This window comes from Schistocerca gregaria, chromosome 2 (genome assembly GCF_023897955.1).
Source record: "Schistocerca gregaria isolate iqSchGreg1 chromosome 2, iqSchGreg1.2, whole genome shotgun sequence".
Classification (NCBI taxonomy): Eukaryota; Metazoa; Arthropoda; class Insecta; order Orthoptera; family Acrididae; genus Schistocerca; species Schistocerca gregaria.
Genome location: NC_064921.1, coordinates 491,780,390 through 492,068,747, shown reverse-complemented (window position 1 = coordinate 492,068,747; position 288,358 = coordinate 491,780,390). Strand labels below are relative to the sequence as shown.

General features: G+C 41.6%; 2 protein-coding genes across 5 annotated transcripts; one reads left to right on the top strand and one right to left on the bottom strand.

Annotated features, from left to right (window-relative positions):
- Window positions 1–77,684: 77,684 nt before the first annotated feature.
- Window positions 77,685–165,776, bottom strand: LOC126328012 (uncharacterized). 4 transcript variants are annotated; one of them, XM_049995939.1, is made up of 4 exons: window positions 165,595–165,776; window positions 80,565–80,678; window positions 80,098–80,459; window positions 77,685–79,176 (listed from the first exon to the last, which is right to left on the bottom strand). In XM_049995939.1, exons 2-4 carry the CDS (start codon window positions 80,674–80,676, stop codon window positions 78,925–78,927), a joined length of 726 nt encoding a protein of 241 aa, XP_049851896.1. In that variant the 5' UTR covers window positions 80,677–80,678; window positions 165,595–165,776; the 3' UTR covers window positions 77,685–78,924. The 4 variants fall into 4 exon arrangements, with proteins under 4 accessions (XP_049851896.1, XP_049851900.1, XP_049851894.1 ...); XM_049995943.1 differs by lacking the exon at window positions 165,595–165,776 and adding an exon at window positions 107,072–107,342; XM_049995937.1 differs by lacking the exon at window positions 165,595–165,776 and adding an exon at window positions 80,783–81,099.
- LOC126327996 (graves disease carrier protein-like) lies at window positions 81,398–265,565 on the top strand. Its single transcript, XM_049995936.1, has 8 exons — window positions 81,398–81,479; window positions 134,024–134,116; window positions 142,300–142,433; window positions 176,543–176,728; window positions 218,930–219,086; window positions 219,707–219,848; window positions 252,145–252,323; window positions 264,611–265,565. The coding sequence occupies exons 1-7, from the start codon at window positions 81,416–81,418 to the stop codon at window positions 252,317–252,319; spliced, it is 951 nt and encodes a 316-aa protein (XP_049851893.1). The 5' UTR covers window positions 81,398–81,415; the 3' UTR covers window positions 252,320–252,323; window positions 264,611–265,565.
- Window positions 265,566–288,358: the final 22,793 nt, after the last annotated feature.

Below are 288,358 nucleotides of genomic sequence, written 5' to 3'. Positions count from 1 at the left end.
TGGAAGACTCTGCAGGAGAGACGCTCAGTAGCTCGGTATGGGCTTTTGTTAAAGTTTCGAGAACATACCTTCACCGAAGAGTCAAGCAGTATATTGCTCCCTTCCACGTATATTTCGCGAAGAGACCATGAGGATAAAATTAGAGAGATTAGAGCCCACACAGAAGCATACCGACAATCCTTCTTTCCACGTACAATACGATACTGGAATAGTAGGGAGAACCGATAGAGGTACTCAGGGTACCCTCCGCCACACACCGTCAGGTGGCTTGCGGAGTATGGATGTAGATGTAGATGTAGACCTGTAGCTCAATTCCAAGTACTGAAAATATTATTTTCAGTAATCTGCTGTAGAGGGCATTTCCATGCATACATGTTCATTGAAAACATCGTTTTTCAAAACTTCCGGTCTTTCCAAAGACTTTATATTATGTTGGCAATAATTTCATAAGCAACTGTTTTGTCTGCCTGTTGTAGTCTTTGGATACCGTTGTTTACATTGAGCATTTGGTGGTTGTTGCACAATTTGTGTTGTATTTCTATTGCGTAACTGGAACTTATCAAATATGCCTCGATTTAGTAACAGAGTTTACAAGAGGAAGAAGCCTCCTCCGAGGTACACTAGTGGAACTGTGACAATTTCTTCCAACCTTTGAAAATGATTCTGAAAATAGTGAGGTTATTCATGAAGTGAAATCTACTACTGTCTCTAGCACAAACAATAAGTTGCATGGATCAACTGAAAAATACTGCAGTTTATTGGAGAAGTGTAGTGAGGATAATGTGAACGAAATAATTAACATTTCATTGCACTCAAACATGATTGAGAGCTCAGTACTGTGTAAGGAATGTTGAAAATTGAGTATGTCAGTAAATGTCAAGCGACACATAGGACTTGCAGCAGAAAAATGTCTCCATTGTACTAGTTGTCATTACAGTGTTTCATTTTGGAACTCAGAATATGTCGAAATAGGCCAAGGTGAAACTGATAGTGAGAAAAGCTAGTACTATGGTGTAAATATTAGATGTGTTTATGCTCTAAGGTCAGTCGGTAAGGGATACTCTGCTGGTCAAATGTTTTGTGGTGTAGAGAATCTACCACCACCAACAACGAAATTCTCAAAATATAACTCGGTTGTTGGATCCTGTGTTGAAGATATTACCCAAGAATCCATGAAAGAAGCAGTGGAGGAGGCTGTGGCGGTGAATGAAGAAATTCCAGATGTTCAGAATCCTCGGGACCTGACTGTCGCACTAGACGGTACGTGGCGGAAGCGCGGGCACACTTTACATAATGGGGTAATAATGGCAACAAGTGCTGATACTACAAAAGATATAGATGTTTTAATTAAATCCAAGCACTGTAGGTGTCCTAAAAGAGTGAAGGATGAGCATGGAGAAAACTGTTGAAGGAATTACAGTGGGCTAGTGGGGCCATGGAAGTTTCTGGTGTGAAAGACATTTTCAATCGCTCCCTTCTGTGGTACAAGGTCAGATACCTACAGTTTCTGGGTGATGGTGATTCGAAGTCTTTTGCTGCTGTATTTGAGCTGAAACCTTATGGAAATGATGTTACCATTACTAAACAGGAGTGCATAGGTCACGTTCAGAAACATATGGGAACAAGGCTGTGTCGACTGAAGACCACAATGAAAGGCCAAGTACTCAGTGATGGAAAACCTTTGGGTGGAGCTAAAAGATTGACAGACGAGGTAATCAACAGATTGCAGAGAGACTATGGACTGGAAATAAGACAAAATACTCACTGTGTTAATGCAATGGAAAAGGCTGTAATGGCACTTTACTAGCACACCTTATTGACTGACAAGGAACCACTACATGGACTATGCCCACAGGGACCCAATTCCTGGCGCAAGTACAACAAATATCAGGGATCTGAACGTGTATACAAGCATCATCACAGTCTACCAGAAACTGTCATGAAGGCTATAAAACCAATTTTCAGAGATCTTTCTGCAACTGAACTTTTGAAGAAATGTCTCCATGGACGTACCCAGAATCAAAATGAAAGTGTGAATAATGTAATTTGAGCCGGAATCCCAAAAAATGTGTTTGTGGAAATTCATACTCTTCATTTTGGAGTATATGATGCCATTGCTACTTACTACAAAGGTAACATTATAAAGTGCAATGTGCTGCAGAAGTTGGATGTGATGCCCAAAAGTACATGGTGAGTGAAATGATGCTGAAAAGAAAGAAAAGGAGCTTGAGAGGCATCCCAGACAAAGAATGAAAGGTGTGAAAAGAAGGCTACATGGGGAGATGTTTAGTGACAGCGAAAACCTCTCTTATGGTGCTGGACTCCACTAAAATGTTAGTGAAACTTTGAAACTCGTTTTCCACAAGTTCACTTTTTTGCCATATGAGGAACATTTTCTGCTAAACTATTAGAGATAAAGACTTAAAATTTTCAATGAATGTAACCAGTGCCAATATACACCTTGTGTCATAGCCTTTTTGTGATACATAATTGATAACAGATTTTATTTCAAAGATACTATGCAAAAAAGTGTCAATTATTTTCACTAACAAAAAAATTAATATCTTCCCAAAAAACACCAATAAATTAAAATTCATATGGTCCATGGTATTAAATATATGTAAACTTATACTGTAAAAGTTTCATCATTCTAGTGTTAATAGTTCATAAGAAAATGTTCCTTACATTTAACATTGGAAGTATAGGACGTTGCGGGTCCCCTTAACCTAAATTATCCTAAGGACAAACACACACACCCATGCCCGAGGGAGGACTCGAACCTCCGCCGGTACCAGACGCACAGTCCATGACTGCAGCGCTCTAGACAGCTCGGCTAATTCCGCGCGGCCCTGTTCGGTTCGAACCGGTCCGTTGAGGCCCCTATGTTCCCACCATAAAGGAAGTCTTTTGACTCTGACGTCATGGAACTTCCTGTGAATTGAGTATTCAGATTGGTTCTTACTAAATTTACCCACCAAATTGCTCCTGCTAGAGTGGGAACATTATCTGCCACTTTCTATAGAAGAATAAATTACGAGAAGTTCAGAAGCAAACTACTTTCTGCAGATCAAAAAAACATAGAGCAGTCATTTTACACTGAAGTTAAACCCTGCGAAAGTGGTCTACAAATCGTGAAATACGGAAACAATCGCCCAAGGCACTCCGTTAATTACACTGCTCCGCTACTGTCGAGGAGAGTGAAACTGATCTCCAACAAGGCTATGTCACCACAAACGGTTGTACTACCATGCCATATCGTTGTAGTAAACACACTTCGTATCCTGTACCGTACAAAATCATCATTTCCGCATCCTGCATATAGCTATCGACCATCAGACACTCATACATACACCGTGAAGGTACACTGATCCCAAAAACACAAGCACATACATCGTATATAGTCGCAGCGCTAGATATGCCCTACGAGGTCGTCGGTCATCCAGCACTGCCAATGGGGACGGGGCAATTGCCCCTGCACACACTGGCCTGATGCGCGATCAGAGCCCCTCCACAGACAGTGGTCACCCTCCGGACTGATGTACAAAGTCTGGGCTGATTCCCCTGGCCAAAATTAATGCGTTGACCGTACTGTTTCCGATCTGACCATCTTGCTGCTGTAGTATTTTGCAACGAATTGCGACCATCTCCATTTAACCACTGTCAATAGGAAATGTTTCATCAATTGTGAATTAATTTATCGATGTCGAAACCGATATCAGCTGCAATATCCGGTTTTACACGCCAGAAAACGACGTATTTGTGACACCATTATGCTGAAATTATCGAGTAGCGTATGAAAATTTACAGAATTTCATTTATTCCACATGGTTTGTCAGAATATGATACCATTTACGCGACTGTTCTCGATATCACCCACATATCAGTATTGTACCGAGCGCTTCCACAGCATAATTCTGAAGATGAAAAGTGGAAATTATATCTCTAGAAAGCCAAACTTTAGCGAGTTCATTATGTGTGATATGCTGCGAACAATTGAGTAACTAGAGACTCGTCTGATTTGTGAAGATTTTTACATGAAAACTCAAAAATAGAGGAAACTGGTACCTCCACTCGAATTTTTAACGAATATCGATGTCAATGATAAAAAAGATTCCAGATCATCCATGTACTTTACAGAGTTAACTAAGGTTTTAATAACTACGAGTATATGTTTCTCATGTCTAGAGGACCAACAAATGTAAAGACATTTGCTGTTTTCCACCATCTAGGTGCAAACAACACATCACAATCGATGTTCTCTCAACCAAATAAAGAGGGGAAATTTGTAGAAAGGCAGTGCAAGCTATCACAAATTTTCTTTATCAAGGAAGATAATGCAATACTGACCAAGATGAATTCTTGCATCACTTCAAAGATGTGTGACATAGTTATAGCGTCAGTGGCATTAGGAAATATTTGTAATTGCAAACACTGAACATGGCCCCACACCTGATAGAATCCCTGTCTGATTCTATACAGAAGTTGCAGCCTAGTTAATCTCCACCTCCTCCACCCCTTCCCCTTTTCCCTCACTCTCCCAACAATAATATGTATATATATACACACACCATGCTACACCCTTAGGCTCTTCGAGAAGTGGAAGATGTTATGTAGAGAGAGAAACTATTATTTTGAGTTAATTGAACTAGAGCAAAACACTGTTGCTAGGCTTCTGCTTATGTGTAGCCAAGAATATATGTGGGAGTTGCACCTCCCATGAGCATGAGTGGTGAACGGAAGTCTCACTTGCTGTGGTGAAATGTTATCCTGTACAGCCACTGATGGAAGGTGTTATGGTGGACCACCATGGTATAACCAAAGAGCCTGTATTGGCAATGAATGTTATTTCAAATACTCCATTGTACATGGACCAGAGAGAAGGAGGAACCAGGTACTCATTGAAAAGTACATTGTATTAATGATTAATCTGACAATATAATGGTTGAAATGATGGAACTCTGTTATGAATGATTTTGTTATTTGAGGAGAGAAATGAGTGCTTTTTCCAGCTAATTCGAAAAATAATTAGCATTGGGGATCTGAGCACTGTGAAGAAGATTATTATCTGGGACTGAATAGCAGTACCAACTCTACAAGAAAAATTTATAGGTGACCGTAACACCCAGAAGATATTAGCAAACAAACTGGATCTACAAAAGTCATGCACTATTTCAGGAGGATGCATGTAGCTAGTAGGTTTGAAATCTCCCTGTGAGCACTAGGCACCATGACACAAAAACACCAAGCCAAGCTCCCACATTGACTTCTTTTTGAAAGCAGAACCCCCTCTTAGTATAATTAGAAGATGATTTCCTTCACCGATGGTTTGCAAGTGCGTTCTTGCCAGAATTGTGCCTTTAATAAAGCATTATGTTGGTAATGTCACAGAAGAGAACATTTGTGTATGTGTGCCATTGTGCAGTTAGAAACAGGTAAACAGCTGAAGTTCATTTCCAAATTCGAAGCCAGCATCAGGAGAGTCACAGAAGTGAGTGGCCAAACTCTTGGTAGACTCAAAGCCTGTAACCTTTCAGGTAGACATTGGTTCCATGGTATCATTCATGAATTAAGACATGTTCATACAGCAAGAGTCCCCAAGTCCCACAATGCAACCCATTTAAGTACAGTGGTCAGCATGTCCACATAAAAAGCAAGATTTCTGTATGAACATGGGAAGGTAACATACCACCTATCATTGCTAGTACAGTAGCATCTCCCAATGTGCAATATGAATTATACATTCTTACCGTGTGTGTTTTCTTGGTACAGGATAATGTTAGCTTGATTATCAAATGCCATTTGTATTCAAGATCTGCATGATCTTTGTCAAGAACTCTAGGAGTATTCATGACTGGTTTAGATCTGGTGCATTCACTTTAAGCACACAAACAACTTAGTTATGTATTTATAGCACACCATGTCCCACACATGCTTAGGAATAAGTAAATTGTTAACTATATGGGCTGCGTAGTTTACATGTTATCAAGCCAGTAGCTGCTAGATCCTAAGCTAAGCCACTTGTGCCATTTACAATAGTAATGGAAAACTCTGATTCTGTGGTGATTGTACAGCCACAGTGAACATGCTGTCAGTTATGGGTTTCTATCCATTGCCGGGACTAGGAGATTTGTTTGCTAAACTGAAAGGTTGTGAATTTTTCCTCACTGAGACTTATCAGATGCATAATTGCAACTGGCACTTGAACCAAGTTGCAGCAATTATTATTTATCAACTTAATTTTTGGTTTATACAGGTACAAATTATTACTGTTTGAAATTGCCAGTGCTCTTTAAAATTTCAATGGTTACTCGAAAATCTAATTCAATTACAGTGGTGACATTACAATTTCAGGAGCGAACTACCAAAAACGTTTTCAGAATCTGTGAACTTTGTTTATCATTCTTCATAAAGCAGGATTAAAATGTAAAATGAGCAAATGGCATTTTCATTTTTCCCAGCCCAGAATTCAATGCATTGGCTTTATTCTAGGTAATAAGTAACACCACTGATTTAGCACAACATATAACAGCCCCTGAAAAAGTGTCAACTCCATAATCACCTAGAGAGTTTCACTCCTTTCCCATCAAATTCAATTACTAAGTGTTTTAAACCAACTGTGCAAGAAAGCAGTAAATTCTGTGTTGTCAACAGCTTGCAATTGCAAATTCCTGTCAATCAAATTCGTCATTAAGTTAGTAGTTTAACTATAAGTGTACTCCCCAGGAAGGATATTCTTTATGGCCAAATATGTCTCAAAGTGTGACATCAGTGCAGTAATTTTGCAAAATTATGAGAATAGGCTTGAGCATCCTACTTCTTCTGCCCACCCAAAACCCATACAGAATTGTGCTCATAAAAAAAAGGAAGCCCTAATAACCAGTTTTTTCATAAAAAAAAGTTGCATGTTTATCTCTATGGTGCAAAATTCACCTCAGCTGACTTAAATTGCACTTTCTTGCCAAAAAGCTAGGCTTCCTGAGAGAGCAGCCCAAAGACTACAGTGAAGTCTTAAGAGAAAACCGCAACATTAAGGCCTATTGGCCAACCGCCATGCACACAACTTCTGACACATTATCAAGAATGGCAAAGGTACTGGATCTCAATTTTGATTTTATAGATGAGACCTGCTGCCAACTTGATGAAGGACTCATCTAATGAGTGCAATTTTTCCAGGTCAGCGCATGGCAGATAGCCACTTTCACAGCTAGTGACCTATTTGTGGCTTGTACAATGTGTTGTGTTAAGGGCAGGTGGACAGAACAACTTCACACAATCACTGACCCAGCACTGAAGACCTTTTTTGTTATCTGTCATTTTCTAACCTCATTTCAGAGCTTACTTTTGTTAATCACTGAAGGAAAAGAATACTGGGCTATTATGCCACCACAAGTCTGTCCCCATGTTCTCCTGTTCCTCCAACAAAGTTGCTATGAAGTTGCTAGAATGAAGTCAATAACCCAAATCTATGCCTACTGGCCAGGTATACATGCTGAAACTGAATGATCTGCTTGCACTTGCACTAAATGTGACTGCCATCATAAGCCAAGCCATATATGTTGTTTTTGCTATGGTCAAACACCAGTGGACCTAGGCAGTGCCAACACATAGATTTTGTGAAACATTCCTAAAAAAATATGTGGCTGTTAGCCATTAATGTCTTCTCTGTATCTGTATTTTACTTAGTAGCTATGATGTGCAGTACTGCTGCAGAAACCAGTGATGTCTAAAATTTTCTCCTTTGAGGGGCTTCTGACAGTGCACTGTATTTCATAACCAAAGACTTTCGGCCCTTTTCTAAACGTGCTGGTATTAAAGATTTGCTTTCCCCCACTGTATCAGCTAATAATCAACACTGGAATCCCTAAGAATGTTTCTCATTACTTGTGGCACCTATCCTGCCATTTCAGACTGGCACCTGGGGTGCCCATTGAACACTGCAGCAGGAGATTCACCAGTCTCAACCTGAACTTGGTTGTCACTCATATTAGCAGAGAGAAGTGGTCACACCAGCACATGGGCATTGCTTCCCCCATGTGGAGACAGAGAGCAGCTTTGGGAATGCAACCAAAATCAGCTTGGGTCTGGTGTGGCTGTGGCCTCCATCACCATCACTGCCACCAACACCACAACTATTGCCTCTACCTCTTGGGCTTCAACAGCTGCTGCTACTATCACTGCCAGTCCTGCAGCCATTGTGCCTCTCTCTGTTGGCATATCAAGAAAGCTGCAACAGCAGTTACCTTGCTGACATTTCATGGTGATCCAGGCATCATCACACTGTCTCTGTGTGTACTTATGTTTCTTCAAATAAGCCCATTTCCTTACTTATGGTGCATGAAATAACCATGTGATCATTTTAAGTCAAAGAAACAATATATCTGTCCTATTGGGTGCTAGTTACGTGTGACCATTGAGATCAGATGGCACTGAGTATAGTCCTCGGAACTCATTGCCTCCACATGCACATGACAGTCATGGGATCATGACCAACATGAGTAATGCTATCATGGAACAATAAACCATATTCTCAGTAGGTCACGATCTTGTCACTGTCAAATTCTGACACATGCTGATATATGCCTCTTCTTCTTACATAAGGCATAACACAACCTTCTCGCAAACAATATGTTAGAAAAAGGATAAATTGCTACGCACCATAAAGTTAGCCCATCGAGTTGCAGGCAGGCACAACAAAGAAACAGCTACATATTATAGCTTTTGGCTACAGCCATCTTCAACAAAAAAAAGAAACCCTCACACATTCACACAAGCAAGCACACGTCACGCACACATGACTGCTACCACTGGCAGCTCCAACCAGAATGTGACTGTCACATGAAGAGCAATCTGAAGTGGGGCAGGCAAGGAGGAGGGAGAGCAGGGTATGGGTGGGGGGAGAGAAGAGCGCTGTCTGGTGGGATGTGCAGGGACTAGACTGCCAGGTGCAGTGTCAGGAGGTTGGAGGGATGAGCTTGGGAGCTGGTGGGCAAGGGCGGTGGGGGGTGGGGGATGGGGGAATGGGGAAAGGAGAGAAGCAAAGAAGGGGAAGGATGGGTAGGTGTATTGGCAGAAAGTGGCATGCAAAAGAGGGTGAGGGGATGTGAAAACAGAGGAGGTGATAGGACAGGGGGTTGGAAAATGTCATAGCGGTCCCTTATCAGTTGGAGGGCCCAAACAACATACAAGCAAGGTAGGCTGCCGACCTCACTTCGAGAGCACAGATTGAAACATCACCAGTGGATGTAAAGAATAACAGGCTTTCTGCATAAACATGGAACTACTTTGTGAAAAGCCATGTGACAGTAATCCACCAATTGGAACTGATGTGACTACAGGTAGCTCTCTACCGAATTGGTGTTATAAGCCTGCCAGTAGAGTCAGGCTGACAGTGTGTTGCTACAGCTAGGACAGCTCTGGCCAATACTTAACACTGGCTCAAGCACAGGAGACACTCACCATAGCATTGGGGGGAATGCTGTATCTTTGTAATTGGTAGAGTAATACTTTGGTCACTCACCGTAGCATTGAGTGGAATGCTGTATCTTTATAATCGGTAGAGTAATACTTGAGTAATACTTTGATCATTATTTTCTTTTCATTGTCTTGTACTCTTATCTGGTTCTTGCTACACAAGAATTGTTGCATTTGGAAATTAGTGCATGCCAAGAAGGCATTTTTGTTTTATTATAATCAAGTGTGTTCAAATCTGATTGTTAGTTCTTTCCTGCTGACCGCAGGACACTACAGGTATTGGTGACAAGGATGGGACTTTCATTTTTGAATGAAATGGCCTCCACAGAAGAACTTCTTCAGCTCTTGGTGGGAACTCTACAGCAGATTCAGACAGTGCTCACGGGGTCAGAACTTTGCCCTCACTCCCCAGCATTGCAAGAGCTAGCACATAGAGTTGATTCCATCACGGGTAAATTGAACACTTTGCATGTGGCTCCTCCACCAACATTTCCTGCTTGTCATAGGTCTGCTGAAACATGGTCAAATTATGTTGAATGGTTGGAACAACATTTACTGGCCCTTGGGACCATGATGAAAATCGAAGTTTTTTTTTTTTTTTTTTTTTTTTTTTTTTTTTTTTTTTTTTGTGGTCAGTCCACAGGTGTATTGTTTAATTCAACAATTGAACCCTGAGCAGTCCCATCATGATCTCTCATTTACCCATATTAAGGGCTGCCTTCTGCCTTTCTGAGTACTTTTACGCACAAACACACATCACTTCCGTCCATCGGACAGGTCAGACATATCGGGAATGGATCACAATGTTCCAGGGTCTCTCCCGCAATTCCAAATTCCAGTGCACCAATGTTACCTGCAAGCAGTCTTATGCCTCTTCATTGATTTGCGAAATGGTGGTCTTTCACACACCAAATGAGAGGTCTTTGGGCTGATATTTTTAAGTTATGGGGCCCATCCCTTAACACCTGTCTGCCCATCATTCGTGTGTTTGAATAGTCTCACCAGCTACAACAGCCGTGTCTTGATCCAGCTGTTTCCATGGGTCCCCAGTTGTCTAGTGCAGAGTGGGACTCTCGTTGATCTCAAGGTACATCCTGTGACAGAAAGTCTTTTGCCCGTTTTCCATCCTGTCCTGAATGTGTCTGGACTCACCAACGATTAGAGTGCCACCACCAGCAAGCAAGGTGCAAGGCTTGCAGACGAGTGGGCCACATTACCATGGTCTATCAGGCTTCACAGAAACATCATGTAGATGCTACGCTTCCTGTGAATGCACAGGTTCATCACGAATCATCACCTCAAGACCTGGAAGCCTCCCATTCCATTGACAGACAAGTCTTGTCTCAGTCGGGAGCCCATTTCTTCCTTACCTTGGACATCGTGCATATTCCGGTGGTCTTCCAAATTGACAGCATCATCCGTTTCTATTGTGGATACTGCTACATACCGATGCTTGGCTTGCCAGCTTTGTTCCCATACACTCGTGCTTTGCGTGGTTTCAGTAATCACCCTATATCAGTTGATGGTGTTTTTTCCATACAAATCTCTTACAACAGTCGTTCCTTCACTACTAGGTTTTTGGTGCTTGACTCGCCTGGCACTACTAAACTTCTAGGTGTGGGCATTTTTGGTTGTCTGGGTTTGTCAGTGTGGGACTAGATACAGGCAGTTTCAATCCACTCCTTAGATACCCTCCTCACCCTGTTGCTTAGCAAACAAGAAACTTCGTTCTCATTCTCCACACCAGGAGCGAAGGGTTTGACCAACGCAAGTTCAGCTTCTTCACTCTGCTGACCCTCGTCTTCTAAAGGCCCGCCCAGTCCCCTATGTTCTTCGAGACAGACTCCAGGTGGAACTTCACCGCTTACAAGAAGAAGGCAATCTTTCTCCCATTGCGCATAGCCACTGGGTGATACCTATCATGATAGTTGAGAAGTCAAATGGTGCTTTACGCATCTGTAGCGATTTTAAGGTCACAATAAATTCTCAGACCGTCATCGATGCAAATCCTGTCCCATTGGTGGATGACATCTTCACACGTCTTACAGACTCAACCATTTTCCCCAAAATTGATTTGCGGGATGCTTCCTTGCAACTGCCGTTGAGGAATTGCAACAGATCCTAGTCATCAATACACCATGTGGCCTTTTCCAGTACAGCCACCTACTGTTTGGCATTGCCAGTGGCCCTGCCATTTTCTAACGTTATTTGGAACGCCTCACAAGTCAGGTGCCTGGTGCGGCAAGTTATCTGGACGATGTCATCATCAGTGGCTTATCTGCAGTGAATCACACAGATAAGCTGGATAGGCTGTTCCAGGTTTTTTCCGACGCTAATCTGCGTTGCTGGAAAGAAAAGTGTGACTTTTTTGCGCGAGAGGTCAGTTATCTTGGGTTTACAATTGACTCCCGCGGCCTACACACCTATAAGGAGTATGTCAAGGTGATTCAAAACCTGCCTCCTCCCACCAATGTGAAGCAATTTCAATCCGTCTTTGGTCAAATCAACTATTATCGGCATTTAATACCCCTCACAGCCGAGATTTCGTTGTGTTTGGGACAGGGCGTGTGAGCAGGCTTTCACACGTTTCAAGTTGGCTCTCTCCCGCCCTCCTTGTCTGGCTGCTTACGATCCTTCCCTGCCCATCATCGTCACCGCTGACGCATTGGACTATGGCCTGGGTGCAGTACTCCGGCCAGTGGTCAACGGTGTAGAGAGGCTAGTGGCTTTAGCATCCAAAAAATTGACTGACGCTCAAACCAAATAAAGTCAAATTGCAAAAGGAATTTTTGGCACTAGTTTTCGTGTTGAAATTCTACGATTTCGTGTATGGTCATCATTCCACTCTGCCGACTGACCAAAAACCTTTGGTTTCTTTGTTTCATTTGGTTGCTGTGGTGCCCACCTGGACAGTGCGCCGCGTCCAGCATTAGGTGCTCTTCCTGGCGGTGTTCGACTTTCATACTTTCTGTCACACCTCTGAACGGCACGCAAACGTCGATTTTCTGTCCTGGCTGCCTGCCAGGGTGGGCCATGAGTTTGACTTCTCCTCATTGGTTTTTTTCAATATGGAACCGGACGTGGACGCAGCTCTGGATGTACTTCTGTTGGATGCCGATGCGGTCCAGTGGGCCACCGCTCAAGATTACACATTGCAAGCTCATCACCGCCAAATCACTGTGGGTTGGCTGACAAGCCATTGTTGCATCCGCAATGCAGAGGTCAAACATTTTTGGGATCATTGGCACAGTCACCTTTTCTGCAGTGGTGTCATCCTTTTGCATGGTGACTCAGATGTTTCCCAGGTGGTCAAACTGTATGCATTGCACCGCCATGTCCTCAGCCTCCTTCATGCTGGCCATTGGGACATCATTCTCACCAAACAGCTGGCCTGCTGACACCTTTATTGGTGTGGTTTGGATAAAGACATTGCCTCTCTCATGTCAGCCTGCACCACGTGCCAGGCACGTCAGGTAGCCCCCCTGTGCCAGTATTTTTTGTGGCCAGATGCAGCTGCTCTGTGGGAACGTCTCCATTTGGATTTTGCAGGGCCATATCATGGTTCCCAGTGGCTCATACTGACTGTCGCTCCATCAGGATACCCTTACATCTTCCACATGATGAACACCACTTCTGTCGAGACTATCAACACTCTCCAGCACCTCTTTGCTTTCGAGGGATTCCCCAAAACTATTGTTATGGATAACGGTCCACAGTTTACTTCAACTGAGTTTAAGCAATTCTGTACTGCCAATGGAATTTCCCTGATCTGTACTGCCCCATTTCACTGTGCATCAAACAGCCAGGCAGAACGTTTTGTCTGGACGTTCAAGACCAAGCTTGATAAGCTGCTGAGCCATTGTCCGCTAGAGGAAGCTGTGCTTCTGTTTTTGGCTACAGACTGCACTGCACCCCCCATGCTGGTAAAATTTCAGTGAAGATACTTCACAGTTGACTATTCTGCTGTCTCTTACCTGTCCTTCTTCCCAAGACTACTCACCCTCCTGTATGCACTCCAGTGCACTCCTTCCGTGTTGGGCAGGAGGTCTGGGCACGGATCTTCTCTCATCCACGGGCACACTGGGCACCTGCTGTCATCATCAAGCTCTGCACCCAGGCGATGGTGTCTCTCTGGTGGACCAATGGTTCCACCAACCACCAACACCTCAACCAGCTCCACCCCTGTCTGGTGTACCACAACACCCCAGTGGAGCTGCCAGTGCCAAGTTTCTGGCCACCCTGTGAAGGAACCTTTGGTTCCACCTCTGCCTCAGCCCCTGTCTCCACCACCAGCTGCCCCTGCTGCATCGCTGCCTCCCACTCCTACTGGCCATGAACCCATGGATGTTGACCAGGATGCCCCTATTCCTACAGACGTTTGTGATGCTTTGCATGTCGGCTCTTTATCAGTTAGAGAGCCCTCACAACAGACAAGCAATGTGGGCTGCCAATCTCCCTTCGAGAGCTCAGATCAAAACATCTCCAGTGGACATAAAAACTAACAGGCTTTCAGCATAAACATGGAACTACTTTGCGAAAAGTCATGTGACAGTAGTCCACAAATTGGAACTGATGTGACTACATATATCACTCTGCCGAATTGACGTTATAAGCCTGCCAGCAGAGTCAGACCGGAAGTGTGTACCTACAGCTAGGACAGCTCCGGCCAATAGTTAACACCAGCTCTAGCATAGTAGACAGTCGCCGTGGCATTGAGTGGAATGCTGTTTCTTTGTAATCGGTAGAGTAATACTTTGCTCATTGTTTTCTTTTCATCGTCTTGTACTCTTATCTGGTTTTTGCCACCACAAGAATTGTTGTGCTTCTTGTCATTCTTGCATTTGGAAATTAGTGCATGCCAAGAAGGTATTTTGTTTTATTGTAATAAAGTGTGTTTAAACCTGATTGTTAGTTCTTTTCTGCCAACTGTAGGACACTACAGAAACTGTTGGATGGGTGAGGGGTTGTGAAAAGGCAGGAGGTGGTAGGACAAGAGCTTGAAAACTGTTGGGTGGAGGATGTGGGGACAGTAGGTTACTGAAGGTTGAGACCAGGATAATTTCAGGAGTGGAGAATGTGTTGTAAGGATGATTCCTATCTGCACAGTTCAGAAAACCTGGTGGTGGAGGGGAGGATCCAGATGACCCAGGTTGTGAGGAAGCCATTGAAATTAAACATATTATGTTGAGCCGCATGTTGTACAACAGGTTGTCTGCTTTGTTCTTGGCCACAGGTTGGCAGTGGCCATCCTTGTGGACATGTGGTTGGTAGTCATACTAATATAAAAAGCAGTGCAATGGTTGAAGCAGAGCTGGTATACAACATAGCTGCTTTCACAGGTGGCTCAGCCTTTGATGGGGTAAGATAAGCCGGTAAGACAACTGAAATGGGAAGTGCAAGGTGGGTGGATTAGTCAGGTCTTGCAACTGGGTCTTCTTCCAGGACATGATCTTTGTGGAAAACACATTTTATTCCTTCTGAAAACTTAGTTATTATTCTGGAAAAATATGTCCCTTTGGGGACTTGGTCATCAGGTCTGACTAAGAGGTCTCAAGAAAGAGTGGATTGCCAAAATCCTAAAGGCATTAGCTTCAGATATATCTTAAGGATAAGAGTGAGATCTACAATAGCATTTAACATCTATATGAAATAAAATACTACCCAAAATAGAAAAAATTGTCCCTCATGAACCTATGTCAAGATCTGAGTGTTAAGTCCCAGTCACTGATAATAAAGTCTTCGTACCAGGACATTCTTACTTACCTATTGATAGTGATTTTGATATAATGAAGAAAGCCACTGGGAAAATTTCATACATTTTCAAACCAAATGGTCAATATACACTCCTGGAAATGGAAAAAAGAACACATTGACACCGGTGTGTCAGACCCACCACACTTGCTCCGGACACTGCGAGAGGGCTGTACAAGCAATGATCACACGCACGGCACAGCGGACACACCAGGAACCGCGGTGTTGGCCGTCGAATGGCGCTAGCTGCGCAGCATTTGTGCACTGCCGCCGTCAGTGTCAGCCAGTTTGCCGTGGCATACGGAGCTCCATCGCAGTCTTTAACACTGGTAGCATGCCGCGACAGTGTGGACATTAACCGTATGTGCAGTTGACGGACTTTGAGCGAGGGCGTATAGTGGGCATGCAGGAGGCCGGGTGGACGTACCGCCGAATTGCTCAACACATGGGGCATGAGGTCTCCACAGTACATCGATGTTGTCGCCAGTGGTTGGCGGAAGGTGCACGTGCCCATCGACCTGGGACTGGACCACAGCGACGCACGGATGCATGCCAAGACCGTAGGATCCTACGCAGTGCCGTAGGGGACCGCACCGCCACTTCCAAGCAAATTAGGGACACCGTTGCTCCTGGGGTATCGGCGAGGACCATTCGCAACCGTCTCCATTAAGCTGGGCTATGGTCCCGCACACCGTTAGGCCGTCTTCCGCTCATGCCCCAACATCGTGCAGCCCGCCTCCAGTGGTGTCGCGACAGGCGTGAATGGAGGGACGAATGGAGACGTGTCGTCTTCAGCGATGAGAGTCGCTTCTGCCTTCGTGCCAATGATGGTTGTATGCGTGTTTGGCACCGTGCAGGTGAGCGCCACAATCAGGACTGCATACGACCGAGGCACACAGGGCCAACACCCGGCATCATGGTGTGGGGAGCGATCTCCTACACTGGCCGTACACCTCTGGTGATCGTCGAGGGGACACTGAATAGTGCACGGTACATCCAAACCGTCATCAAACCCATCGTTCTACCATTCCTAGACCGGCAAGGGAACTTGCTGTTCCAACAGGACAATGCACGTTCGCATGTATCCCGTGCCACCCAACGTGCTCTAGAAGGTGTAAGTCAACTACCCTGGCCAGCAAGATCTCCGGATCTGTCTCCCATTGAGCAAGTTTGGGACTGGGTGAAGCATCGTCTCACGCGGTCTGCACGTCCAGCACGAACGCTGGTCCAACTGAGGCGTCAGGTGGAAATGGCATGGCAAGCCATTCCACAGGACTACATCCAGCATCTCTACGATCGTCTCCATGGGAGAATAGCAGGCTGCATTGCTGCGAAAGGTGGATATACACTGTACTAGTGCCAACATTGTGCATGCTCTGTTGCCTGTGTCTATGTGCCTGTGGTTCTGTCAGTGTGATCATGTGCTGTATCTGACCCCAGGAATGTGTCAATAAAGTTTCCCCCTTCCTGAGACAATGAATTCATGGTGTTCTTATTTCAATTTCCAGGAGTGTATATTGTTAGATAAGTGAAGAAGACATCATCTGAGATCATTGAAATGAAATTTCAGACCTTATCCTTCAGAAACTTGGATTATTTAATAACAAACAGTAAAAAGTCATTGGTGGTAATGGCATCAACTGATACCCTGACGTTTAGGCAGACTCTGAACCTAGCCATCCTATGACATACTTTTGTAGCACCCAGTGGGGCCCTCATACTAAATGTCAACCAGTAACAAAATCAAAGCAAAATGGCATGGGGGATTTACTGCTACACATTCAACTTGTACATCACTATTTTTTCAAGTATCTGCCATGTGAAAATGGCACAAAATCTTCCTCAGCTTTGCAAGAGCAAGCAGATAAAAGTTAATAGATTTTTCTTTGAATCTGAATTGTATAACTTTCTGTTGACACAGTGGAAAAATTATATATTCAAAAATTAATTTTCTGTACCAATTACTTAATAAAAACTGAGGACTAGAGTAAAGAGAAAAATAAAAGTACAATTTATTCAGTACATAAAATAATCAAGTCCAAAATTTTGCTTTTAAATTGAAGGTAACATGCGAGAGCACTTAAGTTTGCCCTTCTTTAGTATGAGAATACAGTGTGTTATGCAAAATATCTTCTATCGGCCAAACATTTTAAAATGAAGTAAACTTTATCCTGTAATTAATTATTCAGCAAAAACTTTGTTTACTTTTCACAAAACTACCATTTCATAATTGTTGTTATTCCATTCCGGACTTATTGTTGTTTGATTTTCTCAAAACTTTCTTACTGTGACTTGATTCACTTGTGAACTGAATGCCCTGTTACTGTAAGTTAAGGTACAAGGTGAAGGATAAGACATCCTAGTATCTTAAAACCATAAAAACTATTTGATCTGTAAAGTTCCTAGGCGTCAAGATGTTATAAACTAAGGTAGTGCTAGCACTTGGATAATTGACCAAAAAGCTCAGGTCTCCCAGTTTTGTACTTTGAAATCTCTTTCATTGTGTTTGTTAGGTTTTTTATTGGATTGCTCAGTAATAAATGGACACAAAAATCACACACTTTATTTTACTATCTACGTATGTCCACACATGGACAGTGACACAGATAACAACAACAAAGAACATAGGTTGGGTACAGTGTCCCAACTAAAACTAAGGTACCACTACTAACTTAACCACTGCTCCATTTAAGATAGAACAATTAAGATTAAGTCACAGTTTAGTCTCAGGAAAGTTGTCAGTTTCTGGACCAGAATTTATAGCAACTACTCATCTACTGTGGGTATTACATTGGTTTCAGGTATGCCATTCTTGTCACTAGAAATGTATGACAAGTTTCCTATGAATAATATCATTAAAATATTTTACAGAATCCCACATAACATTTCCTAATTTTTTTTTACAACAACACACCTATCCCAAGCATTGTTACTAATGCCATTTCTCATGCATACAGAACCCCCATCCCCCCTTCCACACACACACACACACACACACACACACACACACACACACACACACACACACACACACACACACACATTGAATGAATGACTCTTATTAGGTCTTCTCTTGGATATGACCTTTTGCTGGGCCTAAACTAATTGCATCAGGAGATATCAAGTCTATAGATCCCTCCCGTATAAAAGTAAGGATGAGCTTCGGCCTGTGAATGCACATTCTGAATTTTATACCTTTCAGTCAACACAACTAAATGGAACCAGGTCCCTACTGGGAAAAACCTATGATGATGCTAGCTACATCCATATTCTGCAAGCCTCTGTGAAGGGTATGGCAGATGTTACTTCCCATTGTACCAATTATTAGGGCTTTTTGTCATTTTATTCTTGTAAGGAGTGCAGGGAGAGTGATTGCTTAAATATCTCTGTGTATGCTGTAATTATTCTAATTCCCTATGGGAGCAATATGTGGAGGGGTTGTTGTATATTCTTAGATTTATCACCTAAATTTGGTTCCACAAATTTTGTAAGTATGCTTCCACAGAACAGCTTGTGTCTGTCTTAAAGCAGCCACCATTTCTGTTCTTTCGTCATCTCTGTGACACTCTCCAACACATCATGCAAGTCTGTGATCATTTGTGCTGACCTCCTTCTTATATTTTTAATAGCCTCTTGTAAGATCTCTCTGGCATGGGTCCCACATACTTTATCAATATTCTAGGATGGATTTCACAAGTGTTTTATATGCGTTCTCCTTCATAAGCTGTTTAAATTTCCCTACTACTTTACGAATGAATCGAAGTCTGCCACCTGGTCCACCTATGGCTGGTCATTCCATTTCACATCCATACAAACTGTCAAGCTCAAGAATTTGTATGAGTTGCTAAATTCCAGTTGTAATACATTTATGTTTTAGTCTTAGAATAATACTTTTTTTTCATTTTGTGAAGTGCAAAATCTTACAGATATGAACAGTTAAAGCAAGTTGCCAATCGTGTGGCAGTTAGAAATCTCATCTAGATGTGACTGAATATTTGTGCACCATTTTTCACACAGTATTTCATGTGAGATAACTGCACCATCTGCTGAAAATCTGAGGTCACTATTAATTTGTCTACAAGGTCATTAATATGCAACGTGACCAGTAAGGGCCCCAACAGACTTCCCTGGGGCACACCAGAAGGTACTTCTACATCTGTTGATGACTCTCCATCAAATATAGCATGCTGTGTCCTTCCCACTAATAGATACTCAATTAAGTCACAAATCTCACTTGATAGCCCATATAACCATACTTTTGGCACTACCTGTATGTGCAGTACTGAGTCAAAAGCTTTAGAAGTCAAGAAAGCCTTCATCTATAGCTTTCAGGATGTCATGTGAGGAAAGTGCGAGTTGTGTTTCACGTGACATATGTTTATAGAATCCATGCTGACTGGCATGAAAGAGGTCAGAATATATTTTAAGGTTACAACAAATGAATGTGTAGTTATGTGGCTCTCTTCTGCTGCCCTTCTTGCAGATGGGTGTTTGCATAGGGGAAAAAAGAAAGAAGAAAGAAAGAAAGTGATGATCATTACGATTGGGACCTATGGATGGTACATTAACTTATTTGTTTTAGTTGTAAATATCTGTCATGTATTATTGTTTTTCTGACATGTTCTACATCCTGGAGGACCTCCTCTCTATGGATCAATTGGAATGAAAGTGAATCTAATCTGATCTGATAGGGATTCCATCTTATCCTGGAGCTTAGTTCAATTTTACAGTTTGTGCTCTTTCTCAAGGCATTGACTTTAAAACTTATTTCAGTCAAATTTTCAGTGGTACAAGGATTGAATTGGGAGAATTCTCCTGCATTGTAAAGGAACATTTGAAAATCGGGTTCAACATTTCTGCTTTTGCTTTGCTACCTCTACTTCAGTTATTGTCTTATCCATAGACACTAACTTTGGAGCTACTAATAGCTTTTATGTATGACCAGAATTTCTTTGAACTTTGTGAAGGATCATTCAACAATATTGTACTCTGGTAGTCATTGAAGACTTCATACACTGCTCTCAACTGCCAAATGCAGTTCATTCAGCATCTCTCTGTCTATAGTTCAACACTGTTTTACACCTACTGTGCAGGAATCAATGTTTCTGCCATCAAGGGTCCCTCTCATCATGAACTGCTCTACCAGGAAAGTGCGTCATCTGCTGTATTCAGCAATTTGGATTTTGATGTGTGTGATCATGTTTGTGTACCCACACCACCACTGGTGCAGAAATCATTGTGGTTACACTGCAAGTGGTGCTACAGACAATGGACATGCCTCCTGGCAACACTTAGGATCATGTGGCAGCAATCAGCTTCTTCCAGGTCAGAATAAAGATGTGAACAGACCTAGTAGAGGACCAATTGCATGTTGCTCCCTTCAATGTTCAGATCCTGTTATCTGGCTGTTATTCATATGATGATCACTATGATGGACTTAGACTTCATGAGGTTTACCATGCTGGCCAGATTCTCACATACAGCTTTTGATTGACTGTGCCTAGACTTGGTTTCAAAAATCATATTGTACTTGTGTTTTGTGTAACAAGTGCTTCATAGATGGTACATTTCAAGAACCATACTGCAGTTGTGTTCTGCATAACCAGCACTTCATAAATGAACCATGTGACAAGACTATATGAACATAAGAGTGCTACAAGATGGACCTTACCATACTAGAACTCTTGAAATTCCAGCGCAACAGTACTGACTCAAGAGGAATGACATCAGTAGTAGATGGCTATCCAGTAACATCAGATAACAAATTGACAGTACCTATCACGGCAATCTACAGTGCCACTATTCCTGACAGTTCAAGGTGGCACTGATGACTGGGAAATATACCTGCAACATCTGTGTAATTTTACCACTTTCAAATTGAATGACCCAGATCTGCAGAAAGCCTTTTACCTATCTTGATTGTCAAGGATAAGGATTGGAAGGGAAATGTCAGAAGGAAGCAGCATTGGACAAGGTGTTAGACAAAGTTGTTGCCTTTTCCCACTGTTGTTTAACACATACCTTGAAGAGATATTGTGAAAGGCTTAGATGGGAAAAGAGGAATATGTATTGGTGGAAAGAGAATTGAATGTATAGGATTTGCTGATGACATGGTATTAGTGGCATAAAGTGAGCAAACGGTGAATAGCATGCTGATAGATCTGAATGAAGCTTGTATAGAATATGGGGTGCAAATAAACACAGCAATATCAAAGAGTATGGTCATCAGAACAAGACGCAGACTGTCTAATAGTAAAATAGGATGGTGGTGGTTAGTGTTTAACGTCCCGTCGACAACAAGGTCATTAGAGACGGAGCTCATGCTTGGGTTAGGGAAGGATTGGGAAGGAAATCGGCCATGCCCTTTCAAAGGAACCATCCCGGCATTTGCCTGAAGCGATTTAGGGAAATCACGGAAAACCTAAATCAGGATGGCTGGAGATGGGATTGAACCGTCATCCTCCCGAATGCGAGTCCAGTGTGCTAACCATTGCGCCACCTCACTCGGTAGTAAAATAGGACAATCTACCATTAGCCAAGTAAGTGCATTTAAATATCTTGGAAGCACAATAACTGAAGACTTGAGATTTCACCAGGAGGTGAAAACTCAAATTGCCACAGTGAAGGAGGCATTCAACAGAAAGATGAGACTCTTATGTGGCATATTAGATAAAGGTCTTAGGAAAAGGCTTGGCAAATGTTTTGTCTGGAGTGTGGCACTATATGGGGCATAAACATGGACACTGAGACAAGAGGATGAAAAAAGATTAGAAGCATTTGAGATGTGGATGTGGAGGAGAATGGAGAGAATAATCTGGATGGAAAGAGTGAGTAATGAAAGAGTATTGGAAAGGGTTGGTGAGAGAAGATGTCTGCTGAAGGTTGTAAGAGAAAGGAAAAAGAGCTGGTTGGGACATTCATTGAGAAGGGAGTGCTTGCTAGCAGATGCTTTGGAAGGATTGGTTTGTGGGGAAGACTGAGAGGAAGAAGGAGATACAAGATGATAGGAAACATAACGGGAAGAGGATGGCAGAAGACCAGGCAGCCTGGAGAGCTACCATGTGAAAACCTGCCTTCTGGTAGAACACTGATGTGATGGTTGTCTCAGGTAGTAGTATGCCTTCTCAGAACTAGATCACAATACACTTATAGATAATTTGTCGTCCAGTGGGGTTTGTAAACTGCTCTTAGAATATTACAAATACAAATTGCATATGGTGATGTTCAGGCTAGAAGTCTGTAGCCATAGAAAAGTGTAAACTGGATCATACTGTGACTGGGTAGCTGATCTTAAAGGCTTGAGTTGTAAGGGTAGCTTTGTATGTGCTGATGAGTAGTGTAAGCTATAGTACACAGATTCTATAATTCTCCAGAGAATTAAGTTCAGAGCTAAGCATTTAAGTCATAAATTTCTTCCTTGGAAAAAATGCTTAGAATAGCAAAAAGTTTAGAAATCACACAAGAAACTGGAGAACATTGACAAACATACTCATTGTGTCCAACTAAGAGGGACGAACAGCCAGCCCCAGCCCACAAGAAAGTTGGCTGCAGTGAAGGACATTTCATATAAATAACCAGCTTCATGGATGTATGTGGCTGTGGAATTAAGAAGACAAGCAACTTCTTCATATTGTCGTTCAGATGCAGAATCTTCCTCAAGAAACTCTAGCCACAATTCAGTGACACATAATTTTTGAGTTTCGTTAGCTTCTTGCCCGAAGTGCTTCATTCAGTACCCACACCAGCAATGTAACAGGTGCTACAATGTTTATTTCCACTGTAAAAAAATGACACTTTAGTAGTGTCTGCACCTGTCATGCTTCTAGGATGACAGAGATGCACTGTGGCAGAGTGCCAGTGAATAATATTCAAACTGTAATTAGTCCTGAATTGAATAACATACACAAACTGTACATTGATTCCTGTCCATTAGATAAAGCACCAATTTTTCAAGTAGATACAGGAGCTTCAGCCTCCCTATTAACTGGAATACATATGTGGAGTTTGGTTTTCCCACATTGTGAGCATTTGCTAAGAGAGTGACAACATACAGTGTTCATTAACCTAACTACAAGTCAAAATAACTTTTCAGGCTGAAGTTTCTACAAGTGTGTAATGACACAATTTTATTTCTCAGTTATTGATTTACTTAAAAATGACATTATCTTTAGCTCCCACACCCTTAACAAATTTGGTTTCTCAATTAATGAAAAATCTCTTATTTTCCAATGAGGTTTCATTTCAGAATTTTGATGAGCTATGCATAAAGTTTCCCAGTCTCTTTTGTCTCTTTTCTTCATGACTATGCTATACAAATGTCATATGACCAATGTTCCCCAATTTTTCTGAGTCCAACTAATATCTCATGTTCTGGACAACTGTGGCAGCCTGCGTACAAGATCAAAATATCATCCTACCCATTTGCCTATCTCCTGGGCATCTTCATTAGTAGTTGCTGGGAAGGTCAATGGCTTGTTCAGAATACATGGAGACTTAAAAGCAGTGAACTCCCCCTGCACCTGAAGTCCAAATAGTTTCTAGTTTAAACACATCATTCAGCTTGTAACAATATCAGAGACAACATTTTTAAATTTTCAGAGCTCCCACTACTTTTCAGTGCCATTTAGAACAGCTGATGTGCAAAGTTCTGGCTTGTTGCAATTATCTGGATGACGTAAGTGTTACAGAACTGAGTACAAGTGAACATTTATAAAAGCTTCACATGCTGTTTACAACACTGGGGAAAGAGGACCTAAAATACGACATTTACACATGTCAGTTCTTTCATCAATCAGTAGAATATATACGGTCTATAATCAATAAGAAATATATTTCAACTTGTCAACGTGTACACACTACTGACAGCAGGTCACCTCCCTAAAATCTCTATGAACTACAATCATTCATCAGAATGATCTGACTGTTCTGGTAAATTTATCAGTATTGTTAGATGATCCATGGATTGTCAGCCATGGAGAGTGAAATGAGACATCTGGATGACAGTATATTTGTTTAATTAAGTTCTTTATTTCGGCCCTTGGCCATAGTACATCAGGAACAGCTTGGTGAAGAATCCAGTTGCCTCTCATGCAAAACAATAGATGTCCTGCATTGCTGACAGCACAAGAGTGGGGCTGAATGCGGCATGACTAGACTGCTGCTGTCAGTGATGCCTCCAGCTGTGATTTTGATGACAGCATGACAGCACAGCTGACAAAACCATGGACAGCTCTGTGACCTCCCTCCAATGAGCGGGTGGCTCCCTGCTCCAGCAGCAGCTCTCTTATGACTCAGGGCACGCTGACCTGTCCAGTAGTTGAACAGCACACCCTGTACCACATTCCAGGATGTCACTCTGGGTGTCCCAGGTTTGTGGTGTAGCCTGTGATACTGAGATGAGAATATTTTAGTACATGAATGGCTGCATACTTATACACTCCAGACTATGTTCATTTAGGCTTTAGGTGTGTGCTGTAAATACCTCCATGGCAGCAAGTGAGGAAAGGATTCCATCCTATGATATTGAAGTGTTGGCTGTTGCTGTACTGCTCTCAGCTGGCCCTACTTCGCAATACCTTTGGTCATATTTTGCTTTGTAATGTATAACACTCTTGGCTGCCTGCAGCTAGCTCTGTTGCAACTCACTTCTACCCTGATGTAGTTTTTGCCAAATATGGTTGATATGCTATGTTGCCCTCCTTTTTATCAAGACCTGGTCCACTATGTTGACCAAACTAGATTATCCTTTACACTAGAGTTCCTGGTGACCGTCCTTTCTGGCTGTGTTTCGTCTATTAAGAATTATTCTAACAATTTGTTTCCTTAACCCTATCACTTAATCTTACACATTTCTATAGGACCCCTTGCCCCGCTTCTTAAATTTGAACATCATGGAACTTATTTCCTTACTAGGCTTCTTGCACAATGACTTCTCTCTGTTCCAAACTTACAAGATCAAATGAATCAATTATCCTTATTACTACTCCCATGAGCATTCATTTTCCTTTTGCTGCTTTTATGCTCAGGGTATCCAGCCCACGGGAATCTGAATGACAGCTGGATACAAACTTAGTCTTGTGTTTTGTCTTCTACACACCAAAACAAGGACTACACTCAGCAGAACAAGTACCACTGTGTTGGTTGTGTGGCAATAGTCAGTGTTGTCTCTTTCCAACACTGATTTTCCCAATATAAATTTATATGCAGAAATGAGGTTTCCAGAGAGACTCAGTCCTCTTGCTGATCCAGAAGAGTATTTATAGAGTGTTTTAATTCGAGCACTAGAGTCTCATTTAAGTTGGTTAGATTTGCAGCAGTAGCATTTCCATGGGCTCCTCTCACCAATACAGATGAGGCTGAGGCTGTGAAATATTCAGGTGTGCTATCCCTGAAATCATGGCAGGCAGATGGAGAGAGGCACCATTATCTCACACACTGTTCAATTTAATAAAAAATCACTCCTGTTTAATTTTAGCCTCTTTGCTGATGTCAGCTCTTGTCAAAGGTAGAGTACAACCAATGCACCTCGACCTGCTGAAAGTATAATTCTGGCTTGATCACTTCTTTATTGTACTCTCTTACCTCTTCTTGTCCCATTAACAATTTCACTGCACAGGAATCCTGCTCCTCTCTTATTACCACATTTGGACAGACTGTGATTTCTCCTCGGTAGCATTTTGTAACTCTGTTTCCTCGATTTCTATGTATTTTTCATCATCTGTTGCAATCAATAATAGTGACTGAATTTTTACTCTTACAAATTTCTTCGGCATCCCACACTTAACAGGATACACAAGAACTATGTAGCACTTGTTTCCCTGGGAGAATACTGGTATAGAAATAGAAATGTAAACTTTTGCTACATCAGTTCTCACCGATACCACAGCTATCTTGAAATAAAAAGCAAGTTTTTATGCTATGGTTCGAAAACCAATCCCATCTCTGGTGGTAATTTCTTTTGTACTTTCCTTAGACCCTCTAAATACTGCTCTAGCCACAACGAGTTTACCATTAACTGACCTCTTACAGTCTGCTGCATAGCCTCCTGTAGTTCTGTTACTTTCCTCATGCTTCCAGAACACTCTCTTCTGTAGACCGCAACCATTTTGTCATTACTACTTCCCTATCTAAGAATTCCATTTCATTTTGTAGTTCCCTGAGATACTGATTAACTACATCTTCTGTATCTCTGGCATACTGCAGTACTTCTCCAGTCAGTTGTAGCAGTAGTTGTGTGTTATTTAAAACATCCTTCTCTAACCTTGCAATCTGTGTAGTGTACCAAACACTCATGGCTTTGTTCCCTTTTTCCCATTGCTTGATCTCTTTTGTACTGTTGTTCACCCTTTGAATGTCTTATTATTTTCATAAACTGACCTCCAGCATCTATCCAACCCCCTCTTTCTTCATGTATGTGGAATAACCTCCAGTACCTGGGTCATCTCACTACTTGGTTTCTCATATGCTCTGTGTACTCTTCTCTCACATATCCCTGCACTTCCTTTGAGTATCCTACACCTTTCTGTTACCTGATGGAATTTGTCGAATGCTTTTTCCGATCTGCTCATCTCATTACACATCTCTCATGCCTTGAATGCCACCGGTATCACCCAGAGATGACTGTTGTTCACTGTGCCTTCCTGTTTGGTGAACAGCACTCCTCCTTCCAGGTGCTGGTTCTGTAATGCTTCCATCCCAATGCGGGCAGGAATACCTACCACTTTCGCCCCCCATTAAATTCACTGCTGCTCTGCAGCTGTTTAACTAATTATGCTAAACCTACACCTCATCATCATCATCATCATCATCAGCCAATTCAATCATTAAATGATGTGGCCTTTTGAGTCGTGGATTCAGGTAGGCTTTCAGCAGTGTTCTCCAAGTGGGACGGTCTTGGGCAGTTCTCTGCCAGGTGTTACCAGCGATCTTCTTGATGTCTTTGTCCCATCTGTCTGGTGGTCTTCCTCTAGGCCTCCGGTGCTCTCTCCAATTCCACTCCAGTACTAACTTCGATCATCTGTTGTCTTTTCTTATTGCTATGTGGCCAGCCCACTGCCATTTCAAGGAACCTACTGTCTCTAAGATGTCATTAACCTTTGTCACAGACCGGATGTCATCTGCCCTTTCCTATTCTTTCTTGTATAGCCCAGCATTGATCTCCCCATGGCTCTCTGTGCTGTCCTAAGTTTCCCTTTTGTAAATGAGTTCAGTGTCCATGTCTCGCAGCCACACGTCATCACAGGAAGAATGCATTGATCAAATACTGCTTTCTTCAGATTTACTGGTATTTTTGAACTGAATACTGTTGAATTCTTCCCAAATGCTTACCAGTCAAGCTTGATGCATCAATAGATTTCTGGCCTTATGCCTCCCTTCATATTTATAATCTGGCCAAGGTAGACATATTCACTGACCTCTTCTAATAGGCTGTCCTTGTCTTTCACATCTCCAGCTGGGATTCATTTGTTGGACATTACTTTTGTTTTAGAAAGGTTATGTTCAAGCCAACCAGCTGACATTCCGATGCAAGATCTGTAACTAAGTTATGGAGGTCAGTGAAGTCTTTGGCCAGTAAGGCAATATCATCAGCAAATCTCAAGTTGGTAAGCCTTCTACCATTAATTCTAATTCCCTTACCTTCCCAGCTCACCTTTGACATAGCCATTTCCAATACAGCAGAGAACAGTTTTGGGGAGATGGGATCGCTTAGCTTGACACTCCTCATGATACAGAATTCTTGAGTTGATTCGGCGATGTTAACATAAACTGAAGAATTCTCATAGATTTTCCTGAGCACTATTCCTGAAATAACTTCCAGACTCCCTTGGAAAGGTTTCAACTATCCCACATGCACAGTTGTCATTGTTGTTGGCAGCTGAATCTTGACATTTACATGCAGCATAGCACCCACCACTTGGTATGGCTTCTGATACTTCACAAAAAACTTTTGCCTTTCCCTTCAGTGTATACAAAGTTCATAGCATCAACCATTGAGCAACCTTATACTGAGGCATTCTTGCTGAATGGTCCACTGCTTCTTCCTGTTTCACCAGTGCTCATGTATTTGCCCTCTGAACTCTATTCCAAATTTCCCTAATCACTCTGGCAAATTTCTTAACAGACTCTATCAGTCCTCCCTTTCTTCGTTTTCAATATGTTCAACAGTGATGGCATTTTATGACCATATACTACTTCATGTGATGATAATTCTGTGTTTCTATGCTGTTTTAAGTTGAAGGTAGAGATGATGTACTTCAAATCCTTTAGATCCTTCAAATCTCAGTTGGTCAGATGTGAACCAACTTTGTAGCCAAGCGTCTTCCTGATTGCCCTTTGCACTCTTTCAGTTCTTCCATTGGCTTATGGATGGAGAGGATTCAACTTTAATTTCTTCACATTCAATAACTTACATACACAATTCCAGAATACATCTGGCATGAAGTTCATTCCCTGGTCTGTTACCATTGTTTCAGCCACTTCAAACTTGAGTACCAGTTATTCACAAGTGCTTGCGTCAGTGTTGCTGTCTGGTGGTGTGGCACAGCAATCATTTCTACATATCTGGAAAAATGATCTGAAATTGTGAGTACATAGTTTTTCCTTGTAGATGTATTATTGAGTAGATGTATAATGCCAATCCCCACAAATATGAATGGTGCTAATGCTTCAGGTATTATCTACAAAGGTACTCTTGCTTGACATAAGTCTGCTCTCTGTCTGCACTGTATGCCATTCTGCACATATTGGTTTATGTCCATGTGCCTATTCCTCCACCAATATTTATTTGCTACTATTGAGTTGGTAGATCTGCAACCTCTATGATCCACTAGTATGTGAACATGATCTTCTTGTAGCATTCTGTTCCTTAGCTTCACCAGTATCATTACTTCTGCTCCCAATGTAATTTCTCTGCATAGGAACCCATCATGCATACAAAACTGTAACTGCTTCAAATACTGCTTACATTCATTATCTGCCCTCTGTGCAGTTTGCCATTGCTTGAGCCCATTACCCCCAATATGCAACACTGCTACTTTTCTACTTAAGCCATCTGCATTTCCATGCTTCTTCCCAGTTTTATGTGTGACTGCAAAATCAAATTCACTTAGTCTTACTGCCAATTGCATCAACCTAACAGAAGCATCCTTTAATCCCAACTACCATTTTAATGCCACATGATCTGTTATTACTCTGAACTTTTTACTGTACAGATAACATTTGAAATATGTGATCCCATAGAAAAGGCTTAATATCTTTTTCCCCATCATGGAAGAATTTCTTTCTGGAGAATTTAGTTGTGTTGATGAATAAGCTACAGTATGTCTATGCCTTCTACCTCCTGTGACAGAACACAACCAAGTGCATTATTTGGTGCATCACATGATGAAACGAATTCTCTATTAAAATCCAGAAATACCTGTATTGAACTCAATGTTAAAGCTTCTTTCAGCTCCTCAAAAGCATGTTGGCACTCTTCTGACAACATCAATTTAGTACCTTTTTTAGCAATTGTGTCAGTGGTCTGGCAATATCTGCATTTTTTTTTTTATGAAACAGCAACAATAATTTGTGACTCATAAGAATTATTGCAACTTCTTTACAGATTCTGGTACAGGAAATTCATCTACATCTCTAATTAATCTTGGGTCTGTCTTAACTCCATCTTTACTTACAACATGATCTAGGTCTTCTACCTTTGTCATCACAAAATTAAACTTTTCTGTACTCACTGTCAACTTCATTGCTTTTAACTTTTGCAATACTTCCCTTAACCACTGCATATGCTGTTCCATATCACTCCCAGAGACGTTTGTGGCATTGAGATACACTAAACATTGTTGTAGTTTTAAACCTCTGAGTATTCCATCCAACAATCTCTCAAATGTTACAGGCGCATTTTTAAATCTGAATAGCATTCTTTTGCATTGGTAGTGCCCCACAGTGCCAAAATGTTGTTTTCTGTAGATCCTGTGGTGCAATCTCTGGTGATAACCAATCTTCAAATCCACTGTTGAAAAATATTTGCATTGCCCTAAATGATCCAAGATTTCTATGATGTTTGGCAAAGTGTAGGCATCCATTACGGTTTTCAAATTTAGGTGTTTACAGTCACAACAAAACCCAAATTTTCATGTTCAATCTGTTGTTTTTTTGGCATGATGACTATTCCTACTCCCCATGCTCTATTATTTTCTTCAGTTATTCCACTTTCAGCTGTTGATTGATAAATTCTTCCACAATTGACTGCAAGTACCTAGGTATTTTGTATGATTTGCAGTAGACTTCTGATCCATTTCCCACTGGTATGCGGTACTGTGTAATATGAGAAGTTGGTAATGGCCCTTTTAGAAAAAATAATTCCTTAAATTTCAAAAGTAATTTTTCCATACATTCCCTATTGCTTCAATCTAGATGCTTCACTTTTCCTTGTAAAGCAGTTTCAGTGGGGTCTGGCAATTTTCCATGGCTGACACCCCTCATTTCCCATTCTTCTTCCTCCAGGATATCCATATTAGCAATTAACAACCCCTTTGTTAATCCTATGTCCTTTGCACTAAAATTATCTGTAGAAACAGGTACCTTCTTTTCACCCTTTGTTATTTGTAGGTGTATGATAGCTTTCTTAACTAAGCAACCTGCCTGATCTAATACTTCATTCTCTTCTAATGATTCCACCACACACAAAATTCCTACCACCAAGCTAGACTCAATATTGACCCAGTGTATTTTCCAGTACTCTTAGGTACCTAATTGTGTGTATCACTTCTTAGTGTGACCGTTTGCAGTTTAATCAGTTCATCTTTTACAACAGGCTCCCCTCGTGACATTGCTACACTGATGTCTTCATCTAACTGGAACATTTTTCTGTCAAGCTCCACTTTATGTTGCCAAAGATTGATTATGGTACAATGCTGGTACAATCCTAGGATCATGTCATATCCCTCACTCATGTATGCCACAATCTCTACAAATTGTTTAAATTGAATCATATCCAGGCAAAAGTCATTGTCCTCTGATCCCAATGGCATGACATTTTTATCTTCCACTCCATGCAATCTGTATATTGGTGGGTCCAATTGCTCAAGTTTCCCCAGATCATTATTACTGATGATCAACAGTTGCACCTCTGCAATCCCGCAACTTTTCTCTCTCTCTTTTTTTTTAATTCTATTCCTCTTACCACACAGTCCACCTGAATATGATTTTGTAGCATCCAGTCTTATTAGGAATGACCATAGGTGGATGTGGAGTTCCCACTGGTGTTTAACACCTTATTCTTCCCTAGTCCTCTACTTCTAAAAGTATTACTCCCCTTACATTATTCAGATTGCCCTGAGGCTGGTGACACTGCCTTCTTATATGCCCCAGTCTTCCACACCTAAAACATTTTATACCAGCTGCAAAGACTGTCCATCTATCCTGCATTCCAGTTGGCAAATCGACCTCCTCGCACTCTATAGCTAGCCAAACTGCTGTGCACTAACCCATCAAACCCCTATCCATACATGTCTTGACTTTCCACATGCAACCCTCTTAAAAAAGCATCAAGCATCTTCTGCTCAGCATCTTGCAAAATAATTTCATTGTCTTACATCTAATCATGAGCCATATTGACTCCCACTACTGCCTAGCCATATGCTCCTAATGATTACATGTATAACATTTTACTGGAACTGATTTCATACATGGTGCTGAGTTGTCCTCAATGATACACTGTGCACATCTAACAGGCTCTAACAAATCATGACTTCCATTACCTCTAAAGCTAGACAAAGCCACTGGTTCTCTACTTGCAACAAAATCTACTTTATAAAATGCATAACCAGAAAACCTTTTCTCCATGACCAAAATTTTTGAACTCGTCATACCATAGGTGGTAGGTTCAGACGTGATGTTGTTGATCTGGCACCAATGTTAGCTCACAAACAGATCATCACCCATGGTGAGTGAAATGAGGCGTCAAGATGACAGCATATTTGTTTAATTAACTTCTTTATTGTGGCTATCAGCTATAGTAGGTCAGGAACACCTTGACGGATATGCCAGTTGCTTGTCATGTAAAATGATAGATGTCATTGCTGACAGCACAAAGAGCGGTGCCAGGCATGGCATCACTCAAATGCTACTGTCAGGATTGTCTCAGGCTGTGACTGTGATGACAGCATGGCAACACAGCTGTCAATACCACAGAGGTGACCATGACCTACCTCCAGTGATTGGACAGCTCTTTGCTCCAGTGGCAGCTTTCTCATGACTCAGAGCAGGCTGCCCTGTTCTGTGTCGACCAGTGGAACCCAAACTGTGTTCCAGGATGTTATTCTGGGTGTCACAGGCTTGTGGCATAGGCTGTGATACTGAGATGCAAATATTTTAGTATGCAAATGGCTGAGTAATTATATGCTCTAGACTATGTTTCTTTACGGCTTAAGTCAAGTACTGTAAAAATTTACATGGTGGCAAGTGAGGAAAGGCTCTCATCCTTCCATATGCATACTGCAACATTGACCATGCCCAGCTGGCTGTCCTTTGCAATGCCTGTCAGCCAGGTTTTGTTTCACAACACATAACCTTCTTGCCTGCCTGTGGCTAGCTCTGCTGCAACGCACTTCAACCCTGGCATACTTTTTGAGTGAATACATTCAAAATGCTATAGTAATCTAGCATAAATTTTGCATCCTATGAATTCACTGAGAAAGAAGGGAGTGTAGTCTTTTGCATGTGACAAGGCATTCTGCACCCTAAAATAGGAACTCTTGTTAGCACCTTGTTTTGTCATTTACTCCACAGACAAGCTGTTCATATTAGCTATGGATGCCTTGCAGTATGATACTGGAGCAGTTTTACCCTACATTCTACAATGAGGAAGATATATCCATACATCCGATTGTATCTGTCTCAAAGAATTTGAGCTTGGCTTAGCAAAAGTACACTCCTGGAAATTGAAATAAGAACACCGTGAATTCATTGTCCCAGGAAGGGGGAAACTTTATTGACACATTCCTGGGGTCAGATACATCACATGATCACACTGACAGGACCACAGGCACATAGACACAGGCAACAGAGCATGCACAATGTTGGCCGTAGTACAGTGTATATCCACCTTTCGCAGCAATTCAGGCTGCTATTCTCCCATGGAGACGATCGTAGAGATGCTGGATGTAGTCCTGTGGAACGGCTTGCCATGCCATTTCCACCTGGCGCCTCAGTTGGACCAGCGTTCGTGCTGGACGTGCAGACCGCGTGAGACGACGCTTCATCCAGTCCCAAACATGCTCAATGGGGGACAGATCCTGAGATCTTGCTGGCCAGGGTAGTTGACTTACACCTTCTAGAGCACGTTGGGTGGCACGGGATACATGCAGACGTGCATTGTCCTGTTGAAACAGCAAGTTCCCTTGCCGGTCTAGGAATGGTAGAACGATGGGTTCGATGACGGTTTGGATGTACCGTGCACTATTCAGTGTCCCCTCGACGATCACCAGAGGTGTACGGCCAGTGTAGGAGATCGCTCCCCACACCATGATGCCGGGTGTTGGCCCTGTGTGCCTCGGTCGTATGCAGTCCTGATTGTGGCGCTCACCTGCACGGTGCCAAACAAGCATACGACCATCATTGGCACCAAGGTAGAAGCAACTCTCATCGCTGAAGACGACACGTCTCCATTCGTCCCTCCATTCACGCCTGTCGCGACACCACTGGAGGCGGGCTGCACGATGTTGGGGCGTGAGCGGAAGACGGCCTAATGGTGTGCGGGATGTAGCCCAGCTTCATGGAGACGGTTGCGAATGGTCCTCTCCGATACCCCAGGAGCAACAGTGTCCCTAATTTGCTGGGAAGTGGCGGTGCGGTCCCCTACAGCACTGCGTAGGATCCTACGGTCTTGGCGTGCATCCGTGCGTCGCTGCGGTCCGGTCCCAGGTCGACGGGCACGTTCACCTTCCGCCGACCACTGGCGACAACATCGATGTACTGTGGAGACCTCACGCCCCACGTGTTGAGCAATTCGGCGGTACGTCCACCCGGCCTCCCGCATGCCCACTATACGCCCTCGCTCAAAGTCCGTCAACTGCATATACGGTTCACGTCCATGCTGTCGCGGCATGCTACCAGTGTTAAAGACTGCGATGGAGCTCCGTATGCCACAGAAAACTGGCTGACACTGACGGCGGCGGTGCACAAATGCTGCGCAGCTAGCGCCATTCGACGGCCAACACCGCGGTTCCTGGTGTGTCCGCTGTGCCGTGCGTGTGATCATTGCTTGTACAGCCCTCTCACAGTGTCCGGAGCAAGTATGGTGGGTCTGACACACCGGTGTCAATGTGTTCTTTTTTCCATTTCCAGGAGTGTATGTTCAGATGACAAAGAAGGCTTTGACTATTATTTATTCTGTTCACAGGTTCCATTCATATCTATGTGGGGTACAGTTTCATCCAGCAACTGACCACAAACTTCTGCCAGCATTATTGGTCACTGATCATTGCTAGTAGATAAAACAGCCCAGCACCTATAGCAGTGGGCCATGGCCCTGTAAGTGTACAATTATCTCATTGTATACAAGCCTACTAGTATTATGCCAATGCAGAAGCATTAACCAGACTCTTAGCTGCTCCACACACAGAGTAGGAGGTCATTTGTTTCAATATTGATGCCAAAACATGACACATTGTGGAATAGTTCTTGAATGTTGGATCAGTGATTACAGCAGAATAAAATGGGTGATATTGAGCTAGCCTGACCACCTATCAGCATGGGTCGACCTGTTATTGAGAATTTATTCTTCCCCAAATCAGCATCTAACATTTCAGGACAACATGCTACTTCTAGTATGGAAGATAAGTCCCATGTGCAAGTCATTCCACTTACACTATGTAGCAATTCCTTTTTCTATTTCATGCAGGACACTGGGACATCAAACACATGAAGAATTTGGCCTATCATCATGTTTATTGGCCAGCAGTGGACAAGAAAATCAAACACCTGGCCCATATCTATTCAGGGTGTGCATTTCACCAGGCTGCCCCCCCCCCCTAAGTATTTTTCCCTGTGATTTCAATCATCTGCTCATTGGGACTGAGTACATATTAACTTTGCAGGAGATTTTTTGAATGCTATGTGGCTTGTAGTGGTAGATGCTTTTTCTAAGCCCTTCTATGTAAGGGTGTGTGTACAACAACAGAAACCACAGTCAATGAGACCACACAAATTTTTACCATTAAGGGTCTTACACAGGCAGCAGTCACAGATGAAGTCCCAAATTTTCTTCATCCACTTTTAAGAATTTTTATGGTCAAAACCAAATCCAGCACCTCTGAGCTCCTGCTTTCCACTCTCAACCCACTGGAGAAGTCGAGTGTGTGGTGTCACTGCCAGACACCACACTTCCTAGGTGGTAGCCTTTAAATCGGCCGCGGTCTGGTAGTATACATCCGACCTGCATGTCGCCACTATCAGTGATTGCAGACCGAGCGCCGCCACACGGCTGGTCTAGAGAGACTTCCTAGCACTCGTCCCAGTTGTACAGCCGACTTTGCTAGCGATGGTTCACTGACTTCTAAGCTCTCATTTGCCGAGACGATAGTTAGCATAGCCTTCAGCTACGTTATTTGATATGACCTAACAAGGCGCCAGTATCCGTACTATTGATATTGTGAATCATGTACCATAAAGAGCGACGTTCTCCATGAATAGATTAAAGTTAAGTATTACACCAGCTACGTCCGTTTTCTCAATTCTAATTCCCTTGTCATGTTCCAGACCTCACGCCAGCCTGCGTGAGTTAACAGGCATGCATTTTGGCCTCCTTTAGTACCAAGTGGTTGGCTCTCCTGCCAACCACAACATTTGGCGACGAGCAAAACCGCGTTCGTATCGATATTGCCCTGATTTACTTGTGTAATGGCTTCGCCACAATCTCCAGATGTGCTGTCCGAATTTTATCGCTTACAGAATCAGCAGACGCAGGCCTTACTGGATGGCCTTGGACAGCTCGTCCAGGGTCAACGTGCGATGCAAAACGATGCGGCAGCAGCCGCTTCACCGCTAACGCAGCTACAACACGCAGTTGTGCCCACTTTTCGACCTTTTGATGCTGCACTGGAAAGCTGGACGGAGTGGTCACGCCAATTTGGATTCCATCTCGCCGCCTACAGAATTCAAGGTAACGAGCGGCAGCCTTCCCTCCTTTCCTCCATTGGGGTACATACGTACCGTGTGATAGTCAAATTATTTCCCCGACGCGACGTAGCAACTCTGTCCTACGAAGAAATTTTGTCTGCATTAGATGCATATTTCAAAGAATCAGTCAATGTAGTTGCCAAACGGTATACCTTCTTTCGTACAAAACGTACGGCAGGTCAGACTAATCGGGAGTGGGTTGCAACCTTGCAAGGCCTTACTAGGGATTGTGATTTTGAGTGTGAATGTGGACTACCTTATTCAGATACTATGGTACGTGATGCAATTGCACAGAACGTTTCTGATGTTCGTATAAGGGAACAGATTTTGAAACTAGTAAATCCCTCCCTTCAACAAGTGATGGACATATTGGATCGGCAGGACACACTTGACTTTTGCTCAGGAATCATTTGAAACTTCGCCAGCAGTGTGTCAGGTTCACCGGCCCGCCGGGTGAGCTGCTCAGAGCAGTAAACACCCCTCGCGCCCGGCCGCGCCGCTGCCGCCAGGCTCTCAGCCACGTGTAGCGCGCCGGCAAGCAAATGCAGTGATCAAATCATGCCCGCGGTGTGCTACTAAACATTCGCGTGAGAATTGCCCGTCACGCCAAGCTGTTTGCCTTTATTGTAATAAAAAAGGACATGTTCAGAGTGTTTGCCAGAAAAAGCTCAGATCGGAAGCTCAAACCCGTTCCAGGCCCTTTGCGTCGCGCCGGAATCGGAATCGAACCAAGGACACCCAGGCTCGCGAAACTTCGCCCATGGAAATTCATGTAGTTCATTCCACTCCGCCCAGTGCCACTCTCTCTAACAGTGACTGTGTTCGTCCCAAAAATAGTGTGCGTCGACATCGCCGGAACTTCTGTCAAGTCGCAAGTGATTATGTACCAGTGTGTTCACGCTGCACGAGACAGTCGCTCTTGTCGTCAGCAGGACAATAAACTTTTTGTAGACTTGGACATTAACGGCAAAGTGATACCATTCCAGCTCGATACCGGAGCTGCAGTTTCAATGATCAATCAAGACACTTACAAACTGCTGGGCACACCTCCGTTGCGTGCCGCAAACGTTACGCTAAGCAGCTATTCAGGTCAACGGATCCCTGTATTGGGACAGTGCAGCCTTCTTGCAACATACAAAGGACAAACAAAACTTGTCCTTTTACGTCCTTCATTGTTCTTCTGCAGTGAACTTGTTTGGTTTCGATTTATTTCAGTATTTTAACTTGTCTATAGTAAATAAGGCCCTATCAGTGAACAAGACTGTGCCTTAAGACAGTGTTTCTCGTCTATGTGAAGAATTTGCAGACATTTTTGCACCGGGTCTCGGTTGCGCTAAGAACTATAAAGCACATTTGGAACTGAAAGTAAACGCGCAACCGAAATTTTTCAGAGCGCGCAATGTTCCCCACGCACTGCGTGACGAGGTCGCAAAAACTTTACACGATTTGGAATCACAAGGTGTAATTGAACGTGTGCAGGCTTCTCTCTGGGCATCACCCTTAGTCATTTTGCCAAAACCTTCCGGCAAATTGAGACTTTGTGTGGACTTCAAGGCAACAGTGAATCCACAACTAGTGATTGCAACTTTTCCTTTACCCCTCCCGGAAGATCTTTTTGACAAACTGTGCCCGGGTCAATATTTTTCTAAGTTGGACCTAGCAGATGCGTACTTGCAAATACCGGTAGACGCAAAATCCCAGCGCGATTTGGTGGTTAACACGCATCTTGGGCTGTATCAATTCAAACGACTGCCGTTCGGATGTGCATCCGCCCCTGCATTGTTTCAGCAATATCTACAAACTGTTTGTGCATCGGTCCCTACTGCAGCAAATTATCTGGACGATATTGTGATCTCCGGAAAAAAGGAAGAACAACATTTGGCCAATCTCAGAACATTATTTCAGGTCTTGCGACAAAATGGTCTTCGCTTGCGGAAGGACAAATGTGTGTTTTTTGCTCGGGACATAATTGGAACACGTAATCAATGCCCAAGGCATACATCCCAGTCCCACGCACCTGCGTGCCATACAAGACTTGCCTTCGCCGCAGAATTTGAAGCAGCTACAGAGTGTGCTGGGAAAAATAAATTTCTACCATCGCTATGTGCCACAGGCCTCTTCCATTTCAGTTACGCTTCATCGCTTACGCCGTAAGGGTGTTCCGTTCGTCTGGACGACGGAATGCGAACGCGCCTTTCGCCAGTTGAAATCAGGGTTGATTTCCAATACTTGCCTTACGCCATTCGATCCCCAGAAGCCCCTCTTGTTGATGGTGGATGAATCGGATTTCGGGATCGGTGCTGTGCTTGCGCACAAAGATGGATCGCACGATCGCCCTATTGCCTTTGCGTCCAAATTGCTCTCGTCTGCTCAAAGAAATTATTCACAGATCGAGAAAGAAGCATTGGCTCTCGTATTTGGTGTTACATAGTTTCACGATTTCTTGTATGGTCGTCACTTTACCATAATACAGATCACAAACCTTTGACATCACTTTTTCATCTGACCAAGCCTGTACCTCCACGTACAGCGCAGAAATTCATTCGCTGGTCTATTTTCCTCTCGCAATACCGCTACGATATCTTGTATCGGTCCACTGCTAAGCACGGAAACGCCGATGCGTTGTCCCGCTTGCCTGTTGCTGAGGATAGGGCATTCGATTCCTCCGAACCTGCTTGCATGTTCATTGATGCGGAAACCGATGACGTGGTCGATTCGTTTCCGATTGATTTTCGTCGTGTAGCTACAGCCACAGCTGCCGACCCTGTCCTTGCTATCATTCTGCGTTTTGTTGCTACGAAATGGCCCTTGTCAAAGTCACGGATCGGGGACCCGTTGGTTCGCCGATTTTTTGCTCACAAGGAGAGACTTTTTGAACGACGTGTTTTGCTGTTGCGTTCTGATAATGATCAGTCCAGGGTCGTGGTACCACGTTCGTTACAGTCCTCTGTCTTACAGCTTCTCCACCAAGGACATTGGGGTATAGTGAGAACGAAACAACTTGCTCGTCAGCACTGTACTTGGTTCGGAATCGATGCCGCGATTACGAATATGTGCTCTTCTTGCATGGTGTGTGCCGAACAACAATCAACACCACCGCGGAAATTCTTTGCATGGCCAAAAGCCACTTCCCCTTGGCAACGCTTACACATCGATTTTGCTGGTCCATTCTGGAATGCTCGATGGTTGGTTGTGGTAGATTCATTCAGTAATTTTCCTTTTGTTGTCCGGATGTCTTCCACGACGTCATCTGCCACCATCCAAGCGTTATCCTCTATCTTATGCATTGAAGGTCTTCCACAGACTATTGTTTCCGACAATGGCCCACGATTCATGTCCGCAGAATTTGTCATTCTGCAAGGCCAATGGTATTCAACATCTGACGTCCGCGCCGTTTTCGCCAGTCAAACGGTGCCGCTGAACGATTGGTGAGGACTTTCAAGTCACAGATGTTGAAGTTGAAAGAGTCGCATTCTAGAGAGGACGCGTTATTGCTCTTTTTGTCCTCGTATCGCTCTCAGCCCCGAGATGGTCGTTCGCCGGCTGAGTTGCTCCACAGTCGTCGTCATCGAACCTTGTTGTCTTTGCTGCATCCGCCGCATCAGGTTCCTGTGCAGCGGCAGACGCCTGCTTTTGCTCCAGGTGACGTTGTCTACTATCGCCACTATCGAGGTTCACGGCGTTGGCTCGAAAGGCGCATTCTTCGCTGCCTCGGACGCGCTATGTATCTGGTTTTGGGGGCCTCCGGTGAGGTGCGTCGGCATCTCAATCAGCTGCGCCTCTGTCGTCGCTCGGGATCTGCCGCTCGCCGTCTGCTTTCAGCGACGGTGCCGACCGGTCAGCGCCCCGGGGACCCATCTACTGGCTCACCTCAGCCCCAGGTATTACCGACGCTGTCTTCCATTTTGCCCCATGGCGACGCGCCGCCGCCGCCGCCTGTTTTCCTGCCGGCGACGACCCGCAGTGGACGCGTTGCTGCAACCGCCGGGCGCCTCCCTGGGTCACGCGCTGCCGATCGCTTCCCGGGACCAGTTGTCCTCCGCGATGGAACTCTTGCCCGCTCCGGACTATGTGCCGTCTTCGCTCGTCGGGTGCCCCGGCCCGATGGAGGTCGACCCTTCTGCCCCTCCAGTCTCTCTACGGGCGCATACACCGCATGTTGGCGTGCACCCTGGAGCAGGTTTTCAGGGTTTCCTCGCTCCCCGCGGTGCGAATGGCAGGGTGCGGGTGGCACAGCCTCGCCTCTTGTTAGGCTCCCCGCCTCGTCGCATACGTCAACATGGGGTCCTCCCCACGGCGGGTGGAAGCCTTATTCCACAACCGTAAACCGATTTGCGGGGGAGGAATGTGGTGTCACCGCCAGACACCACACTTGCTAGGTGGTAGCCTTTAAATCGGCCGCGGTCCGGTAGTATACGTCGGACCCGCTTGTCGCCACTATCAGTGATTGCAGACCGAGCGCCGCCACACGGCAGGTCTAGAGAGACTTCCTAGCACTCGTCCCAGTTGTACAGCCGACTTTGCTAGCGATGGTTCACGGACTTCTACGCTCTCATTTGCTGAGACAATAGTTAGCATAGCCTTCAGCTATGTTATTTTCTACGACCTAACAAGGCGCCAGTATCTGTACTATTGGTATTGTGAATCATGTACCATAAAGAGCGACGTTCTCCATGAATGGATTAAAGTTAAGTATTCCACCAGCTACGTCCGTTTTTCTCAATTCTAATTCCCTTGTCATGTTCCAGACCTCACGCCAGCCTGCGTGAGCTAACACGCGTGCATTTCGGCCTCCTTTAGTACCAAGTGGTTGGCTCTCCTGCCAACCACAACAGAGTGAACAGCCAATACCTTCAAAGAAAAACTCAAGGTAGTGTTCCAGTCAACCCCACAGAATAAGCTTTCTTGAGTACTTACAGGAATAAACTCATTGGTGGGTTGAGTCCTGCAAAGTTCCTGCATGGGAGAAGACATAGGACCCTCTTCCACTTCCTCTGCCCACAGCAGCAAGAGAGAATGTCAGCATGACAGCAGTTCTGCACACATGCCACAGTGTGGATACAAATGTTTGCCAGGTGGCCAGGCTGGGCACTAATTTTATCAGCACCCAAAGTGATGCCGGCTTTATGACATAAACACAGGTGGCCACCACTACCAGTGCCATCAAAATCAGCTGTAGCCAAGACCAGCCACCTCGTCCCACCCACCCCCAGGATGGTCCATGTCATACCACCTGCAACCCAAGTCTAACAATTGCATGACTTGGCCTCCACAACATATCCTTTTCAGCAGCTAGTACTGTGAGGGTATTGGTTTTCTACAGGTGCTATGGGCTAGCTCCCCACACCACCTTCACAACAAAAATCAGCAGCCTCTGCAGACAACCATAGACCCATTCCCCACTCAAGGCAATGATGGCACGGACTTGACACTTCTCCTAGCAGTACTGTCACACAGCTGGGTGACAGGTTCAGCAGAATTCCTTCAGTGCCCATCCTCACCAAACAGAGGTGTTGAGATAGAGGTAGTCTCTTCCTTCCATGTTGGAGCCAGGTTGCATACAATCAGATTTGCATAGTCCTAGCACCAGCCATGTACAAATTTCCTCAGTTACACCACAAGTGGTGCTACAAGCCAAGAACATGCTTCTAGTGGCAAGTAAGACACCAATCAGCTTCTTCTGGATCACAATAATGTTGGCAACATGTCTAGAAATGACCAGTTGCATGTTGGTCTCTTTGATGCTTAGGCACTGCAATCTGGCTGTTATTCATATGAAAATTACAACAACAGATTTGAACTTTGTGAAGTTTACTGTGTTGGCTGGAGTCTCATCTACAGCTCATCAGCCACACCTCTCCTGTACATAGTTTTGAGTATTGTCTTGTGTTCTGTGAAACCAGTGTATTGTGCTTATAAGCAAGCCATGTACCACAACCAAAAACGTATCATCAAGATAACAGCATATTTTCTTAAGATCAACATGGATATTACCCATTTTCACTTGCCATACAGATGAGGCAGAGGCAACTCGAAAAGGAAGTGTAGTAACCATACATAAGCCCCAAGGAGTGACAATGGCTTGCATTATCTTGTGATGACCCTCCATTTCTAATTGTAATTAGGCTTTATTTAAGTCAAGTTTGGTGTATTTCCCTCCTTCTTCTAGCTTAGTGAAATTCTTATCTGGCTTTTGTAAGGGATATTGGTGAATGATAAGGGTAGGGTTAATAGTTACCTTAAAAATCCACAAATTCTCACTTTAGATGTGTGGCTCTTAGCCTACAGAATAGTTAGCACAATAGGCATAGCCCATCTGGCATTGGCTAAATCTACACTTCATAACTTGACAGGTTTTTTTTCATAACCATGTGCTGAACTAGTATTTTAGTTTTTATAAGAAGTTGGAGAGCTATGACAATTGACCTGCAAAGAAGGGCAATGAATTATGCTCCTTCTTTCAGGACTAGGGTGCCTTTGGCTTCTCTTAAGATCCCTGGTCTTTTTGTAAAAACCTCAGGATATGCCTTTACAAGTTTTTTCATTGAATCTATTTCTGAGCAGAAAACTTCTAATTGTTTCACCTGATGTATTTTTTCAATAATTTCCTAGTTAAGTGGAATGGCTCTAAGCCAATTTCTTCCCACTACAGTGGAGTTAGCTGATGACTTTACAATATATAAATGAATAACTTACTCTGTCAACTCCAAAAGCAACATATACAGTGCCCTTCACATGTTTGTTACCATACTGAATAACTGTTGTATTGAGTATGTATAACTTATCTTAAGGAAAACTTTTTACTACTCCTAAAAGGTAATACAAGTGGTACATTTACCTGTATGCAACTCAAAGGGAATTTTATTTATGTCCACAATTAGTGCTACAATCCAGGCATCATCACCAGCTTCTTTAATTAGAGCAATTTCATACACTAGAAATTGCTTTGCCACATTGGAGCACACATCAACACTAACATTCTTGGCACACTTTTTCGGTACACAGTTGTCTGAAGGCACAATTTTCTCAACATGTTATTTTTAGTGATATTTGCTCCTCTTCTTCCCCATTGTTTGAATTTTCTTCCTATAAATCAAAATCATCTAAACACCATCATGTATACTTTCTCAGTTTTCCTCTTCTTCCCTGCCATGTCTTCTTTCTTTTTCTCTTACTGGGTTCCTTTGGGCCCTTGTTTGTTGACTTTTGACTGCTTGGAGATAGAGCTTTTTCTGCAACATGCTTTGAAACATGCTCTTGGATTTAACAAATTTTATAACTGGAACCTATAAGTGAGCAGTGAAGTTTGATGTGCCCTTGTCCGCCCAGTTAGCCGTGCGGTCTAACGCACGCCTTCCGGATTGAGAAGGAGCACATGGTCCCTGCCACAAACCCACCCGGCGGACTTGTGAGGTCCTGTGAGCCAGTCAGTATGTGGATGGTTTTTAGGGGGTTTTCCATCTGCTTCGGTGAATGTGGGTTGGTTCCCCTTATTCCGCCTCAGCTACACTATGTCAGCCATTGCTGCACAAACAAGTTCTCCACTTGCGCGTACACCACCATTACTCTACCACACATAGGGGTTACACTCGTATGGTGTGAGATGTTCCAGGAGAGGGGGAGGGGGGGGGGGGGGGCAGCGGTGACACCAGGGGCTGAACTGCACAATTACCCTGAAAGATCAATTTGGTGTGGGGCGGTGGAGAGGTGAAGTGGACTGTGATAGTCATCGTGGGGTTGTGGACCACTGCAGCTGTGGCTGAGATGGAGCCTCTCCATCATTTCTAGGCTCCCAGTTAACACACAATACAATACAATGCACCCCTTTTTCCCATAACAATAACAATATGAGTTTCCAGATTTGAATTTTACTCAATACACATGCTTGATGGAGCTTCATTATATCCATTACAAGTGATTTCTGCATGAGTTGCAGCATTCTTCGCAATAACTGCTATTTCTTGACATTTATTGAATGTCAGTTTGCAGTCTCCAAACAGTTTCTTTTGAATAACTTCATTTATTAAGCCACAATATCTGAAGGTGCTGGCTATGCATGATATTTCACTAATTTCACTATTTTTCAAAAGTCTGGCTTCTGAGAATATGATAGGTACATGATGTGGGTTTTATCCTGAAAGCCAATGAGACCCCAAAGACAAATGGTTTGCAGATGATTTAGAAACTTGTACACAAGGAAATTTTTCTTCATAATGTAGTTACATGCACTCCTCTGCAATTTTCTTGTGCTCTCAGGTATTGAGATTGTACTGGGGTTATTCACAGACACATGAACCTTATCTGCTGCCTCCTCCTCCTCATGTTTGCTTTTGATGTCCAACAAGATACAGTCAGTGGTTAATTCAGATAACTGTGAAATTTCTTCTTGGTGAAAATTAATATGCACAGACACTTATCTTGAATGCTTCTTTGATTTTTCATTGCCAGCTGTTACGTTTTGTACTAGATTATTCAGTAGTACTCAGACATAAAACAACACACTCTATTTCAGTATCTAAATGCTTGCACACACAGACAAAATCTGTTATACATACAATAACAACACAGCAAAGAACATAGGAAGTGTAAAGTATACAATATAGTTTGTGACTTAAACTAAGGTACCACTGCCAACTTTATTAACAAGTATAACAGTGTTGATCTCAATAGGGAACTGCTAACATACTTTCACCCAGTATTGTCCTTGGAATAATCTTCTGAGAAATTTAGCCAGAATCAAAAAAGTATTTATTCCACAGAATTACACAGTAAGAATATTGTTTTCAAATTGCTAATTGGTGTTTTCAAACTGATAATCAGACATCTTTAAGAAGCCTCTGGGTTTTTCATTCTGTAACTCATGAAATAAAGAACTGTTATGTTATGCAATGTATTAATTTTTTGTTTTTGTTAAATTAATGTTCCACTGTGTAACAGTTCTATATACCATCAGTTTTAGAACAAAAGGAAGCCCAATGCTGCTGGCATGATCTCATCAAAGTAGCTTATGGAGGGCTAACAAAATGTTTGCATCAAGTTACACCCACAATTCACATACTATTTTTATACAGACAGGGACCAGTAAGAACAAGAACTAAGTGTAGAATAAATTTAGGATGAACTGTGAAATTCACAACCACAGTAATTAATAGAACTATAAATAATTTCCATATTGACTATGAGTCCATTGTGGAGTTCAAAATCATGTTCATACTCTGGTACAAAAAATCTGTAGTATGTTGCTGGTAGACAAGAAGCAGGAAGCTTAAAAAATCACTAGATAACCAAAAGAAATAGTACCTTATTAGCCAATCCTTTTGTAATTTATCAGGGCATCTGGACTCAAGAATATAAATTCCACATAATTCTACTGCTTGTATTAACAATATAGGGCGAGATAGATTGCTACTTACTCTAAAGATGACATTAAGTTGTAGACAGGCACAATTAGAAGTCACTTACACATTAGCTTTCAGCCACAGCCTTTGTCAGCTTAAGTCCTTTGTCAGCTTAAGTGTAAGTTCTTTTAATTGTACCTGTCTGCAAGCTAATGTGTCATTTTTACAGTAAGTAGCAATCTATCTTTTCACTTTTAATATTCCTACCTGGAGTTTCCATTGTTCAATGTTTGAATTAAGCAGATCATATTTTAGCAATAAGTGACCTGCTTGAAGTTATATAAATGCTTTGCTTGAAGTATTACATGTCTCATGCAAATAAATTACCAAATTAGTTAAAAACAGCAGCTAAACTGTTAGATAGAAGAAGCAGTAGCTTTATTCAAAGTAGATGTCTTTTTGTTGTGACTTTGCCAAAGATTTTGCTTGTTTGGGTCCCATAAATCTACTTGACAAAACAAAATATTGTGTCATGGATAGCACCCCTCTTGTATGGATGGAATCGTACACTCTTCACATCAGAAAGCAGAATATCTTATTGACTGATTGTATAACAGGTGTGAAATGAACCACAGGACATGTGGGGACACACAAGGATTAGTTCTGTGTGCATTCTTCTTGTTAATCTACATAAATGATCTTCCAATGAATTTTATAGACTCTTCAAACATTGTAATGTTTGATGATGGAACAAGCATACTAATCACAGCCCAAACTCAGCCTTATTGGACACAGCTCAGATGATAACTGAACAGACCTACAAGTCTTAATCACATAAAGGCTCATATTAAACAGTTCCAAACAAGCAAATATGATCTACTAGCATTGTAAATAGACATTAATGGTCACACAATAAATGATACACTGTGTGTAAACTCATTCGGAATCGGCTTGGACAACAAATTAAAATAGAGTAAACACGCAGATAAACCAATCAAGTCAGTTTGGGCATGTTTTGTTCTTTTAAGCATCTCTCATTGTGATTCATTTTGAATATTTCCACTTCTTATTTTCTTAGTGAATTAACGTCTGGGGTAGTGCATATGTAGTAAGAATATTGTGTTAAGTAAATAACCACAGATCTTGTGAAGCCTTTCTTATTGACTTTGTAATTATTACAATCATATCCCAACACTTTTACTCCTTAATGATTTTTGTCACTGGCAATAAAAATCAATTTCAGATGAACTTTGATTTGTACAATCACAACACACAACAGTCTTCATGTAGACTTTGCTTCCATGTCTACAGTTCAGAGCTGAGTCATGTGCTCTAGTTTAAAGCTATGCAACAAGATCCTGTCTAATATAAAGCAAGAAACTGGGAATTCCAACCAGAAAATTTTACACTCTGCAGCAGAGTGTATGCTGATTTGAAACTTCCTGACATGAAAACTGTGTGGCAGACAGGGTCTCAAAACTGGGACCTTTGCCTTTTGCAGCTAAGTTCTCTACCAGCTGATATCTTCACTGTCAGTTACCCCACAATATTCTCTTCTAGAACAATGTGCCTAAGGGAAACAAATCATTTATTCAGTACAAGCAAGCAATAAGAATCCACACTAATATTATAAATTGGAAAGTACCATAACTGTCTGTTACATTTTCACGGCTAAGCTAGCAAACAACTTTCATTGAAATTTGGTATGGAGACACCTTGAACCCTTGGGAAGAACATAGGCTACTTAGTAAGTGTGTAGTACTAGATACTTATTGATTTGAAGAATATTATGTGAACTGGGGAAAATATTTACTCTTTGAAAAAGTTTTTGCCCTTTGATTTTTGATTTTTATCATATTCGTGAAAATACTTTTATTGGTTGATACGTGCTACATGATACAATGAAAAGTAAATTAATATAGTTTTTATACAGGCTTCAATGTGTTTAATCCATACTTCCACATTATTTGTTGCATGCTGTGTACATTGTATAATATATAGTTACTTCAGTACCATGATACACAGATGTATGCTCCCATTTGTGCATCTCTGTACACACTGCTCAACTGTGGTGGTACACGTACCAACACATAGTGCATGGCAACAGTTTCAGAAGGGGAGAGCACGATGCACATCACAAGCTATGCTTACCTGAACAAGCAAAACGCAGCTGACATTATTGCATGTACAGTAGTTTATTCACTCACCATCACTCATCATAACAAAACTACTGAGATGTGAGTGCAGCCATGTATAACAGTGGGCATTGTAAATGGTAGACATCTGCATATCCTGTACAAGCTTTTCTAAGGAGCTTTGAGATATTACTCACTGCTCAGTATATTTATTCTTTAATCATAATTTTTGCTGGTAATAAATTCAGTAAAGCTCAATTGTAATTTGCACACTCATAATAGAGAATATAAAATTAATTTTCATGTAGACTTCATCTCCTTGTTTAGGGTTATGAGTGAATTTATATACCTTGGTACACACGGGTCTTCAATAAGCTCCCATACTGGAAGAAATTTGTACTCTCTACCAATTCAAAAGAAAGATGTTAGAAACTTTTCTTCAGTAAGTAGTAATGTATTCATGTAAACGCTAAGCTTCCAGTAGGATATAAACAGCAGCTGTTTAATATTACCTAGAAAATAGCAGCTTCTGTCTAAGTGTAGTGGCTTTCCTGCTAATTTACTACATTAAAATTAGATCCATATATAAAATAAGAATTAAGAAGTATATTAATAATTTATAAGTTCTGACAGTAGTAACTCTATTTGTTAATGTATACCTTGACTTGTTCCACATCCCCAAGGCTCTCCTTCTTAATCAAACTACGGAGCACAATGAATAAATGAAAACAAAAAACAAAGTTTTTGCTACATGGTTGTGTGCAATTGACCCAAATAAGGATAGAAAGCTAAGGAATTTTATAACAGTTAACTACAGAAAAAATCCATACCAATATTATAAATGCAAAAGTAGCTTTGTCTGTTCACTTTCATACCAAAACTGATGAACTGGTTTTGATAAAATTTGGTATGAAGATTGCTTGAATGATTGAAAGTGTATAGTAAAACATATTTATTGATTTGAAAAATATAACATGAAATATGGAACAATAATTACCCTATGAAACAGATATTTACTCTTTGACTTTTGATCGTGAAACTGCTTTTACTGTTACATTCCACCCTGGATTTTCCATGGTTTGCTTTTACTGTTTGAGATACTCTATATAAGACAATTCAATGTAATGAATACAATGTTTATACAATCCTCTACATGTTTAATCCATACTGATGTCAGTCACAAACCCATCACATTTTAGCCCCTGAGCATTCAGCGTCATGGTGGTTAGGTTAGCACTGCTGTTTCACGATTGTGGGTTCCTGCGTTCAGTTCCCTACCGGGCTGGTTTTGTGTCCTGCTTGCATCTGGATTTGTGCATTGTCTTCATCATTTCATCATTATCAATGTGCAAGTCACTGGAGTGGTGTCAAATAAAAAGACTTGCACCAAGCTTCCATACATCCCATCCAGGGTCTCAGAGACAATAAAACCATATGCACATTTCATTTCATTTTACTGATATGCAATCACAGCTGTGGGTAACAGCTGGAATACAATGCTTATACAATTTTCAATGTTTTAAACCCATGTCAGTCCATACTTCCACACAAATATTATAGACATGAAATTATCTCTGTCTGTTATGTTTTCAAGAGTAAACAGCTGATTGGATATCCATGAAATTTTGTTTGAGATACCTTGAACCCAGTGGAAGAAGACATGCTACTTCACAAAGTGTGTAGTACGAGATATTTATTAGTTTGAAGAATGTTATGCAAATTCAGGAAAATATTTACTCTTTGAAAAAAAACTATTTACTGTTTCACTTTTGAACTTTATCATATTTGTGAAGAAGCTTTTATTGGTTGATATGTTCTCTGTAATATGGCACAATGTAATCAATACAGTGCATCTTCAGACCTCAATGTATTTAATCCATACTTCCATACTAATATCATGATTATTAATTGTGAAAGTAACTCACTCTGTTGCATTTTCACTATTCTACTGCTGAACCAATTCCGATGGTATTTGGTATGGAAATGGCTTGAACCCTGAGGAAGAAAATGAACTACTTCAGAAAAGTTGTATCTTTTTGAGTATTATTAACATTTTTAATATGGTAATACATGAGTGGCATGCAAACAACACTCATGTGATGGTCGGCAGCTCTTAGTGTCTATAGATTGTTCTGTGACATTTCAAATTAAATGTTATTGTGTGCATGGTTTGATACTGAGTTCCTACACAACCTGGCATAGCTGGAGAGTTTTGGTGGAGATGCAACAATAAAATCAGATTGTAAGCCTGAGAACCATATTTAAAACCACTGCTGTAAGCATCGCAAATATAAGTCTGATTTACTGCATAGTTATAAGAGGACTTAAACTGTGAAAGTTACTTTAACCTAACAAACATCATAGCAATCTCATGTCCTCTGGAACTTGGATGCAGAATATCAGGCAGCCTTAACAGTTACAGAGACATTATCAGTCACAAGGCCATCGCATTTTAGGCACTGAGCATCACAAAATTCTTACTGCTTTCACGACGCTTGAAGACTCATAATGATATTGTCATTTAAGGACTGTATGACAAACTGCGAGTCATACCTTTACATGTGTAACATGAGAGGCTTTTGGTAAGGCTGCATTTGGTTATGATTCATTAACTGCCTATATTAATTATAAATTTGCCATCATAGGTGGATGGATCAAAAATCTAGCCACCATAATACATGCTTTCAGATTTGACATACAGCAGAATAATGGAAACACGTTAATTAATTACCTCCATTCTCGCACTGCATACAATTTTTTATACATATGTCTCTACACCACTAAATGTGTGGACATGTTGTAAAATTACTAGTTTACTTACCCACTATCAATCATCATACCAAAACTATTGATATGTGAGTGAATTATGGGTAACAGCTAGCATGTCAATAAACACAGTCTCAGATCAAATATCCACAATGTAAGGCACTATACCCTACCAAAACACCCTTTTCTTATCATAAGAAAAGATACTGCCCTATCTTATAATGGAATACTAGCATGGGACTTACTTCAACAGCATTAGGGAACAATTGGCTATGTCCATGGTATTCTTCAAGGAGGCAAATATAACATGCCACAATACACAGGAAGCATGATTGGACAGATGCATAGTGTTAAACAAATGTGTTGTAAACAGTGAAGCACACATTTTACCATACAAAAGATAACTGCTAGGACACACAATTGACTTTGAACCACAGATAGCTCTGTTCTACTATAGCATGGTACAAGCTGAAGAAGTTTCACAAGAGAGGGAATTTGAGGTAAGTAAAAATAAAATCCAATCTGTTAGGACAGAGCCAAGGTAAGTACAAAGTACCAAGTCTGTCAGTGAACCAGCATTCACTGAAAAGCAAAAACAAGCAGAGGAGGAGCCCATTAGAGTTAACCATCAGTGATGTCATTATACACTGAAGTGCCAAAGAAATTGGTATAGGTATGCGTATTCAAATACAGAGATATGTAAACAGGCTGAATATGGTGCTGTGGTGGGCAATGCCTACATAAAACAATAAGTCTCTAGCGCACTTGTTAGATTGATTACTACTGCTACAATGGCAGATTATCAACATTCAAGTGAGTTTGGACATGGTATTATATTCAGCGCATAAGCAATGGGACACAGCATCTCTGAGGTAGTGATTATGTGGAAATTTTCCTGTATGAATGTACCATGAATATCAGGAATATGGTAAAACATCAAATTTGTGACATCACTACAGCCAGAAAAAGATTCTGCAAGAATGGGACCAATGACAAATGAAGATAATTGTTCAACAAGACAGAAATGCAACCTTCCTGCAAAATGCTGCAGAGTTCAATGCTGGGCCATCAACAAGTGTCAGCATTGTGCGAACCATTAAAAGAAACATCAACAATATGCATTTTAGGAGCCGAAGGCCCACTCGTGTACCCTTGATGACTACATGACACAAAGCTTTGTCTTGCTTGAACCAGTCAACACCAACATTGGACCATTGATAACTGGGAACATGTTGCCTGGTCAAATGAGTCTCGTTTCAAATTGTATCGTGCAGATGGACATGCATGAGTATGGAGATAACCTCATGAATCCATGGACCGTCCATGTGAGCAGGGGACTGTTCAAGCTGATGGAGGCTCTGTAATTGTGTGGAGCGTGTGCAGCAATGGAACCTCTGATATGTCTCGCTGACAGGTAACACATACCTAAGCATCCTGTTTGATCATCTGCATCCATTCATGTCGGTTATTCATTCCCTGGACTTGGGAAATTCCATCAGGACAATGTGACACCCCACATGTCCATAACTGCTAGAGAGTGACTTTGGGTTTAAACATTTCTGCTGGCCACCAAACTTTCCAGGCATGAACATTATTGAGCATATCTGGGATGCCTTTCAACTTGCTGTTCAGAAGATATTTTCACTTTCTTGTATTCTTACAGATTTATGGACAGCCCTGCAGGATTCATGGTGTCAATTCTCTCCACCACTAGTTTAGACATCAGTCAAGTCCATGCCACATTGTGTTGCAGTACTTCTACATGGTCACGGGGGCCTTACATGATATTGGGCAGGTGTACCAATTTCTTTGGCTCTTCTGTTTGGATGGAGCTCCAAATCACAGGAATGGTGAGAGAAATCACCCACATCAGGTTCAAAGGAACCATCATGATAAACCATGGAAAATGAGGTCAACAGGCACGACACAGAGTGATACATTCATAAGGACTGCTACAGATGATCTTGGCCTTACTCATCTCACATTGTGATGTGTAGTACATACTCTATGGTGGACTTATTTATGATAACCTTGAGATACTTTCCTGTTTTCTGAACACTGGTTTGGACCCTGTGATTCCAGTCTGTTGACATTTGGCTTGCATAGAAACATCTCTATTTTCCTAAAATGGTGTGGTCTTCATTTTCTGTTGAACCGCATGTTGTGCCTACTGTGAGTGTACTGATGCCATGTGCATGCAACAAGCAAGTGATTCATGCTGACATGCTTCTCAGCCTGACGAAGTTGTAGTGTTCTCTAGCACTAATGGTTGAATTCTTCAGTAAATATTGAGTGTACTTTAATTTCCAAGATGTATCCATGTACAGAAGTCTTTGTTTCTGTTGGTCTTAGTAAGAATCACATCTACTATTTTCTGTGATTGACTTATACTTAATTGGTGCTCAACAAAACTTGCATTGTTGAAGAAGCAGACATACAACAGTGATGATGTAGTATGTTTGGAATTACCAAACACACTGTTCCTGGAGCAGGATTATCAGGCAACTTTGCTGAAGGTTACAATCAAGATAAACAAGCAGATTTTGAGCTCTGGAAATAACAGCATGGTCAGCAGCACAACCTCATACAGAAATTGAGAGATCCAGCATGTCTTCTTTGCTTGCAGGGATCTCAACTTTTCAGTATTTTATATAAGTTCAAGAGAAGTAGGAGTGTACGAAAAGTATTTAGCACTTCATTGCCAGGCAAGTGATACTAATGCTCTGACAGAGAGATTTTTCTTCATCTACAAATTCATAGCTTTATAATTTTGTTCCAAAATTTGTTCCTTTAACTGAGCCATTAGTGCTGCACATAACCATTATGAACTCAGTTTGTAGTGAATATTTTACAGCAAATAGGTAGATAGTAACCAACTGTTTAAAGTTCCTCAAACATCATAAGGCAATATCGGACAATTATGCGTCATCTACATAAGTTTATGGGTTCTTGTTGAAAATCATATGCAGAATCATTAATAAATGATCTGGTGCTCAGATTTTCACTGAACACTGAAGTTGATGCTCCAGCATTAAGACTATCAGATTCACTTTTGCATACTGCTATGGCTTTGAAGATTTCATAAGCAGCTCTGTCTGGCTTTTCCACAGAACAAACTGTTTCCCATATTCCACAATGCATGAATTATCCAAATGACGCAGCAATGAGAGTGAGAACTCAGGAAAAACATATATTGAACATGTTTCAAGATTTTTCGGTCATTTTGAAAGCCTGGAGTGTAGCTTGTCGAAATACTACTTCTTTCAGCCTCCTATCTGTAGCTGAGAAGGCCTTAAACTAATATCAGAGCGTGTAGCAGTCATTTCCCCTATTCCATTACCAAACAGCATAAGGATCTGCAGATTTTTACGGGAAATATCACTTACTATGCCCAGTTTATCCCCCAAATTGTGATGATAACTCATCCATTAAATCAACTATGGAGAAAAGGGATCCCTTTCTACTGATCCAAAGATTGTCACCAAGCATTTCTTCAGCTGAAGCACTGCCTCCAAGCTGCTCTATATGTAACCTCACATCAACGTCATTTACCACTTATGTTAGCCATGGAAGTATCACCATACCATATGGCATTGGGGCCATGCTATCACATAAGTAGCTGTATGGTTTAGAATTGCCTATTGCATTCGCATCTAAGATGCTAATCACAGTACAAGAAAATTATTTGCAGATAGAGAAGGAGGGACTGGAAATTATACTTTTCACATTTTCCTATATGGCAATGATTTTGGGTTGTGTTGTTTGAGGGAGGAGACCAGACAGTGAGGTCATCGGTCTCATCGGATTAGGGAAGGATGGGGAAGGAAGTTGGCCATGCCCTTTTAAGGGAACCATCCTGGCATTTGCCTGGAGCGATTTAGGGAAATCACGGAGAACCTAAATCAGGATGACCGGATGCGGGATTGAACTGTCATCCTCCCGAATGTGAGTCCAGTGTGCTAGCCACTGCGCCACCTCACTCGGTGGCAATGATTTTCATTTTGTCATGAATCATAAGTTGTCATTGTCCATATTTGGCCCTACATCAAAGAGACCCAAACAGATATTTCAGAGGTTATGTTGGACATTTTTCTTATCAAATTATCAGTATTTCACACATTATTCTTCATTAGCTCAGCATGCAAATCCTGACATACTGTCTAGATTCCCTATGGATCCAGATGAGGAATTTTATACACAACAGACTGTTTGGATATTGATTAGGAATTAGAACAGTTGGTAGAAGGGTTTACCATGACATCCATAAATGTTTCAGCAGTTGTAACAAAAAGTGTGTCAGTAAATCTGTTTATTAAGTGAGTAACTAAAGAAATCTAAGGAGTTGGTCATTCACACTTAAGGATCCATTCTTGAGACATGCCCACCAGTTTGTACAAACTGGCTGTCCTCTTATCCTTCCTTTGGCAACCTCTGCGGAAGTTCTTTTTTTTCCATCCCACTATGTCGTGCTCTTCATATTTTCAAGGGTGATGATTGCCAGTCTCATTTAGTGATTCTGGGGCTTCTGCTCTCCCGTACACTGAAGTTCCTGCATCGGTCCCAGTGGGGCATTACCAGAATGAAAAATCTTGCCTGATGTTATGTGTAATAGTCATGCGTAGATGAGGATGCTGCTTGAATACCTCAAACATGTCAGACTTGTCAGTTGCAGCAATCTATACTGCCCCAAATCTACCAACCTTGGCCTATGCCCACTCAGCCTTGGTATTGGGGTGCATGCAGATTTTGCCAGTCTGGTTTATGGGGTCATAAGGTTATTTTGATAGATGTGTATTCTCATTTCCCGTACATAATAAAAATGTGACGAGCATGATGTAAAATTCTACAAAGGCCTTTGCAGCACGATAAACTCATCACAGACAATGGTACACATTTTACTTCCACAGCAGTTTTGTACCCAGGATTAAACATTTTCCCACACCTCCATTTCACATTGCATCTAATTGCCTAGCAAAACATTTTGTGAGAACATTTAAGATGCAGATCAAAATCTGTTGATACTCATTCCTATGAATTCTGCACTGATTTCCTTTTTATGCTTATAATGGACATCACCATTCCAAGAGCAATGCAAGGCAGAGTTTTTGCATAAATACTCTCATCATTCCCTGCTAGATTTGTTGCAGCTTCCATCAGCACAAGGAGAAGAAGCTACGCCTTTTAATGTGGTCATCTCTACTGGCCACAGACATTTGGGCATATGCCTGGTTGGATATGTGACTCCGTATCCACACAGCAAGGCCACTAGCTGGTCCTGGTGGTTACACCTAAAGACAGCCTACAGTGGCACTCGAACCAGCTCTATTTGTGGCAAGTTTCACCTTTGGATCTGCCACATCAGCAGGGGGAACCTGCCCCACCTACTCCTAGGGCCAAAACTTCCAGACAGTGTGTCTGGCTCCAAGATGGCATATCAGGCAATGTACATCTGGCATTTCTGGTTCTTCAGCCATCATCCAACAACTCTAAGGATTCAGATCTGGACAATACACTTGTGGACCTTCAGTCTGCATTGTGTCTAATGTCAGGCCACAGCCCATTCAGGAACCAGCAGAAATCCAAGTCTCCAACACACCACTGCCTTCTGCATCTTTGGCACCCGATCCAGGAGTGGTTCCTGTAATACTAGGAGCATCAGGAGCCACATCCCAGGCCTTACAGCAGGGATGCCCATCTCTTTCTTCCCAGCCCCAGCCAGAATGGTTCTGGCTGTATGGGGTGATTCAAGGGGAGAGCCATCTTGTAGTCCTGCCAGCCATATTGATGGATAATTTTATATAATTGAGCAAATATCCAGTGAGATTGCTAAACACAGTGTGGAATGATACATCTGCTGGTGACAGATCACTTGGAGCAATCTCTATTTCCCATTTGACCAAATATCATGCCTACTGTGTGTGTCCATCAAGAGAGTGATTCATATTGAAGTGCTTCCCAGCCTGACAAAGATACAGTGTACTCCAACACCTCAGTAAATCCACAGAGTACTTTAATTGCAAGATATATCCACTTCTAGAAGCCTTTGTTTTTGTTAGGCTCAGGAAGAGTGAGGATCTGTTATTTTCTATGATTTATGGAACTTAATTTGTGTCAGTATAAACAGTGTTGTTAAAGAAAGAGTCATACAACAAACTGTAGAATGACACCAGGATAAAAGCAAACTGCTGTGGCCACACACTTCAGATGTTGTAGCACCTACTGCATCAGTATCCCACTTTATGCCCAGCCATCACAGGCTGTCTGCATCACACGGTGTATATTCATCAGGAAAATCTATATCGTCTTTGTTGTCATTCTACAGATGGAGATGTAACTTATAATGAGCACTACAGAAAAGGCAACCCAAATAGTTGAATGGTCTGTCATCTGTGCAAACAATTTTCCACATCGCACACCAATATGAGATGTGTGAGGTATGTTTGTCACTAGTCCATTGAAGCCTGGAAATCTGTAGTGGATTATCCAGTTTTGCCATACATTATGATAGCAGCTGGAGCAGAACAAATGGTTGTGTTTGATACCTGAAGAAAAGGATCTCCTGCTACTATGTGAAGGAGAGTGTTCAAGCCATCTCACTCACCAGCATGAAAAAACTACACGTATCCAGTCAATATCATGGGTAGTTACTTATAGTTGTAGGATGACTCTTTCATCTGGCTGTCACAAAATGATAACATGATGATGCCGCAGAATGACAACACCATCTCTAAACCACTGACCTAGTCCCAGACAAATCTCACCATGACAAAGGGCACACATCACTGCAAAGTGAAAGTCAGACAGCTCACCAGCAGCCATAGATGCTTTGTGGACTCCCATACAAACCAAGTGTAGTAAATTTCCTAGAATCATATCTGAGTCGTCCTTGATTTTATACCATGACATTTAGAAGCTACAATTGAAATATGAAAGTACTTCACGCAATACTGAAGTCTCTGTCAGAGACCACATACAGTTCCATTATCCTGACTACTTGTTCATTTTTACATATCTAAAAACTCACTTCTAGCAAGTGCAACCTCCTTGGTCTTACAGTTTTCACAAACTGTAATGAATATGAAACTGTATGTCTTCTTCACTTAGCAGTTAACTTCTAAAAATTTAGTCTTTGGGTTTTTACAAGGTTTTAAAATAAAAAACTTTAACATAGAGATTTTATTTCTTTATACATAATTATCTATGAGTAGTGCATAGCACTCAGGAGTATATACAAACAGTTGGGAAAATTACTTTCTATACTCAGGTGAAGTCCAGAAAATGTGTGCATCTTACAGTATTAAAAGAAACTTTGTGTATGTGGAACAAATAAATGATACATTAATGTCATAATGGAAAACTCTTGGTGGAATATAAATAATGGAAAGAACAAAGGTAACAAATCATTGCATTTGTACAGTGGTGGTGCTGAGTGGTTGATAGGACATAAACAAGACTGAAAATGTTGCTAAGCTTTTGACCAATGCCCTTCTTCTAAGGTAACTAGTCAAAATACTCATATACCTGCACAGTTACATTCTCCAGGCTGACTGCTTTGTCCTCGCACTGCAGCTTGGCTCATGTGATGGGTTGTATTGGGTCAAGTGCATTAGGTGAGCAAGAAAGCCATGAACTGGATGAAAGATTTGAGGGAAGCATCATGATAACTGGAAGAGAGAGGCATGGAAGAGTTGACTGCAATGAGGGAGAGAGAACAGAGGAGCAGGAAGACAGCAAAGAGGGGGTTGTGAGTATGTAACAAGTGAAGTTGGTGACAATGACTCTTGCAATTCCAGTGGACATATTGATGGATAATTGTGCATACATCCAACAAGGTCACTAAGTACGACAAAAAAGGATACATCCGCCTGCAGCAAGTCCCATAGCAAAACACCCACAGCATATTTAAAGACTGCTGTGGACTGTGATTTGGACTTGGCTGTTACCTAATGCCATAGGGTTGGCTAGCAGAGGGACTTGTCAAGCTGCCTAATGCAGTACTCCCTCCACTCACTGTTCAACTGGCAGTTGTGCCTGTGGTGAAGAAACTGACAGCACAGGGTGTACTGAGAGCATGGTCTGTATTCTAGTGCTTCCCAGTCAAACCTACTGCATTTCAACCAACTGCCAGGATACAGAACTAGCCAAGAGGTACACCAGTCCAGAAGTATTCCATTTTGTGTATTTCTAGAAGAGACAGGAACTATTTATATAATTTATTTGTACACAATTTGTGCTTAACTGAATCTGTACTGCTGAAGAAGTAGTCTTACAAAAATGACATATGGTGGTGGATGTGGGATAGGGGCTGATGGAGATTGAGGCCATGAGAACTGCAAGACTGAAGAATAAGTTATAATGGCAGTTCTCATATGCATACTTCAGTGAAGGTGGTATTATGGTGGCAGGGTATCTAGATGGCACAGGTTGTGGAACAGTCACTGAAGTTGAGCATGTTGTGCTCAGAAACATGCTCCACCAGTGGGTAGTCTTCCCTGCCCTTGGCTACATGATGGCGCTCATTCATTTGGGTGAACAGTTAAGCCATGCAGAAGTTATACCACAGTTGGTATATAATATGGCTGATTCCACATGTGGCCCTGACTCTTGATAGGATAAGATATGTCTGTGAAGGGGCTGGAATAGTGTGGGTTGAGTGGGTGCAAAGAGCATATCTGAGATGGTATTCCACACGGGTATGACCAGTGTTGCATGGGATTGGAAGTATTTATGGCATAAGTATGAATCAGGATATTTTGTAGACTAGGTAGATGGCAGAATACCACATTGGAAGTGAAGGGCATGAGGCTTCTCATTTCTGGGTATGATAATAAGCAGTCAAAATCCTGGTGAAGAATATGCTTAAGTTGTTCCACTCCAGGGTGATACTTAGTAACGCTCTTTTGCAGTTGGTTAATGGAAGTGGCTGCAGAATTAGGCAAGTGTGCATATGGCATAGAGACCTGGACTGGAGAGTAATGCCTGTCTACTAAGGCCTTAGTAAGACCTTCAGCATACTGAACAAGAGACTGTTCATCTTTGCAGATGAACCACTCATTGGTGGCCAGACTGTATGGGAGAGACTTAGTAGCATAGACAGGATGGCAGCTCTTGAAAGAAAGGCACTGTTGATTGTTAGTAGTCTTGCTACATATAGAGGTTTTTATGAAGCCATCAGAGAGCTGGAAGATGGCTGCTTGTTATTTATGCCTAGATCTTGCATCAACTTGGAAACAGAACCTATTTTCTATCTGTATTAGTTTATGTCCTTACAAGTGCTATCTTTTTCCTCAGTGATAAAAATCATTACTGTTAATACAGGAAAAGCAATAGCTTCAACAACTGCTGGCAGTTAATATAATATATAATGTGATTCAAAAAAGTTTGCAAACTGACACAGCACATCAGGCATACAAGGCTCAGAAATCACATAGGAATGAGGGGCCACAAAGGCCATCTGTGGCTACTAAATGGAGCTGCAGTTATTTAGCTACAAATGGTTGACCACTACAGAAAATTCTCGAAGTTTTGCCCAGATGCATTGAGACACGTGTGACATCAACACTGCATTGAATGGTGCACCTTCTCAAAGATACCTGGTCTACATCGAAGGCATCCTGCTACTACAAAAGTCCTACCCACAAGTTCCTTTGGCAATGTAACAGGTGTTTTGTATACAAGACGCTACATATGCTCCTCAGAAAAAAAATCAATTGAGGAAAGATCAGCTGATCATGGTGGCCATACATCTGGCTCACAATGATAAATCCAGTGGCCAGAAAAGATTGCCTGCAGATGTGCCCTAACTTGTTTGCTGGAACGCACGGGGCTCCATCATTCTGAAACTGAATGCAGTGATGCATATCCATGTGATCATCATTCAACATGTCCAGCACAACCTCTCACAGGAATACGAGATACATGCAGCCATCAAGTCAGTCAACAAGAATGTATGACCAAATTAAACTCTCTCTGATAATTCCAGCCCAAACCTTAAGAGCAAATGTGCATTGTGAGACTTGCATACATGTACCACGTGGGTTCACATCCAGCCATGTACGCAGATTGTAAACATTCATCACACCCTCGAGTAAGAACACAAAAGTCATAAGTGAAGAGGACACTCACTGTGAAGCCTCAGTGTGCAGCAGATTCCTGTAGAAACTGCTATGCAAATCCCATACACTTGTTGTAACTCCCAGTTGCAATGCCTGCACACACTGAATGAAAGAGATGCAGTCTTTCATCATGTAAAGTGCACCAGATGGAGGGTTGGGGGATATCAGTGGTGCAGGATACACCTCATGTACTTGTTGATGGTGCATGCTGCACTTTTTTGAGAATGCTTTCTTCTGTTGCAACTATCCGGGTTGTTCACTGGGGACCAGCATCCAGCTTGTGCACATGGAATGAGCCAGTTTCACACAAAGGGCAATGCGTAGTGGTGAATAATGTTGGGCGCAGTACTTTTCTAATGGGATATTTTTCATGATACAATTGCATGGCTTCTCATTCATTGCAGTGGGTTGTTCCATACATCAAATGCATTTCAGCCATTTTGCAATACATGTAGCTAGTCATGTTAGTCCCAACCCACAATGGTCTCCACATGCTTCACCTGCGTTTGTACAGCAATGCCCTCTCATGACTGTAGTGCCCTCTTGTGGTGTTTCCAGCCCCCACTTCCTATATGATAATTGATCTTTGTTGTATGCTTTATGTGTCATGTCAGTTTGTAAACATTTCTCTGAATCATGTTGTTGTTGTTGTTGTTGTTGTTGCTGCTGCTGCTGCTGCTGCTGCTGCTGCTGCTGCTGTGGTCTCCAGTCTGAAGACTACTGCAGCCTACATTCTTCTGAATCTGTTTACTGTATTCATCTCTTGGTCTTCCTTTATGGTTTTTGCCCCCCCCCCCCCTCCCCAAACTTCCATCCACTTCTAAATTGATGATCCCCCAATGTCTCAGAATGTGTCCTACCAACCAATCTCTTTTTTTGGTCAAGTTGTGTCACAAATTTCTCATCTCCTGAGTTCTATTCAGTACCTCCCCATTAGTCACATAGTCGACTACTCTAATTTTCAACATTCTTCTGTAGCATCACATTTCAAAAGCTCCTATTTTCTTTTCCTATTTTCTTTATGTTTATCATCCCTGTTTCACTCCCATACATGGCCACACTTCAGACAAATACCTTCAGAAAAGACTCCCTAACATTTAAATCTGCTTTCTTTGGAACTGGAATCCCTACATTCTGCTTGAAGTCTAAGGGTAGGTCAAATGTCTCATGCATGTTGTGCACCAGATGGGGGAGTTTTGCCATGGCTGGCTCTCACAAGGCTATCAGTAGTTCTGACAGAATATAGTCTACCCCTGGGACCTTGTTTCATCTTAGATCTTTCAGAGCTCTATCAAATTCTCCTCACTGTATCATATCTCCCATCTCATTTACATCTACATGCACGTCTGTTTCTATAATATTGCCTTCAATTTCATATCCCTTGTGATACCCTTTATCCACTGGTGTCCAAAATTAAAGAAACAAACCACTATTTCCCTGTTCTGTGTCTAATTCATGTTCTGCATGGAAGGTGGCATTCTGGTCAACGGACAACCATGCCAATGAAAACAGTAGGGCACCTATCAAAAGGGGTAGCTTTGCTGGCTAGTCCCTCATCCACGACTGCTTTGTACATAGTCACAGACAATGCAGTATGGCACACAGAAGTTGTCTACCAGACACTCTGCGGTGGAAGAATGGAAGCAGGGCAGTTGCAAAACTGATGTCGCCCAATGGCCTAAGGTGAATCGTTCTGTTGTTTCTCAGTTGTAGCAAGACCAAAACTGTATCCTGAAGACCAGGGCAGGGCCAACCATTTGTGACATCAGAAAGAGAGGACCATTATTTGGTTGTAAGGGCATGACAGTGCTGCCTATGTAGTGCACAGCAACTGGTATCTAACCCTGCAGCATCCACTGGACATGTTGTATCGAGGTAAAAAGTGTACAGAAGGCTTCAGTACAGTGGCCTTTATTGACGGAGACCTGCTGTATGTGTACATCTGATGCGTCTTCACACAAGGTAACATCTAGAGTTGAGTCGTCGGTATGCCACCCAGATGGTCAAACAGTGGGCCAACGTTCTTTTCACAGACAAGTCCCAATTTGGTCTGCAGTGTGATTCTTGATGGATTAGCATCTGGAAGGAACATGGAACTTGATTTTGGAACCCAAACATTGTGGAAAGAGATCGATATTGCGGAGGGTCTCTAGTGGTGTAGGCAGGGATTATGTTAACCACAAAAACACCTCTTCACGAAATTATGAACTGGCAAGGTTTAACTGCTACCAGGTACCTTGACAAGATCTTGGTACCTCATGTGTGGTTGTTTAAAGGTGCTGTAGGCCCAGACTTTGTATTGATGGATAATGATGCTTGAACTCATAGAGCACAGATGGTTGATGTTTTCTTGGAAATGGAAGATATTGCACCCTTGGTGGGGGCCTGCTTGCTCTTCCAATTTGAATTCCATAGAGAATGTCTGGGATGGATGGGGAGACAGGTTGTATTAAATCAGCTTCCACCAACCACTCACCAAGATTTGTGAGCACCTCTGCAGGAAGAACGGGCGCTATTGCCTCTACATGAGATTTATGACATCATTCACAGCATGCCCCATCATTGTCATGCCTGTATTGCTGCCAGACGTGATCACACTCCACACTGAGGCCATTAACCAGTTGAATGTGCAAATCTGTTAAACTGGAAAAAAATTAAGAACATTTTTGTCTATCATTATATATGTTATGTGCTGTATTCTTTACATTGTTTCTACTTTATTATTACCTGTGTATACTGTTTTGCGGCAAAATAAATGTAACCCCGCAAAATTTTTGTTTGTTGCTTTAATTTTGGACATCAGTGTATACTCCTTCCACCTTTCAACTTTCCCTTCTTTCCTTAGGTCTGGTTTTTCATTTGAGCTCCTGATATTTGTAGAGCTGCTTTTCTTTTTCCCAAAGGCCTTTTTAATTTTCCTGTAGGCGGTATCTATCTCTCTGCTAGTGAAATATGCTTCTAAATCCTTACATTTGTCCTCTAGTCATTACTACTTAACCATTTTGCACTTCTTGTCAATCTCATTTTTTAAGTATTTGTATTTCCTTTCACCTACTTCATTTTTAAATGTTCACCTTTCATCAAATAAATACACTTTTTAAAAAGTAATTCTTTTCTCATTTCATACAATATTCCAGCTCATATTTGTTCTCTGATGTTATGTTAGGTGATGTTATGAGCATACATGCCTCACATAAATAAATATATGTTTAAAATTTTACTTCTAAAATTATGCAGCCTAATGCTACTAAACACAGTCCTTTCGCAGGTACTACAATGCAGAAATTCAGAATAAACAGTGCCATGCTGTATCCTTAATTCCTTTTTAACTTTACATGAGTTCCCATCTTTCTGTTATACATCCGACAGTCCATCCATAATTTCAATGCCAATAATAACCTCTCTTTCCAAATACTTGACAGGGATGAAAACTATGTGTAAGCATTAGCCTAGCTCTCAAAACAGCATATTTTTCAGTTTACTCAAAATTTATTTTCATTGTTGGATTCAAATAGCACAAATATACAGAGACCATAAAAGAAAAATGAAGAGGTCTTTGCATGAAAACTGATTCTAAACATTACATACTTTTCACACTAATCACTTCTACTTGAGAACTAAAAATTCATCAAATAGTTCCTTGTTCTAAAAAATGACACCATAGGAAAATTCTGAAAGAAAGTATTCCAAGAATGCTGTCATCTTTGCATGCACACTAGCAAAGCAACAGAGAAGCATAACTGTAAAGCACACAGAATTTAGATTCTTTGAGTAGAATACCAAAATTAAGAGAATATTTTAGTTTATTCTCAGTCTGGATATTAGAGTACTTCCCATGGGTCATATAATCTAAAGTGCCTCTCCATATTCCCATTCTGTTGTTGTGTTCTGCAGTCCACCATGTTATTTCATCCTGTAGAGGCTTCTTCATCTCTGCATAACTACTGCAGTCTGCATCCATTTGAACCTGCTTACTATAGTTAATCCTTGGTCTCCCTCTGCATGTTTTAACCACCACACTTCCTTCCATTACCAAATTGACAATTCCTTGATGCTTCATGATGTGTTCTATAAACAGTCAAGTCGTGTCATATATTTCTTTTCTCTCCAATTCAGTTCAGTACCTATTCATTAGTTATTTGACCAACCCATATAAACTTCAGCATTCTTGTGTGGTACCATATTTCAAAAGCAATCTTCAGTGTTCTCCTGTGGTACCACATTTCAAAAACTTCTATTCTCTTCTTCTCTGAATTGTTTACCGCCCATATTTCACTTTCACTCCAGACAAATACCTCCAGAAAGAACTTCTTAACACTTAAATTTATATTCAGTTTTGACAAATTCCTCTTTAGAAATGCTTTTCTTACTATGCACTTTATATCGGCCCGTTTCAACAATTGTCAGTTATTTTGCTCCCCAAACAAGAAAACCCTTAAATTAATTTTGGTGTCTGAGTTCCTAATTTAATTCTATCAGCTTCTCTTGATTTAATATGAATACATTCCATTGTCCTTGTTCTAATTTTGTTGTTGTTGTTGTTCGTTAACCTTTTTTCCAAATACTGATGATATAACAGATTCACTAAGCAGAAATAATAGTTGTTGGGAATATATTGTAATTCAACTAAAGCTTTTGACTGTATGAACTGTGATAGCCTCAAGCAAAATTTGATATTCTGGGATATATTCAATATAGTAAAATCACTGCTTGATGTCTATCTTTACAACAAGGAGAAGTAGATATAAATTCCATGTTCATCTCATGTTGCTAAACATCCTGCATTTAAAGCATTCAGGTTTGATGAACCATAGGCATCTGTCTTGAGTCCTTGTTTCTAATATGCATTAATAATCTCCTGTCTGACAACTCCAAACAAAAATGAGGAAAGGCAACCACTCATCTATAGCTGAACTGTGTGTGTTGTGTGTAGACACATGAAACACTACAGAGACGTAACTACTTTTTGAACTATCACTCTCGAAGTATACCCTATCCGACACACAACAGCATGTGAGGTGTGATCAAAAAGTAATAGGCATTTCTTTTATTTCGTGGGATTTATAGATCCAATTTCCAAAATGTTTTATCTTGTTGGTACACATTTTCCTGATGTATGTTTGTATTTTTAACTGTTTTGAATATTTTGTTTATTCTTGAGAGTTGAAAAGATTATATGTGTTTTTGAGTGCTTGGCAAATTTTTAAAATGAGATAAAGTTCAGCACCACATTAGAAACATTGACTGTGGCTTTTGGAAAATCTACTATGATAAGATGAGAGTTTATGAGTGGTATAAATGTTTCAAACATGGTCAAAAAGACACTGAAAACAATTACCACCCTGGATGCCCTAGCTCGTCAATTACTGACAATGTGGAAGAAGTAACTAAATGGTTATGGAAAATTGCCAATTCACCATCAGACAGGTTACTGATAATGTCAGCATATTCTTTGACTCATGTCACGAAATTTTTTTGGGTGTTTTGGGCCTGAAGTATGTAACAGCAAAGTTTGGTCTGAAATTGTTGAATTTCACTCAAAAACAATGTAGTGTAGACATTGTTCAGGAATTGCTGAATGAAGTCAACAATGACACAGAACTTCTAAATAAGGTTAGAACAGGTGACAAAACATGGGTATATGGGTATTATGTCAAAACCAAGGCCCAATCATCCCCTGAAGAGACAAGACTGTAAAAAATTTGACAAGTCTGATCACAGGTGAAGTTTCTTCTCACTGTTTTCTTCTATTACAGTGCATCATCAGATCCTGACTTATGATCAATAAGGAACACTACTATAAGTTATGTTCTGTTTGCGTAAGGAAGACCAAAGAAAATGACCAGAATTGTGGCAAAACAACTCATAAATTGCATCACAATAATGCTCTCGTTAACACCTCAATGTCTGCTCATGATTTTTTTGGCAATAATCAAAACCATTATGCTGCCTTCGCTACTGTACTCCGGGAATATGGCCCCATGCAGTTTCTTTCTATTCCCAAGGCTGAAGACAACCATGAAACAATATCATTTTGCCACCATTGATGATTCCAGAAGTGCTTCCAAGATTGGAAAAAGTGCTGGCACCAGTGTATTATGTCTAAGGGGGATTACTTTGATGGGGATGAAGTTGATTAATAAATAAACATTCGGCACCAACCTGTGATTGCAGGTGTGTGTGTGTGTGTGTGTGTGTGTGTGTGTGTGTGTGTCACTTAAACTACACAGAGACTGGGAGTTCAAGAGTTAGTAATGTCTCCGTACTTTTATGCATGTCTATGCTTCACACATCAGTCAGATACTGACGAGTGGTTTCCCTTCCTCATTTTTTCTTAGGGTTTCCATCCTGGAAATTCACAGTTGTAATAAACCTCTGTTTGCACTATCACAAACTATAAAATTCATCATTTGTACAGATAATACAAGTGTGAAAATAATTATTAGTACTAGTTGTCTTACTAAAATAAGAACAAATGGTTGCAGGTAAATATCATCACAGTTGACAAGATTCAGTACTTGCAGCCCAGTATTTCTTATTTAAGCATAATCCATGCCAGCAACAAAATCCAGAAAGTAGATAGTCCATTGTTTTTGTAAATACATGTCAACTATAAACTTAAAGGGGAAATCTAAGCATAGACTAAGAAGTGTCTCAGTTCAGCTACATTTGCACCACCACTGATTACAGCTAAAGGGGATTTGTAAATGAACAAACTAGTATATTCTGTATATTTCTGCTCGGTAATGAGTTTGGGAATCATAGGAGCTTAAAGAGCTAGATTGTTCACAGCATATACAATAATGCTGGAAAAATTGTGTGTCATGTTACTCCTGCAACATTTCGCAAATAACTTCTCAATAATTTCTATATACATAGATTAAGGTCTTTTTGTTGTCACCAATATCTCTACGTTTCTGAAACAATATTTGATTACATAGCAGATTCTTTCAAACAACCTGCCAATGCACACTGAATTTCTTGTTAGAAATACGGTAGTATCAGGATGTGAATTAAAGAACTGTATGTTGACCACTTCCTCCTACTGTAACAAAAAGTATCACCAAAGCATACAGAACTGTTAGGCTTCTGCAGCCACTTCTTGATGTATTTTCTGTTGGAACATCTGGTGTTCATTTTTTTTATGATTTTTCTGGCTCATGTAAGAGATATGTCAGGCATAAATCATCAAACAAACATCAGCTGTAGAACCTGAGCCAGAAGCCAATTGGTACTATGTTGTTGTTGTTGTTGTTGTTGTTGTTGTTGTGGTCTTCAGTCCTGAGACTGGTTTGATGCAGCTCTCCACGCTACTCTATCTTGTGCAAGCTTCTTCATCTCCCAGTACCTACTGCAACCTACATCCTTCTGAATCTGCTTAGTGTATTCATCTCTTGGTCTCCCTCTACGATTTTTACCCTCCACGGTGCCCTCTAATACTAAATTTGTGATCCCTTGATGCCTCAGAACATGTCCTACCGACCGATACCTTCTTCTGGTCAAGTTGTGCCACAAACTTCTCTTCTCCCCAATCCTATTCAGTACCTCCTCATTAGTTATGTGATCTACCCATCTAATCTCCACCATTCTTCTGTAGCACCACATTTCAAAAGCTTCTATTCTCTTCTTGTCCAAACTAGTTATGTCCATGTTTCACTTCCATACATGGCTACACTCCATACAAATACTTTCAGGAATGACTTCCTGACACTAAAATCTACACTCGATGTTAACAAATTTCTCTTCTTCAGAAACGCTTTCCTTGCCATTGCCAGTCTACATTTTATATCCTCTCTACTTCGACCATCATCAGTTATTTTGCTCCCCAAATAGCAAAACTCCTTTACTACTTTAATTGTCTCATTTCCTAATCTAATTCCCTCAGCATCACCCGACTTTATTCGACTACATTCCATTATCCTCGTCTTGCTTTTGTTGATGTTCATCTTATATCCTCCTTTCAAGACACTATCAATTCCGTTCAACTGCTCTTCCTAGTCCTTTGCTGTCTCTGACAGAATTACGATGTCATCGGCGAACCTCAACATTTTTATTTCTTCTCCATGGATTTTAATACCTACTCCGAATTTTTCTTTTGTTTCCCTTACTGCTTGCTCAATATACAGATTGAATAACATCGGGGAGAGACTACAACCTTGTCTCACTCCCTTCCCAACCACTGCTTCCCTTTCATGTCCCTCGACTCTTATAACTGCCATCTGGTTTCTGTACAAATTGTAAATAGCTTTACGCTCCCTGTATTTTACCCCTGCCACCTTCAGAATTTGAAAGAGTATTCCACTCAACATTGTCAAAAGCTTTCTCTAAGTCTACAAATGCTAGAAACGGAGGTTTGCCTTCCTTAATCTAGCTTCTAAGATAAGTCGTAGGGTCAGTATTGCCTCACGTGTTCCAACATTTCTATGGAATCCAAACTGATCTTCCCCGAGGTTGGCTTCTATCAGTTTTTCCATTCGTCTGTAAAGAATTCGCATTAGTATTTTGCAGCTGTGACTTATTAAACTGATAGTTCGGTAATTTTCACATCTGTCAACACCAGCTTTCTTTGGGTCTGGAATTATTATATTCTTCTTGAAGTCTGAGGGTATTTCGCCTGTCTCATACATCTTGCTCATCAGATGGTATAGTTTTGTCAGGACTGGCTCTCCCAAGTCCGTCAGTAGTTCCAATGGAATGTTGTCTACTCTGGGGAATAAGCAGGATGCGTATTTCATAAGTTTCATACCACTACTCTTAATTTACGCAGTGCTTGAGTTAAACATCTTCTAAATCTTGCCTCCTAAGCTGTGAATAGCCTTGTTTCGACTCAGGTCTTTCAGTGCTCTGTCAAACTCTACAAGCAGTATCACATCTCCCATTTCGTCTTCATCTACATCCTCTTCCATTTCCATAATATTGTCCTCAAGTACATCGCCCTTGTATAGACCCTCTATATACTCCTTCCATCTTTCTGCTTTCCCTTCTTAGCTTAGAACTGGGTTTCCATCTGAGCTCTTGATATTCATACAAGTAGCTCTCTTTTCTCCAAAGGTCTCTTTAGTTTTGCTGTAGGCAGTATCTATCTTACCCCTAGTGAGATAATGGTCTATGTCTTCAGATAATACTTCTGAATAATGCGAAATGGCTTCAGATTTTACTTCTCCTACATCTATACTCTGAGAGTCACCATGCAGTGTATGGTCAAGGGTATTTTTTATTTCATTGTAATGACTATAGTTAGTTTCACATTACACAGAACATTTTCACGAAAACTGTTAATGCTTGGAAGTTGTCACTGGAACAAAAGATATCAGATACATCTTAAATTGAATTATATTTACAGGTTATTTAATGGTCATTTACATGTTTATAATTGACTACTTATTTCTTTCTGGGGCTTCCTCTATGCTATAGGAGAAACATTTAAGGAGAAACAAGTTATGTATGTCTGAAACCCCTTCTGCAGTCTGTCAGACATTTACTTCATGGAGAGAATGTAAAAAGAGTTTTATAGCTGAGTATTTCACTATCTTCTATGCCAAATTTAGATTCACTGGAGGAAGGTACAGATCATTTTTCCATATTGTACTGTATTTGCGCATATCTCCATTGCTCTCAATTGCAATTGATTGTTGATAAACAATGTCTTCAGTGAATAAAAGCATAGTAGTTTAGGTAAATATTTCCAATTGCTTAAACAGATGCCTGCTAGCAGTATGAGAGTGAACCTACATATAGATCTAATTACTTTTTTGTTGATTGAATACTTTTTGCCTGAGTGAGAAGTTACCACTGAACATTATATGGTAGTCTGTCAGTAAATGAAACTAAGCTAATTCTGTTACTTTGCTGCTTTTTATGCACCTAAATTTGGCAGCCATTCTAATGGTAAAAATAGCTGACCTTAATTGTATTAATGCGTCCAGTATGCGGTTTTTCCACTTTACGTATTCATCAATATCCCCCCCCAAGAACTTCAAACTTCCTACCCTGTTAATTATTTTTTGCTGGTAGGTTAGGTACTTCAGTCGGATGTGTGATTTTTTTTTAATTTTTTGTTTTGCAATACAAAACTGGATTAACTGAGTTTTTTTTAAAAAAAGTTTAAATTGTTACATTTATGCAAAACAGTAAATTTAAACACTATAGCATTTACTATTTTTCTTGCTGATGCTTCTTTGCTCAGTTTGATAATAATGCTTATATCATCCAGTAAAATGACTAATTTTCATCCCCGATTAAAATAAAATGGTAGACCATTGACATTATTGTAATGGGTATATATCTAACCTTACAGAGCACCACTATGAGTTCTCCCCAAGGTGCTTAGTTACTCATACATCCTGTTTCTCAAATTCCTTTGGTATTTCTAAACTCATTGGAGCAGATGACGGGACATGCATTAAGATATCAAGGAATAACTTCCATGGTACTCAGGAAGCTGTGGAGGGTAGAAACTGTAGGAGAAAACAGAGACTGGAATACATACATCAAACAAGTGGGGATATTTGGTGTATTCCAAGGTGAAGTGGTTGATAAACACAACAAAGTTGTAGCACGCTCCTTCAAACCAGTCAGAACATTGGGGGGAGGGGGGGGGGGGGTGGTAAGAATGAATCCAGCTATGACTTCAGGTAAGTATACCATAAAAAACTTATTTTATCTAATATAGAATGTTATGTAAATTTCCTTGATATAATAGAATACTGTAACTGACACAATAAAATACCCCAAGTAAGTTGCTAACTTTTGATACTTATCATTTAAAATCTTTAGCATGTTGAATGAGTAAAGTAAATATAGCTGAAAAACATTTGACATTCAAACCCTGATTCTCTAAGTATAACATTACTACATTAGTGTGTGACAACCATTAAGTATACAATTTTCTCAAAAATTGCAGAATGTGGAGTCACCTTTCTTAGACAGGCCTAACAATGTGATATTTTAATCTGTCTGGTAAAATACCAAAAATTAATGTGTATTACATGTGTAACTAAGATCATTACATATTACAAGACCATAACACACAATCTGTAAATAACAGCAGCATTCATAAATAGAATTACTTACACTACCCAACATTCACCATTAAGAGTGGCACTGAAGGAACTGAGGTATCCAGCCACAAAAGTCTTTGACCTCTTGCTCAGTAATGTGAAGAATTTAATAGATAATAAAATTAACTTCACATACACTTATGAGCCATGAAACATGCAAATAACTAAAATAACATTTTAGTTTCTTGTCAGAGATATCAACTACTCCAAGCACTTTTACGTTTCACGGCAGTGACGAGTTTCCTTTTTTGTAGGGATTGTGTGAGATATTTTCATTTCACTAAATTTCCTCTGTATCGCTTCTTCAGTGTACCTTTCTGCTTGATGTTATTGACATGAGTAGCTCTGACTGTTGTTTGATAAATCGGTAGTCAAAGAATAGCACACTTTTCCATTTTGTGAAGTGCATATTTTCGTATTTCACTAAGTTCTAAGGGATCTTATAACATTTTCTATTTTCAGAGATGTGAGGTAGATGCTGTTAGACATTGCTGATACCTTAAATTACTACATCCAGCCATGTCATATTACTGAACTACATATTTCTTGAGAACAAGCATCCATCTTTAGCAAATCCTTCACCACAGTACCATTGTGGTTCTGTCCCCCATCTCACACTCCAGCCATTGCTTAACCTGGTAACGGGCAACAATGAGGTGAATGTTACACTGGGGCACTGTTTCTGCTTCTGACTCTACCTAGTAGAATTTGTATGCTCAGGAAACTATCTCTAGAGAGGTTGACAATTATTAAAATACCAGAATCATTTTTACAGGAATGAAGTTCAAATTTACTTAACTCAAAATACTGAGTTTCCTTGAAATCACTTCAGTTAAATGTCAGGACAGGTCCTTTAACAGTGCACAACTGCTTTGTCCTCATATAGATCAAATATCTAGTCTCTGAAAATACTTGCAAAATGTTATTGCCTTTCCCCTTTTCCAAACCCTCCGGGGCTCCTGTTTCCAGACATGTTATCAACAATACAATGGAACCTCACTTAACGAGCACCTCCCATGATGTGCAATTTGCATAATGAGCAAAACAAATTGTAAAAAATGACCTGCTTAACGAGCAATGTTTCACATAATGAGTGATAACGATTTAGGATTTAGTGTGATGTGGTGGGGGAAGCATTTTACAATATGAATGCCTTTCGTTATCAGCAGCAGCATATGAACAATGTCTTTAGTATGTGCTGCAGTTGGGGTTTAGTGCTCTTTGTGCTACCATCTTAGTGCAGCTGTGATCACACATTTTTCTAAACTTATGTTCCCACAGTGTTTTTTTGTGAGCAAATCAACCTCCGTAGATATGTCTCCAAAGATAAAAAAAGCAAGAAGACAACAACAACAGAAAGAAAATGATCTTAGAAATCACTGAACATAAAACCACTGAAAAACATGAGTGTTGTGAACGTTGCTAATTTAGCATGCACATACAATCGGTCTATTCTAACTATTTGCATTATTATCGAGAACAAGAAGATTAATGAGATAGATACTTCAAAGGGAATGACAAGTAGCTAAACAACAGTTTTGTATTCTGGACAAAATTGAAAGGCTGCTCCTTATATGGATAAATGAAAAGCAATTGCAAGGCAACACTATTAATGAGAACATCATTCCTGAGAACGCGAGAATGATTATCGCCGACCTTGTTAAGAAGAAGCCAGGATCATCAGCAGCTAAAGAATTTTTTAAGGCAAGCCATGGGTAGTTCAAGAATTTTAAGAAACGAACCAATACTCACAGCGTTGCGAAGCACAGTGAAGCAGCCAGCTCGTAGGGTCTGAAGGTTATCTACCACAAAAGGTTTTTAATTGTGAGACAGGTCTATTCTGGAAAAAGTCACCAAAGTGTACCTTTATAAGAACGGACAAGAATGTGTTCCCCGGTCACATGCCAATGAAGGACCGTGTCACTTTGCTATTCTGTGGCAATTTGAAGATTAAACCACTGCTTGTTTACCATTCAGAAATTCCATGCACCTCCAAGAAATGCAAAGTCCAGAAGAGCATGTTAAATGTGATGTGGAGTTCGAACAACATGGTTTGGGTGACATGAACTTTTTTGTGATTGGATCAATGATGTGTTTGGCTCTTCAGTGAAAAAAATATTTGCTTGAGATTAATCTGTGACTCCATGTCTTGTTTCTTATGGACAATGTTCCTGCCCATTCTCCAGGCCTACAGGACCACCTCTTCAAAGAATTTCAATTCATCAAGATCCAGTTTCTGCCTCACAACACCACACTCTTACTCGAGCCTGTGAACCAGCTGATTGTTTCTAACTTTAAAAAGCTCTACATTGAAACACTTTCTGAGCATTGCTTTGAGTTGATGGAAGCTACCAATCTCACTCACAGAGAGTTTTAGAAATGTCATTTCAACATTGTTTTCTGTATCAAAATTATTGAAAAGGCTCGAGAAGGGGTTACCAAGAGGACTATCACTTCTGCATGAAAGCAGCTTTGGCTGGAGCATGTTGTTGAATGTGACTGAGGCATTTGAGTCTCAACCTGTGGAGCCTTTAGTCAACAAGATTGTGTCTTTGGCCAAGAGCATGAGACTAGACGTGGATAACAATATTGATGAGCGTGTGGAAGATCACAGCCAAGAAATAACCACTGAAGAGCTTTTGGAGTTGCAATGTGTTCTACAGCAGGAAGTTGCATTTGAAAAGTTCTTCAGACGAGGAGGAGGAGGAGGAGGAGGAGGAGGAGAAGGAGGCAGTAACAGCGAAGCAGCAATCTTCTGTTGCAATAAGAGAAATGTTGAAAGCATGGGAATTGGTTGTATTGTACATTGTAAATCATCACCCCAATAAAGCAGTGGCGTCACGTGCACTACAAATTTATTTGACGATAATGGTGTCAATCTTCGGCAAGAGTTGAAATTTCAGCAGAAAAGAATGACTATAGACAGCTTGCCAGTAAGAAAGAATTAAGTTACATATCATAAAGCACTTAATACTGTATGTACAATTTTCTCTGAATAAATGGCATGAATAAGATAAAACTTTCACTGCTTTTTCTGCATGGAATGCATTAACGAGTGTTTCACACTACAAGTAAGATGCTGGAACGAATTAGGCTTGCTGTGTGAGGTTCCACTGTACTTCATTCATATATAAATTACACTTCCAATATTATTCTCCTAATGAGTAACAATCAAGCTTTGCTTTTTGATTTACTGGAGGCATGTAATCCTTCAGCCACATAAAACTTCCAATATGCACTCACACAGATTTATTAAACATGTTTTTTTTAAAAAAAATTTATGGTTTTAGGGTACAAAATTGCTATAGCCATAAGCACCCGTTCTGTGGCTTTGAGAAGAGTAAAATACTGAATGTTAAATCAACAGCAATGGGAGCGAAACTCAAGGAGGGGGGAAACTAAAAACGGAAGCAAATCTTAGAAAACTACTATTGAAGGGAGGGGGGGGGTCCCAAAAAAGAGCTTCAAATGACCAATGTCATCTCACTAGAACTGATACACTCAAGGACGTGATCGGCTGAGCGCATGTCATCTGCTAAAAGGGAAGATATATCATATAACAGATCAAACATGATGTATGGTGTAATTCCACAATAGAAAGGAAAAGATAAAACAGAGTGTGAATAATTACATCTTAATGAAACTACAACCGAATAAAATTAGAAGGAAAGCCATATTAGTGGCAGCAGGACAAGAGATGGAGATAACTCTTGAACAGATTACAGAAAGTGAGGGAACCAGAAAAGGTGAATGATGACAGAAGTGGGGATCATTTCAGGACATATAATTGTTAACCTAGCAAAGATCTCACAAGGGTGTTAATTCTGCACCACAGAATTGAACTAAGTTGAAATACTTATATCTCAAGTCCTTCAGTGCAGAGATAACTATTCCAGTAATAGTTGAGTAACATACTTATTACAGAGAGGACTATTATGGAATTTGATTGACATTTTTCACCATTACACTCCACGACTGTCGCTGTTTGAACTATATTTTATGTAGGGAATGACAACTTAATTTCTGTATTGATTATTAATTTGTCTGCATACTGAACTTTCAAGCATACACACACAATCACTATTATGAAACTGTATTGTTTCATTGGAAGAATGCTGATATACAGAATGAGCAATTCCACATGTCTTGGCATTGTTTCTATGAGTCTCGATTTTTGACATCTTCATCATGATGCCATATTTTTTGGATCAGTTTCTCGACGAGTTGCAACCTTGTTGTGATGTTGATCTTCCTCAACTTCCAATTAACAATTGCCCATGGATTCTCTATATTGTTCATGTGTGGACTATTTCCAGGCCATGGTAAAGTTTCTACATTGTTTTCAGCTAATAACTGTGAAATTAACTAAGTCTTATGGCAAGGTGTTCCATCATGCATGAACACAAAGTTACCGTAGGAAAACCATTCCTTCGCCCGAGATAAAAAGCCTCTTTTTCCAGAACTTTCCAATGCTGAGTTTGATTCATACTGCCTTCCACAATGTAATGGTGGCCAGTACCCTTTGCTGACATGACAGTCCATACCATAACAGACCTGAGATGTTTTACAGTTTGCACTACGCAAAACTCTGAAAACTCTTCTTCAACCATTCTTCGGGCATATTGGGTATTACCTTCACATGTGGAGAATATAGACTCATCAGAAAAGAAGATGGGGAAAGAAAAAAAAAAAAGTTTAAGCGCAAAAAAATCCATGACATCGGATTTTATATGCTCATCTGAACAGAAGGAAAAAAAGGACAATTTATCAATGTTTAATATTTTGCTGAAAACAAATATTCATCTTTCAAAAGAAATTTTCACATATGCAGATTCTCAGTTGGTTTAAATAAACTTTATTTACCTTGCTCCAATCCTCTCCAAACTGATTTCTATCTTCATGAGTCCATCTCAGTCTCTTTGTATTCATTTCAGAGGTAAGTTTTCCTTTTTCGCATGGACGATGAGCTGGAAGACCATCACTAATAAGCTTTCCGAGGACTGTGGAGCAACCAACATCAACTCCGAAGTTCTCCAGAGCCTCCTTCAAATCTTGACTAGTAACTCTGCTGTTGTTCTTTTGCCATCTGGACAAGACTGCACTGAATTATAGGTGACAGTTTTCTCTTGCGCCCACAGTTCCCTCGACATGCAGGACTGAAATTAAGGCCATCTTTCACTGTCTGACAAGTCCAGCTTACATATTTTTGTGAAATTTATAACCTGGTTGCTATTTTCCACTGAATACCGTTTCTTCGATTAACAATTTTATAGTAACAACTTTTCTTGATGACAGATCTCTTTTCCGACCCACACCAACAAATATCTGACACACAAAAGAATTATTGATATCAAAAATATTGTCTCAGCTGAATTGAACTGTCTCCAAAACAACTGCAGCCATGCTATCTCTGATTCAAGTTAATTGCTTAGGGAGTCCTGTCAACATTGTTGCTGGCACAATATTGCCAATAGCAAAGGTAAATATCATATATATGTAATAGAGTGAAAATGCCGATATCACATGGCTGAATAATTCCAGAGGAGAGAAACTAGGAAATATCAAACTCTGTTTTGATTCTAATAATTTTCACACCTCTGTAGGTCAACAACTACTGCATGGTAAGAGAAGATACGTTTAGTGATATTCATGCAGGTTCTCAATTTCGAATATAAGAAAAAAAGCGTATCTGTTCCAAGTTAAATCCTCGTCATTTACATGGCTCTAGCAAAGTAAAAGTTATAATCAAATCACACACAATTTAATTGAGAACAAATTCACTATTTAAGGCTTACAGAAGGGTGAAGTGATGCCAACATGTGGATGGGTGCAACTTAAGTGATTATCATGAGCTATTTAGGGTACACAGAGTATGACTCCAAAATTTATTAGCTTCTGCATTATTATTTAACAATCAAAATATAAAAATACATGTCGAAAAATTATGTTTGGTTGCTTGTAGATAGGCAACCTAAACGAATAATATTCTGGACCACAATATTTTTAATATGATAAAAGCAAACAGCACTGTACCTAACACAAATACTCAGGTACAACGTATCTTAGAAGTTCTCACTAGAGAACAGATACTATATTACTACAGAGTCTGCATATGTCTGGTGAAATTGAATTCCTTCTTGAAAACAGCTTAACAAATCTACTTCGTTGTAAAGCATAAATGGGTTTCCTCTACCCATTTTCAAATATATTCTTTGCAGGCTATAAATTAACTACTCTGTATCACATACTTTGGTGTTAATAAGTTTACAAACCAGTCACAGTTACATTCAGCCTTATTTTCAGAAATCACAAAAAGAACAACAAACCACAAAAAAATTCTTATTCATTTGATACCAAAAATACCTTATGATACTCAGAACCATACTCAAGAATGTATTTAATAGAAGCTGAAAACTGACAATTCATACCGCCTGGAAAGCGTATACATAAATTTTTTAAATAATTCATTTACATAATACACACACTCAAACAACAAAATCTGCAATTACTCTTATATTACACAGAAATTGTACTAATGTTCAAATAATTTTATATGATATTCAGCATCTCTTCTTTTACTTCATTTACCAATCCTCCATTATCTCAGCAATGACATTCTAGAGCTGTGAGGTATAGTGAATGACCAGGTTAATAGCACTTAGCAAAGATTTTGGTGTTCTTACAGAGTGAGTGAGTGAGAGAGAGAGAGAGAGAGAGAGAGAGAGAGAGAGAGAGAGAGAGAGAGAGACACTATTTCTTTTTGTACAAACATCATAGATGTTCTATGTATTTTAACAGGTGCAACAACTTAGTGCCATAACATGTTGTACTTACGATATCTATTCTGCATAAATGCCATTAGTTTCATGTGTACTCTTTATCCAGTTCTTTTTGGTATAAAACTTTTTCTCTCGTATGTGATCTGGTGTGAAACAACATGTAAAGCTTTGAAGGGCCTCAAAGGTCTATTACAAAATTTTACAGTAGAAAAGTTCATGATAACAGCACTCTAGTAAATATATTGAATTTCTCAAACAAATTAACAGCACACAGCAATAGCAAGTAATTTTACCAGCACAGTCAGTCAAAAGTTGTTGATTACACCTGTCTGCTATCCACTGTCTGCAGAAGTCACCAAGTTGATAACACAGTCAGTGAGTGTAAATGAAACCAGGTAGATGGCAAAAACACCAATCAGATGGGAAGCTACAGAGACACAATAGGCACAAGTCGTCACTAAATGTGAAGGCAGTCCTATCAATATCAGAGCTCCTCCCAAAATGCCGTAAGTGCTTGAGCTATTAACTGTTTTGGTCAGCAGTATTTCACTCAGCAGCAGAAGCAGAAATGGTAAAAACACAAGCTGAAACCAAGGAATATTTAATTACTACCACAAAGTTATCAAAAACTATCTACAGCGAGCACCAATTCTATTACAATAAACTCCTGCTACTTCATAATATAATTGCCTTATATATGTAAATAAAGCTACATAAGTTGATTGAGACAAGACAAAGTTGCCATTAGTTCACTTCAATGTTATAACATTGTACCCATCCATATGTAACAACGACACAGTAGCACAAATTTGTACTGAGACAACTGTGACAATATTAAAGTAATTCTAATATGAAGCATAACCATGCTCTTTATTGTGCTGGTAATCGGTAACAATGTTCTGAGCAATAGCCATGGTCACACATTAAAGCCTGGAGCAACAGTATTAAGCCTAACTTCCCAAAATCACAATCATCTTATAGCTTATGTAGAAAATGGTAGGCCCTACTTCTGGGTAAGTTCAATATAATCTTGTGAATCCACAGTTTTGAATAGGCCTACACTGACTGACAACCTATGCACCTCTAGTTGATTTGTGGCAATAGGCCTAGTTCATTTGTTACATGTACCAGTCGTCAAAATCTTTATGATGAAAAATAAAAACTATTTCCAAACAACACATTCATTTCCCATTGGTAAGGCTACATGCCAAATATTTTCTGGTGTCCACTGTGCCAAGTCATACGAGATTCATTTCTGGCTACAGTAGCTCCAATTACACCACAGTTACCCACATGCCAATACCCACTTACGGTGAGAGGTAGGCTTAATTGTTTACTTGTCACTGTACTACTAGTGTCATCATTACATCAGCAGTTCCTTCCATCCTCATATCACATTTTATGAACGGTCATTCTTTCTCATTGTATTTTATACCTTCAGTACACTTCCTTACAAAGAACTGTATGATAAAATTTACGTGAAAATAAGACCACCTTGCTCTTACCTCACTAAATAAGTACCCTAGTCCAAAGGCAAATAATGTTCTTGTGATTACAGCCGTACAAACAAAATGCAGATTCCACACAAAAAACCGTGACCTGTGGGTTCGCTGTTCCACTGCTTTAACTCCTGTTGTCGCCTCATTAGAAGTTTCATCTATTGGACTGTCTAATCTGCTGTATGGGATGTTGCAATTTTGCACTCTTCTTAGTATTTCGTCTGCATATTTACTTCCAGCACTCTCATAGCGTTCTTCAGTTTTCTGCTGGATTTTTATAGGCCTAACAAGCCCATTTACCACATCCTTTTGAATGCTACTCTTCCACGTCGTTGCTTCTTCACCTGTTGTTGAATACTCCGCTTTTGCTATAAATAAAAGCGTTTTTGAATCATACATTAAATATGAACGGCTAATCATAGACTGGGTTCAAAACAAAGCGCTAAATCTTAACGAAGTATCGTTTTTATTACCATCTGACCCGCTCTCATATCTTCCTGTTATTCTCTGCAACCTGTTCTCCGAATTTTCTAAAATTCTTCGCCTTCTCGCTTCTCTACGAGCCGCTCTCTCATCAGCTGCCATCACTGAAACAAGCGTACCACCACAACCGATTACATTACATACTCTGCCTTTGTTTTTGTTACCACCCTATTTTTTCTTTTTTGGTAGCAAGAGGTTTCCAGCTAACCTATACTAGTGTTTGAAACTGGAAAGTAGTTGTGTTGTTAAGTCGCTATATGCAATATAGCTTTTTATTATGAAAGTTATATTTACGTATATTGGCCGTTCGTTTCTCGCAGAAGGTACAAACGCCACCCAAACAGCAGAAATTTCGGAAAGGGTCGTACGCTGTTTCCTATTTTGCATTGCCTGAATACACAATTGATTTATGTCAACATATCTCTTCAAGAACAGATAACATTCTACGTTTTAAGACCCCACTTTTCAGAGCGAAAAAAAAGCGAAAGTGACTAGTGCACGCAAAGCAGATATCCCCTCCCCAACAGTTTCATTCATACCAAGTACGCGTTTGACGTCAGAGATTTGCTGTGCAAAAATCATCTGGTACACTGTAACAGCAGTCTGTGGGAAGCTCCGTGCGCTGCAGTGTTTTGCAGCTGCAGTGAAGTTAATGTAAATGACGGATTGTAGTAAGGGCAGAATTATCATGAAGTAGGTCATGACCGCGACATATGGAGGGTACGGGGACGTCTTCACTTCCTCAGGTGTGCTGTCAGTTGACTCGGGGACATGCTTGAGGTGAAAGCAAGCGTGCCCGCCTGTTCTGTGGAAGCGTTTTACTTGTCACATTTGTGTAGCAATGGCTCTAGCAACAGAGCAAGGGACGTCAGTGGAATTTATTTTGAAGTCACTCTTAGCGGGAGGTAAGCCACGCTTTTTAGTCAATTATTGATGGAAGAAAGTATGTATTTGACCAAAACAGCAAATAGTTGTTGGCATTAAAACAGCTTTCTAAAGGGCCACATTAGCCTTCTGATACTTTCTTTTCTTCCATTTTTTCTCTCTTGCAGTAACCTTTTGACTGTTTACATTGTGGAAGCTTAACACTGTCATCATTGTTATAACAACAAAGGCAAAACTAAAAGTTACATATGAAAATCAGATCTTGTTTAGTTTCTATTATGATCTAGCTGATCCATCTGAATACAGTTCCTACCTTAAGCCGGCAGTTTGAGAAATTTGCACTATGTGAGTAGTTAAATTGGAAAGTAAGATTAAACACAACTCAGTATTTCAAATATAAATATACTTTGTAAACTGGAAGTGACTTTAAATCCATGAGGATTTATTCTGCAGTCACTCAGCTAAATGGCATTTAATGAAACGGCAATGGTTGTGCACAATAGGAAATTCTGTAAAAAAAATCTAAAAATTTTCAGTCATTTTTTGAGCCATCACTAAACATCATTGTGAACAATGAAAGAGTCAGTATTAGATTTTTTGTAGTCTTAACAGATTGTAGAATTTGTTAACAGTTTTGGTGTTCCACATAATTTCAGCTGTTCATAGTGCTATTGCATCTGGAGCTTCTTGCATTTACTCATGATATAGCTGTAGCTGTTTCTTGTATTTACAGTGTATCATCATGCCAGCTTGTATGATGTGCACTGCAGTGAGACACACTTGTTTGAGTGATTATTGCAGTGGACTGACAGACATGAATTCAAGGTTTACGTCTCTATTTTGTTTCTTCCAGAAAACTGGACTGCTATAATCACACTTTCTATAAATCTACATTATGGGTGCATATATAAACTTCATGATAATTTACAGTTTTGTAGAGTGGATGTGATTCCATACTTCTTTTTATTTATTATCATTGACTGAAAGCAGCATTCAGTTCTGGTCACCTGGAAGACACCTTTGCAGAAAAGAGCAACTACATTAGTAACTGTGATTCCTGACATATGTTCAAGATTAAGACTGAACTTGTTAAGATTGTAATGAAACAGTTTTTATTGCATTCTTACATTTCATGAAAGCAAAACATTGTTGTCATCTTTACTGTTACCATGTTACTTCAAATAAAATGTCTTGAGTTACCATATATTTTATGTATCTGTAGTTTCAGAATCTGCCGATATTATCAAGTATCTTTTATCCAGTATCAGCCACCCTCCTGCCTTTTCCATGAGTCGAAAATGTTATGTTTTGCATTTATTAACAGCTTTTCTTATAAATGTAACACTCAATATATATGTTGTTCGATTGAAAAGATTGGGTTCCCCAGCATTCCTAAACTTCAAAGGAGACCACTTTATTTCAAAGTAGATATTGCATCAGTACATGGATTGTTGTGGAAGCCCGAGTGTTTAAATAAAGCTCCTAATACAGATCATTTTCAACGAGGCACTGATACCTTAACCATAGCAACACTTCTGCCAGAAGAAGAGATAAGATGCTATGTCAAACATACCCAGGATATAGAGATAATACTGAAGATTTCACATTATTCATTAAGTTCTTACACACAACAGTGCACCTTCAATGAAATAACCTAAGTATCTTTTAAACTTCCAGTAGAAGTCAGTTGAAAGTTATTGTTGAAGTCAAAAACGGAATATTTTTTACATGTTAATTATTACTTCAAAAGTCAACAGAAGTAGACATGTATTTGCACAATCATACATTTGTCAGCAATTAATTTACATATGTGCCTAGTTGTGTGTAGTGACCCTTTTCACCCTGATGGCTGGATACACATCATAGCATGGAGTAAATGAGACACCAGAAGTATTTCGGAGCTATGACGGTACATAAACTCAACTGCTGTATACAGCTCACAGACATTGACTAGTTGGGTTCAAGGCTGAACATCCAGATTGATGTGTCCCATTTATGTTCAGTAGGACTCATATCAAGTGACTTTGGGGCACAAAAACATCTCTGTGGAGTGTTCCGGATACCATCCTGACAGTTTGAAAGTGAGTGAAAAGTGCATTGTCTAACTGAAAGTGGCTTCCTGCATATCACTTAGGTGAAAGTGACATGTTAACAACTTACGAGCTGTAGAGAAACACTGGTGTGACTGTCATGGGCCCTGATCTATATTTTAGTTGGACAGTATGCTTCTCTATCTTTTGGAAGCGAGATGATGAAAGGCACACAAGACGCAATTTTATTGGATATAAACGTACCACACATGAGAATCACATGACTTACCTTAATTTTCAGTAAGTTGGGTTCATTGCATGGATTACGAGGAGAATATTAGATTGTAGACATCTGCTTTGACCAGAGACATTATGTCAGTGACTGATGTGACATCACCTTTCCTTGTGTATCTTCACGGCTTGATTGTTCGTTGGTGAAGCCAACAAATGTAAAAGCAAAAAACATGGTTGTGCTGACAGATTGAGCTATAGCTTTGCCCGTTTGAAAAAAAAAAATCACCACTGATATGACATTATAGTCACCATGTTGTTTGTAAAGTTAGTTGCATGTTTTCTACTTCATTGGTTATAGTATGTTTCCTGCTTCACTGGTTATAGCCGACAGAATTGAATATTACTATTAGTCCGTTGTCTTACAGGTTTCAAAATGCTTCTAATGTGCCCACTGATACATGTCAACACATACCACGACTCATCAGTCTGTGTGATTTCCATCCATGATTAAAGGGACCATGTTTTACACTCAATTTGCTATGTTGGCCATTTTAATGCAACATCACCTTGAATATTTAGTGCCTACTTTGATAGCGTGAACATTTCTGCTGCAAATGAGAATACCATTGATGAAAGCATGTCATTCAAAAGAAAACTACATCAGTGTGAGCCATTCATCACTTTCATGAAGATTATTACTTATGATGAAGACCTGTGAATACTTCAATCCATAATGATACATAACTGCAATCCTCAGGCGTTGTTGAAAGATCTATTGCGTGATTACCGAGTGCTGTAAATGAGAACTAAAACTGTCTGTAGGTGATAATTTGTGCTTCTCTATCTTGTCAGCAGCTAGCCAACTAAACCTGACATTCTTATCCAAGTTTGTTGCTAATAGCAAGAAAGTGCACTTTTGTTAAAATAAATAAAAGGTGTGCATGATTGGAAAAAACGAACAGCTTGTGCAAACAGTGAACATTCACTGAGACGGTGACAGAAGGCTGTCGCGGTAACACGGCTTAGTGTGCTGCAAATTACTTTCCAGGATATGAACTATAACTCCTGAAATTTTATTTCCATGTACTACTTTGCAGCCCCAATTGAAGAAATATATTAAGGTTGTAGCAACACTTTATTCTCACAGATAGAAATACCTATTGATATGCTTGGTTGAAAACAATATGCTATACAAGGGCAAGTCACATTAATGTGACCACCACCTATGTTCAATGTTAACATGCAAAAACCACTCATAAACACCTGGTGGCAATGGTAGCATTGGAGGGTATACAAATCATGTCAGGAGGATGCAGAAAAACAGTGTAGCCATTGTCATAATGTAGAAATGGAGTGATTTGTCTGATGTCCAAAAGGGCATGATCATTGGATTTTGGGCCAAGGGTGAAGGATTTCCAAAATGGTTAAGTTGTAAACTTTTTGTGGTTAAAGCAAGCCATGTGTGGCAAAATGGCACCATCCAAAACAGGCTCTAAGGTAACTGTAATGTGGCATAGGTCATAGATGAACAATGGTTGATGGGTGAATAGATGTGCAGCTGTTGAGCAGTTGACAGCCCAGATGAACCAAGGGGCTACCAACAGGGTCTCCTCAATGACATGCATTCAGGAGCATGATGGTTCAAATCCGGATGGAGCCACCCAGATTTAGGTTTTCCATAATTTTGCTAAATCACTTCAGACAAATGCCAGTATGGTTCCATTAAAAAAGGGCACATCAGATTTCCTGCCTCATCATTTCCTAATCTGAGCTTGTGCTTCGTCTCCAGTGACCTCATTGTCACCAGGATATTAAACACCAATCTCCTCCTCAATGACTGTTCATTGAATGTTGCTGCTCTTGGGTCTCCACAGCAGGTGGTGGTTAATGTTCTCATGCCAACTACCATTCATTGGTGAAGAAAGCTGGAATCTGCACACCAATATCACAACTGGATGTCCACTGAGTAGTGATATGTGGCCATTTCAGTTGTGTGGATGTAGGTGTGTATGGTGTGAAACATTTGAAAGCAAACATCGTCGGAAGAGCCCAGGCTAGAGGAGAGTGCAGTATGGTTTGTGGAATGTTTTCATTGCTTTCAAAGGGTGATCTTGAAATCTGGAAGGCAAAGTGCATCAACACAAGCATGCACCTATCCTTGGGGACCGTACCCACCCCTACATCCAGTTTGTTTCCCTTGGCAGTGGCGTCTGCCAGCAGGACAATACAACACATCACACAGCTTGCAGTGTATGTGCATGCTTTGAATAGCATCAGGATGAGTTTACCATACTCCTTTTGTCACCAAACTCTCTGGACTTAAACCCAATAGAGAGTGTGTGGGAACACCTTGTTTGGCTCTTCATGCCATGGGTCCTCAACCAAGGAAATGGAGTCGGCATAGCTCAACATCCCTGTCAGTACATTCCAGAACCTAATTCATATGTTACCGCCAGCTAGCATAGATTGATGACACTTGGGCTGTACATAAAAAAGAATTGCTACAGTGTAGTATGAAGGAAAACTGAAGGAAATACCCCATGAGACACATAAGAATGACAATGTTATTCAAAGACAGTAGTTACTCTAAAATCAAGATGATTCATGATGATTCCTTGGACACTGCAAATGACAGGACGCAATTCTTAATAGGGTGTGCGATCACCATGAATGGCAGTGCATGCTCTGCAATGTAACCCCAAGCCGGGCACAAGACTGATGCAGAGTCTTGTGTTGGTGTGCTCCAGTTTTTCACCAGTGAAGGAGCCGGATGGTTGTTTGTTTATGTGGATATGCTGCAGTATGCCCACCCAGTGCATCCCAAACATGATCAGTGGGATTTAAATCGAGGGAATGGGCAGGTCAGTGCATTCACCGAGTATCCTCTAGTTCAAAGAATTCCTCAACATGCACTGTTCAGTGCAGTCTTGTGTTGTCATCTGTAAAAATAAAATCTGTACCAAATGCACCCTTGACAATTTTACTGATCCAGATGTTACAGTGTGGGGAGCCATAATTTTCCATGAGCGTACCTACCTCCAAATCTTTTAATATAGAACACTCTCTCATCAACGTTACTGACACTTGATTCCTTCCCAATATGCATCTCTTGAGGGGAGCATTCGGCCCTGACTTCATTTTTGTGGATGGCAATCCTCGACCGCATCAAACAGTGCAGGTAGAGACGCTCTTGGAGTAAGAGGATATTCAGTGAATAGGCTGGCCTGCTTGTTCCCCTGACTAAAATCCCAATGAGAACATATGGCATGCATTGGAAAGATATATTCAGCTCGAACCACATGCACCAACAACTAACCAGCAACCCCACTGGTGAAAAAACGGAATCGCCTACCACAAGAAACTCATTACCTGCCTTATGACTAGCATGGGGGAGCATTTCAGAGTATGCATTGCTGTCCATGGAGATCATACAACCTATTACGAACCATGCCACACCATTTGTAATGTCCAGGTGACTATCATGAATCATGGTGAATTCAGTGCAATTATTGTCTTTGAACAACAGTGTCATTCCTCTTCATTTCACTGTGTGCTTCTTTCAGTTACTATACTGTACTGTATTGTACTACTGTAGTTCTTCTATGTATGGTCCAAGCTTGATTGAATTAGTTACTTGACAGTGACATAATCTGAAAGCTATTTTCACCCTTACCTTTTGCGCACAAGTATAGTCACTGGAACCTGACACCTGGTAGACATTCATTTGAACCTGAATGATTTGTATTATTATATGTTCAACAGTAAGGGTTTTAGTACATTGCAGTGTTTGTTGTAGACCATTAGGCAACGGAAGTGTAAACAAATGTTGGTGCATAACTGCCCCTGTTGAATAGGCCAAAGTATAACTGAACCTAATGTCTCCATCGATTTGTCTCCTTTCCAGTAGAAAACTTACAGGTAGAACATTGCAACAGTAATATTTCAATCACTAACTTGCACACATGCAGTCGCACACGTGACACATGTGGGCCCCCAACCACTGCAGTACTTCTTACTTTTCTGTGCTGCATGTCTATCCTCCTCCTATTCTATGTCCCCTCCCATGGGGACTACCTTCCCAATTGCTGGTTGGTCTCTATGTCTGGAGTTCAGGAGGTGTGACCTGATTTTTGAAAAGTCACCAAAGGTGGCTGTGCTCTTCTCTGTGCGGACCCCCAGAAGGAAGGGGCACTCAATCAGAGACACTAGCAATCTTGGGGACTCATCCTCGATGAGTACTTCAACTCCATGAATGCAACCTAATAAACAGAATGGAATGAGGTCAAAGACAGAATGAAACTTGCAGTCACACCCTGATATCATGGTCTCATGCTCAGGAGGAGGTCAGAACATTTGTACAGTGAACCTCTTCATCATTCAGAAAGATATGGATATAATTGCAGGCCCACCTAAATCCTGCACTTGCTTACACAATGGAGGTTTGCTTCTAAAGACAGACAGTGCCTTTCAAGCCCAAAAACTGTTTACAGCTATGCTTCTCCACAGATACCCTGTTTCTGTAGAGGCTCATCAAGCACTGTATTCTTCGCATAGTGTCGTGTACACTCGGCTGCTTGATAGCTTTATTGAGGGCAATATAGAACGTTATCTCTCTGATCAGGGTGTAACTGCAGTCCATTGGTTTATGAAGATGGTTGATACAGAATTAGTGCCTACTGTACCCTTTCCTTAACATTTTATCGAGTAGAGCTCCCGTCGAAGATCAAGGCGAGCTATGAAGTCATCAACATCAGACCTATATAATATATTCAATGCATTGTTACTAAATGTCAGTGTTATAACGATAATCGCATGTCCTGTAAAAACAGCCAAATATGCAACTAGTGTCAAGGATGTTCATGAATGAGATGGCCCACCTCCTTATCCGTACTGCATCAACTGCACTGGCAACCATGCTGCTTCATCCCATGAATGCCCTGTGTACCTTGGTCAGTGAGCTATTCAGGAGATCTGGGTGAAGGAAAAGGTAACTCTTAGTGTTGCCTACAAAATGTTAACTAGCAGAAAGCCTTGCATACCACTATGCAGCAGTTACAGTACCATTGTTTCTATGTCACTATGCATGAAAGATATGCCCAGGCAGACCTGCAACCTCCAGTTCTGTGCTGTGGTGGTGGAATATCGTAGTGCTACAGTTATGTCCTCACCTGTGTGCACCACAGTTATTTTGACTCAACACACAAAAAGAACGTTTGTCCATACTGGTGAAGCCACTTGGAACACAATGAGCAGAACGGAAATTTAGAAAGAAGAAAGTCAGCAAATGTCTGGGACCACCTCTGACGGACCAAAGGTACTAAGAAGTCAAACAAAGACGAACATTTTTCCCCTGCTCCAACTCAGAGATCCTCTAAAACAGTGACACCTCTGTCTGGCTGACCTCTGTGTTACCAGTGCACATCACCAACCAGTTCTCCACTATGGGGTTAGCTGACCAACCAAGGAAGGTTACTGGTACCTCTGAAGAACTAATGGAAGTGGATGCTCCAGCCTCATCTACATGACTACTCTGCAATTCACATTTAAGTGCTTGGCAGAGGGTTCATCGAACCACAATCATACTATCTCTCTACTATTCCACTCCCGTACAGCGAGCGGGAAAAACGAACACCTAAACCTTTCTGTTCGAGCTCTGATTTCTCTTATTTTATTCTGATGATCATTCCTACCTATGTAGGTTGGGCTCAACAAAATATTTTCGCATTCGGAAGAGAAAGTTGGTGACTGAAATTTCGTAAAAAGGTCTCGCCGCGACGAAAAACGTCTATGCTGTAATGACTTCCATCCCAACTCGTGTATCATATCTGCCACACTCTCTCCCCTATAACGTGATAATCCAAAACGAGCTGCCCTTTTTTGCACCCTTTCGATGTCCTCCGTCAATCCCACCTGGTAAGGATCCCACACCGCGCAGCAATATTCTAACAGAGGACGAACGAGTGTAGTGTAAGCTGTCTCTTTAGTGGACTTGTTGCATCTTCTAAGTGTCCTGGCAATGAAACGCAACCTTTGGCTCGCCTTCCCGACAATATTATCTATGTGGTCCTTCCAACTGAAGTTGTTCGTAATTTTAACACCCAGGTACTTAGTTGAATTGACAGCCTTGAGAATTGTACTATTTATCGAGTAATCGAATTCCAACGGATTTCTTTTGGAACTCATGTGGATCATCTCACACTTTTCGTTATTTAGCGTCAACTGCCACCTGACACACCATACAGTAATCTTTTCTAAATCGCTTTGCAACTGATACTGGTCTTCGGATGACCTTACTAGACGGTAAATTCCAGCATCATCTGCGAACAATCTAAGAGAACTGCTCAGATTGTCACCCAGGTCATTTATATAGATCAGGAACAGCAGAGGTCCCAGGACGCTTCCCTGGGGAACACCTGATATCACTTTAGTTTTACTCGATGATTTGCCGTCTATTACTACGAACTGCGACCTTCCTGACAGGAAATCACGAATCCACTCGCACAACTGAGACGATACCCCATAGCTCCGCAGCTTGATTAGAAGTCGCTTATGAGGAACGGTGTCAAAAGCTTTCCGGAAATCTCGAAATACGGAATCAACTTGAGATCCCCTGTCGATAGCGGCCATTACTTCGTGCGAATAAAGAGCTAGCTGCGTTGCACAAGAGCGATGTTTTCTGAAGCCATGCTGATTACGTGTCAATAGATCATTCCCTTCGAGGTGATTCATAATGTTTGAATACAGTATATGCTCCAAAAACCCTACTGCAAACCGACGTCAATGATATAGGTCTGTAGTTAAATGGATTATTCCTACTACCCTTCTTGAACACTGGTGCGACCTGCGCAATTTTCCAATCTGTAGGTACAGATCTATCGGTGAGCGAGCGGTTGTATATGAGTGCTAAGTAGGGAGCTATAGTATCAGCGTAATCTGAAAGGAACCTAATCGGTATACAATCTGGACCTGAAGACTTGCCCGTATCAATCGATTTGAGTTGCTTCGCAACCCCTAAGGTATCTACTTCTAAGAAACTCATGCTAGCAGATGTTCGTGTTTCAAATTCTGGAATATTCCATTCGTCTTCCCTGGTGAAGGAATTTCGGAAAACTGCGTTCAATAACTCCGCTTTAGCGGCACAGTCGTCGATAACAGTACCATCGGCACTGCGCAACGAAGGTATTGACTGCGTCTTGCCGCTTGTGTACTTACATACGACCAGAATTTCTTCGGATTTTCTACCAAATTTCGAGACAATGTTTCGTTGTGGAACCTATTAAAGGCATCTCACATCGAAGTACGTGCCAAATTTCGCGCGTCTGTAAATTTTAGCCCATCTTCGTGATTTCGCGTTCTTCTGAACTTCGCATGCTTTTTCCGTTGCCTCTGCAACAGCGTTCGGACCTTTTTTGTGTACCACGGGGGATCTGTTCCATCTCTTACCAGTTTATGAGGTATGAATATCTCAATTGCTGTTGCTACTATATCTTTGAATTTGAGCCACATCTCGTCTACATTCGCATAGTCAGTTCGGAAGGAATGGAAATTGTCTTTTAGGAAGGCTTCTAGTGGTACTTTATCCGCTTTTTTAAATAAAATTATTTTGCGTTTGTTTCTGATGGATTTGGAAGAAATGGTATTGAGCCTAGCTACAATGACCTTGTGATCACTAATCCCTGTATCAGTCATGATGCTCTCTATCAGCTCTGGATTGTTTGTGGCTAAGAGGTCAAGTGTTTTTTCGCAACCATTTACAATTCGCGTGGGTTCGTGGACTAGCTACTCGAAATAATTTTCGGAGAAAGCATTTAGGACAATCTCGGAAGACGTTTTCTGCCTACCACCGGTTTTGAACAAGTATTTTTGCCAACATACCGAGGGTAGGTTGAAGTTCCCACCGACTATAACCGTATGAGTGGGGTATTTATTTGTTACGAGACTCAAACTTCCTCTGAACTGTTCCGCAACTGTATCATCGGAGTCTGGGGGTCGGTAGAAGGAGCCAATTATAAACTTAATTCGGCTGTTAAGTATAACCTCCACCCATACCAATTCGCACGGAGTATCTACTTCGACTTCACTACAAGATAAACCACTACTGACAGACACAAACACGCCACCACCAATTCTGCCTAATCTATCTTTCCTGAACACAGTCTGAGACTTCGTAACAATTTCTGCAGAATTTATTTCAGGCTTTAGCCAGCTTTCTGTACCTATAACGATATCAGCTTCTGTGCTTTCTATTAGCGCTTGAAGCTCAGGGACTTTTCCAGCGCAACTACAACAATTTACAACTATAATTCCGTCTGTTCCTTGATCCAAGCACGTCCTGTAATTGCCAAGCACCCTTTGACATTGCAGCCCATCCCGCACTTTCCCGAAGCCTTCTAACCTAAAAAACCGCCCAGTCCAGGCCACACAGCCTCCGCTACCCGTGTAGCCGCCAGCTGAGTGTAGTGAACTCCTGACCTATTCAGCGGAACCCGAAACCCCACCACCCTATGGCGCAAGTCAAGGAATCTGCAGCCAATACGGTCGCAAAACCGTCTGAGCCTCTGATTCAGACCCTCCACCCGGCTCTGCACCAAAGATCCGCAGTCGGTTCTGTCAACGATGCTGCAGATGGTGAGCTCTGCCTTCATCTCGTAAGCAAGACTGGCAGCCTTCACCAAATCAGATAGCCGCTGGAATCCAGAGAGAATTTCCTCAGATCCAAAGCGACACACGTCATTAGTGCCGACATGTGCCACCACCTGCAGCTGGCTGCACCCTGTGCTCTTCATGGCATCCGGAAGGACCCTTTCCACATCAGGAATGACTCCTCCCGGAATGCACACGGAGTGCACACTGGATTTCTTCCCCTCCTTAGCCGCCGTACATTGGAGCTCCCAACTACCAGTAAGCCCACCCTCTGCGATTGTCCGGACCTTGAAGGCTGAGAATGATCCTCTGAAACAGGGCAGGCAGCTGCATCTGGCTCAGCCAGAGACAGTGCCTGAAACCGGTTTGTCAGACGCACCGGGGAGGCTTTCTGATCAGCCTCCGGGGACGCCTTTCGCTGCCTGCCACGCCTTGGAGCGACCTCCCAATCAACCACAGGCGAGGGCTCAGCCCCACTGCGGGCAGCAACCGGGGCAACCACAGCGGCAGACCGATCTGGGGATAGACGGGACGAGGTTGACATCCCCGTGATACCCAAGTCCGGCTCCCCACAGTGGTGCCCATTGGCAACAGCCTCAAGCTGTGCGACCGAAGTCAGCGCCGATTGCAGCTGTGAGCGAAGGGATGCCAAGTCAGCCCTCATCCGAACACAGCAATCGCAGTCCCTGTCCATTCTAATCGATGTTGAACAACAGTTACCGAAACACGAGAACGTGCCTAGATAACGCAAGCGGAACACGCAAAGAAGGTATCAACTAACCTGTACAAATGCCTAACGACTGCGCTACAATCTGCTGAATTTACGATTACAGTAACTAAAACTCGAAATTGCACCTCCTATACGAAACTCACACGCAATTTAAATAAGAATCTACGAAGTAAACACTAAAGCGCGATGCTACAACTGTCAAATACTATAATACGCCCGAAATATATGAATTAAACAATGCAAGTACCCAAAAACACGCAAAGAAATTAATTAAACTATCTAACAAATAAGTAAGCTAGGGTTATACGACTTGCTGCTGCAGCTGCTTATCCAACGGCGGCAGGGAGCACAATGGCTGTGACCAACCGACACAGGCTGTTCAAAACAAAAACAGAAGACAGACGACTACGCGAATTTGCACTATTCAGGTACTAAGGCGCGATGCTACAACCCTCAAATACTATAATACGCCCTAAATATATGAATTAAACAATGCAAATACCCAAAAACATGCAAAGAAATTAATTAAACTATCTAACAAACAAGTAAGCTAGGGTTATACGACTTGCTGCTGCAGCAGCTTATCCAACGGCGGCAGGGAGCACCCTGTGATAGTTCACAGCTGAAATCTGGCTCTCGGGAGCCTCTGAAGTATTTGCTCCTTTTAAGAGAAATATCTACTATCATCTAATACGGCTTTTCTCCAATGGAAAATTCGTGGTATCAGATCACACAGGGTAGAGTTACAGCTATTATTGTGATGACAATCCTCAGTTGGTTTATGCCTCCAAGAAACGAAATTATGCCCTCAAGACCTCTTTGATCTCTTACACTTCAGCCGGCCGGTGTGGCCGTGCGCTTCTAAGCACTACAGTTTGGAACTGCATGACCGCTACAGTCGCAGGTTCGAATCCTGCCGCGGGCATGGATGTGTGTGATGTCCTTAGGTTAGTTAGGTTAAAGTAGTTCTAAGTTCTAGGGGACTGATGACCTCAGATGTTAAGTCCCATAGTACTCAGAGCCATTTGAATTTTTCTTACACTTCACTCCAGTATGTTTCGACCTTTATTCCAAAGAAAGAACTCCAGCTCACAGAGGAGTCAAGATTCTCATTTGGGATGACATTCATAGCCAAACTGCTTCATTGAACACCCAGCTACAAGCTGTTGCTGTCCATCTTTCTCTCCCCAATTATGCCATTTCTCTTATCCCATCATTTGATCTCACCAGGAGATACATGCTGCAGCTTATCACTCAGCTCCCTCAAACCTTTTTGCTACTTGTTGACTTCAACTCCCACCATTTCACTTGGGGCTCTGAGAACTGCCCAAGAGGCTCTCTCCTGGCAGATATTCTCAAGCAGCTTACTCTCATTTCTCTCTACACAGGTGAATCCACATTTCTTTCAGATGATACATACACTTTTTCGCACCTGGATCTCTCGTTCTAAAATGCACAACTTGCCCACCATCTAGAGTGGTCCATCCTCCCAGATACATTTCCCAAGCGACGATTTTCTTTGTGTTCTTTGTCTGCCAACTCATGTCCCATCTATGTGCAGAGCCATATGACATCTTTCTAAAGCTTACTGGAGGCCCTACTCTTCACTGGCAATCTTCAAAAAAATGGTTCAAATGGCTCTGAGCACTATGGGACTTAACATCTGTGGTCATCAGTCCCCTAGAACTTAGAGCTACTTAAACCTAACTAACCTAAGGACATCACACACATCCATGCCCGAGGCAGGATTCGAACCAGCGACCGTAGCAGTCGTTCGGTTCCGGACTGCGCGCCTAGAATCGCTAGACCACCGCGGCCGGCGGCAGTCTTCGATGAACAACATTTCCACACCAGTGATGATCAGATAGAGTACCTTATGAATGTTATCCTTACCACTGCAGATTGTCCATCTCCCGAAACTCTTTCATACTGCGATGTGTCCCAATATGCTATGGAGTGAGGAATGCCACAACACAGTCTGAGCGAGGTGGCGCAGTGGTTAGCACACTGGACTTGCATTCGGGAGGACGACGGTTCAATCCCGTCTCCGGCCATCCTGATTAAGGTTTTCCGTGATTTCCCTAAATCGTTTCAGGCAAATGCCGGGATGGTTCCTTTGAAAGGGCACGGCTGATTTCCTTCCCAATTGTTCTCTAACCCGAGCTTGCGCTCCGTCTCTAATGACCTCGTTGTCGATGGGACGTTAAACACTAACCACCACCACCACCAATACAGTCTGCATGCAGAGATGTGCTCTCCATGTCTTTGAACACAATCCTTTACAGAAGAACTGTATTCGTTATAAACCTAATTGGATTTCTTACTATTTCTTTCAGCTGTTTAACTCCCTCTTCTGTTGTTTGGGGTAACCTATGTCGGATTTCTGGAAACAAGGTATATCTCTCAATTCCTGGCATGACTGTAGTGAATGATGTTATTGTGGGCCCTATCTATATTTCCAACACCTTGGCTCAATACTTTGCAGAGATCTCGAGTCCCACCCACTACAGAATCATGAATGCTACAATGCCATTTTTACTATGTGGGAGCTCGAACATGCTGTTACCTCACCATGATTCTCTGCTCCATGACTGAATGATATTCACATTCAGATGTTGCAGCATCTCTCTCTTGATGGCAAGCACTTTCTCATTTGTATGTATAATCACATCTGGACAGCCGATGCGTTTCCCTGTTGTTGGTGTGAAGCCACTATAATCCCCATTCAAACAAGCCTGTCAAGGACAAATATCTTCTGTCCAGCTACCACCCAGTTTCCCTCACCAACTGTGTCAGCAATGTGATAGAACACATGATCAAGGGTCGGCTGGTATGGTGGCTTAAGTCTTGGAATTTGCTAACTAATGCTCATTGTGGATTTAGTAAGCACTGCTCTGCAGTTGATCATCTCATCGCCCTGTCAACTCACATTATGAGCAATTTTCTGATCCTTTTTTAAAATTTTATTTTGAGAAGGCAATACTTGCTGGAGGACAGGCATCCTCAATGAAATCTACATGTGGGGCTTCCCAGGTCGCTTTCCCCTTATTATTTGGGAGTTTTTAAATTACCAGATTTTCAAGGTACATGTGGGTCCAGCTTTATCGAACACTTTTTTTCAGCAGAACTGGGTGCCTCAGGGCACTGTGCTGAGCGTAGCCCTACTTGTCACAGTCATTAATCCCATCATGGACTGTCTCCCACCAGGCATCTCGAGCTCTCTTTACATCGATGACTTTGCAATCTGCTGCAGCTCTCAACGGACCTGTTTAGTTGAGCGACGACTTCAGCAATGTCTCAACCGTCTTTACTTGTGGAGCGTCGACAATGGCGTACAATGTTCCACAGAAAGACTGTGTGAATTTCTGGCAGCATAACGAGTTTCCTCCACTGTCCTCAAATCTCGGTCGTTTTGCTCTTCCATTTGTCGAAACCACCAACTTTTTGGGGCTCACGCTTGATAAGAAACTGTTTGTCCTCCCCTGTATCTTATCTATCAGCACACTGTACCCAATCTCTGAATATTTTAAGTGTTTTAAACGGTACTTCATGGGGCGTTGATCGGAAAATTCTCCTCCACTCATACCAACCCCTTGTCTGATCAAAAAAAAAAAAAATGGACTATGGGTGTCTTGCTTACTCACCTGCATGACCGTGTATTTTACGCCGTGTCAATACAATCCATCATTGAGGCACACATTAGCCACTGGAGTATTCTACACTAGCCCAGTTATGAGTCATAATACAGACGCTGTTGAACTACCGCTGCCATACCGGCGTTATGTTCTCTTCACCAGATACATATGTTGTCTGTGCAACCTTCTTGATAATTCTCTTGACCGTCAATATGCGAAGTGCAACTTCCTTTCTTGCCTCCGAAAGTTCGCTTTCATATACTGCCTTGGAAGCGTATCCTTACGTTGCCTGCCATGTTCCCCATGGGTGATAGCCATTCACCGCTTTGGCTTTGTGCATAGGTCTGCGCTCATCTAGGATTTAGTACACTTCCCAAGGACACTTCTTTGAATTTGTCCTATCGCTGTAAGTTTCTCGAACTTTTCACGCAACTTGGAAGACAGCATATTCGCCTACACTCATAGTCCGTGGTGTCAGATGCATTTGTGTCATTGGCCAACAAACATTTTAGATACCGGCTCCTAGAACAGTACTCTATGTTGCGCACATCCCCCGCGTCACAGAACTGCATTACGAATAGTTCCTGGGTCTTAAAGTGTTAACACATTGATAACATCCTCCATGTGACAGGACTGCATTACGAATAATTCCAAGGTCTTCAAGTATTAACACATTGATAACATAGCTGCTCATGATTGTGGCCGATATGAAAGGAAATGGACGATTTTGAACTTAACAGTCGTTATCAGGGACTGAGCATACCAGCAATTACAAGTGACTTCGAATGTTATTCATTGCAGTGTGACGGGACCACTTACTCTTCTTGGTCCAGTCTGACCCTGACAATATTTCACCCATATGGAGACTCTTATCAGGCTTCAGTCGCTGAAAAACTTAAATTAACACTTAACAAAACGGACCTTCTCGCTACAAATCGCGGCTGTTTACTAAATCAAAAGAATCTGTGAAGTTACACAATCTCTTTTAGGAATAAAAATAGTGAAGGAATTTAGCTCATTAACAGGGCGATGACAGTAATGTGAATGAGACCACTTTAAAATACACTCCTGGAAATGGAAAAAAGAACACATTGACACCGGTGTGTCAGACCCACCGTACTTGCTCCGGACACTGCGAGAGGGCTGTACAAGCAATGATCACACGCACGGCACAGCGGACACACCAGGAACCGCGGTGTTGGCCGTCGAATGGCGCTAGCTGCGCAGCATTTGTGCACCGCCACCGTCAGTGTCAGCCAGTTTGCCGAGGCATAGGGAGCTCCATCGCAGTCTTTAACACTGGTAGCATGCCGTGACAGCGTGGACGTGAACCGTATGTGCAGTTGACGGACTTTGAGCGAGGGCGTATAGCAGGTATGCGGGAGGCCGGGTGGACGTACCGCCGAATTGCTCAACACGTGGGGCATGAGGTCTCCACAGTACATCGATGTTGTCGCCAGTGGTCGGCGGAAGGTGAACGTGCCCGTCGACCTGGGACCAGACCGCAGTGACGCACGGATGCACGCCAAGACCGTAGGATCCTACGCAGTGCCGTAGGGGACCGCACCGCCACTTCCCAGCAAATTAGGGACACTGTTGCTCCTGGGGTATCGGCGAGGACCATTCGCAACCGTCTCCATGAAGCTGGGCTACGGTCCCGCACACCGTTAGGCCGTCTTCCGCTCACGCCCCAACATCGTGCAGCCCGCCTCCAGTGGTGTCGCGACAGGCGTGAATGGAGGGACGAATGGAGACGTGTCGTCTTCAGCGATGAGAGTCGCTTCTGCCTTGGTGCGAATGATGGTCGTATGCGTGTTTGGCGCCGTGCAGGTGAGCGCCACAATCAGGACTGCATACGACCGAGGCACACAGGACCAACACCCGGCATCATGGTGTGGGGAGCGATCTCCTACACTGGCCGTACACCTCTGGTGATCGTCGAGGGGACACTGAATAGTACATGGTACATCCAAACCGTCATCGAACCCATCGTTCTACCATTCCTAGACCGGCAAGGGAACTTGCTGTTCCAACAGGACAATGCACGTCCGCATGTATCCCGTGCCACCCAACGTGCTCTAGAAGGTGTAAGTCAACTACCCTGGCCAGCAAGATCTCCGGATCTGTCCCCCATTGAGGATGTTTGGGACTGGACGAAGCGTCGTCTCACGCGGTCTGCACGTCCAGCACGAACGCTGGTCCAACTGAGGCGCCAGGTGGAAATGGCATGGCAAGCCGTTCCACAGGACTACATCCAGCATCTCTACGATCGTCTCCATGGGAGAATAGCAGCCTGCATTGCTGCGAAAGGTGGATATACACTGTACTAGTGCCGACATTGTGCATGCTCTGTTGCCTGTGTCTATGTGCCTGTGGTTCTGTCAGTGTGATCATGTGATGTATCTGACCCCAGGAATGTGTCAATAAAGTTTCCCCTTCCTGGGACAATGAATTCACGGTGTTCTTATTTCAATTTCCAGGAGTATATTTTTGAGGCGCCTTGAGTTATTTACTTATGTTCGCTGCTTCTATCAGTGTATGGGATGGCGTTTAAGGGGATTCGATGAAAAAGGATGCTGAACCTGTCTAAAGTATGATCACATCGTCATTCCATGAATTATATAATTCAGTAGAACATGGTACCGTAAAGGTTTTGGAGATAATGGCTTCATAAACTTGAAACCAGAGATATATGTTACAAGGATCACAGGAAACACTGAACAATTATTTCAAATTTGTTTCCCAAAAATCTAACTTCACTTGTTTTTAAAGCACTCACCATAAATCTGAACGGCTAGCCACATTCTTACTAATCTCTTTTTTGAGTCTTCCGCCTTCTGACTAGTTTGATGCAGTCCGCCATGAACTCCTCTCCTGTGGCAACCTCTTCATCTCAGAGTAGCGCCTGCAACCAACGTCCTCAATTATTTCCTGGATGTATTTCAATATCTATCTTCCTCTGCAGTTTTTGCCATCAGCAGCTCCCTCTTTTTACATAGAAGTCATTCCCTGATGGCTTAGCAGATGCCCCTCATCCTGTCCCTTCTCCTTGTCAGTGTTTTCCACATATTCCTTTCCTCTCCGATTCTGCGCAGAACCTCCTCATCCTGTACCTTATCAGTCCATCAAATTTTCAACATTCGTCTGTAGCAGTCACTTACGTTAGTAAAAACACCAGGAAATATTGGGGAAGTAGTTTGGGCACCGGCCATAAGCGGATACTCAAAATTATGGCTATTGCGGATTTCATTTGCTTTAAGATTTGTTTGCGGATAAGGAAATTAACAAGGGACCAGACTTCAACTGTAAGCTATAAGCGATATTGTGTAGACTATAAAAATGCCGTGATTAGTTGGGTTCTTATGTGTGGATCATACTACGCAGGGCTACAAATACTGTATTAATGAAGCGTGCGCTTGTGACCACGAGGTGTGCGCACCTCAAGATGTACCCTCGATTTTTTTCTCATTATCTCTCACTTTAGAGAATAATTGCGGGAAACGCATATGACTGCCGCATTTTCTCTGATATAGCCATGTCTCATTCAATTTTGAAATATTTATTTCGATCTGCCAGACTTAAACTAATGAAGTATCTGTCTACAGTGCTACGAATACCGAGTACTCCTTTTATGCTTGATAGTATGATTGGTGGAAGAGGTGATGATGATGACTCACGCTGAAGAACCTAAGCGCGAGCTCTACAGGCAAGACGGATCATTCTCTTTTAGTTTCCGAGTACGGATTTAGTTTTCCGTGGTAGAAGCTGGGTAGCGTTTTTATTTTTGTAGTGTGAGTCTGAGAGGTTATCGTAGCAGAACAAAATAATTATTTTGAAAGTGGGCAGACTAGAGTTCCCACCAACGTAGAGCTTACTAGACCAAGGACAACGCTCGAATCCGTAGTTTCCTGTACAAATTTGGGAAAACAATATCAGCAACTTACTGTACCGTCTTCCAACTCTAACAATACTTTCGCAACGTTCTCTAGAGCGGTTAGATATTTCAATCTGAATGAGGGGCATTTAGCAAGTGAAGAGAGAAAATGATGTAGAGAAACAACTGTATTTTTCCCAAATGAGACTTTTACTATTTTTCAACATAATCTCCACCAATATCAATATGCTTGTCCCAACGGTGAACTAGCTTTTTGTATCTGATATGAAGAAGCCTGTCTTGTTGTTGAGCCACTTCCCCAAAACTTCTTTCACGTAATGGCCTCTTTGAGTGGACTGTTTCATCAAACCTTAAAATCTTGTTTAGAAAAGGATCACCTTCTCTTTCGTACCGTTCTCTAAAGTCTGTACTCACTTCGAATCTTATTTCCTTGTATTGTTGTATTAATTGTTTCGGGACCAATCTTGCACTAGTTTTGCTTACTTGAAATTGTTACTGGTAGCGTTAGGAAGTGTGCCAACACTTATCGCAAATGTTTTTGCTACATATTCAGCTGTAATGTCAGTCTTCACAAATGATGTCCTCAATGCGGGATTTCAAGTGAAGGAGCTGACATGTCCAGGACGTTGCTCGTCAACCACTGAGGTTCGATCGTCTTTGAACCGTTCTACAAAATTAAAACATTCCCGCGCTTCATAAAACTATCATGATTCATTGAAATCATTCGAGAGAAGATTGTTGCCCATTTTGCACCTTCAGAAAGCAACAAGCGGGTCACTCCAGATTGTTCAGCTAATGTGGAAATTTAAAGCGGACGCACAATCGTTAAATGCAATTTTGAAGTTATAAATGAAACAGTTTTTATCCGTTAGCTGTTCTTAGCCATCACAGTGACGCCAACCTAAAGTCATGAAAGAACAAAACTCCTCATACAAACTGTTTCATTTCTACATCAGTTTGTCTTTTATTTATTAAATGTCCCTAGCATTACGGTCGAATGAGCTGCATGGGCTTGTTAAAAGGGATATTATACTTCAAAATCCTACGTTTGCATTATTCCAACACTTAATCCATTGATCTATGTTCCATCCTTTTAATAGGTTGGTCTGCAAAGTCACGTTCCTCATGCAGTTGGGAAAGACTGCTCCACTTACAGTTTCTACTGTAGCTCCGCAGCATACCATCCTAAGCGTCTCACATAAGCACAACTAGAAGGAGATCCCTTTCACGTGCACGTCGCATGACATAAAGACGCCGACATTGACCGTGAAGCTTGTGTAGTATTCTTATCTCCTGCGAGGTTTGTTATCGTGTCTTACTCTGCGCTACTCTCGATAGACGATTTTCTGGTCATACGTGTGGCTGTTGAAGCACGGAGAAGCGAGATACATCAGAAAGCTACTAATGACATCTGTGAAACAGAGCTACGCGGAACGCACGTTGCAGAGGACTTGGAAGCTGTTGAACACCTATTTACAAAAATACTACCATAAGCAAGGGTTACGTCGTGGTTCCTTCCCCTCTCTCAAAGAATCATTACAACGACGAGGCACGATTAGAAATGAAACAGGTGTAGACTTAGCTTCTAGCCAGTAGTCGACGCAACCGTTGTAAATTCATGGCTGCGAGTCTAAATGAATATTTTTCGTGAACATCAACCGAAAAGGCTCCGATACAAGAAGTTCGATTAACACATTGCTAATCCAGTTTTTTGTTGTCTCTGTCATCACTTCTTATTTCAAAATCGTCTCATCTACCTTTCAAAAAGACAATGGCCGCGTGGGGTAGCCGAGCGGTCTAGGGCGCCTTGTCACGGTCCGGGCGGCTCCTCCGTCGGAGGTTCGAGTCTTCCCTCGTGTGTGTGTGTTTTGTCCTTAGTGTAAGTTGGTTTTAGTTAGATTAAGTAGTATGTAGGCTTAGGGACCGATAACCTTAGCAGTTTGGTCCCATAAGTGCTTACCACACATTTCCACTTTCCAAAAAGACAATGGGTTTAAAGAAGCCTGATGAAGTGGATATGTAAGTTGTTTCATCATTCAATTGCCCCGTAATGCCGAAAGAAATAACAATTTGCTGCTTTAATTTGGTTACCAAATGTTCACCACGGCGCACCTACATACCCACGGTTACACACCGTAGGCATCCCCGTACCATGTGACCGCGAGTCGGTGCTCCATAGTGATTTCTTTCGATGGCCAGCACTGAAAGGTAAAGCCTGTCACGAAGCCTCAACTATGCCACACGATATGCGCCCTCGAATCGCCACAGCATGCGACGGCATATCATCAGAATGTAGTTTTATCTGTTCCTCTCATCATCTAACTGTATCACATTGCAAAAAAGGCCGTGAAACATGCAGACACCGATAAATCATAAACAGCTGAAAGATTTTGGAAATACTGTAGCTCCCGAGTAAAAATGTTACAACATTAATTATTTGAACTACATTTGCTATTATAATCAAAATGTGAAGTACTTCACTTGCTCGGTCTGAACAACTAGTGCTGTGGAATTGAAACGGTGAAGTGTCATGCTTTTTGTTGACATTTCTGTGCAATAAATCATTCGATATGAAAATCACGTTCTTTGCAGTATCTGTAAACAATCTCATTCTGGTCTGAAGTACCCGCACGAATTTGGCTTTCTCGGCTTTCACATAAAATACACGACAGTAAGATTAACATAATGTGCACGATGGTACTTGATGATGAGCACAGATTCCTTGTACTACATGTAACCTTAGTTACACAGCGACCAAGACTTTCAGATGGACGATTGAAGAGAGCATGGGGAAAGGGACTACACGAAAAGTAGCTGCCCACTGAGAAACAGTCAGCAGACGGCTCTGCGCAGTAGAGAACAAAAGCTAGCTCTCTCTCTCTCTCTCTCTCTCTCTCTCTCTCTCTCTCTCTCTCTCTCTGTGTGTGTGTGTGTGTGTGTGTGTGTGTGTGTGGGTGTGTGTGTGTGTTTCATCTCGACGTCCTCTTACCGTTCAAAAAGGGCGTATTGCCGAAGTTTGGGTGCAGATTTTAACGAACACAGTAAACTTAGACAGAACGCATCTTCCTTTCGTAGCCACTAAATGGCAGAACATTCGCAGTGATCGTTTCCTAGATCAGGCAACTGAAGCACGATAGACGGATTTCCCGAGCCGGTGCTACGAAATGAGAGCTGATCCAATGGCAACAGTGCAAGTGGTTTCTGTAAGACTCCTTCATTCCTAACATCTTGTCCTCTAAAATCTATTTCATTGGACGTTACAGACATCTGTAGTATTTATATCATGGACTCAGTTCCAAGTTCCAGAACTCGGACAAAAAGTTAGAAGTGCTAGTACTTAGTATAAGCCACACAAATCAGCCACATCCGGAGGCATCAAAGGAATTTTGTGAACTAGGATATACTCGCAGATATAAATTGTTTATACGCAATGTTCGCTTTCTTACATCGAAACATGGAAAGAGAACAGTGTATTGTCAGAAGGATATGATCATATTCGCCCATGATTGTCCACGTTTGATATTTATATAGTATACTTCAATGAGGTACAAAAGTCACGGGATACCTCCTAATTCCGTGTCGGACCTCCTTTTCCCCGGCACAGTGCAGCAACTCGACGTGGCATGGACTTAACAAGTCGTTGGAAGTCTCCTGCAGAAGTATTGAGCCATGCCGTCTCTACAGCCATCCATAACTGCGAAAGTGTTGCCGATGCAGGACTTTGTGCACGATCTGTCCTCTCGATTATGTCCCGTAAATGTTCGATGGGATTCATGTCGAGCGATTTGGGTGGCCAAATCATTCGCTGGAATTCTCCAGAAATTATCTACAAACCAGTTGCGAACAATTGTGTCCCGGTGACATGGCTCATTGTCATTCATAAAAATTCCATCGTTGTTTGGGAACATAGACGATGAATGGCTGCAAATAGCCTTCAAGTAGCTGAACATAACCATTTCCAATCAATGATCCTCGCAAACACAGCCCGCACCATTATGGAGCCGTCACAAGCTTGCTCGGTGCCTTGTTGACAACTTGGTCCATGGCTTCGTGATGTCTGTGCCACACCCTAATCCTCCCATCGGCTCTTACCAACTGAAATCGGGACACAACAGACCAGGCTACGGTTTTCCAGTAGGTCCAACCGATATGATCTCGAGCCCATGAGGGGCACTACTGGCAATGTCGTACTGTTAGCAAAGGCACTCGCGTCAGTCGTCTACACGTTAACACCAATTTTCGTAGCAGTGTCTTAACGGATACATTCGTCATACATTTCACGTTGATTTCTGCGGTCATTTCACGCAGTGTGCTAGTCTGTTAGCACTGACAACCCTACGCAAACGCCGCTGCTCTCGGTCGTTTTGCGAAGGCCATCGGCTACTGCATTGTCCATGGGGAGAGGTAATGTCTGAAATTTACGATTCTCGGCACTTTCGTGACACAGTAGATCTCGGAATATTTAATTCCCTAAACATTTCCGAAATGGAATGTCTATTGCGTCTAGCTTCAACTACCATTCGGCGTTCAAAGTTGTTAATTCCTGTCGTGCCGCCCGTAATCACATCGGAAACAATTTCACACGACTCATCTGAGTACAAATGACATCTCTGCCAGTGCACTCCGCTTTTATATCTTGTGTACGCGATACTACGACAATCTTTATATGTGCACATCTCTATCTCATAACTTTTGTCACCTCCGTATATGAACATTGCGCATCATCCAGGTATCTGTCGACCATATCGAGCTCCCACGAAAACATCGAGACCGTCTACTTGATGCTAACGAGGATGCCGAAATTGTATACGCACAGCACTGTTCGATCTTTGTGTAACATTTTTGGAAGTTGGACCGAAATAAATCTGAACTTCTAGTATCATACTTTTAACAGATGTGCTTAAGTATGGTATGGTAAGAATGGTCTCTATGTTCGAAGACAGTGGAAGCAAAAGTGTGGAACACAACCAGTAACTATTATGATAAGTTATAAACTTCAGTACTGTGGAGACGTAGATGTTCTGAGGATCTCGCACAGTTTCGTTCTGCTTCCTTTCCAGTGATCTGAAGATTTTGCACACTCACTATAGAAATGTAAAAAAAAAAAAAAAAAAAAAAAAGGTTCAAATGGCTCTGAGCACTATGCGACTTAACGTCTGAGGTCATCAGTCGCCTAGAACTTAGAACTAATTAAACCTAACTAACCTAAGGACATCACACACATCCATGCCCGAGGCAGGATTCGAACCTGCGACCGTAGCAGTCGCGCGGTTCCGGACTGAGCGCCTTGAACCGCTAGACCACCGCGGCCGGCTGTATCTTTGCAGTGATAAAAGAAGAATGTTCAGTGAAGTACACTGCCACCACACAATGCATGGGAGCAAAGATGTAGTAGTAGTAGTAGTAGTAGTAGTTGTAGTAGTAGTAGTATTGTCAGTCTTAAATTTATTAGTTCATAGTCGGTGTTATTGAGTCATATTGTCGCTACAGGCACTGTGTGCGTGAAACCTTGGTCCGACGTAATAGAGGGCATGGTGGCCCCAGTCAGATCAGGAAAATAAACAAAATAAAAATAAATTGAATGTGTGTTGTGTCATAGCTCGGCAGAAAGTTTAAAGACCTTTCGTTTCCGGTAAAGGCAACTGTAACAGGTGTTTCCTATCTTGATGAGGTAGAACTCTGGCTCTTTCCACAATTGTTAGAAGATGGACCACAGAACGTTATTTGGCAGCAGATGATGCGCCGCCTCACTGCCGTATCTCAGTACGCGTCTGGTTACACGGCGTTGTATCCGACCGCTCGATTGGCCGCAAGAGGGTGGATGACAGAGCTTGTTTCGCATGGCCTCCACGTTCACCCAGCCTGACGCCATGCGGCTTTTACCTTTTGAGGGTTCATAAAGGATCATGCGTATGTGCCTCCGCTAGCAGTTGATCTACACGACCTAAGAAATAGGACTGAAGCTGTTGTTGCAACAATTACTCTAGTCACACTGATCAAGGTTTTAGAGGAACTCTATTATCGACTTGATGCGTGCCGTGTGAAGAACACCTGTGAGACAAACTTTTCGAGTTGCTCTTCCACTTGATGAATTGTAAGCTGAATATAATAAGTGCTCCAAAGCCATAAAACGCCGATATTGTGTTTGAAACATCTGGTTGTTTAGAGCACGGTGTAATGCGGATTTGGACATTATACGCAAATTTTTGATTTGACAGTATGTTTTACTGATAAAGAAAGTCAGTTTACTAAGAATTACGACTTGCTTTAAACTGTCATCTACGGCTCTGAGTGAACCAAGTACCGGTGGCAATAAGCTGAATCTCAACATACATACGCACTCTACTGTTCTGCCTTCTATTCGTACATTAAGGAATTGAGCAATTTTACTTACTATTTACAAGATGAATTGTGCGCATTCCCATTGCAATAAATTTGAGCTTACCACAATGACAGTCATGCAGGATACTGGGTGGAACGTAGTATGAGAGTGAAATTCACATTTTCTCCGAATTTAACAATGTAGACGTCTACATACGAAGAATGTTTTTCTCAACATTTGGGGTAACTGCGTAAGCCGTCAGCTGAAAATGTTCTCTCTTTATATCTGATCAAATTTGACGCTTCAATTTCATATTGCTTACTTTTAATGTAACGTGTGTGCATTTTTGTCACTTTCAGTACAAAATGTTTTCTTTGATCAAGGAGCAAACAATGGAAGGTCTTGTCACAAACATCGTCCCTTATTCCGTGCAAACATTGTACGTTATTATTAATTTTATCTACTTACAATTTATATTCATGAGTTCCAGCTAACATTGTAATACGGAAAAAGTTAAAACGTCATTAAAATTGTACAATGTATGCTACTACACAACGCACAGAGATTTTTACTGTCTACCACATCTTTTAGGTTAGGGTATAGAATCTTTGATCTGTTTTGTACAGAATTAGCGCACTCATGGATCTGACAAACGCAGAGTTTTTTTAACTCACGATATTCTATTCAACCACTTCATCTTTATGAAAGATATGAAATAGCTTGAAAGAAATGTAAGTGTTGCAGTAAACATGAGAAATAGTATGACAAATGATATCAAGAATACAGAGAAGCTTCAAACTACTAGTAATAGAAGAAACGAAGCAGCTGCAGTTAATGACCAAGTACAAGAAAAGATGTTATAAAAATATGGACAGGATACATAAATACCTCGAAAAGGGAGATGTTGTTTCAGGGCACCGAAATATGGCACACAAAATAGAGGGCATTTGAACGAAAAACTAAAAGGTGTATTTGAAAATTCCGCTAGAATTTCCAATTCGTGTTATGTTGTCAGTCCCAATATTTCATCCAGTATCATCAACAAGTAAGGTATTCCTTACTAGCTGACCTAGGTAATATCGTGTCAGTTTTAAACATTTTGAGAAACCTAAAAAATTCTGGCTTCGGACGGATGTGTGGTGCACAAAACGCAGCTTCAATCTTCTGTTCAAAAATAGAAGAATGTAGTGGCGTCTAAAAACAGTGGTATATAAAGTAGAGTGCATATAATAGTTCAAAGAGGAAACACTTCGGTCTGTCAATGAGGGACCGTGTTTTTTGTTGCGTGAAAGTGTACATCATATCTTTTAGGACAATATACCGGATTCCACATTTTTCTGCGTGTAGGTTCCGCCCATGAAGTGGAGTGATACTAGAAGAGCTTTAAACACTAGTGTAAGATTGCAACAACCTATTCACTGGACCAGAAACGTTCTACAGCCACAAATACTTTTACGTGCAAGTCGAAGGGTACGAAATATGCTGGATGCAGAGCGTATGTTCTAAAAGTTTGTACTCCAAACTCCTCTGTTTTCAGAATGTCAAAACACTTATATGGGTCGATACATTGTCTAGACGTACAGGACTTTTTTCTTTTGAAAACTTTGGCCTTCGTTAGAAACTTCTTCATCCAGTTGGCCCAGTTGACTTCGATAGTATCCACGAGCCGTTGTTTTATCCTTTGCAAAGTATTAAATGAAAAGAATCCATTTTGCCTACAGGAAAACATTGTTAGTAACGTTTTCAACAAATGAAATAACGTCGTCCTCTTGGGTGCAAGTCACGGCTTCTTCGCATTACTTGATTTTCTTGTCATTAGTCATGAATTGATCCCTTTGGTTTAGCTAAATTGGCCACGTCTTGAAACGGATGGAACTGTTTCGTGCCCTAGCAGCAGTCACACGAACGTACCGGCTACTCACTACAAAGTTCTTCAAATCCCACCTGACGACTACACGCACACACGTATTTCAACGGTACAGAAAGCGGAAAAAATCAGATTGTGTCTTGCAAAATTGACCGCTTCAAACTAGCAAAATAAATTCAAAAATGCCTGTGTGAAGTCGGGCAGCGATTATCGGCTGTGGATTTAGTCACACCTGTTCCCTTGTACAACAGCAATTGCATGCGTGTAGTACAGATATGTGCTCAGAAAACGATCGTTACTCTTGTGTTTACTACGATACGGGTTATCAGCTTGCCACTCGCGGTTACCGTGGACACAGTCGTGACGATAGTTCAACTCCCTGCCAAGGCCTCTGGGAATGGGAATATTCCAAGCTGACGTGCGTAGTAAAGTGGATGCCGCATCTAATGTTGCTAGCTGACATTGGCGGTACAGTGCTGTGACGGTTTTTTTTTTTAGTTACCTACTCCTGCATCACATACGAAAAATCAACTAATGGATGCTTAATTAATTTCACAGTTTTCAACTTTGTCGTTGAAGGGGCAGCATTATTTTAATCGTATACCGTGCATCAGGTCATGCCCGGTTTCCCCAGCACCAAGATGAAAACTGTACTTAATCTTAGACGATCTGTGCTGGGAAGCAGGCAGAACTAAGGGGGATAATATGTGAGCGTACAGTACAACACCAATGTCCAGGGACAAATACCAGAGACGAAAAAGGACTTCCAAAGTGGCTGATATGCATTAAATGATTAATCAGATAGGATTACTGATCATTCGCTGATGATTCTGTTTCCTACAGGAATGTAATGTCGGGCGATCGAAAGGAAATGTCGAAGCAGTTTGACTAAATTTCCATTTGGTGAAATGAATGAGAGGTGCAAATGGTGATGGGAAAAATACTTTCAGAACCAGCTACGTAGCGATGGAAAACCGCCACAAAAGTGTTTTAATACATACAAATGCGAAAGGGCAAATTTTTCGACTGAAAATAAATACAATTGAAATCACTGTACTCTAGGTCATCTATCTTCTGTTTGCAGGTATTCTTATATTTCCGCATTCGTAGATACCATGTACTTAAACCGTATTCCTACCATACAGCTGAATGCAAGATCCGTACCTAAAAGATGTTTTGGTCATGGTAACACGCATTTTATTCCGCATTTCCGTGTGATCTGGTAAACGTAAATGCTTAGGAATGCCCACATTTGTGAATGTGGATCTACCCAGCTTTATACAGCCATAAAGTGACAGCACTGCAATACTGCGACGTTTCGACGAAGGTAATAACAATCAGTTTCTGGCAAAGTGTACTCGCAGCGGTATGTGTAGTTCAAATGATTCAAATGGCTCTGAGCACTATGGGGCTTGACCGCTGAGGTCATCAGTCCCCTAGAACTTAGAACTATGTAAACCTAACTAACCCAAGGACATCACACACATCCATGCCCGAGGAAGGATTCGAACCTGCGACCGCAGCGGTTGCGCGTTTCCGGGAGGTTGGATGCTTGTCTGCTTTCTAGAGCAGGTTAGGTGGCGATTTTTGACAGATTTGACGACACAGTGCAATGCTGGCGTAGGTACAAGTGTTTTAGAGCCGATCGTTGGCCGCACATTGGTCAACATGGGTATCTACAACAGACTATCCCCCATGTGTACCGATTTTAACCAACGACATCGTCAGTTACGATTGCAGTGGGTAGAGGAACATTGAGTCTGCATTGCGGATCAATGGGAACATGTCGCCTGCATGGGGGAATCACGTTTCTTCTTACACAAGGTCGATGGTCATTTCTGGACAAGCGGGCCATCGTACTGCCAAACACTATCACGATTGGTACACATAGTCGTTACTTCGGAGCAGTTGCTCCAGTTCTGACGTGTACAGGCTAGTGGTTGTCATATCTCCAATGTCTCCGTGACATTTCCTTCCAACAAGATAGCACGACACTACATGTTACTCATGCTGCCTGATATATCACAATACCTTGGATATTAGACTGTTGCCTCTTCCAGCACATTCGCCATGTCTGTCACCCACTGAAAGACAACATCTAGTACTGGTTGCCAAGAGAGTGCTATTACTCCACTCGCCAGCCACAGCAATTGAACTCTATACCAGAAGGAGCCTAGGATATCGTACCTGTACTGTCATCCAAGCTTGTTTCGACCCAGCCATGTTAGAATCATTGTTGCTAATTTGGCCCGTCTGTTTACTATATTTTGGCATTCTGTACACCCAAAATCACCTACAAATTTAATCGTGTGTTCCTCCTACTATAATGTACAGATACAATAAATAAACTTTTGTTAATAGCTATCCTTCCTGGTATAGAAATTTTAATAACCAGTACAAATTTCAATTTAAATTTTAAGATTTCGCTGCTATTTATTTCTGGTTTCAGCCACCTTACTGTTCCAAATAATTAATATGCGGACTGTCTGGCACCATACCACAGACGTTCTTGCTTTTAACATTTTGTCTTTGTAATGTGTAACGACGAATGTTCTTCTCTCTGATGTGGGCGGTCGGCGTCTCTCTATGATTACTCCGCTGCACTGCGTGTTCCAGGACTTCTTCTCTCCCTGTGCCATGGTAGAGAACCAACACGTTGAGCTCTGATCGTTCTTGGTGAGTTCCTGAAGTATTGTCTTGATGTCCCCTCATGCCAGCAGCTTTTCAATTGCTCAGCAGGTGTGGCCAACTTGTTGAGTTCATTCTCTGCTTAAAGTACGCACTTGGGGTTGCTAGACTACGCAGTCTTCAGTTAGAGTAGGGAGGCCTCTCGCAAAGGGTCGGTAACTCACTGATCCGTTAGAGATCCCCAGTCGAAAGTGTTTTCGCAGGTGTAGTGCTAAGCGGAGGGCACAGTTCTGAAGCCTCTGTAGACGACCAATGAATGTGCGCGTGTGTTGTGCATTTCAACAATTGAAAGCACAAGCTTCATGTAGGTAGCGAAGCTCTGATGAGGGATAGGCGTGGTCTGACGATTTAGGAACAACTATAGAAACCATATCCTTTCTGAGACTGTGTGGAGGAGGCTCTCAGTATGTTGATTCCAAGTGGTAATGCCCAGGTATTTGACCGAGATGTCCCGATGTTGTCCGTTCTCTGGATGGTAGAGTGGTAGTGCTGCTGCATTGGTCATGAAGTAACCACAGTGGCATATGTCCTTTTGCTGTTGGATTTCAGGTGCCATCTGGTGGGCCACCACAACAAATCCTCGACAGCTTGTTGCACTTAGTGCTATGGATAGATGGCACTCACGCTACAACTTAAGTGTACTGTGTTGTCGGAACTTGTTGTCTGGACTTATGGGCCGTCCTGGCAGTGTCTGCTGTGTATAATGTGTACAGAAGTTTCCAAGGATGGGTCTGTGCGGTATGCCGGCACAGGTGCGCTTCCGAAGACTTCCCTTCTGCTCCAGTGATGTATGATTGGAGGAGGAATATATGTAGAAAGAGACCTCCTTTCTAGAGAAGCTTGTACTGAAGCCCCTGGTGCCAGAAGGAGTCAAATACTCTTGACACATTTGGGAGTATGGCTCTAAAATACTCCAGCATTCAGCTGCATCCAACGCCTCCAAATTGGAGCAGTTGATCCAGTGTCATGTGGTGGTACTGGAAGTGAACTGTTCGCTTGGGAGCAGCATCATGTCTCAACGGGTTGTAGAAGACACCTTAAGTAATGTCGTCTGAAGACCTCCATCTCCTTCCAGTCTTCTGGTTAGATACCTGAGTGAAGAACCTGATTAAACATTGCTGCAATATAATCAGTGGTGGCAGGTGGCGTAGAAGGCCATTCCTTCCTGGTTTTCTAACTTTGAGCCATCCGAGGTGTTGCGCAACCTCAGCTGGGCTAATCCCATCAACGGTGTCCTCTTCAACAAAGGGATGTGCTGACAAGAAGACAACAAGCCTAATTACGACTAGTGCAGTTTAGTCTTGATCCATGGGCTCTTCAAAAGGCATAAAATTTGCCTCAAAAATATTTACCACTGCATTTGATTTGGTAACACGTTCGCTGACGACTTGCAGACAATCCTGTACCTGTGTCGAAGGAAGGTCTTTGTGGCCTTTCAAGTGGAGTCATCGTTCGCCCTTAGGATTGCCATTGATATTTAATGACTGCGACCTTGATTTCCTGACAATTGATTTAGTAGCTGCTTAGTTTGCGATTGACTAGTTAACTGTCACTGACGAAAGACTGCTCTTCTTTTACGGCTTCCAGCGAGTGTAGAGGCAACAGTCTTGATTGGTCCGGTGTAACTCTCGTGGGAGGTGGAGCTGCAAGTCGCGCAGCTTATGGGACTTGCTCGACAAAATGTCGGGAGTTCATGTCCCTGCCGACTTCTTCCGCTGAGGGATAGTGGCCATAGAAATCTCCGACTAGTGGTCCCAGCTGGTATGCTGTTAGACGAAGTATTGTCGTTGGGGTAGCGTCCCGGCAACATAAAGGTCCAAAATAACGAGTATATGGTCAGAGGATAGCGGGTTGCAGATAGTCGCTCCGATAAGATGCTTCACAAGCGCTACGTGAAGTGCGTCTGGATGACGGCCTGCTTTTGTGTAGCTTGTTGGTGACAGCGATATTCGCACCAGTCGCCTCTGTTGCACGGAGAAGCCGCGACTCACTGTTGTTGATGAGCCGCGAGTGTCACGTTGCATACTTTGTGATGAAGTCACTCTCGACCAAGACATTGCCTTTGGGTGAGAGAAGAGCTTTTAGCGCGAGCCACTTCGAGGTCTGCTCTGCGTGGTCTATTGCTGCCGAGGTCTGCTCTGGTCTATTGCTGCAACAAATTTGATGCGTCCGGCTGACGTCTCTACGGCGACGGTGGTTGCTTACATTGCGTGGAATGGTGCTGGTTGTGCCACATGGTGTTGTTCAAATGTGTGTGAATTCCTAAGGGACCAAACTGTTTAAGTCATCGGTCGCTAGACTTACTCGTACTACTTAAACTAATTTAAACTGACTTAGGCTACGCTAAGAACACACACACACACACACACACACACACACACACACACACACACACACACACACACACACACACACACACTCATGCCCGAGGGAGGACTCGAACCTCCGGCGGGAGGGGCCGCGCAGTCCGAGACATGACGCCTCAAACCTCGCGGCCATTCCACGCGGCGATGATGTTGTGTACTGCTACATTTAGGCACCTCTGTCCAGTTTCGAATTTGGAACGAAAGTCGTCCATAGGCCCAAAAACGAGGCGCTTCCTTCTAGCACAGACGCTGTCTCAATAGTCGTCAATACTTAATACCTGTTGCTAAAGCATAACAGGGCAGCCGTATAGCCTGTTACTTCTTCTGCCTAGATATCTGCGAACCTAAAACTCTCCACTCATCACCATCTTCATGCACAAACATTCTACGCTATATACATATCAGAAGGCGCAGTGCCATCAGCATTTTCAGGGAACACTGGATTCACCAGATGTATTTTTACTCAACAGGCGCATGAACAACACAACCCTGTAATCCAGAAAAGTAGCATGGAGCCTTCCGATCATGGCTAATACAGCTTCTTATTGTTTCTGGACAGCGGTAAATTTATACTATAGCCATAAACAGGTGTGCGTCCGTGAGTCTCTCCAACTATGAAGAACTATATAACAACTCAGGCAATGTAAAACTGAAGCTATGGGGAGTCAACTACAACAAGAGATCGGAATGCACTATTATGGGACTGCAGATGATGCAAAACTATGTTGTTATAATTACGATCTGCAAGAAACGAAAACAAGGAAATAAGGACTTGGCTAGGTATTTCAGACTATATTCGTCAGAGGTTCTCTTCCTTTATACTCGTGAAATATTTTCACAATGCAGGACTTTAGCAATAGTCGGCAAAATAATCTTCAGACTAATTCCAGTAGTGTGGCAACGTTTCTTTACCCGCGTGACTGGTCAAGATGACTCAATAGTTGCGGCCCTGCACTCAGTGTGGAGGAGGAAGGTCCAAATCCGCATACGTTCATGAAGAGTTGGGTTTTCAATCGCTTCCTTAAATTTCTTAAGAAAAATTCCGGGTAAGTTATTATAAACAAACACAGCTGATTTCCTTCCTCGTGTTGTTCTTCCCTACCGTATTCAATGTCCGTAATGACCTCCTTGTCGACAGAATCTTCCTTTCTTTCAAACGTGCATTTTGTCAGTTATTGTAGTTTCTGTTTTTGAAGTTTCTTGGGAGTCTTCTCATAAAAAAAGACAGTGTATGGTATCATTTCACTCGTCCCTACTAACGCGAATCTCACCGTATGTCGGAAATTTCCAGTACCATACGGCCATGTGACACGTGACCGAACTCTCGTAAACCAGGCCGGGGAACGAGAGCACTCAAACAGCGAAGCAAATACAGCCTACAGCAATCAGGCAAAGCAAACAGACTGCGATCGATCGTCAATTGGAGTTCTAACACGAACGACGTTTATGTTGCCTCCGCTTTTAAGATTTAAAGGGGGAGATGATTTTACTGCGAAAATGGAGCATTAGCACATTATTATGTCAGTTCGTGTAACAGGTCATATTAAAAATGATGATGTCCTTACGTAAGCATCTGCACGAGCAACCTTAGGCGGTTGTGAAACTGTGTAATAAGAGTTGTATTTCGTCCAGATATCAAATTGTAAGACGCTGAGATGTAATGAAAATATGGTAAGATGAACAATCGAAATGAATAACAGAATGAAGAATACAGAATAGAAAAACGTCAGGTAGGCAATAGATATCAGTTACGATGACATATGGAGCAAGTAACAAATAACAGAAAAATTGTAAAAGCAGCACTGGATTCCTGTAAATGTTTGTGCAGTTAAAGAGATTATTGTGACACACGGACAGTTATCCATGCAAATAGTAAAGTAATATAGTGCTATAAGAGGTATGCCGATGACGCCATAATTTTATTTCATGGGAATGAGGAAGACATGAAGCAGATGGCTAAGAAAATGTGTACCGCTCACTCTAAAAGACAGTTTACTTTAGAAACAGAACGATAATATCCTCAGTTATCTTGACTTAACCATTTCAAATGCGAACAGGAGACAAGTTCGGCATCTTCAGAAAACCGATATTCACGGAACTGTAATCCATGCAAAATCGTACCATCCTAAGCGGTGTAATGAGGCCTATTTTCAATCTAAGTTGTAAAGAATGACACGACTGTCTTTGGCACAGAACGAGTTAGATAAGGAGCTCGAGATATTGAAGCAGACTGTGGAAACAAAGGGATACGACAATTCTATGGTTACACGCATATACAGTAAATTAAAGCGCAGTTAGCACGAACTTAAACCAAGGAAGAAGTGTAATTTTGTCAAAATGTATCGTGGCGCAACTTCTGATAAAATCGAAGGGCACCTACATAAATTTGACGTATAAGTTGCCTACAGTTTGGAAAACGATCCATCAACCACACCACACCGCATCACTGGCAATACCGCGACGTGGTACCTTCTCGTCAACAGCAAATATACTACAAGACAGAAACTGCACTGCGTCACGCTGGTGGACTCACCCCTGTGCTCAAGTGCAACGTCGAAGATACAGATTTACCCAATTTTTAGTGCGGCACAGCAACAGCGGTCTGAATCTTTGTACAGACGATCGTGGCTTTCGACTACAGAGTAGCCCCCCATCACGTCTCTCCTTCCATGCTGACATACCCTTCACGACCTACTTTCAGTCATCTAAGTGGCACGCCATCATCTGAATCAGTGGCATGGATATCAACTATCTCTTCTGGGACGACATCGTCGAACTGGCAGACTTCTAGACATGTCTCCAAGCACAACACCTCTCTCTGCATCGACATCGACACTATCGGGCCACTTTCGCGAACTAACCAGCGAATTGGTTCAAATGGCTCTAAGCACTATGGGACCTAACATCTGGGGATGACGTGCTTCGACGGGGTTTCGGGGTGGGCGTGGTCGGGGAAGGCGGTAGATGTCGTGGGTGGTCATCTTCCTGGTCCTGAGGAGCTCGGTGCATTTATAGCTGTATTCCAAAAAGAACCAGCTGATGTGTGATATCTGAGGTGGGATATGTACCAAAGACGTCGGCAGGCGTCTCGAAACGGGTGCGAAACCGGTGGACAACATTCTAGTGAAGCTATATTATTTTGGCTTTTCCATAACTGGAGCATAATATCGGTGTAAATTGCTGTGGTCCTAGCTCTCACGTTAACCAGATCGAGGCCACCATCCCGCTTCGGTAAGGTGAGGGAAACATACTGGGCTTTGAAGACGTGTCCGGAACATATAAAAACCTGAAAGCCATCTATAGTCTGGCCGCCGTTATCGCACTGATCGGCATAATCTGCGCGATTTGCGGTATCCGGGCTGCCAGATAGGTACTGACGAAGGTGACTCTCTGGCACATATTCAGCTGGCACAGTGGTGACTCTGTACGTCTGCCTGGATGCGTTGCAGTAGCGCCCGAAAACTGATCGCCGAGGTGCGGCGAATGACTCGCATATACACCAATCCGAGACAGCGAAGGGTGTCCTCCGCTTCATGACGCATGATTTTGCGACGTTTATAGCGCTCCCTGCCCCTGCACTGCAACGGGTAATCCATTGCATCGTAGCTTGTAGGTCGGCCGCTGAAGTACGGTGAGGCCCAAGGCTTCCGCGTCGGCTCGGCAGCGGAACACGGGGTCCCGGAGTGGAATACCCGTCAAGCGTCGCTGTAACCCGCAGATGAGTGGTTACATCGCAATGGCACAACGCACGGTTACGGTGGGCAGCCCTGCCGTACTGAGCGTACGATCCGCTTAGGTTCTGTCAGTCTGCCATTGTTGAGAAGCCTGGACGTTGCCCCTTGAAGGAGCCACGTAATCACCTGCGTGATGCAGTCCATCACTGCGTTGAGGAATGCATGATTGGCACGGTCAAACGCTAGGTTGAAGTCGATGAAGATTTAAACGCCTGGCAGTCGCGAGTGTGTTCCCACAGCGATCTCTGAGGGCAGTCTGGATGTTATTATCGCTACCTAAGGATGTTTGTTCCTGGGAAACAATTTCTTGTAATGAACCGGCTGGCAGAGTGGCTCTTGATGTGTGTATGCCCTGGGCAGTCATCGTGTAGAAATCTCCAAGTGTCGATGGATAAATACAATACTGAAGTGCCTGCAAGCAACTTTCAAACAAAATGAGAGTAGTGAAATAGCTGACGATGGACAAAGCAAAGAGGACATAAAATGGAGGCTGATAATTTCTGAAAAAGAGATATTTGTTAACTTTTGATATAAACTTAAGTGTTAGGAAGTCTTTCCTAAAGGTATTTGTCTGGAATACAGTCTTCTATGGAAGTGAAACATGGATAATAAGAAGTTCAGACAAGAAGAGAAGAGAAGCATTTGAACTGCAGTGCTCTAGAGGGATGCTGGAGATTAGACGGGTAGGTAGGTGTAACTTACGAGGAGGTACTGAATCGAATTCGGGAGAAAAGAAAAATTGGTGGGATAACGTGTCTAAAAGATGGCATTAGCTGATAGGACACATTCTGGGGTGTCAAGTAATTGTTAATTTGACATTGGATGGAAGTGAGGGGGGTAAAAATTGCAGAGGGAGAACAAGGCTTGAATATAGGTTCAAATGCATGTAGGACGTGGTACGTACGCAAAGACGAAGAGTTTTGCACAGGATAGATTAGCATAGAGAGCTGCATCAAATCAGTATTCGGACTGAAGGCAACAGCAACAACAACAGTATTGCTAGGTATGAGTTACTACGTTGAGAAATTTACTTTTAATTAGAAAATCGTTGAAACGCTGAGAGTGCCTAAGTAAGCATTCGAAAGATGCTTATAAATCACTAGAAAACATGGAAAAACAAGTAATGGATCAGAGAACAGACAAGAGTGGAATGTTTGATTACAACTGTAATTAAAATGAAATTAAGTGGACGGCACATGTAGCTAAGCGAATTGATGGTAGATGGGCCAAGTAAATTATTTTTCGGATTTAAAAACTTAAAACGTCGACCTAATGGAAGCCCGTTGGATGGCATTGTAAAACAAGCGGGAGCAAGCGGGATACGTATAATCAGTGTCCCTAATGCATAGAAACGTCGAGACGAGAAATTATCGGGAAGTGGATGTCAAATGGTTGGTGATGGTGATCATGTGACAAGACAGCGTGACGATGCTGCTATTGGCAATGGAAGACTATAAGGGCGTGGTTCCCTGGCCACAAGGCTGGGAGTGGATTGTTTGTGCGACCAGGATGCCGCAAGAGTCAGTTGGGAAGCCAGACGTGAAAGTGCCCCTTGTGGCTTCTACGTAAATATCGCGGCCCCATTCCAACTGGGAGCTGATAGGGCCCGTGTTTTCACTTCGACAGCTCAGCATCCTCTGAGATAGCGCTCGATTTGGCCCGCAGTACTAATGAGTTGGCTAGGAAGTTAGTTTGTTGAATTATTCACAGCAGTTTTAAACATACATATTCTGCCTCCTTCCGCCCAGTTTCTCCCCCCCCCCCCTCCCTTCCCACCCTCACTCCTTATTCCTCGCTGTAAGGAAAGCGAAGGAAAAGAGAAGGGTGTTGAAGAGTGGACGTGCGACGTAACTGCAACGCTTGGAATAAAAGAAATGTTGTCCCAAAAAAAGAATAAACGGAAAGTTAATTGCCTTTTCGTAGCGTTAATGGCAGCTGTAAATAAAATTCTTGTAATTTGGCGAGTGTATTTTCAGATTAATAATAATTAACGTCGTTAACTTATATTGCTCTTCCTGCTCTTGAGGCTTTGCTGCAGATGCTGATTCCTAGATTTTTTTAGAAATGTAAACTCGCCGGAGAACTGCATGGTTCTGTAATCGGGTGTAGGCAGTTTTTGTTTCAGGTGTACTATTTATTATGTCAGAGTCCTCGTAGAAATCTTACATCGTGCTCCCCGCTCTTACTCCCCCTCTTACACTCTTCGTAACATTCAATACATTATTACGCACAGAAAATTCGCCAATTACAATTACAATAGTTATCAGCAGTTACAAAAAAATATCGTCCGGAAGTTAAAAAAGGAATGCATAGAATCTGATATCGAAATGCTTTGAATAAACAACGCTGGCTATGGTTTTGTTAATTACACAGAAGCTACTCATTCCAAATCATCATAACATGTTTTTGGGTTCAAATATACATACATTATTTTTTGGTGTGAACAGAATTTCAATAAATGCTACAATAGTCGAAATAATCGTTTTGTTTAAATCGTCAATAAGATTTCGTTTTATTTGTTTCAGTAATTACTAAGAAATTAGGTGTTGTAATGGTTATGGGATTAATGGTAAGCTGACAGTACGTTAATTAGGGTTGTTACAAGTTTCAAACATTCTGAAAACAGTATCTGTAATTCTCTTTCATTATCTGATTGTTCGTAACTAAACTGTTCTGATTGTAACTAAGCGAATTGATTATACATGTTCTGGGCAATAGAAGGATGAAATATTGACAAGTACTTTCAAATGATGTTACTGAAAATTACATTTCGGTGTTCAAAAGGGGTAATTACCTTCGTGAGTCTTACCTAACGACATAACAGCTAATCAAACAATGTGAATTAGCTGTAGTCTCGTGTGAATGATAAACTAAATTAGCTCTTGGAATCATATGAAGAATGAGCTGTTAAGTTACAGTGGGAAGTGCGATAAAGTGAAAATGAACATTAAAAACGGGGTGTATACCGTAGAGACGCCGTGAAAGCTATGATTGAGACGGTTGATTGTTAGGCCACAGCAGGTGAGAAAGGATAACACTGCAGCTTTGTAAAGCATTAACTACGGCAGTGAAAATAATTCTTATGTCTAGAAAGAAAGTTCACACGAGCAACGTAAAATTAAGAGCTAAGTGGGACTGGGGAGGACAACGTTCTTTTTCAAACAGTGCCCTAGTAGTCACAAACGTATTAATGAAATAATAATTTGTTGGAAAGAAAAAATGTACTGTGCAAAATAAATACATTCGAAGAACTTGAGAACATTTGATATGCCTGGCATTCATATGGACTGATAAAATGCGCGATGACGATGTGTTAGAAAAACAAGAAAACAAATCCGTATGTGCTGGGATTTGTGACTGAGGGTAGAAATGGGAGGGGGAATACTCACAGAATATTGGATGACATGCTAGTACCTCATTCATCTCAATTTGGAGCCAATTACAAAAACAAACATCTTTGGCGGAAGTGAAAGGAATGTTAGACTGTTATAGGGATAGTGGGTTCAGCAGGTATCCAAAAGTGAGACCAACAACACATAGTGATAAATCAAGAGCATTTCGAATTAACTGAAAGAAAATGTACGTATAACCGCCCATGTAAAAGCGTAGGGATCCTGTTTTTTGGAGGCCTATATCATTAACGTCGATATACAGCAGGATTTTGGACACATACATTGTGCTCGAACATTGTGAATTTCATCGAAGAAAACGGTTTATTGACACACAATCAATACGGATATAGAAAACGTCGCGCTTGTGACACTGAACTAGCTCTTTACTTACACGAAGTGTTGAGTGCTATCGACAAGGGATTTCAATTCCGTATTTCTAGATTTCCAGAACGCCTCTGACACCGTACTTAATAAGCGGCTTGTAATCGAATTGCGTGCTTATGAGTTATCGTCTCCGTTATGAGACTGGATTAGTATTATCCTGTTAGAGACGTCACAGTTTGTAGTAATTTACGGAAAATCATCGAGTAAAACATAAGTCATTTCTGGCGCACCCCTACGTGGTATTATAGTTATACGCCTCTGCTGTTCCTTATCTTGATAAACAATTTAGGAGACAATCTGAGCAGCCGTCGTAGATTGTTAGCAGATGATGTTGTCGTTATATCGTTTAGTAAAGTCATCAGAAGATAAAAACCTATTGCAAAACGATTTAGATAAGATGACTGTATGGTGCGAAAATTGTTAGTTGACCCCAAATTGTGAAAACTGTGAGGTCATTCACATGAATGGTAAAAGGAATCAGTTAAACGTGAGTTACAGGATAAATCAATCAAACCTAAAGGCCGTAAATTCAGCTAAATGGCCAGGAGTTACAATTAAGAACAACTTAAATTGGAGAGAACACGTAGTGGGGAAGGAGAACCAAAGATTGAATTTATCGGCAAAACACTTAGAAGATGCAACAAATCTGCTAAAGAAATGCCGATCTACGTTTGTCCGTCATCATTCGGAGTACTGTTGCGCGGTGTGGGCTCCTTACCAGAGAGAATTAACGGAGTACATTTAGGACTTTTAGTTTTACTGAGAAATGGGGGATAGAGTGTCACGAACATGATACAGAATTTGCGGTGGAAACAATTAAAACACAAACGTTTTTCGTTGCGACGGGATCTTCTTACGAAATTTCAATCACCAACTTTCTCCTCCAAATGCGAAAATATTTTATTGACGTCGACCTTCATAGAGAGAAATTATCTTCATAATAAAATAAGGGAAATCGGAGCTCGCACAGAAAGATGGTGTTCTTTTTTGTGCGCGCTGTTCGAGAGTGAAATACTAGAGAATTAGTGTGAAGGTGGTTCGTTGAACCCTCTGCCAGGCATTTAAGTGTGACTTGCGGAATATCCATGATATCTTCAGCTGATATCAAGTTTTGTGTGTTTTGGACAGAAGTAGAAGCAAATGTAAATTTGCAGAAATATTACGATATACGGCAGATTTTTCCAAATATTCAACACAGCAGTGTGCTGTAAGCTAACGCCCAGATCTGGTTGTTCAGTCGTTAATGATTCAAGTGTTGTAGATGATTCTGTCGATAAGACTGTTTCAGTATAGTGTGGGTCACGAAAGTGGCATAAGCCACAGAAGCACAAAAGACTATTCGCACCTATGCTTGTGTTTTGCGTGGATTGGCCGGCACTGCCCTGACATTTAACATGGCCTTTCACCACCCGCTGCGAAGATTACAACTAAATGACCTATTTATTGACTAAATGCATAACGGAGAAGAAATACCAGTAACTCATCATTAGGCAGCTCGTAAAATATCCGAGGGTTGCGATATAAAAACCCCGTAAGCTCTCTAAGACATCATTCTTTCCAAAGCAGGGTTTTAACATATTGCTTCATGTTTGTGTGTTGTCGTGTGAAAGATCACAGTAAATATCTAATATTTAATTCAGTATGCTAGTAATGTCACAAAGAGGCATCTTCAGAATAACTGACAAACTTAGATACTATAAACATTTTAGAAAAAAAATACAAGAATTGGGAACTACAGTTGCGGTACGAGGCGTTACTATAGAAATAGTATTTTTTGAAACGTGTACTTCTTACGTGTGTGAGAATTGATTTAGCAGTATTAATAAACTTGCAGTTACTGCATACCTAAATATCCTTAGGTTCTATAGCGTTACGCGTAGTAACTAATTCACCACACATGGGGAATGGAATCCACCTGCGGTGCGCTCCTACCTTCACAGGTTCGTACACATTTGCTTTGTCAATTACTCCGGTTCTGGCCATATGACGGAAGTCCATTCGACCATTAGTTCAGTGTTAGCAAAAGACAAAGTCGTACAGCATTGTTTAGGAGAAGCTATTGAGTTGTTAGTCACCTGAAAGTTAATGTTTCTTGTTTCTGTCACAGATTGGCATCTGATCTACTTAAACTAACCGTGTTATCAGAAATAATCATGCTATATGAACGATGTTCCTGGCTGTGGAACAGTGTTGTGCATGATGATGCATTTGGGCACTGCATGTCAAATGTCAGTCGCCGCAAATTGGGAGTTTCATTCTCATTGGGCCGCGGAAAGCTATTGTATGGAGAGTTCAGTGAGGTCTTCTATCACTTGGTCTGCAATAGTTATTATTTTGTACAACGCTCCCTCTCAGTTGTGAGAGATGTTCCTTGCCAAGTGGAACGATCTTGCTTTGTATTATACACACACCAACAAAAGTTTTGCATCACCACGGTTCCCAGAACTCCAGAAGATAGACGTTGACTGTGGATATTGTATGACAAATACAGTCCTTTTGACTGTTCAGAGATGTCACTAAATCCGCCCAAAGATGTAAACAACAGTGCATGAGCAGCGTCTATTAGACGGAGGGGGCCCGACAGCCGATCAGTTGCAGTCATTCCACTAGGAAGGAGGTACACGGCTCGTTGTGGAGGAGATGCAGAGAGACGTGAACTGTTGATGACATGCCTCGCTCAGGCCGCCCAAGGGTTACTACTGCAGTGGACGACGGATTATGGCTCGGAGGAACACTGACAGCAACGCCACCATGTTGAATAATGCTTTTCGTACAGCCACAGGACGTCGTGTTACGACACAAACTGTGCTCAATAAGCTGCATGATGCGCAACTTCACTCCTGACGTCCATGGTGAGGTCCATCTTTGCAACCAAGACATCATGCAGCGCGGTAAACATGGGCCCAACAACATGCCGAATGGACCGCTCAGGACTGGCATCACGTTCTCTTCACCGATGAGTGTCGCATATACCTTCAACCAGACAATCATCGGAGACGTGTTTGGAGACAACTCGGTCAGGCTGAGCACCTTGAACAGACTGTCCAGCGAGTGCAGCAAGGAGGAAGTTCCCTGTTGTTTTGGGGTGTCATTATGTGAGGCCGAAGTACGCCGCTGGTGGTCATGGAAGGCGCCGGAACGGCTGGACGATACGTGAATGCCATCCTCCGGCTGATTGTGCAACCATATCGGCAGCATATTGGTGAGGCATTCGTCTTCATGGACAATTCGCATCCCCATCGTGCACATCTTCCGAATGACTTCCTTCAGGATAATGACATCGCTCGACTAGAGTAGTCAGCATCTTTTACAGACATGAATCCTATTGAACATGCCTGGGATAGATTGAAAAGGGCTTTTTATGGACGACGTGACTCACACACCATTCTGAGGGATCTACGCCGAATCGCCGTTGAGGAGTTGGACAATCTGGACAAACAGTGACTTGATGAACATGTGGATAGTATGCCACGACGAATACAGGCATGTATCAATACAAGAGGACGTGCTACTGGGTATTAGAGGTACTGGTGTGTACAGCAATCTGGACTACCACCTCTGAAGGTCTCGCTGTATGGTGGTACAACATGCACGGTATGGTTTTCATGAGCAATAAAAAGGGGGGAAATGATGTTTATTGTTGGTATCTATTCAACTTTTCTGTACAGGTTTCAGAACTCTCGGAACCGAGGAGATGCAAAACTTTTTTTTGGTGTGTGTATGTGCGTCGTAATCCACGGAAAATATGTTTCTCGATATGGACTTATCAAGGCAGCCCCTGAGTAATTAGTCCAGCTAAACGTGTACCAAGAATCTTGCGTTTCCTATATAAGTCTTTCTTGCATGATCTGCTTAGAACATTGTCGGAATCAGTAGCAGGTTGTTCTATACTTTGACAGTTAAGAGGTATCTTCATTTTACGAAAGTTCACTTGAAATCGAAAATTATTCCTTCCAATCAGTTGCCACTGTTTATGATGATGATGGTGGTGGTGGTGCTGGTGGTGGTGGTAGTGGTGGTGCATTTACAACTGTGATGTATATCATCAATGCCATTTCTAAGAAACGAAATTGCTGCGGCTATTCCCCGTGCAGATACAGAGGGGAAAGTCTTCAGAGTTTCTGGCAATGTTGACACAAATACGTGGTTCGTCACCGGTAAAATAATTTTATCTGTTACCTTGTCGTACATTAAAATCGATCAATTGTTTTGAGAAAAGTCCTTAGGAAAAACTAAATTACGACACTTAAAATATTCAGCTCACTGTTTCCATGGTGAGTGGTTAATTAGTGTTGGATTTAGTGTATCTTAATACTGTATTACTGCAGTCCATATTTTTTTTCTTTAAAAGGGAGCCATGATACTTAAAAGGTTGCTTATCTTCCTATTAAAAAAATTGGCCAATTGTAAGTAGGACTCGCGCACGAAGAGTTCCGTACAAAGTTAAAAGTTCATCCATCCTGGAATGGAAGGTCTCAACGATTTTTGTTTGTTATCGATACTGGCAAGTTGTTGGTCTCAAGAAGTAAAAGACTGTATTAAAATCTGTACAGGATTTCCGCAGAGAAGCCTGGACATACAAAAAGAAGCGAGCAGGGGATTTAAGTTTGTATATGTAGAGAGAGAAGATTTAATAATACATTTTTTATTTACTTACTAGCACATGTCTACAATTTATGTTTTCTGTTTGCATGCAGTAATGTTCGTCTATTATACTTTTGACGGATTATGAATGCATTGTATGCTCAAATGGCAATATATATTTTTCGTGATATAGTTACAGTTTAACGAGTTTCAGATTTATTACGTTATTTGCAGTGTGAAATCCTGTGTCTTGCCGCATTTCTTGACTCCAGGTCAAGGGGAAGTACCCTATAGCTTTTGATGAGTGAGTTCTCGAGTATCAAAATATGAGACATAGATGGCCGTATATTTTCACACCTCCAAGAGACCATAGGCCTTAGAATGTGACATAAAATTGAACTTAATACGAAAAACTGTTCCAAAGAAAAAGGGTCTTAAAAGGCGGACAGACTAACAGCCAGACGGATAAAAACGAGAAATTTTTTTTCGTGTGGTACAATTACACATTAATTATATTCGCATTTGTTACGTTACTTGTATTGTGAAACCTTGCTTCTCGCATAATTCCATAAGGAAAGCAACTTATACATGGGCGACTTTTCGAAGGTCAAAGTATGTGACATAAATGCCCTTGTCTTTCGACTGACGTGACTTAGAAACCTAAAAATTTTACCCCTCCAAGGGACCATGGACCATCTTCGTATTTTACATAAATTTGAACGTTATACGTCTCCATGTTCCTGAGAAAAACTGATTTTTAACTGTCGGACGGACGGAAAGACAGACAAACAACAAAGCGATCCTCTAAGGGTTCCGTTTTTGCAGAATGAGGTACGGAACCCTAAAAAGGTTGAGTATGGAAAAATTTTTTGAGTGTTAGTATCTCCACTCAGTCTGGCGTCTGCATACTGCTTGAATTTTGTGAAAATGAAACAAAGATAACGATAAGCAATGTTATATGACCGGCGAATATAAGGGAACTAAATTCGTCGCAGTATTTTGTATTCAGCTTTGGCAGATAAAACTTCATAAAGATGACAGGCTGCACATGAATGGTACCACTGTTTCCAGTTTACTTGAAAATTAAAGGCGACAGTTGTGATCTCTCAGGTTTCCTCGGTGCAATTGATTATCAGTGAGCTTCCGAGTGTTCAGGCGGGTTGCTGTTATTTTCATTTTATGAACAATATTTCGACGACCGACACAGCCGACCTCTTCACGTGCTGTAAGTTTGCCTGTTGCGTGTACTCGCTGCCTCGTCGCCTACTAGACTGTGAAGTATTGTTGGTCTCACGCTACTAATTATAGCAGATTTCGATTCCTGGTGCTCACTACGGCCTCTGACGCTCTTTTAATTTTCAGAACTCTCACGGAACGCAAACTGTCTGTGGTTTCCGACTCTGGTGGACGTTATTGCCGACGAGATTTTAATGACTCCATCGCCCTTTCAAAAAATGGTTCAAATGGCTCTGAGCACTATGGGACTTAACTTCTGAGGTCATCAGTCCCCTAGAACTCAGAACTACTTAAACCTAACTAACCTAAGGACATCACACACATCCATGCCCGAGGCAGGATTCGAACATGCGACCGTAGCGGTCGCGCGGCTCCAGACTGTAGTGCCTAGAACCGCACAGCCACTCCGGCCGGCCATCGCCCTTTCAGTTTGATGACATAAATACCCAACCCTTCTGAACCCTATTCGTTGCAATTCTTCGGAGTGGCTCCCCTTGTGTGAAAGTGTTCGAGCTCGTTGGACTGGAGTCCTTAACACCGAATATCTTTGTGACGGACGGTGATGGCTCGAGATGTAGAGACACAGGTCAGAGTTTGTAGGTTCTATTTATACACTCCAAGACAAAAAAAGACGCACCACCAAGCACTTGCCCGAATCGGACGGAAATTGATAGATGTGATGTGCATGTACAAACAAAAAAATATATTACAGTTTCAGAAAAAAATGGTTGATTTATTCAAGAGAAAGAGTTTCACAAATTGAGCAGGTCAATAACGCGTTGGTCCACCACTGACCTTTATGCAAGCAATTATTAAGCTTGGAATTAATTGACAGATTTGTTGAATGGCCTCCTGAGGGATATCGTGTCAAATTCTGTGCAGTTGGTGCGTTAGATCGTCAAAATCCCGAGATGGTTCGAGGGTCCTCCGACAATGCTGCTAACGTTCTCAATTGGGGAGAGATACGGCGACCTTTCTGGCCAAGGTGACAAGCAGTAGAAACTCTCGCCGTGTGCGGGCGGGCATTATATTGCTGAAATATAAGCCCAGAGTGTCTTGTCATGAAGGGCAACCAAACGGAGTGTAGAATATCTTTACCGTACCGCTGTGCTGTAAGGGTGACGAGTATGACAACCAAATGTAATGACACTCCAGACCATCACTCCTGGATGTCGAGCGGTATTGCGGGCGAGAGTCAAGCTAGTATCCCACCGCTGTCTGGCCCATCTCCAGATACCTCTTCACTGGTCATCAGGGCATGACACGGCAACGTTTTCATTTTATACAAAGCTGTCTTCGTTTTGACGATAAATCCACACGTGAAGAAAGAAACCAGCTGGACAACTTAGCACCAGTACGTCAGATATTTGTAATATTTGTTGAAAACTGCAAGAAAGCCTATGTACTGGGAGAATATACAACCATAGAAGAAATGCTGCTTGCATTCAGAGGCAAATGCGAATTTAAACAATACATTCCATCAAAACAGGCCAAATATGGCATAAAATATTTGTCTCAGTTGACGCAAAGAGTTTCTGTATCTTCAACCTCAAAATATGTGCTGGGAAGCAGCCACTAAGTAATAAACCATTTGATGTGAATCGGCTGGTGCAACCCATTTTAAAACAAGCCGTAATGTGACTTTTGATAATTGGTTTATGAGCTATGAACTAGTGTCACATCCACTGAAAGAAAGAGGCTAACTTCTGTAGCAACAGTGCGTAATAGCGAGAGACAAATCCCTCCTGAATTTTGCAAAACTTGTGGTAGAGAAATCTACTCATCTAAGTTCGGTTTCCAAAAGGATATTGCACTTGTTTCTCGTGTACCAAAGAAAAACAAAGTTGTTTTGCTCATGTCTAGTTTTCACCACAGTGCTGAAATTGATGAATCGACAGGAGATAAAAAGAAACCAGATAGAAACATGTTTTATGATTCTACGAAAGGTGGAGTTGAGATTGCAGATAACCTGACGGCAACTTATGATGTAATCCGCAACTCAAAAGAAAAAAAAGGCCTCAGACTGTCTTCTACGCAATAATGAACATGGCCAGCATAAATTCTGCTATTGTTCAGCGATCAAATGACAATAAAAACCAAAAGCGTCGTAATTTCATAAAAACTCTAGGCTGTGTGCTCGTCAGTGAACACTCGAGTGCCAGACAAGAAATACCTCAACCGTCAAGCACTCTGGGTAAGAGAAACAGAGAATTTAGTGGAGTATCTTCACAAGGATCGACTGCCGCTGTACGAAAAAGACGTCAAGAGTGTCCCCACTTATGATTGTGAAGGTGGTTCAAATGGCTCTGAGCACTATGGGACTTAACTGCTGTGGTCATAAGTCCCCTAGAACTTAGAACTACTTAAACCTAACTAACCTAAGGACATCACACACAGCCATGCCCGAGGCAGGATTCGAACCTGCGACCGTAGCAGTCGCGCGGTTCCAGACTGCGCGCCTAGAACCGGCCGTGAAGGTGGTCATAAGTTCGTTTGTCAATAATACATTGTTCGATTCTGCCAACAATGTGCTATGACAAGAGATGATTAACAGTTCATGTCAAAAGTTTATTGTTCATTTTGTGTTCAAAGAAAATTTATCTCGTAAATAATTAGCAAAAAATCCAAATTACTTATGAGAATGTATGGTTTTGTGGATTTAAAAAAAAATGTAACGTTCAGACCTGTTAAAATGACTGTTTTGTAGACTTCATGTAATAATTAAGTAATAAAGCATTTGTACCATTAATGGCATTTATTTTTACGAAAATCCCATAGCTAATAAATAAGTCACAAATTTAACTCCCATCGATTTTTACAAAGTGCCATTAAACACTTAAAAAATATTAATAAGAAACAGGGTCAATATGACCCTCCATATTCTTGATGTACCCTTTTTGCACCACATTCTCGCCTGGTTAAGAAAAGAACGGATGTATCCTGGATCAAAATGTAGACGGAAAACCTTCACGCACTGACTCCTGTTTCCACGCCTCATGCCATCGCCATCTGTCACAAAGAAAATCGGTGTAGGAGACTCTGGTCCACAGGGCTCTGACACTTTTCAGACAAAGAGATCCTCAGCGAAGGATTAAAACACATACGAATAATGTTACGAGGGGATTGGATACCAGAGCTTGAAACTGAGAAAGATAGATAGACTCCTGCGTCAACATGGCATTCAGTGTATTTCGCTCCCTTCAACTAGTACAAGAAGTGTCCTTTGCAGTATTAAAGACGATGTAGGTCTCCGAAAGTCGGGTGTGCTTCGCATTCCGTGAGAAAGTGACTTGTCTTACATGAGACAGACCGTCAGGACAGTCGAGGAGAGATGCAAAGGAACATCAGCAACGTACGCGACTAAAACAAGCAAGCAAATCAGCTGCCGCCGAGCAGTGCCTTCAATATAGTATAATTAAATGAAATTCGAAGAGACCAGTATCATGGTGCAAACGCCAGATTCTGGGACAGGATATCGAAATAAGGATATCAGAAAACCTATTAAACAGGGACGGAGGTTTCATTTTAAATCCGGCTTGGAGTCTGCACTCAACTTATTAAAATTTCGTCGGCCATCGTAGCCCCCACAGTTGGAAAACGCTCAAAGAATACACGTTTCACGAATCACGGAAATATCGGCGTGAGATCTGAAAAACAAAAACACCATCAAAAGGTGTAGTGAGAGTCGGGAATAAATAGTGGCGGGAGACCAACAATAATGCAGTGTGGTAGGTGTCCAGGCAGCGAGCACACTCGCAGCCCCTGAAGAAGACGGATGGGTCGGTTGTCGAAATGTTGCGAATAAATAGAAACAAGAACTGGGCAGAACACCCGAAGGCATGTTTTTAAAGGCGGTAATTATTTTGATAAAACTGGGAGTTTATTCAGCAGAGAGTGAACCGCCTATATGTCACTCTGGCAGTGAACTGAAGCTTCGAGCCGGCCGCGGTGGTCTCGCGGTTCTAGGCGCGTAGTCAGGAACCGTGTGACTGCTACGGTCGCAGGTTCGAATCCTGCCTCGGGCATGGATGTGTGTGATGTCCTTAGGTTAGTTAGGTTTAAGTAGTTCTAAGTTGTAGGGGACTGATGACCACAGCAGTTGAGTCCCATAGTGCTCAGAGCCATTTTTTTGAAGCTTCGAAACAGCCAAATACGCGCTTTCTGACCAACGTGTAGAACTGTCCGACCTCACGCTGTACATTCTTGAATAGCCTTGATAAGCAAAGGCATAATGGAGACAAAACGTGTAAGCCGTAAACTACGTCGCTGTAGTTCGCAATGCTGGACTCGGTGTTTCTGACTCTCTTCTGAATTTCACCTGGTCATGGGTTCGGCAGAGTGTTTCCAAACGAAGGAAATGTGTCATAAGCACTTCATATGTCTAACGATTTTTCAGTTTACAATAAGTACTAGCATTATGTGTATTCCCATAGATACAAGTCCATCGTTGCTGCTTGTCTCACTTTTTCGTTGATAACTTTCTCGAGAAATTTGTTCATCCACCTCAAATGCCTATGACATTTACTTTCCTTTATTATTAAAGCCTCATTTTTCATGCCATTGCGTCCATAGTTTCTTCGTTTTAGTTACAGTTTCTGAACATCGTGTTTTTTGTTCGCGCTATGCATCCCTCATACGTTCTATACATATTCTTTCGTAAACTGTTTAACTTTGTATTATTTTATTTTCTTGTTTGACTTCGATTTTGAAAAGTTGCCCATCTATCTGTTGCAACGGTCATGTGTTTTGTCTTCTGTCAACAACAATGTTAGTTGTAAATTTTATACGTTTGGTTTGATTTGTATCACTTGCCTGTCTAAGCCGTTAGCTCAGACGCTTCGTTGAGGCGAAACAGGTACGGATATGTGATGTCAAATATTGGTCGTTATGTTTGTATGTTCACTTGTCGAACTGGTAATATCTTGTGCATACCGGCAGGAAAACACCTTATTACGCATGCAGAAAGTTGAGAAGCAAGGTATCTTTAAGAAAGTGTACGGATATTTGATGAGATGGCACATCTAGAAAATACATATTCAATCACTTCGGCATTACTTCTTAACACGTAAACGTTGTAAGATTATTTCCTACTATACTGTCATCAATTAATCGATACGGATGAAACGTAGCGCAACTGGGTGTGGGTATACAGGTTGGACATTAATAAAGCTGACAAACTACAAGGGCGGATTCGTAAGTGCAAATGGAGGAGAAACGGTGTCCGAAAATGCATCGTTGCCACGGTAGACGGCGCTGACGAGCGACATTTCCTCCGACCATGTGCCGTGTGTGCCTAGTGTGTTGCAGGTGAACAGTAGTGGTTGTCATGTAGGATACACAATCATACTTCGGCTTACATGTTCGCGGGCCACTGGCCTAGAGCTTATGCTGGGGTTCGTCTCAATATCTTGTAGAACCCTGTCCTTCAAATCTGGTGCACGCGCAGTCCGCCGCCTCACTGCACGTTCTGTCTGAGAGGACCGACGATCACACAAACGCCCACAGAGGGCTTGAAATGTTCTATGGTCCGGTTGGGTCTGCCAGAGTACTTATTTTAGTATAGCGCTCCTCCCTCTCGGCGATATCCATTTACTCGGCCGTACACAAACACCATCTCGGATTGTTCCCGACACGAATAACGGACCGTTCTGCTGCTTACAGTACGCTGCGTCAATCACACAGCCTGCAACACACAAGAAATAAACGGCATGTGGTCAGAGGAACTGTCTTTCGTCGGTGCTGTTCCGTAGCAACGATTCATTTCCGGACACATGTTCAGGGGGCCTTTTTTTTCCCCATTTCCAGTCACGAATCCGTCCTGCAGTTTCTCGGTTTTCTTACTGTTCACCTTATATAAGCGTCGACCTTTAGGCAAAGGCAAACGACGGTAAACATCCATCGGAGAAGGAAGAACGTGTATAAGGCAGTATGTCTATCTATAACCACCGTTGGGAATTGTGCGCCAAGAAATTCTGCTGCTTCGTAATAACGCCCGCCCCATATCGCGAATGTCGTAACGCAGCTATCCTGTAGTTCTGATGTCTCCCCATGCGGTCGTCTGCCTTCGGCCCCTTAAAAAAGGCCTTGAAGAGTCGACGATTGTGGACGGATGAGGATGTGGAGCAGGCAGTTAAGGAGTTCTTCACGTCGCAGAGCACGGTGCTTTACCAGACCGGTATCTTCAGCCTGGTGTGTCGGTGGGATGATTGCCTCACGGCTCGCGGCGATTTTGCACGATTGGCATACCCATTCTGGACTGTACGGCCTCCGAACGGAAACTTTTAGATTGCCCTTTAGTACCGGTTGCTTTCAAAACTACTACTTTGTTGTAACTTCCTGGCAGATTAAAACTGTGTGCCAGACCGAGACTCGAACTTGGGACCTTTGCGTTTCGCGGGCAAGTGCTCTACCAACTGAGCCCAACTGAGCTACCCAAGCACGACTCACGTCCTCTCCTCACAGCTTTACTTCTGCCAGTATCTCGTCTCCTACTTTCCAAACTTTCCAGAAGCTCTCCTGCGAACCTTGCAGAACTAACACTCCTGAAAGAGAGGATATGGCGGAAACATGGCTTAGCCATAGCCTGGGGGATGTTTCCAGGATGAGATTTTCACTCTGCAGCGGAGTGAAAATCTCATTCTTCCACTACTTTGTTATTGTTGATAGTTTCACTACTTATTTGTAAGACATTAATACTGTGTAGTACGTAAAGTTACCATTCCTTTTTTCTGACTTTCATGTGGTATGAAAGCTGATGTTCAACGTTATTCAGGTGCCGCAAGTTTCATTCGTGTTATGTTTTACCCTAGTGTTTTTCTTTGCAGGAGTGGCTGGTATGTGCTCCAAGACCGCCGTTGCCCCTCTTGACAGAATAAAAATCCTGCTGCAGGCGCACAACAAACATTACAAACATCTGGGTGAGTACACGCTACGTATTGAACATGCCGGACTACGTAAGAGCACATCGAAATTTCGTAGTTAAGAAAGGAAATAAACGCTAAAAGTAATTAGAGTATGTCTTCAGACTGTGCATATTTCAAGGATTTGCTGCAGATGATATCACGTGAATTAAATCATGCACTAAAAAGTAGTTTATCTAAGTATAGGTTCTGCTGAAAATTACGTATCGCCAGGAGCAACATCAGCAGTGTATAGTAGATGTTTCTCGCGGATCGAAGACAGATATAAAGCAAAGTAACTAAAAACGAAGATGATAAAACATAAGCGGCAGTAGTTATAGTAGTACAGACCCTGAGCACCGATTCGATCATTGAAGAAACTTGGTCTCCGTCGGCCTTTCTTACGGCGGAGCAGAGTTAATCTCGCCCAGCCGGTCTGTTGTCGAGATGTAAGGCTGTGCCAGCTTACTTGGCCGGGTGTACGTGTTTAGAGACCGCGAAGGCCAGTGATTCAGAGTCAAAATAATCACACGTGCCGGACTACATTGGCTTCTCGTGTGGTGTAGGGTGACAAAGACTTATGTCACACTGTGTACGACGAGGAGTTGTAACCAAAAGCATATTCTGAGTTCGTGTAAAGTAAATTTTCTTCAGAGAGAAAAACTTCTGTCCACAAATCAAATCGAATTTAGACAGCATCGCTCGTGCGAAACTCAACTTGCCTATTTCTCGCACGACACCCTGCAAACCGTGGATGAAACCCAACAGGCGGAGTGCATATTCCTAGATTTGCGGAAAACTTTTGACACAGTGCCACAAGGGTGTCGCCACGCGTGCTCAGGGGGAGTGTGATAAGAGCGCTCCTGTTCTCTTTACATGTGAGAGAGCTGATGGAAAGGATAAGCGGCAGTCTTTGACTCTTCACTGACGATGCTATAATGTACAGGCAAATGTCGTCCTTAGGTGACTGCGGGAGGATACAGGATGTCATGAATAGAATTTCCATTTGGTGTGGTGAATGGCAAATTGCTCAATATGCGTACAAATGTAAATTAATGCAAATGAGTAGTGAGAACGATTCTCTAGCGTTGGATTATTGTACTAATGGAGTGCTGCGTGACACAGTGACCTTGTATAGCGACATGAAATGGTATAAGTACGTAAGGTCAGTTGTAGGAGAGGCGAATGGTCGACTTCGGTTTACTGGTTTATACGAATGTGTAGCTCATCCCCAAAGACGACCACTTACAGAATACTTGTGGATCCATTCTCGAGCATCGCTCGAGTGTTTGCGATCCCATCAGGTCGGATTAAAGGAAGGCATCGATGCCATTAAGATGCGTGCTGCTGGATTTGTAACCGGTATGTTCGATAAACCGCGAGTATTGCCGAAATCCTCTATGAACTCAAACAGGAACCCGGAGAGAAGATCTTTTTGCTAAACACTACGGAGAAAGTTCATAGAACCGGCATTTATGACAGTCTGCAGAACGAGCCTACAGCCACCAACGTACAACTGGCGTAAGGCTCACGAAGACAAGATAAGAGAAATGAGGGTTCGTACGGAAGCGTATAGACAGTAATTTTGTCTTCGCATCATTTTTCAGGTGGAAATCGAAAGGCATTGGATCAAGGTATCCTCTACCATATACAGCGTGTCACTCCTAAAACGCGTCAGGCGCGTATTGTCTGGTGTTTCGGCAGATATGAGGGGCAGTCTAATCAAAATCGAACACCCGCCCAACGGGACAATGTAATGGCCCCATTCAAAAGTAATGCGGTCGGCAGCTGACGGCTCCACAACCGCAACCACTCTTGCACTTCCTCGCCCGACTGCAATCGACGTACACGCATATCTTTCTTCAGGTCGCCAAAGATCACACAGTGAAAGATCCTGGCTGTACGGAGGATGTTGCAGTGTTTCCCCAACCAAATCGCTGAAGCGTAGCTTTCGTCGGATTGGCAGTGTGGTGGAGGTTGTTATCGTGCCCACAGCATTCCGACAACCCGAGGCCAAAAGGCGAAGCCAACAGTGGAAACATCCCACGTCTCCCCCGCCAAAGAAATCCGAAGCTGTTCACACAAGTTCCGATAAAGCCATGACGACCTTCTTCCACTGCAGGGACCCTCTGTTCGTTGAGTTTTTCGAGCATGGAACCACAATAAGCGTCCAACGATATGAAGACAGTTCGCAGAAACTGCGACGCGCCATAAAGCCAAAACGCCCAGGCATGCTACTGGACGGAATCATCTCGTCGATAACGCCCGCCACAACACTGCCAGTCGGACGAAGTCTATGTTCAGCGATTTGGTTGGGAAACACGGTAACATTGTCCGTACACCATGGTCTTTCACCGTGTGATTTTCACATCTTTGGCGACCTTAAAAAAATGCGAGGACGTCGGTTTTAGTCGGACGGGAAAGTGCAAGGGTGGGTGCTTTTGGGGAACTGTCAGTGGCCGGACGCGTTGTACGCAAGAGGAATTGACCTTTTCGTCTCCCAGTGGATAACTGTCTTAACGCGTGTGCTGATTACTTTTCATTGGTACCATTCCGTTGACTCGTTGTGACGGTTGTTTGGTTTTCACCTGACTGCCCCTTATATTTGGAATTTCGTTTTTCCAGCATGTTTCTGTAGTTATCCCAAATAAATACTGCTTACGACATCTTTCATGCGACACCAGTGTCGACGGAAAGCGTCTGCTTGTTATGCGTTAAAACCAAAACCATTTCTAAAACGCATTTTCCGTGCCCGTTCTATAGTGCGGTCCTAGATTAATCTAGTGCGACATTCGTTTTATAGATATGTATTAACAGGAACTGTTATACACGGAGAATAACCAGTACTACAGCAGCACAGCACCGCCCTGGTCGGCGCCGACTGCTACCACCATGCAGCCGCAGTGCTCTGTCGCTGCTAGAGTACTGGTTCAAATGGCTCTGAGCACCATGGGACTTAACTGCTGTGGTCATCAGTCCCCTAGAACTTAGAACTACTTAAACCTAACTGTCCTAAGGATATCACACACAGCCATGCCCGAGGCAGGACTCGAACCTGCGACCGTAGCAGTCGCGCGGTTCCAGACTGTAGCGCCTAGACCCACTCGGCCACCGCGGCCGGCAGTACTGGTTATTCTCCGTGTATTACAGTTCCTATTAATACATATCAATAAAACGAATATCACATTAAATTTACCGAGAGAGGTGGCGGAGTGGTTACCACACTGGACTCGCATTCGGGTGGTCGACGGTTCAATCCCGCGTCCGGCCATCCTGATTTAGATTTTCCGTGATTTCCCTAAATCCCTCACGGCAAATGCCGGGATGGTTCCTTTGAAAGGGCACGGCCGGCTTCCTTCCCCGTCCTTCCCTATTCCCTAATCGATGAGAACGATATCCTCGCTATTCTGGTCTCGTCCCCAAAAACAACCCAACGCACATTATATTAATTTGAGACTGATATCGAATGGGCACATAAAATTCCGCATCAAAAATCCTTTTTTTATTTTTATTTTTTAACCTGAAACAAATCGATTCACGTCGAAACGGGATGCCGTATGAGAGACATGATGGGCGGTACTTGTTTCAGTGGATTTCGTCTCGCATCGCAAAAACGAAATTCCAAATACCTGCCTAAACACTAGAGAAAAGGCGGCAGAAGGCTGTTAGGAGAGACAGCCTGAGTGTACACTCTGACGGAAAAAAAGTCGCTGCACCAGAAAAGGCCGGCCAGAGTGGTCGAGCGGTTCTAGGCGCTACAGTCTGGAGCCGCGCGACCGCTACGGCCCCAGGTTCGAATCTTGCCTCGGGCATGGATGTGTGTGATGTCCTTAGGTTAATTCGGTTTAAGTTGTTCTAAGTTCTAGGGGACTGATGACCTCAGGAGTTAAGTCCAATAGTTCTCAGAACCATTTTGAACCAGCAAAGAGTTGTGCAACCTAAACGAAAGTGGGTAGGCGTGTTTCTACATCTGAAGGATGATCTCTATTCAAATTTCGCGCGAGTCGCATAAGAGTGGCGCCAGTACCTTTGAGACTGGACATGGTGAATTGGTGTTGGTCAAGAACGCCTTTAACACGACAAAGGCGCCATTATCAACACCCCACTGAGGTTGAGCGAGATCATGTAACATGGCTACGAGGAGCTGTGTGTTCCTTCTGTGATATTTAAGAAAGACTTGGCAGGGATGTAGACAATGTCTGCTAGGTAGATATACTGGACCTACACCTGGAGTTATAATCTGGGGTGCGATTTCTTACGACAGCATGAGCACTACCGCGGTTATCCCAAGCACCTTGGCTGTAAGTTTATACGACTGTCAGGTGATTCAACCTGCTGAGCTGCCATTCGAGAACAGCATTCCAAAGGGTGTTATCCGACAGGATAACGCTCCCCCAAATACCGTTGTTGTAAACCAGAGTGTCGACATGTTGCCTTGGCCTGCACGATCACCAGATCTGTCGTATGGGACGACAACTCCAGCGCCATTCACAAACAGCATTAACCGTCCCTGTATTGAGCGACTAAGTGCAACAGGCATGGAACTCCATCTGACAAACTGACATCCGGCACCTGTACAACACAACGCATGTACGTTTGCATGCTTGGACTCAACATTCTGGCGTCTGTACCGGTTATTAATGTATCAGCATTTCACATTTGCAGTGGCTGATATCGCGGTTACATTAACCTGGCCGGCCGGGGTGATATTAACCTGTGATCCTGCAACAATAATCACTTAAATATGTTATCTAGACAAGTGTATTCCCGAAATTTCATTACTCTTTATTAATTATTTTTTGGCGTTGCGATTTTTTTTTTCGTCAGTGTGGGTAGACTCCACTGCTGCTGTACAACGCATGGCGGAGGGTACTTGTTCTGCTATTACCGATTTTTTTTGTCGTATCAGTAAACCCCCGATTCTTTAAAGAATTGAATACCCACGTATAAAACAGCTTCAAACGCCTGAAAACAAATGAGTTAATTTTTTAAATATCAGACATTAAGGGTGTAAGTGAGAAAAAGTTTAAAAAAAGGTTTGAAATTATGCTTAAATTTTGTTGGAAGTCACTAAGTGGTCTCATTATCAAACGCTATATGAGTATAGTCCAGGTAATTTGTGCTCCGTTTTAAGCGAAAGTTAGTTGTTCGCGCATCTGAATGTCTATGACGTCGTATCTCACAAAAATACGTGTAGTACAATGATGTATATTTGCACACACTTTCAGTGATGTACATAGATACTATATGCAAAATGTATAGCTAATACAGTCAGTAGTAAAGAAGTAAGAAATTAAAACGTTGTGCCTGATGCGGCAGTTTCACTGCCTGAACATCGAAAATGTAGTAAGTAATAAAGCTTTCCATCATTTTGTGGACAGGTGCCAGCGACAAGAAGTTCCGTAAAGGCTTTAAATTGTGTGTAAAGTTTGTTGCAAGTCACTAAGTGCTCTCATTCTCAAATACTGGTTGAAATAGTCCGGTTATTTGATTGCTGTCAGTTACTACGCATCAAGAGGTGTACATGTTTTTAGATGTAATACTTGTTTTACTGTGTTAAATTGTTAGATTAATATTAGACCCCTATAATCAGTAGGTTATTACAGCGTTTTAAATTATTAAATTCGGTCAATAATTATACGTAGTATTGAGAACCCAAATTTTTGTTGCCCCTGAAAGCCGGTGGGTAGGGAACTTGTAACTGCGATCATGCACCTCGTTTGGCATTTACTAACATTGACTCAATTCGCTTGCTTGTGTGAGGAAAATGTCTCTGTACGTGTCCTAATCTCTGTTGTCATATGTATGATTCCTGCGCAAGATAGACGATGATGGCAGCATAATGATGGCACCGACTTCTTCGAATATGGATTCTTACAATTTACTTAACATGGTTCGCCAAAATCCAGTCGTTCTTCTCCGATTTCGTGTTTAAGTTATCCGAGCACTTCTGTTACTTTTTTATATGCTATTATCATCTTAGCTGCACGTCCCTGAATTCGTTCAATGTCAGTTCTAAGACCTACTTGATAAGAACTCCAAACACCGGATCAGTACTGTAGAAATGGTCTCACTGACGTATTGTCTGTGGTTTTCTTTGCAGATGTACTTCTCTTTCCGAGAACCATTCAAGCAAACCTATTTTTCATTCGACTTTGGAAATACTGATTTTCTACATCTATATACATACTTCGCAAGCCAGCGTACGTTGCGTGGCGGACGGTACCCTGTACCACTACTAGTTATTTCGTTTGCTGCTCCATTCGCAACTAGAACGAGACAAAAACTAGTCTATATCTCAGTATGCGCCCTGATTTCTCGTATCTTACCTTCGTGGTCCTTATGCCACATATATGTTGACGACAGTAGAATCCTTCTGCAGTCAGCTTCAAATGCCGGTCCTCTAAATGTTCTCAATAGCGTTCCTCGAAACGAATGTCGATTTCCCTCCAGTGATTCCCATTTGCAGCCCCGAAGGTTCTCCTGAACACTTAGGTGTTGCTTGAATCTACAGGTAAAAAATATAGTACGCCGGCTCCGAATTGCTTAAATATCTTCGTTTAATCCGATCTGTTGCGGATCCCAAACACTAGAACAGTACTCAAGAATGGGTCGCACGAGTGTCCTGTACGCGGTCTCCTTTACAGATGAACCATACTTTCCTAAAACTCTCCCAATAAGGCGAAGCCGACCGTTCGCTTTCCCTAATACAATCTTTACATCCCAGTTCCGTTTCGTATCGTTTCCAGCGTTACGCCTAGGTATTTAAACGATGTGACGGTGTCAAGCAGATCGCTGCATCCGACCATTATGGGTTTTTTCTTCCTGCTCATCCGCAATAACTTACGTTTTTCTACATTTTGAGCTAGCTGCCATTCATCACACCAACTAGAAATTTTGACTAAGTCATCTTGTAACCTCCTTCAATCACTCAACTTCGACACGTTCCCGTACACCAAAGCATCATGAGAAAACAACCGCAGACTGCTGGCCACCCTGTCTGCCATATAGAAAAGAATGGTGGTCCTGTCACACTTCCCTGGGACACCCCTGACGATACCCTGTCTCTGATGAACACTCGCCGTCGGGGACAAAATATTGAGTTCTATAACTTAAGAAGTCTTCGAGCCACTCACATATCTGGGGATCTGTTCCATGTGCTCGTACTTTCCTTAACGGTCTGCCGTGGGACACCGTGTCAAAACTAGAAACATGGAGTCTGTCTGCTGTCCTTCATCTATAGTTTGCAGTATATCATGTGAGAAACGGCCAAGCAGAGTTTCGCACCAGCGATGCTTTCTAAAACTATGCTGATTTGTGGATATAAGGTTTTCGGTCTCAAGAGAACTGAGAATATGTTCAAGGATTCTGTATCAAATCGATGTTAAGGATATTGGTCTGAAATTTTGCAGGTCCTTTATTTTTCCCTTCTAATATACAGGAGCGCTTTCGTCCAGTCGCATGGGAATCTGCGCTGGGCAGTTAATTCGCTGCAAATGCGAGTCAACTAATGGCCAAGTGCCGTAGAGTACTCTTTGTAAAACCGAATTGGGATTCCACCTGGACGTGGAGAGTTATTTGATTTCAACACTTTCTGTTGTTTCTCTACATCAGGGATGCTTGTTACTATGTCCTTCATTGGAGCTCTATGCGATGATAAAACGACAGTACGTTTGCGCGATCCTAGTGCGTGGAACATTTTTTAATTTTGCTATCTTCTGTTGCCACGCTGATTGTTCGCCCGATTTCCTGTCTTTCTCTAGTAGTTCCTCTAAATACACTAACACCATTTGACGTGCTCTAGATGTTTGCTACTAATCTTGTAACCAGATACTGTATGTTACGTTGAATTGTTCCAAAACTGTGGTTCTCTGAAAAGGAAAAATAATCTCTAATATTGATTTAATATTTTATCCATTTACTTTTAAGTCTATGTCAGTAGAATTAGAGGGCAGCTGTTAACATCCGAGTTTTATCCTCATTGCAAAGTGGAAATCACTTTGAATAAGATCAATTCGTAGAATAATGTTAATTACGCTAGGCTGTAATTCAAATTCAGAGAGGAGCAGTCTCTTATTGGGATACCGTTGTAGCGTTTGTAATGGGCAGTCGGAAGATAAGAAAGTACAAGGAGCAGTATGAAACTTCTTGGGACAGTTAAATTTCCGAAGCTAACAATTTTTTCTTCCATGTTCTTTTAGGTGTGTTCTCGGGTCTTCGGCACATCGTGAGGAAGGAGCGGTTCTTCGCTCTGTACAAAGGCAATGGGGCGCAGATGGTGCGGATCTTCCCGTACGCTGCCACGCAGTTCACAGCTTTTGAGCTGTACAGCAAGGTAATTGAGCTGAGTGACTCTCTTCGTCTGCCTCTCACTGAAAGCGTGTAATCTCATTTCTATGCAGCTCTACCGTTCCACTTTACATAAACACGATGGCAATTAACTTTAGAATGTATATGTCCGCCTGAGGAGAAAGTACGTTTTCAAAGTTCAAGAGCCGAGACAGCTTACTTTGTGTTAAGGAGAGAGTTCTGTGTGCTACTGCACCATCGAGTTGTTGTTGTTATTCAGACTTTATCAGTCTATTCACTTATTTTCTCCCAAAGAAGTCACGCCTACAGAGGTACACGGTTAGTAGGAACTCTATTGTAAATTATATCGCACACGCCGAGCGAAATGACACATTAGCGGACACTAGCCTCTAATTTTATGGAATGGATTTAATTGTCCATTTGATACTTGATTGGGATTTCTATAACTTGCTTTAGATGATGGGGAATATGGTTCTTCTGGATAGCTCGCAACCGATGTATTCCATGTCGTTGATCAATTATTGGGCTTAGTACCGATTGTTCTGCATGTAGATGGCATGTAAACCCTTACATTATTTCGAACTGGAAGAATTTTTATTTGAAACTGAAACAGCAAAGACCATTGGTGCTTCAAAATTTGCCACTTCGTTCAAAAGTTACACAAGAGTCAAAAGTTTCACAAGAGCCAAAAGAATGTATTATAGGATATTTCCGTTTTTGTTCCAGCAGTGAACACGACAATCTTTTCTGACAAGAGACTGTGTGTGAGAAAGATATCAAGTTACGTCACGATACGTCGTTGGAACCCCCCCCCCCCCCCCCCCCATCTATAACTGGCTAAATGAGCTGGTTTTCCGGTCGATAGTAGGAAAGAGCATACTATCTGCAGTAGAGTAGTACTGTGTTGAAACCATTCTTATGAGTTAAGACTGATTTAACTTCACTTGTGTGCAGAAGTTAAGGTCGAAAGTACCTTTCGCACGATGTTTATCTGCCAAGTAACATAACACGATAGAATTTTGGCCATACATAGAGTTACTACAGTACAGTGGGTAACAGAAAGTAATGCGCACCGAGACGATGAGAAATAACACTTATTCAGAGGCAATAGTTTCACTTAAGTCACCGCGATTTCTCACGGTCCCCTGATATTACAAATGAAAGGATTTGACGTGTGATTGCCACAGACTTTGTAAGCTCTGCAACGAGCTGCGATATTGGCTACAGGTTGGTACCGGCAAGGTATTCCAGTTGGCAGGGCGTTCCAGTCTTCCACCAGCGCGACTGATAGCTGCTGGATGGTCTTTGGTACCTGTGGACTACTGCAGTACGTCTCCCCAGCACATCCCACAGTTGCTCGACGGGATGTAAATCGAGGGAATGGGAAGGCCAGTCAGTTTGCCGAACATCCTCTCGTTCCAAGAGCCCCTCCACCCGCTCTGTTCGATTCGTTCGCGCATTATAATCCACAAGAAATTAAGTAGGGCCGAGTGCACCCGTGAAAAGTAGCGCGTGGGAAAGGAGTACAGTGTCACAGTAACGTTGACCGGCCAGTGTGCCGTGTTCAAAGATAAGTATGCCAATATGTCCACGAAACATTATAGCTCCTCATGCCATAACACCTGGATGACCAAACCGATTATGTTAGACAATGCGGTTCGTGCCCTCGTATGGCGAGAGTTAGGAGCACGTAATGCACTCATGAACATCGTCGAACGTGATCGTTATCGTAGTACAGGTGTTATGGTATGTGGAGCAATAGTGTTGCATGAGCACACTGATGTATAAATATCTGAACACGCTACACTCACTGGTTAAGCTTACTGTGTTGTTCAAATGTGTGTGAAATCTTATGGGAATCTAAGGTCATCAGTCCCTAAGCTTATACACTACTTAACTTAAATTATCCTAAGGACAAACACACACACACACACACACACACACACACACACACACACGCCCGAGGGAGGACTCGAACCTTCGCCGGGACCAGCCGCACGGTCCGTGACTACAGCGCCCAAGACCGCTCGGCTAATCCAGCGCGGCAAGATTACTGTGTCACTGTACTACTTTTTTTTCGATCTATTGTTGTTTCATCCGCCTCTCGCCCCATATTGGGGCTGGGGGGTGAGACGTCAGTGGTACAATCAAGCTGCTCTTCTGACAACTGACAAGAAAAATCTAAAAGAGATGAAAGAAAAATAAGAAGGTCATATACTTACAATGAGTTTAAAGTTTTTAAAGGTGAAAATAAAATGAAAGTTTTTACGTATAAAAGACTTGACTTCCTTCGCATTTAGCTGAAAACAATTGTAATAAAAGATAAAAATCAGAAGCACAATAAGATTACATTTGAAAACATATTATAGAACCTTGATGCAGAGCACTGATGTTACAATGAGGCACTTCATTGGCACGAAAGCTTGGAAGGACATGCTCTGGGGTAGGTGGTCTGTTATTGAAGTGGGAATGGCGATTATTCAGGAGGATAGAATGAAGGTAATGAAGGTGGTGTATGCATGGAGCATTGGTGCGGAGGTAATGTGGGGTAGCAGCGACTTTTGGAATGCAAGACGGTTTGGGGCGAAGGGGGTATTAATGAGGCTAAAATTTAAAGGAAAGGGGCTAGGGAAAAGAAGATGGAAGAGGACAAAAGAGGTGGTATGGAAAATACGGAGAAGGGAGGGAGAAGCAGAGGTGGAATGCGTGGGGTGGGTTTAACGTTGGTAGAGGGGGGGGGGGTAAATATCGGGACGAAGTTCATGATCTGGGAGGGGGAGACGATTAAGCTCCTTTGGCAGAGTATGAGGAGGGTGCGTTGGTGTAGGATTGGTGGGAGTTGGAAGCAGCGCGCTAGTGTACTAGATTGGAAAGTAGAGGGGAAACTGTAGGACTATAGGAGTCGTGTTTCCGGATGGTGTAGGTTTTTTGAAGTTCAGTGTGAGGAGAGATGGGAATTTGATGAGTTGATAAAGGATTCATGTTGGGGAAACTAGACGGATGTGGGAGGTGAGATAGACTGCATGGCATTCAAGGATCTGGAGGGACATGACATATAGAACTTGGGGGGGGGGGGGGGGGGGGCGGAGGGAGGGGGCGGATATCCGTGCAGCAGCAAAGGATGGGTCAGATCAAGGTTTTGTACGTTTGGAGAACAGTGAAGTGGTGCAATCCACAGGTTTGGCCAGTTAGTAGTTTTACTATATTTTGGGCTTTCTGTAGGATCGCTAGTAGAGGAGGTTTCCACGTTAGTTGCTGTCGATGGTTAGTCCAAGTAATTTTAGTATGTTATTAACTGGATAGAACGGTGGTAACGGTAGGGTAGAAATCGTGGAGGTTGAACGTGCAGTTGATTTGTCCTATAATGATTCCCTAGGTTTTGGAGGGGTTGATCTTGAGGAGCCATTTGTTATACCAGTTGGTAAACTAATTGAGCTGGATTTGGAGGGATTGTTGGATTTCTGGAGTGTAGGAGAGAGGGCGAGGCAAGCGGTGTTATTAGCATACTGAACGAGGGGGACTAGTGGGGATGATTTGGGCATATCAGCGTCCAGAGGAGATGAACGAGAGGAGAGGGACGGAGCCTTGGGGCTTTGCTGCAGTAGAGTGGAAGTTATGGGAATTGTTATTGTTAATACTGATAAAGCATGGGTGATTAGATAGCAAGGGTGCCATAAGACGACATGGTTAATTGGGAGTGCATTGTACCTCTTCCCGATGAGCGTCTTTTCAGGGTTCATTCTTCCCTGAAAATACGCTATCACATCGAATAGCGTACAGTGAGAGGCAAAAAGATTGCTCGGGCCGAATAATTTAGAGTCCAAGAACCGAGCACTGCGCATGCCCAAGTTCAGAAGTGCCAATATTCACAACTCTAGCGTTCCGTGGAGCTTCAGCTTGGTGTTTACAAGTAGAAGCAATATTATAGTTAGGTTACAGTATAAGTCGAGATTCATTGCAATTTAACTCATCGCATCATTTCTTTTGAAAACCATTATTCAGAACGTAGCAACTATTGAATTATAAGAATTCCACGTCGGTAGAATTACTACGACGTCAAGCCCTTCATATCTGTCGCAACGTCTGATTCGATAGGCTGACGGTTTATGAACGTAAAGGACTAGCGTTCGAATCTGATTGGAGCCATTTGTCACTTTTTTTTTTTTTAAAGAATCGTGCAGGTAAATTTTAAACGTTAATTTGTTACAAATTGTCCAGTTGTAGGCTTTTCTAGGTTCCACATCCTTTCAAAGGCTTCAGTTTTATAATAGTCTAATCTTTAAATAAACAGACAAATGGTCATAGCAAAAATATTGAAAATGAATGTATTTGTTTGTAATTACTTCGACCGCCTCCTAGTGTCTCTATAGTTCTGAGCTAAGAGAAACGTATTAACTGATAGTCATAGTCATAGGTTTTCTCTATTTTAAAACTGTTAGTGCGTCTATGGCACGACGTCGTTATGGTGCTGATGCGTCCATAGCAATGAGATGGATAGGACGATTTAGAGATAATGGTGAGGTAGCGAGGCGTCCAGTACCTGGAAGATCACAGCTCTCTAAACGGAGACAAGATGAAGAATTGGTGAGGACGACCCAGAATGCTCCCTTGTCACTCATCCGGGAGCTAAGGAGAAATTCACATTTCCCGAGCTTGTCGAGAACTGCTCTCAGATGATTAAAGGACTATCGATTCATGTCACGTCGTTCCCTTATCATAGAGCGGTTGCCTGACGAACAAGTCGTGGATAGACTAGCAATTGTCAGTTCCTGGGAAGATGTTCATTGGAAGAAAGTCATTTTACAGGGCGAGTGCACAATTGAAACCCGCGAGCAGAGGTCCTGCTCATGTTTACTGCTCAGATGGGCAATGATATGACGCGCATTTCGTGGCCACACGCGCTAGAAGCCGATGCATAAATGTGGCATGTTGGGGCTGGATGTCTTACATGGGTGCAGGAACTTTAGGACGTATCCAAGACAAGTTCAATTCAGCATGCTATGAACATTTCCTTGAAAATGTAATCACTTCTGGGCTTGACTTTGGTACACCGAAACATGTCTTACTTATAAACACGAGAATCATCCATTACACAATAGCATTAGGATTCAGATCTGGTTTCAGAGGATGGAGTATATTATTCAGTGTCTTCCGTGGCCTCCAACGTCATCTGAATTCAATACCATAGAGCACGTGTGGCACAACTTAAGAAGACTCTGCGGGACAATTTGCCAGACCCTTCTCCGGGTACTGTGAGTGCCCTATGGGATTTGGTTCATTCTTCATTCGGGAGAATTTCCATGGATGAGAACTTTTCCCATAGACTTGTCACTTCTATACTTCAAAAGATCCAAGCTGTTCTTGACGCCAGTAGCATGTGGACTAAATACTGAAGCTATACGTAGCCTATTTTTCATTTTATTTTATTTAATTTTTCTGTAGAAGGCCTTCTAGTTATTAATTTCAAAATACAAATCTACTTGCCACTATATTATTTGCATTTTTATGGGAGGCCAGATGAACATCACCCTCCAAGGAAGATTATTTTTAGAGATGAAATTCAGAAACCATAGTTAGTTAGTTAGTGAAGAGAATAGTGAAAAAAGTAAATAGTGAAAAAAGTAAAATAACAAAAAGTAAATAAAGCACGAAATCTCTGCGACGCGATAACGAAAAAAGACTGCGATGAGATTCAATTCGACACATACTACAGTAAGCTGACATGCTGTCAAGGAGCTAACGATCTCTTCTTTTTAGCGTAACCGTCAAGTATGCCTACCGTAGTTGAACGAATACTAAACTGGAAACAACAGATCTGGAAGGCACATCCACTCGCTCGTGTAAGCCGCTCGTGAGGACTTGAAAAATAAGCCAATCAGCCGATACGTTTCTTGTGGAATCTAGAAAACCCTACAACCGCACAATTTGTAACAAATCAAGGTTTAAAATATTAACTGCACATGTTTAAATAAAAAGAAAATGACAATCGACTGCAGTTACATTCAAACGCTCGTCCTTTGCGATGGTAAACCATCAGTCTAAAGTGTAACCACTCAGTCATTGCATCATATGTGAAACGCTAGACGTTGTAAGAAGTCTGGCGACGTGGAGTTCTTATATTTCAACCGTTTCTACGTGTTCGAATAATGATTTTCAAAAGAAATGATATGATGAGTTAAATTGCAATTAATCTCGACATACACTGTATCATAACTATTACATTGCCTCTATTTGACGATGTTAACACCAAGCTGTAGCTCCACAGACTGCCAGAGTTGTGAACACTTCTGAACTTAGGCATGTGCAATGCTCTATTCTTGGCCTCTCATTGTACGTGGAGAAGCTTTTGGAACAAGAGAATATTCGACGATTGAACTGTCCTGTCTTTCGCTCGGCTAACTCTTTGAGTACCAGTGGTTTCTGCCTGAAACCTCGATCCCATTAATTTTTTTAATGAAATATTAGTGTGTTTCGCATGAAATCACCGACGCTACTGCAATACGGGGACACCTAATGGTACACTTAAATACTTATACGAATGTAGTGCATTTTGGCAGCACCTTAACAACGTTAAAAGCAATAGTCGGCACGGAGATAGTGATTATATGTGAGAGAGGCCATATTGAGGAGATCATTGACAGTGAAACTAAGTACATGTTACGTTATTGTAACGTAGAATTGAGTTTGTACTACTGTTTTTATGAGTCGTTTGCAGATGAAACTACTGGGGAAGGATGCACTTTTGATAAACATTTGTTAAATTTTAGGCCCATTTCTGATATTGCGGTATGTAACCTGTTTCAGGCATTACGGGTTCATGGAAGTTTTGAGAAGTGGGATTGCGTCTAGGACAAATGAAAAATTATTTCCAAATACACTCCTGGAAATTGAAATAAGAACACCGTGAATTCATTGTCCCAGGAAGGGGAAACTTTATTGACACATTCCTGGGGTCAGATACATCACATGATCACACTGACAGAACCACAGGCACATAGACACAGGCAACAGAGCATGCACAATGTCGGCTCTAGTACAGTGTATATCCACCTTTCGCAGCAATGCAGGCTGCTATTCTCCCATGGAGACGATCGTAGAGATGCTGGATGTAGTCCTGTGGAACGGCTTCCCATGCCATTTCCACCTGGCGCCTCAGTTGGACCAGCTTTCGTGCTGGACATGCAGACTGCGTGAGACGACGCTTCATCCAGTCCCAAACATGCTCAATGGGGGACAGATCCGGAGATCTTGCTGGCCAGGGTAGTTGACTTACACCTTCTAGAGCACGTTGGGTGGCATGGGATACATGCGGACGTGCATTGTCCTGTTGGAACAGCAAGTTCCCTTGCCGGTCTAGGAAAGGTAGAATGATGGGTTAGATGACGGTTTGGATGTACCGTGCACTATTCAGTGTCCCCTCGACGATCACCAGAGGTGTACGGCCAGTGTAGGAGATCGCTCCCCACACTATGATGCCGGGTGTTGGCCCTGTGTGCCTCGGTCGTATGCAGTCCTGATTGTGGCGCTCACCTGCACGGCGCCAAACACGCATACGACCATCATTGGCACCAAGGCAGAAGCGACTCTCATCGATGAAGACGACACGTCTCCATTCGTCCCTCCATTCACGCGTGTCGCGACACCACTGGAGGCGGGCTGCACGATGTTGGGGCGTGAGCGGAAGACGGCCTAACGGTGTGCGAGACCGTAGCCCAGCTTCATGGAGACGGTTGCGAATGGTCCTCGCCGATACCCCAGGAGCAACAGTGTCCCTAATTTGCAGGGAAGTGGCGGTGCGGTCCCCTACGGCACTGCGTAGGATCCTACGGTCTTGGCGTGCATCCGTGCGTCGCTGCGGTCCGGCCCCAGGTCGACGGGCACGTGCATCTTCCGCCGACCACTGGCGACAATATCGATGTACTGTGGAGACCTCACGCCCCACGTGTTGAGCAATTCGGCGGCACGTCCGCCCGGCCTCCCGCATGCCCACTATACGCCCTCGCTCAAAGTCCGTCAACTGCACATACGGTTCACGTCCACGCTGTCGCGGCATGCTACCAGTGTTAAAGACTGCGATGGAGCTCCGTATGCCACGGCAAACTGGCTGACACTGACGGCGGCGGTGCACAAATGCTGCGCAGTTAGCGCCATTCGACGGCCAACACCGCGGTTCCTGGTGTGTCCGCTGTGCCGTGCGTGTGATCATTGCTTGTACAGCCCTCTCGCAGTGTCCGGAGCAAGTATGGTGGGTCTGACACACCGGTGTCAATGTGTTCTTTTTTCCATTTCCAGGAGTGTATATTACACGAAAGACAGGTGGTTGAAAACAATTACGTCCCAGTGCTCCCAAAGTGAAACTTCCTCCTGAAAGGAGTTGATTGTTTACTTCTTGCCAATTTTTTCTTGTACTCGTTGCTTGCTACGGCGGTAAAAAATAATATTGTGAAACTTTTTATTTATTTTTTATTTTTTGAGACTGGTAGCGTTAAATCCCATTGAACGCATGTGGGATATGTTGGGCAGACGTACTGTAGCAGTTCCACATACACCATCGACCATCTAGCAGTTGCTAACCCTGCTGGCGGAGCAATGGAATGACCAAGCACAAGAACTCGTGACCAATCGTATGGCCAGCATGGCAGCTCCTTGCAGAGGATGCACTACCGTCTATGGCGATCACACAACCTATTAAGAACCATGCCCCGCCTTTTGTTATGTCGAGAGGATCATCATGAATCGCGGAAACTTCAGTGTAATTATTGTCTTTGAATAACGATCTCATTTCTGTTTGTCTCAGCGCGTATTTCTTTCCGTTACCCTCGGTACAATACTGTAGCAGTTCCGTCTTACCTATAGTTAAAGTTTGACCGAGCTATGTTACTTGTCAGTGACACATCATGTGAAAGCAACTTTCGTCCTTAAGTTTTGCACACCAGCGTAGTAATCGTACATGAATAAGCAGAGTTCAACCTCGATTTCACTGGAGATCGGACCCAAGCTCAGATTGTACACGGTAAGGACATGAACGCGGCCGCAGTCTTTCCTAAATTTACATGTAAATGATTATTCTCCAATTCACACTCGAATGTGTGACAGGTGCTTCACGTTATCACCTTCAAGCTATTTCTCTGCCTCCCATTCCCGAACAACACAGGGAAAAAGGAACACTTTAAACTTTCCGAGCGGAACTCGATTTATCTTACTGTATGTAGGTGATCTTTTCCTTATGTACGTGGGGGTCAACAAAATATTTCGGTATTTGGAGGCGAAAGTTGATGACAGTAATTTCGTGAAAAGACCTCGCCGCAACGAAAAACGTCTTTCTTTTAATGAGTGCCACCCTTTTCGCGTGTCTTACTCCTAGCACTCTGATTATGAGCGAAACAATCCTACATGCATTGGTTACAAAAAGGAGCCACCTCTGTAGCATTAATCTCTGTTAACTGTATGTGGTAAATGTGTCATGTAGAAATGACTTGCGTAAATGTTCATGTGACAAAATCACTGACATCAGTTTCTATTGAGACCCAAGGAAGCGTCCTGGTACGAGTACTGTACAATGTTCATACGAATAATCAGCCAATACAACATCAGAGAATCAATTCGTAGACGTTGACGATACAAGAGTGACTCTCAAGGTTCGACCTTCTAAGAGGCAGAAGAAGAACTGACACAAATTTGAGCACTCTCCACGTCCTTTACGATGAAGCCAAACCCCAGCAGGTAGCGACTTTCCACTTCAAGAACAGACAAGCATGGCGAGAACTCATTGTGATGAGCGAGGTGAACAGCACCAGCGCTGCCCACGACCCTGGATCGCACCTTAACTTGAGTTGTCGATCCTCGACTGTTGTGAATATCAGTTATGGGAATGCGTCTGTATGCAGCCGAGTACGCTGCTTGTGTATGTAGCGCATCTGCAAATTTAAAGACTGTGGATACCACAGCAAACTGGTTAGTGCCAGTTCCAACGGGATGCCAGAAGCAATCAACAGTGCAAAAACTCTACCCGCTCAGCTGGCCGGAGTGGCGGTGCGGTTCTAGGCGCTACAGTCTGGAACCGAGCGACCGCTACGGTCGCAGGTTCGAATCCTGCCTCGGGCATGGATGTGTGTGATGTCCTTAGGTTAGTTAGGTTTAATTAGTTCTAAGTTCTAGGCGACTGATGACCTCAGAAGTTAAGTCGCATAGTGCTGAGAGCCATTTGAACCTCTACCCGCTCATTGGTATTGCATCCACTTACATGCACCCGGACATTGCGTCGGATGAGAAGAGGACGAAGATGAAAACCGACTGCCCTCAACGCACGGATGCAGACATTTGCGACTCAGGAAAAGCTTCATACGAATAACGCAGGTCCTCGTGGGTGCCCATAAAGGCACCTGGTCGAGAGATGACGGACAGAACTGGATAACCCGGACATCCTAACAAGAGAAGTGCCAGACTGTGGTAGTGAGGTCTCCTATCCTGCTTCGCGAAATTTGAACAGCATGGGGGTGGGAATCCGGTGTTGCGTGACCACATGCAGATGCTGTGCGGATATGACGACTGGACCACTTGTTGCAGTGCCGCTTTGTGGGTCAACATTTCATACCAAAATATATTTTTAACTTTAAGCACAACACCATTTCGGCCGCCGTTTTCTGGAAACAATTTCTTTAAACGGACTCCGAAGAGGAAGAAAGAATGTGTCATGCTGATAGGTTCAACTTAATAATCTAGGGATAAGAATCCAAATTGGAATGTAAAATTTGAAAAAATTTATAGGGCAAAGCATCAGAATATTAATTTTTGAGCAGCTTTTTTGTGATTATATATATACAGGCTGTCCCATTTGTCTTGACCATCCTAAATAACTTTTTGTCCAGATGCAAATTACAAAATGTTTCCAGCAAATGTTCTTTAGCCGTCAGGGGGACATCAATCAGCATGATTGCCATCTTTTTTACAAAGATATGAACAGCGGTATGACTTTTTTAAATGGCACCCTGTATTTTTTATTCGGTAATTCATTTCCTCCCCTAAAGACCTATTCAAAATGTATCACAGTGTACCATTCACTGAAACACAACGTTATTAATTACATAGCACAACATTGACTTTGACCCCGGGTTCACAAACTCGTCCACTTGCTCGAGTTTTCAGAAAATAAATGAAAACCAAGTAAAAACACAACACAAAATTGTCTTTGACTCTCCTGTACCATTGCCCAGGAGTAGAACATTCAAAGATGCTCAAAGTGGTGAGCCTGGACACCGATACACTGGTTCACTCGTTGAATGGAAGCCTTATTTACCGCTTCCAGTGTTGCCTGCTGAAGAGAATTACATCCAAGCACGATATGTTCCTGCATGTTTTCTGGAGTTGTTCGAATATCACGATAGACAACGTCTTTAATGCATCCCCAAAGAAAAAAAGTCCAGAGGATTTAAATCAGGAGACCTAGCAAGACAAGTGACTGTTCCTCCTTAACCATTCCATCTGGCAGGATACCTTCGGTTCAGAACATGACGTGTACTCAAGGAATTATGTCCTGGACATCCACCGTGTTGATGTCACATAGGCATTCTGGTTCTTAGCGACACTTCATCCAGAAGAGGAGGAAGAATTCGTCTGAGGAAGTTGGCATACGCTGTGCCGTTTAGACTACCGTTGATGAAATAAGGGCCAATAATTGTAGTACCAAGCATCCCACACCAGACATTAACTCTTCATTGACGCTGATGTTCCACCTGTCCAAGCCATCGTGGGTTGTCGCTGGACCAATAATGCATGTTCCTTGTATTTACCGGTCCTTTATTTGAGAAGGAACATTCGTCGTTAAATAGAACATCAAGGAGAAGTTCGGGTTGGCGAGGATTTACTGCTGTGCACACTGACAGAACTGTACACGATTCTGGAAATCATTCCCATGCAATTCTTGATGATGTAGGTGTACATGGTAAGGATGGAACCGGTGATATTTATGAATACGATGTACACTTGTTCTAGGAATGCCAATCTCGTGTTCAGTCTGTCGTGTGCTCACATGTGGATTCACAGCAACGGATGCGAGAACAATAACTTCGGCAGCTTCGTCTGTGCGAGTGCTACGACGATTGCGTTGTCGTGGGTTTAAGCTTTCCGTTACCTGAAGCGTCGCAACAAGACGAGAAAATACCCGTCGGGAAGGTGGTTTCTTGTCAGGATATCGCTCTCTGTACTGTTCCGCTGCCCTCGTAGCATTTCGCCTACCTTCAACAACAATAAAAGTAACGTTATGTCGATGCAGTTTGTAGAAAGGACAGCCTTTATTGTATGCCTACTCTTCACAATAGCATTTAAAAGTACTAAACTACTGTACTAAATGTACCATACGTAAGAAAACAGTATTGCAATTACTGTTCTGCCAACTTACATTCCCCATAGATAAGTAGCATTTCTACCTTTTCTTCGTTGGTGTACATTCTGCTCACACAACTCTTCAACAGACGATGGTTGAAGGAATGACGGGTGTGCATTCTAGTTATGTTTACGTTTGTCCTTTGCCAACGCCAGCACGTGGATGTGTTCCAAACCCCGAGTACCTGCACTAAGCGCTGGGAGCGTCAACGTCAGTGTTGTGTTATGTAATTAAAACGCTGTGTTCCATTGAATAGTACACTGTGATTCATTTTTGAATAGGTCTTTAGGAGAGGAAATGAATTACCGAATAAAAAATACAGGGTTCCATTTAAAAAAAAAGTCCTACCGCTATTCATATCTTTGTAACAAAACAAAGCTACAGCGAAGGCAATCATGCTGATTGACGTCCCCCTGACGACTAAAGAACATTTGCTTGAAACATTTTGTAATTTGCGTCTGGACAAACAGTTATTTAGGGTGGTCAAGATAAATGGGCACCCCGTATATACATATACGCATTACACATATTGGTTTGTAAAGAACTCGACAGCTGCGTTTCGTAAGATTCATGCCGAATGATTTGCTCGACATGGAATTGTCACTGTTGTACAGTCAAATCGTCAGGGACACATGGCGATCATTGTTAGAGACAACTGGAAACAATGACGACTTTATGTGTGGAGGAACACCATTTTCAACAACTCATGTGGCTAAATACACATTTCCTAACAGTAATCCTTTCTCATTACAATTACACGCCTGACTGAAAACGTTTATTTTCGTACGCGTTTCTTTCTAGACATTGCATGTTGCGTTCTTAGTATAACTGTATAGTGCAGGTGACTGATGGCACAACGGATACTGTTTGACAGTTACACTGTTCACGATTGATTCACTCTTGTAACAAGGCCGAACATGCGTTTCACGTTGCGCAGAATGCTTACATATCAAATTGAGAGACTGACTAGTAAGCTCTATCTCATGCTAGACATGCTCGATTACATTTTTATTTCGCTCATGCATGTTTCAGCATGTTATATGCTATCGTCAGTGGCCTTATTATCTACTCAAAATCAGTATGAAAACTGTCATAGAACAACAGCTTTTGAAGATACTGTTAAGTCTTCGAAATAAGAACTATTCCTACAAACAAGAACAGTTTTCTGATTCATATTCGTTCATGTAGGATAAGACCGTGTCCCACGTTAGACTGTGCAATATTCCTGCCTGTAAAGTTCGTTGCGTAAATTCATACGAGCGGGGCGAAAGATCGCTTTGTACATTGCGCGTGTGTAGCAAATTGCAGGGATCGGTCGCTGGTCGCATGGAAATCCCAGACAATCTGAAGGATTGCATGCGATCTGTGCACTCAATATGCCGCCTGATTGGTTAGCAGCTATGTGTCGCAATGTGGCTGCGTCTCGTTTCTCCATTTATCAAGCGTGCTTATGTAGTTCTGGTACGTTTCGCTTTGCCCACATTGATTAAGAAATTTACGTTAGAATTTATATTTATCCAGTAACCAAGAACCGCTCTGAGAAGTGATGTAGAAGCTAGGGTACCCATTTGTATTGAGAAGTAATACACCCTCTGATTTTGCAGTGATTAGTATTTTGAAGCTTGTGCTTTAGTAGCAGAAGTAATGGGAAGTTCATAGTAATAGTCGCAATGAAGTGGGCTCCATCTTATGATTTTGTGTAATTTATGAAATAATTCTACTCATTATTAAAGTTTCTAACTTTTAAATACAATGACATAAGTACCGACTGTACTATTAAGAGGACATTTTAGTTTAATTGTTCAGAGCAAATCCATTATACAGCTTCATTATAACAAGAATTAAGGTAATCAGTAGTACTGCTGTTGACAATATCTCCATATAAACATCGAGTAAATTGTGTAGGCCTAAAGATTTGCAATGAAACGATAAGACCAACGAATAGAAAAGGAATTGAGTACTAATAAACGTGAAACATATTGTATTGGCACTCTGGAAAGATTTACACAACCCATTGGACGTCACTGGAAAAATTTAATATATTTGTAAAGTAACCTAAAGTTCGTAAGAAAAGTATTTCAAAACAAGTTCAATAACGTATAAATAAAATAAGTGTCGGACAACATAACACCAAGTCCTGTGCGGAGAAAATCTCTGACCCAGGCAGGAATCGAACACCGGCCCTTAGGATTGACATTCTATCGCGCTGACCACTCAGCTACCGGGGGCAGACCAATTACTTATAATTCTCGTCTGTTTTAAATTTGGGTTTAGAAGTATTCGTGAGGATACGGAGATCAACTGCAAGTGCTGGTAAACAGAACAGTTCATTTTCTGTAGCAGAATTTTTCGACACATTGACATTCATAATACTGACTGCAACCACTTAGGAAAACTATATCGCATGCGAGGAATCGCCGTGATTCGTCGCTCGTGTGTGGGGCCGTTTACATGGCACTAGCTACTGTCTTCAGCTGACAGTGTCACGGGGTATACATACTGTTACAACTTAACCTACATCTACATGTTCTAACGTCAAATGAAATTATTATTCCTATTTGTGAAATAGTGTTACATCTTATGTTTAAAAACTATCTTTGAATTCTGTTATTCTTTGACATTTTCAAATCAAACCAACTGAAGTTGGCACATAATGTGCTAAAACATGCGTGAGTGAAACAGAAGTTAATCAATAGTGTCTTGAATAAGGAGCATTTTGAAACAAATTTCTCCATTTTTTTTCTTCGGAAATTAAGAGCCTTAGCTTCAAAAATTTGTCCTCACTTATCAGTATTCGAATTTTGTTGCTGAACTATGACGAAGGGGTTGAGTTTGGTGTCAGTTAGGGAGAGGATTAAAGCCATTAATTAGAATGGTGTAATTTCCAGTTAAATTAGCCGTACTGTACACAGAGTGGGCTTTGATACGTGGAATACTCAGCATGTGGTTGTCACGCCTTCACAGGATCGGTGTATGTACGTGGCTGAGGAATATTGCTGCTTTCTGCACTGAGAGCCGGTTAAAATTTTTCATAATTCTTTTGCCGGCCTTCCGGTCTGAACAATAAGCCTGTACCATACGTGCCGAGTTTGCTTCTGTATAATTTTACACCCATTGTGCAGAGAGTTACAGGTAAATGGGGAAATGATGTCATCTAAAGAACTATTCTCTCTTGTTAGAGGGCGTGATTCGCCCCAATATATGGAGAATTAGTTTCAACAGTTGAGTAAAACTCAACATTGTAACTAAACAATCGTATATTTTGCTACTCCACATATGATACAAGGAAGTCGTAATTTAAAGTTTATGCGCTAGTTTAATACAATTATAAGCTCTCCAGTGGTATCTCATATACAAAATAAGTACAAAACGCCCAGTTCTACACCCTATACTGACCATTGTGCTACACAAAATAATGGTGGGAACCACGAATTGGTACCAATCGCAATGGTAAATTCTAAGTGGGTTTACTGGTCTAGTGTTAAATTGTTGGGAGTGAAGCGGTAACTTTTATATTATTTGCTGTTACAAATACTTGGCTTTTATTCTATGAGTAGGTTGCGATTTCCAGGAGTGCGGTTAACCTGTTTTCGGCTGTATTTTCCGAGTATCTCGCGATCTGCCGGCCGCGGTGGTCTCGCGGTTCTAGGCGCGCAGTCTGGAACCGTGCGACTGCTACGGTCGCAGGTTCGAATCCTGCCTCGGGCATGGATGTGTGTGATGTCTTTAGGTTAGTTAGGTTTAAGTAGTTCTAAGTTCTAGGGGACTGATGACCACAGCAGTTGAGTCCCATAGTGCTCAGAGCCATTTGAACCATTCTCGCGATCTGTAGTGTTGCCAAACGTCTAGGTTCGGTTGGAATGCAACAGTTTGGTTGTGAGTGGGCGAAGCGAAATTTGGGAAAAGGAAACACAACAAAAGCTGTGAAATAGTAGGAAGTCGGGTGTTCGGTTGAATTTAGCGAGGGTCAAAAAATACTTCCTTGAGCCCGTTCAGAATAATAGAGAAGATGCACCTTGTGTTGACGATCGTTACTGACTGCTTTAGTTCATACAACATTCAAGGTACTGAAGGCTTTCAGCACTACAAAGTGAACCATAGACTGAACTTCGTAAATACGGAAGATAGTTCTGTTCACACACCGAACGTGGGCCTTAATGTTGCCGGGCTACAGAGGCGCTATCCCACAGTATAGCAGAAAGACCAAACACTTCACAAGTTACCTAGCTGAGTATATGTGCCGTCGTCGGGTACATCGCTAGAAATAAATATTGCATCAGCTTTTCGTTGAAGCGGGTACACTTTGTAATATAATAATTCTTTCTAACATTGCTGTAAGCACGACTAGCGACTGCAGTTCCGTGCATTTAGGGGAAACCGGTGCCTTCAATTTTCTCAACATTATAGGTATGTTACAGCATCGCTTTGCTTGATTTTGTACATTAAATTTGAATATGTACTTTATCTTTTTTCATTCTTAGAATTTTTTCGTTGTTTGTGAGTTCGCGCATTGAAAATTTGATGATGCGATTGGCTGATTACGTAACGTATATTATGCTCTAATTCTGTATTCTGATTGGTTGATTGGATTGGAAATCACGTGTGATGTGCCCATGTTGTAAAACAAAAGTACACCATAGATCGCAATCTCGATTTTACAATTTCGGAAGCTATCGTGCCGTATTTGGTGGATTTCGTATTTATACTTGCTTGTTCCGCTAATATGCAGTTTCAGTGCTACAGCGCATTGAAGATCTGTCCTAGAGACGTCCTTTTTTTCTCGATCCGTTGTGCTACAGTGCCTGAAAGTGCGATAACGACATATAAAAATTCTTTCTGTAAGCCATGCTTAAATCTGTATTGTACCGCATTCTGAGGTCAGCTTGACCCTTCGATACTGCCCGACGGTTTTGAGCTGTGGCGTAATACTATTGTTGTGGGTCACGACATTATCAGTCAGAGATTAAATATTATTTTTAGTTGTCTTAGTTATGAGTGAAAACAATGATTACAGTTGAAATGATCGTGATGTTATTTATGAATACATTTTACTTTAGAATGTCAAATTCTAGCCTGACGTGCTATTTGATTTTTAAAGACCGAGGCTCAGTTCGTGTATTATAGTGATGTTAACTTATTAATACTTTGTTTTATTTCAGTATTACGCAAGTACTATATTTTACGCAAGTTTCCTATATCACTGGTCAAAACCGAAGACCGGATCAAGAGAAATGTTCGATAGGGGTCATTGGCTTCGGTCAGTAAAGTAATGCTAATGGCTGCTGTGACGTCACCGTTTAACGAACCCAATGAACAGGGAAAAGAAAACAAAAAAGAAGTTGGTTGCGGTGGCAGATTTATCTGTAGCTTAGCTCGAGTTGCAGATTAGGTTCGAAGGTGACAACTTACGTGTGAGTTGGCGACGCCAAGGAATGTGAAACTAAATAAACCTGGTTGAGATGCCAGAGCGATCTGTAGGTCTGCCCGAGGTCTACGTTATGTTGGAAGGTGACTGGTTGTGAGCTGGCGAAGCCAACAAATGTCACACTCTAAAACCTGGTTGTGGTGATAGACTTACCTACAGCTTAGCCTGTCAGAAACAATTTGCCAATAACATGCCGCTCTAGTCGCCATATTGTTTACGATGTTTGTCGCTTGTGTCACTGGTAAAACCCCACTACTCATATCAGACATTTCTCTGTATTCGACATATTGTTGATTGCAGCGAATTTTGGCTGTGTGTTTCGTGTATTTTTTTATTTTTTTTTATTTTTTGCCCGCATCTCGTGGTCGTGCGGTAGCGTTCTCGCTTCCCGCGCCTGGGTTCCCGGGTTCGATTCCCGGCGGGGTCAGGGATTTTCTCTGCCTCGTGATGGCTGGGTGTTGTGTGTTGTCCTTAGGTTAGTTAGGTTTAAGTAGTTCTAGGGGACTGATGACCATAGATGTTAAGTTCCATAGTACTCAGAGCCATTTGAACCATTTTTTAATTTTTTTATTGCTATCGCCTCTTGACTATTTGCATTGTTATTGCCATTTAAGTTGAGCTAAATAGATCAAGTGACGTTTCTGACACATGTTAAAGTTCGCGCTAATTTTGCGTTTTTTTTTTGCATGTTTGATACCAATCATTGCATCATTTTTCTCTGTTTTGTCATTTTATATGATATTATTGTGATTTTGCGGTTGTTATTTTAATAAGTCCCCGCCAAAAACCCCAATTTTCCGCTGTTGTCCCAGGCGGCAGCATCAGAAGCAGGCCGAAACAGACGCAGCAACAGGGAAGTAACCGATTTTGTGACTTTTACGAGTTCCTAAGGAGGAGCGAATTGTATAATTTCATCTGCGTCTCTCATAGTTTGGTTTCCATAGTTTCTGCGTGCAAATTTAATATCTAATAGCCACAGTTTTCGCGTTTTCGTTTGCATCGGAAAGTAAACCGATTTTGTGACATATTACAAGTTCCTAATCAGGGGCGAATTATTTAGTTTTGCCTGAATGTTTCGGTTGTTATGGTTTTGAAACTCTGCATATTAATCTAATTTATTAGACAGAGTTTCTGGGTTTCCATCAGCGTCTACAGCAGAGTTTGGCAACATGTGCCAACAGTCTGTTTATCTGGGTTGTTTACTTTCCCACGGTCTTTAGTATGGGTAGGGACTGTGATTGTTGTGTGCAGATCCGAGTCGAGTTGGTGACACTTCGATCTCAGCTCCAGGCTGTGATGGCTTCGGTTACACAGCTTGAAGTTGCTGTGGCAAGGCACCACTGTTTGAGGCAGGCCGTGGGGATCCAACGAACATCCAGCACGTCTGAGTCCTCCTATTGGTCCTCATCGATGGCAGCCCAGTTTCTGCTCACACTGAGGTTGACCCTCACCTGTGGCCGAGTTGGAGGTCGCCCCAGGGCGTAGCATGTGGCGAAAGACTTCCCATGAGGCCTCATCCTCTCAGTCTGACAAACAGTTCCAGGTGCTGTCTGTGGCTGACACTGTCGCTCAGCCAGGTGCCGTCACCTGCCCTTTTTCAGAGGAAACCTCTCAGGCTGCAAGATACGGACAATCACAGAGGGTGGGATTATTGATATTTGGGAGCTCTAACGTCAAACACGTTATGGGGCCGCCAAGGGACAGGGGCTGCCAATTTGGTGGGGGGGGGGGGGGGGGGGGGAAGAAAGCCAATGTGCACTCTATGTGCATACCGGCTTTGGAATCATTCCACATGAGGAGTGGATCCTTCCGGATGCCATGAAGAGCACAGGGTGCAGCCAACTGCAGGTGGTGGCTCATCTAGGTACCAGTGATGTGTGTCTTTGGATCAGAAGAGGTTCCTTCTAGAATGAGATTTTCACTCTGCAGCGGAGTGTGCGCTGATATGAAACTTCCTGGCAGATTAAAACTGTGTGCCTGACCGAGACTCGAACTCGGGATCTTTGCCTTTCGCAGGCAAGTGCTCTATCAACTGAGCTACCGAAGCCGTATGGGTATAGGTCATTGTTGGCAACCGGAATAAAATAATAATTGGATCCCTTTACCGAACTCCCAATTCAGATGAAACAGTTGCTGAAAGGTTCAAAGAAAATTTGAGTTTTATTTCAAACTCGTACCCGACTCATACATTTATAGTTGGTGGCGACATTAATTTACCCTCGGTATGTTGGCGAAAATACGAGTACATGTTTAATTCTGGAGGTACGCATAAAACATCATCCGAAATTGTGCTACACGCATCCTCTGAAAATTATTTCGAGAAGCTAGTTTATGAGCCCCCGCGAATAGGACAAGGTTGTGAAAACACACTTGACCTCTTAGCAACAAATAATCCTGTGTTAATAACGAGCATCAAAACGGATACAGGGATTCGTGACCACAGGGTTGTCGTAGCGAGATTGAATATTGTAACCCCAAATCCACCAAAAATAAACGAAAAATATACCTATTCAGAAAAAGCAGATAAAAAGTGTAGGCTAGATGTAGCTTGAGTTCAAAGAAATAGTATCGGTAGCAATTGAGAGATGTATCCCAAATAAATTAACAAACCACGGAGCTGATCCTCCTTGGTACACAAAACAAGTCAGAACACTGTTGCAGAAACAACGAAAAAAAAACATGTCAAATTTAAACAGACGCAAAATCTCCAAGATTGGCGATCTTTAGCAGAAGCTCGAAATTTAGCGGGACTTCAATGCGACATAGTTTCCACAACTAAACTTTGTCTCGAAACCTGACAGAAAATAAAAAGAGATTCTGGTCGTATGTAAAGCAAGCTAGCGCCAAGACGCAATCAGTGCCTTCTCTGAGCTATAGCAATACTACCGAAGACAGTGCTGCCAAGGCAGAGTTACTAAACACAGTCTTCCGAAATGCCTTCACAAAAGAAGACGAAGTAAATATTCCAGAATTACAATCAAGAACAGCTGCCAACATGAGTAACATAGAAGTAGACACCCTCGGAGTAATGAAGCAACTTAAATCAGTTAATAAAAGTAAGTCTTCTAATCCAGACTGTATACCAATTAGGTTCCTTTCATTGTATGCTGATGCAATAGCTCCATACAACAATCATATATAACCGTTCGCTCGACGAAAGATGCGTACCCAGAGACTGGAAAGCTGCGCAGGTAACAGCAAAATTCAAGAAAGGTAGTAGGAGTAATCCAATAAAGTACAGGCCCATATCCTTAACGTCGATATGCAGCAGGATTTTAGAACATATATTGTGTTCGAACATTATGAATTACCTCGAAGAAAACCGTCTATTGACACACAGTCAACACGGATTTGGAAAACATCGTTCTTGTGAAACACAACTAGCTTTTTACTCACGTGAAGTGTTGAGTGCTAAAGATAAGGGATGTCAAATTGATCTCCTATTTCTGGATTTCCGGAAGGCTTTTGACACTTCACCGCACAAGCGGCTTGTAGTGAAATTGCGTGCTTATGGAATATCGTCTCAGTAATGAGACTGGATTCGTGCTTTGCTGTCAGAGAGGTCACAGTTCGTAGTAATTGATTTCTGGCGTTCCCAAAGGTATTGTTATAGGCTCTTTGCTGTTCCTTATCTGTATAAACGGTTTAGGAAACAATATGAGCAGTCGCCTTAGGTTGTTTGCAGATGACGCTGACGTTCATCAACTAGTAAAGTCATCAGAAGATCAAAACAAATTGCAAAACGATTTAGAAGAGATATCTGTATGGTGCAACAATTGGAAATTCACCCTAAATAACGAAAAGTGTAAGGTCATCCACATGAGTGCTAAAAGGATCTGGTAAACGTCCGTTACACAATAAAATAGTCAAATCGAAAGGCCGTAAATACAACTAAATACCAAGGAATTACTATTTCGAACAACTTAAATTGGAAGGATCACATAGAAAATGTTGTGGGGAAGCTTAACCAAAGGCTGCGTTTTATTGGCAGGACACTTAGAAAATGTAACAGATTTACTAGGAGACTGCCTACATTACGCTTGTGCGTCTTCCTTTAGAATACTGCTGCGGGGTGTGCGATCCTTACCAGATAATATTGACGGAGTAGATCGAAAAAGTTCAAAGTAGGGCAGCAAGTTTTGTAGTATCGCGAAATAGGGGAGAGAGTGTCACTGAAATAATATAGGATTTGGGATGGACATTAAATAAAAGCGTTTTTCGTTGCGGGGGAATCTTGTCGCGAAATTCTAATTACCAACTTTCTCCTCCGAATGCGAAAAAATTTTCTTGACGCCGACCTACATAGGGAGAAACGATCACCATGATAAAATAAGAGAAATCAGAGCTCATACGGAAAGATATAGGTGTTCGTTCTTTCCGCGTGTTGTAAGAGATTGGAGTAGTAGAGACTTTTGAAGGTGGTTTGATGACCCCTCTGCCAGGAAGTTAAATGTGATTTGCAGAGTAGCCATGTAGTTGTTGTCTTCAGTATTTATTATTAAGAATTTGTACCCTTCTGTCTGTGTTTATATTTGACGCTGTGGGAAAGGGTACTGTCATTGGTAGCCATTTTAAAATACTTTTGTGTTGCGTTTTGGGACATATTACACTCTAGTAAATGGGTACAAAGCTTCTATAAATTTTTGAAATGATGTCATATTTGTTTTAGCTGTTACTGATATCTGGTTTTATAACTCAATTTGAGCATTTATGTCACTTGAAGTGTAAGAATTTTGATATGCATGTCTACCGTGTCAGAAATCTCATGCTTGAAAATCGCACAAATACCGAAATCGCTAGAATAAAATAAAAACGCTAACAACTAAAAGCAAATATAACGTCATTTTAAAAAATGGGCCTTGTTATGACGTCGGTGGTCACAGTCAACCGATGATATAGAAGGCTCTGGTTTCTCTGTATTCTGCATTTCGTCTATATAGCTTTGCATCGTTGCTTCCCATTCTGCATTTCAAGCTGTCATTCTAACCAGCCTGCTGGCGTGACGAGACATTCATACTTTACTCCTAGTCATGATTACTTGGGAATAGCTGCCTTTATGATACGAGGCACAGAAAACCGCCAGTAACGCTACTCGCCCAATTGGTAAATTGCCGGCTGATGTTGCGATTGAAGGCCGCGGAACACTGCCAAGAACACGAGCGCATCGTGCACAGTGCCTTGACACCTAGACCCGACCTCCGTGGCACGCATTCCCTCGAGGAACATAGTCGGCCACACTATTCCCGTTATATCTCACCTTGTGTATTTTGACCAACCAATTTGACCCATTACCCAGCGGCTCATTGTCACAGTATATAGCTCTGTCTATCTTTTATGCGACTCCTGCGATAAATGAGAATAGTTTGTGAAGAGTCTTACCTCCTTTTCATTCCTGGTTATTTGTAACTTTTCGTCTTCTTCATCTTGATACAAAAAGCTTTTGTTCGTCGGTTAATGAACTGTAAGCACAGTTCAGTACTCATCTGTAAAATGTCCCGTGCCGCAACTACGTTAAAACGTTTCTTACTCTGGATACACAAAAACAAATGAAGATACACTGACTGCTATTCATACACTCTCTGCTGCAGTCTGAATGTATTCTGGGGCGATAAGGGATGCATTTGGCCACTATTGTTGGCGCCCGGTGGCATGTGTGTTTCCTTAAATAACTGCCTAGATGCTGATGCGTATTTGGCAAACGACCACTATGCAAGTAATAGACCTGTTTGGAAGATACTCGCTGCCGATAAGATTTTTTTCCAATAATAGATATATGGTTGCTGCCTTCCACCATATTCGTTGTGTCTTTCTCGGAATGATTACGCAAATGCATTTGACCAATGTTGTTTTATCGCTTGCTTATACGCCTTTGCTCTGCCTTGAATTCTCAACCACTGATGGCCCCTTGCAACCGTCTTTGTATGCCCTGATTGTCTTCAAGTTGTCCTTGATGATGTCGCAATAATGTTCTCGGTATACTGCCTCCCTAGGAACAGTATCTTCTCATCCAGAAGACACGGGACTAGGTGGCAGTTTCCAGGAAATCCTTAGTCCTTCTCAGGTGTCACTGTCAGTCGCATCGTGCAGATAAAGTGCATTGCTGTATTCTTTTTAGTGGGATACATCGACACTAGCAAATATATCTTTGGTACACTAAGGTAGTAGCTACACGAAACCACCTAATTGTAAAATCCATTGATTTCTCAAGTTATTTTATATACATGGCTTAAGGCGATATCTTACATTTCCTTTCTGCACGAATGGAGTCATGCATGTCCGATAAATCCGCTTAGAAAATCTAGATCTTAACATTTTAAAGCAAATTTAAATGTGCCTTCCGTGTTGCGTCCCCGTTAACTTTCGCTGACTTGACTCAAAACTTCCGCATATGTTGCGATATCTGTTCAAAATGGTTCAAATGGCTCTGAGCACTATGGGACTTAACATCTATGGTCATCAGTCCCCTAGAACTTAGAACTACTTAAACCTAACTAACCTAAGGACATCACACAACACCCAGCCATCACGAGGCAGGATCCCTGACCCCGCCGGGAATCGAACCCGGGAACCCGTGCGTGGGAAGCGAGAACGCTACCGCACGACCACGAGATGCGGGATATGATATCTGTACCTACACCGTTACACTGATGGAAAAAAATCGCAACACCAAGGAGTTGTGCGACATAAAAGAAAGTTGGTAGGCCTGTTTCTGCCTCTGAAACATGATGTCTATTCAGATTCGCGCCAGTCCCGTACGAGTGGCACTAAGAGGATGCAAACCAGGTATTCTTTAAATACACTCTTCAATTTACAGGATTTAGGTTCCACCTTTTTGCAAACACACTGTTTTTTTCTTACTACCCAAACATGTTTCAGCACCTCTGTGGGATCATCAGCGGATTTTTCGTTTTGAAAACTGTAAAAAGTGAACATATTTTAGCTTGGAACTGATCTAAGGAAGTGAGGCCTAAAGAAAGTTTTTGTTCGTTTTGCTTCGTACTGTGATTTTACATTATATGGTTTCGCGGAACCAACTGTTTGGTGTCCTGCACAAATCGCTTGTCACCTGCAATGCAAATGATGTAAATCTGAGTGTCGTCGGCGAGTTAACACATTCCTTGATTTATAAAACGCGATTTTGGCATGTCAAAATGTTTTGCGTATTTGGTACTACTGATGTTTTGTTGTCTGAGGACACTGCACACACATAATAATGAACTTCTTGTAATTTCGTTCTTTATAAACGCCTTTTTACTTCGCAAAATGCGGCGAGCACTGTCTTGTTGTGTTTTCAAATGGTTCTGAGCACTATGGGACTTAACATCTATGGTCATCAGTCCCCTAGAACTTAGAAATACTTAAATCTAACTAACCTAAGGACAGCACACAACACCCAGCCATCACGAGGCAGAGAAAATCCCTGACCCCGCCGGGAATCGAACCCGGGAACCCGTGCGTGGGAAGCGAGAACGCTACCACACGACCACGAGATGCGGGCGTTGTGTTTTCTTTTTCTAAACCCGTCAGCGATAATTTGTCAAGAACTTTTGGAGATATACGGTAACAGCGTCAAACAACGTCATGTCATGATACAGTAGTATAGATTTTATTTATGTACCGTTAATATGACCAAGAATTTTGCGAGATTTTTTATAAGAACGACTTGCCTCTATATAAACTGACGGAAAGACTATAGCATAAGACTAATTGTTTCCATCATACCCATATTCTTTCTCCTTATAAATAACTTAAAACAAAAATTGTGTACAGAACTGTGTGCTGTTTTGTTTTCTTCCTTGCAGTCGGTTTTAATTAAACGGGTAAGTCGTGTTTAAGGCTTATCAGCCCATGATCAGAACACTGATACGGAATCTGAATCGTCCGAATGGAATACTACTTATTTGCAAATTAAAACTATGCCAAATACTAGCCTATAATTGAAGCTGCTGTAGTAATAGATCCAGCAACAGGAGAGGTCTCTCATAATCCGTAGACCAATGATGTCAATCGATTTACCCTTCATTTTAAGCGACTTCAGTTCCCAATCACCGAGCGTGGTCGCGCAGTGGTTAACACACTGGACTCCCATTCGGGAGGACGACGGCTGAAATCCGAGTCCGGCTATCCTGATTTAGGTTTTCCGTGGATTGCTTAAATCGCTTCAGACAAGTGCCAGGATGGTTCCGTTGAAAAGGCACGACCGATTTCCTTCCCCATCCTTCCCAAGCCTGGCTTGTGCTCCGTCTCTAATGACCTCGTTGTCGACGGGACGTTAAATACTGACCTGTCCTCCTCTTCAGTTCCCATTCAAGGTTTCCTTAGCAATAATAACAAACAAGGCTCAAGGTCAGACGCAGGGAGAAGACAAGATTGACAGAGAGAGGGGGGGGGGGGGAGGGGAGGAAATGGAAGTAGGGAGGGAGAAGATGGGAACGGATGGAGAGAGGGGGAGGAGGTGATGGACAGAGAGAGGGGGCAGAAGCAGATTGGGGCGGATATCCAATTCCCATACATATATAGCAATGGCGAAGCATTGTCGTGTTCGTTGGTATTCTATATTTTCGAACGCTGAGCCGCGAAAAGCTTATTTTGTAGGTACCATAACATCAGTTCTAATCTACATTTGTATATTCTAAAGATATTTCTGAATACTGTCCTCTGCCTGAAAACAGTAGTTAGTAATTTTAGGGTATACGTACGTGAATGGAGCTAGGTTTCGAAAGTTTCGGTAGTTTGAGTGTCTTGCACAAGGCAGTTCGTAGTAAATCGCTGGCTGCAGGTTATCTCCACTTTCTCCAAATTTAAGCAGGAGTATCTGATTTGGAAAATCGTTTCCTTTTAATTGCAGTTTATGTATTTACTTAAGCAGTGGAATATAACCACCAGTTTTCATCCATTGATCAGTTCGTTCTAAGGACGTACCGTATGTTACAGTATACAAACCGCGATGTAAAAATGCCTCTTAAAAGTCGGCTGCTGTTGTGTAATAGTGTGTTCTGCACATGTACTAACTGCCATGTCAAATTTCATTTGGTTTCTCCTTTCATCAACAGTGTATATTGTCTGCGTTTGTCGTAAAATTGTGCTGTTCTAGAGTCCATAAGAGAGAATAACCGACGAAACAAAAGACTGAGACTCAAAGCTCGCAACAGAAATCGAATGGTTCAAATGGCTCTGAGCACTATGGGACTTAACTACTGAGGTCATCAGTCCCCTAGAACTTAGAACTACTTAAACCTAACCTAAGGACATCACACACATCCATGCCCAAAGCAGGATTCGAACCTGCGACTGTTGCGGTCGCGCTGTTCCAGACTGTAGCGCCTAGATCCGCTCGGCCACCACGGCCGGCCAACAGAAATCACTTCTTTGAATGAAAAACTCTTTAGTTCTTAAAGGTAACTTGTAATCTTGGTACCGTAGCATATCCAGAAATTGAAAGAATCAGTAAGCTTAGTTTAAAGTTATTTGCTTATTTCTTCATAAAAAAACATTGCGCCAGCCACAATGTAGCATTCTGTTAAAGTTATTCTCCAGCATAGGATACAGTTGTTATTCGTAAAGAACTGGAAATCGCCACGACTACTGTCACAAGATAGGAAGTTTCTGCTGAGAGGGCTACCGCGAGATATGTACCAGAGATACTGACGGCATCTTAGGTACTATCCTGTCCTGCCTCCTCTACTGGAAGCGTCAGCGGGAAGAATGCGCTAAAGATAGTCCGTTGATGGTTGGCAGTAGAAACGTATGGAAAATAAAAATGTCATTTATGGAAGCGGGAATAATAGACGGGGTCACCATGTGAACTGTGTCTATGTGCGAGAAAATACACGCGGCCGCTCTCCTGGAGACCTCGTTCAACATGTTCAAAAGCTGTTCTCGAAAATAAGGAACAGACTGCAGCTCTAGCAGTAGGCTGTGTTGCACGTTGGGACAATCGATGTCGTTTGTCTGGGATCAACAGGCATCCACTATCTAATCAAAAACATCCAAACACACCAGTGTAATATGGAATTGACCACTAGATGTTAAAAGATGCGAACCTGACTGTATATAAGGAGGCTGGTAGCATTGTCTACTCTTGAAACCACTTTCGACCATTTCTGTCACTCGATGGGGCCGTATTAGTGGGTAATCCTACCCAGACTTACGGACAACATCACAGAACCGCATGCTATGAACTCCTCGATGTAATTACTAACAAACGTAGAGATGACAGTAGAACTTTTGTGATGGTCACCATGTCGGTGCAGGCATGGAGGGGATGCGCCCTTAAAAAATGCCTTATCAGTTCAGAAGCTGCAGCAGCACGGGTCGGTGAGGAAAGTTCATTGACTCTGATCTTAGACTAGTCATTGAATGTCACCTCAGTACGAAATCTATCAGGACATTTCAGTCCTTGTAAGGCTTCCAAAGTCGACTGTTGGTCATGTGATTTTGAAGTGGCAACGCGAAAACGGCCACAGTTAAACTAAATCAGGAAGTCTTCGTGTACTTACGGGCAAGGACTGTCGAGCAGTGCGGGTGTAGGTCGTAAAAAATCGCATGAAATCAGCGGAGGGAATAACTCGCCAATTTCAAAGTGCTACTGGCAGTCCAGTTACCACAGTGACTATGCGTAGGGAATTGAAAGGGTGGGGTACAGTGATCGAGCAGCTCCTCATAAGCCAAATATTCCTGTAGTCAATGGCAAGCGACGCTGGAGGTGGTGTAAAGAGCGAAGCCACTGGACAGTGAATGAGTGGAAACGAGTGTTTTAGAGTGATAAATGCCGCTATACCTTGTGGCAATCCGATGGGATGGTTTGGGTTTGACGAATGCCTGGAGAAAGACACCTGTCGTTACGTGTAGTGTCAACAGTGGAATGCAGAGGAGGTGGTGTTTCCGTACGGGGGTGATTTTCGTAATTGCTCTTAAGATAACGCTAACTGCGGGAGGATGCGAACACATTTCACAGCACTGGGTACTGTGTACAGTAGAGGAACAGTTAAGTAATGATTATTGTTTGGATCAGAATGACAATGCACCCTGTCATGAAACAACGTCATTAAGGCAATCGTTTGTGAACGGTAACATTGCTGAAATTGTCTGGTCTTCCCAGAGTCCCGTCACCTTTGAGATGAATTGAGAGCGTCGACGTCGTTCTAGAGCCCAGTGCACAAGATGACTGCCTTCTATTGTTTCGGCTTTTGAGAAAGAATGGCCTGTCATCCCTTCACAGTCATTCAGACACACTCATTGAAAGTGCTCCAGCAGAGTTCAAGCCGTTATGCTGGCGGGTGGACGCACTCCATATTCATGTCCACCAATAGGTGTCTGGTTTCTTTTGGTCAGACAGTGTATGTAAGTTTCTAACTTGAATCGGGACTCATTCCTGAAGACTGTTCACTACCTGGTTTTCTATTCGACGAAAAGTTTACCACCTATCCAAGTACAGGTTTTGCCTCCCATTTGCCACTTTTTATCCATTCAGATTGCTCAGGGACTTCATGATGCCATTCATGAAAGCAGCTACAACACACACACACACACACACACACACACACACACACACACAGAGTGAGACCGCGCGCGCTCCACCGCAGACCTAAGACCCGTTGTCAGCAATACATTTTCCTTATCGTCCCGTTACAATCGCAAATATCGCACTAAAACGTCGTTGTGTAACATGTTCCGTCGTATTCAGTCTAAACATCGTGACGAGGTATGAATTCTCACCTGTCTCTTGCTCTTACTCGTAAAATTGGATTTGACGTCTGAATTCGTGCAATTACAAAAATTTTCACCTTCGACATTGATAATGAAAAAAAAATAAAAGGTAAGAAAACCTGCAGCCAAGGTGAAATTTGTGTGAAATATGCTGTCAGGCAGCAAATTCATTCGTGAGAAATAGAAGATACCGTAGTGGAGATGAGTAAAAGGGCAGATTCCTACGAAAGTAATACTAGATATTTGAAGCATACGCGTATCGAATTTGTTACGAAAGTAGTGGATGCGTAGAAGAGGTAAACAATCATGACAGTGTTACATAGTTTTCATCATAACACGAGTGGCAAAATGAGGCGTTTCCATTTTCTAGGTGGTAACGGATATAAAGGCACTCACTGTCCTGTTGTGTTATTGCATTGTTAGTACTTTGTCCAACTCTGTTCTTCCTTATCACCTCAAAATTTTCTCTTCGACATTTAGTCGGGATTTGTAGTTCTTGCAGCAAAATTGTCGCCCTCTCTCCTCGTATCACTCTTTTTAGTTCACATAAGGCCTCAAATTGCCTTCCTTTGTGGTAAACACGTCTTGCGAGTATTGCCCAAAGGTTTTCCACGGACTTCAAATCCGAGCTACGTGCAGACAAGGACAACACATCGATATTTATATATTCAAACCACTTCCTGGTTGTATTAGAAACATGCACAGATTGCATGAGCTTATTGAAACATTACACTTTCGTCCCTAAGTACTCATGCATTCTAATCAATTCCGTATTTAGCAGCGCAGTGTACATGTTACAATTCATTCTAGTGTTCAGCCAAGCAATGCATGATTTACCTTTAGCGCAGAAGGCTGCCGAAATCATAACATTTCCAGAATCAGAATTACTGCTCGTTTTTACCTGCTGCTCTGTTCTCAGATCAAGGCAGTATTAATTAAATTCATCCGGCCCAACTAAATTAAACTACTTCTCATCACTGAAGACCACTTTATCCCATTTCGAAGTCCCCGACATACTTTTTTCAGCAAGCTCCAGTCTAGCCTGTTTATGTTTGGATGTTAGAGCAGGTTTCTGTAATCTTTTTTTGAATGCATGATATTTGCCATTTGGCAAAATTTGTCGTACACATCTGGCAGTTACTGGCAATTGTAAATCGGCAACAAGTTTAGAATTATAACGATTTGTGGACATTGCTTTGCACAAATCTAGCCGTTTTGATGCCTTATATAGTTTTCTACTTTGTCCATATTTTCCTTTGTGTCCATATTGTACGCCTAATCTGACTTAATTATCAGTCACTGTATTTGAAACGTTCAGCTCCTTGGCGACCTGACGATTATAGTTACCCATTTCTTTGTACACACGGATTTGTGTTCTTTCATCAAATGAAAACACACTAACGTCGCACAGAGCCAACTGCCTTCATACCGAGTTCCACCCTTACCACCTGCATCGTTGGTGTCTTCTTATATCCTGTACTGCTAACATCAAATGCGGTACCATTAACTACATTTGTCGGTATAGTGGCTCTCATACTATTGCTTATACACTGTGGACAACTTTTCAAACCGTCAATGTTAATTTTCTTACAAATTTCCATGCCTTTATACTAATTTCCATTACTGTAGAATGCCTCCACCGACGAGTCTTAAGCCATTAAGAAGCGATGTGTATGGTACAAAAAACGTATTTTAGTACTTGTAGACATAGTTATTATGAATAAGGCACATCAGGTCACAGCGTGGAATTTCATGTTCCACTACAGTTCAAAGTCTGAAAGGAAGAATGTGCCAAGTCAGATTTTTGCCTAGTGGAGAGTAACGTAGCCAATGAGCTACACGGTCAGTATTACGTCACAAACAAGACTTCGTGGCGCTATATTGGATTAAGTCATGTGGAGCTGAGCTCTGTATTTGGTGTTGTTTATATTACAGCGTAAATGTTCAAACGTGTGTGAAATGTTATGGGACTTAACTGCTAAGGTCATCAGCCCCTAAGCTTACACACTACCTATCCTAAGTTATCCTAAGGACAAACACACACACACACACCCATGCGCGAGGGAGGACTCGAACCTCCGCCGGGACCGGCCGCACAGTCCGTGACTGCAGCGCCTTACACCGGTCGGCTAATCCCGTGCGGCTTATAGCGTAAGTGCTAGCTATGAAGGTGAGCTGTTTCAAAGCGCTGGCACATTTAGGATCTCTCGAAAACACGTCGTTTTGGTACAATCTGCTGTAGTAAAAGGGCCGGAAACTACATACTCGTATTGGTAGACGAAGCCTTCTCGTAGCAAGTGGTCTCTAGGTAGCCGAACATAACCGTTTCCACTCAATGATCGGCTTAATTGGACCAGAGGACCCAGTCCACTCCGTGGGAACCACCACCAGCTTGTCTTGTTGACAAGTTCGCTCCATGGCTTCGCTGGGTCTGCTCCACACTCACACCCCTACCATCAGCTCTTACCAACTGGAATCGGGACTCGTCTCACCAGGTCACAGTTTTCAGGCCATCTAGGGTCACGAGTACAGGAGAAGCGTGGCAGGCGATGTCGTGCTGTTAGCAAAGACACTCGCTTCGGTGATCTGCTGCCATAGCCCAATAATGCCCAATTTCGCCGCACTGTCCTAACGAATCCGTTCGTCGTACGTCCCACATTGGTTTCTACTGGTACTTCACGCAGTGTTGCTTGTCTGTTAGCAGTGACAACTCTACGCAAACGTCGCTGCTCTCGGTTGTTGGTGAAGGCCGTTGGCCGCTGCGTTGTCCATGGTGAGAGGTAATGCCTGAAATATGGTATTCTCGGCACACTCTTGACACTGTGGATCTCGGAATTTTGAATTCCCTTACGATTTCTGAAATGGAATGTTCCATGCGTCTAGCTCCAACTACCATTCCCCGTTCAAAGTAAGTTAATTCCCGTCGTGCGGCCGCAGTCACGTCTGAAACATTTTCACGTGTATCACCTGACTACAAATGCCGTCTGCACCAATGCACTGCCCTTCTACACCTTGTGTACGCGATACTGCCGCCATCTATATATGTGCGTAGTTCTATCCCATGACTTTTATCACCTCATTGTATTAACTGATTGTGAAAAAGAAGTGAGCCACGAAGTTACCCACCGCAGCCGTGGGGCAAAAGGGAGTGATAGGAAGGACTGTTTCTCTGAACACAGAAGGCATTCTTCTGAGCTGCCTGCTACATCTACACCGACATCTAGATCTACGCGGATACTCTGCAAATCACATTTAAGTGTGTGGAAGAAAACGAACGTCTATATCTTTCCGTGCAGGCTGTGTCTTCCCTTATTTTATTATGATGATCGTTTCTCCCTATGTAGGTCCGCGTCAACAAAATATTTCCGCATTCGGAGGAGAAAGTTGGTGACTAAAATTTCGTGAATTTTTTTTTTCCGCGACGACAAACGCCTTTGTTTTAATGTTGTCCACCCCAAATCCTGTACCATTTCGTTGACACTCTCTCCCGTATTTCGGGAGAATACAATACGTGCTCCCTTCTTTGAACTTTCTCGATGTACTCCGTCAATCCTAACTGGTAAGGATCCCAAAACGCGCAGCAGTATTCCAAAATAGGACGGACAAGCGTATTGTAGGCAGTCTCTTTAGTAGCTCTGTTAGGTTTTCTAAGTGTTCTGCCAGTAAAACGCAGTCTTTGGTTAGACTTCCCCACAACATTTTCTGTGTGTTACTTCCAACTTAAGTTGTTCGTAATCGTAATTCCTAAGTCTTTAGTTAAATTTATGGCCTTCAGATTTGACTGATTTATCGTGTAACCGAAGTTTGACGGATTCGTGTTAGCGCACATGTGCATGAGCTCACACTTTTTGTTATTTGGGGTCAATTGCCAGTTTTTACACCACACAGATATCTTTTCTAAATCGTTTTGCAGTTTGTTCTGATCTTCTAACAACTTTACTAGACGATAAACGACAGCATCATCTTCAAACAACCTAAGAAGGCTCCTCAGATTGTCTTCTAAATCGTTTAAATAGATAACAGCAAAGAGCCTACAACACTACATTGGGGAACGCCGAAAACCACTTCTGTTTTACTCGATGACTTTGTCATTTACTACGAACTGTGACCTCTCTGAGAGGAAGTTACGAATCCAGCCACATAACTGAGACGATACTCCATAAGCAAACAATTTCACTACAAGCCGCTTGTGTGATGCAGTGTCAGAAGCCTTCCGGAAATCGAGAAGCACGAAATCAATTTAAAATCCCTTGTCAATAGCACTCAACACTTCATGCGAGTAAAGAGCTAGTTGTGTTCCACAAGAACGATGTTTCCTAAATCAGTGTTGACTGTGTGTCAATAGGTCGTTTTCTTCGAGGAAAAGTACAAATGACATATAACATCTCCGTCAATGCACTGCCCTTTTATCCGTTGTGTACGCGATACAACCGCCATCTCTATATGTGAGATCTGCTATTCCATAACTTTTGTCACACCATTGTATTATCTGAGTGTGAACAGGAAATTACCCACCAGCAGCAGTGGGGCAGAAGGAGCGAGAGGAGGGACTGTTCCCTCCCAGCTCAGAAGGCATTCATCTGAGCTGCCTGTTACAGCGGTCGCTGGTCGGTTGCAGGCGCTGACCTCGCTGCTGGGCCCCGGGCACCACGCGGCCAAGTTTGTGGCGGGGTCTTGCGCCGGGGTGACGGCCGTGGCGCTCACCTACCCGCTGGACACGATACGAGCGAGGCTCGCCTTCCAGGTGACTGGCGAGCACGTCTACACCGGCATCCTGCACACCGCGCTCTCCATCTTCAAGGAGGTACTCCTCAGCACTCACATCTGTTTTGTTTTGATTAGTTAGTCCAGCAGAACAGCATAATTGAACTTGCCCATATGACCTTATACAGTATGACCTTTGGCCACCAGAAGTTACGAGAAGCGGACCTGGCAGTGTAAATGGAGACGAGGAGTATTGTCAGTAGAGAAGCAGTAATAGTAGAGTGGGGTGGTCAGGAGAACTCGGTGACATCGAACGTGGACTAGTCATGGGTGTCATTTGAGTAACATATCCATAAATGACTCTTTTTTTTAATCTGTTTTCTGACTGGTTTGATGCAGCCCACCACGAATTCCTTTCCTGTGCTAACATCTTCGTCTTAGAGTAGCACTTGCAACCAACCTCTTTCCTTAGTTATTTGCTGGATGTATTGCAGTATCTGTTTTCCTCTAAAGGTTCTATCTTCTACCAGTCCCTCTAGTACCATGGAAGTTATTCCGTGACATCTTATCGTCTGTCCTGCCATCCTGTACCTTCTTCTTGTTCATTGTTTTCCATGTACTCCTTTCCTCGCCGATTCTGCGGAAAGCCTCCTCATTCCTTACTTCACCAATCCACCTAATTTCCAACATTCTTGTGTAGCACTACATTTCAAATGCTTAGATTCCCTTATTTTCTGATTTTTCTCACTGCCATACAATGCTGTGCTCCAAACGTATGTTCTCAGAAATTTCTTCTTCAAATTAAGCCCTATGTTTGATGCTAGCAAACTCCTCTTGGCTAAGAATGCTCTTTTTTCAAGTGTTAGTCTGCTTTTTGTGTAATCCTTGCTCCGCCCGTTATGAGATACTTTGGTGTCTAGGTTAGCAGAATTCCTTAACTTCATCTACTTCGTGGTCACCAATCCTGATGTTAAGTTGCTGTTCTTGTTTCTGCTACTTCTCATTACTTTCGTCTCTCTTTGATTTACTCTCAATTAATATTCTGTACTCAGTAGACTGTTCAATCCATAAAGCACATCATGTAACTCATCACTTTCACCGAGAGTAGCAATGTCATCAGCGAATGTTAACATTAAGATCCTTTCACTTTGAATTTTAATTCCAGTTTTGAATCTTTCTTTTCTTTCTGTCATTGGTTCTTCGATGTATAGATTCAACAGCAGGGGCGAAAGACTACGTCCCTCTGTAACTCGCTTTTAAATGGAGTACATCGTTCTTGGTCTTGCACTCTTATTCTTCCCCCTTGGCTCGTGTAGTTGTTGCATATTACCCGTCTTTCAGTATAGCTCTCCTCTGTTATTCGTAGAATTTCGAACGCCTTGTCCCAGTATTCATTGTCGAATGCTTTTTCCAGGTCAACAAATCCTATGAATATGTCTTGATTTTTTTTTTTTTTAGTCTTCCTTCCATTATCAACCACAAGGTCAGAATTCCCTCTCTGTTGCCTTCACCTTTTCTAAAGCCAAACAATTCATCATCTGACTCATCCTCAATTTTCTTTTCCAGTCTTCTGTGTAGTATTCTTTTCAACAACTCGGATACGTGAGCTGTCGAGTTGATTGTGTGATAATTCTCGCACTTATCGGCTCCTGCAGTCTTCGGAATTGTGTGGATGATGCTTTTCCGAAAGTCAGATTGTATATTGCCAGACTCATAAGTTCTACTCATCAACGCGAATAGTCGTTTCGTTGCCACTTCCCCAAATGATTTTAGAAATTTTGATGTAATGTTACCTGTTCCTCCTGCCTTATTCGATCAAGTCTTCGAAAACTGTTTTAAATTCTGATTCTAATACTGGATCCCATAGCTCTTCTATATTTGCTCATGTTTCTTCTTACACGTCACCGTCTGGTGACAGAGGCCTTCATTGTACTCTTTCCGCCTACCCGCTCTCTCATCTACATTTAACGATGGAATTCCCATTTCAGGACACAACATCCACGAATTTCCGACCCATTCGGATAATTCATTCGTGGTGGGTCGCTTTTCGTCTTCTTTCTCCCCGACATGCTAGTCCTACAGTTCGATGATCAAGGTGGGTTCAATCTGCCAGGCATGTAACAGTATCACGGTTGCTAGTTGCTACTGTTCGATCAGTACACATCTGTTGGTCCTATAATACAATGTTAGGTGCTCTGGTATTACGTACATGGTCGTACGGTTTGTTGGAAAGGTTCAGTATTCAAGGAGTTCTACATATCTTCCTGTGGAGATGTGATCACATATTATTCTGCCTCTTACACTTACTCATTTTTCGTTAAAACTGAACAGCCTGAGACGTCGTAGTCGATGCAATTGTACCCAAGTTTTGTTCGGATCAGAGTCTAGACTGGAGTAATGTGTATAGGGTTGTAAGGTGCACTACAATTTTATTTACACATTTAATAGTAGAAATACAACGAAGTTCAGATTATGTCTTAGTCAGTTGGATCATTATATGATTGGCGGTAAATTTGCTTTATATGTGCCTTATTGCAAATGAGGTTTGTACCACTCGTGATATGACGCAGAAATTGTTCTGAACTTTCAGTAATATCAGAAGAGAAATAGAAGTACTTATTCAGAACAAGTAAGTTTTCGCGGTGCACATCAGTTTCATTTAATCGAGTCACATACTACAAAAATGTGCTCGAAATATTGCATACATTTACAGATAATTCGGAGGCTGTGTGTTGCTCCTGCTGCTAATAGGAAAGACGAAGCCATGTTATTTTACTTGTCACAGTTCATCTGCGGACGAAAGATTTTTAGTATTCCGTGGCTGCGCCGTATCAGGCGACTGCCATCTGGCCGCTGTGACCTGCGACCACCAGCCAGCACGCAAACCGTGCGACGCCGTTACAGCGTCACATCCGGCAGGTAACTTCCGGTGAGCTCGGCCCTGACCTATACCCACTTGAGGTGAAATCGCGCGTATCTCTTGGAGAAACAACTACCACAAATACAGCGCAACTGACGTGTGTAGACATTCAAACAGCGTCGTAGAAGATTTAAGTGAGGTTAAGGGCTAGAGGTAGGAAAAACTAAAATAGCTTGAAAATTTTCAGCGCTAGGATCTTTATCTCGTGACATGTCGTCTTTGCAGTAACTGGTAGGTTCAGTACGAGGATGGCGACGGATAATTTAATTGGTATAATGTGCTGCAAGAAATGACCGTCTCGTACGTACATTCCAGTCGACAGATACAGCTTCACAGTGTATAGTATTGCGCTGTCGCTTTACTTCTTTCGTTGTGCTTCAAGGGTAGTTAACTTTTTATCGAGTTGATTGACTACTTGAGAAACACAGTGTTGCCATCTGGTAACGAGTTTCAGTAAGGGTATGTTGCAAATGAACCACTGGAGAAACGTTTGTTCTTTGGTATAACAGAAGCGTACTAGACCCACCTGAAGATGATGCATAGCCCCAGAATAGTGACGTGATAGATACCTACACTGTTTTTGAAGCACTGCCTAGCTATACAGTGTGCTTCAAACCTTTTGGGTCAAATTGAAACAGGTGATAGTGGATCCACAACCACTTACATTAAGATAGGGAAACAGTGGTCGTAAATGTATATTTATTGTGTTATGGAAATACGAAGTGCACGCTGCGTAACAACAACGTCGCTCACAGTAGTTCTTCAAAGCGACGACCACCAATGTCACAAGGGGAGGTCACGACGTTAGGAACGCGGATTTACTTCAAACTTCTTACACTCGTAGTACTCCATTAGGAAAACAAAATGTGTAAGCAGTAGCGCGTACTTCTCAAGCGTCATTGAGAAAATCGCAAGATAATTTCGGTCGTCAAATAAATACCTTCGCGTGGCCGTTTTCACCATGAAGCGGCGGCAGCTGAGTGGGTACCGTTCAAGCCCCATAATCGCTGGATCGAGTCCTGTTCGTCAGTTATAATTAATATAATGGGAAAAATACGTGTAATCGGATTTAATAAAAGTTCATCCGATTACACGTATTTTTCCCATTATATCAATTGTAATATAAATAGTAAAGAAAATGACTGTGTTAAAAAAAAAAGGTGACGAACGGGACTCGATCCAGCGATTACGGGGCTTGAACGCTACCCACTCAGGTGCCGCCGCTTCGTGGTGAAAACGGCCCCGCACAGGTATATATTTGAGGACCGAAATTATCTTGCGATTTTCTCAATAACGCTGGAGAAGTACGCGCCACTGCTTACACATGTTGTTTTCCTAATTGAGTACTACGAGTGTAAGAAGTTTGAAGTAAATCCGCGTTCCAAACGTCGTGGCCTACCCTTATCAGTGCATACACTCCTGGAAATTGAAATAAGAACACCGTGAATTCATTGTCCCAGGAAGGGGAAACTTTATTGACACATTCCTGGGGTCAGATACATCACATGATCACACTGACAGAACCACAGGAACATAGACACAGGCAACAGAGCATGCACAATGTCGGCACTAGTACAGTGTATATCCACCTTTCGCAGCAATGCACGCTGCTATTCTCCCGTGGAGACGATCGTTGAGATTCTGGATGTAGTCCTGTGGAACGGCTTCCCATGCCATTTCCACCTGGCGCCTCAGTTGGACCAGCGTTCGTGCTGGACGTGCAGACCGCGTGAGACGACGCTTCATCCAGTCCCAAACATGCTCAATGGGGGACAGATCCGGAGATCTTGCTGGCCAGGGTAGTTGACTTACACCTTCTAGAGCACGTTGGGTGGCACGGGATACATGCGGACGTGCATTGTCCTGTTGGAACAGCAAGTTCCCTTGCCGGTCTACTAATGGTAGAACGATGGGTTCGATGACGGTTTGGATGTACCGTACACTATTCAGTGTCCCCTCGACGATCACCAGAGGTGTACGGCCAGTGTAGGAGATCGCTCCCCACACCACGATGCCGGGTGTTGGCCCTGTGTGCCTCGGTCGTATGCAGTCCTGATTGTGGCGCTCACCTGCACGGCGCCAAACACGCATACGACCATCATTGGCACCAAGGCAGAAGCGACTCCCATCGCTGAAGACGACACGTCTCCATTCGTCCTTTCATTCACGCCTGTCGCGACACCACTGGAGGCGGGCTGCACGATGTTGGGGCGTGAGCGGAAGACGGCCTAACGGTGTGCGGGACCGTAGCCCAGCTTCATGGAGACGGTTGCGAATGGTCCTCGCCGATACCCCAGGAGCAACAGTGTCCCTAATTTGCTGGGAAGTGGCGGTGCGGTCCCCTATGGCATTGCGTAGGATCCTACGGTCTTGGCGTGCATCCGTGCGTCGCTGCGGTCCGGTCCCAGGTCGACGGGCACGTGCACCATCCGCCGACCACTGGCGACAACATCGATATACTGTGGAGACCTCACGCCCCACGTGTTGAGCAATTCGGCGGTACGTCCACCCGGCCTCCCGCATGCCCACTACACGCCCTCGCTCAAAGTCCGTCAACTGCGCATACGGTTCACGTCCACGCTGTCGCGGCATGCTACCAGTGTTAAAGACTGCGATGGAGCTCCGTATGCCACGGCAAACTGGCTGACACTGACGGCGGCGGTGCACAAATGCTGCGCAGCTAGCGCCATTCGACGGCCAACACCGCGGTTCCTGGTGTGTCCGCTGTGCCGTGCGTGTGATCATTGCTTGTACAGCCCTCTCGCAGTGTCCGGAGCAAGTATGGTGGGTCTGACACACCGGTGTCAATGTGTTCTTTTTTCCATTTCCAGGAGTGTATATTGCAGCTGCGCATGCAGTTCAGGCACACTCTCGCAAGGATGACTGGTGTCTGTTGTTCACGAGAACAGCCAGTGGGTGATAAACAATGTACACCCATGGCCACCAAACAGACATACTGTACACACCTTAGCTCGTAGCACGAGTATCATATGATGACCGCATGCATCGCACCGGCGCGTTAACTCGTGCCGCACGCACATCCCTGCCCCTGGTGTCAGATGTCCATTGCGCTAAACAGCGTATGATGTCTCCATGATGAGGTGTGTGAATGTGTAAAGTGCAAGACGCGTAGTCAAAGATGGAACGTTACTCGCCACGACAGTGGTAGAGTCCGTAAAACAACATGAATGTACAGAGAACGCTTTCCCAACAGGCGTCTTCCTAATTGGAAGTAACTAATCTCTGGTGGATATTAACTTACGAGAGTCATTTCCATGCATGCATTGAGACTGTCGGCCGTCACTTAGAACTATTACTATCAGCTACGTTGTTGTTATGCGATGTACGCTGTGTACGTCAATGTCACAATAAATATGCATTTCCGATCATTTGTTCCCAGTCACGGTATGATTAGTTGTGGACCCACCATCACCTGGCTCAATTTGACCCCAAAGGTTTGAGACACCTTGTGTTTCATTCTGCATAATCACTGCCACCAGTACCACTGCAAATGCATTCCTGTATTAGCTTCTCCATTCAGCTGACAATTATGTCTTCAGTGGGCTCTATGATTTCTCGTGCGTCTCCAATTCAAATTTCGATTAAGTATTTCACATATTAGGCAATAATGAATACCACAGAGAATACCTTGGGGACATTTATAAATAAACTGATAGACACAGTCGTTAAAGATGGCGAGACCATGTATATATAGAGTAATTTTATTAGTAATTAATAAGTTATATCAGATGAAAATGCTAATTATTGTAACCAGTAAAATTTATTGTTCTTCTCGCTACACGTTTTGAGCATTGTACAGGATGCGGCGCGGGGACATCGTTATTTGAAAGGCGCGCCACTCAGCGGCCATTACTTATTGCTGTGAGGGGATGAACGCATTCTAAATGGTTGAACGGAATTTTTTATTTAAAGTTTAGGTTAGTAGCGATCATGCAGTAGACGAGAGAGGAGTGCGCGTTCTCCGCGGCGACTTACTTTTCCAATGAAATTACAATGAAATCCAGACCATTAGCTGCTTACAGGCGTTGATAAATATCAACGGGGACAGATCAGAATGTGTCCTGACCGGAACTCGAACCCGGGGTCTCCTGCTTACTTGGCAGACGCTCTATCCATCTGAGCCACCGAGGACGCAGAGGATAGTGCGACTGCATGGACTTATCTCTGGCACCCTTCCCGTGAGACCCACATTTCCACATTTTCGGACATGTCCGAAAGAACCATCTTCATTAGATTAGGCTTACCGGCCAATGATCTTCCTCAGTGCGGATGCACTCACATTGCTCAAACTCTTACGGGAATCGTTAGCCGCGAGTAATGAGTATAATGGGCAGGGGACAGCAAGTTGGGAATGTGGGGCTCGCGGGAAGTGTGCCAGAGATAAGTTCTGCAGTTGCACTATCCGCTGTGTCCTCTGTGGCTCAGTCGGATGTGAGCAGGAGATCCCAGGTTCGAGCCCCCGTCGGGACACACATTTTCAAATGCCCCAGTTGATATTTATCAACGCCTGTAAGCAGCTAATGGTCTGGATTTCATTTTAATTTCATTCTTCGAGATCTTATAGTTTTCTAATGACCGTTTGGTATTCGCAACCCAGCGTGCACTCAGGGAATATTTTAATATCGCCCCCGCGGATCGTGTTCCTGGTCGAAAATTGATTTCCATGTGGCTGGACACGTTTACGGATACTAGCAGTGTGGAGAAAAAGAAACCAGGGCATTCGGGAACCACCAGGACACGAGAAAACGTCGAGAAAGTAACGCTGGCGATTTTGAATTCTCCCAAGAGATTTGCACGCAAACATACAGTTGTTTTTGCAGCTTCTGATTGCATTGTGCGACGAATTCTTCATGAAGATTTTTAATTACACCTTTACCAACTGGCAGTTTCATGAGAAACTGGATGTGAAGCCTTGATCGAAAACCTGCCTCATGACGCCCTTGTATTTTTCAGCGACGGGGCACATTTTCACTTGTCTGGATGCGTGAATAAACAAAAAAATACGACGTTGGAGTGGTACGAACCCTCGAGAACTTCACGGGCAGCCCCTGCATGCAGAATGTGTCTGTTTGGTTTGCATTATCCAAAATTGGCGTTATTGGTCCATGGATTTTCGAAGGGAACGATAGGGCAGTTGCGGTCATTTATAAACGTCATGTTCAGATGATTGAGGAGTTTGTTCCTCCCGAACTTGAAGAAGAGGATGTGGGGAACCGTCTCATCGCTTTGAGAACGATCTTCATTGGCGGGCACGCTCAACAGACTTAGCCCCTTGCGCCTTTTTTCTTGTGAAGCTATCTTAAATCCTTGGTGTATTCCAGTAGTCCACGAACTATGAGTGAGCTACTATTGCCAACATAGACGGAGACATGCTGGACATAGTGGACCGAAGATTCCGATATCGACTCTCCAAAACCATTGAGCAGAGCGGAGGCCACCTTCAGGATATCGTTTTCAAAACCTAATGAACTAAACTTTAAATGTACCTCTGTGTAAAGAAAAGAGACCTGAATTGATATCTCCAATACTTTCTGTTCTATGTTATTTTTTTAAAAAAAGTAAGGGAGTTTCCGCGCCGCACCCTGCGCTTCTCTCATCTCGTGAATTAGGGTGCTTCTCTCATCACGTGAATTTATTTCAGTTAATAACGAATAGATCTATGCCTACGTATGTTAGTATGTTGGCGCTGTCTGGCTTAATGACATATTAATAATAGCTTTATATAACATCTGCCGCTGTTGGCAGATTAGGTCAGGAGTTCACTACACTCAGCTGGCGGCTACACGGGTAGCGGAGGCTGTGTGGCGTGGACTGGGCGGTTTTTTAGGTTAGAAGGCCTCGGGAAAGTGCGGGATGGGCTGCAATGTCAAAGGGTGCTTGGCAATTACAGGACGTGCTTGGATCAAGGAACAGACGGAATTATAGTTGTAAATTGTTGTAGTTGGGCTGGAAAAGTCCCTGAGCTTCAAGCGCTAATAGAAAGCACAGAAGCTGATATCGTTATAGGTACAGAAAGCTGGCTAAAGCCTGAAATAAGTTCTGCAGAAATTTTTACGAAGTCTCAGACGGTGTTCAGGAAAGATAGATTAGGCAGAATTGGTGGTGGAGTGTTTGTGTCTGTCAGTAGTGGTTTATCTTGTAGTGAAGTCGAAGTAGATACTCCGTGCGAATTGGTGTGGGTGGAGGTTATACTTAACAGCCGAATTAAGTTAATAATTGGCTCCTTCTACCGACCCCAGACTCCGATGATACAGTTGCGGAACAGTTCAGAGAAAGTTTGAGTCTCGTAACAAATAAATACCCCACTCATACGGTTATAGTTGGTGGGGACTTCAACCTATCCTCGGTATGTTGGCAAAAATACTTGTTCAAAACCGGTGGTAGGCAGAAAACGTCTTCCGAGATTGTCCTAAATGCTTTCTCCGAAAATTATTTCGAGCAGTTAGTCCACGAACCCACGCGAATTGTAAATGGTTGCGAAAACACACTTGACCTCTTAGCCACAAACAATCCAGAGCTGATAGAGAGCATCATGACTGATACAGGGATTAGTGATCACAAGGTCGTTGTAGCTAGGCTCAATACCATTTCTTCCAAATCCATCAGAAACAAACGCAAAATAATTTTATTTAAAAAAGCGGATAAAGTGTCACTAGAAGCCTTCCTAAAAGACAATTTCCATTCCTTCCGAACTGACTATGCGAATGTAGACGAGATATGGCTCAAATTCAAAGATATAGTAGCAACAGCAATTGAGATATTCGTACCTCATAAATTGGTAAGAGATGGAACGGATCCCCCGTGGTACACAAAAAAGGTCCGAACGCTGTTGCAGAGGCAACGGAAAAAGCATGCGAAGTTCAGAAGAACGCGAAATCCCGAAGATGGGCTAAAATTTACAGACGCGCGAAATTTGGCACGTACTTCGATGCGAGATGCCTTTAATAGGTTCCACAACGAAACATTGTCTCGAAATTTGGTAGAAAATGCTAAGAAATTCTGGTCGTATGTAAAGTATACAAGCGGCAAGACGCAGTCAATACCTTCGCTGCGCAGTGCCGTTGGTACTGTTATCGACGACTGTGCCGCTAAAGCGGAGTTATTGAACGCAGTTTTCCGAAATTCCTTCACCAGGGAAGACGAATGGAATATTCCAGAATTTGAAACACGAACATCTGCTAGCATGAGTTTCTTAGAAGTAGATACCTTAGAGGTTGCGAAGCAACTCAAATCGCTTGATACGGTCAAGTCTTCAGGTCCAGATTGTATACCGATTAGGTTCCTTTCACATTACGCTGATACTATAGCTCCCTACTTAGCACTCATATACAACCGCTCGCTCACCGATAGTTCTGTACCTACAGATTGGAAAATTGCGCAGGTCGCACCAGTGTTCAAGAAGGGTAGTAGGAGTAATCCATTTAACTACAGACCTATATGATTGACTTCGGTTTGCAGTAGGGTTTTGGAGCATATACTGTATTCAAACATTATGAATCACCTCGAAGGGAACGATCTATTGACACGTAATCATCATGGCTTCAGAAAACATCGCTCTTGTGCAACGCAGCTAGCTCTTTATTCGCACGAAGTAATGGCCGCTATCGACAGGGGATCTCAAGTTGATTCCGTATTTCTAGATTTCCGGAAAGCTTTTGACACCGTTCCTCATAAGCGACTTCTAATTAAGCTGCAGAGCTATGGGGTATCGTCTCAGTTGTGCGACTGGATTCGTGATTTCCTGTCAGGAAGGTCGCAGTTCGTAGTAATAGACGGCAAATCATCGAGTAAAACTGAAGTGATATCAGGTGTTCCCCAGGGAAGCGTCCTTTGACCTCTACTGTTCCTTATCTATATAAATGACCTGGGTGACAATCTGAGCAGTTCTCTTAGACTGTTCGCAGATGCTGCTGTAATTTACCGTCTAGTAAAGTCATCCGAAGACCAGTATCAGTTGCAAAGCGATTTAGAAAAGATTACTGTATGGTGTGTCAGGTGGCAGTTGACGCTAAATAACGAAAAGTGTGAGATGATCCACATGAGTTCCAAAAGAAATCCGTTGGAATTCGATTACTCGATAAATAGTACAATTCTCAAGGCTGTCAATTCAACTAAGTACCTGGGTGTTAAAATTACGAACAACTTCGGTTGGAAGGACCACATAGATAATATTGTTGGGAGGGCAAGCCAAAGGTTGCGTTTCATTGGCAGGACACTTAGAAGGTGCAACAAGTCCACTAAAGAGACAGCTTACACTACACTCGTTCGTCCTCTGTTAGAATATTGCTGCGCGGTGTGGGATCCTTACCAGGTGGGATTGACGGAGGACATCGAAAGGGTGCAAAAAAGGGCAGCTCGTTTTGGATTATCACGTTATAGGGGAGAGAGTGTGGCAGATATGATACACGAGTTGGAATGGAAGTCATTATAGCATAGACATTTTTCGTCGCGGCGAGACCTTTTTACGAAATTTCAGTCACCAAATTTCTGTTCCGAACGCGAAAATATTTTGTTGAGCCCAACCTACATAGGTAGAAATGATCATCAAAATAAAATAAGAGAAATCAGAGCTCGAACAGAAAGGTTTAGGTGTTCGTTTTTCCCGCTCGCTGTTCGGGAGTGGAATAGTAGAGAGATAGTATGATTGTGATTCGATGAACCCTCTGCCAAGCACTTAAATGTGAATTGCAGAGTAGTCATGTAGATGTAGATGGCAGCATTGTTATTGTATATCTTTGGCGTCTGTGGTTAGTTCAGTTTGTAGAAAGTGTATGCCATGCAAATAGGTCTTGAGAGACAGCCAGTGATCACTGATGGGTATTTATATTTATATTACTGTTCATCTATGAAATTCTCGTAACTTGGAGCCGGTTTTTTGCCTTCTGCTGCAAGACACTAGTACACGATACAATTAAGCAAAAAAGTTGTCTTTGCGTTATTAATTGAAATAATCCACCGGACTTTTTTGAGGGATAATTCACGAAAATGCGTAATGAGAAGAATAATAAATATTACTGGTAAATATGATACGTAGTTTTAGTTGATATTCATAGTGGTTATGTCAGTACTAAGGAAAATGTTAAGTTTTTTTTAAACAAAAAGTCATGTATCCGACGCTCCTCGATTTCGATGAAGAAGCACTATTACAGGAAATTATCAAGGACGTTGTGCTTATTCTAAAAATATTTGTTGCAATAAATACTCGTTTGCCCACATTGTTTAACACACAACAATGACGTTACAGTGGTATATTGTCTTGACAACTTCCGCATCCGGGAGCATCTGCTCCTGTTCAGTATTCTTCCGTAGGATGGAAAAAGGGAAAACCGTCATCGTTATCGTGTGGAGGATGATGAAGCACTTCGCTTGCCGTGGCATGGGGTAGATTTGTTGTTTCTTCGACGGCTTGGGATAAACGCTATCACGAAGCGAAATAACGACGTTTGTTAGGAGCTCTCGGCGAATGATTTCATTTGGCAATTTGATATAGTATCGTTGTTGGCTGCTTCGTTGGTTGATGCACTTTTGTGAGAAATGTATCGAACAGACCAAAGGAAGCATGCAGCCTGACCTTACCAACTAATGGGGTCGATCTGATTCTCTTCATTGACGCCATTGATCTCGTATGTTTCCACAGGGCACCATGCAGTGAAGAATTGCGTCTCAACGGCAGCGCTGACTCCATAGACACATATTCACTCTTACCCTGCAAACCACTGTAAGGCACATGACTGAGGGTATTTACTATTGTATTACTTATTCGTATATCTTCGTGTTCCGTTCGTTTATGGAGCGGAGGAAGAATTAGTCTAATCTTGTCTTCGAGGTCCTGACGGGATCGATACATTCGGGGCTGTAGTACATTTCTAGATTTCTGAATAGTGATTCTATAGGCATTGATTTTCGCAGATATCTAAAAGCGTGTGACAGATCAAATTTTGTACCATTTGCATGAAGCTCTTCCGTGATTCACACAAACCTATGACCATTTGTCTTGTGCTTTGCATTTATTCAGTAGCCCTCATTAACCCTAACTGGTATGGGTCCCACGTACCTTAGAAGCCACTAGAGTAAATCGAATATCAAATACATACAATCACCCGATTTTAAAGTGCTTCAGGTCCCCGTATACACGTCAATATTTTGCGACTCAACGTAACCTTCACGATATGCTGCGTACCACAGTTACCGACAGACGATAAAAGTTCACCTATCGAGCACGCTCTTTTCACGTTTTGTTGTTCTTCCTTTGATATGGCCGCCAGCAGGAGTTTATCTTTAACCTTCAAAAGTGTATTGGTGTTCTCCCTCACGTAGAAGAAATATTTTCTGAATAGTACCGCAAACATACTAGTGATTCTACTTTAAATTTAAGAGATATTTATAGCCACTCTATCAAGATCTTAAATTCTTATAAAATTTATTCATTTAAATGTGTCACTGTCTCCCCTCTCATTAGTTTCAACATATTTCGGCGTTGCTATGTCCGCATTAAAACTTATTTGTGCATCCGCTCACTACTAGTAACAAGAAGAATCACGTGGTCTCCCACCCTACTCTTGTACCACACAAAGCCTAGTGAATTTCCTCTGACAGGATAGGATCCATCCCCCCACCCCCTACCCCCAGCTAGAACAGTAAATACGTCTTCTATTGGATCCCACAAAGGGTGAAAACGAAAGCGTATGTATGAAGCATACTTTCTCCCAAACAAAATTAATTTTTTTTTCATTTAAACTGCTTTGACTTTGCCGGAGACGAATCTAATCGCTTCTGCTCATTTCTTGTTCTTCTGACACTGTGCGTAACATGATCTATTTAGAGGCAAATAGCTTATGGATACGAAAGGAGCATCAGTCAGCAACAAGCTGTGCTGGTTGCTTTCAGCCCCCCATACAAAACTGACGATCTGTTGGATGACCATCAGTTTGAATTTCGGAAAGGTAAGGGCAGCATAGAAGCACTTCTGGCCTCGCGATTGATAATGGAAGCAAAACTTACGAAAAATCAGGATATGTTTATAGGATTTGTCGATCTGAAGAAAGCATCCGATTGTGTGAAATAGTGAAAGATTTTCGAAATTCTGAGAAAAATAGGAGTAAGGCACAAGGATAGACGAGCAACATACAACATGTACAAGAATCGTGAAAGAACAATAACTATCGAAAACCAAGAACGAAGTGCTCGGATTAAAAAGAGTGTGAGACAGTAACAGAGTCTTTTGCTCCAACTGTTCAATCTATACATCGAAGAAAAAATGACGAAAATAAAAGAAAGTTTTAAGAGTGGGATTAAAATTCATTGTGAAAGGGTGACAATGATAACATTCTCAGATGAAATGGCTATCCTCAGTGAAAGTGAAGAATTACAGGACGTGTTAATGGAATGAACAGTCTAATGGGTACGGGCTATGGACTGGGAGTGAACCGAAGAAAGATGTAAGTAATGAGGAGTAGAAGAAATGATATTATCGATAAACTTAACATCAAAATTGGGGATCATGAGACAGTCAAAGTTAAGGATTTCTGTTGCCTTGGAAGCATAACAACACGCAATGGACGAAGCGAGGGGGACATGGAAAAGCAGATTAGCACGGACAAAGAGGACATTCCCGGCCAAGAGAAGTCTGCTAGTATCAAACGTCAGCCTTAATCTGAGGAAGAAATTTCTGAGACTATATGTCTGGAACACGCCATTGTATTGAACTGGATCACCGACTGTGTAAAAACCGGAAAAGAAAAGAATCGAAGGGTTTGAGATGTGGTGCTATAGAAGGACGTTGAAAATTAGGTGAATGAGAAGGATGAGGAAATTCTCCGAAGAATCGGCGAAGAAAGGAACATGTGAAAGACACCGAAAAGAAGAAGGGACAGGATGATAGGATGTGTGTTAAGACATCAGGAGTTACCGTCGATAGTACGAGAAGAAGCTGTAGAGGGTAAAAACTGTACGGAAAGACAGAGGCTGGAGCACGCCCAACTCCAGTTCACTCTGTTCCCATGTTAATTGGTTCATAATACCTCAACTCATTTCTCTCCAATATGATTAAAGTTTCCCATATACAGCGATTTTCCTCTGATTTGATAGCTCTTTGTCATGTATTTTATCTGCTCACATAGTTACAAATATGATTTTGAAGTATAGTATTTTTGTTGTGTGCCGTTTCTTTACCTCCGTTTCCTCCACAGTCGATGTGTCACATCCTACTGTCAGGTGTCCAATGGGCAAATTCAGAAACTTCTGTTTCAGTTCTAGCCCAGTGTTCAATAGTAGACTACTCTGTATAGGAAAAAAAAATTGTTTTGTCAGTTGTTTTGTTTGGTCTTTCATCCAATATAGAAAAATTCTTTTACTTTATTTTTAGTTTCGATTTTTAATTTGTCATACTAGATTATTTTCAATCAAGTACTCCATTTTCGTCTTCTTATTAAAGTTCCGAATCTTTCTTTTTTTAAACAGGGGGAAATTTTATCTGTAAATCTTATATCTTTGCCCATTCTGATTGTAACTCAGATTTCCTTCCCTACCTCCTTACTTCGTGTCACAATTGTGTTTTTTGGTTTTCCAGTTTTGTAGCAGGACATGATATTCATGAGTGTAGTATTACGCTGGCTTTTTTTATATACTTTCTCTTTATTCCATTCAAATCACACACTAGTTATCAGGACATTGTCCAAGTCTATATGTATGTTGAAATTTTCCTGATTTTTTTCTGAAGTTTTGTTCTGTTACTACACCTACATTTTAATAGCTGTAACGAACAGTGAATTTCTCTACATTCACCCTTTGCTGTAGTCGTCTAGTTAGCTTGTTTCATTCTTCCGGAAATCTGCTCAAGGGAGCGCAGAGAAGAACGTATAATAAAAGCATATACTAACTGCTAAATCTCGACCAAGAGTCTGATCATGTAGAAAACAGAGTTTTGGTGAGTATACATACAAATTACAAAGGCTATGCCTTCTCGATAGAGCTGCTCTCTCTTTTGTAATTAGTTCTTCGTTTCAGATCCATGTAATGATCACAAGCTATCGTCGTCTTGATGTCTTCCAAGTACTGCATCCTAGACCATCCTCTTCCCTTCAAGAATGTTAATCATGAAAGTGTTGTGTCTAAAGAGATGCCAATAAATTCTATTTTTCTGTTTTGCATTTCATTTAATAATCTTCTCTCTCTGGTGACTTCACTTAGCGCTTCCAGATTGATTTTTCATAGTGCCGAGCTAATTTTTGTCATTTTGCACCATAGCCATCATTCAGCAGCTTCCAGTCGATTTCTTTCTATTCTACCCAGAGTCCAACTTTCACTTCCATAGAGCAGTATACTCCATACAAACGATTTTGCAAAGAACTTCCTGACAGCTACATTCATATGTTTGCTCATGAAAATGGCTTTCTTTGTCGTAAATGTCTGTTTTGCCACTGTAATCCAACATATCCATTAAGGATTTATGTCTTCTGTGATTATGCTACCGAGATAACAAAATTGTAAGTATATAATGTAATAATAAGTCGTAATGGGACAATTGCTGCACTTTTCTTGGAAGGTTTAGGAAAACCACAAAGCAAACGTTTCTTACGGGTTGAAGACCTGCGAAAGACTGGGATTCAAACCGGATTCTAAAATGTTCAGATGTGTTTGAAATCTTATGGGACTTAACTGCTAAGGTCATCAGTCCCTAAGCTTACACACTACTTAACCTAAATTACCCTAAGGACAAACACACACACCTATGCCCGAGGGAGGACTCGATCTCCGCCGCGACGAGCCGCACAGTCCATGACTGCAGCGCTTAAGACCGCTCGGCTAATCCCGCGCGGCAAACCCCGGATTCTCTGCCTTCCCAGTTCCGTTATGTGAACAGTGTACTCAGGCCTCACAAATTGACTCCGACTCACTCCGAAAGTAACTCAGCCTCTTTCCTGCACTTTCTTTCTTGTACTTCTCTTTCGCCTTCCAGATGTCACGGAGGCACTCCTGTTTAGCTTTCTAGGAATGGTAGTGCCGAGTGAAAGTTCATGGTAACGAAATCATTCCCACTTGTTCCCTTGTCCTCCTGCAATGACTGCCCAACAAAGTGTACGGCACATTTCGGATTGCTCACCTGGTAGAGAGCTTCTCCCCACCCCCACCCCCGTCCCCTTCCCACACTTGCGGTGAAAGTTTAGGGACACAGCTTATAGGTTTTTCCCTAGAATATTAGCATTGGACTATTGTTTTAGAAAATGTAGCTAAAATTACGTCTTCCCTCGAGTATCACAAAAAGGGGAGAGTGATTAGGAAAAAAAATTGGTTGGAAAACCGTGTTACGAATCATGTAACTCTTATCTAGTCATTCTGGCAGTTTTCCCTAATTCGTTATAAACGGTGCGCTTAATTTAGTGGTGCGAGCAATTTCAAATCATACTAATAAATATTAAGCAGTAAGTATGCGTAGAGATAGCACCACCACACATTTGTGATCTTGTGGAACTAGGTCCGCATTCAAACTGGATAACGATGCTTTGAATTTCCTGTTTTCCCGCGATGAAAAGCGGAACGATTTCTTCGGCATCGCCACGACAGAATTCACCTGTCATTCTTGTGAAAAGTTGGGCTAGTGGTCCGTTGAAGCCAATAAAAACGTAGAACTAATGCCGTTCGTTACGTATCTAGTCTTATGACACACATTGAAGCTGTTATCACTTATGAAACTACGAGACACACAATGAAAACCGTGATTTCAGACTCGTCTAGACGTGAACATTAAATTGCTGTTGATTTTTCCTTATCTAGCCACCAGTCAGTGAAATACTGTAAGCTCTTCCGTCCTTACTAATAAATTACGGGATTATCTACGGCAAAGCTTATTAAGAGTAGTGCCAGATCTTAGTGCATTGTCGGCTATCTCAGACATGGGACACACGGCACATGTTTCTCAAAGTGTCCTAATTCTCTGAATTTTTTGTTATGAATATTTATTCAGAGTTCTGACCCACTGTCAGCCTTCGAGAACAATTGCATCCTTTACTATTCCTCTGTTGTTTTCCGTTGCATCCCTTGACGTTAACTGAACAACTGCTGGACCCAGAGTTGTTCTATACCTCCCATGTATTGAAGGATTTTTCCGTTATAAGTCAATATTTTTGTGTATCCTTAATTAGTTTCTATAATGTCATGCTGTTATTTAGAAACCATGAATAATACAGTTAGTGTATGGAAGTTGGTGAGTTGTCACTATTTGTTTTCGGCCCCTAGAGCTGTTTGTAGTTTACAAAAGTTACTTCTTCCCTGTCAGATGATTTCGAGGTGTGGCCAGTGTCTGTTGCTTTCTGAAATTCCCAAAGACCGAAAAACGAATTTCACCTTTCAAAAGTTATTGCTGCATCCAGGGGCGAGGTAAGCGTAATAGCTAAAATACTGGTATTCATTGTCAGATGTTGACAGCCTCACTACTTCATTTAGTCACTGTTCTGTTGTTGCTCAAGATCCTTCTTCAGAAGGATGTGGAACAAATACAAATATTTTTAGGCGTAATCATTTTTCGCAACAAGTGCATTTAGTATATTTGTGCCCCAGTTATATCTCTAATATATCTCCAGTTACTGGCAACACAATGGTTCACATCACAGCGTGGAGTTTCCGTGGGAAAACACCTGATATCCCTCTCTTTGGGTCCAGGGGTTAGAATAGGTGTCTCACACGTTTCGGCTTTTATGTGATGGTCCCCTGTCGGGTTTGACCTCCATCTTTCTAAATTTTCACGTTGAGCGAGCCAATTGGGGAAGGGCGCCTTACACACTGCAACATGTCCATAGTGCATTGAGATCTTTAGCCCACTATCTCGTCGTCGCATTGCAGTCCCACTCATTCTCCATCTCTTGTGCGAGGACACCTTCCTGGCTGCGTTTTCCAACATGCACTATGCAGTGTAGCTTCCTGCGCCAACGATGACCATGGACTTCTCAGCACGTCATATTCAGCATAGTAGCCAGTCCATTGTGGTGGGGACACAATGCACCCTGTTGGTTGTAGCCCCCTAACAACATGGGAATGTCTCTGCTGATGCCTGTGCTGTTAACTCCCCACGTGTACCATGGAGTAGATGCCCATCTCTCTGGGTCATGGAGACTCCCGACAATGGCCATCCTGCCAGGTGGCTCTTGCTGAGGCTGGGTGGCGCCCGTGGGGAGGGCCCCTGGTCGGAATGGGTGGCATCAGGGCAGATGACACGCCATGAAACGTAGTACGTCATCTCTTGCTGGTGGTCCGTCACAAGCAGTCTCTAAGTGGGCAAACTCTTAACTTCAGTGCTAAGAAATATGATCTCAAATCGTCCCCCCCCCCCCTGGCCACACCATGGGAGGAACGCTGGGGTAAGGATGGCAGTGAAGCTTATTTGCCCCAGTACCTCATATGTACGAGAGCTGATGGGGAATCTTTGACATCCGTGAAGCCTCAGTTTTTTTGTGGAGCATTTGGAGAACAAGTTTGGGAAGATAGAGGGCTTGTCCAAAATGCCTCTTGGTCAGTCTTGATAAAAACAGCATCCTCTGCCCACTCACAGGCATTACTTACTTGTGACAAGTTGGGTGATGTTTCTGTTAGCATTACGCTCCATAAGAGCTTAAATATGATCCAGGGTATTATATTCCACAGGGACCTACTTTCAGTCTGAGGACGAGCTGCGCGCCAATTTAGAGCGGCGAGGTGTTCCTTTCTCTTGGCACGTCCATCTGGGCCAGAGGGATAGTGAGGTTGCCACCAGTGCCTTCATCTTGGCCTTCGAGGGTGACATATTGCCCGAGAAGGTCAAGATGATGGTCTACCACTGTGACATCAAGCTATATATCTCTCCCCCCTATGTGGTGCTTTAAGTGCTGGAAGTTTTGCCATATGTCTTCCTGCTGTACTTCCAGTGTCACACGTCGAGATTGTGGACATCCAACACATCCCAATACTCCAAGTGCTCTGCCTCCCAACTGTGTCAACTGCAAAGAGCATCGCATCGTTCACCTTGCTCGCCAGACTGCAGGATTTTACAGAAAGAGAGGAAAATCATGGAATATAAGACCCTGGACTCACTAATCTACACTGAAGCGAAGAGAAAATTTGGACTGTCTACATCCTGTGGCTATGACCTCCTATTACGCCGCCGCTACGAGAACAGTTGTCACCCCCATCAGTGCCTCACATTCCTGTCACCTCTCAGAACCAGAAGACTACACCTGCCCCTTTGATGGTGGGGGGCACTTCCCTCCCTGTTGCTCCCAAGCCACCTACTTTCAGAGCAGCCCCCCCCCCTCTCCCCAGCCATCGGTCATATTATTCCCCACTTCTGAGCCGGAGAAGTGTAAGTCTTCTTCGGCTCCTCTCGCTAGCAAGGGGTCTCCTGGGTCACTCCCTTCCCAGGATTCTGCTACATCTACATCTACATTTACACTCCGCAAGCCACCCAGCGGTGTGTGGCGGAGGGCGCTTTACGTGCCACTGTCATTACCTCCCGTTCCTGTTCCAGTCGCGTAAGGTTGGCGGGAATAACGACTGCCGGAAAGCCTCCGTGCGCGCTCGGATCTCTCTAATTTTACATTCGTAATCCTCTCGGGAGCTATAAGTAGTGGGAAGCAATATATTTGATACCTCATCCAGAAACGCACCCTCTCGAAACCTGGACAGCAAGCTACACCGCGATGCAGAGCGCCTCTCTTGCAGAGTATGCCTCTTGAGTTTGCTAAACGTCTCCGTAACGCTATCACGCTTACCAAATAACCCTGTGACGAAACGCGCCGCTCTTCTTTGGATCTTCTCTATCTCCTCTGTCAACCCGACCGGGTACGGATCCCACACTGATAAGCAATATTCAAGTATATGTTGAACGAGTGTTTTGTAAGCCACCTTCTTTGTTGATGGACTTCATTTTCTAAGGACTCTCCCAATGAATCTCAGCCTGGCACCCGCCTTACCAACAATTAATTTTATATAATCATTCCACTTCAAATCGTTTCTCATGCATACTCCCAGATATTTTACAGAAGTAACTGCTACCAGTGTTTGTTCCGATATCATATAATCATACAATAAAGGATCTTTCTTTCTATGTATTCGCAATACAATACATTTGTCTATGTTAAGGGTCAATTGCCACTCCCTGTACCAAGAGCCTATCCGCTGCAGATCTTCCTGCATTTCGCTGCAATTTTCTAATGCTGCAACTTCTCTGTATACTACAGCATCATCCGCAAAAAGCCGCATGGAACTTCCGACACTGTCTACTAGGTCATTTATATATATTGTGAAAAGCAATGGTGCCATAACACTCCCGTGTGGCACGCCAGAGGTTACTTTATCGTCTGTAGACGTCTCTCCATTGAGAACGACATACTGTGTTCTGTTTGCTGAAAACTCTTCAATCCAGCCACACAGCTTGCCTGATATTCCGTAGGCTCTTACTTGGTTTATCAGGCGTCAGTGCTAGTGGGAAAGATGACACCCACCAGTGGCTGAAGAGTCCAAAAGCAGCTGGTCATAGGGTTTCACACTCATCCTCAGTCCCAGAGACTGAATCAATGAAGTCCTCCCAGCCAGGGAAACCCAAGGAGCAGCTAGAGAAATCCAAAAAGAAGGTCCTCAAGACCAAGGGAATTGCGTTGGCACCCACACCACTGCTACCTACAAGCTCTGTGTCTGCGGATGCGGTGGATATTCTGGCATCTGTTGAGGACCTAGATCTCGCCAGACCCTCAGACACATTGGATATCGACTGCTCAGGCAAAAGGCAGCAGGTGACCCTGAGGCGTAAACTGCCTCATTCTATGTTCCATGCCTTCCCAGACTCACGATGACGTCATCATCGAGTGGAATTGCGGCGGTTTTTTCCACCGCCTGGCTGAGCTTCGGCAATTGTTAAGCTGTACACCTGCTTTCTGCATTTCCCTCCAGGAAACCTGATTCGCGGCAATGTGGACCCCTGCCCTTCGCAGCTATAAGGTATATTACAGAAACCATAGCGACTGTAATCGAGTGTCAGGTGGAGTTTCCGTTTATGTCCTAAAATCAGTCTGTAGTAAAAATTTGTTAACATCGAGTATAGATTTAAATGTCAGGAAGTCGTTTCTGAAAGTATTTGTATGGAGTGTAGCCATGTATGGAAGTGAAACGAGGACGATAAATAGTTTAGACAAGAAGGGAATAGAAGCTTTCGAGATGTGGTGCTACAGAAAAATGCTGAAGATTAGATGGCTAAATCACATAACTAATGAGGTATTGAATAAAATTGGGGAGAAGAGGAGCTTGTGGCACAACTTGACTAGAAGAAGGGATCGGTTGGTAGCACATGTTCTGAGACATCGAGGGATCACCAATTTAGTATCGGAGGGCAGCGTGGAGGGTAACAACAATCGTAGAGGGAGACCAAGAGATAAATACACGAAGCAGATTCAGAAGGATATAGGCTGCAGTAGGAACTGGGAGATGAAGAAGCTTGCACAGGATAGAGTGGCATGGAGAGATGCATCAAACCAGTCTCTGGACTGAAGACCACAACAACAGCAGCAACAACAACAACAACAATCTGATGGTGGGATTTGTTATCCTATATAAGTTTTAGCGCATGTCCTTTTTTCTCTTTGTGTCCTCCACTTTAATGCTTTTAGGATGGATGTTGTAACGTGTCAAAGAGTGCCTGGCTTTTCCTTTTTATTCTCGTGGTCGGCCAGCCACAGTCATGTTATCTCTTGTTTTTACCCCCTTCTACCTGTTTCTTCTCTCTGTGATTTTCTTTTCCTGTTTTGTCCGTAGTAGTGTTGGTTGTCTTTCTGTCGTTCTTCAGGTTCTTCCTTTCTCCTGTTATTGTGCTATACGTCTCCTTTCTTTTCTTCTTTCCCTTGTGTAATTATTTTACCGGAAACAAGGGACCAATGACCTCGCGGTTTGGTCCCTTCCACCCCCCCCCCCCCTCTCCCCTTTTTAAACCAACCAACCAATCAACCAAACACCTGATAAAATAACACTTCGATCGGAAGTTCAAGAATGTACAATAGGACGCAGAAAGATGGAATGGGATTTGCGGAATATCTTTCAACACTAAGACAGCACTAAGAAGATTTACGAAGAGCAGCATTGTGGGGTGAATTATTGTTGGGTGACGAGGCATGGATTTATGGTTACGACCCGGAGAGTGTACTGGGGACACCAGAGCATTGCTCCAGGAAAACGTTATTTTAGGACATAGCATGTTCTATATTTCTGCACTTTTCAAGGGCATTAGAAAAAAAAACTGATTATGAAAGTCACACTGCATTGCTACACAATTGACACTGAACCAGTAATTCTCAAGAAGTTAAAGAAAGGTATTTAAAAAGTACTGTTAAACATATCAAAGTGCTTTCTTACACAGCGGCTGTCGCTGTTTGTTGCCTGTTTAGAAAGTGTCTCATTCTTCTTCCAACACAGACGTAGTCGTTCACGCCATTTCATTATCGCGCGCTATTTCACTATCGGTCCATTGCAAGAGGCGTTGCGCGGTAATAGATTCGCTTCACAAGAAGAAATTCAGGAGGCGATAGAGGCAAAGTTCCAGAAGCAAACGAAAACATTTTATGCAAGCATACAAAAGCTCATTAACAAACAGATACGTTGTCTCGCAAGCTGTCTGACACATCTATTTCATTCCCGTTTGATTCTCTGGAGAACACCTACCTCTAAATACGTCTTTATCGTTGCACCACAGTTACAAACAATTGTTGTTGTTGTGGTCTTCAGTCCTCAGACTGGTTTGATGCAGATCTCCATGCTACTCTATCCTGTGCAATCTTCTTCATCTCCCAGTACCTACTGCAGCCCACATCGTTCTGAATCCTCTTAGTGTATTCATCTCTTGGTCTCCTTCTACAATTTTTACCCTCCACGCTGCCCTCCAATACTAAACTGGTGATCCCTCGATGTCTCAGAACATGTCCTACCAACCGATCCCTTCTTCTAGTCAAGTTGTGCCACAAACTTCTCTTCTCCCCAATCCTATTCAATACCTCATTAGTTATGTGATTTAGCCATCTAATCTTCAGCATTTTTCTGTAGCACCACATCTCGAAAGCTTCTATTCCCTTCTTGTCTAAACTATTTATCGTCCTCGTTTCACTTCCATACATGGCTACACTCCATACAAATACTTTCAGAAACGACTTCCTGACATTTAAATCTATACTCGATGTTAACAAATTTTTCTTCTTCAGAAACTCTTTCCTTGCCATTGCCAGTCTACATTTTATATCCTCTCTACTTCGACCATCATCAGTTATTTTGCTCCCCAAATAGCAAAACTCCTTTACTGCTTTAAGTGTCTCGTTTCCCAATCTAATTCCCTCAGCATCACCCGACTTAATTCGACTACATTCCAATATTCTCGTTTGGCTTCTGTTGATGTTCAACAGACAAAAAATGGCTCTGAGAACTATGGGTTTTAACTTCTGAGGTCATCAGTCCGCTAGAACTTATAACCACTTAAACCTAACTAACCTAAGGACATGACACATATCCATGCCCGAGGCAAGATTCGAACCTTCCAGACAGTAGCGCCTAGAACCGCTCGACCACACTGGCCGGCTGTTCGACAGACAATTGGCTGAGCTTAATATCTATTTACTAAACTGCACAATAGAATTAAAGGGCCACTTTTTCTAAACCCCTTAATTGACTCCCAAGGCGACCCGTAAGTATGAAATTTGGCTCAAAGGTGCCTACAAGCTTCCTCTGTAATAGTGTAAAAGCGCGGCGCCCTGGGACGTAACCTTTGCGCTCGGCGACGCTTGAAACAGCAAGATGTCTACGCATGCGAAAGAAAGGGCAACAGCTCGAAAGTTCATGTGAGCTGTAGGGTGGGTTAATGAATCACTTTGGCACCAAATTTCAACACAATTCTGCCCAATGCCAACGTGGACGTGTCACAAGATGAGGAGGAGGCCCCAACCCCTCTCATCCACATTTCACTCCTTCTTTTGACGTCTCTGCGATGGAGGTCGAAAGCTAGACACACGGCGTCGAAATTTACTTATGGTGGCCGAGGAAAATATTTCATACACACAGCCGCTCAGAATCGACTGAAAAATCCCCAGGGAATGGCATAAAGGACTACTGTGAAGCCACCCCTGTTGGTTCCCACACATTATGCGATCGGATACGACAGTTCACAGTGCGATGAGCGACAGGAAGATATTTTGACAATCTTTGACACTGCTGAAAGCCTCGGACCTTCAAATCCTTCTCAAAGGACATTGTGGCGCTGTATCCCCATTGACTGTGGTCACAGCTCTTTGGTGTGCAGCGTGACCGCAATTTTTGCTCACGTACACAGGCTGGAGCCACTCGACACCGTTTAAAGCCATCCACTGAAATTTGAACGTGACCCGAAGCCGTAAAGGGTACTCATTATTTTGCACCCTACTGTGGCGTGATCACACGGGAGTGCAACACTAATACGTGTGTGACTGAAACTGCAGAAGGTCCCTCTAACACTCACCCGTTCGGCAACACTCACGCACCTTTGTTGAGCGTGCTGGAAATGTGCGTTCCGAAATTTCGGCACCAAATCAGCCTGGCGGCTGCTCTAGCACCTGAGGATAAGGCAACCACACCTCTTGGGTGGGGTTTGCCTACCTTGGCAGCAAGCATGTGTTACCTACATTATTCCGTGAAGTACTGAATTTTCAAATGGTAACGGACTTTTAGGTCACCTTATACTTCTAGCCTCTGCACATTCTAGGTGTCAGGTGGCGCATCATTTGAAACTAACATTCCTCGGAAGACAGATCGGCAGAAACGGTCACGTTTATTGGACACTACAGTCACCACCCGACGAATTGATCGTTCGGGTGCTGCTTTCATAAAAGAACTCCAAGACGACCTCGGAAGAGCTACATGTGGTTGTGAAGGGAATTCAAAAATGCATTGAAGTGTGAGGAGAAATTTATGAAATTCAGATTTGAATTTAATGCCTTCGCTTTTGACATATTCTGAGTATTTGTTTTTGGGTTACATTGTAACTAACATAAAAATAGAACGCGTGTTACATGGAATATTTTATTCGAATTAGTTACTCTAACACCGCTTAAAATATTTGCTATCCCTCCGGAAACACTGGTAATGTGGTGATTCCAGTTTACATTGCTCCGGATTGTTACTGGTAGGTATTCACGACTGTTTCCAATGATATGTCGCCAGTAGTGTAATAGCACAATAGAGGATTTCCTTACCTGCTTATTTGCGACACACTACTGTTATTTACACTGAGGAAGTCCTGAATCCAATTATAAATCTGATCCGATACTCGGTAAGCTCGTATTTCGTTCACTAAACGACAGTGCAGAACTGCGTCAAATACCTTCCTGTGGAACTCATAGACTCATACCGTACTTCAAGAACACAGCAATGAAATGTAATTTTTTCCAGTTGAATACTGGACTAATTACGCAAATGAAATCACGACAGTTTGCAACCTTTCCATCTAAGCCCGAGTTCCAAGAACGTGCACGTCTCCCTAGTCGGCTTTTTCATCCGTTCCAGCAGAGTCAAGATTGTAGGAAACAGCGCATGCAGTGGCCGTAGTTTCGCCCTCGATGCTCGCTGCACAGGAGGTTCTGGAACTCGTTACGCTTTCAGCACCCGTCATGTGGCCAGAGCCTCCTGTTCATCTTTGCTCTGGTAGCGCCTCACCCATTCACAGTAAGCATTCCGGATTAGAAGAGTGCAGCTGTGTGTTTTCCTAAGGTAGATGCTAACAGAATCATTAGTTGCGTCTAGGGGTACCTCTCCATCTCGTATCTAAGTTGCTAATCCTCCATGGCTCATTGTAGTTACATATGCAATGGTACAGTGAGTAATGGCAATATAAAAATAAATAAATAATACAGATTGACAAATTTTAACTTTTTACGTGGGGTTGGCATGAAAAAACGAATATCTGAGTAAATCTATTGCACTGATCACGAATCTGAACCCTGTTTCTTCACAGCATGCCAGATTTTCGCACCATCATCATCATCATCATCATCATCATCATCATCATCATCCACATCTCTACTCAATGAAATCGGAAAGCAGTTACCATAAGATGGAGTCCAAATGGAACAATAAAATGATAAAGAAAAGTAATGCGAGAGACATATGAATTAGAAGAAGCAAAGACATACCCAGCGGAGGTATTAGTTCCGTTTACATTTACCCGTGACTGAACCCTTGGTAGCCAGCATTTTGTGTGTCACTTCTCCTTCACGTGTGATATACAAGCAGTAGTCGGACACCATGTTTATTCCCCAGTGACCATGATAACGATGTTCCAGCGTTTAAGTTCCTGATGGAAACATTCACCGTGTTCTTCAGATTTATCAGCCTAATTGTCTAGGTGTGGCATTAGATAATGTAGTTTTAGAAAGACCTTACATCCTAACTGGTTAAACGACTGTGGCATATCTTCTACTGTTTCCTTGTAATCGGACTGCCTATTTTGGCCAAGGAAACGATGCGCAACAATTTTTAAACTTCTCCAAGCTTGTTGTTCTATTTCCGTCATTGTACTTTCAAAGTGTTCATCATACATCAGCTTACATCTACCTGGACAGCAAATACCCCTTCTTTCAGCTTTGCAGCCAACGGATTTGGGAATTGCCTACACAGACATTGGAAACAGTTCCCTGTTTCGTCCAAAGCTTTCACATACTGCTTCATCAGTCATAATTTCATGTGCAGTGGAGGCAATAAAAAGTATCTGCATTATTAATCAAATGCTCTTTTACAATGTTTATCAATCCCTCTATCAGCTTTTTGTTGTAAGGCCACTCTCTCCTATTCCAGTGCCTAAGGTATCTTCCACTATCCCACTCACACATACAGCAAGGCAGCTTGATGTACCCCTTTTTGCCGGCTGAGAAGAATGCCAGTCACTTTAAATCATGGGCGGCCAAGACTTCATCTTGACAACCGTGCCCTGGCAGGAGTGCCATAGCACTCAGCCTCGCTGCACACTTCCCTCACCGCCACAACATGATGTCAAGAGTGCGAAGAGGGGAAGAGTGGGAAACTGCCTTTAAATGGCAGTGCAGCTGTACTGCATACGACTTGGTTTTATATTTCACATTCCTCAACAACATAGGTAAAAAAAAAAAATTCAGTATCATTTAATTATTTTTGCCCCGTTGAAGACATACTATAATTTTTATATGGTACTGCAAACCGTCACAGACAATTTCATAGGTTTTTGCACTCAAGTTGCCACATACACGTGACTTATTTAGTTTCATAGTAGAAAAAAAGATCGTTCACACATATATGTTGATCGAAATACTGCAGTACTTTTACAACCTCATTATGGAGACGTGGAAACTCTACTGAGGAAAGCAATGTAGAAGTCCTAAACAGTTTTAGATTAGATTAATACTAGTTCCATGGGTCATGAATACGATATTTCGTAATGATGTGGAACGAGTCAAATTTAACGTACATGGAGTTATCTTTAAAATGGGAATTACCTTCCAGGTCAATCAGTTACATCTGCATGTGCACAAGGGCGATTTCAACTGACATGGCAACGGTGTCGAAAACGGGTGTAAGACTGGCGCTGCGCTGAAAACGTTTAGGAAACTATCCTTATAGTTCTATCAAGGCCGCAACGAATTCTCCACACTTCTTGTTATCTTTAGCAACAGTGAGCTTAGGGAACTGTTTCTCAGAATGTGTCCCTTGTACTGCGCAATATTCTTTTGGAGTGCATCCCCATCACCTGAGAAAGAAGTTGTTTTTCACCTTGCAATAACTTACTTTGGCAGTGTGGAGTAGAGTCTATTTAAAATGCAAGGCCCGCAGTCAATCCCGCATGTTCTAATTTTAGCTTCTGCCCTTCTTTTTTCTTCACAAATTCAAGAATAGCGAGTTTTAAATCGCAGAATCGTTCCAGCTATGCCCACTAACATAGCCAACGTGCTACGCAGAAATATATAGTGTCCATATTCTTTGTTCAGTTCCATCGAAAATTGTTGCAACTGACAGTAGCATAATGTATCCGGCTTCAGAAATCTTACTGTTCGTACCACAGAAATCTTACTGGTCGTACCACCAATTTCTTCACATGCTGCATGCTTGCAAATTTAAACAAAGAATGCTTCTTGATGTATAGAACAATGAATCCAGTCTGTCGATCGTTGTAATTTTTCGCTCTTTCATTGTCAAGTAAATTCTTTCTGAATTGTACCGTAATGTCGTTCCATAGCAAATTTGCAGTATCTGTCTCTTATGCGGCTGCGTAATATGTACTGAGAATTATCTCTCTTCTGTCATTCCCTTTCATTTATAAAGGCTTGGAACGATAGATCGTTAGCCTGCGCCTATTTGTGTGAACAGCCACCGGACCTGTGAACGTCCTTCGTACCATGATCAAACAGCAAAGCGTAAACAGCCATTCTGTCGAACTGAAGAGAGTTGCGACAACCGAAAAATTCACACAGCAGTACTAAATAAAATATGACCCCGCAACGGCTACTTCCCGAGAAGAACCGAGCAAAGCGGAGACAGGCCGAGCCTCGGCCCGCACTCATGGCCCACGTGAAATTTGGCACGCCATGGCCGGCCCTGACTAAAAGTTTTCGCATGCAAGCCGCTAGTGTTCTTCATATGTCACATTTTGAGAGAGTAATTTCGTGGTAGTGTACGGTCCTTTTAAGTGTACAAAATACGAAGCTAAAATTGATGCTAGCTAATTTCGAATATGTACAATACTGCTTTTAAATTTCTTTTTAAAAAATCTATAAATAATCTCCATTGCTAAGTGTCGTACTTTTGATCTCCCACTTTCATCACTAATCCGGCAATGTCTTTGCAGAACATTATTAAGCAATCTTCGATAAAAAACATTCCTTAGTGTTTCTATCATGATTCCTCTACACTGAATATGAAGTACAGTGTGCAAGTAAACTATTTTCCCTGAGACATGACCCCTGAAGTTGTGTTGCATCTTTTGAGAGTCCCAGGCCCTTCACTAAATTGTTTAGTTCTGTTTGGGTAAGAGATTTTGGGTTACTATTAATACCACACTCGGAATACTTTCATGATGTGCCTCGAATTCAGAGAGTTCAGATGTATGCAATAATGATGTTGGAGAGGGGATCAGCAGCCCTGGACCATGAGCAACATCACTAAATCTAAGTTCAGATGCAAGATTTCATTCATGTTTCTTTTGTTGTATTGCGCTGCTTTTGTCACACAGTTATAACAGAGATGTGATTCCTCTGTTTGCTCTTTCACGAGAATACTGAAGTTCAGAACTTCATTGTGCCATCTCTACTTCCTTAATTGTTCCAGTCGTGTTTGACACGCTATGTGCAGAGCAAATGATTTTTTATGATCTCCAAGCTTTGTGCTGAAATAAGCGAGCTATGATTTCCCCACAAATTCTGTTATTTGCCAATGTATTGTACATCTCACATAATGTATCTGAGCTATTCACACACTGCCTTCCCAACATTTCGATCACAGCTTCAATGATATAACACCACTCACAACGATGTGCGTAAACACCTTCTTCTAGCTCTCACACCCACTTAACTGTTGATTTCTGCAGTGATAATGGAACTTCAGCTTTGAAGTTCATCTTTCCTGTTTGCTTCACCATCCAACAGGCAAACAATGTTGCCACATTTATCTAAATTACTCTCCTAAACTCTCATTTATATAAATTACTCTCAATAGTAAATAGCTTGCAGTAGGTTGGAAAGACGGGTAGTTGTGAAGAGAAAAGTGAGGGATATAGAAGGAAACTGATCTTATTTTCATGTTCGAGACTGCCAAATTAGTAAAGAACACCACTTACTTTGTGAACACCAGAACACATGTCGACCTGTGTAATCAAATAAGAAAACAGACACAGAACTACATTCAACAGCTTATTCTGTGAACCTTTTTTTTGAGGAGTAGGCTTCTATTTAAATTATGTAAATTATTTTTCTTTAGAATTACACAAATGATAATCTTTTTCCATTTGATGTCATTTCCCCATTTAATACAATGTCATTTTGGACTGATGGATAATACCTTCAGCTGCTAATGCGAAAGTTTCAAGTTCACTCCATGCTTTTGTTAATATTTTTAAAATACAAAGAGAAACTATAAGGTGGGACTGATACTGAGACCTTCTGACTCTAATTTTCTGAATGATGTTGTGCAAGACACAGTTGCCGAAGGTCTAGCATTTCTATTACCATTGTGAATGGAGCAGCCTGTTGCACAACCTTGTTTATGTTATGTGTTAATGACTTGGCAGATAATATTAAGAGTAGCCTCAGACATTTTGCTGATGATGCAGTTATCAATAATGAAGTGCTGTCTGAAAAATTCTACAGAAATATTCAATATGAACTAGATTTACAAGCAGTATAAAGACTGACAACGTGTTTTAAGCATACAGACATGTAAAATTACCGGTATGCACCACACAAATCGAAAAAAAAAAAAAAAATAGAAAAAGTGTTAGCCTACACCTACAATATCAGTGAGTCACAGTTAGAATCAATCAACTCATGCAAATACCTGAGTGTAAGAACTCTTAGGGACATGAAATGAAATGACCACACAGGCTAAATCACAGGTACGATTGGTGGCAGACTTTGGTTCATTGACAGAATACTGGGAAAGTACAGCCCTCTGAAAAGGTGACTTATCACAAATCACTTGTGTGTTCCCTCTTAGAATACTGTTAAAGTGTGTGGGACCCATACCAAATAGGACTAACAGGAAATGCTGAACATATATATACATCTACCTGATTATGATTTACAGTTAAGCGCCTGGAAGATGGTTCATCGAACCATTTTCAAGCTATTTCTCTACCATTCCACTCTTAAATAGCACGTGATAAAAATGAGCACTTAAATCTTTCAGTGCAAACTCTGATTTCTGTTATTTTATTGTGATGGTCATTTCACCCTGTATAGATGAGCTCTAACAAAGTATGAGCGTAAGTCAAGTATTATCTGCTAGGTAGTTATAAAGTTTTCTTGTAATAAAACAGGAAACTTACAAGAACATGGTGTCAGGGGCTTTTTGGAAACCTGAAAATCTGCCTGGATCAGTGAGCAAGGAGTCACCAACTCAGCTTGAACCTGAACACTGCAATCACAGATGGTGGAAATATGCACCAGACAGTTAATAAAACACAGAGGTGTGCCAGATAAATATATAAACATGCTTGAGGTATAACTGTGCCAGTCCAAACATAAAAAGGGCACCTTCAAATGTGCTTGTGCATTAAGAAAAGGTACCACTCAATTGACGGACTAATATCTGCAAATGGTTCATCAAACACAAGACTCTGTACAAAGAATAGTTGCCTGAATGGTCACATATGAGATGAATTCTCAGTTGCAAATAATGACTACCATCGGCTGTACAGTGGAGTGATGCCTTTACAAATGTCTGCTTGTGTCTGTATATGTGTGGATAGATATTGTGTGTGTGTGCACGAGTGTATATCTGTCCTTTTTTTCCCCTAAGGTAAGTCTTTCTGCTCCCGGGATTGAAATGACTCCTTACCCTCTCCCTTAAAACCCACATCCTTTCGTCTTTCCCTCTCCTTCCCTCTTTCCTGATGAAGCAACCGTTGGTTGCGAAAGCTTGAATTAATTTTGTGTGTGTTTGTGTGTGTGTGTGTGTGTGTGTGTGTGTGTGTGTGTGTGTGTGTGTGTGTGTGTGTCTCAACATACCAACACTTTCATTCGGTAAGTTACATCATCTTTGTTTATATATATTGAGTGGTCAATGTCAAAATACTGAGACTCGTGTACAGGGGTTGACAAGAGGTTAGTGAACTTAATGCCACTTATTGCCCGAACCCCCCATTTCTGAACCAAAAATATCCTTTTTAGATTGGGAAGAATTACCCCAAAATATAATGCCATACGACATAAGCAAATGAAAGCAAGCAAAAAGTAGACTAATTTTCATGTTGAATGATCAGTCACTTCAGACACCATTCGAATAGTAAAAATTGCAGCATTAAGTCTTTGAACAAGATCCTGAATGTGGCCTTTCCACAGCAGTTTGCTATCTATGTGAACACCTAGAAATTTGAACTTTTCAGTTTCACTAATCATATACCCATTCGGTGAAATTTGTTGAATTGTGTCTTAGAAACTGTAAAAACTGAGTCTTACTGTGATTTAGCATTAGTTTATTTTCTACAAGCCATGAACTTAGGTCATGAACTGCACTATTTGAAACTGGGCCATTGTTGCCGACAACATCCGTTACTACCAAGCTAGTGTCATCAGCAAACGAAAATATTTTAGAGATTCACATAATACTAGAGGGCATATCATTTTTATAAATAAGGAACAGGAACGGCCCCAGCACTGATTGCTGTGGCATCCCCCATTTGACTGTACCCCACTCAGACCCCACATCACAGCCATTCTCAACATTGTGAATAATGATCTTTTCCTGTCTGTTGCTAAAGTAAGAGGAAAGTAAGAGGTGACCCAATTATGAGCTACTCCACATATTCCATAGTAGTTCAAGTTCTGAAGCAATATTTTGTGATCAACACAATCAAACGCCTTAGTTAAATCAAAAAATATGCCTTGCATTTGAAACCTTTTGTTTAACCATCTGGTACCTCACAGAGAAAAGAGAATATAGCATTTTCAGTTTTTAAATGACTTCTAAAGCCGAACTGTACATTTGATAGCAAAAAGCATTATATAAAATGATCAATTATCCTTACATACACAACCTTTTCAATAACCTTAGCAAACGCTGATGGCATAGAAATAAGTCTAAAATTGTCTAAATTAGCCTTTACTCCCTTTTTATAAAGCAGCTTTACTGCTGAATACTTCAATCGTTCAGGAAACTGACCATTCCTAAAGGAAAAATTACAAATGTGGCTAAATACAGGGCTAACATGTGCAGCACAGTACTTTAATATTCTGCTAGGTACTCCATCATATCCAAGAGAGTCCTTAGTCTTCAGTGATTTAATTATTGACTCAGTCTCCCCCTTGTCTTTATCACACGAGAGTATTTCAGACATAAATCTCGGAAAGGCATCTGCGAAGAAAGTTATATTATTCCCTGTAGAAACTAAATTTTTGTTTAATTCACCAGCAATCTTTAGAAAATGATTGTTAAATACTGTACATATATCTGATTTATCAGTAACAGAAATATTTTTACTACGAACTGACTTTATATTGTCAATCTGTTGCTGCTGACCTGACACTTCCTTCACAACCGACCATATGGTTTTAATTTTATCCTGTGAATTACCTATTCTGTTTGCATACCACATACTCTTTGCCTTCCTAGTAACATTTTTAAGCACCTTACAATAATGTTTCTAATGAGCTACTACAGCTAGATTGTGACTACTTCTGACATTTTAATACAATTTCCGCTTTGTTCTACATGATACCCTTATCCCACTAGTCAGCCACCTGGGTTGCGTATTACTGCTAGTACCCTTTTTAGAAAGTTCTAATGGAAAGCAACTCTTAAAGAGCATGAGAAATGTGTTAAGGAAAGCATTGTATTTATCACCTTTGTTATTGGCACTATAAGCATCCAGCCACTCTTGTTCCTTGACAATGTTTAACAAAACTCTCTATTGCTGTTGGATTAACTTTCCTCCATTGTTTGTAATTGTATGTGACATTTGTTTGAGTACAAAAGCCTTTTAGTGTTCAAATTTGTGCATCATGTTCTGAGAGGCCTTTCACCCTGTTACTAACTGAATGCCCATGTAGTAATGAAGAATGAATAAAAGTATTGTCTATGGCTGTGCTACTGTTCCCCGTGCATCCTAGTTGGAAAAAATGCAGTCTGAATCAGATCATATGAATTTAGGAGGTCTATCAACATCCTTTATCTTGCAGCATCATATACAAAATTTATATTGAAGTCACCTCATATAACTAACTTCTGGTACTTCCTACAAAGTGAATCAAGAACCCTCTCTAGCTTGAGCAGAAATGCTCTGAAGTCAGAGTTACGGGACCTAAAACAACAAAAATTAGAAGTTTAGTTTGACTAAGTCCAACTGCCCGTGCAAACCATACAAATATCTGTTCAGTGCAGTGCTGTGAATATGGCTATGGACTCAAATGGAATACTTTTTTTTAAGTACATGGCAACTCCCCCACCCCGCAATGAACTCCTTGAAAAACAAACAGCTAATCTGTATCCTGGTAAATGAAGCCTCTGAATTGTCAAAATATTTAAGCAGTGCTTCGACATACCAAAAATTTCAGAATCAGTATCTATAAGAAGTTCACTGACTTCACCTCTTATATTTTGATGAAATATGCTAATTCCTTCGCTACTTGAAAATATGAAGTCCTCTGTAGGTGAGCCCTTAGAGGGACTTCCTTTAAGCACGTATCAGCCTACTTCAATCTCAGGTATCAGCCTACTTCAATCTAAAAAAGGTGCAGCTCTAACACAGTCACTGCCATATTGTATTGAATGGTCACAGGTTTGCTTGAGTCACATGATAATCTAATGAAAATGCTGAAAAATATAAACTGCAGATGCCTGAAGATATGTCTCAACTATCCTACAAAAGCATACTTACAAAACTTCAACAATCACTAATAAGTAGCAAATCTAGAAATATATTGCAGACCCTTATGTATCACTTTCATAGGAACTGCAATGACAAGATTATCTGATTACAGTACACACAGAAGTATTTAAGCACTCACTCTTCTGACACTCCATATGTGAATGGGACGGTAAAAAGTTTGTGCAACTTGCACAGTGGGAAGTGTCCTCTGCCACCCACTTCACAGTGATTTGCAGAGTATGCATGTCAATGTAGAATGTGGTTTAGACCCTGCACTGAGATACTAGGTGACTCCACATGTTGAATGAATTAAGGTCAAGAACAAAATATGAACCCTGTTATTGTTGTTGTGGTCTTCAGTCCAGAGACTGGTTTGATGCAGATCTCTATACTACTCTATCCTGTGCAAGCTCCTTCATCTCCAAGGAAATGCTGCAACCTTCATCCTTCTGAATCTGCTTAGTGTATTCGCCTCTTGGTCTCCCTCTGCGATTTTTACCCTCCACGCTTCCCTCCAATACTAGCTTCTATTCTTTTTTTTTCCAAACTATTTATTGCCCATGTTTCACTTCCATACATGGCTACACTCCATGCAAATACTTTCAGTAAAGACTTCCGGGCACTCAAATCTATACTCATTATTAACAAATTTATCTTCTTCAGAAATGCTTTCCTTGCCATAGCCAGTCTACATTTTATATCCTCTCTACTTCAACCATCAACATTTGCTCCCCAAATAGCAAAACTCAACTACTAATTTAACTGTCTCATTTCCTAATCTACTTCCCTCAGCATCACCTGCTTCAATCTGGCTGCATTCCATTGTCCACGTTTTGCTTATGTTGATGTTCATCTTACATCCTCCTTTCGTGACACTGTCCATTCTGTCCTATCAACAAACCTCAAAGGTTTTATTTCTTCTCCATGGAATTTAATTACTGCTCCAAATTTTTATTTTGTTTCCTTCACTACTTCCTCAGTACAGAGATTGAATACCATCGGGGATAAGCTGCAACCCTGTCTTACTCTCTTCTCAACCACTGCTTCCTTTTCATGCCCCCAACTCTTATCACTGCAGTCTGGTTCCTGTACAAATTGTAAATCACCTTTCGCTCCCTGTATTTTACCCCTTCCATCTTCAGAGTTTGAAAGGGAACATTCCAATCAACATTCTCAAAAGCTTTTTCTAAGTCTACAAATGCTAGAAACTTAGGTATGCCTCTCCTTAATCTACACTCCTGGAAATGGAAAAAAGAACACATTGACAACGGTGTGTCAGACCCACCATACTTGCTCCGGACACTGCGAGAGGGCTGTACAAGCAATGATCACACGCACGGCACAGCGGACACACCAGGAACCGCGGTGTTGGCCGTCGAATGGCACTAGCTGCGCAGCATTTGTGCACCGCCGCCGTCAGTGTCAGCCAGTTTGCCGTGGCATACGGAGCTCCATCGCAGTCTTTAACACTGGTAGCATGCCGCGACAGCGTGGACGTGAACCGTATGTGCAGTTGACGGACTTTGAGCGAGGGCGTATAGTGGGCATGCGGGAGGCCGGGTGGACGTACCGCCGAATTGCTCAACACGTGGGGCGTGAGGTCTCCACAGTACATCGATGTTGTCGCCAGTGGTCGGCGGAAGGTGCACGTGCCCGTCGACCTGGGTCCGGACCGCAGCGACGCACGGATGCACGCCAAGACCGTAGGATCCTACGCAGTGCCGTAGGGGACCGCACCGCCACTTCCCAGCAAATTAGGGACACTGTTGCTCCTGGGGTATCGGCGTGGACCATTCGCAACCGTCTCCATGAAGCTGGGCTATGGTCCCGCACACCGTTAGGCCGTCTTCCGCTCACGCCCCAACATCGTGCAGCCCGCCTCCAGTGGTGTCACGACAGGCGTGAATGGAGGGACGAATGGAGACGTGTCGTCTTCAGCGATGAGAGTCGCTTCTGCCTTGGTGCCAATGATGATCGTATGCGTGTTTGGTGCCGTGCAGGTGAGCGCCACAATCAGGACTGCATACGACCGAGGCACACAGGGCCAACACTCGGCATCATGGTGTGGGGAGCGATCTCCTACACTGGCCGTACACCTCTGGTGATCGTCGAGGGGACACTGAATAGTGCACGGTACATCCAATCCGTCATCGAACCCATCGTTCTACCATTCCTAGACCGGCAAGGGAACTTGCTGTTCCAACAGGACAATGCACATCCGCATGTATCCCGTGCCACCCAACGTGCTCTAGAAGGTGTAAGTCAACTACCCTGGCCAGCAAGATCTCCGGATCTGTCCCCCATTGAGCATATTTGGGACTGGATGAAGCGTCGTCTCACGCGGTCTGCATGTCCAGCACGAACGCTGGTCCAACTGAGGCGCCAGGTGGAAATGGCATGGCAAGCCGTTCCACAGGACTACATCCAGCATCTCTACGATCGTCTCCATGGGAGAATAGCAGCCTGCATTGCTGCGAAAGGTGGATATACACTGTACTAGTGCCGACATTGTGCATGCTCTGTTGCCTGTGTCTATGTGCCTGTGGTTCTGTCAGTGTGATCATGTGATGTATCTGACCCCAGGAATGTGTCAATAAAGTTTCCCCTTCCTGGGACAATGAATTCACGGTGTTCTTATTTCAATTTCCAGGAGTGTATCTTCTAAGATAAATCATAGGGTTAGTATTACCTCGTGTTTTCCAACATTTCTACAGAATCCAAACTGATCTTCCCTGCATTCAGATTCTACCAGTTTTTCCATTCATCTGTGAAGAATTCGTGTTAGTATTTTGCAGCCATGGCTTATTAAACTGGTAGTTCGAAAATTTTCACACCTGTCTGCACCTGCTGTCTTTGGAATTGGAATTATCATATTGTTCTTGAAGTCTAAGGGTATTTCACCTGTCTCATACATCTTGCTCACCAGGTGATATAGTTTTGTCGTGGCTGGCTCTTCTAGGCTATCAGCAGTTCTAATGGAATGTTGTCCACTCCCGGGGCATTTTTTTTGACTTTGGTCTTTCAGCACTCTGTCAAATTCTTCACACAGTATCATACCTCCCACTTCACCTTCGTCTACATCCTCTTCCATTTCTATAATATTGCCCTGAAGCACATCGCCCTTATAAAGACACTCTGTATACTCCTTCCACCTTTTTGCTCTTCCTTCTTTGCTGAGGAGGTTCTCTTTCCTGAAAAGGTCTCCTTAATTTTCTTGTGGGCAGTATCTATCTTACCCCTAGTGATTTGTGCCTCTACATTCATACATTTGTCCTCTAGCCATCCTTGCTTAGCCATTTTGCACTTCCTGTTGGTCTCATTTTTGAGATGTTTGTATTCCTTTTCGCCTGCATTTTTATATTGTCTCCTTTCATCAGTTAAATTCAATATCTCTTGAGTTACTCAAGGATTTCTACTAGCCCTCATCTTTTTACCTACTTGGCCCTCTGCTGTCTTCACTATTTCATCACTCGAACCTACTCATTCTTCTTCTACTGTATTTCTTTCTCCTGTCTTTGTCAATCATTCCCTGATGCTCTCTCTGAAATTCTTTACAACCCCTGGTTCTTTTGGTTTATCCAGATCCCATCTCCTTAAATTTCTACCTCTTTGCAGTTTATTCAGTTTTAATCTAAAATTCATAACCAATATATTATGGTCAGAGTCCACATCTGTCCCTGGAAATGTCTTACAATTTGAAACCTAGTTCCTAAATCTGTGTCTTACCATTATATAACCTATCTGGAATCTTCCTGCACCTCCAGGCCTCTTCCATGTATACAACCTTCTTTCATGATTCTTAAACCAAGTGTTAGCTATGATTAAGTTATGCTCTGCACAAAATTCTAGCAGATGGATTCCTCTTTCACTCCTTCCCCCCCCCCCCCCCCCCCCCAGTCCATATTCACCTTCTACTTTTCCTTTTCTTCCTTTCCCCTACTTTCAAATTCCAGTCCCCCATGACTATTAAATTTTTGTCTCCCTTAACTGTCTGAATAATTTCCAATTTCGTCCTCATCTGTGGAACTAGTTGGAATATAAACTTGTACTACTGTGGTGTGTGTGGGCTTTGTGTCTATCTTGTCTACAATAACACATTCACTATGCTGTTCGTAATAGCTTATCCCCGCTGCTTTTTTATTTATTTATTATTAAACCTACTTCCACTTTACCCCTATTTGATTTTGTGTTTATAACCCTGTATTCACCTGACCAGAAGTCTTGTTCCTCCAGCCACCGAACTTCAGTAATCCCCACTATATCCAACGTTAATCTATCCATTTCCTGTTTTAAATTTTCTAACCTACCTGCCCAATTAAGGGATCAGACATTCCACACGCTGATCCATAGAATGCCAGTTTTCTTTCTCCTGATAATGACGTCCTGAGTAGTTCCCACCCAGAGATCTGAATGGGGGACTATATTAGCACAAGAATATTTTATCCAAGTGGACGCCATCATCATTTAACCATACAGTAAAGCTGCTTGCCCTCAGGAAAAATTACAACTGTCATTTCCCGTTGCTTTCAGCCATTCGCAGTAACAGCACATCAAGGCTGTCTTGGTTAATGTTACAATGCCAGATCAGTCAGTCATCCAGACTGTTGCCCCTGCAATTACTGAAAAGGCTACTGCCCCTCTTCAGGAACCACACTTTTGTCTGGCATCTCAACAGATACCCCTCCATTGTGGTTGCATCACCTCGAGATACATAGGTTGGTATCCTTGATGACTGAATATGAGACATAAGCATGAATGCAGAAGTATCACTATTGCAAATGCATTTAATATGGCCACCAGGACACGGAATATGTTGGTATATGATGTCAGCAGATGAGTGTAAAAAGTTGCATGAGGTAATGAATCCTGATGTAAGATAAAGTTTTTGCTCATGTAAGTTCATGGAACATTTGGCATCATTCTTACTGCCCCTCACAGTATGTTTGTGTGGTGGTACTGGTGATGATAATGATGATGATTTAGTACAGCACACTGACTTGGTGCAGGTCTTTCAATTGGACGCCATTTCAGTAACTTGTGTGTCCCTAACCTACCCCAGTTGTCCAAGCTACAGTTTAACATGGGACCTGAACCATGAGCCATTTCTGGCAGTTCCTCACATCACTGAGAGGTGAAGGCTAGGTTAAAACATAGCCTGAAGAATCCAAGGTTCAACTGAGATTCAATCGTGTGGCCCCTTGGTGTCCAGTCAAGTGCTATTTTGCTGGATTATCAGTGCTAACATTTGTGTGATTTTAATGGTCAACAGCAGTTTTACTACCTTGCTCCATAGGAATTTTGATTCAGCAAGACAATGTATCATCCCCAACTTGTGGCTTGTGGTGGTCGTGCATCTTGAGAGGATGTTTGCACCTCAATCCAGATTCAATTCCCTTTGTAAAGATAAGTTGCTGTGAAGTGGTAATTGTTGATTTTAGCTCATCATTGCTGTGTCTTGTGTGCTATGTGCTTATTGCCACTGGCACTATAAGAAGAAAGTGGGTACCTGATGCTAGTGGTGAATTTCCTGTAATAAGGTGCTCATTGGTGTCCTTGTATTCACAATTTTGAGTCAATACTGTGAAAGAGGTGCTGGATGCACAAAAAGGATGTATCTCTACATGTACAGTAGTCAGTATAACAAATAAATAGGATAGGAAAACTGAGTAAAATCTATTTTTCTATCTCTACCTAAGTCACATTATTGTGTAATGCTATGATACCGAGTATTAAATCAGTGTTTATGATTGTCGTTAAAAATTGAGGTTACATGTGAATGGGATACACTGGGTTTCATTAAAGTGAAATGGATTTTTGTAGATAGGAATTATGATGTTTTTGTGGATAGAGATTTTACTAATGGTGACAATTATTGTGAGACCATTACTGGGCCGGAACAGATTACTCACAGCAGGTTTCATTGTGATGTGAGACTGGAACTAGGAGAAAGATAAAGGAATAATGATGTACATAACCAGGTTTTGCAGAAACACATTTAAGGAATATCAGCTTCATATTAAACTGTAACTGACAGAAACACCTCAGAAAACACTACTGAGGTGTTTCAAACATAGTCCAAAGTACTAACAAATAAGCATCTATCTAGCAAGTATGCATCTAATCAGTGAGTTGTGGAGTGTGCTGAATAGGTGGTTTGTGCTCAACAAACTATTGTGCTCCTGCTATTAACAATCTAGAGGCTGTTTACATTATCATTACTTTCAGTCACTCAGTACATTTAAAATACAATAATTATGAAAAAACATTCAAACTAGAAATGTTTTGCACAAGGTGGAAGGCTATATGTACAAACAGAATGAATAACAAATACCAGAACATTACAACAAATGGTGTACACTCAGACCTGGAACAAGTACTTTACCTGCTGGAAAGAGCCATTTTGACTTCAAGTCTGTCTTAGTTCAGTTGTTCTAAACATGCTCTGTGTTGAGAGATTGGGTAGGATATTGGAATGATAACATGTGACTGCATGTATGAACATCTCTCTACACATTCCTTTCTGTGACTCAGGCTACAACACACAGCTTAGTCAGTCACTTTAATGCAAAAAGTTTTTTGTGATGGGTTCTGAAATTGACATGGATTGCTTATAAACCTTTACATATGACGAGTTTATTGTAAATGGGTAGAAAATTTCTAAAATGATATCATTTAAATGTTGAGTGACTTTTGACAATTAGCAAGTAACTATATGGATAATCATTTTGAGCTAATATACTTCCTAAAATTTTAATTGTAAAGAAACTTAAGATAATGGCTTTTTTCAGGAAGGTGGCATCAGAGCACTGTATCGAGGATTTGTACCAACATTATGTGGTATGGTCCCATATGCTGGATTCTCATTCTACTGTTTTGAGAAGCTGAAATACCTCTGCATGAAATACATTCCTAATGTAACTTGTCAACCGTGCCCTCGCAACACAGGTATTTGCAGAACAACTTCCAGTTAACTTTCATGTAGACTAATTAGTTTGATTTTGGGATGAGGAATGATAAGTAAATCAATATAAAGAAAGAAAATACACACATATATGATATTTTTTTATCACAATCGTAACATACTGTTTGACTGAATTCTGACCTCTAGAAATATTTTGAATATGTTGCAAATGCTTTCCAAATTGCAAGCATGTGTTTATTATGGCAGTCAGCATTCTGAGACATCTGTATCCCTTCTGTTGTCAAAAATAGAGCTTAAATCACAGAAATATTTAATTTCTGCAGAATTACGTACCCAGAATCAACTTTGGTGTCACATTAGTTTCACAGTGGCCAAAATGTTAGAATATTTATGTAATGTTATTTTTCTTTAGGTAACAGCTGTTGGCTGCACAGCATTGTTCAATGAGTTATTTTATTTTAAAACATTTTCATTGTAGCATTTACCAGATAGCAGAATAACAGTTTGCCAACTGTGTGTGTGTGTGTGTGTGTGTGTGTGTGTGTGTGTGTGTGTGTGTGTGTTGTGTGACACCAGTTAATTGTAGAGAAACAATTTTTGTAATAATAAATTTTATTTGAACTGAAATTAAATTTGTGACTAGGTGGCCTTGTTTTGGCTGTGCCAGCAAAGCTCTTATGTGGAGGTTTAGCTGGAGCTGTGGCACAGTCAGTGTCATACCCACTGGATGTAACAAGGCGTCGGATGCAATTAGCAATGATGAATCCAGATACACGGAAATTTGGGTTTGTAGCATAGCATTGATATTTATGGGTCAACTTCACTTTATAGTTTACTGCATGATGCAATGTATTTACTAATTGAGACTAAAACATTACTTTAGTTTCATAATTATACACAAATATTTGTCAGTAATGATCACTTCTATTATACTGTAGAGATGTATGTGAATGAAAAATAATAGGGATAAAAGGCAGGCTGTGGCTAAGCCATGTCTCCGCAATATCCTTTCTTTCAGGAGTGCTAGTTCTGCAAGGTTTGCAGGAGAGCTTCTGTAAAGTTTAGAAGGTAGGAGACGGATACTGGCAGAAGTAAAGCTGTGAGTACCGGGCGTGAGTCGTGCTTCGGTAGCTCAGATGGTAGAGCACTTGCCCACGAAAGGCAAAGGTCCCGAGTTCGAGTCTCGATCGGGCACACAGTTTTAATCTGCCAGGAAGTTTCATATCAGCGCGCACTCCGCTGCAGAGTGAAAATCTCATTCTAAAAGGAATGTATTTGGCAGATTACAAATATTACATGACCTTTGTAAAATTTTAGCCACTCTTTTTTGTGTAGCATTGATGTTGAACTTTTTTTTTTTTTGTAGTAGTACAGCTTCTTCATTGATACCATTAAACTGGAGATATATAGAACTTGTTGAATAAGCTATTCTGTAAAAAAAAAAAAAAAAAATGTTCACTCTCAACTGACTTAGTATACTGTAAAGGTAACAGTGAGAGTGAACTAACAGAAGAAACATGTCACTTAAGATTCTGAGGTCAATATTATTTCATAAAATTGCTCTCTTGCACAATTTTTAAGGTACTGTCATTACTTACTATTGCTGACATTTTTTACTCTGTGGGACTGAATGGAAAGAAGAGAAGGAGAAGTATTGTAAATAGACATTAACGTTGAAATATGTAAAATAAAAAAGCAATTCTCACTGATGTCCAGATAATATAATTGCTGGAATGGATATTTTGTAAATATTTGTGTTATGCTCATATAAGACTGCTGTAAGTTACTATCCCGTTACTGCAGGCATAAAATAAGGATGTAGGAAGTGACTATATAACAAAAAGTGGAATAAAGTCTCAGGTCATGGGTGCTAATGAGTATCATATTCACACATATTAAAGAACCATTTCTCAGTAACTGACTGAGAAAATAATAATCTGGCAGCTCTAGCAGGACCCTAACAGTGATGTTTCAAATTTCATTAAGCAGTATGATTAAACAATTAAAACAGTTGGAGCCAGAATAGTAGACCATTTGGATCTCCAGGTGGGGACAATTCAGGAGCATGCTGTTGTTAGAAAAACAAATCTGACATTCTATGGGTTGGAAAGAGTATTAGGTTACAGAATTTAAAAGGAGAAGTTAACAGGCTGAAGTTAGATATAGTGAGAACTAACGAGGTATGATGATTGGACAAAGAGGACTTCAGCTCTTTGGGGTAATGCAGGAGTAGGTCTAATAATGAGCAAGGTAAAGAACTGTGAACAGCATAGAGAACAGATCATAACAGTCAAGATGAGACAAAAGCCACAACCAAACACGGTTCAAAGACACGTATGCTTACTAGATTTACAAATGATGAAGAGATTGGAGAAAATGTATGATGAGATAAAAAATTAAATTAAATAAAAAAAATACTCAGTGTGTCTAAAGAGACAAAAATTTAATTGTGATGGGACACTGGAATTCAGAAGTAGGAAAAGTAGTAAGAGAGCATGGACTGGAGAAAGGGATGAAATGTGAAACAACCTAGTACAACTTCATATAGAGCAGAACTTTGTAATTTCTCTTGCTTTATTGAAGAATCAGGAAAGAAAGTTGTATATTGTGGAAACAACGTGGAGACACAAGAAGGTTTCAGATAGAATAAAACAGATTTGTAATTAAATTTTAAGCTGCAAATCATGTCCAAGGGTAAATGTGGAATGCAGATTCAAACTGAAGAAATTTCAAAAAGGCAGGAAGTTAAAGAGGTGCATCCTGGATAAATTAAAAGAATCATTGGCTGTGGAGAGTTTTGAAGGGAGCATTAAACAATGATTCAATGAAATGGTGGAAAGGAATATAATAGAAAAAGAATGGGTAGCTTTGAGAGATGAAAATGTAAAGGTGGCTGAGTCTAATTGTTTCCTACCATGTCAAAAACTTGACATCTAATGTCTTATGATTTGAGCTAGTTCCTGTGGGCATGACTGCTCACAACTCATTAGTGTTCAATCACTTCTCACAGGGAGAACATATTGTTCTTGTGCTTCACCTCCTAGGAGCACCCTAGCAGTTTCCAAGGATGATCTTGAAGAATTTGCCACCTTTATTTTGGCATTCTCCTTTATAGACAGGTGTACTTCTTGATATCAACTCTCCTTTTTTAACTATCCCGCACCCAAAAATACTGAGGGGGAAGTAGTACACACAATGAAATTCTCACTCTGGATTACATAGTGTATACTACAACTTTAAGAAGTAGTGTGATCTGTCCACACCAGGGATGGACAATAGTTCTGGTGTGGGGGCCACTTTGTGGAGGCAGAGATTATCGGAGGGCTGCACGTTTTAAAAGAGTTGCATGCATTAGTTAAGTTTGCCTTTCAGGGAAGGTAATATTGTGTTATAAAAATTCTGACTGTCTTAGTGGCCCACAAAACAAAATCATTAGTGGGTCGCATGTGGACTGCAGGCCACTATTTGACCACACCTGGTCTACAGATTGCTGTAGTGAATGGGTTTATTGGATAACCACATATTGGATTTGGAGTGTACGTGGTGACATTTCTATTAAATTAGACTAAGTGACCTTTTTGCAGCTGGTAGCCAATCATTTAGAAGTTTGTTAAATGAAACATTCTTCTGATATGTGATCTTAAGACAAGAAGAACTGTGCTAGTTGTGTATGTGCTCTTCAGTCTGAAGATTGGTTTGGTGCAGCTTTCTATTATAGTCTGTCCTGTGCAAGCTTCTTCATCTCTTGCATAAGCTTCTTCATTTCTGCATAGTTACTGCAGCCTACATTCATATGAACCTACTTCCTATAATAAGCCTTGGTCTCCTGCAAATTTTAGCCACACCTCTTCCATCACCACATGGACTTCCTTGATGCTTCTTTATGAAAGCTGTCAATCAATCCCTTCTTTTAATGAAGTTCTGCAATATATATATCTTGTATTTCCAATTCAGTTCAGTATCTCTTCATCAGTTATTCATTTGAAATGCTTCTATTCCCTTCTTGTCTGAAAACAGTTTATCATCCATGTCTCACTATCATACAAGCCCACACACCTGACAAGTAGCAAGTACTTGCATTTAATTTTAACAAATTTCTCATTTTGAGAAGTTCAGAAATGCTTTTCTTGCTATCGCTAGTCTGCATTTTATTTCTCTAGACTTCAGCAATTGTAAGTTATTTTTCTCTTCAAATAAAAAAAAACTCTTCTACTACTTTTAGTGTCTCATTTCCTAATATAATTTCATCAGCTTCTCGAGATTTAGACAACATTTGTCCACCATTGATTTACTTTCACTGATATTCATCTTATAACTTCTTTTCAAGACACTATTGATTCCATTCAATTGCTCTTCAGAGTCATTTGTTGCCATTTAGGGAATTACATTTATCAGCAAACCTTGAAATATTTATTTTTTCTCCCTGAAATTGAATTTCCTTCCTAAATTCTCCCTTGGTTTTCCTCACAACTTGCTCAGTGTACAAATAGAATAACATACGGGATACATTACACCATTGTTTCACTCCCTTATCAGCTACTGCTTTCTTTTCATGACCCTCGATGTGAAGAACTGCAGACTGATTTCTGTACAAGTTGTTGACAACTTTTTGTTTCCTGTATTTTACCACTGCTACTTTCAGAATTTCTGGAGTAGATTCCATTCAACATCATCAAAAGCTTTATACACTCCTGGAAATTGAAATAAGAACACCGTGAATTCATTGTCCCAGGAAGGGGAAACTTTATTGACACATTCCTGGGGTCAGATACATCACATGATCACACTGACAGAACCACAGGCACATAGACACAGGCAACAGAGCATGCACAATGTCGGCACTAGTACAGTGTATATCCACCTTTCGCAGCAATGCAGGCTGCTATTCTCCCATGGAGACGATCGTAGAGATGCTGGATGTAGTCCTGTGGAACGGTTTGCCATGCCATTTCCACCTGGCGCCTCAGTTGGACCAGCGTTCGTGCTGGACGTGCAGACCACGTGAGACGAAGCTTCGTCCAGTCCCAAACATGCTCAATGGGGGACAGATCTGGAGATCTTGCTGGCCAGGGTAGTTGACTTACACCTTCTATAGCACGTTGGGTGGCACGGGATACATGCGGATGTGCATTGTCCTGTTGGAACAGCAAGTTCCCTTGCCGGTCTAGGAATGGTAGAACGATAGGTTCGATGACGGTTTGGATGTACCGTGCACTATTCAGTGTCCCCTCGACGATCACCAGAGGTGTACGGCCAGTGTAGGAGATCGCTCCCCACACCATGATGCCGGGTGTTGGCCCTGTGTGCCTCGGTCGTATGCAGTCCTGATTGTGGCGCTCACCTGCACGGCGCCAAACACACATACGACCATCATTGGCACCAAGGCAGAAGCGACTCTCATCGCTGAAGACGACACGTCTCCATTTGTTCCTCCATTCACGCCTGTCGCGACACCACTGGAAGCGGGCTGCACGATGTTGGGGCGTGAGCGGAAGACGGCCTAACGGTGTGCGGGACCGTAGCCCAGCTTCATGGAGACGGTTGCGAATGGTCCTCGCCGGTACCCCAGGAGCAACAGTGTCCCTAATTTGCTGGGAATAGGCGGTGCGGTCCCCTACGGCACTGCATAGGATCCTACGGTCTTGGTGTGCATCCGTGCGTCGCTGCGGTCCGGTCCCAGGTCGACGGGCACGTGCACCTTCCGCCGACCACTGGCGACAACATTGATGTACTGTGGAGACCTCACGCCCCATGTGTTGAGCAATTCGGCGGTACGTCCGCCCGGCCTCCCGCATGCCCACTATACGCCCTCGCTCAAAGTCCGTCAACTGCACGTACGGTTCACATCCACGCTGTTGCGGCATCCTACCAGTGTTAAAGACTGCGATGGAGCTCCGTATGCCACGGCAAACTGGCTGACACTGACGGCGGCGGTGCACAAATGCTGCGCAGCTAGCGCCATTCGACGGCCAATACCGCGGTTGCTGGTGTGTCCGCTGTGTCGTGCGTGTGATCATTGCTTGTACAGCCCTCTCACAGTGTCCGGAGCAAGTATGGTGGGTCTGACACACCGGTTTCAATGTGTTCTTTTTTCCATTTCCAAGAGTGTATAAATGTGCATATACTGGAACATGGATTTGCCTGTTTTCTGACTGTCCTCTGAGATATGTTGTAGGTTTAGTATTGGCTTACATATTCCTACAGTGCTCTGGAACCCAAATTGATTTCAACTACCAAGTATAAAAGTTAAATAAAAATCATTGTGTTTTGAATTTGGATCTGTTGTTTAAAAAATATATTTTCTGAATGTAACTAAACCTTATAGAATGATACTAAGTTGTAGCATACACAGGAGAACACACATGTATCAAGGATAAGTAAATCTGCAAGCTTTCAGAGTCAGTGGCAGAAGATGCAGAAGATTTGAAGGGGAAGAAAGAGGGATGAAGATAAAGATCTGGTGAGTTTTCAGAAGTGGGGAGAGTTTGAAAAAGTCATCCAGAACCTTTGGTCAAGGGAGACTTACTGGGTGGCATGAGAAGGAAAGACTGATTGTTGGGGACGGCACCAGATGAGATTGGAAAATATGAGGCCTTGGAAATAGAAGATAGGGTAATACATAATACAGAGATTACTGACAAAACATCATGCAAGAATTGATAAGAGTGGAAAGCTAAGTACATTGTAGGTAGTAGATGTGGGATGTAGGGAAAATAGACAGGTCAGAAAATAAGATACAGAAGACTAAAAGATACTGAAGAAAGAATTAATTACCGAGCAAAAACACTGAGATCAAAGAGATTAATGTAAATTAAGGCCAGGTGGGTGGCAAGAAGCAACAAAATACTGTAATGCCAGTTCCCACCTGTGGAGTTCTGGGAAGTTAGTGTTTGTGTGAAGAAACCAAGTGGCACATGTGGCGAAACAAGCACCAAAGTCATGAGTGTCATGTTGTAGATAATGGTCTACATTCGGATATTGTGTGTTGCCAGTGTACAGCCACTGTCTATGTCCATTTGTTCTGATTGATAACTGCCAGTAGTCATGCCAATGTAAAAGGCTGAACATAGCTAATACATGGCATGTCATTTCACAGGTGGCTCTCACTTCGATAGTGTATCTTTTGCTAATTACAGGGTTTGTAAAGGTGGTGGTAGGAGGGTGCATTGGGCAAGTCTTAGAGCTGGGACAGTCATTGGGATAGGAGCCATGAGGTAGGAAATAAGGAAATGGATGCAGGAGGAGCATAGGGTTTGACCAGGATATTGCAGAGATTGGGAAGGTGACAAGAAGCTATTCTAGGTGTGGTGAGAAAAATGTCAGGCAGAGTGGATCTCATTTCAGGGCATAATTTGAGGAAGACATAGCTTTGTTGAAGTAACTGATTTATTCATTCAAGACCTGGATAATACTGAGTGACAAGAGGTGTGTTCCTAAGCTATTTTTTGAAAGTGTGAGCAGTACAAGGGTTGGATGTGATAGCCTGGGAAATTTTATTTTGAACTAGCTGGTTGGATAATCATGTCCAGTGAAGGCTGAAATGAGAATGGTGGTGTATTTGTGTAAAAAGTCTGCATCTGGCATTGGGAAGGATGGCAACTGTCAAAATCAAAGCACTGTTGCTTGTCAGTTGGTTTAACGTGAAAAGAAGTGTTTAGCTGACCCTCAGTGAGGATGAAGTCAGTATCAAAGAAAGTTGCATGGAATCAGAATAGTGTTGTCAGATGTCTCATATTTCCTGGGACATCCTGTATTTCACCCTTGTTCGATTTTCAATGCAAAATCTAACATGCTACACTGTCAGGCACCTCTTATATACCCAAATATACCCCAAGTACCACATGAAGATGAGATTATCTCAACTGTCAGTCTTTGATAGTGCTGGGGCAGGGGGGAGGGGGGGGAGGGGGGGGGGGGGGCGATATTCACCAATTCCCAACTTCTCGCACGGTGCCATGTATCTCTGTTTGCCTCTGTCTGCTTGTTTTACATTCTTTTATTTATTTATTATCCATCTCACTTTCATTCTACAATTTTGATTTAACATTTTCATTCATTTGCTAATTCCTTTAAGTACTATACCAGCATGTGTTTACAATACTGCAAGGATTTTTAAATTCAATTCTTGATTGTCATTCTAGTTTAAAATTTCGCTCATTGTTTTGTGAGAACTGCTGAGTGTTGAACAAGTTACACTTGTGAATAATTTCTAAAGCTATAGACAAAATGAGTGATTTAAGTGACAGTGACTCAGATAATTCATCAAGAAATTCTGAGAAAGAGAACAGGTTTACGAAGTGTTATCTGAATTGGGAAAATAGTTATTCCTGGTAAAGACAAGGAAAAGAAAACTCGTACAAGGCATACTGTCACCAATCCAATGAAGATTTCTCATGTGCTCATGGAGGCTTTGCTGATGTAAAACAACATGCATCTACTAAATGTCACATGACTTTTTTAACAATAGAGCATCATGTAACTTATACAGATATTTCTCAAAGCCTGAACTATCTGTCTCAGAGACTTATAAGATTACTACTGAAGAACTCCAATCTCTTTATCACATGGTAAAGCATTCTCTTAATTACAATAGTATGGATTGTTCATGCACATTATGTAGTGATTCAAAAATTGCTCAAAGTTTTAGCTACAGAAGAACAAAAGTGGAAGCTGTTGTATGTGAAGTACTGTCCAAAGAATCTGTTAAAAATATCTTAAAGAACATCCAACAAGAAAATCTATACTTTTCTGTAGTGACAGGTACAAAAGAACAAGGTAGAAAAATGTTTCCAATTTGCATACAATTCTTAGATTACGATACTGGGCTTGTAAACCATCTACTGGAGTTTGTAAAATGTAATGATGAATGTGAATATAAAGTTTTGAAGTTATTAATATACGCTTTGGGTGGATTGGATGTACATAAAGTTTTAGCATTTGCTGCTGACACTACTACTGTAAACTGCAGCAGAAACTATTCCATTTATTCACTTCTTTTGCCTTAATAAAATAGAAAGAAACTTCCACATGGGAAAAATATATTAAAAACAAAGATTCCAAGACTTACTAAGCGGGAAAGTGCCGGTAGACAGGCACAATAAAATAACACACACACACACACACACACACACACACACACACACACATCCATCCATACATATACAGTCATTAGTCTGTATATGTATGGATGTGTGTGTGTGTGTGTGTGTGTGTGTGTGTGTGTGTGTGAGAGAGAGAGAGAGAGAGAGAGAGAGAGAGAGAGAGAGAGTATACACCTATCCCTTTTTTCCCCTAAGGTAAGTCTTTCCGCTCCCGGGATTGGAATGGCTCCTTACCCTCTCCCTTAAAACCCACATCCTTTCATCTTTCCTTCTCCTTCCCTCTTTCCTGACGAAGCAACCGCCGGTTGTGAAAGCTCTTAATTTTGTGTGTGTGTTTGTGTGTTATTTTATTGTGCCTGTCTACCGGCGCTTCTTTTACCTTAAAATGATACAATTGTCAAATCTGGTTGTCCCGTCCATGTTCTCCACAGTGCTGCAAAATACAGCATTGATTGTTGTAGATTGTACATTGTATTTTATTGGTCCTGTTGTCTACATAGCAGCTTATGCATAAGACATTGGACAAGTCAAGTTATAAATATACAGGCTGAAAGTAATTTCAAGGCATACATATGTAAGCTTACAATAATACACTTTACATGTAAGTAAGTATTTATATAACACATTTCATAAATTTAAATATTCTTCAATGGAGTAAAAGCAGTGATGCTGTAAATATGACTTTAGAGATTTTCCAAATGTATTGACCTCAGTGATAGCTTTTATGTTTTCAGGAAGTTTGTTATAAAGCTTAACTCCCATGTGAAAAGTACCTTTTTGGCACAGTGCTGTGCTGATTTGAGTCATATGTAAGTTTCTGTTTTGTCGGGTAAAGTGCTCATGTATATCACAGTTTTTTTGTAGTCTCCGGTCCTTGCCTATTACATTTAATTTAAAGAACAAAAGGGTTTCCGTAATGTATACACATGGTAATGGGGCAATATCAGGGGTTTACAAGAGTCTCTAGGCTTGCACCCAAACAAGATTCTAATGGCCCTTTTTTGTAGTTTAAAAGTGCTGATAGATTGGAAGTGGATGTAGAAATTTTGATACTGAAAATTTTCAATCACTTCAGTAGATCTGTGTAATGCAGTGGGAAGAAATAACAAAACATGTCACCACAAGAGTTTTACCTCTTTGTCTTACTGTCAAAAAGAGTATTGAAGACATAACCTGTACTGAAAACTCTTGTTCTCAACTTCCACAATGAAATGATCCCACGTGGAGAAGAAGGGAAAAAAACTTTGGTGTATTTGTCATTTTTGTATAACATTATATTTTTGGTAGAAACAACAATGAAGAAGATTAAATCAGATTCTCTGTAAGTTGTTGAGATGCATGCTGAAATGCAAGGGATTTGTGAAAAGACTGAGCAAAGAATTAAACACAACTTTTTCAGAAGTAAAACAAAAGAAATAATAGATGAATTAAGCTCAAATACAAAACAATCTATTTGAAACAATTTCTGCAATTCTACACCAATATTGTAAAATAGTTGCTACCATGATATAATTTCTCAGAAAAATTCTTTCCAGGATATTGTTTTCAAACTTAAAATCACCAATAAATTATGACCATTTTGAAAAAGCTGTATAACTTTCAAGGATCGATCAGCTGACCACGGACTCCTTATACGAGGAATTTCAAATAATTAAAATAAGCCTGGACATGGCAGTCTTTTGATAACAAAAATAAGTGTGTGATTGAGAAATGGAAGAAAATCATGGAATGGTTTACCAAGAATGAAATCTCTAATGTTTTTCACATCTTGTCACTCATCTTTAGTATCTCTTGTTCTAAGTGCTTTGTAGAAAGGATTTTTCACAGATGGAATTAAAATTTAAAATGGAGTAAAGCACAAAAAGAATATACCCCAGATTTGATGAAAAGTGAATTATGATTACAACCACATTGATTTTTTAAATATGTAAAATCAAACAAAAGCATGCTGAAACTTACATGTTCTTCATTAAAATATAATAAAGACAAATAAATCACAAAAAGTAATTGTGCTTCTCATTTTTCCCAGGTAAAAAACATGAAATCCCATTTTTTTTGCCCAACTGAACACATGTCCCTAACAGGCTTAAAAATAAATAAATAAATAAATCTGGAAATGCTAGATTCGAATAAGCTCTCAGGTTTTCAAATATAATTTAATGTAGTCCCTGAAAATCAGTCTTTCTTTCTCATCCTGTCCCATAAGACCCCCTGAACTGTGTTTCTCGATGACTTTTCCATACTCTCCTGATTTCCTCAATCTTCCTTCTTCCTCAGCCCTTCTGCCAGAAGAAATGGCCACTGGGTCTGAAAGCTTGCAAGTTTCCTTAACCTTTACATGTGTGTATGAACTCCTGTTGCCACTTGGTGAGTAGATTTTCTTATCTATCCACTTATATTGTATTTTCAAAAATTGATAAATTGTAGTGTAGGCTACATTTTGTTGACAAGCATCAGTTTATCTAATCTGTGAGTTAAACAAAAATGAAGTGCACATAGAAATGTTGTTTATGTTGTGGTATAAGTATTTGACTCTTTATGTTTGTATTTTTGTATATACTGGTTTGGTTATTCTCCAATAAAGTCTTTAATGTCAATTTCAGCAGCATGATATAAAAATTTAAGCATGGGTGGCATGTGTTACTTAACATTTTAATTTCTTATTTGAGCAGGTCTGTGTTGTTGGTCTTTTCTTATTCACACTGTCTTTCATTTTCCATGATTCATGGTGTCCTCTTGGTTCTCTGGAATGCTGCTATTTCTGCTGACATTACATCAGACGGTATGTTCTAGAAATGTATTAACCTGCATAAGTTGTTACGAAATTGTATTTGTGTTATGATATTATTTCACTTGGTAGAATCCCTTCCATTAACTTTTTGACTGCTGTGGACACACTTGGTATAGTCTGTCTTGAGCACTGAGTTTTCATTGCTTAATCTGTCTACTTTCACCGAGTGCTCTGTACTCCAGTTGCTACCAGGCACTCAATAGCTAAGTGGGCAGATTTTTCCCTGTGATGAATAGTTATTGAGTGCTTGGAGGTTAATGTTATTTGAGTATACACAGTTATTTATAAAAGAGAATATGTAAATATTTTTAATTAACACCACACTTACTGTGTTTTCTTCTCTTTTGTATTTCATGTACAGAATATATGTATCATCTAAAATGTCCTGAAGTGTGTCAGTGCAGTAGGTGATTGAGAAACATTCATAATCAGAAACTTTAAATGGCACTGTATTCTTTATGTGCACCACATGTGTTTTCCATCTTTCATTTTGCAGGGACTTTAAACCAGCTTTGGCAAATTTAAAGCCTAATAGAAGTTTGTTTTGGTTTCAGATACTCTTGTTTTTCAAATAATGTTTCAAGAAGTAGTATTTCCCATGAATTTGATGCCTCTTTTTGCAATAACTCATTAATCAGGGAATAATATTTTGTGTTCTGCATTTGTATGTGGTTTGTTGGTACACTTTGTTTTGAATGAACTATGTGCTCATAAGCAGTCTCATTTGACTTGGAATGTTTACTAAAAATAGAGAGTGGTGGTGGTGGTGGGGGCGAGGGGGGGGGGGGGGGGGGGTTGACCGGCAGTTGAAAATGTGCCCCAGTAGATAGCAGAAGATATCCATCAAAATGTCTCCCTCCATTAGCTTTTACCCATTTTGTCACATGTGGTTTTAAAAGCTCTCTTACCAGAGATTGGTCAGGTTGGCTGCCCAATATGCCACCCAACTGACTTAGTAGTGCCTGTGGAGGTCTAGCCTGGTGACATATGAAACATAAGCTGTTGTACAGGATCAAACAGATACTTAATTGCTTACACAGCAGGGAAACTTATTGGGAGTTAACAGCTTTGGAGAAGTTTTATGCAAGAAGAACCTTAACTCAAGGAAACATGAAACTCTCTATCTAGTAACCAACCAACCAACCAAATTGGTAATACACTACCCAAAAATGGTAGTGAACCACTCTAAGAATAAGCACATTTCTAATTAATAAAATAGTGCCTCTTGCAGCTGGTGCAAAAAATGTTTTAACAGCTGTAATTTAAAGAAACACATGCTCACATGATTTGACACTGCACAAGGAGAACTGTAACCTAGATTGTTAAATTAGCCCCCTCGGGAGAAGTGGAGCACAGTCCACAAGGTATGCTGGGAAATGCAAGCATCATCCTGATTGTGTTGTTCATTCTGAAAGAGGGTCTGTGATAGGGGGCATAAGGGCTGGTGGTGGTGGTTGCAGTGGTGCTGGCAAACGGGGCTGTCGCCACACTACATCAGTCAGTAGTACTTCCTGGAAAACATATGCAGATGTGACATGGTTGATAGAGAAGCTGCCATTTACTAAGAGGTCCAGAATGTGTGCTCCTCCTTGTAGGAATCTGTGTGGACCTGTGTACCATTGTAGAAGTGAGATTTTGATGCCATCCATATGAAGCATCATGTCTGTACATGTTTACAGGTCACAATGTATACAGTTAGGAGATTTGTCATGTCACAAAGTGTGCGAGGGTGAACTTGTGAAGGCCAAACCCTCGACTGATGAACAAAATCATGCTAAGTTGTGGTTAGTATATTGGAAGGTTTGTGTGTCTCCAAACTCTCCTGCAAGCTGTAGAGCTTTGCCTTAAACGAGTTCTGCTGACTAGAAATCTAGGTCTGGATTGTAAGTACTCCTTAGACCCAGTAAAACATTGGTACAGCTGTGGTCCAGTTTGTTTTGTGACCCACGAGTGCTGCCTTTAGAGAATGGTGCCACTGTTCTGTCATACTGTTACTCACTGGATGGTTGCTTATGGCCTTGTGGTGAACAGTGCTGCAGAATTTGTTGAGCTCAGCAAACAGGTCAGATTCAGATTGGAGGCCATGGTCTATTGTGGCATGTAGTGGGTCATCAAATTGAGAAATCCAGCTTGAAACAAAAGCGAATGCTAAGGTATCTGCAGAGATATTATCAACTGGCACTGCTTCCAGCTGCAGAGGTATTATCAACTGGCACTGCTTCCAGCCAGCAAGTAAAATGGTTGATAGTAGTGAGAATATAACATTGCCCATTCAACAGAGGCAATGGGCGTACGATGTTGACTTACTTAAGTGTAAACCTTGTAGTTGTGTCAGGAAAGTCCCCTGCTGATACATACACATGGCAGGAAAATTTGCTTTTTTGGCACTTTACATATTTTCAAGTCCATTCTTGGAGTCTTTTTGCATTCCAGGCCAAACCAATCACTGAAAGACCAGGTGGAATGTTGATCTGATGCCAGGATGATGCAGGTTACGTATGCTTTCAAATGTGCACATGCAGAATGTAGTAGGCAAGAATGGACCAAGTTTTCCACTTGAGAAGTCACAGTACAGTTTGGCATCTGCACCAGGGACATTGACTAATCGCAATTCCAAGGGTTATAAAGATTCCTTCAAGAGTTTCTGTATTCCATGGTCATTCTCTTGTGCTTTGGCAGTTTGAGTGAAATTGATAGTGCTTGAGATCCTGTTGATGTGAGAAAGGCAATGATGTCCATGCTGAGATGAGTGATGAATACCAGGTGGTTATGTTGGTGGAGCAAGCAATTGTTGTTGTTTTGCTGGAACGAATAAGTTAGTTTCATGAAAGTAGTAAACTGTCTAGCTTCCAGTTGTGGGCAAAAGTACTTGATAGCCTCGTAGACAGTAAGAATGTCTCTATTATATGCACTCCACTTTTGCTGTAAGGCTGCACCAATAGTTGTTTGGCTTGCATTGACAAGTAGTGTGAGGGTTTAATCCATTTCAGGGTGAATGAAAAATGCTGCATCCACCATTCTCTGTTTAGCCACTTCAAAGGTAGAACTCATGGCATCCATCCACTGAATCAGACTTCCAGACAAGTGTTGTGATCAGTGGTATTTGTAGCTCAGCCGAGCGAGGCAGATGTCAACAGTAGAAGTTGAGCACGCCTAGCAAGTGATGTAATTCTATAACTGTGTTTGGTCAAGCAGTTTGTAGAATGGCTTCCACTTTTTCAGGTAATGGTAGCAAGCCTTTAGATGATGTCTGTTGCTGTAAGAAGTTAACTTGTGACTAACCAAATACATTCTGTAGGCAGAATGCCATAAAAAGGCTCTCAAATAACCCAAATGGGGTGATGATGTCTGTCTCCAGGTTATCTTCTTCCACCACTGTGATCCAAGTAATGTCTTAGCACAATCAAGTACATTGAATATTTTTGCACCACATGAATCATAATTATAATCCTGTAACAGACGCACTTGATACTGGTCTGGAATTGTCCAGGCATTGAGTGAATGGCAGTCTCCACATGGACCCCACACTCCACATTCCTTTGGTACAAGGTGTAAAGGAGATAAACATGGGTTATTGGACAAATGAATAATACCTTCCTTCAGTGTGGGGTTAACTTCTGCCTCAGCAGTGGCTAAGCAGTCAGGAGCTAGATGTCTGGGTATACATGAGACAGGTGGTTCATCAGTTATTTTAATATGGTGTATTATGTTGTTAAGAATATCCTCGTCTTCCCCATGAAGTCGCATCATGACTGGAATTTGTTGCAGTAGCCCTGTGTACTTGCCACTGGCCACTTCCACAATCTTGGCCATGTGCATTGTTGCACTACTTTGGAGCACTGAATCTATCAGGACTTTGATTCTGTGGACAGTTTGCATGTGTTGCCATGTCTGGTAGCTGGTGGTAGTGTGCTAGGAAATCAGCTCCAATTTTAGTATCTGTCATATCCATAGTTGTGAAGTCCCATCCAAAGACATAACACAGCACCAGATATAGTTCCATTTGCTGTGTAGTGTACATTGGTATGGAAGAGTTGTTGCCACAAGCAAGCACAAGATGTCTTGTGGTCGGCTCTCATGCAACAGGGTTCAAGTAAATATACATAAACCGATATCCACTAAATACTTCCAGCCTGACTTCCACACACTTATAAATGGATGCTGCAATTGTGCTAAACAATTGGATGATGTGCCTATGTTTCATTACCATGGCATTTGGGTAGGTGCAAGGCATGGTGTATTTGCATACCTGGTCCACAAATCTACGATGATACCAATAGATGGAATGTTGACCTGCCCCAGACGTTGAAGAGGTACTGGAAGAGCAGCTTCTTGACCCCTTTCAGTAGTAGTTTCTGTTGCTGCTATGATCACAATGAGATAAAAATTCACTGATCTGTCTTGTGAGCACATCAACCTTGGCTGCAAGATTGTCATAATCTTCGTGTGTTAGCAGTGATGGCAATAGTTAGTTAGTTAGTTTGTTAGTTATATTACTTGTTCCATGGATCATGAACACGATTCTTTCGTAATGATGTGGAACGTGTCAAAGTACACAAGATTCATTTATCCCAAATAATCATTGTTAGTCTTATATACGGTACAATTGTTAATGCTTACTGTATTTCTTTGGCCTATGTCTAAAAATTCATCTATGGAGTATGCTGCTACATGATAGAGTCACTACACTTAATGGGGCAGGCATCATTGCATCCATTATCTTGTCAGCCAAATTGGCCACTGCACCCAAGGGCATATCAGTTTACGATGTTTTCATGACCTTTACTTGTGTTGATAGGTGACTACTCCATAATGCATGTAGCAAGTTGTTGGGTGCTGTGTCAGTGATGATCTAGCTCCTCAAGTGCTGTAGATGCTATGATGACTTCCAGTCACCAATGTCTTCCTCAGTCAAAACTTTCATGGTGTCCTGCTGTTCCTGAGATGCAGAGACTCTACAAATCAATTCCATCTCCAATTTCTCATAGAAGATTTTTGAAGGTGGCACAGTTATCACAACTTCAGTCTCTACAGTGTACCAATGGTCTAGTTACTTGTAGAATCCGTTGTGATCCCCACATAATGGGAACTGGTCTCCACTTGCACAAACCGCAGCATGGAGTAATGTAGCCAGGAAAGCAGTAAATGCACATAAAGTCTAGAAACCAACAGTTCCATCACATCCAGTGCGTCCGTTGAAAGCTTGGTTACAAGTAGTTACTTGTGTCAAGGTCTAGCCTGGTTAGCATATGAAATATAAACTCTCTTAGAGGAACAAACAAATACTTTATTGCTTACAGATGAAGGAAACTTAATGGGAGTTTACAATGTTGGAGAAGTTTTACATAAGTAGAATCTTCCCTTGAGAAAGCATGAAAAATTCCATTTATCTCGTAACCAAACAACCAAGTCAGTAATACACACCTGAAAAAAATAGTGAATAGACTAAGAATAAGACACATTCCTAAAAAATAAGAGCACCTCTGGCAGCTGTCTCAAAAAATGTCTTGACAGCTGCAATTTAAATACACACACGCACACTGCACATAGAGGACATTAATCTCAGTCATTAAAGATTTAACAAGTGCTATCAAATTAGTTAATGTCCATTGGAGAGAATGTGAAGAATTCAATACCATTTCACAGTTTCATCAGGTGATCCACACTCAAAATTCTCTTGTGTCCCACAACTTGATTGTCAAGAAATAGATCAGTTGACTTAAACTGGATGTTTTCTTGATTTGATTTCTCCAGCACAAGTTGTGCCCATACCAACTAACAGTACCACTTTGTAGTTCTATGAATGTGAAGCTAGAGACACACATCTGTGCTGAATACCAGTTGTTTGCCCCCACCCCCTGCAGTTTCGGGGGTTAGAATAGGTCCGAGGTACCCTTGCCTGTCATAAGAGGCGACTAAAAGGAGCTTCACATCTTTCACTTATAAGTTCCAGTCCCATTTTATGGTTTGACCTGCCACTTTTGAAATTCTACAGAAGTGTAGGCCATATGGGGAAGGACGCCTTACGTGGTGCATGAGTTATCCATAGTGCCCTTAGATTTGCTCTCCTGAACCTCTTGTCGTGGCTTTGCATCTCCACCTGCAATTCAACTATTTGGGTGAGGACATTTTCTGGGTATGTCATCTTCTTCTGTTGTCTCCTGTCCACATGACAATATTGGATTTCTCTGCACCCAACATCCAGCACGGTAGCCAGTCCATTGTGATGGGGCCGTCATGTACCCATTTGGTGGTAGCCCCCTGACAACACAGGGATTGCACTGCTGATGCCTAGGCTGTAAACTCCCCACGTATGCCAAGAAATAAATGCCTGTCTTCCTGGGGCATCAGGACTCCTGGCAACAGCTATCATGCCAGGTGGATTCTGCTGTGGCTGGGTGGCACCCATTGGGAGAGTCCATGATCAGATTGGGTGGCATCAGGGTGGATAACCCACAGTGAAGCAGACTAAGTCATCTCTTTCTGGTGACCGCATGATGCCAGCAGTCTCTAAGAAGGGCAAGGTCGAGTACAATACTAACAGATATGACCCTAAATCATTTCCCTCACTTGCCACACCATGGGAGAAATATAGGGCTACAGAAACAAGAGAGCCATATTCGCCTCAGTGTTTAGTCTGCGGTAGAAAAGTTGAAGGCTCCTTTCTACCTACAAGGCCTCATTTTTTTGTTGAACATCTTGAGGATAAGTTTGGGGAAGTGACAGTGCTGTCCAAGATGAGAAGCGGTGCAGTCTTGATTTAGACAGGATGCCCAGATCAATCCTGGGCATTACTCGCTTGTGAGGCTGGGTGATATTCCTGTTTCTGTCACTCCCCATAAAAGCCTCAACATGTTCCAGTGGATTATTATATCATTGTGACCTCCTCTTGCAGTCTGAAAACAAGCTCTGCCCCAATCTAGAATGGTGGGGTGTGCATTTCATCTGGCGCATTTACAGGTGACCCAAAGACAACAAGGTTGCTACCAGAGCCTCATCTTGGCCTTTGAGGGTGATTAATTGACTGAAAAGGTCAAGGTGATTGTTTACCACTGTGATGTTAAACCATACATCCCTCCTCCTACGCAGTGCTAAAATTGCTGGAAATTCAGGCACATGTCTTCCCATTGCACTTACAGCACAACGTGCTGAGAATGTGGACATCTGCTGCATCCAGATACTCCATGTGCGCCTCCTCCCACTCATATCAACTGTGGAGAGCAGCACTCCCCATGCTCACCAGACTGCACAGTACTCCAAAATGAGTGGAAAATCATGGAGTACAAGACCCTGTATGGGTTGACTTACCAAGAGCCTAAACGTAAATTTGAATGATTGCACCCATTCAGTTGACGTCCACATATGCTGCAGCTACTGTCATAAGTACCAGTCATACCACACTCTGTGCCATGAACATTGAGCCCTCTGGGCCTCCAGAACACATCTGACCCCTTGGTGGTATGGGGAAAATCTCCTGCTGTTGCTCCCAAAGTACCTATTTCAGGAGCAAGCCTTACCCTCACCCCTCCTCCTCAAACACAGGGGACATCAGTCCCCCTCCCCCAGCTGGAGAAACAACAGCCTCCACTGGCTCCTCTCGTGCAGATGGGGTCCCTTGGGACTCCCTCTCCCAAAGTCTCCACTAATGCCATAGAAGACATCGCCAGTGGCTAAAGGAGCCAAAAGCTGCTGGATGAAGAGCTTCACAGTCTTCCTCCATGCATTGAAGCTACTTCAGAGAAGTCTTCCCAGCAAGCCCCTAAAGAGAAGTGAGAGGGCAAGCAAATGAAGAAGTCTGCTAAGAAAAAGGACCCTACAATGGCCCCAACACCACTATTCTCCAACAATTCTGCACCTGAGGATGAGATGGAGATCTTAGCATCCCCTGAGGACCTGGATCTCATTGATGCCTCATCCACAATAGGGATGGATACAGATACTCAACTGGTAGCAGCAGGTGACCCTGAGGTGTAATCTGCCTCCTTGCGTGCTTCATGCCTTCCCAGCTTCACAATAATGTCATCCTCCAGTGGAGTTGCTGGGGTTCTATCCACCACCTGGCTGAGCTACAGCAACCGTTAAGCTTTACACCTGCTCTCTGTATTCCCCTCCAGGAAACCTGGTTCCTGGCAATGCTGGCTCCTGTCCTCCGATGCTTATGGGGATATTACAAGAAGTGTAGCAACAATAATAGTGTGTCAGGTAGAATTTGTGTCTTTGGCCTGAACTAGGTAACCAGTGAATCTGTGCCCCTTCAAACCCCTCTTGAAGCTGTGGCTGTCAGGATAAGGACGACACATAAAATAACTGTCTACAACATATATCTCCTCTAGATGGTGCAGTACCCCTGAACACGTTGGCTGCACTGATTCACCAACTCTCTAAGCCTTTCCTACTTTTTGGAGGTTTTAATGCCCATAACCCCTTGTTGGGTGGCACTGTGCTTACTGGCTAAGGCAGATATGTCAAAACCATTCTGTCTCAACTCGACCTCTGCCTCTTAAATAATGGGGCTCCCACACATTCCAGTGTGTCTCATGCCACTTACTCGGCCATTGATTTATCCCTCTGTGGCCCAGGACTACTCCCATCTGTTCATTGGAGTTCCCATGATGACCTGTGTTGTAGTGACCACTTTCCCATCATCCTGTCACTCCCCCGGCATCATGCCAATGGATGCCTATCCAGATGGGCTTTAAAAAAGGCAGACTGGGAAGCTTTCACCTCTGCTGTCACTGTTGAATCTCCCTCACATGGTACCATGTGGTAGTTGAGAGGGCCACTAGAACAATCATTTCTGTGCCGGAAAACATGATCCCTTGTTCTTTAGGGTGACCCAGTGAAAGTCAGTACCTTGGTGGTCGCCGGAAATCGCTGAGGCCATTAAAGATCATCAGCAAGCTCTACAGCAACATAAGCGGCACCCTTCTCTACAGCACCTAATAGTTTTTAAACGGCTCTGTGCCCGCATTTTCCAGCTTATAAAAAGACGGAAACAGGAATGTTGGGAGGGATACGTCTCGACCATTGGGTGCCATGTGGTACCTTACCAATTCTGGATGAAGATCAGACATGTTTGTGGGTACCAGAGCCTGACAGGTGTAATTGGCATTAACATCAGTGGCATGTTATCTCCCAATCCAAACACAATTGCTGAGCACTTTGCTGAGCACTTTGCTGAGCACTTTGCTGAGCACTTTGCTGAGCACTGTGCTCAAGCCTCTGCATCGGAGAAGTATCCCCCAGCATTTTGCACCCTAAAATAGTGGATGGAAAGGAATGCTCTCTCATTCACTGAACATCACAGTGAACCCTATAATGCTCCATTTACAGGGAGGGAGTTCTTTAGCTCCTGGGCCATACTGGATCCACAGTCAGATGATCAAACATCTCTAGTCTGACTACAACCTACATCTTGTCATCATCTTCAACCTGATCTGGTGTGATGGTATCTTTCGATGGTAAGAGAGCACAATCATTCCAGTGCTCAAACCCATCAAATACCCACTTGATGTGGATAGCTATTGGCCCATCAGCCTCACCAATGTTCTTTGTAAGCTGTCAGAACATGTGGTAAGTCGGCAGTTGTCTTCGATCCTGGTGTCACGTGGCCTACTGGCTCCATGCCAGGGCAGTTTCCGCAAGGGTCGCTCTACCACTAATAATCTAGTTTCCCTCAAATCTACCATCTGAACAGCCTTTTCCAGATGCCAACACCTGGTTGCTGTCTTTCTTTTTAATTTACAAAGAGCTTACAACATGACCTGGTGACATCATATCCTTGCCAAATTATATGAGTATAGTCTCCAGGGCTCGTTCCCGATTTTTATCCAAAATTTCCTGTTGCTCCATACTTTCCATTTCCAAGTTGGTGCCTCCCATAATTTCCCTCATATTCAGGAGAATGGGGTCCCGCAGTGCTCTGTATTGAGTGTATCTCTATTTTTAGTGGCCATTAACGGTCTAGTAACAGCTGTCAGGCTGTCCATCTCACCTTCTCTGTATGTAGATGATGTTTGCATTTTGTACTGCTTCACCAGTACCGGTGTTGCAGAGCAGTACATGCAGGGAGCCATCTACAAGCCCACGGCTTCCAGTTTTCTTCCACAAAGCCATGTGCTATTTACTTCTGTCAGCATCATACTGTTTATCCTGAACCAGAATTTTACCTTAATGATGATCCACTCACTGTCGTGGAGATATATCAATTTTTAGGAGTGGTTTTCAATGTCCAGTTGACTTGGCTTCCTAACCTTCGTCAGCTTGTCTGAGCAGCACCAACTGGAGTGCAGATTGCTCTATGCTGCTACAGCTCTAAAGTTCCCTTGTTCAATCTTGCCTTGACTATGGGAGTCTGGTTTTGGTTTGTTGGCGCCCTCAACATTGTGTTTACTTGACCCAATGCACCACTGTAGCTTTAGACTGGCAATGGGAGCCGGAGCCTTTAGGACGAGTCAGGTGCCTAGCATCTTGGTGGAGGCTTGAGTCCCTCCATTTAAGGTTAGGTGTGCACAACTGCTCGCAGTTACATTGCACACATTCGTAGTTCTCCTGAGCTTCCAAATTACTGTCTTCTTTTTCCACCCATGGCAGTTCATCTCCCACATTGGAGGCCCAGGTCAGGGCTTACAATTGCGGTTCACGTTCGATCTCTTCTGTCTGAAGTGGAGTCCTTGACTTTACTACCTATACTTGAGGTCGCTTATGTACACCTCCATGGTGTAGACCTAGGCCGAAGAGGGCACTGAGTCATGCCCTGGAGAGTTGTTTCTTCTCTGTTCTGACTTCTTGAGCAGCGTACGATGTATTGACCAATTTCTACCCCTGCCATCCTTCGGTAGTGACCATCCAGGAGACTATCTACGCCCTGGAACGGTCCAGTCAATATGTGGTGTTTGTGTGAAACCTAGGCCACGTCAGAATCCCAGGCAATGAACTTGCCAGCAGGCTGGCCAAACAGGCTACACAGAAACTGCTTGTGGAGATTGGCATCCCCATAACTGACCTGCAATCATTAGTGTGCCACAAGGTTTTTTGGCTTTGGGAGACAGAATGGCATAATCTCAGTATGTACAACAAACTGCCTGCCATTAAGGAGACTACGAATGTGTGGAAGTCCTCCATGTGGGCCTCTTGCAGTGACTCTGTGGTTCTCTGCCAGCTCCATATTGGCCGTACGTGGCTAAGGCATGGCTACCTCCTCCATCGTGAGGACCCATATATGACTGTCATCCACATCTTGCTGGACCACCCACTTTTAGCCCCTCTGTGGCAGCCTTTAAACCTTCACAGCACCCTACCTTCAGTGTCGGGTGACAATGTCTCAACAGCAGATTTAGTTTTACATTTTATTTGTGAGGGTTTTTTTTTTTTTATCATACCATCTAAGAGTGGGCATTTAGCCTTCTCTCTGAGGCTGCCACCCTCCCTCCATTTTAACTCTGTTGCAGTTTCTTTGCATTTGTTTGTCTTGGTGGCCATCTTTTCCCTACATGTGTTCATCTCACCTTGTGTTTTTGGGGTGGACATTTTAATGTGTTGCAGAGTGGTTGACTCATCCTCTTATTATTATGATAACCCAGCCCATACCATCTGCTCGATGGTTTTAATACCGTTTTCTATTTTTCCTTGTGGTGTATGTTTTCCTTGTTTTTTTGTTTGTTCCATTTGTTTTCTTTTTAGGTGTCGTTCCCCATACTTTTTCTCCCTTTTACTTTCTCAAACATACTTTGGAAGTTTTTGTACCTTGAGCCTGGCTTGTGTCAGGAAAAAGGGACTGATGACCCTGTAGTTTGGTCCCTTTACACCCCAAACCAACCAACCAATAAATCAGTTGTCTGCTTAAAAGCCTACTTTATGTGGATGAAATAAGAGTAATATTCTTTAAACTAAAATAGGCTTTTGTCAATGAAAAGCCTTTAATGTGCATAAGATTCACTATTGGATACCTTGTAAACTTTCCCAAACACTTTCTAATTTCAAATGAACATTTTCCTCTGATGATGGAATAATTTTACTGATGTGAAGCATTCTCCATAGTAACACAGAACATAATGTAATTAAAAATTGAAAAGTCCATAAGTAGATGAATAGGTCAGTTGTTAACTTTTTGCCTAAACCAAGAGAAGAGAAATACCAACGAAGCAATAAAGCATGTCAGTCTCTACCTCTCTTCACTTTGACAACCTACAATTGATGAATTCTTCCTTATCCTCCTTGGTGTATCACTAAAATCAACTGGCTTCATTGAATACAAATATCATCATGTTTTGTGTTAGAAATATCATGAAAGGTGTCTATTTCTTTCTTGACACTTCTGTACTGAAGTCAATCCTAAAATACATGAGTAAATGGACTAAAATGACTATTTTATGATTAAAATATGTTGTAAAGCATGATTCTGTGCCAAGAATTCAAGTCTTTTTTGGATTTTTCAGATTCTGTAGAACTATTAACTACATCAGTTGTTGTACAAATAGAGCAATATGTTGTACCCACTGAAGCATAAGGTTCAGAACTATTACTCTGAAATTCTTAGATGAGTGTCACAGTTTCTGATATTGAAAAATAAATCTCAATGTCAATTTTACTGTCTGTTGGGTTCTTCCTTTTGCATGAATATGATTGTCATTTTACTAGCACAACTGAAATTTACTTTGTGGAACAGCACAATGAAGAGAACAAAACTCTAGTGTCCAATTTGATAATTCAACACTACAGGGATAAACTTAAAACCTCAACAGGAGACACCACCATTAAATGCCCACAAATATTACAATTTTAGTCACCTAAACTTTGAAGAGCTACTGGTGAAACAGGATAGAAGTACAGCTATCCATGTTAAGACACTCACAGCATAAATGTACCTGACTGCAACATCTCAATAAGCACAGTGCATTGGGGTTGAGGAGGTAGCATGAATATATTACCTCTACAGTACCATAGGAAAGGCAGATTGGTGCATGTTAAAAGATTCACAGCACCAAAGGAGAAGTATGGTACTTTGCATTAGTGTGTCTACTGCTGTCAAGGGGTTAATGTTTAGTTGCATTTCTGCACCAAATGATTTCAGGTTGAAGTGGCCAGTTGCATTGTGCTACTTTAAATTCTTATTAGTAATCTACATGACCCTTACATGCAGTATAAGTAATAAAAGCTATACTTTATATATCTAAAAACAGAGATGTATCTAAAAACAAAGTTGATGTGACTTACCAAACAAAAGCGCTGGCAGGTCGATAGATACACAAACAAACACAAACAGACACACAAAATTCAAGCTTTCGCAACCAACGGTTGCTTCTTCAGGAAATAGGGAAGGAGAGGGAAAGACGAAAGGATGTGGGTTTTAAGGGAGACTCCTTACCCTTCCCTTAAAACCCACATCCTTTCGTCTTTCCCTCTCCTTCCCTCTTTCCTGAAGAAGCAACAAATGGTTGCAAAAGCTTGAATTTTTTGTGTATGTTTGTGTTTGTTTGTGTGTGTCTATCGACCTGCCAGCACTTTTCTTTGGTAAGTCACATCATCTTTGTTTTTAGATATATTTTTCCCACGTGGAATGTTTCCCTCTATTATATTCAAAAGCTATACTTTGCTACAGAAACAGTGTGTTAACGCTCTGTAGCTTTTTTCTAACAATATAAATGTCATTTTCGTTGACACAGTCAGTAAAAAATTTACTTTTTCAATTTAAAATTACCATGTTATAAAAATTAAAACTTTATTAGACAAATACCATGAGATTTGAAAAAGTTTTGAAGTAATTAACCTCTAGTGGGTTTGTCAATTCTGGGTACTTTGGAAGTACTTGTCTTAATGCTGACACATTCCCTAATTTTGACACTTGTTATAAGAATGAGCAAAGCTAAAAACATAATTTTATTGAAATGTTGTGGTTAGAAACATTCAATCAGCACTGTATTTATGGTATACCAGTATGTCAAAATAGGCTTTGTTACTGTTGTTGCGTTCAGTAAAACTTTCATGGGTATGTGATGTCAGCCATATTATAAAAACAAAAACAATCAGTTATGGTCAAAATTATTTACTTCTCATCCCATATGGTAAGTCTCCCCTGACCCACAGTTCTGCATGACTTTCCCAAACTCTATCTATTTTTCCTAGACCTCTCCAGTCCTTTTCCTTCACCCCTCTTCCTTCCCCTTCAACCCTTCTGTCTGAAGAAGGAACCACTGGCTCCAAAAGATGGCCAATTACAACCATCTTTTATGGTGTCAAACAATGAAAAATCCAGGATGGAATGTGAAAATATTATGAGAAGAAAAGTTGCTACTCATCACACAGCGGAGATGCTGAATTGCAAATAGGCACAACGAAAAGACTCACACAATTAAAGCTTTCAGCCATTAAGGCCTTTGTCAACACACACACACACACACACACACACACACACACACACACACACACACACAAACAACTGCAGTCTCAGGCAACCGAAACCACAGTTACAATTTCCTGAGACTGCAGTTGTGTTTGTGTGTGTGTGTGTGTGTGTGTGTGTGTGTGTGTGTGTGTGTGTGTGTGTGTGTGTCTAATGTTGACGAAGGCCTTAATGGCTTGAAGCTTTAATTGTGAGAGTCTTGTTGTTGTGCGTATCTGTGACTCAGAATCGCCACTATATGATGAGTAGCAAGTTTCCTTCTCATGTATGTGTATGTTCTGCTGCCGTTGGTGAAAAGATTTTTATCCATCCAGCCATATTGTAATATAGACCAATCTTTCAGCCACTGTTGAAAGAGTCTTCGTCAGGATTGCATTATTGTGATGCTGTCCCCATTTAACTTGGCTTGAATAAGTTTCTTAATATTTAGGTTTAGCCTTTGAAAGTAGTCTCGTGTGTACTTACTACTGTTTGACTACAGAAAGAGCCAATGACGGAAAAACAGTATTCCACAAACTTCCTAACCCCCAATTATCATTTTGTTGTAATAATTAATGATTCATGTTATGATCATGCAGTGGCAGCATTTGACTGGTGTGCTTCACGTAATGTAGATAAAAAATACAATCAACACTTCAGTTAATGAGGGAATATATCTTTTTAAATTTTGAATGTAAGACTGGGCCAATATTGATACAATTACATGGCATTCAGATGAGGATTTATTTGTTGTGAATGAAAGCTGCAATCAATATATCTCTGGTAATGGGAAAATAAATGAAAACAGTGATCAATTTCATCAGTTGGAAGGATCTTAAAAGTAGGCAAAAATACGTCTTGTATAGAGCCAGACATAAAAATGAAAAAAATTCATAGAAAAAAGACAAATGGCCAATTCAGATAAAATAAGTAAAAATGAAACACTGTGGAAAACAGATGAAATATTTAGCACCTACAGAAGAAGAAGGACAAAATATAATAATGGGAAGAAAGTTACATTTTCTAAGAGCTCCACATGAGCACAATAGGATGGTTAGCAAGCAAGACCAGGATATGTTAGGAGTCTGTCAGATAATCCTCTCATGACAAAAATAAATAAATAAATAAAATAAAAACAATATTAAGTCATTGGTATGAGGGCAGAATACAAAGATGAGCATTTGCAGAGATACAAATCAGCCAAATATCCCCAGAGATCATATTAGTGGAGTGAGGGAACTTTACTATTATGGTCTCCACATTTCAGAGTTTACAGCAGAACTGATATTATCAGTTTTTACTACAATTTTCTCCAACTTCCGAAGTGTCTTCCTCAGTTATACGGAGCACATAGTTCATTTGCAACAAGTAATAGCTCCAACCAAACTTGAGAGATTGTTAGCCACCATTTGTAACAGTAATGATTCCCTGCTGCTGACAATGGTGTTCTGTTGCAAGTCTGATTCTAACATATTCTCTGTACTGGACTGACATGGTATTCAATAATGTCTAAGCTGACTGAAAACCATTCACATGTTGCTTTTTTAGCTCAAATTTGATCCATCTGGCATTTGCAAGCTGTAGCACCTCATTTATTAAACCATCCCACAAGTTTGGCTCTAAGAGAAGGTAATAGTGTGTTTGAATAATTTAATTAAGAGAGGATGTGGCTTAACCAAAAGTTTGGCATCAGCACTCAATTTGCTTATATGTCAACAACAGTAGTATCTCTGATATGGCAGATATCTTGGAAGCTCACTCACAACAGAAGTTGATGCTGGGACACAATTGTTGTTATAAAAGCAAAAACTATCATGATGATGGTTTTATTGGAATCGAAACATTGAGCAACTGAGACTGCACTCAACATATCTTAGGAAGACAGGTAATGAACCTGTTGAAATATTACAGGGAAGAGTGACATATATGAGGGCTGGAACTTCAACAGTGGCAACTATTTATTTACAAGTTATACAAAATAGATACATATTTCAAACTTTTACTGTCATTCAGAGTAATCACCAGCATTGTTTATAACCCATTTCCAGTGATGTGGAAGTTGTAGGATAACCTTAGCTGCACTAGTTGTGTTGATAGTTAGTAGAGTGGTCTATTGCCCGAGAAGTCTCTGTAACAGTTCTGAAATGAATGCCACGGAAAACTTTCTTCAGTTTAGAAATTAAGTTGAAGTCCCGAGGGCTTAAGTCTGTAGAGAGTGGTGGGTGGTACATCATTCCCAAGCAAACAAATCAGCCACAATTTGTACCACATGCTACCAAGCATCATCCTGCAAAGTAATGGGTGGATCCTATAGAAAGTAGCACTGCTTCTTTCTCTGCGCTGGTCATTTGCTGTGTTCCAAATATGAACAGGCTGAGAAGTGTTTAACTCCCTGGAGTTAAGCTCTTGTGACTTCAACTTAATTTCTTAATTGAAGGAAGCCCTTCATGGCTTTTGCTTCAGACTTGTCACATAGATCCATGAGGCAATAGACTGTTTCAATTGAACTATAAATGCAACTTACACTGCTAAGGTTGTTGTTGGGTTGTTTTTTGGGGGAGAAGACTAGACAGCGAGGTCGTCATCTCTTGGATTAGGAAAGGATGGGGAAGGAAGTCAGCCATTCCCTTTCAGAGGAACCACCCCAGCATTTGCCTGGAGGGATTTATGGAAATCACGGAAAAACTATAAATCAGGATCACCAGACGCAGGACTGAACCATCATCCTCCCAAATGCGAGTCCAGTATGCTAACTACTGCTAAGAGTATCGTATGACTTCCTTATCACTGGCAATGGGTTATACACAATGCTGGTGACTACTTTGAAGCACAAAAAACTTTGAAACAAGTGTGTTTTATAGAAGTTGTAAATAAATACTTGTCCAATCGCATTAATGAGACCACTTGCCCAAAGCCTGAATAAGCACCTTTTACAGTGGAGGCTGCTGCAAGATGTGCAGAAAGAATCAGCGAGATTCTGGAAGTACTGACAGGTATGTGGAGCCATGCTTGCTCCAGTGCTGCTGCCAACTGCAGTAGGTTTCTTGGTTGAGGATCCATGGTGAGAGCAGCCCGACAAAGGTGGTCCCATAGACCCTTGATTGAGTTTAAATCTCGGGTAGCTTGCCACTGAAAAACGAATTGCATGCAGTGGTGAACATGGTACCAAAGGATAGATGCATACTTGGGTTGATCCATTGTGCCTCCCAGAATAATGAGACCACCAAGCGAATGACCGAGTGAGGTGGCGCAGTGGTAGTACACTGGACTCGCATTCGGGAGGATGACGGTTCAATCCCGCGTCCGGCCATCCTGATTTAGGTTTTCCGTGTTTCCCTAAATCGCTCCAGGTAAGTGCTGGGATGGTTCCCTTGAAAGGGCACAGCTGACTTCCTTCCCCATCCTACCCTAATCTGATGAGACCAATGACCTCGCTGTTTGGTCTCTTCCCCCAAACAACCCAACCAACCCAAACCAAGGGAATGCCACATAACCATTCCCCAGACCATAATGCTCCATACTCCAGATTTGTCATGCCACACACAACTGCCATCTGTCCGATGGAGCATAAAATGTGATTCATCTGAAAAGACCACCTTTCACCACTCAGTGAATGTCCCAGTGTGGTATTGATGTGCAATTTCCGGCCTTCATTGCCAATGAAAGGAAGTCAGCATGGGTGCATGAACCAGGTGCAGAGGACCATATGCAGCAATGTTTGCTGAGCTGTCATTGAGGAGACTCTGTTGGTAGTCTCTTGGTTCATGTGGCCAATCAGTTGCTAAACAGTTTCGCATCTATTCACCCATAAATGCCTCCACAGCTATCATTCACCTGTGCCATCTATGGCCCTTGGTTTTGGATAGTGCCATTGTGCCATGCACAGTATACTTTAACCATGGTGGCATGTGAACAGTTTCCAAGTTTCCATATAGGAAATGCTTTCAACCTTGGGCTGAAAGTCAATGATCCTGCTGTTTTGGACATCATATAAATTGTTCCATTTCTGCATTAAGCCATAAACTGTACTGTTTTCCACATTCTCCAGGCATTCTTTATATGCCCTCCACTGCTAGTGCTGCCACCTGTAAGCCGTGAGTGGTTATTGCACATTGACATTGAACATAGGCAGCACATTAATGTGACAGTTCTCCATATTGAAATTCCAAGCCCTGTATACATGGCTACTGTTCTATCCATATAACACTGTAATTTATTCTTTGAGCAGCACACACACATGAAAGACAGAGTACAATACAATTAACAATACACAAGTGGCCAGCAAGAGTCTTGTACTCTTGGCCTATATATTCTTAGTTCAACAGTTAGCACAGCCAGCAGGTTGCACATGCAGCTGCTGTTGTATTAGCTGGCCGGATGGCCTCTAGTGGCCAAATCAAGTGCAAACTTCATGTGCAAATTATGAAGTAGTGCACCCACAAAATTGGTAGTTACAGCAGCTGCAAACCCTGAAATATCAAAGTTATGTGTTATGCCAAGAAAACTTGAATTCTCACAGGCTTTTGTTGTTACTTGTCATGAAATTAATCTCTGCTGAGAATACTTATTACACTCACTGTTGAAATATTTAGTGGTAGGTTTAAGTGTTCCTTGAAATTGTTTTGTAAGGAAGGATGACTACCACTGGGAATGTTTTATATGGCTACCAGAGAAGGCATTCAGGTGATAGGTAGTACTGCATACTATTGTTATTGATCAAGTAATCAGTGCAGAAGGTGAGACATTGTGAATACTCCCATGGCTTTGAAAATTTAATTTATTGAATAGTGTACAAACAGACTGATGACCATGCTGTTTGGTCCCCTTCGCCAAACCAACTCCACCGCCGCCGCCACCACCACCACCACCACCACCACCACCAACAACAACAACAACAAGAGTACAAACAGTTGGTTCTCCTTATTACTTCAGAAATCAAGGTTATGTTTATTGACAAATTATCACAGAAGGCTATGTTAGGGAAATAATACAAAGATCAAAAGTTTTGGTGTGTTACCTGTGGTTCCATAAGCATGGAAAATTTCTAGTAGGGCTGTGCATCTGCTGCCACCACTGATGGAAGTAGCAAGCACATTTATAAGAACTTCACAATAGATTTATGAGAAACAGTGAAACTGAATTTCAAGTAAGTTCATTACATTAGCTTGTACACAGCATTACACGTGTTGTTTTGAACATGAATACGGTTCACTCACATGTGGTTCACAAAATGCTGTCTGCAAGCAGAAGCAAGGGAATGTGTCAGTAACAAACAATCTCATTTATTTATAAAAGACAAGTCACAGCCTATTGGAATATTTGAAACATGTTGTGATCTGTGATGAAACCTTTATTTCCTCAGATGAAAAATCAATCAACGGAAAGATAGAATAAAATATCTCAGAAAATGAGATGCATGGAAATTATGGGAAACTGGTGTTTTGGGACACACAGTTTTAGTGATAACATCTTGGGAACATGTTAATCAGATACACCTTTCCTCTAAATTATGTAAATATATGGTTTCTGGTTCTGTCAGTGCTTGGTAATAATGTAAATATTAAAATACACTGCCATTTTTGTGACAAATGAAAAGTTTTACACCAGTTAATGTTAAAATATTCAAATATGAAGTAGTCAAGGATATATTTACTCACCAACAGCAACTGTAAAACATAGCTAGAAATGTAGTTGCTTTTTATGCTAATTGAGATATATCATCATAAGGACTTATATTATTAACTTAGGTAGATGAACAATAGATGGAAAAAAACAAGTTTTCCTTTATGATGAGAACTATTTAATACTGTATGTAAGAATATCACTGGAAATAGTAGAATGAAAATATAACAAGTGGTCCAGAGCATATAATATAATTACTCTGTGTTTAAAGATTTTTTACTTTCTGAATTGCTGTAAAAGGATTTTTGCCCCACACCAATGTAAGCAACTAACTCCTTTATGTTTATTTCATCAGTCTGCTGCCAGTGAAATCAGGGCTATGGGAAAATAATGAAATAAATGACAAATGAATATGTGACAACTGTTGTCATTTCTTATTTGTGTACACAGACTTGTTTATTTTTGCAGTTTTTGTAGTATGCCATAAGATGGTTTCAATAATAATGGGCACTGACAGTCTTGTAAGCTACAGCTAATGTAGAAAATGTCTTGAAAAAACAAAAATGTTTTCCTAAACTGGATGCTCTGAAAGCTCAAAGTGCCACTTTTATGATTTGTGAGACTAGGCCAGACATTTCAGAATTGGCATTGAAGTTAATAATTTAAGGACACAATTTTGGTATTAATTCATTAGATATCCAATTTGTGACTACTTAGTGGTAACATGTTCAATATCTCAAGGTTAATTACAGAAAAAATTGTATTTGTGAAACATTAGTTAGGTATTGAAGCTATATATAATTATATGAACAGAAACACTCGGGAATGAGAGAGAGTCAGTGGGTGAGAGAACACAGACAACATGGGCAGTATGGCATTGAGAAGGTATTGCTCTTGCCCTACAACATGAAGGACTAAAACTTTGTGTGTCCTCAGTAAAACTGACAGGAATAGATGTAATTACATTGCATTGCAGACTTATTGGTGGTTTCTGTCCATCAGACTAGAACTAGTTTAAATGAATGGGCAGTAAAATTTTTGGGTGTATCAAAACTGAGGAAAAAATAGAAGTGGGGTGGTGAGAGCAAGTAACACAGAGGATTAATATTAATGTCATTTTTTTGCTTTTAATCACTGTGTATCTCAAAAACTCAAGCATGCTTTAATGCTAAGTAATTATTTTGCAGTATGGGCATGAGCAAGACACTTTTGCTCATATATCGAGAAAACGGTATACTCCGTGGCCTATACCGTGGCATGAGCATTAACTATATGCGAGCCATACCTATGGTTGCTGTATCGTTCGCAACATATGAGCTCATGAAACAGACACTTGGGCTTGATACTGGATTGAAATTGTAAACTGGTGAGTAAAGTGTTACACACACACACACACACACACACACATACACACACACACACACACACACATTGATATTATTTGTGAGTGAGGAGCACAAGTCTTACTTCATTTCCAGCTGTTTTAAAATGACCATCACAATTTATATTAATACCGATAAACTTTATTGCGTGGACATTTAGGGAGGAGAAGAAGAAGAAGCAGTCAATCTTATGACAATTCACACAGTTTTTTGTGTTGTTAAACACTATTTTTGTTGTTGTGGTCTTCAGTTCAAAGGTGGGTTATATGCAGCTCTCCATGGTATTATATCCTGTGAAAGCCTCTTTATCTCTGGATAACTACTGAAACTTACATCCTTCTGAATCTGTTTATTGTATGCATCTCTCAATCTCTCTCTATGATTTTAACCTGCACACTTCCCTCCAGTACTAAATTTGTGATCCCCTGATGTATCAGAACATGTTCTCTCAATTGATCCCTTCATTTAGTCGAGTTGTGACACAAATTTATTGTCACTCCACTTCTCTTCAGTACCTCCTCATTAATTACACAGTCTAATCTTCATCATTTTTCTGGAGCACCACATTTCAAAAGGCTCCATTCTTTACTTGTCTAAACTATTTATTGTCCAGGTTTCACTTCCATACATGAATACACTCCACACAAATGCCTTCAGAAAGTACTTCCAAACACTTAAATCTATATTTGATGTTAACCAAATTTCTCTCCTCAGAATGCTTTTCTTGCCCTCACCAGTCTACTTTGATCATCACCAGTTATTTTGCTGCCGAGATAACAAAACTATCACAACTTTCAGTGTATCAATTCCTAATCTAATTTCCTCAGCATCACCTGCTTTAATTTGATTACATTCCATTATACCTGTTATGCTTTTGTTAATGTTCATTTTATATCTGCCTTTCAGGGTGCTGTCTATTCTATTCAACTGCTCTTGCACTCCTTTGCCACCTCTGACAGAATTACAAACGTCATTGGCAAACCTATGGCAATTTTTAATTCTTTTCCCTGAACTGTAATTCGTGCACCAAATGTTTTTTTGGTTCCCTTTACTGCTTGCTCCGTGTACAGTTTGAATAACATCAGTGATAGACTACAACCATGTCTCACTCCTTTCTCAACCGCTGCTTCACTTTCACTCTTGACTCTTATAATTGGCATCTGATTTCTGTACAAGTTGTAAAGAGCTTTTTGCGTGCCCCCTGCAGGTCCTGGGGTTAAAATAGGCCCAAGGTATTCCTTCCTGTTGTAAGAGACATACATTTTGGCCTTTATGTAATGGTCCCGTGTAGGGTTTGACCTCCATTTTTCCAAATTTTCCTGAAGAGCAGGCCAATTGGGGAAGGGCACCTTACATGGTGCATTGTGTCCATCATGCATTGAGATATTCAGCATCCTTTATCATCATGGCTTTGCAGTTCCTCTCATTCTTCATCTCTTGGGCGAGGACACCATCCTGGGTGGACTTCCTCCATCCCCTATGCAGTGTCGTTTTGTGCACCAATGATGACAATGGACTTCTCTGCATCTCATATCTGACACGGTAGCCAGTCTGTTGTGGTGGGGCCACCTTGTACCCTGTTGATTGTAGTCCCCTGACTACACAGGGATCACTCTGCCGATGCCTGTGCCATTCACTCCACATGAATGCCAAGGAGTAGAGGCCCGTCACCCTGGAGCATCAGGACGCCTGGCAATAGCCATCCTGCCAGGTGGCCTTTGCTGCGCCAGGGTAGCGCACATGGAGAGGGCTCCTGGTCGGAATGGGTGGCATCTGGGCAGATGACATGCCATGAAGTGTACTGCACCATCACTTGCTGGTGGTCAAACACCAGTAGCCTCTTAAGCATTCAACAGCTTAATTTAATGCACAAAAGTATAACCCCTAAACATTCCCCTCCCTGGCCCACACTGTGAGAGGAACACCAGGCTAAGTATTGCAGCAGATCTTATTCGCCCTGGTACGTAGTATGTATGAGAGAGGATGGGGAATCCTTCATGTCAATGAACCCTCAGCTTTTGTGGAGCATTTAGAGGACAGGTTTGGAGAGGTGGAGGGATTGTCCAAAATGTGATCTGGGTCAGTTTTGTCAAAAACAGCATCCTCTGCCCAGTCATGGGCTTTACTCGCCCTTGACAAGCTGGGGGATGTTTCTGTTTCCATCACACCCCCTAAGAGCTTAAATGTGGTCCATGGTATTATATTCCACCGGGACCTTCTTTTGCAGTCTGATGATGAGCTGCACGCTGATTTAGAGTGATGAGGTATTCATTTCATCTGGCGTGTCTATCGGAGTCTGAGGGATAATCAGGTTGCCACCAGTGCCTTCATCTTGGCCTTCGAATGTGACACATTACCCAAGAAGGTCAAGATGATGGTGTACTGCTGTGATGTCAAGCCACATATCCCTGCCCTGATGCGATGCTATAAGTGCTGGACGTTCGGGCCTATGACTTCCCACTGTACTTCCAGCATCACCTGTTAAGATCGTGGATGTCCATCCCAACCCAATACTGCACGTGCCCCACCTCCCATCTGTGTCAACTGCAGCAAGCAACATTCCCCTTGCTCACTGGACTGCAGGATTCTCCTAAAAGAACAGAAAATCGTGGAATTAAAGATCCTGGACTGACTGACCTACTCTGAGGCTAATAGGAAATATTAAATGCTCCATCCCATGTGCATGACATCAACTACTGTTCCAGCCCCATCCATTCTGCCAATTCCAGCTGGCTCTCAGAGGTGTAAGACTACACCTGCCCCTTGATGGTGGGGGGCACTTCTCTACTTGTTGCTCCCGCACTACCTAACTTGGCAGCAATGTCCCCACAACCATCGGGGACATCAGTCCCCACTTCTCAGCTGGAAAAGCATCATTCTTCTTTGACTTCTCTTGCTAGGAAGGGGTCCCTTGATTCCCTCCCTTCCCACGCTCTTAACGGTGCCAAAGCAGACACTCGCCAGTGGCTGAAGAACCCACAGGTAACTGGTTGTAGGGCTTCACGGTCCTCATCAGTCAAGCGCTCCGAGCCAGAAAAAACCTAAGGAGCAGTGAGAGAAACCCAAAAAGAAGAAGACCCCCCAAGAGCCCAGACATCATGCTGGCACCCACACCACTGCTACCTACAAGCTTTGTGTCTGTGGATGAGGTGGAGATTCTGGCACCCCCTAGATCTCACTGGACCCTCAGACACAATGGATAGTGATTGAACGGGTACTCAGTCGGTGGCAGGAGGTGACCCAGAGGTGTAAAATGACTCCTTGAGCACTTTGTCTTCCCAGCCTCATGATAACATCATCCACCAGTGGAATTGTGGTGGTTTTTTCCACCACCTGGCTCAACTACAGCAGCTGTTAAGCTTTACACCTGCTTTCTAGATTGCCCTGCAGGAAACCTGGTTCCCGCCCTCAGCAAGTATAGCGGATATTGCAAGAACCATAAGGAATATAATAGAGTATCAGGTGGTGTTTTTGTATATGTCCTGAACTCGGAATGTAGTAAACCTGTGCCCCTTCAAACTGCTCTTGAAGCTGTGGCTTTCAGGATAATGATACAGAAACAAACTGTCTGCTACATATTTCTTCCCCCAGTTGGTGCAGTACCACTGAATGTATTGGCTGCACTGATTCATCAACTCCCTAAACCTTTCATACTTTTGGGAGACTTTAGTGCCCATGGGGTGGCACCCTGCTTACTGGCCAAGGGAGAGATATAAAAAAAAATTACTGTCACAACTCGACCTCTGCCTCCTAAATACTGGGTCCGCCACACATTTCAGTGTAGCTCATGGTACTTAGTTGGCCACTGATTTATCCCTCTGCAGCCCAGAACTTCTACCATCTGTCCACTGGAGAGCCCATGATGACTTGTGTCATAGTGACCAGTTTCCCATCTTCCTGTCACTCCCCCTGCATCATGCTAATGGATGCCTATCGACATGGGCTTTAAAAAACAGGCAGACTGGGAAGATTTCACCTCTGCTGTCACTGTTGAATCTCTCCCACATGGTACCATCAATGTGGTAGTTGAGTGGGCCACGAGAACAATTGTTTCTGTGGCAGAAAACTCGATCCCTTGTTCCTTAGGGTGCCCCTGGTGAAAGACAGTACCTTGGTGATCTCCAGAAATCGCTGAGGCTATTAAAGAGCATAGGTGGGCTCCACAGCAACATAAGCAACACCCTTCCCTAGAGCACCTAATAGCTTTTAAACGGCTCCATGCCCACATTCGCCATCTTGTAAAAAGACAGAAACAGGAATGTTGCGAGAGGTATGTTTTCACCATTGGGTACCATGCATCACCTTCCCAAGTCTGGATGGAGATCAGACGTGTTTTTGGGTACCAGACCCCAACAGGTGTCCCTGGCATTAACATCGTCGGCGTGTTATCTACTGACGCAAACGGGATTGCTGAGCACTTTGCTGAGCACTATGCTCAAGCCTCTGCATCAGAGAATTACTCCCCAGCCTTTCACATCCTCAAACAGCAGATGGAGGAGAAAGTCCTCTCATTCACTACACGCCACAGTGAACCCTGTAACACCCCATTTATGGAGTGGGAGCTCCTCAGTGCCCTTGAACATTGCCCAATACAACTCCTGAGCCCAGTCAGATCAACAGTCAGATGATTAAACATCTCTCATTCAACTACAAGCAACATCTCCTCGTCATCTTCAGCCAGAAATGAGGTGATGGCACCTTTCCATGGCAGGAGAGCATCTTCATTCCAGTGCTCAAACTCGGTAAAAACCTGCTTGATGTAGATAGCTATTGGCCCATCAGCCTCACCAACATTGTTTGTAAGCTTTTAGAACATATGGTAAGTCAGAACATATGGTAAGTTGGTGGTTGTGTTGGCTCCTGGAGTCACAGGACCTACTGGCTCCATTCCTAGGCAGTTTCCGCCACAGTTGCTCTACCACTGATAATCTTGTATCCCTTGAGTCTGCCATCTGAACAGCATTTTCCAGGCACCAACTACTGGTTACCAATTTTTTGATTTACAGAAAGCATATGACACAACCTGGTGACATCATATCCTTGTCACTTTATATTAGTAGGGTAACCGGGGCCCACTCCCGATTTTTATCCAAAACTTACTGTCGCTTCATACTTTCCGTGTGCAAATGGGTACCTCTCATGGTTCCTCCCCTACCCCTTTCCCATCTCCCACATATCCAGGAGAATGGAGTACCACAGGGCTCTGTATTGAGTGTGTGTATATTTTTAGTGGCCATTAATGGTCTAGCAGCAGCTGTGGGGCTGTCAGTCTCACCTTCTGTGTGTGCAGATGACTTTTGCATTTCGTACTGCTGCTCCAGTACTGGTGTTGCTGAGCGGCACCTACAGGGAGCCATCCACAAGGCACAGTTATGGGCTCTAGCTCACAGTTTCCAGTCGTGAAGTTGTGTGTGACACATTACTGTCAGCGTCGTACCATTCATCTGGGACCAGAATGTTACTTTAATGATGATCCACTCATGGTAGTGGAAATGTATCGATTCTTAGGACTGGTTTTTGATGTCAGATTGACTTGGCTTACTCACCATCATCAGCTTAAGTGGAAGTGCTGGCGGCACCACTATGCCCTCAGCTGTCTGCACAACACCAGCTTGGGTGGAGGTCACTCTACACTGTTGCAGATCTACAGCACTCTTGTTCAATCCTGCCTTAACTATGGAAGTGTGGTTTATGGTTAGACAGCACCCTCAGCATTGCATTTAGTCAACCCAGTGCACCACTCTGGCGTTCTCCTAGCGACAGGAGCTTTTAGGACAAGTCCAGTGACCAGCACGCTTGTGGTGGCCAGAGTTCCTCCATTGCAGGTTAGGTGTGCACAACTGCTGGCCAGTTACATTGCGCACATTTGTAGCTCTCCTGAGCATCCGTATTACCATCTTCCTTTCCCACCCACGGCTGATCATCTCCCGCATTGGAAGCCCAGGTCAGGGCTTAAAACTGCAGTTCACGTAAGACCCCTCCTATTGGAACTCGAGCCCTTCCCCTTACCACCTCTACTCGAGCTCCATTCACATACCCCTCCATGGTGTAAACCTAGGCTATCGGCCTGGACCTTTCGCATGGCTCTAAGGACTCAATTAACCATGTGTATCTCTGCTGTCACTTCCTTTTGAGTCTTGCCGTATCCCAGGGCTCTGAAGTGGTTTACACTGGGGGCTCAATGGCTGATGGTCATGTTGGCATGACCTGTCTTCACAGAGGACATGTTGAACCGCACTCTTTGCCAGATGGCTGCAGTGTTTTCACTGCAGAGCTGGTGGCCATATCTTGTGCTCTTGAACACATCTGCTCATGTCCTGGTGACTCTTTTCTTCTTTCTTCTCTGTCCTGACTCCTTGAGTGGTCTTCTACCCTTGCCATCCTTTGGTAGTGCCCATCCAGGAGTCCATCTATGCCATGGAGTGGTTGAGTCATTCAGTGGTGTATGTCTGGATTGCCAGGACACGTTGGTATCCCAGGCAATGAAGTTGCTGACAGGCTGGCCAAACAGGCTACACTGAAACTGCTTCTGGAGATCGGCATCGCCATAAATGACCTGAATTCGTTATTACACAGCTTCGGGAGATGTAATGGCATAATCTCAGTACACAGAAGAAACTGCTTGCCATTAAGGAGACTATGAATGCGTGGAAGTCCTTCCTGCGGGGCTCTTGCAGGGACTCTGTGGTTCTCTGTCGGCTCTGTGTTGGCCATGCTCGGGTGACCCACGGCTATCTCCAGTGCCGTGAAGACCCACCTGTGTCAGTGCAGTGCCTGGTTGACAGTGGCCCATATATTTTTGAGCTGTCATTCTTTGGCTGCCATGTGACAGAATGTTCAGTTACCGGACTCGTTGCCATTAATTTTAGCTGACAACACCTCATCATTTATTTTAGTTATACATTTAATACATGAGTGTCGGTTTTATCGTTTGATATGTTTTAACACATGTCCTTTTTCCCGCTGTGTTCCCCACCTTAGTGTTTTCAGGCTGGAGGTTTTAATGTGTCGTAGAGTGACTGGCTTATTCTTTTTATTCTTGTGATTAGCCAGCCATGGTCACCTGCTCTCTTGTTTTACTTTCTTCTATCTGTCTCTCGCATCTATATGTTATTTTCTTGTCCAATTTTGTCCATTTTAGTGTTTGTTGCTCTTCTGACATTCTTGTGGTTTTTCCTTTCTTCCAGTATTGTGTTGTATGTCTCATTTGTTTTACTCCCACCCTTGTAGAATTATTTTAATCAGAACAAGAGACAGATGACCTAGGAGTCTGGTCCCTCCCCCCCCCCCCCCCCCCCTCCCTCTTTAAACGAACCAACCAAGCCTTTTGCTTCCTGTATTTTACCCCTGCTACCTCCAGAATTTCAAAGCATTATCTAAGTTTACAAATGCTATAATTGTAGGTTTGACTTTCCTTAACCTATCTTCTAAGAGAATATGTAGGGTCAGTATTGCCTCTTGTATTTCTACATTTCCTCAAAATCCAAACTGACCTTCCCTGAGGTCAGATTCTACTAATTTTTCCACTCTTCTGCAAAGAATTCATTTTAGTATTTTGCAGCTATGACTTATTAGATTGATAGTTCAGCAATATTCACACCTGTCAGCACCTGATTCCCTCGGAAATGGAATTATTATGTTATTGTTTAAATCTGAGGGTATTTTGCCTGTCTCATACATCTTTCATGCCAGATAGAATACTTCTGTCAAGATTGTATTGCGGAGTATTTCTGAGAGAATGTCCATTCCATGGGCCTTATTTTGACTTAGGTGTTTCAGTGCTCTATCAAATTCTTCTTGCAGTATCATATCTCCCATCTCATCTTAATCTAATTCCTTTTCCCTTTCAGTAATATTGCCTTCAAATTCATCTTCCTTATACACGCCCTCTATAGACTCCTTCCACCTTTCAGTTTTCCCTTCTTTGCTTAGCATTGGCTTTCCTTCTGAGCTCTTTATATTCATACAGTTGCTTCCCTTTTCTCCAAATGCCTCTTTAATTTTCCTGTTGGTGGTATCAATCGTACCCCTAGCCAAATGTGCTTCTATTTGTCCTATAACCATTCCTGCTTAGCCATTTTACACTTCCTATCCATCTTAATTTTTAGACCTTTGTATTCCTTTTTGCCTGCTTCATTTGCTGCATCTTTATTTTTTTCTCCCTTCACCAGTAGAATTCAAAATGTCCTGTAACACTCAAGTATTTCTACTAGGTGTTGTCTTTTACCTTTCAGATTCTCTGCTGCCTCCATTATTTCATCTCTCAAAGTTACCTATTTGTCTTCTACTGTATTATTTTCCCTTGTTGTAGCCAGTTGTTGCCCAATGCCCCCTCTGAAAATCTTGACAACCTCTCATTTTTTCAATTTATCCAGGTTCTGTCTCCTTAATTTCCAACCTTTCTGCAATCCTCCAGTTTTAATCTGCAGTTCATAACCAATAAATTGTGATCTGAATCTACATCTGCTGCTGGAAATGTCTTACCGTTTAAAATCTCGTTCTGAAATCTCTGTGTTATCATTATATAATCAATCTGAAACCTTCCAGTGTCTCCAGGACTTTTCCATGTATACAACCTCCTTTCATGATTCTTAAACCAATTAAACAGAGTGTTACCAATGATTAAATTATGCTCCGCACAAAATTCTACCATGTAGCTTCCTCTTTCATTCCTTTTCTCCATTCCATATTCACTTACAATTTTTTACTTCTGTTCATTTTCCCACAGTTTAATTCCAGTCTGCACCACAATTAAATTTTCATCTCTGTCAACTGTTTGAATAATTTCTTTTATCTTATCATACATTTCTTCAATCTCTTCATCACCTGTAGAGCAAGTTGCTTTATAAACTGTACTGCTGTTGGTAGATGTGGGCTTGTCTATATAGGATATGATATGCACCCACTATGCTGTTCATATCCTATTTTCATATTGATTATTAAACATACTCCTGCATTTTTCCTGTATGATTTTGTGTATGTAACTCTGTATCCACCTGGCCAGAGGTCCTGTTCCTCCTGCCACTGAATATCACTATTACCCACTATATCTAACTTCAAACAATCCATTTCCCCTTTTAAATTTTCTAAACTATCTGCCCAATTAAGGGATCTAACATTCTATGCTCCAATCTGTAGAATGCCAGTTTTGTTTCTCCTGATGGCAACATCCTCCTGAGAGTCCCCATCTGGAGATCTGAATGGGGGGCTATTTTACCTTCACAATATTTTACCCAAGAGGAGGTCATCATTTAACAATACAGTAGAGGTGCATGCCCTTGGAAAAAATTGCAGCTGCAGTTTCCTTTTACTTTCAGCCTTATGCAGTACCAGCACAGCAAGGCCATTCTGTTTGATGTTACAAGGCCAGATGAGTCAGTCATCCAAACTGTTGTTAGAATTTATTAGTTTCATCGATTTGTTGTGTAAATTTTGTAAATGTTCTCCAGAACCTGCCAGGGAACACGATCGTCTGCCAGAGTATGTAATAATTTGTTTCTGTTGACTTTATTGGAATTTTTTTTTTAAGTTGATGAAGGTGATATGTGTTTCTAGGTTAAAGTATCTATATTTTTCAATTAGCAGTTTGAAAGGAACATAGTTTCTTTTCAAAAGCCATTTTGGTGCTCACATATGCACTTATGATGAGTTTATAGTGTCTGTACAATTTATTTTCAGTGTTAGCAAAGTTTCAAAATTTTTAATTGGTGAGCTCAACAGGCCTATTTCTTGGTAGTTGTTTTTTTTTCTTCCTCCCCCGAGGATGGCAACTGACATAGTACAGCTCTCACGTACATCATCTCCTGACCACATCGTATTTAAGAAGTTTAGCAGTCTATCTATAAATGTCTTGCTTGCATAATTAAACAGCTTTAGACTGACTGAATCTTCTCCTGGGGCCTTTTTTATTTTATTTGATACTTGTTTTAGGTACATATTTAGAGATGGTTTCTCTTGATTATTCCCCTGATAGTTGGACTGTGAGGAAACTGATGTTTGAGGCCCTAGTTTCTGAAAGTATTGTAACCATTTAGGTAAAGGGACAGGGTTCACTCTCGCATTCTGTTTTATCTCACCTTTCCAGCCTTAGTAATTTTAATTGTGTGTGGTTGGGAGCTGTAAATATCATGTTCAAAAGGGCCACAAATTCTTCACAACTCTGTTCTTTCCACACTTTCTTTTTCCCCAGCAATTGCTCTTTTTTCTATGACATTCTGTTATATATTCTTCCTCCCCTGCTGACTAGTATTTCACATGTGGTTCTCATCTGTCCTTTATAGCCTTTTGAGCACCATTATCCTATTTTCTCAGTCCTTTCTTCCTGTGCCATTTTGCTTTTCTACCAAGGAGCGGAGTGACAGCTTCTCTTACAATGTATTGGATGGCCTCACATTCTTCCTTTGAGCTCCATTTTATAGGAGATTTTTCATGACTTTTTTGATATAACCAAACTATATTGGGGTGTTTGAAAAGCCTTACGGGGAAGACAGTTCTTCATTAATTGGCAGTTTCTTGTTCTTATTTTTCTGTCATCTTAGTCTTATTTGTATGGAACTTTGTCAGTGATTATATTTAATTTCAGGACCGTGAAACACTCTGGCAGCCAATACCATATCAGCCACTTTGTTATTACACAGAATATTTGTGGCTTACTTTATTTTCGAACATTGTGTTCATAATTCTGAGTTGATTAGATAGAGTGAAATCAATTACACTGTAACTATTAATTGTTATTGCGTGTCTATTCCCCAAGGGGGCCTGCATTACTGTGCTGATCTTCTGTAACTCACAATACAACTTGTAATTTTTCCCATTCAGCATGAGCATAGGCATCATTCACTGTGGTGTAGCCTCATGATAATTTTAATTGAACTGAATGATCTTTTTGCTTCAGCCAATGTATACATGGACTGCTGACCTGAAGCGTTTCCATACTATCATCACAGCACCAGTTTTTGCTCGTTTTCTGAGATCAACTCAACTCTTGAACTGTAAGTAATTCTATGTCTCATTTGAGCCTCTTACATTCTTTTTGTTTCTGAAGTTGCTGGTACTGAAATTCCTCTTCTCAGCAATGTTATCTAGCTCGTATTCTTCATGAGCTATGTCTAGTATGTTTCACATGATGATACAGTATTTACAATATTCTCCATTTTCTATGCATTATATTTTACCATAGCTGAGTCATCAATATCACTCCATTTATTTCCCAGTCAAGACTTGAAAGCATGAGGTGATGCTCTTCCAGAGGGTTGCTGACTGAGGGGGGCTGCCACCTTTAGCTTCTGGACCAGCAGTCCTTAGCGTAGGGAGCTGACACTGTTGGTAACTCGCTTTAACCTGGGAAACAGATGCTGTCTGGTGGCTTTGAGAAAATTCTTCTGCTTTGTCAACAATTGAATGAATGGTCCTCTTACAACCTGAAAAACAGTGACTATCTTCAACTGTAACCCTAACAAGTGATCATTACAAGGTACTGCCCAGTGGACCAAGGTTTTTCTTTAAGAGGTGTTACACCTGTATCACTCACCCTTCACCCTAGCTTGTGACAGGTAGTGTCTGGTTTCCCAATGTTGAGCTTGTGTTAGATTTATGACAACTACCTAAAAGTTAAAGTGTGAAGCACTGATTAAATAACAACACACTTTTAGAAATGTATTGTGTTAATAGTCATCAATGAAAAGTGCAGGATGGAAAAAAAAAAACAGTAATAGGAAAAGTTGTTGAGTTGCAAGCAGGCACAACAAAAAGATGACTATACATTTTAGCTTCTGCCCAAAAGACCTTCTTTTGAAGTACACACACATTTACACAAGCATAGCTGACACTCATTAATTTCATTTGGTTAGAAATGAAATACTCTCCAACTATTTATATCTCAGTACTGTCACTTTTGGGAATGCACATTCTCAGGTGTTAAATTGTAGTCAGTGCTTATTGTTCCTCACACTAAAATACTGAGTATGGTAATTTTCCAATTATGGGAAACTCTGCAGATGTTAGTGTCTATTTCATGTTGTCTTTCAAATAACTGGTCAGAGAGCTAAATGAGAGGACAATCATATTTCTTATTTCCCTCTTACATTATGCACAAATTAAAATATGTAAAAAAACATTAAAAAAATAACTGAATCATTATTTTAATTTCTCTGTATTTCATTTGGTCATATGACTCTCAATATTCATACTTAATATAATTTAATCAAGCATCACACTAATTTATTATGTACTGGCACTAGATTCTGATTTGACACATTCTTTTATTTTTCAGAATTTTTCGAGATGATGTGGGGAACGTTGTCCATTCCATAAATATTGTTTGATGGTTAATAGAGGTTAATGCCATACAAATCTATAATTATTTATTAAAATTATTTTAGTGTCCAAGCAGTTTCCTTATTTATTCTTTAAATCTGACATAGTTGCGAGAGCATAGTGGTAAATTCTTGGTAACAACACTTGACTGCAAAGAAGGGGTAAAAAATGCTTTGATTGCAGTATTTTCTGCAAGTTTTCAGAATTTCTCATTAGAAATTAAAGACAGCACTATTCCTTAATTCCTTATGGCAGTGAATCAGTTTTTTATTGTCAAGATGTAATAGATTTCACATGTACATAGTTACCTTTAATCATGACAATTACGCAATTTACTCCCAGGGAGCTACATTTGTGCTAATACTTTTAAGGTTGGAACAAAAAGACAATGTGTCTTTTATTAAGTGTGATAGGATACTGCAGCTTCAGTTAAATATAGAATAATTAGTTTTTATACTTTCTTGTTTCAGTACGGTTCTGTACATGAGATAAAGGAAAAGTAGATTTTCTCCAACTTACAATACTGCAGTGCCTCTATGAATGACATGACATACACTGTAATTTTTGTTTGATGATTGGAGTAGAACAAGCTATTTACAGAAATCCTTGGCACTCTACTCATCATGTCAGTATTATTCCTGTTATAGTTCTTTGTTTTAAATGGTACTGTGAATTGTATGACTTGTATACCAAAGATTGTTTGTGAAGGGAAAGGATGGGAGGCTACAGAAAATGATTTCCTTCCCATGTATGTAAGGCCATTACTTAATTATATTTTAATGTCATGTATTTTTGAAGTGTTTATTTTTACAAAGGATGTTATGTAAAATGTGTTACTTTTCCTTTGTACACTAGAGTATGTGACATCTATTTTCAGAAGGTGAAAGAATAATATTTTATGTATGAAGATACTGGTGTTTATTTGCTTTTTATTAAATGATTCTTAAATTTATTTTTCCATTGACACCAGTAGATCGTACTCATCAGTAAGGTTAGGTAAGAAGGGAACAATAAGATTTCACAGAATCATAAAAGCTTACTTAGTCACAATCAATTTACATGACGAGCAATACAAAGATGTTTATAAAGGACATACATTAGATGAAAAATTCAGTGGTTTCCTATAACTTTTTTTAAACCACTATGATCTAGTTTTACAATGTGTCAAGGATAACTACAGTAGAAACCCAGATGAAGAGTAGGTAACCATCTGAAATTGAAGTTTCATGTGCCAGGAGAAGAGATCTTTATTAACACTAAGCACTACCAGCAGCTCAAATCACAGCAAAAATGCACCACAAACAGTAATGCAAAATCCTTCACAAAAACATTTAGAAAATCAAACACTGTTCAGTCTGTTGTGAACATTAAAGTAACTGACCACTAAATTCAATAAATACTTCCCAACAGTAACTGAAACACAATGAGAGAAATTAAATTATATGAAGCATGGTAGTTCGCGTACTTCATCACCAGACACCACATTTGCAAAAAATACTGCTAAAGATGATACAGCAATTATGATTTTACTAAAAACTGTAATTCTTCTGGTAATAATGGTATTTTTCAAGTTGGATGGGAAATTGTCTTCAGAGAGAGAGCCAAATTGTTGAGAATCTTGTAAAGAATTTCAAAGTGTTGAACTATACTGCCCAATCTTGACAGGCAAGGCAAATCATCCTACTGTTAGTGCATGAACTACTCCTTAGCAAGTATCAAACCTTGTATCAACTAAGCACAGCTGATAGGGTGTCAAACATATTTGCTCTATGCACAGGTCAGTCACAGTAGTTGATGTGTTTTCAAAATCACTGCAGGTTAGCTGAGCGTGTAGATTGTGGATTATTTTTGCAATTTTAAACCATGTAACATTGTAGCATTTACCAGTTATCCCCACAGGCTTTGAGGATCTCTCCTGCAGCAGGAGAGGGAACACTGAGCAAATAAATGTTTTCCGCCACAGTCACCTCACAAACCTTCACCACAAAAGAATGTGTTAGTGAAGATAGTCGAAATCATGCTGCAAGATGTCCAGAAAAAAAGAGTTGTTTTTTTTAATGATGAAACTGGTTTAACATCCTTATATCTGCTGGGAGGTGTCATCTGGTGTGAAAAGAATACAGAACTGTAGACCAAAAATGTATGGTAACTCCAACTGAAAAACATGTGAGTGAGTCAGTGTTGGTGCATAATAAGTTTTGCTGGTGTAGGAAAATTTCAAGTCACTGAAGGAGTAACTGGGAACATAAAATATTGATATACTGAAGGAAAACTTGCAAGAAATGCAAATGTGCTGGTCCCCACTCTATCCATCACATGAAATCAATTACAATGAATTTTCCCAGTCATTGTGGCACAGGAGACCAATAACGTCAATGATTTTAAAAATTGTGATGGCATTTCCTGCTCAGAAGACATGTAATGACAAAATATAACTGACCCTGGACAGTGAACTGTATCAGTTCATACAGGAGGAGGCCACTGTAACCATGGCTGAAATGTTAGTTCTGTAAACTTATAGTTACTTTACAACATGATATGGCACCATATCCACTGAACCTTTAGCTTAACTGATTCTAGCACAGAAGCCCGCTCAATTATTGAAATGTTATACAGAATCAACAGCTGTGTATTGTAAGAGGTAGAGCACTGGCGGTTGTTTTTTTTTTTTTTTTTTTTTTTTTTTTTTTTTTTTTTTTTTTTTTTTTTTAAATGTAGATGGTTTTCTCCTCATAGTCCATATCCATATAAAATAATTTAGCTCTAATTCCAATAATTATCAATGTGAGAGCTGAGAACCAGTCATAACTTGTTGTTAGTATAGTTTATAGAAGTAGCTTTCAGTGGCTGCTTGTGATAACCGTTAATGCATTACTTAAAGGGCCGTCCTTCACATTAGGTTTTAGAATCGAAAACTAAGATAATTTGTGTGTGTGTGTGTGTGTGTGTGTGTGTGTGTGTGCGCGTGTAATTTCAGATAGTACTGTAAAATTTGAAACTGTCTAGACTTATGCACAAAAAAATCACATTTTTAGACTATAAATAATGAATCAAATTACAAATGAAATCCTTGGAGAACACCAAAGGCAGATTTAAAAATTGAGAAAGTGAAAAATCAGCAGTTTCTGAGCACAGTCTCACAAATAAACAGAGGAATGTATACGCCTGAAGATGGTAAGAGGAGTCTGTACTGAAATATTGTGGTGGCTTGTTATTGACATCTGGCTTTTCACATGGAATTTCATCGAACAGTCTATACACCAGGAAAAATTTAAATTTCAGAAACACAGGATAAGGTCTGATGAAACTAAAACATATCTCATACTTCTACAGACTGGGATTCTATTACTAAAGAAGTAGTATAAATCAGAATGTGAGAGAACAACTTCAACCAGGACAGTGGCTATAATATTATTGGTGCAAGGAAGTGAGATGTTGATGGTGAGAAGAGGCAGAAAAACATGCTGGATTTTTTAGGTTATTGTGAGATCTGCAGCACTACTAGTGCAGACATGGACACAGTCTGTGTCAGCATGCCTTGACAAAGACCTACACTGATCACTCACAAGCCATCTGTGGATATGAACAGTCATCGCAACTGTCAGATTTTCCTGATGAAGTGATGTTGGATTTCATCAGTTGAACATACATAGTTTATATAAGAAGAAATACTGAATTTCTCTTGATAAAGAGGGATATCAAAATATTCTTGAAACACCGCCCCTGTAATTGGCTGACTGTCCTGAAAATAAGGTGCATATGCAAAATCAACCTCATATAGCAGGTGTCCCACCTAAGAGTTGTTGGGAGTATTTTCTCTAACATTTCAGCAGATATCTGCAATTTCATTTTTTCAAAGTGTAGCAGGAGTCAACCCAGACAGATACTGATCATCACTTCTTTTATGAGATGCCCAATGTCAACAGACAGATTCAGTTCATTTCTCATAACAAACAAAATGATTTTAAAGCATAATTCTGTGTACCCTTGTGATAGAGCAGTCCCAAGTAAGTCTAGTGTGATATTTGTTTTATTGACACATATTAGCAGAGACTGTAAAACATGAAGAATATCCAGTAATCTAGCAGTGACAGTGTTGCTCTGGCCTGCGCTGACTTCGATTGCCATGTGACAGTGCTGCTTATCTGTATTGAAGTACTGTGTATTTTTTGTCCTTCACTGACCCTGTCAATACATATCAATAAAATGAGTATCACACTAGACTAATTTGGAACCACTCTACTGAATGGTTATGTAAAATTTTGCTTTAAAGTAATTTGGTATGTAATGAGAAACAAACAGATGCTTCTTTCCATCAACACTTGACATTGTGTGAAAGACATGATGAGCTGTTTTGGTTTGAGCTGATATATCTTAAAGCGTAACACAGACTAAAAAATACCAACCTTCATGGATAGTTTTTCATATTTATTTCAGTTTTTTCGTAGATTATAAATTATGCAATAATCATTGTAAAAAGCATAATTATTCTTCAAGAAAAAGTGAGCTCTTGAGAAATGCCATATGCACCCACAAAATTTTTGGTGGACAGCAGTGAAATTTACAATCATTTACATTCAGCTGTTGCAATTTAAGCTGTTCTCTTAGGGCCCTGCCTAACCGCATACTCGGAGGGGGGGGGGGGGACTTCTCACGTTGTTGAGAATCGAACCAAGTTGCTCCACCTGTTGCAGACGCATAATGACTGCTCAAGTATGAAGGTAAGTGTTCTAAAACATAATAAATCTGAGGAAAACTATAAACAACAAATGATGTTATTACAGAAACTAGCAGAGAGTGATCATAAAATATGCAACTGCACATATTGCATTGTAAGGGTTTCTTAACACATGTGACTGTAACACTCACACTACTCACTTGCCCATGCATATACTGTAGTTGGAAATATGTTCAAGTAAAGTGTCAGAAACCTTTTTCTAAACAAGAAAGATTATGAAGCAATGGTTCTGTCTTCAAAGTATGTCACAAAATGCAAGCTATCAATGCAGTGACCCCACATAATTTCTGGAGTTGTCTCAATCAATTATGTGTATGACCATGCAATTTCAAAAGTACAGGATAGCCAACTTAGTTGCTGCCACCTGGGTTGTCACTAACCTGATAACCTCTTTCTAAATAATAGACTGATAAGAGACATATAGATGAGACCAGGAAGTGTTGGACCTTCCACTGTTCACACATGGTGACAATAATTGGTAACCACACATTTGGCATCCAGATGATTCGCTGAAGTCTCTAATCCATTTCAGTGACCGGTTCTTGTTATGAACTCAGAGGAGAATGGCTATGACCCAACAGTAAACTGTCCATTTTGCAACTCTTGGAAGGCTAATGTTATTGAGTATTGTAAGATTTCATTAAGGTGGGTGAGATGAAGAGCCGTGATTGTTTACTCACCACTGAAGGCAGTAACAGTACACAAACATGAAGTCCGGAAAGCAGATGAGTGGTGAACCATTCTCTTCACAAATGAGTTCTGATGTAGATTAAAAAAATAACGTCACTCATGTTTTGATCTGTCAAGGTGTCAAAATCAGTTATTCTGTTACAATGACTGTGCCTGCAAGTATGAAGTGAAAAACAAGTCATTTATGATTCTGGTCATCTTCATCCTGATGCGGTAGGTCATGGCACTACTGTACGATGACACAGCAGCTGGCGTCACAAGGGTCGTCTCCTGGACAAATGGATAAAACAGCAGACATTCAGATTATGATTTGCCAACTTTATGGCTGGTTTAAAGTCGTGAGGCCCATAGTACTGTGAAATGCAAGCCTCCTATTCAGCAATATGTAGGCCTATTCCCATGTTTTCTACATGTATTATAATATAAAATATGAAGATAATGTTTAATAATTTTTTCTTTAATTTAAATGCTTCCTTTCTTTTTCAAATGAGTCTCCCCATCATAAAACTGAAGCAAAAGTTGTGGTGATCAGACCACTTGAGGCAGAATAAACATTGAAACTTACCAAGTAGCTAGAGCATTGGTGCAATTGGTTTTGCTGTGTGGGAAAAATACTGTAACGTATGTATGAGACAGGTGAAATTCCCTCAGACTTCAAGAAGAATATAATTATTCCAATCCCAAAGAAAGCAGGTGTTGACAGATGTGAAAATTACCAAACTATCAGTTTAATAAGTCACAGCTGCAAAATACTAACATGAATTCTTTACAGACGAATGGAAAAACTGGTAGAAACCGAGTTCAGGGAAGATCAGTTTGGGTTCCGTAGAAATGTTGAACACGTGAGGCAATACTGACCCTACGACTTATCTTAGAAGAAAGATTAAGGAAAGGCAAACCTATGTTTCTAGTACTTGTAGACTTAGAGAAAGCTTTTGACAATGTTGACTGGAATACTATCTTTCAAATTCTAAAGGTGGCAGGGGTAAAATACAGGGAGTGAAAGGCTATTTACAATTTGTACAGAAACCAGATGGCAGTTATAAGAGTCGAGGGACATGAAAGGGAAGCAGTTGTTGGGAAGGGAGTAAGACAGAGTTGTAGCCTATCCCCGATGTTATTCAATCTGTATATTGAGCAAGCAGTAAAGGAAACAAAAGAAGAGTTTGGAGTTGGTATTAAATTCCATGGAGAAGAAATAAAAACTTTGAGGTTCGCCGATGAGATTGTAATTCTGTCAGAGACAGCAAAGGGCTTGAAAGAGCAGTTGAATGGAATGGACAGTGTCTTGAAAGGAGGATATAAGATGAACATCAACAAAAGCAAAACAAGGATAATGGAATGTAGTCGAATTAATTCGGGTGATGCTGAGGGTATTAGATTAGGAAATGAGACAGTTAAAGTAGTAGACGAGTTTTGGTATTTGGGGAGCAAAATAACTGACGATGGTCAAAGTAGAGAGGATATAAAATGTAGACTGGCTATGGCAAGGAAAGCATTTCTGAAGAAGATAAATTTGTTAACATTGAGTATAGATTGAAGTGTCAGGAAGTCTTTTCTGAAAGTATTTGTATGGAGTGTAGCCATGTATGGAAGTGAAACATGGACAATAAAGAGTTTGGACAAAAAAAGAATAGAAGCTTTCAAAATGTGGTGCTACCAAAGAATGCTAAAGATTAGATGGGTAGATCAGGTAACTAATGAGGATGTACTGAATAGAATTGGGGAGAAGTGGAATTTGTGGCAAAACCTAACTAAAATAAGGGATCAGTTGGTAGAACACATTTTGAGGCATCAAGGGATCACCAATTTAGTATTGGAGGGAAGCATGGAGGGTAAAAATCATAGAGGGAAACCAAGAGATGAATACACTAAGCAGACTCAGAAGGATGTAGGCTGCAGTAGGTACTGGGAGATGAAAAAGGTTGCACAGGATAGAGTAGCATGGAGAGCTGCATCAAACCAGTCTCTGGACTGAAGCCACAACAACAACTACTACTGTTCCATATTTCTATCATTGCCTGAGGTACCATCAAGCAGTTTACTGTCATTGAAGGTACCGTCTTGAAATTCTTTGTATAAATTTACAAAGTTTAATTCATTGAACAAGACAAAATTTCACAGCACATGCGATAGAGAGTATGTAACATAGTTAAATGTTATCACTCCTCAATCGAGAATGACTGATATACGACGTGTAAGCTGGAAAATTAAAACTGTCTACATTAAGAGGGAGCAAATGGGCACACTGGCATATCTGGTGTATGAAACCTTTACAGAAAAGTGTGGGGACGGGTACACAAATGTACTGCAAAAATACTTTGATTTAACCAAAAATTGGTGAAAGGAACATGAATCAGGTCTGCAGATGCAACAGTGAGTGAGTTAGATTATCATTAACTCCAATTCAAACGAATTTTGAGTGTTCAACCATTTCATTTAGCATTATACATCGTTTGATCTGAGGGTATGCCTTCAGATGATTTGTGAGGATATTGATACCTACTAGCATCAACTGCTTCATCTTTGGACGACACAAAAACAATAGGGCAGTGTTGCCAGGTCCTTCAAATTTTTGGAAGATATTCCAATTTTTTTAATCATTCCAGAAATAAGAAATTTTTGTGTAAATCTACTAAAAATTTTCTGACCTTCCTGAAATTTTGAGTGAATCTTTCAAAACTTTCCAATCTTCCTTCGTAGACAGTATATGCAGCTACATAACACATACCTACCAATTCGATCACAACCAAACATTGCGTTAACAAAACAAGTGCTGACCAGCTGTTGTATTCAGAGTTTTGCCAATTCAGAGGAGAAGTACATGGGCAACAAAGCACTGCGGGCTGGGCAGTTCATGACTGTTACCAGGTCACACAATAAGCTTGCGCAAATTAGGTTACATGTCACAGTTAAGGCCAGTGAAATTCACCTTGGTAATTCTGGTGCAGAGCGTGACTTACCACTCTGAGTTATTTAATATTTACTGAGACTCAACCACGCACTACTGGTATGTCTTAATTCCCAAGTTACAAAAGATGTTCATTATGGTAAACAATAGCAGCTGGAATCATAATTAATGTTAATGGCAAGACAAGTTTGGTGAAAGTAATTCTCATGCTTGAGACAAATAAATTTAGTCTCATTGTTAATGAATCAACAGATAAGAGGTATGTAAAACATTTGTGTTTGGAGTACGTGGTCTGAAGGAAATGAAATAACTGATGCCTTTCTAGATTTGATTCCACTTACTGATGCTACTAGTGATAGATCATAACAGGAGGTTTCCAAGTTCTGTGACAATAATATTTGGGTCAGGTCGTGCTATTGTTTTGTTACAGAAGGACACTTTTCTGTGAAATCTGGTTAAAAAACTTTAATTAGAAACAGAAAACTAGGGCACAACATATATTCTGAAAACTGTTACAAGCAACAGAAATTTTTTATGCATTTACATAGTAATATTATGTTCCTATATTTTCAATATTAATTATTTTACTGAGCATTACAGAAGGACAAGAAAAAGCACAGCTTTTTTGATGCTTGAATATAAAGATTGCTTCATGCTCTGATGTTTATGTTTCACTTAGCAAATTTTTTAATTGGTTAACTGCATATGTTTAGTATATAAATAAGGGCATAGTAGATCTTTTTAGCTCTTAGATTAAATGCAGAATCCAAGAAAGTGAGTAGCTGCAGTGTTACGGAATGTAAATCACAATAATACTTTTGACAAGATCTTTTGCAGCTGTTGGAAATTCTTCTGCATTATTTACTATTATTTTTTTCTGGAGTATGAAGTGAAAAATGAATCTTCAGTTCTCCTCCGATGCCATCATGTGGACCCTTTCCATGAGCTGTTTCAAAGTAACTGCGATCAGCCGTTACACCAAAATCTTCTTCATGAAAAAGATCACAGACAACTGGCTTTTGAGCTGACTTGCTGCTCCATCTCTAAAGTAATGGACATGTGAAATTGGAAACCCAACTTTTGTTTTGAGATGTGCTAAAATTGCACGATTGAAAACATGGACACTGTCCTTACTATGTTCTAAATAACCAGATACAACACAATAGTTTATATGCTTCTGTTCAGGACACTTGTAATACACAATGGCTGTAAAAATACACACACTGAGTGAATAACAGTGAGCCTGCATGATCTCAGATTGATGTTTTATCGAAAAGTTTTCTGAGAAATCCTCTAGTACAACAATGTCTGTTTTGGGAAGGACACGCTTTAACATGCAGAACTCAGACTGCTGCCTACGTCCATTGTAAACGTGCTTGGTCAAAGTCTGTAATTGTAAATAAAGTTGTATCTTTGCTTCTGACAACTTTGTTTGCATTTCTTGTTTCTTTGTACAACCTTCTTCTATATACCATTTATAAAAAGTTATTCTTTCATTTAAATCTAACCCTTCAAAATAGCTGTCAAGATTTTAAGTGCCACACACTTCACGATTCCTGTCTATACAGCTGATATTGGTGGAATCACAAACTGTTTTTTCAAGTACTTCATCTGAACTTTTTGTTATGCTTGGCACATACATCTTCAAAGACCTTAATAACATAGCAGCATTTTCATGACATGTGGAGACACAAACTTCTCGATCTCTTAGTGTTATAGGTACAACATGCTTCGGTCGCAATTGTTTAAATTTTGACAGTCCAATGGGTAACTCCCCATACTCTTTGCAGAAATGTTCATAAATTTCTTTCATATTGTATAACAAAAATCTCTTTTGCCTGTACTCTTTACCACGTTTAATAGAAATGAATTCCTTTCTGCCAGGGCACTGCCAGCTTACATCATCTGTTTCATAAAATTGTATCACCTTCTGTATTTTTTGATTTGGCACAGAATCCCTTCTTCTTTTTCATTTGGTTTTACATTACTAGCAGTGAAGCCAGCAACTTCAAAAAAATTATTAATTGATGAGCAAGGGCATGTTGCATCTTTTTCATATTTTTGTAAATGACTTATCTTTCCCTGAGCTATTAACTTCTGTCATTTTGCTTTCTTTCCCTCACGATCTTTTTGATGATACACTTCTGCTGTTCCTGGATCATTCATTTTTCATTTTCTGCTTTCCTTAGCATGCTCGGCACCAGTTTTGGCCATCACACCTGCACATATATTCAAGAAACTTGTTAAGTCTATAACTGAACCAAAGAAGCAATTTAATTTACATTACATTTCCAAAAATTTCATAGTAAGCCATTGCTGTAGATTACATTTTCATTTGCAAGCTCAAAGAGGATATGCCATGTTTGTTTAGAGTATAAATTAAAAATTACAAAGCCAAAAAATTGATAAATTATTTTTACATGTTTTTAAAAGTGTTGCACATAACAATGTCACCTAGTCTTAGTAGAGCAGTCTACGATATTCCTTCACTGTTAATAATTATAAAAATATTTGGAAGTTGTCAGATAAATACTAACAATATTAATATGATGCCTCAGCATGTAAATGTTTGGTACACTTGCTTATATAGCCTACATCATTCACTCAGGCTTTTGAAGTAATCAGGCTTATTCGAAAAAATGTTTTAGACTTACGCATAAATAAATAACATTGTTTACATTAATCTAATACTTACTTTCAAATTGTTTATAACCTCTATAACCAGCAAATTTACACTTCCAACACGACACAGCCACTTGAAGCCTATACAACAATGGAAAGAGGGATCAGAAAACTAGAGGGAAAACATCTGACAGAATTGTTTCATTGGATAGCTAGGTAAAGACATGCAGTGAATGGCTGGTTTCATTTTTAGAGGGAAACTCAAATAGACATTTATAACAAATGTCCATCCATAACAAAAAATGTCCATCCATAACAAGTTTTACAAAATAAATATTTATTAAATAGCCATGTTTCATGTGGATTTATGGTACTGAAGACATCATAATACTCTTATATTAGGAAGTTATGGAAAAGAAAATTTATATTAACTGTTCATTATATTTTATACTGAAATTATGTCAACAATTTGTTACAGAAGGACATTTACAATTTTGGGGGAAATTTTATGTCTTTGATAAACATACCAAATTCCTTCTTTTAATACCAATGTATTCCTATTAAGTTAACTTAAGTGCCCACATAGGTTTTGTCACAGGATCATCAATGTGTGTGATACAAATAATAAAAATTAAATGTCTTTCCGTAACAGAAATTTTTTTTTTCTATATGTTTGAGAAAAAAATCACACTAATAATTTTTTAAAAAGGTAAATGACTATAGCATATGAAACTACATAGTTTTCTGAACAAAATAGCACAAAGTTTTATGGTGATTAAAATGTTTTTGAATTTCAATACTTGTGGCATACAATTATCACAGCCTGACCCATTCCACAAAGAGAAAGTAATTGGCTTTGCAGCAGATGGAGCGAACACTATATTAACAGCCTGTCATTCCTTATCCACTTTGTCAAGATACTTCAGAGCTGTTTGTGACGAAATGCATTAAGAGGACTTGGAATGCCCTATCCCAACAATATTAAATTTAGTGACTTGGCTTCCCTGTATTTCTGGAACCACTGTAGCCACTGACATGAACCTTTTACAGGACATTAAACTGTATGTTCTGAGTCTACTGGACTACAATAATTGTATTTCAGCCACTGCTTTTGGAAATACAATTTTTACTAACATGGTTAAAATTTTGTAGGCTATACTTTTTTGGGTGTTATCCTAAATAATTTTAATTATACGTAACATTATGTACTTCTTTTAGTTCAGTAGAATCAGGACATGTATGTTATTACTCCCTGAAAATTTGAATACTGTACTCGGTGTGGTTTCTGAGATTAAGGGAAAAATGCAACAGAAAATGTAAATTTTCAGGAGCGGCTTCTAAAGTTTCGAAAGACTGTAACGCATTTTACATATGCTTAATTTTTCATTTTTAGTCACTCAGAAGCACCCTGCACCATACTGTATATCATCCTCTTGTTCTTTATACTGTATATCATCCTCTTGTTCTTTTTCCAAGTTTTTTCTTCTTTATGGACTCCTTAGTGGCCAACTGTGCTGCATACTCTCCTTTATCAATGCAAACCTTGTTCATCCGTTCAAGTTCTCTGAATGACTCAATGGGATTTCGAGTCTGATCATGCAGATACTTTTTTGGTAATTCAGGATTTGCCAGGTCTCTGTATATAGGTTTTACAATATCTGTGACTGGTGCTGGGATGGAATGTTTATGGTTGCATGACCTGGTTGAATACTGGGCACTGCGGTAATTGCACCATAAATCAGGTGCAGGAGGGTGGTGTACTGGGTTTTCATCAGTTGACAGTCTGTGAAAGAAGGTAGCCCATAATGCCTTCTTCATTTTCAACAAATCCTCAGTATTATTTCTAATGGCCATCCCATAATCATTTTGTCTGTCAGCCTGCTCCTTATGGTTTGACCATCAGAAAGTGTCTTGTCTCTTAAATTTTGTTTCAGCTTTCTCAACCTGGTGCCCATCCTCTTGTGGATATGACCAACACACTCCAGTTTTGTGATAATCTTCTCACCATAAGGCTGAATGGCTGCTACAGTGTTTATATGCTTTTGAGTCTCCATCACTTAAGAACTTGGTGTAACGCAGTCCCCTTTCGTTCGCAGATCGACTAAAAATTTCAATAGCTACAGAGGCCTCCATACTACCACTTCTTTCTTCATAATTTCTGTCACAGATATGCCCTTCCCTGATTTACACTTATAACAATGTTTGGTTAAAATCTGGAAATTTATTAACTTTCCAGTATTCACACAGGTCACCATAGCAACAGAATTCTTAGAGCTGTAGTCACACTTCTGGCAAGTGTCATAAAAGCTACTGTTATGTCAGTCATACCGTCATTTATTTCAACAGCTTCGTTTGCAGCACCCTTCATTGACTTACATGCAACAGATTCCACAGCAGCTCCAATAAATCCTGCATACTTGTCAATTTTACAAGGTGCGCATGGTATATTCATGACAGTACACATTGTTTCTGCTGCAGTATCTCCTTTGCCAATAGCTCTCAATCCATAAAACCACCAAACATTTACTTCAAAATAATTGTCTTTACACTTATCAGAATTCCAAAATGAATTAGTATATTTACATCAGGCACAATTAAAGATACGTTTCCTGGCTAGTCCATTTGATACCTTACTGTCTTCATGTAGACTAACTGGCCCTCCACAGACAAGCTCTCTCTCTTTACATATGGTTGTATCCAGTCTTCTTGAGCAATACGATTCTTTGAAACTGTTTTTTATCGATGCTGTGGCTAGACAGATTTTAGACGTGTGAAACAATTCTGCGGAAATTAAATGATAATACTACAAGACTCTTTCTAAAATTTTGGTATTTTGTGTTGCAATGAGGCTCTTCTCAAAGCCACACCACGTATCATGACATTGAGGCAACACTGAAAGTGGTGTTAGAATGTTACATAAAGAAATATTATTTAGAATCAACCCCCTTGAAAGAAGTGCAGTATCGAAATCGTACTCATTTTAAATCTCTGGATAAGCTCTATTTAGGAGCAAAGGTTTCGTTGAACATTGATAAAAATGTAGATCTGACTTACGGCCAACTGAAGAACTTCATACTTCAATACTAGCCTTTTTGACTGAATGTGCTCAACAGATATTCAAACAGTTTCTTTTCGGTGATAGTGTTCTAAAGGATTTGGAGGCAGTTGAGCATATTTGCATTACAGACAAAAGAATTCTGATTGTTGACAGTCTTGCATCAAAGTTTACAGGTTTAATTAAAAGTAATATTCAATAAAATGACACTGAAAGGAGGCTATTGAGAAATACACAGGTACGATCGAAAAGGTTAGCTCTGGCTGAATTCTGGAATGCTGTCTGTAAGCTTAAATGGGGAGATGGAGCACCTATGTTCACCAAGTTATCAGCCATGATGATGTCACTGCTGAGATTACCCCATTGGGTGGCTAGTGTGGAAATAATATTTTCGGCAAAAAACAGAGTTAAGACCAAGGTATGAAACAAAATGAGCATTAGAACGATAACAAGGCTTTTACATTAAAAAACAAGTACGGCTTTGCCGTTGGCATGGAATTTTGTTTTTTGTTTAGTTTTAACATTTGTAACACTGTAGCGCTGCAGGTGTCACAAGCGGATGGTCCAGCCTAATATGTCGAAACCCATCCTGAATTTTGTATGCAGGAAGAATACAACAAAAGAAACTCTGTGTAAAAATTTTAGCTGCTAAGATGCATTACAAGTATTTAAAAGAAATGTTTAAGTTACTTATTTTTGTCTCAGGATAAATGGGTTGTAGATTAGATTAGATTAGATTAGATTAATACTAGTTCCATGGATCATGAATACAATATTTCATAATGATGTGGAACGAGTCAAATTTTCCAATACATGACATAATTAATTTAACAAAATACTTAAGTTAATGTAACAACTTTTTTATTTTTTGTGTTTTTTTATTTTTTAAATATTTTTTTCCTTTTTTTTCTTAATTTATATTAAAAAAATCCTCTATGGAGTAGAAGGAGTTGTCATTCAGAAATTCTTTTAATTTCTTCTTAAATAATTGTTGGTTATCTGTCAGACTTTTGATACTATTTGGTAAGTGACCAAAGACTTTAGTGGCAGTATAATTCACCCCTTTCTGTGCCAAAGTTAGATTTAATCTTGAATAGTGAAGATCATCCGTTCTCCTAGTATTGTAGTTACACACACTGCTATTACTTTTGAATTGGGTTTGGTTGTTAATAACAAATTTCAGAAGAGAGTATATATACTGAGAATTTCCCTAGATCCTTAAATAAATGTCTACAGGATGATCTTGGGTGAACTCCAGCTATTATTCTGATTACACGCTTTTGTACAATAAATACTTTATTCCTCAGTGATGAATTACCCCAAAGTATAATGCCATATGAAAGCAATGAGTGAAAATAGGCATAGTATGCTAATTTACTAAGATGTTTATCACCAAAATTTGCAATGACCCTTATTGCATAAGTAGCTGAACTCGAACGTTTCAGCAGATCATCAATGTGTTTCTCCCAATTTAATTTCTCATCAATGGACACACTTAAAAATTTGGAATATTCTACCTTAGCTGTATGCTTCTGATTAAGGTCTATATTTATTAATGGCGTCATACCATTCACTGTACGGAACTGTATGTACTGTGTCTTATCAAAATTCAGTGAGAGTCCATTTACAAGGAACCACTTAGTAATTTTATGAAAGACATTATTGACAATTTCCTCAGTTAATTCTTGTTTGTAAGGTGTGATTACTATACTTGTATCAACAACAAAGAGAACTAACTTTGCCTCTTCATGTATATAGAATGGCAAGTCATTAAAATATATTAAAAACAACAAATGACCAAGACTGACCCTTGTGGAACCCCATTCTTGATAGTTCCCCAGTTTGAGGAATGTGCTGATCTTTGCATATTATGAGAACTGCTTATTTCAACTTTCTGCACTCGTCCAATTAGTTACGAATTGAACCATTTTGCACTGTCCCATTCATGCCACAATATTTGAGCTTATCTAACAGAATTTCATGATTTATACAATCAAAAGCCTTTGAGAGATCACAAAAAATCCCAGTGGGTGGTGTTCGGCTATTCAGATCATTCAAAATTTGATTGGTGAAAGCATATATGGCATTTTCTGTTGAAAAACCTTTCTGGAAAACAAACTGACATTTTGTTAGGACTTCATTTTTACAGATATGTGAAGCTACTCTTGAATACATAACTTTCTCAAAAATTTTGGATAAAGCTGTTAGAAGGAAGATTGGACGGTAATTGTTGACATCAGATCTATCCCCCTTTTTATGCAAAGGTATAACAATAGCATATTTCAGTCTATCAGGGAAAATACCCTGTTCCAGAGAGCTGTTACACAGGTGGCTGAGAATCTTACTTATCTGTTGAGAACAAGCTTTTAGTATTTTGCTGGAAATGCCATCAATTCCATGTGCGTTTTTGCTTTTAAGCAAGTTTATTATTTTCCAAATTTCAGAGGGAGAAGTGGGTGAGATTTCAATTGCATCAAATTGCATAGGTATGGCCTCTTCCATTAACAGCCTAGCATCTTCTAATGAACACCTGGATCCTACTATATCCACAACATTTAGAAAATAATTATTAAAAATATTTTCAACTTCTGACTTTTTGTTCGTAAAGTTTTCATTCAATTTGATGGTAATACTGTCTTCCTGTGCTCTTGGTTGACCTGTTTCTCTTTTCATAATATTCCAAATTGTTTTGATTTTATTATCAGAGTTGCAGATTTCAGACATGATACACATACTTCTGGATTTTTTAATAACTTTTCTTAATATAACACAGTAGTTTTTATAATGTTTGATAGTTTCTGGGTCACTACTCTTTCTTGCTGTCAGATACCTTTCCCTTTTCCGGTTACAAGACATTTTTATATCTTTCGTAAGCCATGGTTTCTTACGAGAATATTTAACTATTTTCTTGGGGAAGCAGTTTTCAAATGCATTTACAAAAATGTCATGAAATAAATTATATTTTAAATTGGCATCAGGTTCACGGTACACCTCATCCCAGTCTAACTGCTGTAGGCTTTCCCTGAAATTTGCAATTTTAAATCGTTGACTGAACGTACTACTTTGGAGGACTGTTTAGTATTGCTGAATGGAGCTATGTCATATATTGTAACTAGTTGTGCACCATGATCAGAAAGACCATTCTCAACAGGCTGAGCATTTATCTGGTTAAACTTATCTTGGTCTATAAAGAAGTCATCTATCAGTGAGCTGCTATCCTTTACCACCCGAGTAGGAAAATCGATAATGGGTGTCAAATTGAAAGAACCGAGTAATACTTCAAGGTCATTTTTCCTATTACCCTCTTTCAGAGAATCTACATTGAAGTCCCCACAAATAATAATTTGCTTCCCCCTGTCTGATAGATAGCACAAGAAGGAGTCCAAATTTTTCAGAAATAGATGAAAATTTCCCAATGGGGACCTATATGCAGTTACAATTATAAATGTGCCTTTATTTAATTTAAGCTCACAGGCAAATGCTTCTATATATTTCTCTACACAAAACTTTTTTGTTTGTATACTTTTTGCACAATGATAATTTTTGACATATATGGCAATACCTCATTTCTCCATATTTTCTCTCATTACATGTGCAGAGAGCTTATATCCACTTACATTTACCTTATCCATATCAGTAACAATGTGATGCTCAGACAGGCATAGTATATCTATTTCATCCTCAGCTTCTAAATCTTCTAAACAAACCAGAAGCTCATCCATCTATTTTATTCTTTAAACTCCCAATATTTTGATGAAATATACTTACATTATATTTAATTATACTTTTATGAGAACCTTTCCTTATTCTAACATTTGCAGTACTCTCCTGTCTGAGTTTCTCATTGTTCTTAGGCCTAGTTCCTATACCAGTGGTCACATGGTGTTCAGAGAGGCAGATTATGTCAACTGGGTTGGGTGACTTTAATTCATCAATGCAATTACCTGGGACTGAGATACAACTTGGTGGAGACAAAATTTCTGGTGATTGGTGTAAATTTATAATTGACAGCTGTAATAGGTGATCCAATGTGCTAGAATTATGCTGTTTAATTTCTTTCCTAAGCTGGAGATTTGTTTCAATCCTGACCTCTCGTAGAACTTGACATCTTTCTGTCTTACCTATCCTGAAAAAGGTGCTGCTCCAACACCTGTAACCCCTGGTATTTTACCATTCATGGCAGTGCCTCCCCCCCTTAAATTTCCTGCTATTACCCCAGCCAGTTTCCCCTTCCCTTTCCTGTTGAGATGTAGGCCGTGCCTGGTATAGTCCCACCTACTGAGGGAATCAACAGGAACCACACCAATATGAGCCTCCGCACCTGACCCAAGCAGCCGTTCCAACTCCAAATTAACTCTCTCAACAGAAGAGTTCAAATGAGGCCAGTCATGGCGTCTCAGGACAGATACAAATTCAACATTGGTGTTTAGTACATAGAGCCCTTCCTATCTAGCGAGCGAATCGGCTGTACAAGTGAGCGTAGCGCAAATAACCAGGATGACACAGGAGAATTTTTAACACCTAAACCCTAAAAAAAGTGGCTTGTATCATTATCGTTTTGAGTAACAGGCAACTCATATCGACATCTGAAGTGTTGCAGATGTAATTTTTACAAACGTTACTAGCAGGGGAAAAGAAAGGCAATGTTTGACGTTACATTACGGACGACTTCCGTCGATTGGGGCTTTAATTTGATAACAGTTCCTGTAGCAAAGTTATTGTCCTAATCCTTGTATATTTTATGACCGTACATCGGTTTTTCTTTCACTTGGACCCATACTGACAGTATCTTAACGAGTATGAGGTTTTTCTAACAAAGTATTTTTTTCGATCCCAGTTTGAATGGTGTTACCTTCTCGGAATGAAATGACTCGATGAATGTGTTCAGTCAATGTTTGATAAAGTAGAGAGTGAGTTCAGCTTCAACGATGGCTCAGATGTTGATCCAAATTATAGAAGCAAACATGAAAGTGATTCAGAGTCACACAAGGAAGGAGAAAATGAAAGTAATGTGTAAAATGGAAAGGCGCTGAAGCAACTAGGTCAAAAGATAGAATAAGAAAAGTTCCTGTTTAGTTATAGCATATCAGTATGTAGTGATTGTTGAAAAATGTTTGTAGAAACTGTGTATAAAACGCTCTTTGGATATGTTTACTTCCTGGTTGAAGAAGTTTAGAATTTACATTATTTGTTTGCTAAGGATTGTATTGTTATAGTCCATCAATGATTTGTGACTCAACAATTGTGCGACAGTAAAAAACATACCAATTCTTTGTACACTGTATTTTTGTTACTTTAAAGTACTTATTTAAGAAGAAAATGTTAAATGTTCTTCGTAAGTCACGTTTTTTAAGTATGTTCACGATAAAATATTACTAACTATTAACATTAAATTGATTATAAGACATTATTTTATTTTCATTCCCCTAATCAGGAATAGAGGTTGTATGTAAAGACCTATTTCCAAAATTTTTCCTCCATCTTCTGAAATTTTTAGGCTCCATATTCCGAAGAAAAATTCGCACCTGACAACACTGCACTAATGTGTTCTTAGCTATGCTTGGGAATGGTCGTGTTTCATGTATGATGCTTGTTCAGTAAATCGTGCATCGTCCCGTCATTGGTACATTCCTACCGTCTCCTAGTGAATTCTATGTTAACTGTGTAAAGGAAACGATATCTATCGTCGACAACGTGACTCAAGTTCATAATAGTAATAGATAGCAGTTTAGAGTGGAACAAAACTCGCAAATGAATCTCTTGTGCCACACTGAACACGTAAAAAATGGTTTAATGAAGCAGAATTCTGACTATTGTGTTCTTCAAACATTCAAAAGTACAGTTTTGTGCAAATGATCAATTATTTCCGGTACTGCACAGTCGCGCACACATTATCCCAAACTGTATAATTATTGGCAGTTCGGAACTACTAGTGGTCAATTCCCTCCCTCTTCTGAATAATTATGCCATGTGGTAATGTCCCCCCCCCCCCCCCCCTTACAGCGTGGGTCCGGTAGCAGGTTCTGTTGGGACGAACCGCATCTACCCACCTGCATCACTAGGGAATTCAAGTAATCGATGCTGCAACCTCTACAAAGCCGAAAAAAAGAAGCAACACCCTTAAGAACTGTGTTCAGTGGCACCAGGAAATAATACGTGCACCCTGAGGGATTGCAGTGTTAGTGATTCATTTCTAATGGTCATCGGCTACCTGATGGCGCTTAAGAGACCTGTCTGTGCACCCTCTGTTTTGATTCTGCAGGCAATAATTGCGCTGAGTATAGAGGTGAACAGTGTTTGCAACATTTATTCTAGGGTACAATCACGCTCTATTGACGAGTGCACACTACTATTGAAGAGCTTCAGCTATTTGAAAGAGGGCACATTAGGGGCCTGCGGGAAGGTAGATAGATGTATCAGTGGGTTGCTCTGTGGGTGAGACACAATGTGTTGGTGGTGTGTCGCTACTTTCAACAGTGAGCTGTGGATCATTTCCATACCTACAGACTAGGTTCTGAATGGCTTTCATGGTACAGACACACATTAAGCTCGACACACTGTGCAAGCAATGATGACCGACCGAACATCATCTAGGGATGGACTCTATGCACGTGTTGCACCTGCTGCGCCATCAGTGACGACTGGGGACCATCTGCTTGTAGTAGGATTAAGATCACCTGTGCCTCTAGTAAGGATAGCACTGACACTGCGATAGTTATAATCATGACTATTCTGGTGTTGTGGAGGAACTGACTTGGGAGTGGAATGATGCCTTATCGCCTTCAGTGTTGACTGTAGATCCTGTCAGTAGATGAGTGATGGATGTCCACGTGTGTGGGAGTATGGTGCAGATCTGGTGGGCTGCCTGTTTCAGAGTACATTCGCCCTTGACATACAGGTCTTATCACAGGCCTTACGATATGGGGAACCATCAGCTGTACCACATGGTCGCATTTAGCATTTCTGCATAGTACAGTAACCATTGACCATTACACTTTGCAGGCTGTTATCTTGGTGCAGTTGCCACTTCTTCGACATGTTCTTAGTGTACAACAACTGCACTGAATAGTAAACTGAACACTTATGGGATATAATGAAGTGGGAACGTATTCGTTCTCCAAGGACTGCAAGAACTACTCTCGAATTGCAATAAAAAGGCGCAAATGCTTGGGACAATCTGTAGCAGGCTGCCATTCGGCACGTTTATGATCGCTTTCATGCAAGAATACAGTCCTGCGGCGCCACCAGAGAAAGTGATAATTACAACTCCAGTAACCACATCAGAAGCAGAACGTTGTACATCGGAAACAGAGTTGAAGATATAAAGATTGAAGGAGCGAGAAGGAGAGGAAGACTGAAGATGAGGTGGAAGGATAAGATATCCAGGGACATGCGCATTGTCCCTTGCTCACCCTCCACCCGAGTCGAAGCAAGTTTATCAAAAAGAAAAAAGAGAGAGAGAGAGAGAGAGAGAGAGAGAGAGAGAGAGAGAGAGAGAGAGAGAGAGTCGAAGGAACATAGCAACGTTGAAGCCATGTTTTTAAACACAGTACAGAGACGTCGAATAGCTATACCGACGCCAGCGCTCCAAGCAGTTACATTTCACCATTTCACTTTGTATTGAACAGAAGACGAACGGCTTTTATGATCAAATCTACGGGTAGGCCCTAGATTTGATCATATTTATTTGACGGCAGGCGAGATTTGACAAAGTTCCCTATTACATCATTGAATTTCTTTGACATAAATATTTGACAGATCAGCTTTGACAAAGAAATATGATAGTGTATTACCGACCTAACGAAGGTAGTCGAAAGACGTACAGACGCCTTGAAGATACACAAAAATATTATCGTCAAAATTTGTATTGAGAAATACTGTGCAGAAGGGGTAGAGTCCGGTGCATCCAAACTGTGGACAGAACCGCCTGTAACAAACTTGGACTCTTTTCATCACCACATATTATTAACGAGAGAAAAGAGTATTCAACTATTAGAAAAATTGTGCGTTACTCTTTGCGAGGCACAGTTACTCAGTGGCAGCAAAACGTACTTGTTAAAGGTTGTCAGAGCCGTCGGTTTTCGGTATAAAAAATGAATGGATGGAAAATTATAATGGAAAGAGGTGACATCGTACGGTGGCGTTGTCGATTTTTAAGAACTATCGTTAAAGTGCCGTTTTAAGACATTGTGAGGATCGACGAAACCTGGATAAACGCAGGCCATTCCGTCATAAAAGACTGGATAGATGATAGCACGTGTGGAAGTTCTGTTGTTCCGGTGGGAAATGGAGACAGAATTATTGTCTTGCATGTTGGAACTGCATCTGGTTTCGTACCTGTCTGTCTCTTCGTTTACAAGTCAAAGAAAACAAATGAATACGACGAGGAGATGAAGCACGATAGTTTTCTGGCTTGGTTCAAGGGATAACTATTGTAAAACTTAAATCGGCCATTCAGTTATTAAAGATGAAGCTCCAATGATGGCAACGAAACAGGCCGATATGGTTGAACCGCCACAACGTGAAAATTCAGGAGAATTTGTGTGACGCAGAGCTCGTGGAAATAGTAATGAAAAATAAGCCACAATTTCAACAGTAGGTTGTGGACGAGGTAGCTAAAGACCGTGGCCACAGGGTTCTTAGGCTACCACCATACCACAGCCACTAATGCCATCGAAATAATGTGACCACAAATTGAAAATTACGGCGCACGTTCCAGCAAACCGACAACATCGCCCCCTACGACACTTAACTGTACGTTACTGTCAATCACTTTTGTTACGGCTTATGCCCCACTTGTTAGCAGCAGACACAGTGGCTGCGCCAAAGATTGAGACGGAGTGGAGTTTTACAATTATTTATTGAACATCCTTTACAATTTCTCCCTCATCATCGCTGCGCAGCCCTGCGGATCCCTCCGCCTGGCTGGTGCTGTGTAGACTCTCTGAGAACGCGAGCAACGTGCGCCGCTGATCGCACTCGGGGCCTCAGGCCACCAGTGCTTCGCTGAAGTCAGGATGCCCTGTGGTTGAGATGAACTCGTCGCCGCGAGGTCAGCTGTCGACGCCTGCTACACGGGCGGCTGGGAAGCCGTCAGTCGCGATGGCCGCGAGGTTCCGTCATGTACGGACCACGCACCGTGGGGCCAGGTTTCTGTGAAGTCCGGGCGTCAGTCTCCGGCGGCGCCTGTGACCAAGACCACGCTGCGGCCGGTCCTGCTGGAAGTTCTCACTGTAGTTAGTTAGCTATGGTGCTGACCGAACTCCAGAGCTGGCAGTGAACGGATGACTCCTGCGAACCTGGAACAGACTTCTGGAATCTCACCTATGAAGACTGAACATTCGGACACGGACCACGTCCGTCCTCAGATCCGAACTGCTTCCTAATGGCTTCTGTCTGTTGCTGCCTGTGTTCCACTATTTATATCTGGCAGGAGGACGTTTCTTACCCTCGGTGGTAGCTTTTTGTTATTACTTCTGCAGTATATTACAGCGTAACTTAGTGTGCTGGCCTCACTTCCCCTTACTCAGCACTCTCCAGGCTTCGCTCGGCACTCGGTCTGTGTGCGTCCTTGCGTCAGTCTGTTGGTAGACTGGTGCTGTCACCAAGGCTATATGCGCCTGCTTACTTCGCAACACCTCGATCGCTGGCGTGCCTCTGTTTGGCCATTCTCCACTGCGTGAAGCAA

Bases quoted from the DNA above. Each gene is read 5' to 3' on its own strand.
- LOC126328012 (XM_049995939.1), bottom strand. From the start codon at position 80,676: ATGGCAGCTGATGAGAGAGCGGCTCGTAGAGAAGCGAGAAGGCGAAGA. The intron at 80,460-80,564 runs GTAATAAAAACG...TTTTATTTATAG, and splicing joins ATATGAGAGCGGGTCAGATG to CAAAAGCGGAGTATTCAACA. The intron at 79,177-80,097 runs GTAAGAGCAAGG...CCTTGGTTTCAG, and splicing joins TAGGGTACTTATTTAGTGAG to CTTGTGTTTTTACCATTTCT.
- LOC126327996 (XM_049995936.1), top strand. From the start codon at position 81,416: ATGGCTCTAGCAACAGAGCAAGGGACGTCAGTGGAATTTATTTTGAAG. The intron at 134,117-142,299 runs GTGAGTACACGC...ATGTTCTTTTAG, and splicing joins CAAACATTACAAACATCTGG to GTGTGTTCTCGGGTCTTCGG. The intron at 219,849-252,144 runs GTTTGTAGCATA...ATTATTTTGCAG, and splicing joins CCAGATACACGGAAATTTGG to TATGGGCATGAGCAAGACAC.